This window comes from Amblyomma maculatum, chromosome 11 (genome assembly GCF_055883805.1).
Source record: "Amblyomma maculatum isolate TAMU_Amacu chromosome 11, ASM5588380v1, whole genome shotgun sequence".
Lineage (NCBI taxonomy): Eukaryota > Metazoa > Arthropoda > Arachnida > Ixodida > Ixodidae > Amblyomma > Amblyomma maculatum.
The window spans coordinates 20206634-20494991 of record NC_139354.1 but is presented as its reverse complement, the minus strand read 5'-3'; the positions used below and the strand labels follow the sequence as shown (position 1 = coordinate 20494991).

Below are 288358 nucleotides of genomic sequence, written 5' to 3'. Positions count from 1 at the left end.
AAACTACTTCGAACTGTGCATTTCTATGAGTGTCGTTTCGCTGCATACATTCGAAGAGTGTACGCGTTTTTTTACCTCTTATTGCTGCATACTTGTGCTGCATATAGGTGAAGTCTACTGCAAAGTGATACATAACCTTGGCTCCCGCAGCCTTCATTGTTCTACCCGGAACCGGTAAGTCTCATTCAAAGATAAAACAGATGCTCGACATTGTCGGCGATTCATGATCAACCTGAAAACGCACAAGACACGCGCTTATTATATGACACACACACACACACACACACACACACACACACACACACACACACACACACACACACACACACACACACACACACACACACACACACACACACACACACACACACACACACACACACACACGCGCGCGCGCGCACACACACACACACACACACACACACACACACACACACACACACACACACACACACACACACACACACACACACACACACACACACACACACACACACACACACACACACACACACACGCGCGCGCGCACGCACGCACGCACGCACGCACCCCAGTCGGAAAAAATTACAGAAAATTTTCTGATCTTACGAAAGAATTTCTGTGCAGTTTTTGACGGGAAACTTGTTGTGAAAACAGAACATGCTGTAGTAACATTAGAAATTTCTGTAGTTACAACAGAAAAGTGCTACAGAACTACAGACAACAGAAATATACTACAGAGAAGCTACAGAACTACAAAAAAGTACTACAGAACTACAGAAAAATCTTATGATTACGACAAAACTACAGGATATTTTGTCGTATTTTTGACACATTTCTCTAATTTTTTTCGACTGGGACACACACACACGCACGCACGCACGCACAATTTTCACTAAACTACACCATCACAAATCGCAGGCACCTGTAAACAGAACGTAAATGACAGCTGGAGAAAAACAGTGCGAACAAAGCCCTTTGATTGTTGACGCCAGCTACAGCGACAAAACCACGTGCGACAATGCGACTCAGCCGCATTCTCCCGTCGTCGTTCTGTCCCACAATGTCGAAGGGCTGCGCGCAAGAAAAAGGCGACGTCAGCGCAGCAGCTGCTTGAAAAGAGCGGCATCCCAGCCACTGCATGTGCGTCAAGTATCGGTGTGACGTAGCACAGTTGTCGTGGCGACACGTCCTATGCGTACGCGTCGGCCATTGCTGGAAGAAGGCCCGATGCGTATATATATACATATGCAAGCGAGTGGAATACTCTAGGGTTGTCCCAGAGGGCTTGGTCGTCGCCGGGTGCTCCCACGAGGTGTGTCGAGAGGGTCGGGAGGGTAAGAGAGGCAGCTCGCTCAAAGCAGTCGTCGCTATTTGTTTTTCGAGACAGTGCGGCGCCTCTGAGCGAAGCAGCTACGTACGTCGTCACGCCACGTGGAAAGACGGAGGCTTGAGAAAGACCGTCGGCACTGCCGCTGCACACTCTGCCGCTCATGGCTAATAGAAAGCGTTGGGCTATATAGGATTGCACAGACTTATTTAATAAGCCGCGCGTTACAATTCGTGTAATATGTTTTTGAACGGGACATAAATATATTGTGTGGAGTTGCACGATTAACCCCTGAAAATCTTCAACATAAATTCCACAGAAAACGTATGTAAATAAACTGAATATTCATCCCACCTTCCTCCCTTCCCTTGCGGCGCGGTTCAGGTGTCTACAGAAAACAAGTGAGACAGTTACCGCGCCTTTTCCTTCCTATAAATCAATCAATCAATCAATACGCCCAGGACTCAAGGCGGCGTTCCCTGCCACTCGATCTGTGTCAGTGGCCGGAGTAAGGACGAACTTATATTGCGTTATTTCGAGCCCAATTTGGGAGCAGTGAGAGTCTCCGACTTGTCTGCGTTAGCTCGATTAATCTGTAGCTTTGTAATAATCGTCTAGGGTGGATCGCATCTAAAACAAACCACAATTAATATAGCACAAGAAGTTCTTAAAACGTTTTACCGGCCATTGTAAGAATGACTGTAGGACACTGGCTGTGGTATTTTCCCTTTTTTTTTTTTTTTTGCGAAAAGAACTACAGAACTGTGTCAAAAATACGACAAAATATCCTGTAGTTCTGTCGTAACCATCAGATTTTTCTGTAGTTCTGTAGTACTTTTCTGTAGTATATTTCTGTTGTCTGTAGTTCTGTTGCACGTTCCTGTTGTAACTACAGAAATTCCTGATGTTACTACAGAATGTTCTGTTGTCACAACAGGTTTCCCGTAAAAAACCGCACAGAAATTCTGTCGTAACATCAGAAAATTTTCTGTAATTTTTTTCGACTGGGTGTGGTTTGTGTTCAACCTTTCCTTCCACCATGTTTGTTTTCAATCATTCTTTTTTTGTCGCTGACGTGTTTCGCGTGAGCTACGGCAAAAATGATAGAGACCACGTTAAGCATTAACTTGACTTTCAGTAACTCGAGCAGAATAGAAGAGAATATCGATGACATATAAAATCATAAAGCTCGCTCGATCTGCGGGTTCAATAACAGCGTGACGTCAATTTTATTAGGGGAAAGAAAATAACAGAAAAGGGAAACGAGACAGACAATTAAAAAATAAGAGGATTTCCAGGAGGTAGATATTTAAGAAATATAAGTGAGAACAACAACAAACGTGCACCCTGCAAAAATGCAGTACGCTGTTTAACACGCGGCGAACGCATTGCGACGACCTTTTGCGAGAATATAGTGCAAACTAATTATGAAAAAAAAAGTGTGACGACGTTTTCTCAAAGCTGTATTTAGCAATGCACGCGGCAGCAGTTCTTCTAATAAAGGTTATGCACAGCGTGTAGAGACATTGTTCTGAGAGCCGTATACTCGAACCAATTCTGTATCACCAGAGCTTTTCTGCTCTTTGAAAGCTATTACTCGTACCCATTCTGTATCACTAGATCTTTTCTGCTAGTTTGAAAGCTATTACTCGTACCCATTCTGTATCACTAGATCTTTTTCTGCTAGTTTGAAAGCTATTACTCGTACCCATGCATTCTTTATCACTAGATCTTTTCTGCACATTAAAAGTTATTACTCGCACTCATTATGTATACCTAGACCGTTTTAGCTTTTTGAAAGCTATATCCAGCTAGAAAACACTACAGACAATTTTCTGTTGTTACGACAGAATTTATGTGCGGTTCTTGACAGGAGACCTGTAGTGACAACAGAACTTCCTATAGTAGCTTCAAGGTGTTTTGTAGTCACAACAGAAAAGTACTACAAACTATAGACAACAGAAAATTACCATAGAAAAAGTTACAGAACTACAGAAAAGTACTACACAACAACAGAAAAATCTGACGTTCACGACAGAACTACTGAATATTTTGTCGTATGTTTTACATGGTTCTGTAGTATTTTTCGACTCCGATATTGCCGAAAGACGCTGCAACGCTTTTTTTTATGTTTCTAAAACACCGACGCACATCTTGTCTTGTCACGACATATGGCACCGCATTTTGCTTTGGAAATATATGGTTGCACTCGCCAGTCTTTATTTTTTGGATTAGGGAGATGATTATTCGTTTTCAATCTGCACAATGAATACGCTGCTGCTCTCAAATTCAGTATCTCAGGAAAGCAGGAATGCATAATTTATAATGTTATGATAACAGTCTTGGAGCATATTTGAATGGCTTGGAAAGCGAGTCATCATTCGACGTTGTCATTTGGAGTATAATAGCACGTCAGCCTCATAGTCAGGCCTAATTCCAGCCCCGATAGATGCCATTCTCTTGGTATTTTCCTCTCCATAGAAATCGCTGTAAGGAGCATAGTATCTTTTCTATTAAAAAGTGCTCGAAACTAAACCGAACTACTTACGTCGTCAGCCTTATATACTCTCAGTGTGTCCAGGGAAAGCATTAGGAATAGAGCTTGCGCAGTAAATGAACTACGCGAGTGCGCGCACACGCGGGTACGTACAATCATTACGCGAGACGGGGCTTGGAAAGTGTCGGGAGAAGGGGGACCCTCATGCTCCCTTTCCCCCCTGTGGTATATATAACTGCTCCCCCACAATGTCTCGGCGAGCAGCCCAGAGCAGAGTGAGAGAGAGAGCTAGCTAGGCCCCCCCTTCAATCGATGAAAGTTCGTCGGCCTGTCGGAGGAGGCGAGACCGGTACCACCACGACGTGAACATCCGACTTCGGATCTCCTCCACAGATCCCCACCCCTATAATTACACCTCTCCCCCAGGCTAAGTCGTGTACACGGGAAGGGACACAAATGCGGTACCCTTGTACGCGATAAAGTAAAACGCTGCTCAATTGTTTGCGCGCCTCGCCCAAAAGACATCGCTACACGGTGAGAAGGGGAAGCGAGAGAGGGAGTGCGCCTGGTCTGGAGCAGGAATCGACGACGTTCCGCTTGTGCGCGAGCGGGACTCTTTCGTTAGGCTTACCTTCTCTCTCGTTTCTCTAATTACCCTTCTCTCCCTATAGCTCCCCATACCCTTCGACGCGCGTTTCCACGTACAGTCTCGCCCAATATGAAAGAGAACAATTGGTTTGATTATTTAAAAAGTGAAAACTCCGTAATTATGAGTGTCAAGCAGACTTTTCTGTTTCCTGACTAGAATTCTTCAGCTCGTAAATATTAAGAAGCAATTTTTGAATTCGGTTGACGAATAAAGAATACATTCGTCCTTTCGTGCAAACTGACTTTTCTCTTTCATACCGGGCAACCCTGTACACCGTCCATGTATCTTCTTTTAGGCTGAGGTGCTGGAAAGGCGTCTTCTTCGGGATACACGACATCCACTGTCGAATTAGAGGCTGCAATATGTCGTAAGCGAAAACTTGAATCTTGGGAAGGTATTTATTCTGGTCACATTACTCAAGGAGTCTGGGGGCCAGAGCGCATACAAGAGCAATGGGCGTGGTAGTTTTCAGGTAGATTTTCGAGCGAGAAGGTTATGGAGAAATTCCTTTTGTTTTCCTATTAAACATTTCGGCACCATTATCATCATTGCGCAGCAGTAGGTTTAGAGTTACTACAGCTGTGCAAGCTCTAGTAAAAGCAGCGCCTGTCTCTGCAAAGCTAAACGCATGCAGTTACACGAGGCTCAAACCGTGAGAAGATTGACAACTCCGGGATGCGCTTGGAAGTAGGGAGGGTTAGCGGTGCGAGAGAAGGAATGATGTCGATGATAATGCTGACTTCTGACTGCTTCCTATTCCGCGCAAGCGCTGACACTTTCCCTGAGAAGGCAGGGGGTGTAGTGTGTAGAGTGGCTAAGTGTCTACATGTTTTTAGATGCGGAGACAAGCACATGTACACAATTGATCAAAGTCCGCAGGTCCCACATTATGACAAAGCGCTGAAAGATTGCGCATAATTTGTATTGCATTTTTTGAGCCCACATAATTTGCCTTCGACTCTTGCCGAGGGCCACTTAAATACGACACCTCTGAAGCTTCGAAAGATACCGAAAAATTCCGAGAGCACTGTGCAATCTACATTGCAGAAATGCGAAAGATAAGCGTTGCTGGTGTATATATACATACGGTGCATCATGTTTGCTCTCATTATCATAATCAACTAAATACCCTTTTATTATTATTGCTACTGTCATCATTGTCATTATCACTAATTGCAGCGTCATTGTCATCGCTAGTATCGTCCTCACGGTAGATATGGAGAATTATCATGCGAGCGTTTCACGATCCCGGGCGTGGCCCAGTTGATTAAACTACTCGGTTGGAGATGCAACGGATGATGGTTTGATTCCCGGTGGAGACAGGATTTTTTATTTTTCTGATGACGTCATCACGGCGTCACTTGATTGACAGCTATATTGCGACCGGACGAACGAACGCCGACAATATGAGCCATTAAAGGCTTCCGTCTTAATATATATTGACCTCACTTCTTGCTGTCAAAAAACTAAAAGTTTCAAGGCGGCAAAGATGATAGAATACGCGGCATGCTAAATGGCCTAGTGACTTTTGACTAAGACTGAGTGTGTTTGTGCTAACGCAAGGGGCTGGTGTGGAAGCGCATTACGTCTTTCCAGAGGGTTTGGAAGTGCCGCTGTGAACCTTTCCACATAGTCAGGTTTGGAAAACTCTTGCAGTTAGAAAAAAAAAAAAGCCTATCCCTTAATCTCCCAGAGCGGCAACGTCGTCGTTCAGCGCATGAACTATAATCCGTCCTTAATTGGAGGCTTTAAGCAGGCATTACACTCATCAAGTGAGCCGATTTAAGCAGCTGCGGAGATTACAAACCGCACACAAATTTTCTGTTGATGCTTGACTGCGCGTCTTTCCAACCTATAGCCTGCCTTCGAGATTTGGGCAATTACAGTGTTTTGAGAATGGGTTACGAGGAACTTTAAGCTCACAGTAGAATCTTTCCACCGAGCGAGGACTATATCAACGTCGATTTCAGCTCCTCAAGCAGAAAAAAAAAAAGTTGTCTAGTTGCTCAAAGTTTGGAAGAGCAAGAAATGCGCACAGATGCTTGAAGGTCACCAGCAAGTGAAAGCCTAGAAAACTTTAGCTTCGTTTGCCCGTCTTTGCTTGATCTCTTGACTGGCGGTAACGAACAAAAGCTCTTCTGACGTCAGCATTCGAAATAAACATACCGCCCAAAAATCCATTCGCACAGGAATCTTTTAGCCCTTGCTTCGCGTTCCAAAGTTGGGTTCGCGTATGATCTACAAAAAGAAAAAAAAGAAAAGCTCTGTTCTCTTGAGCCCTTGAAATTATTTACCCGCTGTGCTCAAACAACGAAAGGTAGTGCTTAAGTGAGGTGTCCTTGGAAAATCAGAGGCCATGTTGCAAGAGTAGGAAGCAGAAGTACAAAAAGCCAGAGAAAGGAAGACGTGTGTTCGCTGTCATAAAGGCTGCCGGTTTCCGCAATGACCAAAGGCGTTTCCAGGACAACGACTGGCGCGCCTTTACAATAGCAGAGACCGGTATCTGCTCCCAAATGTACCCGGCGTCCGCGAAGAGACTACATTTTTCGCAGAAGAACTAGCCGGAAACAAGCGAACTCTTTTTGTGCAGATACATAGATACTGGACAGTGTCCAAAAAACTCCTGCAGCGGCCTTAAGTGGACGCAACGCTTACGCGCTTTAGGAGCGAGAGGCTCATCCAGCTGTGCTCTATCCTCTACTATGTGTCACGCGCAGCTTCTGGCTTTGTGTAGAAAAGTGCGAGAAGCAGTTGCGAGATCACGTGCGTCGAAGACCTTTCCGGGCAACTTCGCCGCACACAAAGAGGCGGCTCCATAAAAGGTCGAGGTAACGCGTATTATGAGCCTGGCGAAGGTTGGCTCAGTTCGTTGCGCGAGGCAAGGCTTGTTCAAAACTCCGCGATATTTACCAATCCCGGAAGCAACGGTGCGCCGAAGTGAATGGGGCTACCATAGCGTTCAAAGAGGAGAAAAGTAAACCGTGCGCGCGTGTCTTGTTGTGTAAAGGCCGCTCTCGTGACACGAATTGAACGAATATGCCACCGCAAGGAAGTGACGAGCTCTTACGACGTTTTTGAAACACGACCGAGATTTCATTATGGCTAAAGAAAGCCGTAATCAGGAAAACCTCAGCAAGCTTTTAGGGTTCCTTTACCATGATTCCTGGAGCATGGAGCACAGCTTCTGGAAGCAGCGATGCACCTAATGTGAGAGTATCATGGTTCACAAGTAGGAAGCAGACGAGTAAAACGAGTAAAAGAGGCATTAAAATGGCAGTATAATGTTGCTCTTGGACGCGTCTACAGATTTCCCACAAGGAAGGTTGCAGTCGTGCCATCGCAGCGTCGGCCTTTAAGGAATTAGAAGAGTATTGAAACTGCGGTAAGACTAAGAACCTCTACAATCTTTAGTGTTTAACACAAGAGTGTACAGCGTCGTTCACTCTTAAGGGGAACACTCGAGCGCGAGGCCGCGGTCTTCGAAGGGGCCGTTATATAGCCACGTATCAAAGGGAATTGACAGACGATGCGAAGTATCCCCTACAGAGCGATCTTCATCCTGCTACACCTTGTTTTGAGTTTGCGTCCGTGTCGAACACACTGGCGCTCCAAAGAGCTAGCGTGGTCACGCGCTCGCATGTTCGCATTAAGAGCGGACGACCCTGTACAATCGGGAACAAGGAAGAAACAGTGGCACCGTTATCACGATTCTGCTAGTGGCACAGTCGACAAGAATTTGATAGCGCTCCAAAGGCAGGGGTAATTAAAGTGAAATTACGCGTCGAGATAACGACGCCTACCTAGTTACAGAAGTCTCGAAGATGAATTCCTAATCTAAATGCATCTACAGGTCGGTTAGCCTTTCACGCCGTTCGAGCTGTGTACACATGAACTCGCTTCGGTAGGAAAAGGGTTGGTTTAGGCACGCTTCACACATCGTGATCAACGGAGATTTTCCGCTACCACCTGCTCCTCAACCACAATTCCTTTGCACAGCGCATACGCAACGGATACACCTACACGGGAAGCTTATGGAATACCAGACAGCAGTGTATCGTCTCGTATGGCGTCATCCGGCATTAGCTCGAATAGCGATCTCTGATCACGTTCCCATACCCGTCTAGACCCGTTAGCGAATTGCGTCATCCTTGTTTCGCATGGAGGGCCACAGAGCTTTGGGAACGAGTTTTACTTTATTGCCCTTCTTTTCTCGATGAGCCTCCCCTCTACTGCTCCTCTTATACCAAGTTTCCTAGATCATACAAATGCTTGTACAGTACGGTCCACTGTTAAAGAGAACGTGCGATCGCGTGGCCTAAACATTTTGAAAGCGCTGCAGCTGGCAATTAGCGCGAATGGTCGGCACATTGTTCATGCTCGGGAAGATCAGCCGGCCATTCTTACTATGTATGCACCGTGTACAATCGTTTATTGACAGCGGTCTCGGGCTTGCTTTGTAAAGCGCGGCAACCACGCGGTCTTACGTTCCCTTTAACGGTGGACGGTATTGTACATTACCCTACTCTGCGTCACCAAGAGGCGCGGTGGAACAGAGTTGAAGTCCAGTACCTAGACGAATGTTTCTCGAACAGCTATTATAAGCTCCTGAAAAATCTCCACGAGTTTCATTAACTAAAAAGTAGGTTGCCAATGAGTAACTGCCGTTTTCGCTGATCCATTTCAGACTTAATAGCCAGCCTAATGGAATGTAGTGATTCTTCTCTATCCCTCCACGAAAACAGATATATTACTGCAAATTTTGCAAACGCCTGATCTAAACGATAATACATACGCATGTTATAAACGCAGCTTTCGCGAAGTTAAAATTTTCAGCTTGCTTGAAAAATGGGAGGGGCTTTTTCTTGTTTGCTAGAAAGTTAGCGTCTGCCTCTTTTGTTTCTCCGATTTGAGCAAATGGCAAACTGTCCTCAAGTGCACTGCCGATCAAAGCCCAAAGTTGCCGACGCTGCTGTTCTTAATCAATCTGTTATCGCCGGCAGCAAGCATCAGTACTAGCCAATAAAAGACCGGCTCACTTCAGCAAGGCGTAAAATCGAAATATGAAAGAGGTATAGGCCTATGTATTTTATATTCTTCCCACGTCGTTACTGTCTCGCCAAGCCGAACACGGATAGGAATACTATCGACTTAACGCTCGGCGTCCAGGCGCTTTTCTTTCTGCTCCGCCTAATTTCTTTTTCATTTTTTCTCTGCGTAGTACACTTCGTGACGAGGACGGCGTACCCAGCCGCGCACACTGACGCAAAGAAAGAGGGGTTAGCGACACTGATCGTTGAAGGCGGCCGGCGCAATTTATCAAAAAGCGAACTTTCGCCCCGCCACCTTTGGCGCTGATTCAACGAGCCCTCATTTGCATGTCGCGGGTTAATCCGTTCATGCCGAGATATCCATCGTCGCGTACCCTCCTCACCGCCAGGCGCCCTCTGCTTGTTTCCCGCTCGGTGTATGTTATTATAACTACCTTCGTCTCGAAACCGTGATCCATGTTGGCGCCGATCCAGCCGCCTTGTCGGGTAATAGCGCTTATTTTGCACTGGCTGCTAGTGCAGTTCTGGCCTGCCAGTTTACTGGAGTGCACATGTTAGTCATTTTCTAGAAATTAACGCCACACTGTGGCGGCGCCGCGAACTATAGCTAGGCTAAGAATAATCGACGGAGCGCAGATTTGTTTGTTTTCTCCTTTGGAAATGCTTCATTGCCACATCCAGGCATTGTTGTGAAAACTTTCTTATGAAAATATTGGTGATTTTTCCGCTATCCATGTCATACTGCTGCTGCGCCGTGATTCCGTCGACGGAGAACTCGCTCGGCGCATTCGTACTGCGTAGTGACAAGCACGTTTCCATCGCGTCACTGGACAGCCACATAGCATGCATCAAGACAGCTCGGCAGCATGCTGAGTGAATTTTTTGTGTACGTTAACGAGATGTAAAAACCGGGAGGTGTCATTCCGTTACATTACCGCTGCCAGCTGCCCATAGAGATCGTCAAGCCAGCCACCACGTCAATGGTCAAATGTTCGTAGCATTTTCAGGGATATGACCAGTTTGTTTCAAGTAAAACATCACAACCGTTATAGTATAACTAATTAGTTTCATTGTAACTGAGTTACTTGGATGATAATCGCCGCAACTTCGTCGTAAATCAAGCTCCAATTAAAGCGTCGCGATTTTATTTCTTCATTCTGGGTTTTATACTTTTGCAGCAGTGTTTGTTTGCTCTGAACGGTCGCGTTTAATGGTCCGCAATATAATTAGTTCACCAAAGTGAAGAGACCGGAGCAGCGACATGTGAGCACACCTGAGAAAGTAGGAGCCGGCCGGCTATGAAGAAAATCTCAGAGGGAGGGGGGGGGGGGGGCGAGGGTGGGGGGGGGGGGGGAGGGTCAACTGCAGCTCCGAAATGCTTCGATATTTTTATATCAAGGGGGAGGGGGCAGGTGTCAACATTTCGAGCCTGACGTTCATTTGTATGCTGCATAGAAAAATGAAGAAATAAAGAAAATAGAGCTAAAAATATCCAAAGAAAATATGTATCTACGCTCGTGCACACATTTGACTTCTAATCCGGGTTAATATGTTGAAGAAAGTAAGTATCATTTCTATTTACGCTTTAAGGAAAAGAATGTACCTCCTGAAAAATCACATTTTAATTCGTTAACTTCTTTATAGAAAATATCTTAAATACTACGCGCATACTGAGCAATTAAATCTTAGGAAAGAGTGTTCTCGACACTGACTTTGGAAAAGGAGAGAAGTGGTTCAAATGTAAAAAACATTCTAGGGTGGTGAGCTTGATTGACACCGAATAATTGCGAAAACATAAAAACGTGCGCATTTTTTACATGGCTCATGTAATAATGATGGTTGTTTTGTGAGGTTTAACGTCCCAAAGCAACTCAGGCTATAGAGACGCCGTAGTGGAGGACTCCGGAAATTTCAACCACCTGGGGTTCTTTAACGTGCACTGACATCGCACAGCACTTGTAATAATGAGGATTGCGCTAAGACTCTCGTTATAGCGAAGTCCCTCGTTATATCAGATTGTTTCCTCTCTCCCATATCCCCTACAACAAGAAAGGGGAGACTTTCCTCTATTCATTTTGTCACACGTCAACTGCGGCAGGTGGTACCAAAGGTGGTAGGAGGCTAGCGGCTGTTGCCACTGGTCAAGTAGCAGATGACACAGTCTTAATTCACAGACGGGCAGACAGTTTTCGCCTTCATGAAATTAAAAAAATACCTATGTAATTTCTTGCAATTTCCTCACAGGTGTAGTCCTTACGCTTTTATTGCTATGCGTTGTCATGCTAAAGTCCTCCCCCCCCCCCCCCCCCCCCCTCAAGATCAAGCGAATCCATTTCGCACACATGTGGCTACTCATGGAATCTTCACGTGTGACATTATTTCCGCTCGATGAGCCTATGTGTCTCTCTCAGCTTTCGGTCATCTGCACCTGACCGGATACAGACGATACCCAGAAGCAACGTCCACTGTACCTGACCAAGTACATTCGATACCTAGCCAAGACGCATCGGATAGCTGTCGCACCTGACCGAATGAAAACATACCTATAGCCAAGACGCATCGGATAGCCATAGCACATGGCCGGATGAAGACGATACCTATAGCCAAGACGCATCGGATAGCCATAGCACATGACCGGATGAAGACGGTATACCTATAGCCAAGACGCATCGGATAGCCATAGCACATGACCGGATGAAGACGATACCTATAGCCAAGACGCATCGGATAGCCATAGCACATGACCGGATGAAGACGATACCTTACCAAGATGCAACGGATACCCGCCTCCATTGTTCCAGCAGTAGTATGATCCGAGAAATAAGAAACGGGATATATCTCAGAACCCGTCGACAGGAAATATACCGCTATAGAGTAGCACCGGCAGTCGTCCCATTGTGTCTAAGAATATCAAACTCAGCGGAAACAGGTACATGCACGTCCGCTCCTGTACCGTGTGCTAATTATATTCCCTACTCGTTTCACTCGCGAAATATTCCGAAGTAGTCTTCACTGTCTAGCCTCATTATTTCTCACTCTTTTGCATGTGACGCGGCAGCTAAGAACCTCCGTATCGCACGCTGAATCTTTTCATCGAGATGCCGTACAAAAATAAGAAAGATCCGACATCCCCTTTCAGTTCGCGCTCTCTAAATAGACGGGTATATTATGTATATATTTGCCTTCGACATTTGCGCAATAGTAGTCGTGCCGGCTGTGTCTGCGGCGACACGCAGAGGCACTTGTGAACGTTGAGCGCTTTACACAATGGCCCTCTCCGAATTGAAATAATATCAAAGAAAGATTAGAGCTCGTCTCATTTAGCTCCTTACCAAGTGTGTTGACTCAGGGCTGATGCAAACGGTGCGCACAGTTGCATTGCGGACGTTTCGCCCCCACTACCTCGTGCGGACATAAGCAGCGACGAGGTTTAATATATATATAGAAAGAGAGAGAGAGAGAGAGTTTCTTAGGGAAAGCTGTGCCGCTATCTATGGGAGTTTGCATGGAACTTCCTGACGACCAGTTCAGCCACCATGGGCGCCCAAAGCATCATGGGGCTGAGAGCTACAGAGTGCAGAACTGCAACTTTTGACCAAAAATAATGCAAAAATAAACGTTGTTCTCAAATAAAAATGTCCCAAGATTCAATATTGTCACTATAAATTGCAAAAAACGAGTGAAGCAGCATCTGAGTGATCCGAGTGCAAAATTTGTCCAAAATAAGCGATGACTCTTCTCTCGCATTGGCTAAGTATTGATTGAGCAGCCTGAAAACAAATATCTCGCCCTTAATAGGCACACTTTGAAAAGAAAAAAAAAAGGTCTAAAAATATATATGGTTGCTGAATTACTTTAGGAAGTTTCTTAGTAGCATTTCGAAAAACAAAAACCTTTCATTGTCGTCATCTGCTTTTGCGTCTTCGCTAGTATGGTTTTTGTACTCTACGTTCACGCCTCGAGATGATGACGATGGTCGTGATGAGAAAGCTTAGTAACGCCACTCCGTGTTCCCGAAAAAATTATGTTCTCCCGCACCAAGTAGCACAAAGGCCCATGATGCTTAGCGCGCCCATGGCGGCTGAAGTGCAGCGCCTCCAGCTTTCCATACAGCTTTCGCCCTCCCCATGGATCACATTCCACGTGACACTCGCGGTAGCACAAGATGTTCCACGTCAGCCGCCATGGATGAAAGTGGCGCTGGTGAACATTCTCAAGATTCGTTTACAGGCAACATAAATACCAAGCAAGTAGAAGGCTGCACAGCGGTCGATGTAGCTAAGTTGATAAGAGCACCAGACGCTACATTCGAAGGTCGTGGGTTCGGTTCCCACTATCGGAGCGTTCATTTCCCCTTCTACTTTGCATTTAATCCATCTTTCTCTCTAAAATAACTGAAGCACGGACTTAGAGCTATAGCAAGAAACAAAAAAAAAAAGTACCCTACGCTTTCCTTGGCCTCGTACATTGTTGGCTTCTTTCATTAATTTGTAACTTATAGCCAGAGTTTCTCAGCGCGTGCGTGACTAGGTGATGTTACGAAAGCCGGTTATAGGAAGTCAGAAGACACGTTACTCAACCTCGTTCTTCCCAGCACGATAGTAAGGCTTTCAATTCATTGCCCCGCTCGAGCAATCTCCGTTTTCCGAACTCCACAGTCGGAGTTCTCTAAAAGCGGCCACCTTTTACGACGCAGTTCCAATGCAGCAACCACAAAATGTCCACGCCCTTTATTAGTGGCCACAAAAACGATCACTCTGTGGCTCGGAAGGAAACGTCACCAGGTGGGTATACAGTCGAGCGGCAGCAGCGGTTTATCCTCTCCCATCTTTCTTCGGTGTTTCTCCTTCCTGCGAAAGGGGAAGAAGGCGGAAAGGCCTTGGCCTTCTCTCTCCCTTCTATCTCCTTCACCGGCAAGGTCGTCTCGCGTCTGGAAGAGGCAGCACTCTGCTCCGCAATCGCGCAACAACCCCGTAGCGAGTCCGTTAGGCAACTGCTCTCTTCTCACCCGCTCCCCTTAGCTCTCTCGTTAGTTCTACGCTTCTCGATCCTTTCTTTCCCTCTCTCGACTTTTCGTTTTCTTCGCCTTGAAAGAAACCGCTCCGGACTGAGTTCGTGGATTGGTTAACAACTTAGCGACGCCGATAGAGAGCCTGAAGGCGCCCCACCCACCTTTTCTTCTTTTATACTTCTTACTTCATCGTTTTCTTTTCATCTAGCGGCTTGACTCACGGCATTGTGGCATCGTTTTATGGCTTCTCGCTTCGGCGCCGCGTTGTTCTAGAACAGCGCTCCGTTTAGCATGCATGGCGTGCTCTGGCGGCTTCCTCGGCGATACCGGGACGCTTAAAAGAGGTCAATTTGGAAATGCAATTCTGTTGCGAAGATAAGGCTTGATGACGCGCTGTATTACCTCACTGTACACACTTTGAGGACTATATAAAAATCATCAGCTTTGCAACTTAAATGCCATTGGAAGTAAGAGTATACTGCCCGCGCTCGCACGTGGTCATAATTTGATGGTACCCATAGGAAAAGGAGCCGCTACAGTGGAACGCTTTCTGTTTTCTGTTATACCGATACCAATAAATTGATCATAGACGATTTTGAGAGAAACCTTTGGTAACTGGGAACAGGCAGCAGAAATTCGAATGAAAACAAACTGTTTCAGCTGGATCAAATTCGTTCGAAAAACGACTTGACAATATGGTTATTGATAGGAAAGGCAGAGAGATTGACCGGGATGATTAACAATATTGTGAAGAAAGTGCGAGTTAACAGCTCAGTACTGGAGGCACTGCAGGGCGACAACAGACGGATATGCACGAATGCTTGAAGTTCCTTCAGAATTGACAGTGAAGCTTAATTTCAAAGAGGCAGATCATCTAAGTGCTTCAAGGAACGCTACACTAGATGAATTCATTACCAAGAAAACGATCGCATCCTAGAAGCATTTTCTCGAAGAGTAAGTAAAGTGCCACGAGTGCCACGAAGAAACCGAATACGAGTAAGCAAGGAAGACAGCTGCCAGAGGCGCCCTAATGAAGGTTCGAACAACGTCGAACAGCGTACAAGTCAGTGAGTGCATTTTCTGTAGGCAAGGTAGGCACGCAAGGGAGGAATTCAGTTTCAGTTTATGGTAACAAACAAAGAAAACACCACTGAGCCAAAGTGGAGCGTGTTTCAGATAAACGCGACCCAGTCACGTGGCGCAGTTTTTTAAAGGCAAAAGTTTAGTGCGAACGCTGCGGAGGATGTCACGCTTCTCTAGAGAGACGCTCAAGGTGGCCAAATCAAAATAAAAACGGCTGAGGTTTAACCCTGCTAAACATAGTGAGGCGAAGAGAGGGCGTTTGCCGAGACTGTGGAGTCGAAGACTCCATCAGCTACAAGAAACGACATGTGATGCTGTATCTGCCGTCAAAGGTGAAGTTCAAGGACAAAGGCCAAGTGGTAGCCCAACGTACATTGTATCGTGACTAAGCTATATACATCCGCACTGTAACGTCTGGCTCGTTGAAGGTCAAGTGGCCAGCCAGGTTGACCTTGGCTGACACATGGCGTAGTGAAGCTTTCGCTTCAAAACTGCCAGCGCATACAATGGATAAAATGACACCCTCTAGCGCAATGCATGCTGTAGAGCAAACCGAAGTAGAATGTCTGCTGGCCGGGAACTTGTAAAATATTTTGAAGAGAATGTAAAGGAAAAGATAAGACATCTAGGCTCCCGCCACGCGGTGCTTTTTTTCTTTTTTTTTTTTTTTTCGCCCTTAAAACGTTGCACGTGAGCAGTCGACTACCTCGTTTTTACAGTCAGAATTTTCTTCCCACACATCATCGGGCTCCATTTTAGCCCAGTCCTGAACCAGCCGGTATGCCAATGAATTTGCTAATGTAATCTGTTCCTGGTGACCTATCTGCAGCTGGTGCTAAAGATTCCCCCACACAATATTTTCATCATCAATATCATCAGACCTTCCGTGTTCGATACCGTGTATGTTAACAAACGTCACCCTCTGATATTGAATTAACCCTTCCCCTCCCCGCTCCCCCTGCTACCTTGCCTTCTATTGGACTGCCCTGATAATCTTCCTTCTTCTTTCTTGCCCTGATCATGTCCATTGCCTTCTCCACCCGAAGGTAGCTATCATCGACGACTCGTTTTTGTTCTCTAACCTACCCTGTTCATTATTTTTCTCTTCCTTTCGTTCTAGCTCGTCGTTATATATAGTAAGCTCGTGCTGCCAAAGAAAGCGAGGTGCTGCCTCATCACTCAAGGAGACAACAAGCCAGGGGAGAGGGAAAGGGGAAAGATAAACTCAACGAAAAAAGAATCACGCATCAAAATACTATATTCGAGCGGTACAGTGCGAACAGCTTGCTTCGCTCAGTTTTGAGGTGCTCATGCGTTCTCCTGAACATTTTTCACCCCCTGGAAACCAACAACTTCCCAGGGATACAAAAGCAAGCAAAACCTCCAATCCTAGCGTGTCCGCGTGTGCGTAATAAGCGCCGTCGGATCACTCCTCAAAGCGCTTTGTTTTTATCAAAGCACGCCATGGCCCCGGCAGGGAGCCTCCCGTTGGCTTTACTAAACTTGACCTAGCCAGCGCGGCACGACGCGTCAACGCTAGGTAACCCGCTTGAACCAGTTCAGTTTTTCGGCGCCGCAGTGCCTACCCCTGCCTCTCAGAGTCCCCCTCTTTTTCTTCACTGCTTTGTTCCAGGTTGGAAAAATAACTCGGCGCGTGCTGGGCAAAGGCGTGCCAAGAACTCCCTGTCGACTTACCTATTCTCGTACGACTGTTACCCTTCCTACTATTTCTCACCTCTTCGCGGCTTTCTTCATCGGATTTTATTATTGGCGTGGCGGGACGTTCGAGTGGCGACAGTCTTGCATTTTCGATGACGTCACAGTTCGGATTGAGTATATGCAGCCGCCGACTCGGTCGCTGATTTTGAAAGTGCGCATTTTGAATTTCCACTTTATCCGAGCTCGTGCACGTTCTGGTCCTGTCGACACATGACACGCTACACCGGCTCCCGTCAACTCGAATTCAAAAAAACTCGAATTCAAATAATTCAAATCATTCTAACTACTCGAATAATTCGGTCCTCTTGTGGTTCGAATGACTACGCGTGCATGCATGTGCATTTGCTGCCCGTTCGACAGCAATTAAAGCTAAACACGAACGTAGAATATTGGGTCCGTTTATTGCTTCTTAATTAGGTATATCTTCGATCTTCCTCCGAGTTCTTCCGCGTGGCTTGCTACTCTGCCAGTAATTCCGCAGTACGATCCGAAAAGCCAATACAAAATGCTTCAATGAAGATAATACAAACTGTTCGCCAACGAGTGCGATAAAGCCGGCACGGTAGCTTGTGAATATTAGAGCGCCGTGGATGCTTACATTCATCGTCACAGCGACAAACCAGTTTTTAGAGAGTTCTTTATTCTACATATTTTTGTTTAAATAAAAGCCCTCCATATCGGAAGCGAGACGGAGTGAACCGACCATTCTATGAACGTTAGCAGGTACTATGGCTTCCCCAATGAGCTGTGCAATTAATTATAAAAAGCAAACAACAAATACCCCCCCCCCCCCCCCTCGTCCTCCCCATTTTGAGCTTCCTGAGCGCCTCACATGGCTGTGTTGCACATGGTGTGACAGTCACTGACTTCCATGTATCGGCCAATAAGAGCGTCACATTCTGACATTATGGTCACAATATGGATCTTCGCAAGTGATACGATGTCACAACGTACTCCTGCCGCTCTGCAAGTGCTTATTCTCCAAATGCACGCGTACGCGAAGATGTCGATCCTCATTTCAGGCACTAAAATGCAAGTTGCAAATTGGCTCGGGTTCATTTTAACTTTCCACGACCAATCTGGTTAGGTTGCGCTACTAACACCTCATACACTCTCGTCTACTGCAGACGAACTGCGTGATGCAGATGATTTGCGGCCCGGTCCGACGTAGGCGAAAATTTCGCCCCGTGCCGGAAGTGAGATAACATGAGTCTTCCGGTACGAACGGCGGCGCCACCCAGCGGAAACGGAAGTGCGTAGCGTGCACAGCTTGGGAAGGCGCGAGAGCTTTTGCAGACGAGTTGACAGAAGCTTCCGGTTTCATCTTTTTTTGGAGGGGGTCTTTATTATTTATTTCTTTATTCTTGCTTCCGAACATCTCATTTATTCGCTACTTTTGCAGGGGGCCGCCTGCTGTTCACCCGCGGTAGGTGGCATATAGTTTTGGCTGTGCACGTGCCGGGAATGGTAATACACGCAAGCCAACAACACGCATATGCACAATTTGCCGCCAATCCATCACGGAATGCCACAGGGTGCGGCGCCTCAAAGACCGATGATGGGTGTAGGAGCTGGGATGGAAGAACAAGAAAGAAAGAAAGAATTGCGTGGTGCAAAGAAAGAAAGAAAGAAAGAAAGAAAGAAAGAAAGAAAGAAAGAAAGAAAGAAAGAAAGAAAGAAAGAAAGAAAGAAAGAAAGAAAGAAAGAAAGAAAGAAAGAAAGAAAGAAAGAAAGAAAGAAAGAAAGAAAGAAAGTCCAAGAGCGAACAGCGACAACGCGCTACACATCGCCTCCAGCTTATGCGTTAAGCTCTTGACGCCAGCGCTATATCCCATGCACCGGATGGAGGCCACACTTCGAAAGGGGAAATAAACAGAGCTTCAATGAGATTTACGAGCCCTCCGTCTTCCCCCTACCTTGAAGGAGGTGGAAAGACTGTGTTGCCCGCGTGCCTTTGATCTTCGCCATAGAAAGCTGGGATGTAGGGGAGCCGATAAGGCTCCCAAGATATACCAAGGTATATACAGAAAGATGCACGGAAGGGCCGTGAAGGAATTCAGTGTGTCTTAGGAGGAAGCCGGTGATCCTGCTTCAGAAGACGGAGAGGAGCTCGCCGGACAAGTCGGTCGGCTGATCCGTATGGTCATGGCCAACTTGGAAGTTATCGCGTTCGTGCTACCCGGCGATAACTTGCAAGTTTTTTTCTTGTGCGACGACCCCTCGTTTTCCGAGTAGCAGTGGGGTATACAGGGGAACATCACTCAGCGCTCGCCGTAATTTTTACTCTCTCTCTCTCTCTTGCAAATATGAACTTGCGGCCGAGCCCTTTACTTATGTGGACTTTCTTCAAAGCAATCACAAGTTTACATTTATCCCGGCTGCGCGTCTAGAGATAGTCATCTGAGTTGAGACCACCACGGTGGAGCCATGCCACTCGAGGCTGTTGACTTTTCTAGCGCTGAATCCCGTCACAGAGGATGCCGTGAGCACGAGCTAGCGGCTAATAAATTATTACGACATAGGTTCTAGCGTTATTTTATACAGCCAAGACAGCTGCTTAGTTCTACGGCACTAACAATTAAGAACGCTAATACCATGCCGGCTAGCCGAAAAAGAGAAAGCGATAGAGAGGTTGTGCCTTTGGTTGACACGGGATCCGGGAGGTTCTGGAAAATAGCCAGTGCAACCAATAGTGCTACATTCAAAAAGGGGCACGCATCCTTGAGGAGAAACCGCAGGCAGAGCCACCGATACTGGCTACTGAAAGTTCGGATTTCTTGGAAATCAGTTTTTATTGTGAGGCGGCAGTGTAATATTGTAATACGAGCTGTCTCGACTATCTACTCAACTGATCTTGATCAGAACTATCTTGAACTGATAGGAGTGGCCTGATCTTGCAACGGGAAGCAAAATCTTAATATTAGCGTTTGTCCCATTCCCGTATCGAGTACCTGGTCGACTCTGCCACAACAACCAACGGGGAACGTTTTTTGGGAATAAATAAAAAAAAAAAAAACAGAAGCGTCCCGACGAGTTTGCGGATATAGTCGTTCTTAAAGTGGACTCTTACGATATGAGAACAATTAACCTTCATAGACTATTTCCCGTTCAAAAATGTGCTAGCCCAGAACTCGTGGGTTGTAGGTCCCAGAAGCTTTGCGGGAGGCGGCGTCAAGTGAAATATAGCAGCCGTCTTGGTCGTTGTGAGTGTGGTGGGGCCAGATGCCGACAAGACACACCGGGGACAAAGAACTCCACCCTGAAACCGGCAACCACGTGCAAATCCAGATCAAACCTGGCAAAGCATCCAATTTAAGTCCAAGTTTGTGGGTTTCCACAATAGCCAGCTCCAACAGACTCAAGGCTACCAATGTTAGGGTGGTCTTGAGACAGCCAGAGCACAGAAGCTCTCTGCAGAGCAACGCCATGCCTCACGCGAGCTTTACACAGGGCGAGTAGCTGGACCCTTATCGGCAGCCGCTCGAGTGCTGCCACTTGAGATCGCGGCGAAAGGCTTGCCTTGCCCCCACACAAGCAGATAAGGAGGGAACTAACAACCGCGGACGCGATAAAGAGCGTCTTACCAGAGGCCGACAACAACGGACCTGCAAGGCAACCTAGGGTGTTTGAATACCACGAAGACGACATGACTCCTCAAGGTCCGATGCTTTTCTCTGTGTCATGGCGCGGAATGCGGGAGATGTGCTTCAAATGATGTTTATATCACATCTGGATTTGAGGACGGTGTGACCTTCGGTGGGATGGGCAGCTTGAAGAACAGTTTTAACTAGTGATCGGTTAGTGCACAATGCGCATTCCTAGGAGAAGATAACGCGGTCTTAAGAGACAGGAAATTAGGTAGAGAGGTATACGTGGGATCGAGGAAAAGTTATACAGTCGAGCTCACTTGTAACGACGGCAGTTATAATGAACGGTCGCTTATTACGAAAGAGGGCGGAGCTGCCCTCAGAACTGACATTATGGGGCTACCGCACTGCGCCTCAGATAAAATGAACAACTATGGTCGTACCAGTCGGTTGTAACGGACGATGAGGATGTTAATCCTATCGATGTAAAGATGCTCCATTGCTGAAACATAATAGCTCCCAGCCAGCGCGGAGACCGATGAGCGTCTCCCGGTTCCCATAATTTCCTATCTCCCGGAAAAAGTGGCGGCGAAAAAAAAAACAAAAAGAAGTCATTTCACGTGCAGTTAACCGCCGTCCGAGAGCACCCTTTCTGGCTACAAGGTCAATCGATGTGCACGTCTGTGCCGGCTCGGTTGAAAAAAACATCTAAAGTGTAAGAGCAGCATGCATGGTAGCAGCGAGACAGGGGCAGCTTAATTAAGAGCGAATCTACTCCACAAGGCTGACGTTCAATCGATAATGGTGGTTTATGAAATAAGAATACCAGTCACGAGGTACGCCTTGCTGGCTCAACCGAATCCAGTGGCGCGAACCGCCTGTCACAGTCGGATCTCCTCATTCTTCACTGCAGAAATGTCCAGCGCGAAGACCAGAGAGACACCGCGCCACCCTGTGGGGCCGAGCTGTGTGCACCAGTCGATGAAAACTAAATCCAGGCGCTAGCTAGGTGCAAACCAAGTAGAAAGTCCCACTTTCTACTTGGTTTGCGCGCTATACGGCTCTATTTATGCGCAAAGGTTGCTTCACAGCAGCTGTGGATATGTGTGTCTTTATTTGGAGCCGGATGAGCCATTACAGCGCTTGCCATTGCAAGTGTGACACATACTCTATGTTCTGCGAGCAAAGCGCTACGCAGGCTATAGGCTGCTGCACCCTTGTGAATGATCGAAAACCTATACCGCTGGATGGTGCGAACCTCATCGTTTGGTATTATCGCGTCCCTAAAGCGGCTTGTCCGCAGCAAGTGACAGGGTCAGGAGCACAGGGTGTAGGTGAAGAGCTTTGAAAGTGGCTTGATAAAGTCTACTTTGAAGGGTCAGACGTCCACGTCGTATTGTCAAACAACTATAAACGTCACCTTTATACGACCTAATATTTTTGACTGCAATAGCGCAAGCCCACCTATAGTTCGTGGTATACAGTGCGAACTTAACGTACAAGGAACTCGATCAGAGGGAACGTCAGGTTCGTTATAAGTGTGCAGGAGGGTCGAAGCCTGGGCTGATTGGTATACGTACTTTTAGGACAAATACCGGTGAGAACGAACGAAGGAAAAATGGAAAGAAAATACAGAAATCGTTCTCTCCTTATGTCCTTAGTCCATTTTGTTTTTTTTCTACTGGTGTTCGTTCTAGAAAAAAAAAAAAAACATTAAACGTGGATTCGACAGCAAAAACTATGCATCCTGCTATGCCCACTTTGTTTGCAGTATATACATTTTCTGTGAGAATAAAAGCTTTCTCATATGCAGTTGTTACTTCATATACTGCCTCATATATTTTCTTATATTCAACATGGTGTCTTAAGGTACCATCGAGGGTACCTTCTTTTGTCGATGGATGCTTAGCTTCTTGCGCGCAATGGAAACTAAGAAGGAATAAAGCGACAGCAAACAAATTTCAGGACATGCCGTGGACGCGCAGCGCTGTTCCATTCGGGAAATTTTAAGAGTACATTTTGGCGAAAGGAGGCTCGTCGTGATGAAATTTGAGGAGATAGGATGGGAAATAATGTTCACATTTCCTTTTCGCGAGGGAATTTCAGGAGTAAAGTTTGAGAAAAGGGCCTCTTCATGGGATGTCAGGCAATTTTGCGAGCCGAGGTTTTCACGTGTCTCTCAGTTTCTTTAGTTGCTTAATGTTTAAAATTACCGCAGGAAAGAAGGCCTCCAAATAGGGATTTTTAAGTCTAAACTCGGAGAATTTTCGGTCGGGCTGCCTGCACCTCAGGTAAACTCACCATCGGACACATTATTCTTATTTGCGAGACATATATGCGCCCGGCTACCCCTACGATTATCTAACACAGATACTATATATAACCCTTATTCGCTGACGTCATAGCCTCATTTTATATGCAGGCTAAGGGAATTTGCAGGTAAACAATGAGGCACAATTATCCTACGAAAGGACCTCGCGCTGGAAGATACGCACGCAGGTAACAAGTCGAGAGCTTTCCATAAGCCAAATTTGCTGCGAAGTTTTTAAGGTAAGGAGGCTGCGTACAATTTTCATCCTTAAGCCAATAACGGTGCACGCGTTCCTCAAAGTACAAAAGCTAGCTTGATAGCGCATGTTTTAGAACCGTTTTTAATTTGATTACACTGATACATTCGCCTCGCTGGAAGGCGTGCGCGTCGAATTAAGCGAAGCATAGGTGATTACCTTTCGCTATATTGCTTCCATTCTTCCTTTCTTTCTTTTCTCCGCTGCTTTCGAGCGTCAATGCTTCGTTTAAGTAAAAATGATGAGCTTCATTGTTCGCCCAGCTTAGACGCGCAAAAAAAAATTTGTCAAATGGTAAATTTAATTAGGAAAGTTGCGAGCAACTAGCTGACGGCAACAGCTAAAGAGCAGACGACGTGCGGCTAAAGAGCAGACGACGTGCGGCTAAAGAGCAGACGAGTCTTGAAGGTCGCAGGCGGTGCGGTTCGATTTATCGTCTGCTAGACGCTTTGACGCGGCTGTTCCACTGTGCTTGTGCGTTCATTCGTGTTGGGCGACAGGCACCGCACCCCTGGTGGTGACCCGAGGTAAAGCGTTTGATGAGTCTGGCCTCGATGGTTTCCCGTTCTCGCCATCTATTCTGAACGCGGAGAGAGGGCGTCGCAGGAGCCCGTGCCACCGCCCATGATTTCTAAGAGGTGCTTTTAAGGGGCGGCACTTTTCGTATTTACCTGCCTAATCAAGTTGTATTTTAAGAGCATCGCGACCGAAAAGTCAAGCTAAGTATATATTTCAAGAGATTCGTGCAACCGTCGTCTGCGTCGCCATTCCTGTAGCTTCCACACTTTCAAGCGGCCAGTCGTACTAGCAATAAATGCTTAGCCTCTTTTGCTCCTCTCTATTTGCTAAACACTGCTGTGAATGGGTTCGTTAGAGGAGGGTATCCACTTTCATTTTAAGATGTATTTGTGCCCGAAGAATCTATATTAGCAGGAATAAAATTATTAATTTCTGTTCTGTGTGAAAACTCAAACGCAAGCACTGAAGGAAAGCGCTGCCTGTGAACTCCGTGTACGCAGAATTCAGACAGGATATGACAAACTCATTGCCTAGAAATACGCTGCAGTCAAATCAGTCCACGAAACCAGGAAATCAACGAGCAATATAAACACACGCATATTGTTCTCTGGAACTAAATGCAAAGTGGAAGAAGAAGAAAAAAAGCTCTTCATGCTTGAAACGTTTCTGCGCTTGAAGGTTATCGTATGCAAAGCTGGAAGTGCACCCGAGTGCATTCAGACGAATTCGTAATTAGTTGAAACAGAGTTTCCCTGCAGTATAGTTTCAGAGGTCAACAAAGCGAGTCGTAATGTGGGTTGCAAAGTCATGTATCGCACGGGCGTTGTTTTATCTTTATGCGCACCAATCATCGATATCCTGCCAGTAAAACCTGTGCAGTATAAAAATTCAATGAAAGGAAATGAAGAATCTAAGCCTATGCGATCTAAAATCGTATGGATGTACATTTTAAAACCCCAACGCTAGGTGAACACCAGAGAGCAGTGGAAAAGCAAGTCGTCTGCAATTAAAAGCCAACGACTCGCCCCGGATTCGGAAGTAGTGAGCAAGAACGTCGTTTTGTATTTGGCCAGCGCAAGCAGATCTGCCACGGTTTATTGATTACTGCCTGAGACGACAGTGCACGCTCGAGAGAAAATAAAATTAAATTCAAAGTGGTCAGGGAGGAGACGACATTGACAAGCGATCGAAGAATGTCGTCTGCGATGGAGAGCAGACCCATCCTTGGTCACTGAAAGAGCGCAATAGCGAGGGGGAAAAAAAAAATGGGGGGGGGGGGGGGGTATAGAATGAACGGTATATGGAAAAGTGGGAATGAAAATGCAGCCAGAAAACTTTCCACGTCCCGGGATGAGGATAGGATCCAGTTAGTACAAGTTCCCGGGATCTTATTAAACGCGCTCACCGCCCATCGCAGTCGAAGAATGGGGACCGGTTAAGGTGAATTGCATGGTGGTGAGGGCATGGGGGAAAGGAAAGACCCGGCGTAAATGGGATGCCGTCCGGTGAAATTGACCCCGTTTATATATTGCGAGGTCAAGGAGGAGAACGTGGCTTGGGCTATAATGTATGAAACAAATAATCATAGCCCAGGAAGGTAATACAACGCCTCGACGACCTGAGGTTCTTGCGGCCAAAGCAGTAAATTTGGGCAGAGACCTGACTGAGCTTCCTTACAATTATTTCCTCACTTTTCATGAAAGTGTGGAGAAAGTTGGTTTTGCTATCTGGTTGTTGTCCAGTTTTTCTCGAAAATATCCATTGTTTTTTTTTTTACTTCGCGGAGCGTAGATGGCAGCTGATGTTTAAAAGAAGCCTGCTTACATGACATGGAGAGAAAAGGGAAGAGGGGGGGGGGGGGGGGGATATGTAAGTGCTTTACTTTTCTACGCGCTAAAAAAATACCTGTTATTGTGCTCTGTATGGTGAAAGATTGAAAAAAAAAAAAGAGTGTATACCACCAATCTTCACCCACGACTATCGCCACTACGAGACACACCAGTGTAGAAAGGCAGCACCGTACCAAGGCTACTAGTACCCAGCCGAAAAAGCAAAAGACAGTCGCGTGCTTACCGAAACTACAAAAATGACCACAAGAAAAGCAACAACATAAAAATTGAATCGCAAACTGAATAACGTTTAGAGCCCGCCATACCTTTTCCAGGGCTTACGAAGGAATCGCATTTCTCCTCAACGCGGCTAAGAAAACACTGCACAAGTGCTCGCGTTTCGGTAATGCGTTTCTACGTTGCGCATATCCCACAATCGAAGAATGTTACCCACCTTTCCCAGTGTAATTATCCATCTCCTCCACTGTAAGAATGGTCAGCAAGTGTTCGCCTCGATATCTTTCCATCAAGTAGGAGCTGTTCGACTCGCTACCTGCCGAACTCTTCTACTGCTCCGCGTTGCATTATAAAGTACACAAGCTCGAAGAGCATCGTTTATCTATAGAGCTCCCACACAAACTGAATTCAGAGCCACGCGCTGACATCAAAACTGCAACGACCTCGACAATCTCGCGGGCGGTGTCCGGTTATAAACGCGAACGATCGCTGATCGTACGGTATAAAATATCGGGCACGGCAATTACCCCTTGCGTCGACTGGCGCGTGCGTGTGTGGGCAAAGGTGTTGCAAGTGCCGTGCTTTCACTGAGTGTGCGGCCCGGACTAGTGCACTATATGTACTGTGCAGTGCCTGTGTTCGCACTCCATTTGTACGGTTCAAAGTAGCGCAGCATACCATGCAATGCCAATGTTTGCACTGCGCGTCCAATATAAGTGCACTGCGTTAACGCTGCATGTGTTTGGTACAAGGTAGCGCAGTGTAAGTCTGCTGTGCACTGCCAGTGTTTGCACTGCGAGCGCGTGGGCCAAGGCATGCACCAGAAGTGCGCTATGTAGGGCACAGTATAGGTGTAGTGAGCAATACCACTGTTTCCACTGTCCGCCACCTCAACTCGAATCATTTGTTCGTGCAATATGGCTCTCAAGATCACTGCGGCGCACGAGTTCTGCTGGCATGTCTGCGAGTCATGGTCAAGTATAGCTCCACCATCAAAAGGAACGTCCAGTCTGCATACAAAACGAAATATGCTTCACTTGAACACAGGTCGGTTATGTACCACGGGTATTATCCGCTCAGATGAAGGCAGCTTAGAACAAAGGAAAATGAAATTGCACCTTTCTCTCGCACTTGCAGATTAATCATTGCTTGAATGCGGATAATGTGTTCGCCTTCAACCTGCACTTCGTCACGCGAAAAGGATGCAGTGTTCAGTGTGTTTTATGAGCCTCACGCTCAGCGTACGTTTCCGCGTTGAGTTCGTATATTTGATAGAGGTTTAAGAAAAGTTTGCATTTTCGGCTCCCTGGGCCTCAAAGTTGACCAACGCAAATTTCATCGAGGAGGTAATGTTTTACTTCTGTTCCAGGAAGATATTACGGGCAGAATGAAATTTCCGGTGGAAATGACCAACTGGCTATTTACTGGGTGCGAAGAATTAAGGCGCACTCTCTTTCAGAAATGCTTATGTTGAGAAAATAATTACACAGTTAAGGAAGTATATCCCAAACTTAGTGCACGAAATTGAAGGTGAGATAATCGTCGACAGAACTCCGTACTATGAAAGTGAATAGATAACGCCCTTCCTCTCCTGTCATCACAGAATTTTCATACGTTTTCATTCGCGCTTCATATCGTATACATAGGATTTTGGAAGAGACTATATGAGTCTCATTGCGAGTTCTCGCGTTTAAATCTCATGATGTCATTGCTCTGTCACATACCTTTGCATGTATATATACTCATTCCTGAGATATCTCGCCATGGAAAACAGCAGTGTTTACAAATAGAAAAAACATGAACCAGATTCGTTCGAGCCCAACCCAGTCGAAAAAAAACTACAGATCCTCAAAAATACGACAAAATATTCTGTAGTTCTGTTGTGAACGTCAGATTTTTCTGTATATATATATATATATATATATATATATATATATATATATATATATATATATAATTGGTTCACAGGAAGGGAAAGGCGCAGTATCTGTCACACTTGCTCTGTGGACGCCTAAACCACGCAGTAAAAAAACTGATTTATTTATAGGAAGGGAAAGGCGCGGTAACTGTCTCACTTGTTTTCTGTGGACATCGCAACCGCGCCGTAAGGGAAAGGAGGAAGGTGGGAGTGAAAGTGGAAAGAGAGAAAGAGGAGCCATAGTGGAGGGGAGTAATTTCGACCACCTAGGGATCTTTAACGTGCGCTGACATCGCACAGCACACGGACGCCTCTTCGTTTCGGAAGGGATGGGGGGGGGAGAGAAAGTGGAAAGAGAGAAGGAGGAGCCGTAGTGGAGGGTTACGGAGTAATTTCGACCACCTGAGGATCTTTAACGTGTGCTGACATCGCACAGCACACGGACGCCACTTCGATTTTTCTGTAGTTATGTAGTTTTTCTGTAGTAATTTCTGTTGTCTGTAGTTCTGTAGCACTTTTCTGTTGTAACTACAGAAATTTCTGATGTTACTACAGTATGTTCTGTTGTCACAACAGGTTTCCTGTCAAAAACCACACAGAAATTCTGTCGTAACAACAGAACTTTTCTGTAGTTTTTTCCCGACTGGGAAGCACACTGCAACATCACAAATACACCGCTTTAACGGTGTCGGCTCAACTATACACCCCAAATGCTGCACGGTTTAAGCGATATGCATGAGAAACGCTCCTGCATCCAGAATAACGTTTAAAGTATCTCGAAGGTTGTGTCTATTACGATCGACCTAACTGGTGGGTGCGCGTGCGTTTCACGCATACATGGCAAAATTACTTTTGAAAAGGAATTAAATTACATTACTAATTACTTTGCTGAAAATTGCAGAAAAGTAATTAAATTACGTTACTCATTACTTCTCCCAAAAAGGAATGAAATTACATTACAATTACTTTTACTGAGTAATTCAATTATTTTAAAATTACTTTCTAGTTTTCATCCATGAAAAAAGCTAAGTAAACCTAGTAAAAAAAAACAACTTGTTCTCCAGACGCGAAGCGCACACATTCTTTCGTCTTTCCGCCAAATTCCGTCCCAGGAGAGCTATTCTTTCCCTCTTTCCTATAGCACTTGCCATTACAAAAACAAGAGCAGAGCAAAAACCGGAACAGACCAGACGCACTTCAGTAAAAGTAATTTCGAAAGGGATTAATTACTTTTGCTGCGAAATTACTACCAAAAGTAATTCATTACATTACTAAATTACCAAACGAAAAACGTAATTAATTACGTTACAAATTACCATAAGGTAATTAAATTACAGTAATTTCAATACTGTAATTCAATTACTGTCATGTCTGGTTTCACGCATGCATCGGCAGGAAGACGGTGTGTGCAAGGGAAAAGGAACAATTAGAGTAATGACCCCTCATTTTGCTGTCTGTTCGGGTCTGCCTATTGGCGGGAAGGAGAGGTGTCGATAGAGGCACCACGTGGGCGGAAATGCAAGGATCAACGTAAGACCCGCTCTGACCAGCCTTAAATTATTGCTCGGAGGCGCGAACGATAGGGACATGTTTCCTCGTCGTTTCAAAAGGGAGGGTCTGCAAGCGCATATGTGCGAGGATGGCCTCTAGACTGTATCTGCGATTGAGTTAGCATGATCACGACGAGTGAGCCTTGTGCTCCGTGGCCAGGTCTACGTCACATCCGGCGACGCACTTGCGTGAAAATCAACATTTCCCCTCTAGTTTGGCCCACTATACTGAGGGATAACTATACAGCGAACGCTTCCTGTTGGGCTCTGAGAAACATTTGTTAGTTGTTTTTACATCTTTAAAACAATGTCGCAATTGTTATTTCCTGTAGCGTCGTCGCAGGTGCGATGTTCTCATAAATCTCGGACCGGCACGCCGTACGTGCAGTACCTGCAGGTATAACGATAAACCGCGGTAACACTCCCACAGCATGCACCCTTCTTCAAGTGGAGCCTGGTAACTTCACCGTGACCTTCTCGCTCTCTATAGTTACGTAAGCGCACCAGATGTTTTCACATATACAAAGGGGGGGATTAAGGCAATAGTTACAATCTATATAAACATAACTATTATTTAAAATGTACAGTTCCATCTTCAAAGATCTGAATTTCATAGTTTGTCTGCATTCGCTTCAGAGTCAATCTCTTGCGTCAAAGAAAAGAAAAAGTGTCCGAGTTTGACCCAATGCCCTGTACCTCCTTCCGGCCCTCCTTTATACCGCGCCCCTGTATGCGGTTTAGTTACGGAGTTTAAGCCCCCATCTGCCCCTTAACCCAACCATCAACCAATAGTTAGTGCGTATCCCGTTTTTTCAAGGGGTCTATAATTATTCAAACCATTTAACCCTGTGGCCAACTGTTTTATTGTGAATAAGGCACCATACCTGCTCACAAGTGATCATTAAAAAAACCTCCGCAGGGAAATCCAACGAAAGCCGCTTTCTGATGTTCAGTTTTTTGGGTTTCATTGGTAGCTTCTTTGGTTTCGACTGTTTATTTTTATCAGGTCAGCTTAGTTCTTTTTTAGCCATTACTATAACACAAAAACTTGCTTCTTCACATACCCCCTCCCCACCTACGGTGGCTCAGTGGCTAGGACATTCGACTGCCGAACTGCTGATCCCGAGGACGCGGGTTCAATCCCGGCCGCGACAACCTATATTCTCGATGGAGGCGAAAAGGCAAGCGCCCGTGTGCTGTGCGATGTCAGTGCAGGTTAAAGAACCCCAGGTGTGGTCTAAATTTTCGGAGCGCTAAACTACGGCGTACCTCGTATATCCCGAGCCACTTTTGGAAGATAAAGCCTATAAACAAAACGAAACCAAACTTCCCTATGTGGTTTTTTGCACACTTTCCCAGGCATGTGCTATTATTTGAGTTGGTTTAGGATCGAAAGCAATGCTAAAATTACGACATGCTAAGTCAGCCAAAGCGCTTTTAACCTTTGGCGTAGTACTGCCATGCCGGAAAAAACTACAGAAAATTTTCTGATGTTACGACAGAATTTGTGTGCGGTTTTTGACGGGAAACCTGTTGTGACGGCAGAACATTCTGCAGTTACATCAGAAATTTCTGTAGTTACAGCAGAAACGTGCTACAGAACTACAGACAACAGAAATATACTACAGAACAACTACAGAACTACAGAAAAATCTGATGGTTACGACAGAACTACAGGATATTTTGTGGTATTTCTGACACAGTTCTGTAGCTTTTTTTCGACTGGGATGGCTCCTCTGTCGATGTACTGAAATGTTGTGGCCGGTAGGCCTAGTTCCGTTCAGTACTGCCTCAAGTGCTCTTTGTACGCATATCTCGTTCGGTACGAGCATAGAAAGGAGCTTTCCGGGGAGCCGCATCAGCGGCGGTAAACAGTTGGCTTTCAGACGCCAGACGCTATATAGAAGGGCCCGCCCGGCCCAGTCCGACTTGACCGCTAAGGTTAGCGTACGATAAAAGGGGGCAAGCTCGGGCGAAGCTAGCATAGCCAGCGGTGCCTAATTATCTCTCCTCCCAGCCTTTCTCGCCGCCCGTTCAAACAAGCAAGAAACATACAAGGGAGCTCAACGGCTAAGAGCCGAAAGCACCGTCTCGAGAGGCCGCCACCTCGTGAGGGCACTGTCGGCAAACACTCGAGAAACACGTCTTGCGGTATTTCACAATGATAGCTGTATTCAGGGAAATTCTCGGGAGCACTGTTGGAACATTCCTTAAGTGGGCTTCCGCAATACCGAGTGTTGTCCGCATGAGTCATGCAGGTCATGCAGAAGCCTTAAGAAAAAAAGCGGATTCAAGGAGTACAACTGAAGTAAATACGGACAACGTGTGACTTCGCAAATGTTATGTGGCAGTCATTTGGAAACTATAGCGTAGCATATTTCCCGGTAATAGAGTTTCTGAGGGTCGTACAGAGTGACTATTCCTTAAACGTTTTCCTTTCGTGAAAAACTTTTTAGGCATTCCAAAGACAACATATCTGACGCCAGTCCGCAGCCAGTCTTTCTACTGTGTAAGGATTTGCAAGCAGTGTTCGCGTGAAGTCTTTGATGTAAACCTCATGTTTCACCTCATATCCAGAAATTCTGAACAAGGGCGCTATTTTTTCAATAGCAGTTGTTTATGAACGCAATTTTGTCGCAAACCATTGGACTTCCCAGCATATATCCAGAATACCGCCCGGCATGCCAGCAGATCCTGCTTCGGGGAGCGTTTAATTTTGTTCTATTTATTTTGGACAAATGTACTCCATTGGATTCCTGTGGTGGTCTTAATTATACTCGTCTTCAGGACAAATATTTAAGGCAAGATTTTTCTTCGCTTCGGGAGATTAGACCACAGCCATCAATGTATCCATAACAGTATCTTACAATATTCTACAGTACGCCCTTAAAAGTAAAACTTATGTCCTAAAACACTGTATTAATGGTGAGAGAGAGAAAGAGAGAGAGAGAGGGGAGGGGGGGAGGGAGAAGGAGAGAGAGGGAGAGACTTCGCCCGCGACTATACGGTTCGAAAATCTCCGGTTATGGAGATTGTTTTCGTATTTCTCCTGTCCTCGTTCTGTTTGCAGTGATATGCTTTAAGGTCAGGAATGGCTGTTCCGGTGGCTAGCAGATGACATCACGGACGCCATGGTGCGGTACCATGGATGCTATCGCAATTCTTATTGGAGAAATCAGCGATAAGCGCGCACACTCTCACTACGGTCCTGGTTCATCTGCATGGCAGCCTTCATGATGACGTCATGGGCGCCATGATGGTGCTCCAAGGATAGTTTGCACAATGCGCATCGCAGAAGATGACGATAAAGTGGCTGGATAACCACTTGGACTATAGCAAGCGTGCGCCACGAGCTTAAGGCGTCAATGACGTCAAAGGCGGGCACACATATGTGCGCGTGTGCATCGGGAGGGAGAGAGAGAGAGTGCTCACCGATGCAGACGAAGGCGAGGGCCCTGACGGCCGGGTCCGGGGGGTCGCAGTCTGGGAAGATGGGCCTCAGCACGTAGAAGGAGAAGGTGAGCGCCACTATGGCCTGAGAGCAGGGCCGCACGATCATGCACTCCACCCAGAGACGCAGGAAGGCCACGAAGGGACCGAAGGCTTCCATGATGTACGCGTAGTCAGCGCCCGTCCTGCGAAAAAGATCGGGATTTCCTTGTTGTTGTTGTTGGAATAGAACATGTGCTCAGGCATCAATGGTAAGCGCTTGCTCCCTGGGAACGCAGAATGAGGAGGCAAAGGGTAAAGAATCAATCACTTCCTACCACACCTCACTGAATATCTTTCAAGCACAGGCGTTCCTAAAAAAAGAAAGGCATCGTGTTTTTTAGAGCGTTGCCTCAATGGACGACAAACGCTAATATTTTTACAGAGTCCACACACTGACAGCTTGTATAGTATATCTGCCGTCTTTGCAGGTAATTGTGTTTGTTTCTTAGCCTTGTAATAACGGACGCTTGTGGTGTCCCTTAAGCTCTACATGCGTGTACTGCAAGAAGAAAACCATTTTATAGTTTGAAACCTTCTTCAGTGATGCCGTAAGGGCTCCACTGTGCGGATGGATAGCGCAAACACCGCGCAGGAGATGACATACACTTCGTGAAAAGTAACAGGGAGACTTCGTTCTGTTCCACGTCATCGCCTGTTATGCATCCCTAGCGCTCCAAATCTCTTGCTGGTAGCATGAACTGGTTTTCTCCGCCATCCCAGCCTTAGGTCTTCCACTGATAGAATAGCCGCAATCCATACACTACTTCGGGACTAACACCCCGCCGCGGTGGTGCAGTGGTTGAGATGCCCGACTATGCCAGAGTACCCGAGTTCGATCCCGACCGCCGGCGACTGCGTTTCGATGAAGGAGAAACGAAGAGGCGTTCGTGTACTGTGCGATGTCAGCGCACATTAAAGATCCCCAGGTGGTCGAAATTTCTCCGTAGCCCTCCACTACCAGCTCCTCTTTTTCTCTTTCCACTTGCACTCCCACCTTCCTCCCTTTCCTTGCGGCGCGGTTCAGGTGCATCAGCATGAACTAACCCTTCGGGCTTAAAATTTTCGACATAGGCTGCACACGCCAAGCCCTATCCCGTATACCAGCTCCACGCGTTTGCCTATGGTACGCCTAAATAATGAAACTCGGTAATCTGAAGGCAGTCATAAGCACAGCAAGAAAATGCTGCTCTTGTGTGAGCAAGAGAAAACAATTCCAGCGGGGAAGCACGCCGTGTTTTATGGATAACTCCCATGTCTATTAGCATTAGAACAAAACGACGCCACGCATTACGCGCCGCACTTTCGACACAGGGGGCCTCTGGTCACGCAACCGCAGAAGCTCGCCGAGGAAGAAACAAATAAACAAAACCGCAGGCCGGACAAGCGTGTTAATGCTTGTATCAGTGTTGTTCTCACCCACGGTGTAACGTTTTCTCACCTCCAAATCAAACCTTGGGCGCCGGCGTAAACAGCGTACCAAGTGGGGCAGAAAAAAAAAAGACAAAAAAAAAAGCCACCAACGTAATTTCGCTAAGCCATGTCGCTTCTCGCACCGCTGCTCACGAGAGATAAAAGCTGAACACTCGACAGCCTCGGCCGGCCAAGACGTTAAGGCTCTCTCTCTCTCTCTCTCTCTCTCTCTCCATTCGCAGAAACAAATGCCGTTTTTACAGCTCTTGTTTACTTTATTATTATTTTTTCCTGAAAGGTTTTGAGTCTCGACTCATTTTCACAGGGTCTATGAGGAGAACGCCAAAAGACGAAGCCTTATATGTCCCGGACTCTCCAACTGTGACGTGCTCCGGGTGCAAGCCAAGTATTGTGCACCTTGTGTGACATTGTTCCTCGTCTACCGAAGGGTGAAACAAACACAAACAAAAAATTCCAGCGCAAGTTCCGCGCGTGCGCACTCGGTACGGAGGCTCAATATTCCGAGGCATTGATCGCGCTACCGCTCAACAATTAAGTGTTTGTAACTTTTTGAACAGAGCATTTCACTCTATAGGAGCACTTCTAGCGCTTTGGTCGGGGAGTTGGAAAGCTATCCGGGAAATGAGGGTGTTTCCACGCTTCTGGAGAGACAAGGAGGGACCTCGCCTCACGCATGTCATGTCAACAAATGTGCTTAATATTTATATTTTTTAATCTCTCTTGTCCCCCAATCGTCATCCATCACGATCCTCTGCCCCTTCCCTATATAGCGCAGAGTAGCAGGCCAGATATTCATATATTTCAGGCCGAACATTTCCGCCCTTACATTCAATATATTAATTTGTCTCTGGAGCTTTGTGCGTCAAGGCCAAGCTGCACTTCCTCACGCAGAATTGAGGAGCATATCTTTCAACGGCATTATGAACTACCGTACGATCCAAGTTCTCGATCGATTGAAAAAAAAAAAAAAAAAAAACACCGTTTGCGCGTCAAATTTGGAAAAAGTCCGAATGGCGTGACAATTAATTACCAGACAGATTAATATTGCTGTGCACAATTTTGTGTTAAGCCTCTTAAAAGATAAAATTTCTGAGTGACTACTGTGCCGGGGAAAAAGAATTCACTTAGCTAGACAGAAGCAGGGAAGAATCAGAGGGAAGGAAAACATGAAAGGTCGCTCGTTACTTGCCACTTTAGGAAAAGGTCGCTTTGGGTTGACACGCTACAACTGTCTTTTTTCGTCCAATCGCCTTGACTCTGTCTGCTTGCCGATGTTGCTGGTTTCTTTTGCAAATACAGGCGTATCACGAAAGGTTTTTTTTTCTTTTTTTTTTTTTTTCATGGTTTACAGCAACAAAGAACCCGTGTGCTTGCTGTCGCAAAAGGTTCGATTTCGATGATGTAGAAAATCAATGTGGTATTTTTCGTTCTGTGTTTTTCTATTTATTTCTCGTCATCCTATGCGCTGTTCTTCTTAATTAAATTGGTCATATAGCAAATCAGGGGCCACACGATCGCGTTCTGACTGACCAGGGTGGAATTCGTTCACACCAAGGCCAGCTGTTCGTGTTTAGTACTAGCCACATTCTTTTCTTTTTTTTTTTCTATTCTTAAAGCCTTGTTGTTTTTTTTTTTCGACATACACAGTTAATATCTAAATATGTGTAATATTCATGTAGTTTCAATACTGAAACCAACAGCTCTGCAGAAAATGAATAAAACTGAGTCATTTGTCTTCACTAAGTTGAACATATCTCGTGGTTCTCATGCGCACACAGCATTCATATATATATATATATATATATATATATATATATATATATATATATATATATATAGAGAGAGAGAGAGAGAGAGAGAGAGAGAGAGAGAATTAAGACATTAATTTCGTTTAGAACAATCAGTTATTGTAGTTTCATATGTGTTATGTTCAATTTGGTACCACCTGTAAACCACGGTTTTGTTGAGCTAGACACCGCCAGGACGGGCAACGAGCTTTTCAAGATCAAGTACCTTTGACGTCAAGGTATATGAACCCTGCCAGCCGGCATATACGTATGTGTTCTTTTTCTCTAAATGACAAAACCCTACACGCACAGGTGGAATGTCGTCTTAGTTTTTCCATTCCTTCCATGCGAACACCTGCAGCACGTTCGATTAACCTTATCCGGCTCATAGGGCAATGAACTTTAAGCACAGTAAACCATATACCACTTACTGAGTCGTGGCCTCTTGATGAAATGTCAAAAAGCTTTCTTTCCGTACTGCACTTTCTTACGTGTCTTTCGATGAACACTCGTGGACGTCATTCATTTTCAGTTTACTTTTCTATAGTGCCTTCGTCGTTTCGCCTATAAAAGCGACGAAGGGAAAGAAATATGTTTGCAGACAGAAATTACGAAACTTTGGCGTCGCGACAAGGAATCTCGACACAAGACTTGGCACAAGCGTGTGACAAGCGTTTCGTCAGCGAGTCAGAAAAATTATAGCGACGACTGCGGTGATAAGTTTCTGCGTAGTCACGACAGAGCCTGATTTCATATTGCGACACTTTTCGCTCGCGAGAAATAGTGCTTCTTGACATTCACGTAGCTCCTATCCTTTTCAGAAAAGAACATGCTACATTATAATTGCTCGTTTGTTTGGTTTGTCAATGAACGTGTAGCCTACGGTAAGCTTATAAAATTTGATTGGCGCCGTAAATTATGCATGTCTCAGTAAGAAAAAAAAAAAACTGTGGCAAACCGCGCTGTACACTTAAAATGCGCGTCTTATTTTGTAGTCGCCGACCCTATCTCTGCCAACCTCTCCACCTTTCCTTCCCAATTAACCTCCCCCTTTGCTTTAACATCCACCGTAACAACATGTGTGCCCTCAATATCACGATTTTCCTTTTTTTTTTTTTTTATTGGCAATGTAAAATAAGGCCTTAGCAGAAATCATGTTGAGAACCAATAGCAACGAATGCTTTTGAGTAAATATACGTTGCACCGAACAGTTGAGGTCTCTGTTAGTGCACTGACGGTGTTATAGCCCTGCCCCGTGCCATCACTTATTGGAATAGTCTTCCTGACAACATTGTTCACACTTCAGATTATGTTATTTTCAAAGAAAAAAAAAGCAACATTTTGTCCTGAAGTGTGCTGTTACTGAAGTGTGTTCTATAGTGTGCTTTTCAAATTTTGTTCTCTTTTCTTGTGTTTGCCATTGTATAACGTTAACGTCTTGAAAATAACGATGTTAAAATAACCATCTTCTACCTGCTTCTGTTTCACACCCCAGTTATGTAATCCCTCTCACATAATACTCCAATCGGAGCCCGTGAGGTATTTGAATAAATAAATAAACTTGTGTCTCCGCTCCGTGAGTCCCGAAAGGCTCGCGAAGTCGACTTATTACCCAAGCTGAACTCATATGTCACGTAATGTCTTTGGCAACGTACACAGACAGGGCGTGGCCGCCCAGCGTGGTTTAACTGCGATCTGGCGCCACAACCACGACCAGGCATATCGCTAGGATGGCTGGGAAATGCAAAACAAACAAACAAAAAAAAAAAAATAAAAAAAAAAGAAAGAGAAGTGTGCTGTGTTTAAGATAAACTCGTTGCTAGTAGCACAACAGCAACGAATAACGAATGCAGCGATTTCGAAACGCAAGTGGAAAGGGAGGGGGGGGGGGGGGGGGGATTGCTGCGGCAAGGAAAGGTCAGACGAAGAACAAACGAGCTCGAAGGGCGGAAAAATAGTGACGGCAAGTCCCGAAGCAAAGATGCGAGGATTGCCTAAGAGCTCGGCTTATGTCCCCAACGCATTTATAGCCACAAAGCTTCCGTGCGTTCGTGCGTGTTGAAGCAAGTACCCCGCAAAATGCTTCGGCTTTTCTTTGCGCGGACTTAAGAAGTTGCGATATGAGCGCGTCGTTTTAAAGCGGGCCATTGAGTAAATGCTGTACAGTTTCCACACATTCTGAGTAAAAAAAAAGATATAAAAACTCAGCGTTATATCCCCATCTGTGGCAAACCGATTTGTTTGCTCCGGATCTCCTGAGCGTTCATTCATGCATAAAATGTGGTGTAAGATATTTGCGAACTTTGTGTGCGGACTACAGTGCACTGCAAAAGTACCCGGAGATTCGACACTTTTTTTTTTCTTTGTAGAAGAAACCAGCGTGTATTGGTAGATATCCGCAGGCAGGTCTCGTATTATAACCAACGCGGCTATAGGCTTCTGTGTGCACGACGGCTTTAGGTGATGTATACTGCGGATACAACTTAAGCCTGCAGTAATCGACGCACACAATTCCTCCGCTACAGAACGCAGCTCATTGTAATGACTTTCCTGATCCCCCGAATAAAAAGCTATCAGAAGAAATTAAAAGCGCAAGAATTTCGACGCCTTTGGCTTGTTTAGTATTGTCAAATATTGAAAACTATTTCCTGTTCACTGTCCTGCGGAGGAGTACGCACTGTGTACCACTGCCCAAAGTTAGCAGCTGCTGTTTATATTCTTTTTTTTTTTCAGTAGTATCCTACTATCGATTGCTGGTTATGTCAGTGCGTGTATATACCACGACGCGATATATACCGGTCATTATTAATTCTGGTCAAAACACACTTTAAGCTATTTACGGCAAGAACCTCTACGCGCTTTAAAGGACAATGCGAGTTCCTTTTAGAGTACTGAAGTTACAGCACATCTATGTTATTGTGTTCAAAGCATCTCCACAAGATTTTTCACACAAAAAAAAATGACAATGGGCAGCTCGTAACCCTGGTGCTTGTTTAATTCCACGTGCCAACAAAATTTCTTAACCCATCTCCAGTATATACAAGCACGAACAAAGAGAGATCACTCCAACAAACACGAGTTAAAATGCTAGAGCACTTCACGTGCCTCTAGGGGCTATGCGCTTTTCGATGGAGGCGAAAAGCAAAGTGCCCATGTGCTGTGCGATGTCAGTGCACGTTAAAGAACCCCAGGTGGTCGAAATTTCCGGAGTCCTCCACTACGGCGTCTCTCATAGCCCGAGTCGCTTTGGGACGTTAACCCCCACAAACCATGCATCCGTCATCCCTTCAGGCCGCTCGCAAAGAGCAAGTCAGGAAAGTAAAAAGTAAGCTTAGGTTTGCATAGACAAAAATCAACACGGGCGGAGCTCCTTTCCTACGATAATGTAGCGGTAGGCGCACCTGATAGGCAGAAGAATGTACGCGGAAACTGGTTATTCTAGTGAGCTATCTATCGGCATCTAGCGACACAGCTGGTTCAGTATATAGTGTGTCGTGCTGCAGGACGCGTACAGAGTTCGCGGTTGAAGTTAACCGTTGTGCCCAGACACAGCGCACAGTTAGCCGTTGAAATCGGGTCGTGACGCACTGTCGTCGCCGCATATTTCAAAAGCTCAGCGCTACCTCGTCCACTAGCGCATGCAAACTTCCGACATGGCACACATGTTTAAAGCTGCAAAAAAGAAACAAAAATATACTCTTAAGTAAGTGATAGCCGTCGCAGGGTGCATTTTTTCGCCAGCCGTTCACATATAATTGCCCCACATTTAATATTTCCACTAACGACGTCTGGAACAAAGAGGCCCACGCGCGAAGCAGCTTCTTACGCAAACGGGACCGACTGGACGACGCCAAGTTTAGCAAGGATGTTTCGCAAAGCGTATGGATCAAGCAGACATTACGCTGAGTACAAAGATTTGAAGAAATGTTAGTGAAACAGTCAGATTTCATTTACTGAGTGCAAAGCCTTTGAACTGTGGAGCTGAAGCAGACGATGAAAAACGCTGTAACACGGCGTGTCCGTCTTGCTTTTTCCTTTTGATCTAAGAAGAGTTCTTGAAGCAGACGGTTCTATATACTATAGTAAATATCGCCGACAGATCTCGCATGCAATACCGTATTACTCCGTACGGCCTAAACAAATAACACAAAACCCCTCTTATTGTCAAATCACGGTGAGATCACGCCGCAAAAACAGCTCAGCCAATATCGCGACAAAGGAAGAAGAAAGAGGAAGAAAAAGGGAAGAAGGAAGGAAGAAGAGGAAGAAGTTTTGTTCTATTTTTGTTAAGAGGAAGAAAAAGGGACGAAGGAAGGAAGAAGAAGAGGAAGAAGTTTTGTTCTAGTTTTGGTAAGAGGAAGAAAAGGGAAGAAGGAAGGAAGAAGTTTTGTTCTAGTTTTGCTAAGAGGAAGAAAAAGGGAAGAAGGAAGAAGAAAAGGAAGAGGTTTTGTTCTAGTTTTGGTAAGAGGAAGAAAAGGGAAGAAGGAAGGAAGAAGAAGTTTTGTTCTAGTTTTGTTAAGAGGAAGAAAAATGGAAGAAGGAAGGAGGAAGAAGAAGAAGAAAAAGTTTTGTTCTAGTTTTGTTAAGAGGAAGGAAAATGAAAGAAGGAAGGAAGAAGGAGAGGAAGAAGTTTTGTTCTAGTTTTGTTTTTGTTAGAAATATCCTTGAGTTTTATTTGAAGGTTAAATAGGGCTGTTTTAAGCCCTCCCTGTTATGCGCAGCATGCCTGCAAACAAATTCGAATTGTCGATGCCTTTTTAAGGCGAAAGCACTTCTAGGCAAAGGTGACTGTGCTGCTGGAGTCTCCAGCTGGCCACACTGCAAACCAACCTGCCTCCCTTGAACAGGCTGATGGGGTCCGCTGAGAGAAGATGGCAGCTCCAGCCAAGACAGGCCAGGTGAGTTTTTTTCCTTCTCCAACAAAATCCGCAGCCACTGAAAGCTGGATTGTGAAGAGGGAGCTTTGATAGGGGATGGAGGCTCCGGAGCTCTAGGAGTCCCACGGGAGAAGTTACTTTGCCGCCAGGTCGGGAGACTCCTCGTCGCTCGATGTTGGTGACGGTCGACCTGCGGCCAAGCGCAGCCTCGCTGTGAGTGTCGCCGGATGCCTGGCGAGCGATGTGGGTGGGCTCCGACCGAGCTGGAGGCCCGGTCAGCCCGAACGGCCTCGTCTTCGTCTCCCCGGACAGGAAGGCCGCAGGGACTCAGCATTGTTGTCGCTCTCATCATGATGATCTGCTTCTTCTGCGCGGACTGCCGCTCCTGCCCGCCTTTTATACCCTTCGTGCGGCTTCGTCGTCTTCTAGAGCTCTCTGTTCAAGGTCCGTCACGTTCATGCTTGGCGTCCCGAATCAATGCGTGAGTGCAGAGTGGTTCGAAATTTGTTGAGTTAGCATAAATGGTGTAGACGCGAAATGCGTACTTTCTTTTAAATGCGTACGTGCGATCTTGGGCTCCAACGCCAAGTTTTCGACTATTGTATCTGACGCCAGCACTGCGCATACCACTTCCATAATAACGAAAAACAACAGGTCTTATTAGCAAGCACCGTATAGTATACTATATGCACGCCACATATAGAACACTGCGCATACATCAGCACATATATAGGATTGGCTGGCCACACGCCATTCAGGAGAGTTTGGTAACAGTTGTAGTAGTAACAGCGGACGAAGAAGAAGGTAGCCTCGGTTCAATGCAGGGACTCTTAAGGGCAATCAAGTTTTTGCAGCAGTAGCACTAAACGTTTTCTGCGCTAATCAGTAGTGTTTATTTCGTCCCGACGCATATTCTTTAGCAGCCATGTGACGAAATTGCCGTCTCTGCGGATGACATTCTCTGGTTGGGAGTGGTGTATCCTTCGACGCGGCCAGAGAAACGTATTCGCCTGTATAGCGTCCGGGCAAGAATTTGATAGGGCAGTTAAACCGAAGAATGAGAAACGGAATAAAAAAAACACAGCTCTTTTTTAAGCTTTGCTTCCAGCTTGCACTTTTGGAAATCGCCGTACGAATTGAGGGCACAGTCTTGAATAGGCAAGACAGCGTCCCTCGACCAATACGTGGATGCTGTCTGGTACGACTTCGCTGAGACAACTTCTCGCACAGCCGTTACTAGAAACAACCGCGTTCGCCTTCCGTCTGAAGACGCGAGCGTTTACCGCAACGGACACAAGGGAGCTCTGTACACTGCAAAGCAGTATCTGCCGTCAGACATGCTTCTAGTGGTCCTAAAGTCATTATTACTTGAAAGATGTTCATTGATTCATATTTCACGCGTCCATCACAATATCGCTTTGAGTGTGCGATAGCAACACTACCAATCCGAGCGCTGCCATAATGCTTAACTTTCTTTTCGTTGCTTACTGTTCGATGGTGTGCGTACCTCGCGCACAGCACAATCCTGCGAGCAATATGGTACACATGCAAGTGGGAAAGGTATATCGCAGTCCCTCCCTGCCGTATACAGCAGAAGCTATAAGAGCGCGAGTCAACGAAAGGTATCGCAGTCCCTCCCTGCCGTATACAACAGAAGCTATAAGAGCGCGAGTCGACGAATTTCGCGGATGTAGAGTTTGTTCACAATCAAAAGCATTGATGTTAAGCAAATCGTTCTTGTTCGAGTTTTATTACGTTTCAGTGGCGGGTCAATGCAAGGCAATTCTCCTGTTCGTTGAAGCTGATTTGTAGAGGTGGCAGTTGGGCCGGATATCAGTGAAATGACTGGTATCAAGGCAAGCAGCAGTACTCTATAGAGAGTGGATGTGAGTTCTTTCAAATATATTTCCTATGGTTTAAAATAAAACGTTTCCTTAATTTATCTAGGCTGCCTTCTTCTTCGTCTACTACTACAGTTTCGAAGATACCGTGAATAAAGTGAATAAGCCATCTGTCCCCCACACGTATATGAACTGTGCCTATACATACGCAGCCAAAGATATGCTTATAAAGGCATTTCTCCTTAAATTTATTGTTATTCGGTTGATATGTGCATGCGGACACCAATCAGGTCCGTGAAAATCAGCCGTGCAATTCATTTCGTGAAGTGCTCGACCAGAACGTTTTTCAACGCAATTTTTTTTTCTTGTTTTGCTTTTTTTTTTCTTTTTTGTCGCGTCGTCAGATTTAGCCACGACAGCCGATACATCCCTAATCTCTGCTCTGGAGACTTGTCTAGTTTTTGACTATAAGCATTTTCGCAAGCGTGGAAAACGCCTCCAATAAGGCAGTCCTCGGTTATATTCAATGCGAGCAAAGGAGATGCTTCAAAAACGTTGTCTAAGGTCGATATAGTTCGAAATTCGAGCGCAGCTATTTCAGCGTTTTTGCAATATATTGAGGCAAAAAAATATGAGAGAAGCTTGTGTGCATATATGTGCAGCCTACAGAGCCCTCTTCATTCTTCTCATGAGCCAAAAGAGAATTTCTCAGAAGAAGAGAAAGGACAGTCACGAGCGAGCGCGGCGCAGATCTCGTGGCTCCTTCGGCTCGTGACTCTCTCTCTTCTCTCTCTCTCTCAACCGCGGAACGGGCGGGTTGTGCTCTACAAAGCTCGACTTGGAGATGAAATAGAAGGCGGGCTGACCGGCGACTTGCTATTGAAGCCACCTTACTTGCACCTTAAATTCTCACAGATTAAGGTGCCACTGCCTCTCTCGGAACAAAGGCTGGATCCGGCAGGAGGAGGAGGAGGAGGAGGAGGAGGAGGAGGAGGTAAACTTTATTAAAGAAGAGGTCGTAGGCGCGGGGTGGGTTGGCGTTCCCGTCCCCGCGGTGGGCTCCTCTTCTAGGCCGGACGCCAGGTGGCCGACCGACGATGTCGTTCGGCGACCTCTTCGGCTCGCTCCGTGACTCGGAGTTGAACCTCCGGGTCGGAGCTGAGCAGCGCGGCCCCCCACTGAGATTGGGTAGAGAGCTGCAGACTCTGTGATGGCTTGTCTTGATTACATGAGTATAGGATGTGTGGTGTGTCTGCCTTTTGATGTCCACAGAGAGAACAGACAGGGCTGAACTGCTCTGGGAACCATATGGAGTACATGTACGGATTAAAAAAAGTGTCTGTTTGAAGCTGGCGCCAGGTGACTTGTTGTGTTTTACTTAGAGATCGATGTGGTTCTGGGAAGATTTGTCTTTCTTTCTTGAAGTGGGTAGTAATTTCTTTGTAGGTTGTCATCCGCTCCCTAGCCGACCTGAGCTCAGGGCAGCGCACCTCCCGGTTAACTACGAATCCTCGGGCAAATTGGTGCGCTGCCTCGTTCCCAGGATGGTCCGAATGGGCAGGGACCCAGATCAATGTGATAAGGCGGGTATGGGAGATTTTTTGTAAGATTTTGATGGCTGCGGAGTGGGCCCTTCCTTTTGCAAAATTTCGAATTGCGGTTTTAGAGTCGCTAAGAATGTATTTGGCAGTGGTGGAGGTAATGGCTAAAGCTATGGCAGCCTCTTCGGCCTCCTCCGGAAATTTTGTTTTATTGATTGTCGCCGATGCGAGGGGAGAACCTCGATGATCGACAACTGCCAGGGAAAAGGCATCTCTGTCCGCATGTTCTGCCACGTCCACGTGCGCCGTGTCTTTCTGTACTGAAAATCTTTCGTGTAATTTTTGTGCTCTAGCCCTTCTTCTGTCCGTATCATATTCTGGATGCATGTTTTTAGGCAGAGGACGGACTATTAATTGCTCGTGCACGTGTCTTGGAATCGGCAAAGTGTGGGCCCGGGTCCCTTCATATTGTATTCCTGCTTTTTTTAGGATGAAACGTCCCGTTTCAGTGCTTGACAGTCGTTCGTACTGTGCGGTGAGGTGTGCTTCCACCATTTCCGCTATGGTGTTATGAATTCCTAACTTTAGTAGTGTTTCATTTGGGGTATGACGAGGGAGGTTTAGCGCAATTTTATAGGACTGCCTAATTAGTGAATCCAGGTCGTCTCTTTCTCTAACTGTGAGGGTGACGTATGGTGTAGAGTAGATAACTCTGCTAAGAACGAAGGCTTCTACTAGTTTCCTGGTCTCAGCTTCTTTAACTCCTCCACGCCTATTCGCGATTCGTCTGAGGAGGAGGGAAATTTGGTTGACGGTGTTTTTCAGTTTCTTAATTAGTGTGTCGTTTTTTTGGTTTGACTGTATGAGCATTCCCAAGATTCTTAGTGTTTCCACTTCTTGGATGGCTGCACCTTCCGCGTAGATTTTTATCGCAGGCGCTTTATTCTTTCTTTGACGCTTTGGGTGTAGAATGAGTAACTCAGATTTCTGGGGGGAACACGCGAGTCCCGCGGCTTGCGCCTCGTCTACGACTACGTCTACCGCTTGTTGTAGCGTATCTTGTATCGTGCCAGTACTCCCCTTGGTGGTCCAAAGGGTGATATCGTCCGCGTACAAAGAGTGTTCTAGGTCTGGGATTCTTGCGAGTTTGTGTGCCATTTTGATTAGGGTTATGTTGAATAAAAAGGGGGAGAGGACCGATCCTTGCGGAGTTCCTCTATCTCCTAAAGTGAAGGTGTCGGATTTGATAGTGCCAATTTGAATTTTAGCCGTCCTATCGGAGAGGAAGTCTTTGATGTAGTTAAACGTTCTTGCGCCTACATTCAGCAGTGAAAGAGATTCTAGGATTGCTTTGTGTTTAACGTTATCAAAGGCTTTGGTTAAATCTAGGGCTAGGATTGCCCTGGTACTCCTTTCTTGCTCATGAGATAGGACTTCGTTTGCTAGTCTTAGCATCGTATCCTGTGTTGATAAATGTGGTCTAAAGCCGACCATAGTGTTTGGATATAAATTCTCTTTTTGCATGTGGGACTGGAGTCTGTCTAGTATGACGTGCTCTATCAGTTTTCCTATGCAAGAAGTAAGCGAAATAGGTCTGAGGTTTTCGAGCGCGAGCTTTTTGCCAGGTTTTGGGATGAATTTAACGATGGCATGTTTCCAAGACGCTGGGAGTTTTCCCTCCCTCCAACACTCGTTCGCAAAGTCCGCGAGGGCTGTGATAGAAGCGTCGTCTAGATTTCTGAGTATCTTATTGTTAATGCCGTCCTCTCCTGGGGCGGATGTTGTACGTACCTTAAAGAGGGCTTCCGCCATTGTTATGTCAGCATCCAGGATGGAGTTAGGCTCTCCTTTATAATTGGGCAGGGACTTCCTGCCCTAAGGAGTGAATTTTTTTTTTTAGCACTGCGAAGGTTCTGCAAAAACACTAACAAATGTCTTCCAAACTGCTATTGCTGATGTGTACACGAAGTTGTCTCAGAAAAACAGCATTTAATACTTTTCACGCGTGACAAAAAAAAAAAAAAAAAAGTCACCCTGAGGTGTTCGACTATAAGAACGCTGCGACTACGGCTTTTATGCACATTTACTGTGAAATTTTATGCGATTCCGTGATTTCTCAAACGCCCTTCTTTTTTTTGTGCTCGTTAGAGCTCCACGAGGTCCAGTCGCCCTTGCCTCAAATGTGCTGGCGCTTAAAAATATATAAACTTGACAACCAGCATAAGCGTCAAAGGCGTGACAGAAGTCGCATAGTAATCAACCATGGAAGACGGCTTTCGTTCCACACTTCATACTACATTGCAGTGTGCACTTTTAAGTAACGGGAAAAGAAAAATAGAATATCTGCCCTTTTGCTTAACACGCGCTATATCAATTCATCGCAACCGAGCCGCACCTGAATACCACGTTCTTCTTGGTTATGCTTTCTAGTATACAGCCGCAAAATATTTCTAGAGAAGCTAATGACTGATAGTATAACTTAAAAGCTTTTGTGTTGCATCGCAGGGCGTTGTAGCCTAAGCCCTTTAATGCGATGCCCTTAGCAATAGCCTGTCTTGACCGCTGAAAAAGGGACACTGCGATCGCCAGCTCTCGTCGGCTGCCAGTGTGCTTGAAAATGAACCCGCGACAACCTGATGGGGCTGGAACAGGTAGGTCACCGCCGCATGCGGCGGGGGCTAGCCTGTCACCGAATTTTTATATGTTGTAGGCCGTCATTGCACCCGCCACCATTTTGGTGGTGGACGACGGCTGTTGTTGCGGCGCGCGTCTTTCTCTCCCTCTTCCTTTGCTTCTCTATTTTCTCTTCTGTCTGCACGAGGCAGCGGAGGTGGCTCAGCTACAGAGCCAGTAGCAGGCCCGTGCATTTTTTTTTTCCTTCTTCCTACAGCCACATCGCTAGCGTCTGGATGATAAACATTCTAACATGAGAAGCGGCAAATGCAGCCTTATAATTTTTGAAAAGACAGCGTTACGACTTTTCGTTCCTGTTGTTTTTGAGTACACATTTTGGTTAAGCCTGCAACGAACGGCCTCTGAAATGAAACCTGCAATGAAGTCTGTTCATGGTGTGGAAATAGCCGGGTATGCGTTACTCTCCTCTGCGCCTCGCATGATTTTTTGTCCTCTTTTATTTATTTATTTTTTGAATTTTTTTCTGTGTGCAGTGAAAAGGACACGTGTTATGGCGGCCATGGCTGGCTGCTGCATCAACAGCAGGCAGTTAATTGCAGACGGAAGAAACATCGGATGTGACGCCAAACGTGGGCTTCCTCTTTTCATGTAACTGACGAATTGTGCTGATCTCTTTGCCCGAACCGGTTCATGAATACTGCCCCTCTTCCTTTTCCTTTTCAAGCTTTATTCACCTGTCCTTAACGATGCTACGCAGCTCTGCTCTGGGCATGGGGCTTTCATTTGTTCGTCCCTGCGGGGCGGAAAGTAGCTCTCCGAATGAACAGCAAAACGTCCTGTCGTTGAGCGCGCGAGGTCACAGTCGTACAGGCTAAATAAATCAATATTGAAGGAAACATCTCATTATTGAACAATCGGTGGTCCGTGGATAACCTTCAAAAACCAGGGACTGATTTTTCTCTCACGTTTTCCTGCAGATGTATCATTCCGTCCTGTGTTTCGGGTTCGATGCAAAAAAAAAAAAAAAAAAGAAAAAAAGAAAAAGAAAATAAATTCGGGTGCCGAGTGAAAGCTCCGCGTTTCCTTTCAAATTGCACCTTGCCTGTGTGATTACATTTAGATTTATTCGCCTTAAGCCTGCTCTATCGGACATATAGGGCGTGTAGGTATTTTTCCCTGCTGAGTAACTGAAAGTAAATATCATTACTGTATATTTGTACAGCATTAACGTGCGGCTCTGTTAGGCATCGATTATTTAAAATCAATAAGCAATAAAATTAAAATCAAATGCAGGCACACTTCTGCATGTGTGACTGGAGGCAATGTAGTGAAATTTCTTAAATTCGGATTCGCTTCATCAGAAATTGGTTTGGTTTGGTTTGGTTTGTGGGGTTTAACGTCCCAAAGCGAGTCAGGCTGTGAGAGACGCCGTAGTGATTGAAGGACTCCGAAACATTCGACCACCTGGGGTTCTTTACCGTGGACAGACACCGCACAGCACACGGGCGCCTTGCTTCTTGCCTCCACAGACAGGCGGCCTCCGAGGCCGGAATTCGACCCCGAATCGTTAAGAACAGTAGCCGAGCTCCGTAAATACTGCACCAGCCCGGCGGCGCGCTTCATCAGGAATGAACAAAGGAATTGGAAGTAGAACATCTGGTTTAATCTAAGTGACCTCGTGTACATAAAGCTTATTAGAAAGGATCCCGTTAGCTTGAACTCTTCATTTCTACGAACATATTTTCGTTCAGCTTCCAGTCTGCATTATCGAAAGCCCAATGAGCTGTCTAACTAGCCTAACTCCAGCTTCTGGTCAATTCGAACTGCGTATTAAATGCCTGGCTTAGTTACAACTCGGTGCCATTTTAACATTTTCTATTCCTTCTTTAAGCCCCTGAAATACCAATTGCGGTAATATTTATTGCAAGAAATCCATAGAGGTGGTCCTTATGAGTATTTTAGTCAAATTTGAAAGCTTTGAGTGGAGCGCATTATTTAAAAATAATTTTAAAAAAGTGCTCCTGGCGACCGCTCGCGACTAACCTTCCATGTGACGTCACAAGGGGCTCGCCCGATCATTGGACGCTCTCCAGTTACGCGGGTAGGACGAGGCGAGATAGGGCGCCGTCGCGACTTATTTATTCGTTTGTTGTTTTTTTTTTTCTTTTTTTTTTTGTTTTTGCCCGCCAGCATGGGCTGAGTTGAGCGGGGAGAGGAGGAGCATCATTTTTGATCGCCCATTTATTCAGTGCTAATGAAGAAGGCGCAAAACATTAAGCGTTGCGGTGACGGTTGATGGGATACATATACCCAGTGTGCGTTTTCTAGTTTTCGTAAATAGCTTTTCATGGGCCCTTTATTAATTTCTAGGTAGCCGACTATATATGGAAACACTAGACGTGCTATCGCGCCTATAGCAGTAATGGCAGAGCTTTGAAGTGTTTGTACAGAAAACGCCGTCTCAATACAGCGGTCTCTAGGAGTACTCGATGCCACAAAGAACACCGCAACGGATGACCCCTTCAATCCATTCGACGGATCCGTCTCCTATGCGCGCATTTTGGTTTTCGAGAGCAGTCAGCATGCTTATCTTCCGAGGCAAGGGCAGCGTACGAGCCTCGCAGAAGCCTTGCGAGGCACTTCTCAAAGTTACACAACCGGCGACTGTAGCATATCGTACTCACATATAGGGCGTACTTGAATTGGCGGCGCATACAGAGCATATGGCCGATAACGCTTGTACACAATAGCGTGGGTTGAACTGAGTGTGACATCTTCGAAGGGCGCTCTAAGCGGAGTTCGGTTTGGCGTTTTAAAGAAATGCAGTGAGGACAAACGGAAGCTGACCTGTCTCGACAGGCTGTTCATATAAACACAAAGAGACGAAACGTCCCTTCGGCTTCGCTCCCGTTCAGGCGACAAAGATGAGTCACTTTTTGAGAAGCTACCCCGGACCCCAGGCTGGTACGTCGTGAACGACATTGCTACCACATAGTGCTATCACACAAGTCGCTCGCCAGACACAGGAGCCTCAGCGTATATATCAATTAGCATACGTTAAAGGAAAAGATGCAGGCTCGTTTCATTGACGAATTAATCAACGAAAACAACCTATACACATGTTCACACATTTTCCTTTCTTTTTTATGCCAAATTGCTCGGAACAGTGGTTGAATGCCGTTAAGCCCAAGGTCGCGGGCTTGAATCCCGGTGGCGACGTCGTTTTGTACTGTCTGATGACAGCGCCAGTGAGAAAACCCCATATGGTTACGACGCCCGTCCTAGCCTGCGTGCATGAAGCTTCTGAACACTGTAAACAAAATCGCACCCTTAAAGGTGTATTTCCATGTCTAGTTCACACCCTCCAGAAAGCTCCAGAATGGGGTGCGTAAAGGTATCTACGCACGCATTTATCAACTTGTGCAGTGCTACTTGCGACACCCATTAAAAGGGTGCATCAGTACTTGAATGCACCCTTTCTGGAGGGCGTGAGTTACAGACATGGGAAACGGTGCAATTTTGTTTACAAAGAACGCTCAACGTCTTGTGACTGTCTAAAGCTAATCTATGTAAGGTATGAAGCGGTCAGGCGTTCGTTGTGAGCTATATTTTAGGACGGAACGCTCGAGCGACTCAAGAAGATTTTGCTTCATACAGACGTGCCCGTCTTGTCAGCCGCTGAGACCTTCAAAGAAAATGGCGAGAGTGGGCGGAAGAGCATAGAAAGAGCTTAGGGGAGAGGTGTCGACGCAGCAAACGCGCAGCTGCTCCCGCTACGTGGGAGAGTCAAAACAAAAAACTACTCGCGCTCTCTCCAGCGAATGTGAGTGCAGCACTCTATAGGCCACGTGTGTTGAGAGTTCCAGAGTGTACGTACTATGCGGACGCGTGCACGGCCACGGTGACAGCGTGTGCCAGACGTGCGCACTGCGACGTGGATTGCAGCATGTGTCGGTTTTTTTCTCTTTTTTTTTTTTAGGGGGGGGGGGATAGAGAGAAGAACGGCACTTTTTGTTCTTACTTTCATGCAGACACCGGATGCCATGGGACTGTGCACTATATCTCTGCTTTTTCTACGTTACTGTTTGTGATACAAAATGTGCGTGAAATATAAGCGTTCTCTTTTTTTTTCCTTTTTTTTTTATGCGGGAACATAGAAGCACACCCAGTGAGGAGTCTCGCTCTGCGATCCGCATTTGACGGCGCGCTGGAAGGCTCTGCAGATGCGGATATCCACGGTCCTTCTGTTAGTGATGACCAATATCAATGTAAATTCAACTAAATTCAAAATTATACTCTTCTGGAAGATTAGTAGCAACCCACGCGAATGAAGTGGGAGAGAGACGACATTTCAAGCACGATGACGCGTGGATATCGCATCGGCCATAAAAGAGCGTGTCCCATGTGCTTGGCCCGACACGCGGCATATGCCGTTCTGACGTCAGCTTCACGTCAGTTAGTCGTTTGACCACGTATACTACAACGTGGAAGCAATTTTAATAGCAGCCTTCTCAATACGGTGGAATGTAACGATGATAATTATCTTGAAAGTGGTCATAATTTTTCGGTGGTGGTGGCAGATATTCACACTGCATTATAACTGTATACAAAAACTATTGCTTGCGAATGAACCTTTTGCAGCCAACTATAGCTATTGGCCGTACAGCACCTATATATACTTACGGTGCTTGACGTCAACTATCGGCAGAGCCTCTTAAGCTGATCATCCGACCGGAAAAGATGGCTTGCAGTAATGTGCTACACCAATGTATTACTGTACTACTACTTAGGCATGAATCGATCAGCGTACCGACATGTTTGGAACCACTTCAGCCTGCAACTCTGGCGTTAACTACCGCCAATACCCAGCAGCGCCTTTCGAATGACACAGCTCAACTCATCCGACCGGCCTTCGACTGGCAAATGTGACATATTAGTACCGCATAAGATTTGCTTTCTTTTTTGCTTTGTTTTGCTAAACTGGCACCATTAACTGCAGAATCTGATCGAGACGAGTGAGTGGTTCTCCAAACACGTGGCGTGCCAGATCTCGCATCGACGCTGGCAACGCGCGGCAAGTTTTGAGAGCACTGTCATCAGTTACGTCCAACAGGCAGAGATAGCGGTGAGCCATACTGGGTGACCAATATTGGTGCCATGACCAGCGGTACTGGTCGATTACCATTGCGAACGCTGCTCAGCCGTATGCGAAACTTGGCTGAGTGACATTATTTTTCATTGTTTGCTACCGCCCACAGAAATACAGCGCAAAAACTTGTCTTTTTAGGCTTGAAGACGCTCATTGTTTCAGAAATATTTCAATGTGTTTAAAATGGTATTCAAGCTTTCTTCTTCTTTCCCCATGTCTGTCACTAACACTTTGGATGACGTAAAGATAACACGTGTTTATGAGGACGTGCTTATTTTGACAGAGATAGCATCCGAAATCAAATAGATGTACTTCCGAAAAAAAGAAGAAAAAAAGGGAGGGAACAAAAGGCGGAGTGTACTCCATAAGTCAGCATTCAGTTCCACTTCTCTAGAACGGATTAAACGAGCGCGGTCCCTCCTGTTCAACGAATATTTTTTTTTCTTCCTTTTGAGACCGATGCGATGTCACCAACAATAAAGAGCGCGTATTCTAGCGCGTGGTGGCTAGTGACGTGCGAACGTAGGGACCTTTTAAAAGACTTTTCCGGCATGTGCGCAACGACGCGGGCAGCATATGAACAATTGTTCTACTTTCCGTTTCACTTCCACGAACTGCTTCCTATACTTGCAGTTTCCCTATAAGGCTGTGTGTTTTCGCCTCGCAGTCTGCACCGTAAACATTTAGCAGAGCTCATTAGACCTAATTACCAGCGGTTTGCAACGATAATGTCATAACGACATCTGCCGCCCTCTTTTGAAGCTGTAATACATATATTGTAATTGGGTTCAGCGTTGTTTAAAAGAACGGAAGGAAAACAAGTTCAGCTTTCTTGGACATTAATTTTTACTTTGAAGCAACTGTAGAATATTGTAAGATAATGTTGTGGATATATATTAATTTTCTTCTGCTTTCATCGAGTAGCTATGACTTAAAAAAATTCCGGTGGAGACTTCAGCCTGCGTATACGTGCGGAAATGCGAAAGCATTTCTCTCCTAAGCATGCAGTGCCGCCACCACTGTTACTACGGCAACGCCTGTATCTATGGCTATGACTAACCATAGTTATAGTAATAGCTATTTATAGTCATGGATAGTCATAGTCAGTCATAGTAAGTCATTGCTAGTCATGGTCATAGCGTAGTCATAACCAAGGTCATGCATGCATGGTTAGTTATAGTCATGTCATGGTTAGTCATGGTCACATACATGGTTTTAACTATGACTAATGAAATCTTAATTATGATTGATTATCAGTGATTGATTTCATTATTATTGATATCTGGGTGATTAACAGATGCGAAGGGCGTTTTCTGGTCCCACTTCCTGCTTACACGAGCATGAGGCAATAACTCCGTTCGCATTAAAACCAACGGGGAACGCTCTCGATGATAGCGAAGCCATTAATGCCAAACAAACAACTACAAACTTTCCAAGGGGATATAATTTTACAATATGCGAGAAAAAAAAAATTGCATTCACGAACAATCCTCCCATTGAATATGCCAGAACTTCAGGGAATTTTTTTCTATTTTGGCATGCATTGCCGCGAAGCAGAGCCAGCGCTAATATATATCGTACCTGCGTTCAGTCATGCTGAAAACTCCCCAGACCACACGGCTGGCTGCACGTGCATGGTGGAACGAGAAAGTGTAATCTCTCGGACGATGAAATTTCCGCGCCCTTCTACATTTATACAACTAACAAAATAAATATTTACGACGCTGGGGTTATCGATGAAAATATTTCCTTTAAATTTCTTCTAAAGTAGACATCTGGGCACGCCATTATAGTTTTCCGTAAGTAATGTGGGAATTGTACCACGAAGTGTCTCGTTTGCGCAACAATCTATAGTTATTTTCATCTATCTTCCTCCCCTTCTTGTGCAACGAAAAAAAAGTTAATCGTGTTGTCACACTTGTTCTTCGGGAAGCACTTACACGTTTTAGGGCAGTTTTGATGGTTCATTCTGCAATCCAGCAACGGTACGGGCATGCCAACCAGGTTCGGGCATGAGAGCAAGGGTCAGGCATGTGACCAGGAGTTCGTGGGCGGTCATGCCACCAAAGGACGCCCATGTCACCAGAATCGGGTGCCCGGGCATGCCGACTAAGGCCGGATTTACACCATATTCGGGATCTTTCCACAGTTTCTTATATTCTTCAAAATTTGCATAAGCTAAGTGATTCTGCAGGACGATAATATCCAGTTACTAGCAACCTGTTAACAGAAATTACATTCAATATATAGGTAGATCTCCCCCCTGCATTTTCTATTGGTTTCAATAACTTTTATTGATAGAACGCGATCTGAAGATCGCATGTACATTTGTCGTGCTTAATGAATGAATGAATGAATGAATGAATGAATGAATGAATGAATGAATGAATGAATGAATGAATGAATGAATGAATGAATGAATGAAACTTTATCTGCCATTAGTGTGACCGGAATAGGAGTTTACGGGCGCTCTTAGAAATTAATTGTTCGGTACTCAGCAGGTCAATCGCTGTTTAGGCTAACTATTCGAACTATTCGATGCTCGTTGAGATAGTACGACTGCTGCACCACAATTAAACCTTATGCCGCAATTAGAAATTACATAGCGGAATGCTTTTAATCGTGCAACAGGCTAGAATAATTCGTTTGATTAAAGAATAAGGTCTAAATGTCTTTTTTTTTTTCTTATGAATAAAAATAGTTACAGTTCAGCAATGCATTTATTTTGATTAGATTTGGATTCCTAGGGTTTACCGTACGTCCCAAAGAATCTTAGGATATGAGGAACATCGTAGTGGAGGACTCCGGAACTTCTGACCACCTGAGGCTTCTTAACGTGAGCTGACATTGCATAGTACAAGGGAGCCTTGATTTTCGCCTCCACCGAAAAAAGCCAACGCGGCTGGAATTTCATCCCGCAGTTCACGAACTTTCTTAATATTTTTCGCAATGAAATTATTGACAAAAACTTTTTAAATGATGCTCAAATGCTATTCAAGACCGTACGAGCGGTTTTGCTATATAATCATCAAAATCAGTGATACGGTGCGACCGAACAAGCATTCGCCGCTTCAGCGACTCCAACACGCGTTTTTCCAACCTCAACACGCCGGCGCTAGGCCTAACTGGATGGTGCAACGCGGAGATGTGTTGCGGCAGCCGGGAAAGCTTTGAATGCCCGCCGCCGCTACCGGAACACGCGTGGGTCTCTCGCTCGATAGTGGCGAGGGAGAGGGAAGCCAACACGGAGAGGAGCAAATAACGGCGGACGCCGCTCCTTCCCACTCACTCCTCCTATTTTTTTTTTATTTTATTTTTTCCCTGCTTGTTCGTCGTAGCCGGCGTAGGAAGTGGATGGTTGCACCATAAAGACCGTACCTAGCGCTGGGTGAATTCGTCTGCTTCTGCTACATACTGCTACGTTCTTTAATCCTCTTGCACACCTTGCGCGGCCGTATAAAGTCTTAAATGTAACTCAAAATGTGCATACTTTTGTTGCGAAAATAAACTGCGTTAGGGCACTTTAAGCCGAGTGGAATAAGTCTAACGTGATCAAGTTCAAATCGTGTCAGACAATACTGCTTCTATCTATACGTGGTCAGGTTCAAATCGTGTCAGACAATACTGCTTCTGTCTCTGTGTTCCGCCTCTTTAGTCAGAAGTAATTTCGTGTTCAGTGCGCTAACGCTAACTACCATCATTGCATCGCAGATTTTGTGACGAATCCTGATCAAATAATAGTCAACCGAGCCTTACTATACGGTGTTGCAATGGTGAATATTGATCAAATTAGACTTCGCTGAAAGTATTCCTTCGAGGTTTTACAACCTCTATCGTGATCAAATCGTAATCATAAAATAAATCTTATTGCACTGCATTCTAACCTTTAATCACTTCAGATGGGCATCAGTGGAACTGTGCCGGTGATTACAAATCAGAGTTGGCCGGCTTCCATTTCAGTCAAAGGTTTATATAAGCTTCAAAAAGGTGCCGCCTTTTTGAGAATGCATAGGAGATGAAACGCAGTTTCAGGCTTCGTTCTACTTAATGGTGTTCAATTACCAATATGCTTATCCAACACTCAGTCGGGACACTTATCGATCGACCGGTCCTTTTCCTTTGGAAACTATGATGGGATTGCTTCTTGAGGCGAGCGCAAGTTTTATCGACCTATACGCGGAACCTGAATTAATGATTCCCCAACTCCTATGCGTCTGCGCTGCAGTTTCCGGATGTTCATGGCACTTTTGCTAATAAACTTGGATGCCAGTGTTATTTAATTTCCCTTCATTTCTGTTTATTTTGCGTCTAATTTCGCGTCGTCTGCCATTTCTGGCGGCTAATTCGTGCCTATATTTTGGCATATATAGGCACCCATGCGAGTGCACTCCCTAAAGTGTTTTCTTGTTATCTGCGAGTAATTTACAGCAACAAAATGAATTGAGTGGAGTAGTATTAAGCGCATCAAATCTCTATTTCGTAGCGCTCATCTCCTACCAATGCTTCGTTACCTTAAACGCTTCCTCAGAGAAAAGGTGCATGTCAGCACCTTGCTTTTCCCGGCCTTTACAAGATTTGACTATAGGGGGTATTCACTGGCGCGCTGTGCGTGGTGCATTGTGGGTAACTGAGGCGCAGTCAGCCATTTTTGTGTCCACCGAACGAACAGGGCAAACGTACGCATAAATTACCGCCATGCGGTTCCATGAGTGGTGGCACCCGCAGCTATGGTTTATTAAGCTATCGTAAACAGTAGTAGCCGTGCACAGTGCAAGCAACGGAAGCTGAAGAGCTGCGCGAACGACCTCGGCATTTTAAGGTTCCGAAAGTACAGATGAACGACTCCGCCCGAACGAGTGAACTCGCCGAGATGCGACATGACGTATGGCTGGCACGGCTCAACCGCGCAAATAGTATCACGAAAAATGCGAAATATATGTCGAAAATCGGCTGGGCTGGAACCTTTCGCATGTTCCCTGGCAGCGAGCTGTTGCAACCAACATTACTAGAACAAACTCTTTGGTTGCAACGATCCGGGGATGACTGCTCTTCCCACACTCGCAAGCCATATTCCAGGAAAAAGAGCAGCACACCAACATGACAACATACATCCCTGTGTCCAGCCAGGCGCATGCAGTGCGCCGCCAACACCTCCTTGTCGTGTTTTGCGACAATCCGAGCCTTCGGAGGACTCGACCAACACTGTGTTTGGCGTACCCGACTCATTTGACCAGAAGTCGGACGGTCGCATCGTCTGTGTCGTCTGCGAAGCAATTTTCGCTGAAGGAACGTAGGCGGGCAGAGTTGTTTTGCGGAAGGTTTAAAGAACTTTATAAAGTTATTTAAGAATAACAACAAGCGAAACTTAGTTTGCAATACATAGCACGGTATTTGAAGAGTTTTGCTGCAAAAACATTATTTTGAGTCTGCAACGAACCGAGGTGGCACCACATCGCTGTGGCAGCGGTTTCGTTTGCTTCGTTACCGCCACAGACGATGCAAACATCCGACTTCTTCTGATCGAATGAGGCAAGTACAACGAACAAGTTGCGTATAAAAATACTGACTACAAAATGCTATTTCTGTGCTAAATTTGAACTAGAAGGAGTCAGCGGTTTAGCTGGGATAAACATTGTACGGTACGCATGCAATTGCGCAAAGCGCGAGTTCGTCTGCTTAAACCGCGGCTCTTTAACCAGCCGCTTGTAACGTAGTTTTGTTCTTCGAGTGGTGTGTAGCCTTTCAGTTGGTTTCTTGCGACGAATCTCATCCGTATAGCTCAAGGAACTCATGAATGTCTACATATTTATGCGCGGCCGTCGGTCGACGCTTACCGTGCAGTTGCGCACATCGACTGCAAACGGGTCGGTGCCGAAGTTATTTATTTATTTTTTTTTGTACACGTCGCTGTCCGCATCGCGCAGACTACAGATAATTTGAACTGTCACTCATGATGCCGAGTGAGTTTTGATTACAGTGGTGCTGGCATTAGGTAGAGTGGCACAGCAAACGGATGCACACCAGCTAACTTAAGCCGCCGACTATAGTCAGAACAGGACGCAAAGATGGCGTCTGCTGCATACTGACGACAGCTGTGACGTCACGTGAATACCCCCTATATTCAAGAACATGGTTTTAATGTGTGCGTACGTGCAACTATCACTCACGTGAGACGTAACGCTTTGTAGGTAAGTGTAATTAAGTACAATCATCATCTCTGCGAATGGCTTTTTTTTTCTTCATGTTCTCCCTTTTGTCACCCAGCTACGAAGCGGTGTTAGTTCGTGCTTGAATGAAATAAATGTATATAATGAGAATGACGACCAACGTTTGAAACAATTTATTAACTCTTCGACTATATAACAGCTCTTCCTTCATTTTTAAAACTGCGCGATTAAAACAAGGACCGAGCGAGAAACACAGGAACACACAACTTCGCCAGAATGTTGCCATCCGGGGCATTCTGATCTGATGAAGGCTGTTCCACAGCCGAAACGTCAACAAATTGTTTCAAAAGATTGTCTTCATTTCCATATATATATATTGTCACGATATTGGCGACTAGGGCTAGGCTATCAGAGCCGGTGCAGGTGGAATTATAAGGTCCAAGCTTTAGGTACGTCCGTCTAGTCCGGAGCCGATTCACTTCGTCCTTTTTCTCCGAGCGCCACTTCAACGTCTTTCGCTGCGAGCGCCCCCTGGCATATATATATATATATATATATATATATATATATATATATATATATATATATATATATATATATATATATATATATATACATATATATATATATATATATATATATATATATATATATATATATATATGTGTGTGTGTGTGTGTGTGTGTGAAGGAAAGAAGCCAACAGTCGGTGAGGCAAAGGAAAGCATTGGGGACTGTACTTTGTCTTTTTTTTAATGTTTACTTCGATTATCACATAAATTAGTAATGTAATCTGTTTAGGGAAAGAGAATTAAACTCAAAGTAGAAGAAAAACAACGTGCCGATGGTGGGAACCGAACCCACGACCTCCGAATATCGCGTCCGGTGCTCTTCTAACTGAGCTACATCGGCCGCTGTCCCCACTGCTACTTTCTTGGGTATTAATGTTGTCTATATACGAACCTTGAGAGTGTTCACCAGCAAGGAATAGTAATTCCTTACAGACGCCCGTCTGCAAGGAATATAACGTCTGTACGTGCGTCTGCAAGGAATTACTATTACTGTATTCGTTTTTATGCTTCATTGCTTAAATTGCTTAATTAACTTTTATTTCTTTAAACAGCGGCTGATGACAAGAGCTGCTTTCATGACAAAACTTATGTCACTGTCATAGTCATAGTACAACTTCGAGTGTATGCCAGAATGCCAACTTCGAAAACGTTTCCTGGCGGCAGCTACCTTACAACTTTTCACTCCTAACCTCAGGCGGCTCACTTGCGGCAAAAAAAAAAAGAAAAAAAAAAGAAGAAGACAGAGAAAGGTTGCGCAACTTCAAACGCAAGGAAACACTGCTGCGGTTGAATCGACACGCGGGTTTCGAGGGAAAGCCTGCCTCGAAGGCTTCCATAAACGCTCCCCGACTGTAAGTTGACCAAAGAAACAGAAGAAAATAAAACAAAACATCGCCTGCAGTGACCCATTACGGCAGGACGTGACTGGAATGCCGCTCCAGATAAGACGACCTCCCGAGAGCTTTCGCTCAATTCCTGGACACTGGAACATGTGGGGGCAGCTTGCGTGATGAAAGAGAATATCAGAGGAAATTTTAGATTAAAGAGGCGAGGGCGGGCTTCGCGGCTTCGAAAGTTGGTTCGGATCTTGAGGACCGAAAGAGTGAATGACAGCTCTGGACTGCTCCTTGAGCTCTTCCCGGGAGATATAAACTATTGCCAACGATGGCATGAGCCAAACGTCCTGATGTGGACAATTAGTCCTGATTTTCGCGCAAAAGAAAATAGAACCAGGGGAAGAAAATAGTTTTATAATAAAAAAAAAAAACTACCTGTTCTGTGAAAAAAAAGCATTATTTAGCTCAACCTTCTCGTTTCATATTAAAACGTTTCGCTGTGTCAGATTCGCTGCTGCTGGCGAAGAAAATAAAGACCACTCATATAACTATACAACTCATATATGTAACCCACTACCGAATTTGTTCTTGCGAAGCTGCCTTTCCCACGTGAGATAAGTTTATATGGTTCTTGTAAGCGTCCATCATAAAAAAAAAAAAGGAAACTTTTCGGCAACGCTTCACTCTGTTTCACTGGTCTCATTAACAAAGAGAAAAAGTAAAAAAAAATTGCCCCTCCACCTTTGCGTCAGTATACATTCCCTCGGCGTTAGAAAGTGCTATCTTCAACCCATTGAAACTGTTGTATTATCATCGCAAAAAAAAAAGAAGAAAAAAAAAATCGCCGGGAGAGGGAGAAGTTTTCGCTGTGGCTAGCGGTGCGACTGCAGAGTGGTGCAGAGAAGTCAGCTTCACCGGCGCCTTCAGAATCGGCATTGGCGAACGTAGCGTGGTTCGGTGGCTAACAGTTAATCGAGCCGTTTTCTGAACGATTGCGAACCTTACTGGAAAGTGTGGACGCATACTACGATACAACGGGGGGAGTAGGCATGGTAAATTTTGTACTCACTTTGTGATCATGCATCCCAGCTCGGCGTAGCAGTAGGCTCCGATCATGGAGAAGACCCCGCACGCCACCCAGACCACGAGGGAAGCTCCAACGCTGCCCGTGTTAGCCAGCACTCCTCTGGGCGACACGAAGATTCCCGATCCGATGATACTTCCGACAATCACAGTGATCCCGTTGAGCAGACTCATCTTGGGCTTCAAGCAGACGACATCGTTGTCACCTCCAGCCTTGGCTGCTTCGGCTGCGGAGGCGTTCCTGGGCTCGGTCTGCGGCACCTCCGAGTACTGCGTCCCCTCGGCCATGTTTTCCACGAAATGGGGATTGTTCCCGAAATTGTCCTTTTCCTCTCCTCTCCTGTATGAACTAGACTGCGGCTAGCGATTCGTAGCAGACGTACTTCGACGTTTCTATCGTCTGCACCGGTGGATGAAAGCGTCGTCTGCTGCTGCCTCGAGTCAGGCCGGCGTGTTCTCGGCCTGTGTACCCCGCCGCCGCTTGGGCCCCCGAGTTCTTACCCGCTCCGCGACTACGCCACGAATGCGGCGGTTGGGCTCTGCGCGAAGCCGGTCGGCGAAGCGCGCGGCGCGGCTTCCATCCTCCTCCTCCACTAAGCTTTCCGTTACGCAAGGAGGAAAGAGGAGAAAGAGAATGAGTGCTTCCCATTTTATGGCTCTCTCTCTCTCTCTCCAGCATTTTCCGGCAGGCCATCTGTCGCAGAGAGAGAGAGGAGAAAGCAGAGGAAAATAGCGAGGAGGATCAAAGCTTATGGATAGAGCACGGCACCAACATTGGGTATAGCGGGAAAGCCGGCCTCCTAGCGGAACCTCCGGAACTCGCTGCATTAAAGTGTATTCAAGTTACAACCAAAAATGCAAAATACATATTGAATTTGAGACTGTGGCGTCATCTCTGAATCAAAATTCGAACTCTAAAAAAAAAAAAAATAGTCTAATAGGCAGCGTCAACGAATCGCGCCTACTGTGGCGAATTAAACAAGAGTTTGGCCTGTAGCTATACATTTTTTTAGTGTTCAGAAGACGGAGCTGATGCATAAGCTAGATAGCTCTCGGTAGCTTTGTTTGTCTTCCCATTATTACTTTTGCAGTAGCTAGCTCTATGGCAGTAGCTCATGGGGGCATTCATTTCGGTGCCATAAGGTAGCGCTACAATCGGAAAATTTCCGCGATTTGAATGAAAAGGCGCGAACGATATGCAGAGTTCCGCAGCTTAAATATCCATGGTTTGGTTTGGTTATGCGGGCTTTGATATCCCAAAGCGGCTCGGGATATGAGACGTGATAGTGAGGTGCTCCGAATAATTTCGTTCTTTTGATATGCATTGACATCGCTCAGTACACGGCCGCCTTACAAATAGTCTGCATTGAAAGACGGCCACCGCAGCAGAGTGAAATACTCAAGACGATTTCGAACACATTATAATATTGTGCTCGAAATGAAGCAAAATAATTCATATACATTATATTTTAGGAAGTGCCATTCAAGCATTACGATAACCTGTGATACACCGCATACACTGTTAGCGATTTTTCGTGCCATGCATATTGAGCGTGTTGTTTAGTTTTCCTTTTTTTATTTTTTTATTTTTTTCAGGTGGCTTGACGGCAGTTTCTGAACAGTCTGCGGAAACAACAGAATTATATAATCCCACCAGACCCAAAGATCCAACTCAACTTCTTTTTCCACGAGGTTAAAGAATGGTAAATCTTTACTAGCCAAACCTATACCCTGAGTATAATTAATGACCATTTTGGCTTATATCGGTCGTTCGAGAAAGCGTTTGTAGATAGATGGCTAAAAAAATATTAAAAAAAAAATGAGCTACAGACCCCATCAACTGGTTTTCAACCTTCATCAGAATGTTTGCATAGAGCGTAGGCGCATACAGGACTCGTACTCAGCCATCTTCCAAAATTCAGTGGCCAGCTTTTGAAACGGTGACCGCACGATGCTGTAGGTTCTTTGACGATGGCATCAGGAAGCCATGGGACTATGTGACAGAGTGGCTCTGTATTACCGCTGTGTTGTCGTTCAGCCACCTCGTTTGCCATCAGGGAAGTATAGCTAAATGTCTTCAAAATCATTGGTTTTCCTTTCTTCACCAGCATGTTTTTCGTATAGCGTTTTCGCGCGACATGCAGTTGATTGAATTCCCGTTTATTTGACCCATTAAACAACTGACATTTTGTTGACTATATATTCTAGGATGCTCAGAAAGTATTTTTCTTTTTTTTTTTTTATTCGAAGACTTGCCATGCGGCTTTAGCTTAAAGTAAGTCGCGTAGTCTATTTTCTTCAAGAAACCGGAGCAAGCTTCGGCTCTTAATGTTTGCTTATTTTGTTTGTTTTGTGGGGTTTAACGTCCCAAAGCAACTCAGGCTATGAGAGACGCCGTAGTGGAGGACTCCGGAAATTTCGACCACCTTGGTTCTTTAACGCGCACTGACATCGCACAGCACACGGCCGTCTTGCTTTTCGCCTCCATCGAAAAGCTGCAGCCGAGGCCGGGATTCGATCCCGCATCCTTGGGAACAGTAGTCGAGCGCCATAACCCCCGCGCCACCCCGGCGGGGTCTTAATGTTGTTCATTAGCCACAAGTGCGGGTCTTCTTGTTAATCACCAACTGCTTTGTTTAGAGTTCAAAAACCGGAACATTGACGCCGATATTCCTAAATAAAGTTTTTTTTTTTTTTTTTTTTTTTTGCGTAAATGAACTCAGTTCGTGCGAATAACACGGATTCTTAGCCTATAGTTATCTCAGGCGTGCCGCAAGGTTCGACGTTAGGGTCACTATTCTTCCTAATATACTATTCATACGGCAATCGCTTATATTCTAGACCAATTCGTAATATGCGTCTCTAGTTGGTCAGCGAACGAATATAGGGACACGAGACATATGCGAAGACAGTCAACGCCCACCGACACCAATAAAGTCATAGGGGTATTTTTACTTGATAAATGTAAGATAATAATGTAATCACGGGGATAATTATTTAGGAAATAGAATAACAACAATAGCGGGCTGATGGTAAGATCCGAACCCACGACTTCTGAACTTTGCTTGCGGTGCTTATAGTTTACTAACTGAGCTACGACGAGGACTGTTCAGTTTTCTACTTTCGTAGGCATGCATTGATATTGCGTTTAAATGAGTGTTCCCCGGCGCCACCCTCTTCCATAGGGATAAATAACATCACATACCAGTAAAACATGTTCGGCTGTTTCTTCCAAACAAATGTGAGGAAAATTAGGGACTCGCTTTGAACACCATTTGAATCCACGCGATCAGCACATTGCATCATTGCTGTATGCTGTCTTGATCTTGACAAGCATCTGGCCGCAAGTGAATTCCCCATGTAGTTATTTGCAAAACTTCGCCGAGTGTCGCTTGTTCCAACGCACGCTTCTTTGTTTCCTCAACTCAACTACAAAACAGCGGTACACGCTCAAGCACGTCCACTCACTTCTACTAATCGAAGGCAGCTGCAGATGGGCTAGTCGCATTAGCGGCGTTTACATGGACCAGACAGGAGCAAGTTGAGTTATCGGGTCGAAAACCGGTGACCGGGTTCATGTAAACGCCGTGGGGTCGGGTCGAGTGCAGTTAACTCCTGTCCGCTCTCCACCTGCTGCAGGAAGCATGTAAAAGCTGTCGGGTCGAGTCAGGACACAGTGGGAGAGAACAATGCGGAAAACGCTAGAGGTGCGCGGGGGACGAACCGGAATCGGGTGCCGTCTGCTATAGTTATTCGCCTCAACGCGAGGTACCACCGTGATCGCCGCTCGTCTAGAGCCGGTTCTGCGCTCGTCAGGTCGGGCTCATGTAAACCCGGTAGGGTTGAGTCCACTCAACTCTCCAACTCGACCCTCCGCTGTCGGGTCCATGTAAACAGGGCTATTGTGAAGCTGAAAGTTCTCCCACCATCCCCCAGAACCAGTTTCCCAGTCGCGCTCATACGCGCCTAATGACGTGGCTTGTCTCATTACTTTCAAGATCGACTAGCCCTGTGTACTCCGGTGCAGATACTTGCGAAAACCAACTTGTCTCTTTCACACCTTCGTGTAAATAGATAATATGTGCCCAGGAGAGCATTTCTTGTTCCATATTATTCTTACAAAGCCTTCACGGAACTGTTACATTCAATGGGTAACATCGAGAACGGCGCAGACTGAGCGAGCGTCGGCAGCTTCTTCGTCGCAATCGCGCAGATAAACAAACTTAATTACTCGCAATACAGCTAGATTGTATAAGTTATCTTCGAAGAATAATGCGATTGGCTATAGACTCGCGAGTTTGTTCTGGGCGGTGAGCAAAATGCTTCGCAGACTCAGAACCTAAGTGGAACCTGAGGGTTTGGTGGCCCTCAGCTTATCGCCCGCCGTATCGTTGAAATTTGTCGCCACATGCGGTTAGCGTCATACGCTAACTTTTATTTGGTCGCGAAGTGGAAAAAAAAAAAGTCCCATATCCACTGCGGAGGAATCGCCAAGACACAGACGAATTATACGAGACGGAAGCGGATTCTCACCTGCCCCAAGGAGCCTCTCCTCTAGAGGGGAGGACCTGGGGTAGAAACATAGAGTTCCTTACACTAACTAGAGGGAAAGCTGAGGGCGCTGCCCTTCAGCCATCATGGGCGCGCTAAGAATCATGGGCCGGTGTGCTACTTGTTGCGGGACAGTCGGTTTTTCTCGGGTACGTAGAGTGGCGTTACTGCAATGTTTTTTTCGTCATCATCATCATCTGAAGGTGCGTACATAGACCGCGAAAGCCATAGTAGCGAAGGCGCAAAAGCAGACGCCGCCAATAAATGGTTTTTGTTTCCCGAAATGCCACTAAAAACTTCCTTAAGTGATTGCACAACCATAAATATTTTTATAACGTTTTTCTGTTTCAAATTTTGCCTATTAAAGTGAAATATTGGTATTTGTGCTGCTCAAAACTAAGCCAATAGGAGAAAGAGCCATCTCTTATATTGGATAAATATCACACTGACATGCTGTTTCTCTCTCTTTTTGCAATTTATAGTCACAATATTCAATCTTAGGACATTATTTACGGTAGAACAACGCTTATCTTTGCATTAGTTTTGGCCAAAAGTTGTAGTTCTGCACTCGGTAGCTCTCCGGCCCATGATGCTTTGAACGCCCATGGTGGCTGAACTGGCCGTCTGGAAACTCCATGTAAACTCCCATAGACGGCAGCACAGCTTTTCCTCTAGGTAAGAGTAAGAAACTCTATGGGTAGAAAAGAGCCTTCTCTGTCGGGCATTAAAGTTCTCACTCCCTCACAGAAGCGTTTTGAAGAAAAAAAAAAGATTAGAGGGTCTCTTAAGAGGTGAATGGCGAAAGCTTACCCCTCCTCTACTATTATTTGCCTCTTATCGGTGTTCGTTGCAGTGCTACATATAATTACAATTGGCTTACAGGATAGGAAAGGCGCAGTATCTGTCGCACTTTCGCCAGCAAGTGTATTTGGACGGTTGTTATTGTTGTGGCTGTAGGAAGAAGGAAGGAAAACACAATGCACGGGCCTGCTATTGGCTCTGTAGCTGAGCCACCTCCGCTGCCTCGTGCGTACAGAAGAGAGAAAGTAGAGAAGAAAAAAATTACAGCACTGCTGAATTTATATTGGAGTAATGCGAAAGCACGGATGCTGCTGCTGGCTGCTTCTATTTGCCCATTTTTAGTCTGGTACTTTCAAAATTTCGCGCCAATTCCTTCCTATGCCCTTTTTCGGCTTTACTTCCGGTTGCGTGACGTCACATCCCCTACCTCACATTATTTCACTTCTTGTTTACCCCTTTTAGTCTTTGGTATTTTCAAATTGCGTGCCAATCCCTTCCTATGCCCTTTTTTCGGCTCTGCTTCCGGCGGCACCCGTTTCTCTTCCCGCTTTCACTCCCACCTTCTTCTCTTCCCTTACGGCGCGGTTCAGGTGTCCACAAAACAAGCGTGGCAGATACTGCGCCTCTTTTCCTGTGAACCAGCTATTCGAATTACAATTAACTTATTGGCCCAATTAATTTTTCTGTAGCAGCATTATGTCAGCCTCTATCGATTGACACCACTCAACCTCTACCACTTCTCAATAACCCGCAACTGCTGCGGACAAAAATTTGTGAACATAAACTGATTGATTTATAGGAAGGGAAAAGCGCGTTAACTGTCTCACTTGTTCTCTGTGGACACCTCAACCGCGCCGTAAGGGACGGAAGGAAGGTGCAGTAATGCTTTCGTGTTAAAAGAAGAGGGAAAGACGCGCGCCGCAACAGCCGTCGTCCACCACCGAAGCGGTGGCGAGTGCAATGAACGCCTACAATAGATAAAAATTCGGTGGCAGGCTAGCCCCAGCCGCAAGCGGCGGTGTTGTGGCTGTAGGAAGAAAAGAAAATGCACGGGCCTGCTACTGGCTCTGTAGCTGAGCCCCCTCTGCTGCCTCGTGCAGACAGAAGAGAAAAACAGACAAGAGGGAGAGAAAGACGCGCGCCGCAACAGCCGTCGTCCACCACCACCGAAGCAGTGGCGGGTGCAATGACAACCTACAACAGATAAAAATCAGTGGCTGGCTAGCCCCCGCCGCAAGCGGCGTTGACCTACCGTCCCAGCCCCGTAGGGCCAGGAACTGCCACCCTTCACCACCGCTCCCAACCCGTGCTCCGCAAGCGGCGGTGACCTACCTGTCCCAGCTCCATCAGGACCAGGAGCAGCCACCCTCCTTCCCATAATTGGTTGACAGGAAGGGAAAAGCGCATCTGTTACACTTGTTTCTGTGGACACCTGAACCGCGCCGTAAGGTAAGGGATGAAGGTGGGAAGACGTAGTGGAGGGCTCCGGAATAATTTCGACCATATGGGGATCTTTAACCTGCACTGACATCGCACAGCACACGGACGCCACTTCGTTTCGCCTCCGCCGAAACGCAGCTGCCGGCGGTCGGGATCGAAGCTGTGTACTTCGGCAGTTATACTATCAAGTATACTTTTGGGTGGACAGTACAGAATCGTGGGCACCCACTTGATTGTCAAGGTCATTTGGCCAAATTTAGTGGCACGCGAAGGTCACTTGGAGGTCAAAGTGAGGCTTGCGCGACGACTGCTTTACCTAGCGAAGGAAGAGTGTGCGCCTTTCTTATGTGGAAGGAGCTCCAACAAAAGACCATCCACATCGCCCGCCTCGAGAGGGTGCTCGACTGCGGTGGACCATAAGGTTCCTCTTAGTGGACCATCCAAGCTATCCCGGTTTGACGCTGGGTGGGCTCGCCGAGGAGCTTAACCAAAACAAGCATCTCCTGGAATGCTATTACTGCAGCTACCTCGTTTGGAGTAGGGTAGGAAGTTGAGCTGCAGACTCTCTTAGTGCGGAAACCTCTGCAGTCCCGCTGCCACACTCCAAATGCTCAAAGTATCATGCCATGTTGGGTGCTATTAGTGATGGCTAAAGGGTGGGGGGGGGGGGGGGCGGTGCTGTGCACTGCGACCTCAGGGGAGAAGCTCGCATACCTGGCTCCTAGAATTGAGAAAAGGAGGCCTCTTATGCACTTTGACGTTTCTCTATAGCCTTGAGCAGTCGGTCGTTTGGTGACACTCAACATCCAGTGCTGGGCCTCAGAGTGAAAAGATTGTACCGAGCGTTCCAGAGACTGCATTGATGTCATAAGGAAGGCAGTCTGCTTTGCCACTGGTGGCCAGCTCACATTTTGCGGGAACGCCACGTAAAGCTGACGTTGTGCGCGAGGAGTACAAGGGGGAAGAGTCTGAAGGAGTCCCGAGAACGCTAGGAGATGTCTGGGTTTGCGACACTGTCGGCAATGCTGCCGGGGACTGTTCTCGCCTTAAAAGTGTTGCAGTTGCCGTTTAAGCTCGGCAATTTTTTGACCCCGGGTGCTTAACTGAGCTCAAATTCAGCGTTCTTTCGCTCCAGAGGGGAAGACTGCGGCTTCCAGCTCACCATTTATGAAGGTTCCTGGACTGTTTGGCTCGGGAGCGGCTGGAAAGACCTCGAGCGGCTTCTGCATTGATCATGGCGGGTCCGGTCGAGCGGCTGCGGGTTTTCGAAGACATTCGAAACAGCCTTTTTCTTGCTCTCACCAACTTGAGTAATGTCTCAGGAGGTGGAGTGGCTGGGGATGTTATCCTCAGCATGAAGTTCTGGGATGAGTTGCCGGAGCGGTCGAAGTGTACCTTGCAGCATTTGATTACTTCGAAGCAAGCTTAACTGCATCAGTTGCACTTTGGCGTGCAGTCCGGTGTTGGCTTGGGTGGATAGGTGATATGCAGGTCAGTCTTTTCCTAGGGACAGATGGCGCACGATGTCAGGCTTCCAATTGTTGAAGCAGGCTTCCGATAGTTGAAGCAGGCTTCAACTTTTGTCTTGAAGAGGTAACAAGAATAAAAAGTATCATAGAAGTTCAGTTCACGGGGTGCTTCCATGGTGTCGACAAGTGTGACCAAAATTGACTTGGCCCTGCCAAGCTGCTGGGCATCAATGATGGTGAATGGCTTGCTCTGATTGAGCGCCACAAAGTCTTGGAAGATTTCATCTTGCGTTTTATTGTAGACAGCATTGTAAAGGATGCCTCAATGGCGTTGTCGGGGGGGGCAGTGATATATGCCTTCAAGGAGCACATCTGGTCGCTGAGATGAAGTCCCTGCAAGCGGACGAGCTACTTCAATTAGTTTACAGAGGTCGTGCTCACCGTGAAATAGGGCTCGTGCAGGTTTATCCGCAACTGGTTGCTGATTCTTACTTTGTGGTAGACAACTATTGCTCCGGCACAGAGCAGAGAGAGGAGAGCACCTCCATTGATAGGACTGATACAAGCCTCTGCACGGTCGGAAGAAAACTTTGTAGTCCGATGTCAGCAGTCAGGGAAGAGGAGCATGCCTCTTCATTTTGGGAGTGGAAGTCTTGCCTTTTGGTGAGGAAGCAAGCTTGCCAACTTGTTGAGGCTCCGACAGACGTGGACATAGCATTTCTAAGGCTCACTGTTAAGATGGGATAGAGCTTGTTTTGGGCCTGCACCGCATCAGCCCAACGAGGATCATCATGAAATTCTTGTGATGAAATATCTTCTTTTCTGTAACTACTTCCATCTTGAAAGATGAAGCACTCGAGGATTTTGGGCGATGACCGTCCGGCAGCACTAGGCTTGACCGGCAAAGGCAAGGAACCCTTGGTGAGCTAGGCATGACGGAATGCACTCAGCATAAAAAATAAATCTTCGAAAGATGGTAAAATAAGAACACAAATTGTCCGAAAATGTCTGAAACTGGTGCCGGGCACCTTCATGACAGATTTGATGGTGATCAGGCTATTTCAGGTCGTAATTCTGCCACAGAAGTTGAAAACCGCAGGAGCCAATGTAAAAGACACCCACTGGCTTTGAATGCGCAGAAGCATTTTCTGCAATGGTTACCGATGGCACTGCTGCAAATGAACCATTGGAAATAAACTATCCCAGAGTGTGGTATTTAGAGAACCACTTTGCTTATAAATCGAAAAGGTTTCCACAAAAGGCATCAAACCAGGCAACCGTACATTTGTACAGCTTTAGAGATCGTTCTTTATTGACAAGCAACTATGTATCAAGGCCGCTCCTTTGTACATTTTGAAAATAATTAAGGAAGGCTTATGTACATTGAGTTTTTGTCCCATGAGCTACCTTTCAACACTAGGAGCACCGTCGTTTCCTCACCACTAGGTTGGCTGGTTCCATCTGACTCCATGGCCACATCCATATGACCAAACAGTGGCCGCAACACACTGACTGTACAACGCGCCACCTCCGCTTCTTTTTTTTTTGGCATGAACAATGAACTGGCCTATCGTTGCATAGACAGCCTCACAGACGCCTCACATATGGCTTTCAACCAGCTGCGATCCGGCCCACAAGCCGTACCACAGTATCATATCTCACTCTAGGCGCAGACAAGGGCAGCTCGAACAAACATCACCTTTGCAATACTAAAAATAAAAGACAAGAAAAATATAATAAAGTTGTGGCAACATTACACATGTACACAAGGGAAAAACGCTTTGCAACAAAGCGGCAAGACCCAAAGACCTCCAAGGAACATGGTTTTTAAAGAAAAACAAAACAGCATAAAATATTTTGAATATTTAAAGTGTTCAGGCAAATCAATGCCATTTTTAAACGTCAGTTCACAGTAAAGTAAGAAATGCAAAAGTGTTAAAATACCAACTGCAGGAAATACAGAAAACACAGAGTGCAGTCTAATAAGTACGCTCGTTGACTTTTTAATTTACCCCGCAACAAAAAAACTGCCACATTTTTTTTTTTCATCACACATTTTTCATCAGAACACACTCACAGCGAGGACTGACCCTGCTTAAACATGTGGCAGTCCTAACTCATTCAGCGAAAAAAAGAAAACAATTATGAAGGCATCCTTAGAACAGTCCTCCAAAACGTAGGACACTTAAACAAAATGGAAAAAATAAGGTTATAAGAAAGAAACCTGTCGTAATCAACTGCCCCCACTTGGTCCTTGTGCAGTCGCATTTGTCACTAATCGTCGGTGTCACAAACACCCAACCACGTGTGGAAGTCGGGTGCCCCTAAAAAAACAAAAACAAACAGGGTTTGCGCCTCCACCCAAGCCTCCACAGTACGCCAGAAGCCGAGAGCACTCAATAATCTCAACCCGTGGAATTTTGTGACTCCATAGGGCGGCAGTGTTGATTTTCACCAGTCTCCAAGCGCAAGTCCCAATGCGACTCTCGTGCTGTCAGGTTCCCTCCCTGAAGCACTTTCTACCTCCACGAACCCTACTCTGGGAACTATCCCGGTTACGCCACAAACTGCGACTGCTTCCACTCCTTGGCAGTGACTGTTCGTGAATTGCTCGCTCAGTGCTAAGAGAAGCTTGGCAGGATAAAATGGCTGCTAGGCTGGCTCTTGGGAGTGATGAAGCAGCGCAATCCATTGGCCCAATATTTGTACTAAGTTGGCAATGAACTGGTCCTATGTTGGGCCAAACATTGTCAATTCAGTGCCAGTGTTGGGCCAATAAATTGTGCTGCTGGTGGTATAGTGACCCAAAATGGATGCCCTTCAATTCTTTCAGAGCAAACAGCAGTGAAGTAAAAGCAAGCCAAAAGGATAATTTATTTACAAGAAAAGAGCAGAGAAGTCAGCCTGAGCCAGTGCACTGAACGTATAGTAAACCCGTGTGCATCATCACTGTCAAAGCTGCCAATGGCTATGAGGATCACAGATTTCAATTCCCATGCAACTCATGGGAGTTGCAACTCGGTGACGACCAACTCATCCCAATAAAATGCTTTTCAAATGCAATGAACAATGTTTTGCAAGCAAGGCGATGCTGGAATAAGCTGGCACAATATAGGAAGGTAGCCGTTTCCCTGTTTTTAAAGATATTACAGCTAATTTGGCTCGAGTTTACTGGGACTAATGTGGCTTTATTATTAAACCAAATTATTAAAAGCATTCCTCTGTGTGCCCATGTAAGTTCTACTTCCTTTCCAACCCTTTCAAGTCTCAAGTTACGAAAACCTAGCCAGGGATACACACGACGACAGAACAGAACTAACCTGATATGGTAAAAGCACATAATCAACAAGCTTCACAAATGCAACAGCACATTATTAAGATGCGTGTGACAGAACAAACCTTTTCCTTCTCACAAAAAATCTATTGTAATAAGTCTCGATCAAAGTTAACAAATCGAAGTGCTTGCAGAGTGATGATAAAAGGCAACCCTGTGGCTAAAGAGATGGTAAATCAGATTATCACTTCTGTGCCCACACGATGTGGATGTACAATGATGGTCTCGCAGCACTCCCCTCATAAAGTGTTCCAGCACTGTACAGTCTAAAACGAGTGCCTCTCAAACACCTGACCCCGCTGAGCACTTGTGAGGAGGAACCCTTTCCCTCTCTGTGACGATCCTCTCTTCAAGCCAGCCAGCAATACCCTTGTGGTTACACGATCAAGACCAATGTGACCACACCTAGCATAGCAATCGAAGGCAGCCACGTGCTCAAGAAGCCTATCCTTTCTTGCCCCACCTGATAACAATTTCCGCAGGCCTCACAGTAGCCTGCCATTTGTTCGGTCTCCTAGTCCGCTCACCATTACAAAGTGGCCCGAGTTTTATTTCTCGGATAACCTCGTGAGTTGCGTCGCCATCGAGGCAGGCGACGCCACCAGTTTTCTGGACCAGAGCTTCACTTTGGCTTTTGCTCAAGTGGCCTGGTAAGAGGAGTGCTCTGGGCTGCTGCCGTGGACGTCTGGAGGTGATGCCAATGGCCAATCAGAGGGGCGGGTACTGCTGTGGCCTATCTTCCAGCCGATCGTAGTCGAGGTGGAACTCCTTGGCAACCTTTCGCCAGTTGACTGGGTCAAAGAAGAAGTACGTTCCGCGCTCGTACGTCGATGTCTTCTCCGTTGGAGAGATGCCCGCCCGTGTGATCCAGACGCGCTCGTCTTTGTGGAAGCGCCAGTCACGGTTGTACCTGTGTTGGCACATCAAAGAAATGTCGTTCCCAGTGGCTCCCACGTAACGGCTGCCCATGAAGAAACCATGCAGAGCATCTAAACTAGCTGTTAATTGTAACACAGCATTCCAGTTTGACCACCATCACTACGACACGACAGTGCAAATGACACCTCTTCTCAGTTTCGCAACACACACGGTAGTGCTCCAGTGTTCGTTGAAAACCAAAATTCAAAAAGCAAGGACTCAACTGACTCTCCTGACATAACACCTAAACATACTTTCACTAATGAGAAATTGTTCATTTGAAATCAGGATATCAGCGATGACACATTCATGAGATCGTTGTAGCTTTCCACATTTAGGGTAATTTTTGTTTCAGCCTTATTTTGATGATAAAAGTGTCCCTGTGCTTGTGAAACAGAACTCACTCAAGTATGTATTCCTTTTTATGCTCCATGCGACACGAAATTGCCCTTGTCATTGCGGCTTAGCTTCTGTAGAGCTTACAGCTGCCAACCGATCTTCTGGCTGCCAATAATTTGGATGTGCATCATACTTGGGATCTTACTGGAGAACATTCATGCACTCCACATGATGCATACATATTTATGACTAATATTTCGGATCAAAACAAGCAACAGTAAGACCGTGGGGTCTGAAAAATGCTATGATATGATGGGGGGTTTAACGCTGCAAGGCAACATCTGCTTTTATGAGGGGTGCTGTAATGGAGGGCTCACTGCTGAAACCAGTTCACTTTTTGCCACCAGAGAAAGCGCCACCTTGAATTCGAACAGATTCAACAGGACGGACTGCCTTGGTATTTCGGACACTCACTGTCACCAACACTCCAAGTTAATGGCTCGAAAGAGGAGTCAAGCAGCTGCTCTTGGCACGCACGTGCACACCTCTCCTGCACTTTGGGCATTGAAAATAAACTGCCAACTTGAATCGCACAGTTCACACAGCTGCCCCTTTGCACGTGCCATTTGTGCCTCATATAACTGCATCGCACCTGCGTCACGCCCATGTGTTCAGCCAGTTTTCTAGGCGGCAGGCAAATTTTCACGCACTTCCTAGGTGGCGCCAAATCTTGTGAAAATGTGGATTGGTTCGTGCCATCATTTGCAGCAACATGCACTACCGTGTCACACGTTTTAGTATCAGTGAAGTGAGGTGCGGTGCGGACGTTACGAAAGCTCGACTCCAGCTCAGGTACTAGCAATATCAGTTGCAAGTGAAACGTGCTAGGGAGAAATTTATGATTTCTCAACCTAGTTTCTCAGCAAGGTACGGTAACAACAAAGGTGGAGCTTGCCTCTGGTGGCAAGTCTTCAAGCAGCCCCTGGCAATCAGGTCAATGTGACCATGATGCTGTTTCTGTCAGCGCAGAAGCCAGGTCCCACAAGCAAATAGTCGGGGAGTGGAAAATCGAATGAGGAAAGTTTCCCAATCAGCGGTCCTGTCACAGGTTCAGCATTTTGGCCCTCTGTGCAGTGTTTGCGGAGCACACTCCCCTCCAGTTGGAGCCCTTGATGTTATCGCAGGATGACTCGATATAGACGATGTGTTATTAAAAACAAAAAACAAATTTTTGATGCCAGGTGTAGGCAGGTTCACTATGCGGGCCCATTCATGTGACTACGATACATATGGTTGGTTTTGTTTCAGCAGAGTCAGGTTCGTATTTGCTCATCTGTACAGTCCTGTTTTCACGATAATGAAATTCTTGAAAAAACGAAAAATTTTGCCGTGCCCCGTTATTTCGTCATTGTAAGGTTCCATCTGTATTCACAATAAAGAGCACTGCTGCCAAACTAAATGATTTTGCGCTATATTTAGAGATATTTATGCTGTTTAGCAAGACAAAAATCTTGTTTTGTAGGAGACGGGATTTATAACGGTTTTTAGGTCCTGCTAACTTTTCTTTAAGCAGTCTTTGTTCGTTCTATTGAATGATACTAATTCCACAGGAAAACGTCCCTATGAGCACATAATGTCACCGAGAAGTCAAGATGCCGAATATTGGAACACGGCCAATACGCTTTGAATTGACTTATGCAGCATTTTTCGATGCAACTGTTCAGTCTGCAGTAGCGGTGCGTCAGCCAGGTATCTATCAAATATGTGATGAAGTTCGGAAAAGAGTAGCTTCAGGAACCTTAACTATGAGACTAGGTACTGAAATTTCCAAATGCAAATAGACACTGCTTTTATAGTTAGAGTAGCCGATTCCCATTATGTAATGCACAAGTTTGGCACGAAAAAAAATCGTCAGTATTCAACTGCAATGGAAGAAGCCTACTCTCATCAGGTAGAACATTAGGAGCACAGCTATGACTGAGATGAAGTGAACAAGTACAGGGATGCTTACGATAATAATTCTTCCAGCTGGTCTAGTCTGCTCTCTCTATGCTGATGCTGTCCTGGTCAAAAGCAGGAGTTGGACAAATGTTTAGTTAGCTGAAGATTACCAACTGTAAACAGGGAGTCTAATGTGAAAAGAGGTGACTCCCCAACTTGACTATTGGAACTGTACTATGAAGGCAGAGTAAACATTGCTCAAACTATGAACTGCATGCAAATGTAATCAAACACATTGGCATGAAATGAAGGTTGTTTCCACTGGTAGCAGCTCTAGAATCCTGTCTGGAACCGGCAGTGTGACTGGACAATTGTGCCTGTATTCAGCATTATATAGTGATTTAATGATTTTGCATTTTGATTTAGTAATTTACAATTATGCATATAGTGATTTTGCACACTTTAATTGCACCTACAAAGGTAATGTGGGAAATCCTGGGAATGAAAGTCCAAAGTTTATAGTCAAAACGGAAGAAAGGTGTTTCTTATTATGGTTATATTACTGAGTCACTGAAAGAGAATAAAATACGTAGAAATTAACTATTTGACTCAAAAGTGCTGAATTCAGCGGTTTTTAGCAGGTTTCTGGGGCTTCCTGCTGCGTGTTTTCTATTTTTGAGTTGGCAACACTGTTAAGGAGTGCGAACAAGACAACAAAGCAGGGTAGAAGAAGACACGTCATCCTGGTGTCCCCCTTTGTCTTGCGTTGATCTTGTTTGCACTCTTTGATATAAATGCTCTACTGAAAATAGCACAGGCTGGGCGGGAACGCGTTAGAAGTTTTTAAGAGGCAAAGCAGCATGTGTCGTGATGACCGCATAATCTACGCATTAAAATTGATCGAGCGGAACTGTGTGCACTCACAGCTCAGCGGCAGAGAGCAGCTGCAAGAGGTCGCCCCCAAACATGTAGAAGATGAAGAAGAGCAGGTCCTCGCCGTAGCGGTTCAACTTGATGCCCGCCAGCTTGTCCCGGATGCTCTGGTTGATGATGTACTCGGAGGGAACATGGTAGTCTGCAGCAACCACGACTCACTTCAGGGCCACTACCAACAACTAACACAGGGCTCCGGGGCGAGAATTTGAACACAGCTATTGTCACGCTTAAAGAACCTAACATAATCTTTCGTAATTCAGCAAGAAATTAACCAAATGCATCACAACAAAGTGACCTAAATTACCGAGCATTTTGTTATGCAGGACTTGTAAAAGAAAAATACATTAGAAATGTGCACACAGATTCACAGCAGAGCAAAATATTGGTGGTGACGAACAAACATTTTCTGCACAAGTCCGGAGATGACCCCTTTAACAATGACGACAGGCAAGGCACACGATCTCCCACATAAAGTATGAATCACTGCTTTCTATCTGGTGTGTGGTATTTTTCCGAACCCGTTTCTCTTGATGTAGATCTAAAGGAAGATCCGAAAAAAAAAAGAAATAATAATAATAACAGTAAAATTCCTCTGCCCATAAAACCTTCAATCCCCCTCCCCCTTTTCCCGTCGAAGATTCTGCAGCCGCAGAAAATTGGGTGGCCCCCAACACTTTTGCGTGCGCTTTTATCAAAAGCACTCACCGATGTCCTGCGGCCTACAAGGCTGCTCTGCCCACGGACCTCCAAACACAGGGTATAAATTTCTGTAGAAAAAAAAGGCACAAAATGTGGTCCACAAGGAGAGAGGTGGTTCTTAAAAGGACCAAAAAATAGACTATGAGAAAAATGCATTTACAGAGTGTCTGTACATCTGAAACCTGTCTCAAATATTGATGTTGAATATGACCATGCAATAAAATGCTATCAGTTTTCAAGAATACTACGGGAGCCATGAATGGCTCAAAACAGGTAGATTTTGTTAGGACTTCCCAATTTGCCACATGCTTGCATACCCCCCTTTCCCTTCCCCTCCCCTCCACCCCCCCCCCCCCCCCCCCCCCTCCCCACCTTAAGCGTTAAGCTCGCTACCTTTTACCTGCCTCACTTTTTTGTTATACATATTGTACTGTAAACGTTTATAGCACACTTTTTAACCCCACAGCCAGCCACTTATTAGTTGAGTAGAGGCATTTTACTAATGGGATCGGTGCTCTTATTCATGAGCATGTCAAGTAGCAAGCGACACAGCCAAAAGCATGCAAGGTTGCCCTCTAACTACATGAAAATCACTGGAGGTCCCTAATTCAGATTACATGATGGCACTGCAAGCTATCAGGTCACTGCTACTACTTGAAGACACCAAGGTTCAAAGGAATCGAATGTAAATGACTTTGCAGAACGAGTGCAGAAAAGTGCAACAGCCTTGCACATACTCGGGGGAGTTGAGGTTGAGGCCCAACGTTGTTAGGTCGCTGCCTAACGCCAGAGAGACGAGGTTGGGATCCGTCTCCGCGGCGCGGATGAACGTCAACAGCCCCACCATGCCGTACTGGTCCGTGACCATGCCTGCTGGGATGTTCGTCACTGTCCCTGCGCCATAGAATGAAAAAAAAAATATATATATATATTTAACAAAACAGTGCTGCTCAAGAGAGTGGTGTGAGAAATGGCACCATCGCATGTGTCAGCCTCCAGACTGAGATCACATATTCAACAGCAAAACACCCCACATAAACAATGTGGTGCACGAATTTTTGTGTGCCAAAGTAATATTAGTGGCTATCAGGCACACACCACTAAAAACCTAGAATAAAGTCGGGCTCTTCCTTGTTATACGAGAGATTTATACGAGAGATTATTTGATCTTGCAGATCTTGCTGCACCATAACAATCACAGCTTTAAGTCCTCTGTCTGTCATTCTTTATCCATTCTCACCCATACTGAACAACAGGGTGTAGGCAACTCCCAAAGCTTGTCTAGACACCTTCTTTGGTGTTAAGGAACCTCCACCAGAAACCACCCTTAGAAATCTCAAATAAATTGTTGCACTTATGGATGGAGAAATCACAATAAGTCTCCCAAATCTGTCATTACGTGCATCAACGGTTTTCTATCGTTCATCTTCTCTTGTTCATTTTTTTTCAGTGTTGCAAATATCTCACAGGTGACATTGCATCAACTAGCCCATTAGTGATTTGTAGAGTAATCCATAGGTGACAATGCATCAGCTAATTTATGGACTCTGAACAGTTTTCAGCAGTCAGCCCTTTCAGTGTCCAGTTTTCTTGACTCTGTGCCCAGCCAGCATCCACAACAATGTTCAATACAAATATAAAAACTTGCAGTTAGCCCAGAGTTCAACCTGCAAACACTATTAATTAAAAAACCACTGCTTTGGTATTTCTCCATAATGTGGTACTGCCTGAAGCAGAGGTCAATGCACAGCTTTTAGTCATACTCTATACGTATTGTTGCGGTGAATTAAGAAAGGGGGTGTTTATTTACAGTGCTGTGGCAGCCGGACCAGGTGAAGCCTGCTAGCCCCAGAAACCAACGCTTCTTCCTCTTCCTTCTTCCCTCGTCCGTGCTCTGCTTGAGACCAAGTCCGTAACACTTCCCCCGTCCCAGGTGAAGCCCTCCGGACGAGTCAATTGTCAGCACGAGGATGACAGGGTTTCAGACGCGTGACGTGAGCAAGCTCAGTTCGTGAAGAACGTCGGCCACTTTTGGTGAGGCACGCAACCCGATAGGTGAGGTCACTAATTTTCTCGAGGATAACATAGGGACCGATATAGTACGCGAGCAGTTTCTGACTTAAGCCACGCTTCCTTAGTGGGCACCAAAGCTAGACCATCTCACCAGGGAGGTAGGTGACGTGGCGATGGTGGTCGTCGTAGCGGGATTTTGAGCGCTTTTTTGAGGCGAGAGTTCTCAGACGGGCTTCTTCAGCCCGGCAGAGAATCTTAGCAATCCCAGGATCGTCGTCTGTGGAGAACGGGAGGATGGTGTCGAGGGTGCGTCGAGGAGACCGGGCGTAAAGAAAGAATGGATTGTAACTTGTTGTTTCCTGTTGGGGGGTATTGTATGCGTATGTTATAAATGGTAGCGCAGAGTCCCAGTCCTTGTGGTTGGCGGCGACGTACACTGAAAGCAAGTTGATGAGTGTCCGGTTGGTTCGCTCTGTCAACCCATTTGCTTGCGGATGATAAGGGGTAGAATGTCGGAATTGCGTTTGGCACAAAGGAGTTCTTCGACAACATCAGCGGTGAACTGATGACCGTCGCTGATCAACACTCGGGGAGGCCCATGGCGCAGTATAACAGAGTACAGCAGGAAGAGGGAAACTTGGTGTGCAGTAGCCGATGGAAGAGCTGCCGTCTACCAGTAACGAGTGTGGTATCAGTGCAGATGATGATCCAGCGGTTGAAAGAATGAGACTTGGGAAAGGGTCCTAAGAGGTCTACCCCGACCTTCTCAAAAGGGGATCTCGGAGGCGTCACGGGATGAAGGAGACCAGGAAGAGTGCTGGTGGGGCGTTTGTGACTCACACACTGAGCACAGCTAGCCACATACTTCTCAGTGGTTTCACGCTTCCGCGGCCAGTAGAAACGTTCTTGGATGCGATAGAGCGTCCGCGCAGATCCCAGATGTCCCCAAGTGGGGTCGTCGTGCATAACACGCAAAACAGAGGAGCACCATAGGAGGCTGACGAGCACCACCAGAAGGTAGCGGAGACCAGTGGCAAAATAGTCCTTTTTGTACAAAAGACCACCCAGTATACAATAGGGACTGGAAGCTGTAGGGTCCCCTGCAGCGGTAAAGAATGGTTGGAGATTTTTTTACTTCCTCCCTCCTCCGTGCTCTGCTTGAGACCAAGTCTGTAATAATATTGCGAGTCTTTTCTTTGTCTCTTCTCTAGAGTCGCGTGTGCTCGAACACGGCACTTTCACTGGGTGTGGCTGCCTTTGGTTACTAGAGGAGCCTCCTGAGGAAATAGTCTGTCGTCAGCCTCGTAGGGTTGTCACCCCTCTGCCTTCTAGCCTTCGTCCATCCGCTGTACAGTCTCACTCTGTTTCAACCAACCCCGCCATTGAGATGCAACAGGTTTGCACCCTCTCAAAGACAAAATCCTGCTGACGCCCATGCGCATGCATATGCCTTCGTTCTGTTCACCATCATCGAAACTACTGCTTCACCAAAGAAAAGTGTGAAACAGTCTGCTTCTTGAGCGTCAGATTTCCACCAGATGTTGTGGATGGTCCAGAAGATGTTGCATCTAAAGAAAAGGTAGCCGATAAAAAGTAGCTTTGCTCCAACTCCAACCTATAAATTACAAATAATTTTTAAGAAATGTTCTTGGGTGACCACTTGCAACTGATGCTCCCTTCTCAACGATGTCATAGGGGCTTGCTATGTGCACCCACTTACTGGACTCTCCCAAATGATTGCCAGCGATAAGGGGCGCCGTCGGGACTTGTTTTCTTCCTTTTTGTTTTTTCTTACACAATGACGTGCGCCGAGTTGAGAAGACGCGTCTTCAGTCGCCAATATGTTCGGAGCTAATGAAGCTAGCTTACAAATTTTTGCGCAGCAAAGGAGGACTAATGGGATGCCTATTGCTCATGCGCATATTTGAGGTTTAGTAAATAGCTTTTTCTTGGGCTCTTCAAGTAAAACAGACACACATTAAGAATCTTGCTAACTGCGGGGCTTAACGTCCAAAAACTGAAACAGGCTACGAGGTCTATTAAATGTGTGCCAACACAGTTGACTGCACAGAGAAAATGAGAAACAAGTGTTTGGCCCGTACAGATGGCACGCAGTCAAGATGTTACAAGACACAGCGTTACTCTCTCTCTCATCTTGCAATTTGCGCTGCTCTTACTTTTTTTCCTTGTGGGCTGGTTAAGTACTCACCACTGCAATATAAGCAGCTAAATTCGTCAGTGGTGTTTGTGGTATCTATAAGCAAAACAGAAACGAACAAGCGCATATCCGTGTGATTAACTGGCCCTCCAAGCAAGACTACTCACACGCATGCACTACACAGAACTGGCATTTGCTCGTTTGGCGAAAAAGAAAATGCCGCCTAGCTAACAGCCGCAGCAGCAGGCCTTCGATATGTTTGCAGCCACCAGGGACCATGAGAGACAGCACCAATAACAAAGTTGCACAATATGTCTAAAACAAACATGTGGGGTTCAGCACAAACAAAGTTTATTACTACTACAATTACTACAAGGCGCACTGCACAAATGCACAAGGACAAATGAACAAACAACTGAAAAATGATACAGAAACGAGACATGAAACTTTGCACAAAATGCCTGTTCTTGTGTATCAGTAGAGCGCATTTCTGCTTTAAAATTACTTTTGCAGCTCTACAAACATATCACAGTGAAAAAAATAAATGAATAAAAACAAAGTCCAAATGCTAGCGCTAAAAAGGGCAACTTATCCACGAACGAAGAGCCAAGTAGAAGAGAAGCAGAGCCAAATGCCAAACCCATAAGTGGTCCAGAAACATAAAACTGTTGGCAACTATGCTTAATTAACGAGTCTCTACACTACAGCCACTCTAGGCACATATGTTGCAATGTATAGACCTTTTCACGACCCTTGGAGAAACCGGTTTGACTGGGCTGAGAAACAGGTATGGAGGGAGAATCCGCAGCTTTTTCCTGTGTTATGAGCACAGCCCAGTCTCCAATATGGCAGCGCCCTTTGGCCAATTTTGAAAAGGTCTATAGGCACTCATAAAATCTACCAAACAGGGCTTTGCGAGGCCAGAGGGCTCATGGACATCTAGAAGCCCTCCCAGGATGCAAGACCTATTTTTTATTATATAAAGGAATTTACTATATAAAAAAAGCCCAAGCTAGCTACCTCCGCAAAACGGATGCAGGGAGGTGCTCACCGTCCTTCGACGTCTGAATTCCCCGCTTGACTGTCTGTGGCGTCACCTTGTCCCCAGAGAAGCCGCTGCTGTCTTTCGACGACTCGCTGCTCGCACTGCTCGTCTGCGCGCAGAGTGGGAGGCCAAACCACACGAAAAGACCGGTTTCAAAAGACTGCTCTCAAATGACTGCTTTGTTTCTCAGGCAAAGACCTCTACTTGCTTATATTCTGAGTCAAAACATTTTCTTCTGCTTATGCATATACTCGGAGACTATTTTCTATTAGGTTCATTCCTATGCTTTGTCTTCTAACACTAGTACTAATTTTACTTTTGAATTTTGGTCGTTCTGTTTTCCTACTCCCGTTATAGCTCCTTTTATGATTTATTTATCTATTTACAGATACTGCTATCTTCTTTGGGGCTGTGGCAGGATTGAGGAACAATGAATAACAATAAAAATGCTTGTCCGCAACAATCAAAGAACAGAGCATTCTAACAAAGCAAAAACATAAACGAGCGAAATAGAATAACAATCTGGGCCGAAATTAAAGTGGCGCAGTGTTTTTCAATGCTTACCTGCTTGCTTAAGCTGTCCTGATTGTTTTCCTGGCCTGTAAAAGAAAACAAAATCATTACTAAAACAGGGCTGCTGTTCTTCAAGTGCAAAATATTGCACCAGGAGTGATCCCACTTTATTACAAACAGGAAACACGAGATGATTTCCCATTCCCATTTTCAAAGCAAGTGCAGGTACGAGGACAGCCTATTTGCCTAAGCAATGATGGTCAGGTGAAGGAGGAGAACAGATATGCAAAATATTTACAAGCATTCCATGCGACTGGTATGAGAAAAAATTTATTAGGAAGTGGCCTCTAAATTCTTGAGCCCGTTGAGCTGCGGCGCCACCTTTGTGCAGTCACGCAAACTAGCGCACACGGCAGGAATCTGTGGCGTATCCTGTCCACAGCTGTGCCAACTGGTAGCACAGCGTGAGAGGCCGGCAGTCAAACACGTGTGAGGAATGGTGATTGTTATGTTTTCCAATTTTTAAAAACCCTTTGAGGCACTGTTCAATCTGCCGAAATGAATGTCAAGTTGGTTCAAGACTGATTGAGTGCCATCAAACCAGACACGAGCCAAGCGCAAGCGATCAAGTGCTATTTGCACTTAGACCGCATTGCACATGGACAAAATCTGATAAAGACAATTTCCAAAGCACGCCATGAGAGGCTGCCAGTTCGACCGAGGAGAGGAAAGCTAGAATGATGGCTAAGTGATATGAAGCAGCGAGAAGCGAGGCTGGTCTGTTTTATGCCGCCACACATTTTAAACCGCTTTCAGGGCACAAGTACGGTAAGCTTTAGAGCACTATCCCAGAGCCATCATTCACAGATTTCGCCGATGCACGTTTGCCTGTCAGCCTGAAGCCATTGCCAACTTCGGCGGCACTTCCGAGATGGGTATCGAACACACCAGGACAGCCCCATTTACCAATTTCGCCAATGTCTGTCTGTCCGAAGCCATGAAGTTGGTAGGAGCTGCCATTTTGGGCAGTCCTTATGACATGAAAATTGGACCCATCACGGCCACTCGGTCCCAAGTCAGCATGCTACTCGTAGACCATACAGGCATGTTCATATGGCTTGATAAAAAGCGGGTCGTTATGTTTATGCCGGGTGGTTTCACACGTAATCGGGTAGATTACGGCAGTATACTGAGTATATATGTCCGATCCGAAACATAACTGAAATATGAAATGCTAGAGCAGGTACCGAATTCATGTGTGGCCTAATCACGCTAAGTCGGCACTCGTTTTTCACCTTGAACTTTGTTGGACATAAACTGGGAGCCAGGTTTATGTTCGCATAACCGTTCTAATGCTAATGCATTAAAGGAAAGCAACCCCTCACTGCCACGATGACACCAGCCCAACTTTGTGTGTGAAGCTTATGCCCATTTCTATGCCAGCAACATTGCTTTTGCTGCCGTGCTCCACTTACCTCGAAGTTGCAGTAACATAGAAATTTACTTTTACAGCTTTGAGTTAACAATTGCTCGCTGCACCCCTTGTATTGCAGACCAATGCCATAAAGGCAGCCGTGCTGGCTGCAAGCTCACCTTGTGAGCCCGGTAACGCGGGAAAATCCTCGTTGTGGATATGGAACTCATTGGAGTCATTGTTGGGCTGCTTGACCATGCCAACTGCGAGCAGGATAGAGAGAAAAAAAAGAAGATTGAAGCAAGCAATCTTGCAAACGCAATAGTAAAAGCCTAAGCAATAGTTATTCGACAAAAACTCTGGGAGCTTCTTGACCATTTTGAGTTCATAGCCGTACTACAACCTCTTTTCAGAAACCTTTCTTTAAAACACTAAGAAGCATTTATTTTGAGAGAACAAGAACTAGGAAACAAGTTTAATGTCTCAAAGCGACGCAAGCTGTGAGAGGTGCCATATAGTGGAGGCCTCCAGAAGTTTTGACTACCTGGGGTTCTTTAGCATGCATTGACACTGTACAGTATATGGGTGCCTTGCTTTTTGCTTCCATTGAAAAACAGCCACTGCAGCCAGGGTTTGACCCCGCGTCCTTGGATTAAGAAATAAAGCACCCTAACCAATAAGCTGACTTTCTGGGTCTTCTAGAGTACAAAAAGCCAGTCTGTAATAAACCGCCATGCATCCAACGCCACGCAACCAAGGCTGTCTGCAGAAACTTCGCCAATAAAGGCCACAGAATGGGAAATTTTAATATTATCTATATGCTGCAGCAAAACTTCAAACTGCTGCAGAATTTCATACAAATTACCAAAAGATTGAGCGGAATGAACCATGAAAGTTTCAGTAAAATCCAAGATGAGAAATACACCAGAGTTACTTTTTAAAGGAGCTGTGCTGTGTAAAGAGACCACTGGGGTCACAAGTAATGGGTTTAGTGCGAACCATTCACCAATGGTTACATGACGCACAGACAATCGTTAGGTTGCACAATTTACTGAGTCATTAGTGCTACCTCTTGTAATCATCTGCGCCAAAATCATAGACCCAGAAGCATGTGCAATTAACAATCACTGTAAATAAAGGAAATTGACGAGAATGCAAGCAACAAGCTTATACAAGTGAATCAGTTCCATATCACTCACTGCACTTTAACTACTTCTGTGGCAATCGCTATTCCCGTGGTTATCACTAGCTCAATGTGGTGTCCAGGCATGTTGCCACTCAAATAAGGTTTGCGAGTGGTTACTTTCGATCGCCCAAGAGCACTATGAGAGGTGACTGCATATTTGGCTGGTCAAAACTTGATTCTCTGACCCAATCTGGATGGATTTTTTCTAGTCCTCCCATATTGTTCGAGGCACTTCTGGTTGTCCCGAAAATTAAAATTTTCGGAGCAGATCCAGTGCTCTGGTGGATCGGTAGGTGCTCCTACCAATACCGTAACTACATCCCCATTATCGTCCCTTGGACTTACAGAGCTTGCCATAGGCTGCCCTCCCCGCCATCGGGTTGCTGTTCAGTGACTGCGCCGACCCTTCCTGGGAACCCCGGTTCGTCAACGAGGGAAACTCAGACAGGTCCAAGGCTGCAAAGAAAAAGTGGGCGGCACATAACTCAGGTGCACTATAGGCCTTGACAACATGCAAATCATCAAAGAAAAAAAAAAAAGATACAGGAGGTTAAAACAGGTCAAATCCTTACTGCATTCTTCTGAATCCGAGAGGTCCTCTGAATAAGAGAAAGGCAACCGCGGTTACACGCACTTGCTCTCATATAACGACTTGCAAAAAGTGGCAAATGGAAGCACAGACCAACTTCATCAAAATGCTTCTGTAAGGGGGCATCACCTGAGTACTACAGGCCCACTGCAGGTGTTAGTTTCCTCTTTCTTTAACCCCAGCCTGTGCTCCCTTTTGCCCAACGTAAAGTTATGATATCTGCCCCTTGTTACAAAAGATCCTAGTGCTACAGGTCCACGTTCAGGAGTGTAGCAAGCGAAGGCACTCGCCGCTTACACAGACGAGTGCTCGTGACGCTTCATTGTGCATATGAACCGCAGTCTAGCTAAGACAAAGATCACATTCTGCAGGGTGCAAAATATAAAAAGGTACAGTAGAACCTCGCTGATACGTTCTCCGTTTGTACAATTTTTCGTTTCATGCACTCAAAATAGCGGGCGGTAAAACATTTCCCATTGAGTTACACTATTTTTCTCCTGGTTAACATGCTGAAGAATAACACGATTTCCTGGTTACTGCGTTCAAAGTTTCGACCAACTGTGGTCATATAATACACTTTGCTATCAACCGGACATGTGCTTACGAGCACTCGCGACATGATAAACTGATCAGCGGCACTCACCCGCCACTGTTGCTTTCCTGCAGTTCCTAGGTGCAAAGGGGTGAAGCATTAAAGAAAGCCAACGAGTGAACATACACAGCGCCCGTTTTCGCGGAAACATGACTTCATGGAAAGAAACGCGATGACTTCTCTTTGCTTGAACACAAGCCAGGCCTGGGGAACGCAGCATTAGCAAAAACATGGTGACTGTAAGCCTTTTGATGGCTTTTCAACAAGTCACTGGTGTAATGGGTGAAGCATCAGGAAACAACCAAGAAAGCGATCCCAGCTCGTCATTGGCATTCACGAACCGTATTTGTAACTAAATCACTTCCGCGCTTAGGACAACGCAAATACAGCCGGAATTCTGTGAGAGCTAAATAAGGAGGTTGATATCTATAGATGCCAATCTACACATTTACACAGTGAACGCCTCAATTCTAAATGCTTTCGCAGCTCATTCAGTAGTTAAAATTTGTCAAAATCAGGCAGTTCAGATCATACGTTTTCCCAGATAATACGTTTTTTCCCCCCATTTTTTAAAAACGTATCAACGAGGTTTTACTGTAATATCGAGAGGAAAAGCTAATTCCTGTATTAAACTCTGAGACTCCTTTCTCCAGCTCACAACAAATTGCTCAGTTTCAAATGCATTTCCAGGAGAAGAGTTCCACACAAGAATGGCTGACAGCTAAAGAAATAAAACAATCTTCCGCAGTACCAATGTTGGACAATAATTTACGCCCAACAAACAGCAATTTCACCAGCCACAGCCTCCGGGCGAGACAGACGTTTCAATATTGGGGCAATATGACACAACGACAGTCTCTTCGCACCGGCTGAGTATATTATATTTTTTCGTCTCATGTTCAGTATATCACCATCAGCCTAACTATACCCACTGCAGGGCGATGACCCCTCCCATATTCCTCCAATTAATCCGGTCCTGTGCCAGATGCAACTCCCTAATTTCATCCTCCCACCTAACTATCTGGCGCCCCCTGCTATGCTTGTCTTCCTAAGGGACCATTGCTGCATTCGCACATGACCTGCCCATGCCTACTTATATTCCTCGTTTCTACTAGAATGTCATTAACTTGCATTTGTTCTCTGACTCACTCTGCACGCTTCCCATCTCTCTGCGTAGTACTCCATTTATATTAACTCTTCTCGCCAGCCTCCACGTTTCTGCCCCATAAGTGAGTATCAGTAAGATACAGCTGCTGTATTATACTTTGAGAGACACTGTGGTAACCAGTCTCTCGTGATCTGACATTACTTGCAGAATGCGCTCCAACCCAATCTGATTCTTAGTTATTTTCCTTTTGTGATCTGCATCTGTGGACTGTATCTGTGGACACTACCTGTCCCAAGTAGACGCATTCCCTCACAACATTTAGCGCCTTGCTGCCTATCACACTGATTCTTCTTTCTGAGGCTGTTGAACATTACTTTAGTCTTGATTTTCAAGCCTACCGGTCTGCTTTGCCCGTCTACGGCATTAATAATCCTTTGCAATTCGTCACTTGAGCTAGCCAGCAGGGCACTATCACCAGAAACTCTCAGATTACTGAGATATTCTCCTTTAAGCCTTACTCCAACTTTTCCCAATCCAGCACTATGAATACTTTCTTTAAACAAGGGGTGAATAGTACTGGTGAGATTGTGCATCATTTCTGAACACCCCTTCTTACTGGAATCTTCATTTTTTAATGAAGATATCTTCCTTACCAGTCTATTCCTTTCCCTCATTAAGTCTAGACTAAATTGAGATGTTACTATCCTGCGGTCACTGCATCGCACCTTTGCGATTAACTCTTCATCCTACATAATGCCACGGTTAGGACAGAGTATAGTCAAATTTCATTGTCTCCCCATTAGGTCTTTTCCATGTCCACCTCCAGTGTGTTCAACGTATACCCTGCTAAATTCACTGCAGGGCGCTCATTTGCTCTCTGTTCCCGCCAACCCTTTTCACAGTGAAATGTGGCATTCCTTGAAACATAACACACTGCCAAGCTCTTTTTGCAAGAGATACTTGCCTGGGTTGTCTATGCTGCTCTCCTGAAACAGCAACCACCATCAACACAACACTTGAATGAGCCTCGAGTATTAGCAAATAGGTATGGCATGGCACGTCTCTCGCTTGCCACACTTTTCCCTAATGTGAAGCTGTAGACAACTAGCTCAACGTAAGACGAAGTGTAATCTGCATAAACGCCAGCTCTACTTGGAGAGTGATTCTTCAAGCATCGTCATTTGGTGACTTGCCATTACAATCCTAGTTACTGCCTGCGATACTGCTCTAATCTCGACCGCTAGATGGTTTGCAATAGTTAAGCTTCCATTACAAAGTACCTACCAGCAGGTAGGGTATACGTTTGGGGAACACATTGCAGGTAGAGAAGTTTTGTCTCAAGGTGGCTGGCATTCCACTCACTGTCCGCTAACTATGTTTTGGAATGACTGTCCTTGAGATCATTACGGATACCGGCACCGGAATTGAAACCATGTGTTGCTAAAAGAAAAAGTTGTGGCATGGTGTGTATTTTGTCTTTTTATGCCTGCACTTCGCACGCACCTGGAACAGCGAGTTTGTTGCACTTTACACCACAACGCGTGCCATCGACAGTCATCGTTCCAAAACCTAGCCTGATATTACTTCTTTGTCCTCAGGAGTACCTAACAATGCTGGCTCGCGACATGACAGAGTGCAAAAGGTGGAGGACGTGCCTGGATTGGAGTTGAACAGCTGGCTCTGGAGACTGTTTCCCATGAGTGACTGAGAGGAGGGGAAATTACGGGAGCTGTGAGACATTCCGAAGCTGGAGATGCCACCACCCCCGGAAGCGGGGACATTGTTCCTGTTCCATGGGACAACACAAAGCATAGAGGGGAGGGGAAAAATGATGTGGAGGGGAGGAAGAAAGACAAAAATATGTCACGCAGGCAGTCAGCACACTGCTGCCAAAGTGCCACGCACTGCCAATGGCAACACCCAAGTCATACAGGGCTACCACCAGCTGCTCTTATATCACTGCCAGACAGAAAAGTTACTGAGGCAAATGAAAATATCGCTCAAAATTGCTACCAATGGCAGTGGCTAAAGCTTGCCTTAAGATTTCTGATGCGAGCACAAGTTTTATACTCTTAAAGTAGAAAGTGGGCTTTTGTAAGGCGCTATATATTAAAGCATTCATCATGTTCGCACTGATCACTTAACATGATCAATGTGAACTTACATCTTACTACTTAATTTACCTCTGTAGCAAACAATTAGAGGTGTGCAAATATAGAAATTTTTAAATATGAATGCGGGGAAAATAATGGTGTCGAATATCAAACCTCTCATCGGTTAAAAAAAAAGAGAGAGAGAGAAAGAAAGAAAAATTAAAAACAGCAAACACTGTCCGTCTTGTTTATATTGGAATTCCCACGGTACAGTAGAACCTCATTGATAGGTTCCTGATTCACGCGATTTCCCGTTTCATGCGCTCAAAATCGCAGGCAGCAAAAACTTTCACAGGGTTACCCTATTTTTCTCCTGTTTAATATGTTCCTGCATAACACGATTTCCTGCTTACTACGTTCAAACTTTTGATAAATTGTGGCTGTATAATATGTTTGGCGATAACTGGACATATGGTGATGTGCGATGGGGCTGAACCTGGTGGCCCGTGACATGAAAAACTGAAAAGCGGCGCTTACCCGCCGCGGTCGCATTCCTGCAATGCTTAAGTGCAAAGTGGTGAAGCATTAAAGAAAGCCAACGAGCCCACATACGAGGTGGTCGTTCCCACAGAAGCATGGCTTCGTGAGGTGAAACACAATGGCTTGTTTGCCATGTCTCAGGGACATAGGAGTTAATAATTTGATAACTATGCGCTTACACACAAGTGGGTCGGGTCTGAGAACGCAGCATGAGCAAATATGAGGCGACTGCAAGCTATAGCGGTGGCTTTGCCACAAGTTACAGGTGTAAGGGGGCAAAGCATCCGAAAGAAACCAAGGGAGTGATCCCAGTCCGTCATTGCCACCTAAAAACCGGATTTGTTACTAAGTCTTCAGTGCTTAGGCCAACGCATATACGGACTGAATTTTGCAAGAGCTAAAAACAGGATCTATGCATACTTGATGTCACGAAATGCTAATGTACACATTTATAGTGAAAGTGCTAATTCTATATCGCTTTGTACTTCATTCACTACCTAAATTTACAAAATCAGGAAATTCAGATCATATGTTTTCCCGGATATGTTTTTATACCATGTCAACAAGGTGTTACTGTATCTGCAAATAAAATTAAACTAGAATTGCATTACAAACAAGCGCATACCCTACTGAGAAATCCAGCCTTAATTTCATACACGATTCCATATACAGCTTTTTTTTGGTACGGGATGGACCTGCACGAAACCGGTTGGAGCTGTCACAACGCGTGATTCTGTTCTATCAACAGTAGGGTCCTCTGAGCAGCGTCACTTGGCGACAGACAGCGGAAATATTGTAAAAATGAATGCCGCAATCATTTTCTGCATTTAGTGAGTGTATGTTACCTTTAGGTTGCGTTCAGACACGCCTCTCGGTAACAATCGCCGTTTAACCAGCTGAGAGGCAACCAGTGACGAGGAAGAAGTTGCGGGACCCTACCGTTGAGGAGACGGAATTGCACTGTCATAACGCTGCTGAATGCAGTAAACTCTCACCAATTCAGCCTTGAAAATACCAGAAAAGATAATCGAATTAACTAAAAGTTCAAATTATCATAAGAGACTAAAATAGCAGCCGAAAACCGTTTGCATCACAGTAACTTAATCTGATGAGCACCTGCATGATGTCTGCATCTGAGATAAAAGAAAAGAGAGAGTTATGTTTCTTTTCCAGGTTTTGTCGAGTGCTTCACTTTGTGCACACTGTCGGGAAGGCTCTCTTCACAAAAGGGAGGGCCTCTGTTCACAAAATGGCCCTGTCATATTTTGAGGATGCACAGCCACGCGGTCAAAAACAGCGGTGACACTGCGGTGAATTTGAAAATTCTCAGTGTATTCGGCAATTTTTGAATGTCAATTTCTCAACTACTAATCGAATGAGAAACACATTCGATTCATATTCGAATGTGAATATTAGCACGCCCTTTGTCCAGCAGCAGAGGACATAATTATCAGGAAAAAAAGAAAGCTACCTAAACATTTTCCGGCCAAACAATTCAAACTGAAAAGGCCAAGTTAAGGTTATGGCAGTGTACTGTAGACTGAAACCTGTGCTGAAAAACCGGCATTGATACACTCATTTTAACTGCAAAACCTGTCAGTGATGGCAAAGTTGCTACATTGTTTTCCTATCTTTTCCAGCCCATATATACATCTCTGCGTGATCAGAGTGCGGTAGCCTACGAATATGGGTCATCTATTTGTCCAGTGTCCCTTTAGAGCTAAAATAAAGCTATGCAAAGTAAATGCTTTACTTTAGAGCATCTTACAAAAAGTAATTTCTCTGCACAACAGCAGTGCATACAATGAGCAAGGATCAGTGCCTGCAGTAATCTTTGCCAACTGCCATGGGCATCAGGCATCAGTTACAAGTAATACTTTTAGTTGTCTGGATGGCATCAGGCTGTCGGAAAAAAAAAAAAATGCAATTAGCACTCGCAGAGTGCAACACTACAGGTGTTTCAAAGGCTGAGCTGTGCAGATGGCGCCCACGTCAGCACTTTCCACCACAGGACTACTAACTGCTAAATGGCCACAAAGCCCTCACCAGCCAGCCATCACAGCGCTTAGTTTTTACAAGCAGTTCCATTACTCATCTAAATGCATGCAAAAACGGAAAGCAACAAAATTCAATTTCAGTTTTACCATCATCTTCTGGACTGATGACGCCGCTGCAGCTTTATGATAGAGACAGAGAGAGAAAACATGCATTCAGCTAGAGGCACACCAGTCCATTACAAGCCTCAGCCACTGCAACACTGCCATCGAAAGGCGTTAGAAACAATAGAAGCATTAGCGGTAAAGAAAAAATACCAAAGCTTTTCTGAGCTTAGCGAACATGAGGTGCATAGGAAACACATTTCTCGCTCAACAAATGAGCCAAGTGACAAATGTGCATGCAGGAGTCTTGGTATGTCATCTTCACTTATCTGTTCGTTTATACTGGTTTGTACAGTGCTCCTGTAAGATTATTTCAGGTGGAAAGCAGGAAATATGGTGTACAGTGGTCAATCCTTGCAAAACAAAAAATAGTCTAGCCCAGTCATAGCGGAACTACTTATACTTGAATAGTAGTTATAATGTACGGATTTCAATTTCTTGTTCCCATTTTTCCATTTTCAATACAATTTCGGTGAAGTAAATAAAAGCGTCTCAGCAGATAAAGTGAAAAGTTTTCGTAGCAAATTAAAATTAATCTATTAATTGGAACATATTTACGCGTTCCAGACAAATTTCTTCAAGAAAATAAGAGCGATACCCAGCAGACGGCAGCATGCGCGGCGTCGTCTGCACTCCTGTGAAGTTAAAAGTTGCTTCACTGCATAGCTTGGCTCACTGCCCTTGTCGATCCTTGATTTCTTGGCCATGTCGAGTCTTACGAGCTGGTGACCATTGCAGCTAGTGACGCTCTACAGATGTTTCTCAGAAGTTCGCAGCGAAACTTGGCTTCGCATTTGAATGAAGTGGAAACATGTTCAGGGACTTCTGGGCTACTTCTTACAGCGGGTATGAATCAATTTGCCCATAGTTGACCGATTTTTCGGATTCACTAGAGGATAATCGGAGCAGTTGAGCGACACACAAACATGCACAGACGACGGGAGGCAACTGGCGTTCAATGGCTGTACTGCCGTCGACACGTGGCGAGTGAACACGTGGGCTCAGACGACGTAGACGTGAAAGCGAATCTGCCATGGCGAATTCGCCGAATCGTCGCGTTTCGAGGGTGCTTCAGAGCATAGTCCTCGCAGTCCATACGGTGAAGCATCCTCAAAATACAGCGAGGCTGTCTGTGAACAGGTACAGTACAGTACAGTGTTAAAAGGAACATGAGGCCGCATTGCTGCCGCGATTTAAAATGCACTCCCGAAAAAGCCAGCGAAAAACGATCGCATAATATGTGTGCACAGTGAGCATGGCCGACTGCTCTTCCCAAGCATGCGATTGGTGCCATCCATTCTTGCCAAAAGTCGGCGGCAACGATTTCCGATGTGTTTAGGCCATACGATCTCATGTTCCCTTTAACAGTGGATGGTACTGTACCACTGCTACTGCGTCGCAGCGAGATAAGGGCCACAGAGGTACTCATGATTTTGGAGCATTTCTTTCAAGTACTCATGTATGTTAGTTCTATAGAGCGCGTAACTGTGCTGCAAATAAATCCGAATAATCAAGCATGTCCGAAAAAGTAAGGGTTGGAATTTTTGGTCAGTGACTATTTGTTTCTTCGAAAATGTAACAAAATAGTGGATATAGCGATGCCATTTCCGATTCTCGTCAACTTCATTATAACCGGACTAGACTGTACATCCAAATTTAAATGAGAAACAAGGTGTAAAATGCTTCAATGATGCCACAGTGATGAACAGTACAGTAAAATCTCATTAATTTGACCCCCGTCCATTTGCAAATAAGAACTAGAAGCGCGGTTCTGGCCAACAACCATCAAGTCTATGGTGTCAGACGCTCATTAATATGAATAACTGACAGCCCCGCTCCAGTCAATTCAGACGTGGGATCGCGTCAAGATATAACCAAGACTTCCCGACTTGCAAATTGCATGGAACAGAGATGCCTATGTGCAATGGCAGCCACAGGGATGATAGGAAGCTCCAAATTTCTGAAATATAGCCCAGTTGCATAATTTCAGTTTAGCTTTAAATTTACATCAACTTGGGGCAGCGATCACGAGCACGTGTCAGCCATTTAGTATGTTCGATGGCACATCATTTATTATATTTTTATTTTTTGAGATGGTGTCACGCTGTTCTAAAACCTACACATATATCCCTCGTGTGCGTCTACATGCTGCTTCTATGAAACTGCGTGTGCAGTTTCACTGCACAGGGTGCTTCGCCGTGTGAATTGCGCGGTGAAGCACCCTCAAAAACTCTATGAGGGACTTCTTAGGTGCAGTAAGGCAAGAGCCTTTCTTATTTTAAGGTGAAAACCTTTAAAGCGCTCATACTCGCGGTGACCATCCGTCCGTTACATCCAATGGCTGGGACAGTGCCAGCTGTGACCCTCCTCGCTCTTCGGCGACAGGTGGCGGCGCTGAAGTGCATGCGCAGCTGTGCGAGAACGTGCTGCGACAGCGCTCCTTCGCCAGAAGTGTCGTTGCAGTCGAGTGAGTGAGTCGAATGGCTCCCAAGCGACCCAGTGATTCCGCACCAAGCATTTCGGATAAGCGCAGGAAGGTGGATTCCCCCAACACCAAACGGAGGAAGGTGAATAAACGAATGCATCAACGGCGGCTCCAGGCTTCTCCTGGGACTAAGGCGAGAGGCGCGGAACGAAAGCGTTTGCGACGGCTCAATGCTTCGCCTGGGACGAAAGCAAGTACAACCGACATCTCCCAGTACCTCGGCGCAATAAACATTCACAAAGAAAGAAATAATGGTGTGGCCTCAGTCGTAATTGGCAGTTATTGGCGCGGCAAGGCACTTCAGGCTGGCAAAGTGCCCCCATGTTATTTATTTTCTCAATTTTTATTTTGCTGCATTATTACTTTATTTTTATCTTAATTTCTTACTTCATTTTTGGTATGGCTTTTTGCTATTGATTACCCTATGTTTAAATACTATAGCCAATTTAGCCAATGTTGGCTTGTTATGAGGCTACAGGCTTGGATTCTGGACTTCTGGATTGATTTACGACCTTTCTGAAATGACTTATGGCTATTGACTATCCAATGTTTAGATACTTTAGCACATGTTGGCTTATTATGTGGCTACTGTTGGATTGGCTATGGATCTGTCCCATTTGACACATTCCTTCAGATGCTACTCATGAGCCAAGAAAGGATTTTGCGACGGGGCAGTTTTGTGAAGAGGCACCACTGGCGCTGCGTCGCACTGCAAAAAGGGTAACGGAGGCCTTTCCCATTTCGAAGCACTATTTCAATGTTCGCGACAATGTGCACAAAGTAAACCACTTGAAGAAACCGGGAAAAAAGAAATGTCATCCTCACTTGGGTTTAATCTTAAATACAGACAACCATTATATAGGAGTTCATTAGATGAAATTACTGTGATGCAAATGGTCTTCGGCAGTTTTTTTAGGCCCATTTGATAATCTGAACTTTCTGTTATTTCGAAAATTGTTTCTGGGACCTTCAAGGCCAAATTAATGAGAGTTTACTGTACTACATCCATAATGAAGCTGAAAAGCACTGAAACTATTCTGGTGTGTCAAGATTTTCGAAATACAGGTGTGTAACAATGTGACAAAGGACAATTGAGGCACAGTGACAATTTTATCCGGCAAAAAGAGTCCCAATCATGCACAGAAAGGGAGAAAATAGAAGGTGCAGCCGGCAATTATACCCTCACATTGTTTGTTCTCCCCCCTGGAAGGACATGCAAGTACCACTATTAATTTAAATTTTATGTTTTATAATGCTAAAAACCAATGCTAGATGCAAGTACTTGCGCCTTTCAAAAAGCAAGCCCCTCCTCCCCACCAGCCACTTTGCAACGTTAGATGCCTGGTTTGTGAAATCATAGCTGCCTATCACAAAATGAGCTGCATGATTCTTTACATGCATTAGTAAATCCCTATTTTTCTTTTTTGTTGTGAAGTCCCATACCATGCATTTATACCCTAATAAGAGCGGACACACATTTGTGATATGCAACGTTTGCCTGAACTGTAGCGGAGAATGTCAGAAGTAGCGGTACAAACGTTCAGCATCCCCCCTAGCCTTTGCCTAAATGTTTGGAGAAAGTAATATATAACTGATAAGATAATCTTTAATGAAAGCCGTTTTTATTTGTGAACCTAACCAGAGCACTTGGAAATTTTAAGTTTCACGTTGTATGTAGCACTGCACCACGCTTCACCTACTGCAACTGCTTGGTCAAGGCCCAAGGACCCTTTCCTGAGCTATTCAGCCCTGAAAAGCCGAGCGTGAGCCCAAGAAAAAACCTTCTACCGATTACAAATTGGAAAACTCGTGATGGCGACACTAGGGTTTGAATTCGGCACCTCCCATCAGTTGGATGCTCTACCACAAGGCCACCTCCTTCGTTAGTCGTGATCATCACAATAATGATGACATACCGAGATGCCAGGATCTATAATGTCTGCCACATTAGTTGTTTGCTGAGGGAGAAATATACACTATTGTCCTGGTATGTAGCCACCGAGAGTGTCGGCAGTAGTCTACTTTTACTGCTACCTCAAGTGCAAAGTAATTTCCAGCTGAAACTTCTCTAAGGTAGAAGTCAGCCACAACGTGCGTTGGCATTATACTGGTGGCAGTAGCAGCCCAACTACCACCCACTGCATGACAAAGGCCTCTTCCATCCAACTCTAACCCAGATGTTCTGTGCAAACTGCAGTCACCTTATCCCTAACCTTATCTTAACCTCACCCTCTGATGCATCTTACTGTACTTGCCCTCTCTTGTAGTTAGTCCACTGTTGCTTTAGGAGCTATTTGTTACCTTGCCTCCGTACTACATGCCCTGCATATTCTGCATGTTCGGCCCCCCATTCTGCTGCCTTTTCGTTTCTTAGCCACACCATAGTAAAGAATCAAATTGGATATGAATCCAGTTAACCTCTGAGCCTTCCTTTCATGCAATCTCTATCAACTTCTGGAAAGTAAGTATATACAAAGACAACTCCATTATGAACTTGATGCTTCAACTAGTATCACCTGCACTTTTATGCCAGTAGAACTTCAGGAATGTGTGCGCTGCCCCCCAGCGCAAGGCACTTGTGCACACAGACATAAACATGGCATGGCAGAGGCAGTGGGTGACGAGGTCCGTATTTGGAGTTTGCATCGTTTTCATATGTTCTGTTTTCACCCTTGCCTCGAGTTGTCTGACCGGTGGAAGCGCCGGAACCTAATGCCAGTTTGGTTGCCACCACTTCAGTTTCCGGCGTTTCCACCAATCGGATGAGGATGAAAATGGCGCTTCTGAAAATGACAAAATCAGCATATAGACCTAGGAGCGTGCAAAAGGCCACACTCTCCTTCAAGATTTGCCTGTTGCCCTACCATGAATGACTTACTTCCCAGCACACGCTAGGAGCAGCGACTTCATTCGTGATCTGCCAACAGGGCAAGAAAGAAGACGAGCGATTCACAGTAAGGAACACAGAAGCAAGCACACAGATTGGAGAAGAATGTGTGAGTTACTCCTGTTTGGACAGGACAATGAAAACAACGAGAGTTCCATGTCAAGTGCCATACAGTCTCTCACCTCCATAACGAGCTCTGGTCCGTGTACCTGCACAGCAGAGAAGAGAGTGCATGCTGTCAAAAGGTGAGGCAGAGAGTACAGCAAGGAATTCCACTGAGGTTTCCAAAGTGCAAACTCCATGGAGCTCCATGGAGAGATAGGAGGGGGGGGTTGAGAAACTCACCCTGTTCGCGGAGGTGCTCCCAGTCCCACCAACCGGTTGATATCGGGGCCCACTTGCCTCTGGCCGGGCAGACCTCGAGATCCAATTGTCAGCATAGTTCGGCTGAAGAGGACAGATGTAATGGTGTAACCCAATTAAGCCAGGCGGGGAGTACAAAAAATCTTCGAGAACAAAGCATCATCACTATTATCTTTCTAGCCAGAAGGGCTTAAAGAGGGATTAAGCAAAGAAAAAGTTTCCTTCTCCCAAGTCAACAAACAGCAAGAAATCACAGAATGAGTTAAATGCCCTTCCATAATCGGTCCCAGGGTGTTCAAAACATCTTGTGTTTTCACTTCCTCACAAGCCAGAAAAGTGAACAGAAAACAATGCTGCCAACCCTCAGAAATAGCGGTGTGTAGGGCGTAATGTGCCCGAGATGTATGCAACACTGCAGTGGATGGCTTGCATGGACTCTGCCCGCCTGGGGGTTGTTTAGAAACCAATGACATTACAAAGCATGCAGATGCTTTTGCATTTCATCTTCAGTGAAATCCAGCTGCCGAGGCCAGGATTAGTGTTAAGACATTTTCATTTCCTACAGAGTTTCCTACATATAGTACGAAGAGCCCCTCACTAATGATGCAGTCACACATCACCGGTGCACATCGTCTAGAAAGTGCCAAAAATAATTTGTTTAGACTAACCTGCCTCTGTGCCTCCTCTTTGCATATACCCACTGCCCTGTGATCGTGAAAGAGACCTTAGTACAGGGGTCTCAAACATGCGGCCCACAGAGTCCTGTTGTGTGGCCTACTAACCCTAGTTATTTTGGCTTTAGCTACAAAAGAATGTCACTTGTTCCCACATTTTTGCACTTTCATGCTCTTCAGACAGTCAACCCTGCCTTTGTCAATAGCTAAGTTTTCGTGATGAACTATAACTATGTAAGCTATACAAACTATATATTTAGAATATTAATGAGAAAAAGAAAAAGCTAGAGAGAGGAAGTGTATTTCCTCCGTAGCAAGATGAGTTTGAGACCTCTGCTTTAGAGAGTACAAATACACAACGAACAAAAGACAAACAAAAAGGATGATGCACACCTTTCTACCTGTCCTTGATCTCTCCAAGCTACTCCACACCTGCAAGCATAACCGAACCAGCCCAACGCAAAGCTCTCTTACAACACGTTTGACGAATACAACAGCTCAATACACGGAAACAGAACACAAAAAGCAACAAAAGAGACAAATGCTATCAACCAAAACACAAAAATTACAAAAAATAAGATATGTTATCGCTTCTTGCTTTGTTTACTTTGTCATACCTCCCAGCTATACCACACAACCGACAATCTCCCTCTGATACGTTTGCTACGCCCCTTCTTTTCATTAATATAGGTAGTTGTTTACATAATGTGGGCAACTTTTCCGACTACAGTCACTAGAAATTTCAGTTATCAAGTAGTGCCTCAATCACTAATGCCAGCTCAGTCGCTTGAAATGGCACTAGTAGAAAGGAGCATTTCACAAGGAACTCCGCTCCAATTTTGTCAGCACATGTAAAAAGCTCCCGGCCTTGGGGAAGTGTGACCACTCTCGGTATTTGCCATGACACACAGTTCACCATTGACACATACCTTTCTTGCAGAAGAGAGAGGGCTATTGCAGAATTTTTAACAAAAATCACGACAGACAGTTAAATTCTACCTTAAAGAGTTATGATAGGAAAGTGTTGAGGGCTCCATCATCATCATCATCATCATAATTTATTCATACCAGAGGCACACATGGTTCCCCGAGAAAGCTCTCCCTACCGACCTGTTGGGCGATGCCTGCTGAGGTGGGGGCAGGGAGGCCGGAGGGAAGCCCGACAGACTCGTTGGAGGAGGCCTTGCCACCGAAGGTGGGAACTGGGACAGGGCGCCCCCGAGTGCCCCTCGCAGGCCCAAGTCCCCGAAGGACGATGAGCTGGTCGCCTTGTCGGCACCAAACATGTCGGGAAAAGGAGCCCCCCTTGAACCCCCACCACCCGGCAGCACCCCAGGCTGTTGCTGCTGTTGGGACACCGACGGGAAGAAGGGGACTGCACACCAGAAGAAGGGAGTAAGGTAGAAAGAGAGGATGAGGTCATTCTCACGGACTTGCGGCACTTCGCGAGCACTCGCTTCACCCATGTGGGCAACAGCTGCTGCCGCCAACGAATTCGCGCTGTGCAAGTCAGCATCTCTGGAAAGAATGAATGTGGTGCTCCAGTAGAAAAATGTAGAAATGAATGTGAAAGAAAATAGGAGTAAAGCTATGCCAAACTGGGTGAGCGTGTCTATCTCTGAAGGCAACAGGCCCGAACTGGACCTTTTTCCACGCACCCCGATTGGACTGAAAATTGCTTTTTGTCTTTTTCGCTGTGAGAAGAGTCTGAAAAACCCTAAGTCAAGACATGCACTGTTTCCATCAATGTACTCATATTTCCTTCTGTTAAAAAGTTCATTTTTTTCAGCACCAAGCAGGGCTGGGCAAAATACACTTCAAAAAAGTATCTTCGATACTGATACAAGATACAGTGCCTAAATTGATTTTAGATACGGATACTCGATAATATATCGGCAATACTTTGATGCATCACTGATATACCAAATTTAATGAAAATATGGTATTATGATTTGTGAAGTTTACATGACTGGAATCTCAATGTAAAGGTGGTAATATAAACAGGGACGCTACAAAATGTTATCGTGATTTTAGGAATATTCAGTGCTTTCAAATAGCACAGTTTTTTTGAAAGGGCTTAAATGAATCCAACAGCACGGATTTATTGAAGCTCCGCTGTTTGGCAGCTGGCCTTTCTAGAACTTCAAATTGACTTGAAGCCATGTTACAGTGAAGCAATCGCTTCCACAAGCAGCCTAAGAAAAAATTTCTTTAAATTATTGTTCTTCATAGGAAACGACCTAGGAGCACTTGGTTACAAAGAGATAAATGTGAAACCTTTTTGTTGCTTTTCATTTCATACTTTACTTTGCGTGTGACCCCTGCATTTTCTCTGTGCTAAAAGGTGCAACCTGGTTAACTTAAGCAGTCATCTTGTCATAAGTGCGATAACAGACTTTTCTTCCCAAAGCTACAAAGAAAACAACAAAATAAAATGGCTGTTTATTAGTTCAGAAAGAGCTCTGTGATGTGGGTGCGCTAAAAGCGAGGCAAATGAGAAAAGCTTCTCTACATAAGCAGAAAAGCTCGCCGCAGTGTTGTGTTTAATGAAGGTGCATTTTATCAGCAAGTAAGAGTGAAGCATAGCCACATGTGGACTTGAGAATAATGAAGGTAGTTAAAATTTCACTCAAATTTCACTAGCGTCGCTTCAGTACCATGGCTGGTTGCAAACAAAAGTTAGAACTGTTGTTTTTCTTAACAGAGTTGCTAAAATGACGCCATACAATTCATAGTTAAAAAGAATTGTCAATTTTAGCTTTAAGATACAATTATACCTTTACGAGTTTCATTTAAATTTTGCCAACGCATAATTTGTTATTCAAACCTATGTGCTGGAAAAGCGCATTCAAATAACTTTTATGTTGCATATTTCCTGCAATTTTAGATGTATAGAATTTACAGGCAAAAGTCTAGTGGATGCCCATTTCTGGTGCAGTTACAAAGGACGGGTCTGTTTCAAATCGAGCGATGTAAAATACAAGAACTCCGGTTAGCTGACTGCATAGTGGCCGACTAGCCAAGCAGAGCCGACATGCATAGCCCGGGGCTTTGAGAAAGGTCGTGCTCGACACACGCTGTTCATGCTGTGTGTTTCGAGCTGTCTCCAAGAGATGAAATGAAGAGCGACGTCCACTTACTGAGCGAGCTACCTGTAGGTTGGCCATATCCAAATGGTTGTGATGGCGACGATGTCATAATCTGTGGGGAAAAAAGAAGGAGGAAAAGACTGATGACTGCAAGGCAAGCTGCCAAAATGCTGACCAGCCAACACTGAAGTGGCAGCTCCCAAATAGACAGAATGCTTTCTTATGCATGCTGGTTATTCGAAAAAGCTGACTATTCCCTAGCTATTCCCTAAATGCATATTCTCAAGCTACTCCCTAGATACCTAGCTGTGCACTACAGGAAAGTGCAAAGCACACTTTTCATTTCAAAGCTGCATGCTTAGATAAACGACCATTCAGACTTCTTACAATTTTTGCTAATCCAAAAACTTCTCTGGGGCACACGTATGTGCACAGAGAAGCAGTGTAACCTTCGCTAATGGCGACAAGACCTCCCTCACTGTTTCCCCAAAGAGGGTACAAGATCATAAAATGACAATTGTGATAATGACAACCATCACTGAAACGTCAGATGTCCAGAACTCCGAACACCAAGCAGGAATTACACGTTAGACATTGCGCATTCCTGCCAAAGCTGCAGGCTTGCTTAGACATTCAAGAATCAAGTTACCTTTGAAACTTTCAAAATTATAATTTCTGGTGATGTACAAATTATCACAGAAAACTAGGTCTTATTTGCATAGGTACATGTCATATGCACTAAACGCACAAGAGCTGACACACACACACCCATATATGTGGCTACAGTAGCAAGCCAGCAAAATAAAGAGCAGCTATTTCATTGCACACACACATTTCAGCCATTTTTTTTGCCACATATGAACTAAAAGACTACAAACTGACCTTAACAAGAGATCTTCGTGGCCGAAAGATGTACAGCCAGTAGCACTGTATTAAACTAGTACTGCTACCGACTGGCATACTAAAACCTTTAAGGACAGACTTGCAGAAGCAAGCATTTCCATTTTTTTTTTTCTCAGTGCTGCTGGCCGTGCTTGGTCCATGTATTACCAAAGAAAAACAGAACCTCAAGAGTAAAAAAAGTTAAGGCTGGACAACCAGATAATAATAATAAAGGTGATAATTAAATAATGACAAAGTTCCACATGCAAACTCTGGCCACTGCTACAAACCAGGAATTATGATTTAGGAGAACATTAAACAGCCTTTATATAATTCTGTCATCCTCCCCCTTTTCCACAAGTGTTTCCTACAGTACCAACTGTAATCACCTTCCTGTGCTGTTGCAATCCCAATAAGTTGAAAATGGTATCAGCTGTACATTCAACTATGCAAGACCATCCATACTGCATCACTCCCTCCAACGCCACCAAAAAATATACTTCAGACCTCACACACTTGAATATTGCCATCTAACTACAGAGTTATACCTATGCCTCGTTTCCCACCACCAATCATTGTCTGCATTGCACACGTCTACGTAATGTCATTTGTTTGCATCCTGTCTTGTCATTTTTTGCATTTGTTCTTTAATGTTTATCAAACCAATTTGTACCATATTTTTTTGCACTTTTGACCACAACTTTACCACCCGTGGTTTTTTTCTGTTAGCAGCACTTGAGCACTTTCCTTCCGTCTTTCGCTGCTCCTACTACACTAAATTCATGGTGCCAAAAGTATAGAAATTAAGAATAAAAACCTACACCCATGCATATAACTAAAAAGAAGAACATATAACTTTTGAATACAATACAGGAGAAAATGCCTTAGTCGAGGTACAGAGCTTCCGGTACTTAAGGATGACAGTCATGCATAATCTTCATTGGCGTTTTAACACACTGAAAATATTTACTCATAAGCTTTATCAGAAGCTTTGCTTTTTTAGGAGAAAGCTCACACACTATAATTGATTTGACTGCCTACAAGATATTTATACGGCCAGTTCTAGAATATGCAAATACTGTAGCAGCCCCTACCACACCACACCCAAGGGATTAAAAAAGCGCTGTGTTTGTCGTTATTGTGTTCTCTTGTCCCGTTTATCGCGCTGTAGATATGGAACATCGCCACCAACTCGCCTAACAACTGACCTTGTCAAGAAATTAGAAAAAATACAATGGATTTCCCCATGTTTTATATGCTCTAATTATCGCCGCACAGGTTCGGTTACTGAGAGGCTACAGCAGCGTGAATTGGAACCGCATGAAATTCGGAGAGCGCAGCACTGACTGAAAGGTTTTTCCAGATAATGTAAGGGGCATTATATATATATACAGAACATTGTATTAAAGTGCCCGTAAAACATGCTTCAAGAAAAAAAATCACAGCAAAGACTTCCAGCCAATTAATGTGCATACTGATGTGTACCGGTATTCTTTTTTCCAGATGCATGGGTGGAAGCAGGCTAGAACATTTCGGAGCAGCTCAGGGAGCGGCAAAAAATGCTATTTTGGAACAGCTTTGGAGCAGTGAAAGGAGAGTTTTGGAGAAATCTAATTACATTTTGGAGCACGCTTCTTAGGCCATTAGTCTTTTACAATTGCAGTTTCTTACTCCTAACACACAAAATCTCAAATTTTTTTTCCTTTTTATGCAACATCAAATGCTTTTCCACTATGCTTGCATCCGTGACAAAGCAAGGCAAAGAGTCAAACCAGGTAAAGATGATTAAAATAACACATGCTGACCTAAAGAACAATTAGGAATGAATTAGCAGCAAACGGAATGCTTACTTGTCATGTTTGACCTAAAGGTTTTGCCTATCTTAACTTACAGATTCAAACGTGCAGTCTACCACTTAAATGCGCTCAAGCAGTGCCACTATACAGATTGAGTTTACATCAATAAGCAGCACATTTCTGTTCTCCATCTTGAGCATATCGTTTTTGATTCTACGCCTCTGCTGATAAATTCCCAAGCGTTGGTCAATACTGCCTTCAGGATTCAAGAGGGATAGATGGCATTCAAAGGTAGCCTTTTCATTTTTCAGCCTCTTCACTTTTCGAGCGATTGGCACCCTCGGCACACCCCTCCATAACGCTTCAGGTACATGCATGCCTTTGTCTGATGTAGGCCTCACATGCTTGCCATAGAAAAAGGGGCTCGATGCTGTAGTACTACCGGTTTGTTTCCATAGCAAAAGCATTAGAACAACTTGAGCATTTCTTGTAGCCAGACAAGTTTCCAAACGGCTTGCGGTAGGTTTACGCTATCTGCTTCGCTTGCTGCTCTCAATTATCTCTCTTCTGGCGATTCATAAGTCTGGGAGGAAGTGTTATGTCACATGCACCGAGCGTTTTCTCGCAAATCCCCTTAACTGCTTGTAGCTCATATTAAGTTTACAGGCAATCAAATATTTATTATGCTCCATGCTCCCGTAGGTTTAAAAATATTTATTTCTATTAAGCTCAGTGCAAGATGAGTTACACCTCTGCCACCGGTGTGCTGCCATCATTACCATGCTCAGCTAGCTTTGATAGTAAAACATCCTGGCCGCTTGTTTGGAGCAGAATGGAGCAAATGGAGCAGCACTTCCACCCCTGCGGATGTCACTGAAATATGAAATAAACTGCCAAGTGATGATGTGGAAACTACAGAGTGCAAAAATTTGAGTTAAGCGTCGATAAGCATTTCAGAAATGATGTGCAAAGCTCTGCATTTGTTTAATTATTGTAGTACGTTATGAAATGTGCTCCTATTTTGTCCCTCCCTGTAACGACCTTCCATGGAGGGTAACAGTATGACTAAATAAATAAATAAAATAAGGAAATACCTACCCTGAACTTCATTTCAATTATTCATCTGAATAGTTGTTTTACTGCAATTACTTTGTTCATGATCTCCCCTCATGCATTACTACCCACTCAAGGTCTTTTGGAAAACAAATAAATAATTGAAGAAACCTGTGCTGTGGTTCACCTTTATCAACCATGTCTCGCTTATTTTCCTACAAGGACCTAAAATACCATTTTCACATGTTCTTCAAGGCCCACTGTGGCAGAAAGCCACTGAACCGCCTTCACAGTTCAGCTGTATATGACAGGAAGTGACAGGGTGAAGTGAAATTTGAGCATGAAATGTCCCTTTGCAGCACAAGTTATGGGCTTCAGTTTAGTCTGAGTATTCAGAGATGCCTGGCTCTCGTAGATGCCCAGTGCTGTTCTGAGACAGCCTGAAAATGAGGTCAAATCTTGACCCATATTTGAGCGTGGCTCCAGAAAAACTGTGAAGGGCGTAGACTTCTTTGCTCCTTGAAGCTGGGAACAAAAAACTACCACATTCTATCCAAGGTGGAGAGTAAATCACAGCAGAAGCAGCAGCTCACAGCCACTTAAAATCACAATGGGATTTAAGATCAAAAACTGAGGAACACAGCACCACATTTTTCCCTCAGTAAAATTCGATCAGTTGGCATTTTGTGACTTCTTTGACTTTCGTTAGGTGACAATTAGAGCTAAGAAATTTGGAGTTGGAAGTGAAAACCTCCCCATTCAACTGAATCCAGCGACCCTGATAATGACATTGTGAGGAATATGAACTGGTGATCACTGGTTGGGTATGTGTGGCTCAAGATCAGAGGTCTCTCACTTTTTTCTTACACACACGCACATAAAAAAAGAGAGCACTGACGCCATGATAGTGTGCTCATGAGTGGCGACACCTGTATTTAACATTCTGACCTTTTCTATTTTTTAAAAGCTAAGTTATCTTCTTTAGAAAGCAGCCTTTCTGTATTGATGTAACAAATGACTGCATAATACACCTTGCGTTTTTTACTTTAATTGGATGGAATGCCCCATTCACGGTTAGTGTAAAACAAAGTACCGGAAATCTCAATTTGTCTTCAGAATTTCTTCAATGAAAATTTACAGGGTCACTGCCACCAGTACCACGCAATTATAATCAGAGGGCAGTGCCCCGGCCTTAACACAGCAATGAGCAAACTGATAACATTTTCTCTTATCATTCACAGCCAGGCAAAGATAAGATGCTCTACTGCTTACAACAATAAAAACGAGCTTCACTTTATTTCAACACCATATTGTTGCACATTAACCAGACTAATGAAACCTGGGCCAGGCAAACATAAGAAAAAAGGATTTCACTCCAATATTTACCATTGCAGCCTTTTTTTTTTTTTTTTTTTTCATTTATGCCAAATTTATAGAACATTTCTTAAAATACTAAGCTTGTATAAATATTGGACTTAAACTGATGGTTTGATCTGGTTTATGGGGTTCAATGTCTCAAAGCATCTCGGGGGAGTGAAACTGACGCAAATTTTAATTTTAAATAGACCCTTTGCAAAACTCTGGAAGTCAGCTTCTCTGCAAAGTAAAAATGCCTTCACTATGGTGGCCAAACCTGTCTTGTGGGCACAAAGTTGGTGCAGTGCAGGAGACGTCTATTGAGACAATAATGCCCACCTCCATTTCCTGATTTCCTGTGCGCCTCTTCCTTGTATTGCTGTCATGATAATGGGATTAAGAATGCAAGCCAGCCAGTCCTCTCGGGTCCTATTCATACCCCATCCTCTAACCTCCATTTCCTCCCGAATTTCCACAGCGAAGGAATGCTGCCCGCCCTGTTTGTGCATGACATCAGGCTTGATATAGGAATATTGTAAGCTGCACCCAACTTCTACTCCAACAATGCACCATGCTGCCATGGTAAAGGGGTTTTTGCTAAACAGCAAAGCTGACTTGTGGAGTTTTGCAAAGGGTCCATAGAAAGCTGCGTTTGTTCAGGTTTCTTTTGCTTTGTCATCAAACTAGTTTGTTTTGTTTACAGAGTGTAAAGGCCAACTACAATAAAACTTTACTTTGACTACAATGTTAGCTAATGTGATTGACGAATCCTAAAGCTATTTGTAACAAGGTTTTATGCTCCTTAGGAAAGTTAGTTCTATAGTTACAATCATTTTAAAAGCTGCGTATAGCAGATGATGCACTCATTTCGAAACGTGAAGCAGAGTTGGGCAACTTCTTTTGCATATAATGTATGAACGGGCACTCAAAAAACCGCCTCCAAGCTGGGCCCATTGTGGGCGAAGACTTTGAACGATGTGCAATAAAAAGGTGTTCGCAGTGCTGCAATTTCAAGTGATCAGTATTCGCGTCCCTCACATTATCCTAACATAACACGTGCCCACTCGCTGAGGTCTCTCTACAAGTAGCAATAAGCCACCAAAATGCCGCAACTACAGTGCCTGAGGGCCCAAGTGTTCCCCTTTCTACTGGCCCTTAGTAATTTCCCTCTTCCAGTTTTGGTTAGAAAAATGATGCTTTTTGTGAGCAATTTCAGAAAGACCCACTTCAATTAAGAATGGCATACTTTGTTTTAAACACTTGCTCTTTTGACGCATTACTAGAAAATACTCCCTTCACGAAGAAAGAAATTTGACTGCCGCCTTTAACATCCTAAAGCTGTGGAGAATGCTGTAGTGGAGGGCTTCAAAAATTTTGACCACCTGGAGTTCATAAACATGCACTGACAACGCACGGTACACGAGTGCCTTGCTTTCTGCCTCCATTGGAAGGCAGCTGCCATGACTAGGTTCAAATCCACATTCTTGGAACCAGCAATAAAGCGCCCCAATTACGAGCCGCTTGTCATTGAACATTTTTTCAAACATAACTTTCCGCTTTCCTTTTTCCACTACTTCTTTATGCAGCTATATAAAGCAGCTTTAAAGAGATCATATACGCTCAACATCTGAGTCTTTCATTCCATTAGGGCAGTTGATTAGTCTGGTCATTCACATTTTCTCGTCCAAAACTTCAAAGCAGGAAGGCGTCTACTCTTAATAAGCAGCTAGCAAATGAACACAAAAAATTGCATCTTGCATAACAGCAGTAAAATTTGTAATGTCGCAAAAATGTGTGCCATGACAGGGCTCGTCCCACGTGCAAATACTACACAGAAGAAAAGATCTCTTCCAAGACAAATATTTCATCATACCATTACCATTACTTCTTGCAAAAATGCGTGGACTACAGCCAACTAACCTGCTTGTCTCCAATTCCAAACTGCTTGTAGTACAAAAAATGTCCTGCAGGTCCCTATAGCTACTTGAAATCTACATTAATGAGGCCCCTTTTCAAGTGAAAACAAATCCCTCGCATCTGTGAAGAACACCCAATCAATCTAAGCTTATTCCATTACTGGGATGAAAAAAAAGCCCTGTTTAACACGGCGGCTTTCAAAACTTAGACTACTTGGCTGTTCAAAGGAATACAGAAAACCATAATCCCTTGATACTGCTGTATTGTGTATGTTTATCTTGTACCTAAGACAATGTAGGAGGGTCATTCAATAGATTAAGTAAAAACGAATTAGAACCGTGGTTTGGGAAAACGTTTTATTTTTCAGTGTTGACCCCTCAAGCTCCATACACTGTCCAGCGATGCTCTGATATTTTGCGCGACGGCGTATACGGCTCGTTCAGTCGTAAAGGTGTGGCCGTACCCTAGGTTTAAGAAGAAGGTGTCAGAAACGTGTCGGGAAGAACATAACGCGATTTCATTGCAAAATTATAACCCAACCGTTATTTGCGCAGCATTCAGGGGAGTGTCATACCATTTCTCTGCCCATTTAGCCTCCACCTCAAGTTGGAGGCTAGTCTGCGAAAGCGATTCGAACCGATGACAAATTTACCTCTAATTGTTCACCCTTAATTGCTTGTGGTTCATGGTTTGTGGGGTTTAACGTCCCAAAGCGACTCAGGCTATGAGAGACGCTGTAGTAGAGGGCTCCGGAAATTTTGACCACCTGGGGCTCTTTAACGTGTGCCGACATCGCACAGCACATGGACGCCTTGCTTGTCGCCTCCATAGAAAAGCGGCCGCCGAGGCCAGGATTCGATCCCGCATCCTTGGGAACAGTAGTCGAGAGACGTAACCACTGCATCACCCCAGCGGGGTTAACTGCAAGTGCAGGTGACGACCGAGAATTGCGACAGATATACTGCACCTTTCCTTTCCCCAAAAAAGTAAACCACCTAAAGACATTCAACACTTTGCCAAACTCTGTGCCACTCTCTCATTGCCAAATCACCAAACAAAACCATGTCAAACTATGCAAAATGCGCTTTCACATCTCTTAATTGGTTTAGGTGGAGTTAAACTGAGGCTAATTTTGTGTCCAGCATATACAGCTCATTCTCCTAGAAATGTGCCCTTGCCATGACCTGGCATCGTGTCAAGAGCCACTAAATGTGGCGGAAAAAAAGAACACACACACTATTGCATAAGCTCTTAAGCAGTGCCCAAGCACTTAAGATTTTTTATTATTATTATCACTCCCTTGGAAATGAAGGATGCCTCGAGACCCTCAAAGTCACCATTCACAAACATAATTGCCTCTTCATCTAAGGAAAATTTCTTAATATCCCCATTTATTTGTTTAGGTAAGTAAACTGAAAGAAGTCACAAGAGGATAAATGCAGATAATAAGGTAGATGAGGCACTAACCAGAAGATCAAGTCATGCATATCAGCTACTGCGATAACCGATCTGTGGGGCAGCATACCATCATGATAAAAGAGTGTTTTTTTTTTTTTTGGTTTTTATTTATTTTATTTTTTTTTCACATAGATCTTGGCTGTTTAAGCAGTTGTTTTTCAGTTATCCCAGAAAGCTGCATAACATAGTCCTGTTATCGTTTTGCGATTTTTCATGCAGCCCAGCAAACAACTTTTCCTAGGGAATCCAAAACAGCAGTAGCAATCACCTTTCCGGCTGATGAAAACAGTTTGTCTCTTTTGGAGTCCTTTTACCAGGCCCTGCCTACTGCTTTGGCTTCTTTTTAAACTCTGGTGCGTACCGATAGAGCCACATATCACCAACTGTTACAAAGTGATGCCAAAAGTGCTCCGAATTACGAGCTAGCATTGATAAACACTTCCCAGAATTGTCAGCCCTCTTGGGTTTTGGCTATTTGTCAGCTATCCCGGCACCCGGCACGCAGAGAGCTTCTTCATCTGCAATTCTTCACGAACGCCTTTGTGTATCCTGTTTAACGAGATGTCTACAATCTCAGCTTTCTTACACATTTTCATTCAGCGGCCATTTATAACAATATCCCAAATTTTCGCTGTTTCTGGGCTGGTGGCTTCCATTGGGGGTTCAGGACATGATTCATCTTGAGCTGAAATTCAGCCACATTTAAATTAATTGATCCTGTCGTAAATTGTCATAACGATGGCACAGAGTCTTCATGACCATTTTTCAGCTCGGTTTTTATCTGGCCAGCCATCCAATGATTAATGAAATGCTTGAGCACTGCGCAATATTTTCCTATTTTGACGATAGTCACTGTGGAGCTTGTTTCAAATTGCTCTCAGAACGTTACTAACCATAGATGATGGCAGAAACAAGGTCGGATGTCACATAAAAACTGCTCCTTGCATGTTTCTTGGGAGAAAAGTAACCTCTCGCATTTCTTGCATTTTTATCGTACTTGTCAAACAGCTCTAGTAGAATGGCTTTTGAAAACCTGCGCTTTCAAGGTTTGATGCAGTAAACTTCCAACACATGTAATTCACTACACTTACTTATGGTATTGGAGAACTAACACACAAATGACCACCATAAAAAAAAATTCAGTGTCCACTGCTGACTTCTGAAGACTGCCACTGCAGGGTCTCTTGCAAAGCAATTCTGGCATAACAAATCTTTTTTTTTTTTTCCTAGAAATTGTGGGGTTTATTGTCCCGAAGCGACACAGGGGTTACGAGGAGAAATGTAGTGCAGGGCTAAGAATTTATTTAGACTACCTCGGGTTCATGGCTATGCACCTTAACACGCACTGACAACGCACAACAAACAGTCATCATTTTAATTTCACCTCCCCTAGTTCACCCTGGATCCCACAGCTCAGTGGTTGAGCACCCTAATCACTCAGCAACTGAGGTGTTTTTTTTTTTTTATCCAAAGCAAAAATGAAAGTAGCTTCTGACCACTAAAAATATTTTCACAATGTTTTCTTGGACATTACGTGGAAGTAATATAACTGAATGAAATCATGCAAAACACTCGTGTAAACCATCAACTTATAGCCAATTCTATTTCACTGTTGTGAAGTTGATTAACAGTTTCAGCTCGCTTCTACACGAATATTGGCACAAAAATTTATAACACAAGTGAACAAGACAGACTACACGCAAAAAACAATCCGCTGCTTTATCTAAAATAGAAGCTTTTTCTACCTTTCTGGCCCTTAACCAAACACCATCACAAGAACTTAAAATATTAGGCACGGTCTTAAAAAATAGCTCGGCTATTCGGGCATGCAACACAATTAGGTAAGCATACAAGTCCTTGATAAAACTGATGAATGAAAATGACACCTGCAGCAAGAACAATTTGAAGTCTTGACAGGACTGCAGGAAATCTAGGTTGCATTGCCCCGAAATAGCAGCAACAGTCTTTGTGCGCACAGTCATCAGTAAAGGTTGCAAATTATTTGCTGCTAAACATCAGGCACTCTACTGACAAATTTTACAGCTGCTACCTCTGCACAGCGTGTCCAGAATGAACTACAAAGGTGAGCAAGCTGGTGGTCTAGAATGCTTGCATGGCCAGCCACCAAGCAAATAAATCAGTTTGTTCAGCAGGTGCTAGGTTTCATGGGCAATGTTTTCACCAGAGCAAAGATTGAAAACATTGAACATAGAGAGGCATATTTCCATTAACAGTCGAGAGCTCTAGAAAAGAGTGCTCATATTACTTTAGAATATGAAGAATTAACCCGCCTGCACCAACTGCAGTAAAAACAAATAAAAACAGATTACGGTTAAAATTACCAGGCTTATCAGAGCTTGCAAGGCACTTGGTTTGACTTTTAAGCTCCTAACATTAAAAAAACATGCTACTATAGAAATGTGTTGTTATATACGTTAAATTGTTTTCGGGATTTTTACTTAACAAGAATGCAGTCAATCTCACTCTCTAGGGCTGCTGGTGAATGCTCAATAAAGAAAAATAATCAACAGTGCGCTCTCAGCAGGAGTCCACATAAGCATAAAGAAGCACACGTTCACAAGTGTGCATCTGCGAACAGTTATGATTCCAGTAAATGCCATCAGGTACGGTATAACATATTTGCAATAAAAGGCGAACACTGAGCTAGCTTTCTCGCAAAATTTGTGAAAGGTCATCTTCAATGGTTACGTAAACCATCTTCCTTTCGTAACGTGCGGCACGGTGGTTGTCAACGGTATGACCGATCGGATTAGCAGATTTTTGTCCCGACAAAAGGTAGTCAAACACTACGCTATAAACTAGTAAGGGCAGTTGACACACTGGTGAGGTCAGGTTAGGGCGCTCCAGACCTTGGAAGTGATCCTGGCTTTCGGGGACGTCGGCAAACCTACCAGATTCTGGCCTGGAACTAATTCCCGACACAAGTGACCGTGATTATAGTTTACGGACTGAGGAAACATGACGAATGTTGACCAGTAATGACGTCCTTATGAACGTCCCTCATAGCAACGCGAGGTCGTTGTGTGTGTAGCGCGGAAAGCGAGCTTTCATGTAGATGACGAACGCGACGCTACATCCGTAACCAACGCCATCCGTGCGACTGATACACGCAAGCTTGAGACCGGCGCGAATAATTTGAGTTTGAAAAACGCTTTCGCTCGGCAACGCGCACTGGATAAGTTCCACACGCCTCAAAACGATGTCAAAATTTTAATAAGACAAAAAGTTTCTTTCAAAGACAGCTATTACGCGGTACATCAAGCACCGTTCTCAGTCCCAAAATGTTCGGCGGGAAGCATGTGACCACTTTTCGGATACTAGCTCCCATTCATAATATATTCTCGGAAGTTTGAGTGAATTCGCGTTCCCTAAATGGCAAATGAACCACAAAAACCAACACAGGAACTCCGAAATGCAAAGCATTTTTTGACAAGCCCCCCTCTCGGCAAGCGTCTACGGGGTACCCCAGAATCGGGTCCCCACTTTCAACACACGGGCAGCTTTGAACGGCTTATCAAGTGGAGAATAATGTGACATAATTACCTGATGAGGCAATCCGTGTTAACTCCTCCTATATAATATTAGAAGTCCGGTCTATTTTTGTACACTTTTGGGCCAGCACGGTCACTCACACAACACCAACTCTGGTAACAAACATGGCGATTTGACCAATGTCGCCCTCTTGCGGTAAAGATCTTAAACAATACTTTTACTACAATGGTGTCGTACTACATTTGAAAACAAAATGTCGACAAAAATTTAATAATTATCTTTAAATTGCCATAAAATTCTTTAAAGCATAATAATTTTGTGATTTTTGTTTTAAGATTGTTTTTTACAAAAATTTAAAACTTAACAGAAAGTTTTGGTCTGCAAGTATAAATTGTTTTGTAAACCGTACACAAATATTTAAATTTATTATATTTATTAACAATAAAAAACGTTTTGTTATAATTATTGTTCTAATTTGTTTACTAAACCCAGCCTTAAGATCACAGGCCATTTTCCGCAACTCCCGTCAGCCACAGTGCTGTCATCTGGCGGGTCGTGTGGGAGGCTGTGATGCGGTGTGCCAGGCGAGCAAGCGTTGGTTAGGTAGTTATGTCTTTGGAATCCCGGCCCAGCAATTCGCTTTTCAAGCGAAAAGAGCAGCTCAAACGCTGGGAAGACTCCGAGACGAACCGTGAGAGTGCCGAGCCGCCACCGGACAAGCCTTCCCGTATCAAGTTCAGCGATGGCTGCGTCTTCCTGGCCGCCTGTGCGGCGGGCGACACTGCCGAAGTCGAGCGTCTGCTCGCCGCCGGTGCCGACATCAACACGACCAACGTCGACGGTCTCACAGCACTGCACCAGGTACGACACGGCGCTGACACGACGCCGACATCCCGCCCGTACGCCTCGCGCTGTGTAGAAATACCATTTTCACGAACCCCCCTCCTCCGCCCCGGTGTTCGACTTCACAAACCCGCCCGGAACCTACTCTACCAACGGGCGGGGGGGCTTCAGGGATCGGCCAAGGCAGGCTGCAGCGGTGTATACATCAAACACCACCTCCCTCGCCGGGGTATTTGCGCTGAGTGTTCGATAGTTCGTGTTGATTTTTGTTGTGCTTGCCTGTGTGCGTGTGTATATGGCATCATGGCTGCTGCTCGTCGCTGTATAACTTTGGAAACCAAAAAGAGGGGAAAAAGAAAAGTAAAAGCCAGCTCCGGGTCGGTTTGCATGGCCGTGCTAGCTAGGCCCGTTAAAAAAAAAAAAAATAAGAAACGGGCGAAACGTTTACGGCTACTTTCTGGTGAAGCAGCGAATGTTTGGCTCACGGTATCGTCTCAGACTTGTGCATTTTCTTTCTGTTCTGTGACCGAAAGTCTGTAAAAGTGGCTGGAGGACGACTGTCAGCCGCCTACCGCGGAGTTGAGCACAACGGGAAACATTGGCAGAAACAAGAAGAAAAAAAAAAAAATACACCGCTGACACGCCTTTCGCCGAGCTCTGTTGCTGTGTGTGTGCTTCCTTACAATGTGTGTATGTGAGTGCGTGCGCGCAAGAGCGCCTGGCCTGGGTCATCTGTTAAGCCTAGTCTCTCCAAAAGCTCGTCTGTGGTGCTCAGTTTCTACTCTTTTTCTTCTTTTTGGTCTTTTTGCCGACGCAACCAGCGCAGCAAGACCTCCCTAGAATTGTTGCCGGGAACGTAGTTTGCGATAATGCATACTACCCTAGGCTAGACAGGTAACAGACTGGGAGATGGGAAAACAATATCGTCGGCGCGCGCGCCAGCTTCGTCAAAGCCGTCAATGAAGTTGGGAGCTAGCAGCACGCGTTGTCGCGGGAGAGCTTATGTGCTTGTGTGACCTCCGTCGAAAGAACAGTTTTCTTCGCTCGGTGGTGGTGGTGGTGCTTCTGTTGGCGATGGGGAGAGAGTGCAAAGGGTGTGGGGCGAGTTTCTGTGCGTTGAGCAAGCGAGCAGAGAAAGAGAGGAAGGTCCTGGGGCTCCCGGACCCCGGGTTGTGGTGCTAGCTGGCTGGCTCGCTGGCGGCTCGGACGAGTTGAACCTCTTTCTCCTTCTCTCGCACTGTTTTAGTTTATATTTAGCTCCCCTAAGGGATGGGCTGAAGCGAGGGAGGGTATCGTAGAAGTGCCTCTTCTTCTGCCCTTGCCACCGTCACAGCGATCCTTCGCAGCCCCAGGCCGGCAGGGTTGTGCCATCACTGCGCCCACAGCTCGCGAAATGCGCTCGCTGGCGTCGGATGTAGAAAGGGGTTCTCTTCCGACGCCCAAAGCGTTGCTGGCGTCGTCTTTGGCGTAACACGGAGGGTTCGTTCGTCTGCTAGGGTGCACCCTATCGTCTGCTGCTCCAGCTCGTCGCCCCGATGGTTGTTGGGCACGCTACACCGCGCCGAAGACGTTTCTATTTTTTACTGTTTGCAAGTCCTTGGAGAAAACTCCCCGTTCTTCGAGCGCTTCTCCGGCCTCTTTTTTGTTCACCTGCCTGTATTTTGTCGTTTCACCTATTTTTCGTCTTTTTTCTCGTTTGTTTTCGGTTTGGAATCTCGCATGGCTAGACGCGGTCTGGGGAACTTGGTTGCAGCTCTGCGGTTTTTTTTTTTTTTTTTTTTTTTGGGGGGGGGGGGGGGGGGAGAACTCGGTACCATGCCGAAATATCGAAATCGCCCCGTAGAGGTCTTTGGCGTTCTTTTCTAGGTCGCGTGTTCTCTTGTTTTTTTTTCTGCCGACCGGGTGATGACGTGCGCGTGTGTGTGCGCGCGCCCCCGTGACGTAAGAGCGACATGCTATGCGCGCGCGACTTTGACAACTCTTTTTAGCAGCCGCTGGTGGCGAGACTCGTCGGTGTGCTGTAATCGTGTCAGGTGCTCCATATAGGCACCCCCCTTATTTTTTTTTAGTGACGTCGTCGTTTTTCTCAAGTCGTTCCAGCTGACTCACTCCCCGGCTACTTATCCCGCACGTGCGTTTGTTTCCTCGTAGCGTTGTTTCGCCGTTATCTTGTCATTTCCCGCGGTCGATGTCTGGAATCGGAAGCTTGTGCGGTTTCCTAATAACGGGAGTGAGGTGAGCGAGGATCTGAGCGCTTTTGTTCAGCGACATGTTGCTTCTTCCTGGACTGTCGAACTCAGACGTCGATAGCTGCCGGGCATTGCGCGATAGATCTTCATTGTTCGAGAGCGCCCTCACATTGATCTATACTAGTATATCCATGTAGATATCGACGGCTGTGAGAATCGGCAAGGGCATTCAACCTAGTTGATTGTGATTATGTGTCAAAGGTGGCACAAACATTGTAGCATCAGCAGCTGTTTCCAGATTTTTTTTTTTTTTTAGAATTTTTACTCACCCTGTCCCCTTAATGCACAAATGGCTGTTAATAGCTGTACAACAGCTTTGCTTTCAGCAGTGCTCAAATAGTTGAGTACTGAGAAAATACCCCCAATAGAAAAGCAACAGTTGAAGTAACAGACTTGCAAGGACACAAATAAAAGTGGATAAAGATGTGGGCTGCCAGGTTATCGCTGCTCGCCACTGTTACACCAAGTTTCGAATGGGTGGGTGGTCTACCTGCGGACAACAACAGTGGAGTTGTTACCTAAATGGTGCATTAGCCAGAACATGACACTTTGTTGTAGCACTTCTTCATGTTTTCAGTACCCCTATATATGCAATGGAGAAGTGAGCTTAACCAAGTAACTGTCCAAAATGGTTGACACACAGTTAAAAGTACCGTGCTTGTCAGGCAATGCCAGCCAACTGTGTAGAGCTTCCTATATGGGCATGCAGAGGCATGTAAATTGGAAGAGCAGTACTTAGAAGGGCACAGCTGCTGTAACCTAGCCAGGTGCGAGATGCATGTTAAGAAAACTAGTGTTTTTTTCTTTCTTTCTTTGTTAAAACCGAAAATTCAGTTTGGCATACTTTTATTGATGAATTCTTTTTATTATTATTTTTTTTTTACCAAAAAGGTGGAGACCTATTATGATTGATCCTTTCTTTGAAGTTTTTTTTTTGCAGAATGGTAATGTCTGGAGCTTAGTTGTATACCAAATTGGTAATGCTGACTGACACAATTTTGCAAGAACAACATGTGATGCATTACATTCTGCTAATAGTTTTTTTTTTTTTTTTTTCCTGAATTTCGTTCTCTCGGAGTTGCCACTAGCCATTCTTCAAGTTGGTGTGGTGTGTCTTGTGAACACAATGTCAAGTACTATTCCTCGATTAGGTTGGGCAAGTGGGAGTTATTTTTATTCCGTGCTCTACTGTACATAAGTGTTTGTTCACTAAGGTGTTTTTTTTTTTTTTTTTTTTTTGTTCCCATTTCATTTTGTGACTTATAATTACCAGTATCAAGCTGCAAGGGCTTGGCCTTTTTTCTCTCACCAGCCAAGGCATTGCAAGTACAATTTGCTCAGAGTTATTGTCGAAGGTTATTAATGATAGAAAGGGGTCAATAAATTGGCTTTATACAAAGGGTACAGAAGTGCATAAGTTATTAATGAATATGCAAACAAAGGTAGAATATCTAAATTTGATGCTGGCATACAACTATCCTGAAAACGGAACAAACTTGGATGTGGGAACATTTTTCACTTGCTTATGTAACCAGCAAGAAATTTGTTGTTTAGGAGGCACCTCTGGAAGTGACTGCTTCTCCTTTTGTCCACATTTTCATTTCGCAGCATGCTAAATGAGAAACATTTTGGTACATCATTGTGCTTTTGTGCAGTTGCAGCAGTTTCCAGACTGCCCTGTTTTTTTTTTTTTTTTTTTTTTTTTTTTTTTTTTTTTTTTCAGTCAGTGATTACCAGCAGTGTGAATTTTTTTTTCTCTACTACATGGCATGCGGCCTTGTTGACTGTTGCAGCCCCTGGCGAGGATTCAAAGTCAGCTTGAAGTCAAGAAGTGTTATTACCTTTGTCATTTTAGATATTTTATTTTGTGGAATTTGCACGCCTGAAACATCAGGAATTATTGGGCAGCCATTACAGAGCGCGTCCGGTTCATCAGTAAAATTTTCTTCAAAAGCATGTCAAATGCATATTTATGTAATACGTTCACTTCTTAAATATAAGTTAGATAGAATTTTAACGGATAGCAAAGTAAACTCACAAAATGTAAATTTTGTTTTATATAGTATTATACCCTCGGGAGGAACTTACAAGATTAAGCAGAACTGCTGTCAGGCTTTATTCAATTCTAACAGTCTGGTAAAAAGTGCTTCTGCAAGGCCTTTAATAATTGCTACCTGTGTAACAGGTATTTTTCTCAGTGTCGGAGAAATCGTTCACGGTAAATTGATTATATTTGTCATCATTTTGTGAGTAGTGTGAATGGTACCATACATTTAATATGCAGTCCACTGCAAGCAAAGCTTCATGTTTAAGCAGCAACCTTGCTCTTAATGCAAGTTGTTTCATGTCCATTTGCTACCTACCATTTCATTCTAAATGCATCAAGTACATTTTATCCAGAGTTCAGCGCCCTTAGTGAAATGTATCCCGCTGATTAAATGGACAACTGGTCAGTTGTGCCCATAGTGCCTGTGCCTATCATGGCTCTGATAGAAACTCTATATAGTGGTTTCAGGGGGAATTTTTTTAATCAGTGGCCGCATGGTGTATCCTGTTGCCAGAACAAAGACTTTTGCGAAGATCAAGTTCATGTAATGGCTAGGCTATATATACCTACATCTGCTCAGCAAAGCAAATTTTAACCACAGAATTCATTGTCCAGCTTGGATCTCCCATGTGTGATGCTTATTTTACCCGATTCTGTCTCTATAAAGCAAGGTCTTTTGAGTTCGGCCGTCACTGTAAGCACATTTTGGTTAGCTATCACTAACCATAGATGTGGGGTCCTTCGTTTTCAATCCTGGTGCATATAGCCCACTTTGCACATGTGGGCGTTTCTTTTTGATGTTGTTTATTTTTTACAGTTATAAAAGAAGACTAATACCACTGTCACGCTGGCATTTCGAAGGTCCTCGAACCAATTTTCTATCGACTCGAAGGCATTTGAACGCTGTCACGCGGACATTTTCAATGGCCATTGAGTCAATAGTCTATAGAGTTAATGGAACAGCTCACAACTCTGTCAAGATCTCGAAGGCCTCCGAACGTCGTGCAAGATTGCTAAGTGTTGACCCGATGAACGTCACGCACGCTTTTGTGCACAGCGCGTTTACAATACAAAAACATCAACAAGCGTTATTATTTCTTACCTTTAATTTACGCTATAAAATATTAGTATGCATAATAGTTTAAAACTAGCATCGCTCTTTTTTTGAGGCGCATTATTTTTGTGCTCTACCACTGTAACTTGCGCCGCTAAAAAAAAGCAAACACAATGAAAAGCGTGACCGTATGAACGTCAACGCGGGAAAAAACAAAAACAAAGTTGTCCTTTAATAACAACTAAAAAGCTGCAATTGCAAAATAAAATATAACTTACCTTTTTTAGTATTTATAGAAAATTTTTAGTTCGTTAAGCGAAACCGAAAGCAATGATAGTGGCGCCACAAAAGTTTGGTGCCGAACACCAGAACTATTTTAACAGCCTTTGAGCAGCGGCACAACTCCTTCGAGTTCAATCTCAATTGAAAATCTCGAAGGCTATCGACTCAGTCGATTTTAAAAATGACCGTGTGACAGGGGTATAAGTTTTCTGGGTAGGTGTCATTTAAATAAGGTGGTATATTTCAAACAGCACAAACTCATTGGCATCAAGGAGCACATTTGCATTTTTTTTTATATATAAAATACTCTTTGGCTGTTACAATCAGTGACAAGATATCTCTGGCATTTTCAGTCAATGTCAATCTTTTTGTTTCCCTTTGCATTTTGCCTAACATAGCTGGTTACCAAGGTACCTGTGTACCCACTGAGGTCCGGAAATTTTAAGGGGCTTGCTTACTGACTTCGAAATGTCATCACTTCACAACAAGCACTATTGGCAGATTTGGGGAACTTTTTTTCTTTTTTTTTTTACAGTTTGTGCCCTTCACACTGGTTTATTTTTTCTTGTTGTTGTAGCTTTAAATCTGCTCAGAAGCTGCTTTTTGTACCACATGGTGAACTAGAGTGAAAAAAATAAATAAATAACCTGCAGCAATTTCAAGGTGGCCAATTTGTACTGTCATCTGCTGCGCAGCATCATGTGTACAAGTGTTCAGGGCCAGCTGGTCATGACATTCGCTGGAATGTAAGCACGCTTTCATCCTGTCATGTTCCCTGACAGGCTTGGGACAGCGCTTGTCAGTTCTTGCTGGAAATTCAGTCTGTCTGTCGAGTCTTGAGTCCCCAGATGTTCTTTCTACATCAGAATGTCCAACAAAGAGATGTGGCATTGTTCGAACGTATGTAAGGCTCCCAGTATGTGCAGCAATTTTTCCTCTGTTGTGTTGCTGTTTGCTTGACTCGCAAAAATCCAATCACGAGGAAGGCTGGTGGCAGTGGCCAATTTTAGCTTTGTCGTGTGCGTTGCATTTTGTTTTATTTTAACATTATGAAGTTAGAGTACTATGACCAACTTGTGTAATTGCATTCTTTGTGAAAATTTCAGTCATTATTAACTGGTTGTAGGGAAATTCGATGGGGGATGCATGTCTGGTAGTTGCTTTTGCATTGTTTCGAAGAAGGGGAAAAAAAACGCTGTAAACAGCCTTTCTGTGCATTCTTCCAGTTTGCCATGTGTGGGGCGGTTTTTGCACTGCCTATAACCGCCGTGCAGCGTCCCAGATCGGGGTTTACTGATGGCATAACTGCGCACCACATGACCCAGTCAAGAATAGATTATCGTAGGCGAGGAGCTAGTGCGCATGCGCAAATCGCCCTCAAGGTACCAGATGGCGGTTTGGCGATTATCTGCGCTCACGCCTGTCCCTTTGGGCCCAATGGGCGTACGCAATCCGTTGTTGCGACTGTAGAAAGAAGGAAAAGAAAATGCACGGACCTGCTACTGGCTCTCTAGTTGAGCCACCTCCGCTGATTGATTGATTTATAGGAAGGGAAAGACGCGGTAACTGTCTCACTTGTTTTCTGTGGACACCTCAACCATGCTGTAAGGGAAGGGAGGAAGGTGGGAGTGAAAATGGAAACAAAGAGGAGCCGTAGTGGAGGTCTTCGGAGTAATTTCGACCACCTGGGGATCTTTTAACGTGCGCTGACATCGCACAGCACACGGACGCCTCTTCGTTTCGCCTCCATCGAAACGCAGCCGCCGAGGTCGTGTTTGAACCCGGGTACTCCGGCACACAGTAGTCGGGCGTCTTACCACCACCTCCGCTGCCTCGTGGTGGCAAGAGAAAATAGAGAAGAAAGGAGAGGGACAGAGAGACGCGCGTCGCAACAGCCGTCGCCCATCATCGAAGCGGTGGCGGGTGCAATGACGGCCTACAACAGATAAAAATTTGGTGGCAGGCTAGCCCCCGCTACCCCCCGCCGCAAGCGGCGGCTGCGGCGGCGGTGACCTACCATGATCTACTAGTCCCAACCCCGTAGGGCCATGAGCGATGTTCGGCAAGGGGTATCTAAAATTACTGTTGGTAGCATATACAGTAACTCAACTTAGGGGTATCCGCATCCGTGCGCGCCATGCGGGAAGTCCTGGATCAAATGTACGATCGAAGCCAGACCAAGACCATCGCAGACAGCTGCTGCTGTAATTGCAGACGGTCGTCAAAGGCGCCTTCCTTATGGCAAGCGAAGCTGGCCAACGTTTTTAGAAGCTGTCAAAGCCGCCTGTTCTCGAGACGCACAGCTTATCGTGCAGTCCGCTTTGAGCGGCGAAGAAAATGAGCCTTGAACGTCGCGTCTGGCGTGGCTTATTAAACCACCCAAGCGTTCCCGCAGTCCGCGCGGAAGCGTCGACAGACGAAAGGGGCGGCGCAGAAGACCGTCAGGGTGCATGAAGCCTTGCGAGGCGAGGAGGGTGGTTTACAAGCTGCTCGCTGACGTCGCGCGGCAAGTTTTGATCCGATCGTTAACGAACCGACAGAAATCGGTCGCGCGACGGCTTCGACTCCCTGCGACTCGGGGGTGCCCGTTGTGTTGTGTGAAAAGTCGCGCGCGTAGCTTGATCTGCTAGCGGCGAATAGTACACCAGCAGTGTGGGCGCTACTGTTCTTGGCTCTCTCTCCCTCTCGATGGCTCTTTCCGTTGTCTCGTTTTGTTTTCGCATCCTTCGTGTTTTTATCGCCCCGCAGTTTCGTTTCTCCCGAAGCCGTCGCTATCGCCGGGACCGGAAAAGGGCAAAAAGAAAATTGCTGCACGCTGGTTTGATACGGTGCGCGCGCGGAAGCGGGAAATTGTCGCTCGGTGTGCATCTGAGCCGTGACTCAACCGTAGCAAGAGCCCGCGCATGTGTACGTTTTTGTACATATGTGTGTTTGTACATATGTGTGGCATTCTCGAGGCATTGCAGATGAAGCTATGTGATGTTAAGAAGATAGTGAGAGACCGGAAAGCGTGGCGTGACATGGTCCATAGGGTCACGAAGAGTCGGACACGACTGAACGCCTGAACTGAACTAACTGTGTTTGTTCGGTAGCGAGGGCTTCATGCAAATGCTGTTCAGTGGGTGGGAGCTACCCGCGTGAGGGCTGCGCAGGTCATCTTTCGAATGCATTGCGGGCCAAAAGTCACAGAGGCATAGCCCTGCTAAACCTAGTTAGGCAAAGTGAAAGCGCCGTTTTGCTTGGTTTTGCTTTGGTTAGGGTTAGATTTAGACATGGGCAGACATGATTTTGGCAGTGATTAAATTGCCTCGACTGTGGAGTCAAGGACGCTGTCAACTACAAGAAGGAATATTTAATACTGTATCTACCGTCAAAGGTCGAGTGGTAGCACACTATAGGCTACCTTGGTTAAAGGAGTATGCAGGTTCATGTTTTATCCTTTGTAATGATGCCCAAGGCATTACTGTGCACGGATCACCATGTCATATTCGCCTAAGGCTGCTGAATAATTTATAATCAAATTTCTTTTTTCACCTGGTTCGGTTTCAATGTCCGATCGATGGCTGTGACGTCAAAGTCAATTCTAAGTCACCTGAGGGATGAAAATACAGCGATGTAATTACTCGCGTGATTTGAATTTACTACAATGATAAAGCCATCCTGTCTCAAGAAAAGGAATCATTACAAGTTAAGAATCTGACTTTATCATCATTTTTCATGCGGCGCGGCGAGACTTGATTGTGACGTCACAGCCATCGCGCGGTTGCTGAAACCGGAACTGAGGAGAAAAGAAAATTCAATTATAAATTATTTAGCGGTCGTAGGCAAAAACTGCGTGCGGAGCGAATGCAGGAATTTCTTACACATCATTAACAAGAAGAAAAATGCCACCAAAATTTGGTGTCTATAGTCCTTTAAGGTTTATAGTGACATTGTGACCTCTGGCTAAGTTGAAGGTCAAGTGGCCAGCCAGGTTGACCTGGGCTGATGCATGCCTTAGTGGAGCTTTCACATCAAAAACATTGGGGGAAGGAAGCAGAAGTGGAAAGCATTATTAGTAATGCACTCAGCTGGAACGGGAAGTGGTCTAAAGCAAACGGAAAGGGTGTAGAAGAAGAGGAAGAGCAAAAGGAGGAGTCTGGAAAAGAACTCAGATGAAGTGAAGAAAAACAAAGCAGGCAGGTCATTCTATACCAGGTGATCAAAATTTGTGGACTTCTGCACCACAGCGTCTCTCATAGCCCTAATCGCATTAGGACTTAAGCCTCACAAACCGTCAGTCTAAAGACAAAGGTGAAAAGAAAGCCTAGGCTTGTGGAAACAAGCATTCTCGTTTTTGTAAGAATGATAGAATTGCGCACACTTATGCAATAATGCCACCGCAAACAGCGTAATCTTCTGATTGGCCCTGTTAATCATGCACCATGCATACCAGAAGAGCAGTGACTTCTGTATGAGTTTGTGCCAGCGCTGCACTGTAGCAACTACTTTTAGAGCCTCATGAGCAGGATGCCACTTTTTCCAGTGCAAAACTTGTAGAGCACTGTACCGTAGTCGAATGAAACTCAGATCTACCATCGCCGTTGCACAGAATTCCTTTGGCAATAGAATTAGTCTGCTGTTAAAGTTTTTTGTTTTGCTAAACCGCGAGCTGAAAGTTTAGGCTTGATCATTTTTATTCCTCTCACTTGTATGGTGTAGTCAAACATTAAAGAGCTTACCTTATTTGCTGTTGCAATAGGTCAGCACAACAATGCAGCCCATTGTTACCAGCTGCAGTTTTATTTTAAGTTGCACCTGACTGTGGGAATGAAAATTAGATGCAGTTTTCCTCATTGTCCCATTAAATACCATGATGGTTTGAATGGTCAAATTTCAAAATGCTTAGGGAATCACTTGTGACTTTGCTTGAATGTCTGCTCTAGATATCAAGTAGAAAGTATAAGATCTGTGCTTCACCTGATCTGCTTCTCTGTCCACAGGTTTAGCAGACTTTGTCAGGGGTGTACTACAGCAACATGCTTCTTTGAAAGGCCTGCAGTGGACATCAAAATATATCAAACAAGGGTTTATTATTTATGAGGGGGATAAGTGCTCCTATTAAAGTACAGACATACTTCATGATAGCTTAGGAAAAAAATGTATAGTAGGCATGGTATAGTTGCAAAATTTTGCATTTGGAATGCTACAGCATCATTGCTCAGTTTGTTCTCCTTAGTTTTTAGTGCTGCATCCCAAGCTTCTTTGATATGAGTGGTAAGGCAAAAAACTAATGTTTGTAAAATAATCTCACAAGGGCAAACTCAAAAGTAATCCCTCAGCACAAAGATTGCCTGCAGTTGTTAGAGAGTAAAGTAGAAGCGGATGGCAGACCTACCGGAACAATGGAATCGGTCAAGAACTTTATGTGCTGAAGCTGATCATGGTCGAATGGAGATTGTGCTAACACCAACATTTTATCTAAATGGTTTTGTGCCATGTTGACATAACTCGTGCACACGTCATACACACAACCTTATGCTTACCAAATGAAAAAAAGCTCTTCGGGAACTGTACAGAGGCATGGTGACAGTAAACATTTTGTTTGCTTGCATAGAACAAGGGATTATGACAAAAAGATGTCACAGTATTTTAAAACACTCGTTACTTTTGACCTCGGTTCGCTTTTGGGAGAAAATGCACAAGACGGGCTGTAACTTCTTGAGAACTAGTAGTCGTTTAGCACAGCACTTATTTCTAGTCTTCTGTTTGGCACGTGGTGGCTTTAGCCTGCACTACTACAATAAATAACGTGTGCTTTTGTTCGCTAGGATTTTGGAATGACAGCGACCACTGACCCCCTTTCGCCCCTTGCTTTTCGCATGTGCTTTTCGCCCCTATCGGAAAGCAGCTGCAGTTGCTGGGATCGAACCCGCATATTTGGTATCAGTAGTGAGGCGCCCTAACCAGTGGGCCACTGTGGCAGGGTGCTTTTACAGTCTTGTGAAAAAGAAAGCGCATACTTTTTCAACTCCGCTTATGTAGTAATGAGGAGCACATTAAGGACTTTTTTTTACAGCCTACCTTCCTTTGACCCTCCCACCTCTTTTTTACTAGAGAGAAAAGAAATTTCCCTCTCTCTGTTTTTCCACCTGCCAGTCTTGGCAGGCAGCTCCTGCCAGGTGGCAGATGCTTAAAACACACAGTGGACATTTTCTGCCTTTATGCACTCCCTAATGCTTTCACATTAAAACACCTTGTGCCATGGCACACTTTGGCCAAAACAGCCCCTGAGGCATAAAAGATTCAAACTCATCGTCTGTGGTTGTCAAGAGCTGTGGCGCTCATGAACCACACAGCAGGCGACCGTCACAGAGCACAAGTTGCTCACCCTCACCTTGAAGCTCATCTGTATTTCCCCCTTCTATCTCTTTTCTCTCTCCCCCTCCCCTCCTTTGCTGTAACCGTTGCAGCTTTGATATTGTGCCCATGGTGGCTTCTAAATTTGACGATGGGGAGGTGATTCACGGTGCTTGACAGCTGCCATCCTCTCCCAGAACTGAGAGACAAATTAATTTCTGCCCACCATGCAGGGGCTTTGCCAGGGGTGGAATGGGCCTAGAAAACCTGTGGCCTTGCTTCTGAGGCCTCCCGTGATGTGTTTTCCTTCAGTATATATATATATATATATATATATATATATATATATAATTTTCTTTTTGGAAATGCTGCTTGCCAGTAGTGTAGCTTTCATTTCTGACGCTTTCTTCTATTCCTCCTTAGCTTCTGGTGATTTTGATATTGCAGGCCTCTTTTTTTTTTTTTACTATTATTTCCAAGCAAAATTGCAAGCACTGTTTTGCACTTTGCCATTTATTTCCTTTATAAAGGTCAGGTGGTGTTCCAGTAAAGATGTTGGGAATAGATCAGGTTTGGCATTCATGTGAGAGAAGGCACTTGTGGTCGTATCGTTAATGGACATATTCTTGTTGGACGTAATTTTGTGCAGCACAAACTGGTTCGTGCGCACCGTTTTGTCAGGCTGTGTCACACAGAGGGATGCACAAATAGGTCAATTTGATAAAGTGTGTCTATACTTTGTTTCTACTTGAGGCTGTCCGTTTAAAGTTGTGACAGATAGGTGGTCTCTGTCACACTTAGCGAGAGGGAAAGAGTTGAGGACTGTAATATGGTGAATGGGGCAGTGCATACCGATTTTTCTTGCATGTTTAACGAGAAGCCAAAGCAACACAGAAGGTGTAGTCCTTAATTGTTGCAAAATACATTGAGCTTAGCATATTTATATTAGTAAGACCATAACAGGTTTTTTTTTTCTTTTTTTCATGCCCATTTGTGTTGCATTTGTGGTTTTGGAATGAAAAAGCAAAACATAATTGTACTTGCTGTGCTTTCTGTGCCTATTAAATATTATTTATTTGCAGATTTGTGTTGCTTGCACTTACACACTGGCTGTATGTTCTTGCCATTGAAACAAGAACTTGTAATCCTAACATATTCTGGCATTCCAACAATTGCTTCATGTCATCACCAGGGACAGAAATGCAGCAAAAGATGATAAAGAAAGGAACTGATTGCCAACATATGAAACGCAACAATGCTTGGCTTAGGGCTTATGCAAGATTGCATGCAAATAGTTGCTGCAAAACCGCCCGCCTACTTGCGCTGGCTTTGTTACGTAGGTGACCCATGTGACGATGACTTGAAGATGTGGGTGAGGAACCGCGTAGGTGCGTTGTGGTAAAGTGCGCCCTATCTGCTTCATTCTACTGCGTGCCAGGGACGAATGTGCCCAGTGGGGCTCTCTCCACTGCCTGCTTTTGCGTCCTGCCTTAAGGCAAGGGGGAAAACACGTGTCAGCCTGGCTGCTGGCGGCAGCTTAATTGTTGCACTGTTGCCAAAACACTGCCCTGAGTCACCGCCAGGCACGCGTGTGTGTAGGCTCCCGCAGTGGTTCTTGCATTATGGGCTTTTCTTTCCGAGGGAGCAAGGAGCTATTAATCACGTGGCTGTGGAGCTTGGGTCGTTATTTTATTAGTAACAGTAGCTCGCTAAATTCGCTGAAGGTGTGGAGCTGTCACCACGGCTCGACAAAAGATTGTGTTCATTCATTTTGTCTGAAAGTCTTCGGCCTGAAGAGGTAATCACTGAGTTGTAGCTTGCTTTGTCATGTGGAGGCATTCCGGCTCGTCTGCAGATAGAACATTGCAGAGTAGTACACGAGACACCTGTGGCAACCTCATTTACCTGGGCATTGTGCTCTGAAAGCTTTCTTGAAAGGCTCCTTCTTGGAGCTCCTTTTCTTAACCCACCTGAGCTGGGCCCCAAAGTGGTACCCAGTATACAGAAGGCTTCATAAAGAATGCCTTTGTGCTCAGACCTACAACAAAGACCCCTGGGCCGACAACACTTGCTCGTCGCGCCAAGCGCGTAGTTTCCAGAAGTAGCAAGAGGGGGGTTGAGGGAAGGGAAAGAGGGGATGGGGTTCAGACACGGAGTCCGGATCCAGCGTCGTCTGCGTCTGATAAGCAACTGACAACACGGGCGTTGTTTCCGTTGTCTGTCGTGCACGTCCTGCGTCGTCACCATCTGCAGCATCCCTCTGCTCTTTTTCTTTCCCCTTGCACCCCCATCTGGCACGCGTGTGAAGGCTGACAGATCATTGTTCACCTGGCGGCCGTGGTCTTGGCGGGTACCACCCTATTTTGTCGGCAGCCTCTGTGGTGGTGCCGCACCTTTCACCCGTCGCGTTCCCCTCGATTAATGGCGGGAGCAAGTGGCCGCGCCTACTGGGAAGGAAACCAAGAGTGCCTTGGGAGCAGAGGTGCTGTTCACCTCTTGCCAAATCTGCTCCAATTGCCGTGTGCCTGCTTGTAGAGAGCAACACAGTTGATTTCTTGCCATTCACGTGTAGAAAGCATCTTCACACCACCTATACGTAGAAGTAGAAAAGTGTTCATTGATGGACTTCATTGTCGAAATACATAAGTGTGTCGTTAAACTTCTCTTTTTTGCATGTTTCTCGTGTGTACGTAGCCTTTTCCAAGCCATTGCTAATTCTAGGGTGAGCGTGGGTTCATTTCATTGACTAGCTTGTAGTCCCATATACGTTGAAATTTTACTGAACAAGTGGCACGCTGGTAGAGACCAGTTGCTGACCTTATTAGTCATGGGGAAAAAAATAATCAATGCCTATTTTTGTGGCTTTTATATGGGTCCATGAATTGGAAAGAAAAAGTAAAGTTGCATGGCACTGAAAACTCTCGAGATCAGTCATCCCGACTGACATCTAAGTTCGTCTTCAGAGTGAATTCACATGAGGCCACCTTCTGAAAGGGTTGTTGCGGTGCAGCGTCTTTCATTGCCCCTGCCCCCTGCTTAGGGCCATGCAAATTTTTTATTATTATTTTCGCTTTTTTTTTTTTCAAGGGAGTTGTGACATTGAGAGCATGGAGGGGGCGAGAGAAGGGGCAACCTTCCGTGAAGATCACGGCACCGCAGCCACCGCCGCTGGCAACAGCAGTGGTGGTGGCATCAGTATCTCAACCCAGCAGGGGCTAAACGAACGTCGCCATGCTTCTGCCGCTGCTGCTTCTTTTGCCTGGGTGCACCCCCACACTGTCCCAATGCTTGCTGCTCTCCCCTCGCCCACCTCGAAGAAGTCTGATGGACTAAATTTAGAACCCCTCCCCACCCCATTCCTTCCTCCTTCCTTCCGGCCTCTTCCCTCTGCTCTGTATAGCGTCCGCCACCCCATCCACCCGTTCACTCTCTCATGCAAACATGGAGGCCGCCACCTTCTCGCGTTGCCCAGGGGCCTCTGCTATTCCGAGGATGATGAAATGCTGCCTGCCCTCCATCTGCATTTCTTTGCTTGTGGTAGGCTCTGAAAGGAGGCCTGGGAGGGCATCAAAGGAAGGGGTTGCGTTGTTCTTTCTGTAACGGCCATGAGCTTGGTGCTGTGTCCTTTTTTGTTAGTTTTTCCTCCCTGCTCATTTCTTGACTTGATGGTTTGGAGCTCGGCGATGAGTGTTGGAAGAAAACGAGGAAGGAAGTTGTCATGCTTGGGGATTGGTTGTTTAGGCGGGTGGGTCCTTGAATGGTGGATGAGGTTGGTTCGTCTTTGTGGATGGAGGTTGAAGGGGGCACTGCTGGAATCCTGCGTTTCTGCTCTGTTTGTTTACGGTGCCCTCAGGATGAAAAATACATTGCAGGGAAGAGGGGCCGACAGACACCATAGAGAAAAAAGAGTGGAAATAATAAGTGCGCAGAATAATAAACTATACGCAGCACGACAAATTTGTCAGTAATGATACGAAAAGAGACCTTGAAAAACGAAAAAAAGGTAAAATGATGCCACTTATTTTTTTGTCATTTTGCTGCTGTTGGACATAACATTTTCTTTTACTACTCAAGCAAGCAGACTGTCAGATTGGCCAAGTTGATGGTAATACATAATGAGAAGTAATCTAAACAGTGCAGATCACTAAAGAGCACCATGTTTGTTTCTCCTGTTCCTTGTTCTGTCATCTGCGCTGTTTAGATTAATTCTCGTTATGCATCACATTTAGTCTTTGTTCTATTTTTTATCCGCCCCTCTCCTCTCTAACTTACACATGTACCCTGAGGGTATTATAAATAAATAAATACTGTGCTTTGCAGCACAGATTGTATTCAAAATTTGGTTCGAAGTTTGCCGTGTTGGTGGAGTCAGTGTCAGTGGAGTATCACTGCTGCTGCATACGAAACATTTTAAACTTAACCATCAAATAAACAAACCAGAGATGCTTTTTCGTACTTCCACTTGCACTTCTTTTATTTGCGTTGTCCTACTTGTTGCTGCAGGGGTTTTCTTCTGTTGGTGTGTGTAGCAGTGGTCAGCCTTCTTTCGCTGTTTTTTGTTCAGTTGTAATCTACCTTTTGTGCGCCATTTACCTTTTCAATTCAGGGTATTTTTCTCCCTAAATAGCATATCTAGGTCTTGAGAAAGCTGATTTTAGTTTTTCAACGAAGAACACTGCCACTAACTGTAATATCTGTAATATCAACTGTAACATCAAAACACCAGGATTTAGGAAAATTAACGATGCCTGATGCTAGCGAAATCTCTCATCAAGGCAATGATGTCTGTTGTTGGAAGACAGGCTACCAAGCTGTGAAACCTTCGCTGCATTCTGTGGTTGGCATGCTAAAGTGCCCTATTTGCAAGACAAGGAAAGTCATGTGCAGCTGCAGTAAGAAATTAGCACTAGATAGGGCACGCACACTTTAAAAAGCTTGCAAGTTTGCATGCAGTGTACACAACCATGTACAAAACACCCTAAAGGGGTACATTGCTACTTTTACAAATTTCCTTTTGTCGAGGGAGTTTCAGTATTCCGAGCCAGCAGTGCGCTTCTCCTTTTGAGGCATGTGCATGATTGTTCACCACGAACTGAAGAATGAGTGCTCAAGCGGGAGTGCTTTGAAGTAGGTTCGTTTGCATTCCATAGTGGTAGGCTGAAAGTAATTTTTCAATCCTTATTAACAATTTCGGTAATCTGTTGTTCCAGCTGTCAGTTCTGCCATCATCAGTGACACCTTTTGATATTTTCTGGCACCGCTGGGAATAGTTAAGTAGCAGTCATAGTCCATAGTTGTGCACCCAGAATAGTATCTGAGCAGGGTCCTGTTGTAGCTGCAAGATCTTCAGCATGCGAATTCATCTTAACTTCCGTCGTGGTCTCATTAAGAGTTAATTTGCCTGGGAGTTGTAGCATTGTTGTTACTGCCCTTTTCGCAGGCATGCATCGACGACAACATGGCGATGGTGGAGTTCCTCGTTGAGCATGGGTGCGACCTCAACCTCGGTGACAACGAGGGCTGGACGCCGCTCCATGCTACGGCATCTTGCGGCTTTGTCAGTGTGGCCAGGTGAGAACGTTCGGACTTGGCTTGGCTTGCCGTGCAGTGGTGAAACGGGCAGCGTTTATCATAGATTTTCTTACTCTTACCTAAGGGGAACGTGGGGGGGTGCTGCACTCTAACCACCGTGGTTGCTCTAAGAACCATGGGCCGCTGTGCTACTTGGTGCGGGACAGTTGCATCTTTTCGGGAACACAGAGTGGAGCTACTAAGATGTCTCCTTTTCAAATCATTATCATCTCGAGTCGCGAATGCAGAGTGCAAAAGCCAAAGCAGCGAAGGCACAAAAGCAGATGACACCAATAAAAAGTTTCTGTTTTCATAAATGCCACTAAAAAACTTCCTAAAGCAATTGGGCAACCGTATATATTTAGAAAATGTTTTTTTTTTTCTTTCTTTTTAAAGTGTGCCTATTAAGTGCAAAATATTGGTATTCGTGCTGCTCAATATTTAGCCAATAGGAGAAAGAACCATCGCTTATTTTGGACAAGTTTTACAACTATATGCTGTTTTGCTCACTTTTTGAAATTCTTAGTTACAATATTGAATGTTCATACATTTGTTATTGTAGAACAATGTTGATTTTTGCATTATTTTTGCATTACTTTTGGCCAAAAGTTGTAGTTCTGCATATGGTAGCTCTCCGCCCCATGATGCTTTGGGCGCCCATGGTGGCTGAACTGGCCGTCAGGAAGCTCCTTGCAAACTCTCATAGATGGCAGCACAGCTTTCCCTCTAGGCAAGACTAAGAAACTCTATGGCTTTTGTGAACGCCAAGAGCTGGTGCTCTGCCAGGGCGCCTTCGCAAAGACTCTCTCACCTGGTTTGTGCAATTGGTCACTTTTTCTCTTCTGTTCTTTGTCCTCTAGTTTTATTTTGTATATTTTTTTCCGGATGTTTATTATAATTACTCCTAAACAAGCCTTGGCATCGAATTCCGGAATTTAGATGTGGCAGACACTTTCTGGAAAGTTGAGCAAACAGCGGCAAAATGATTTTCTCCAGGATGGCTATGCAACGTCTCAGCAGATTGCGGCTCCCGCCTGTTACCTTTTAGAGTGATTTGTCCGGACAGTCCTTCACGTAGATAGGAGGCACTGGGGCGTGTGTGAAATGTGTGTAGCTTTAAATTATGATTGTCATTTCTTATTGATCACAAGGTGCTTGATGTACTCATTGCAGTATTTTATGGAGGAATGTACATTCCTAAAACTTGTTGCAAGGGACTCAAATGAGTGAAAACTGTGACCCACTGAATTTTACTGCTCACTGCCATCCCCTCTCTAGCTTGCAAACCATGGTTGGATGTGCAAATATGAGTGGTCTTGTGTTTTGTTAATGATTGAGGGAGGAAATTACTGTTGTTAAGCCCGGCTCTATACAGATTCCGGGGTCACTCCGATCTGGATGGTGCATCTACGTGTCCAACGCAAGTCTCCGCCACTTTTGCCTTTGGAATGTGGCACTGTAATAGGTCAGGCTTAAAAGCAGTGGTAAATCACAGGAGAAAGGAAAAAATGCGAGGGGAGGGAGGAATGTGCACCTATTTCTGCCCTGCAGTTGTTCGCAAGATGTGTCATTACAAGGAGTGACGGAAAGCACCAGTAATGGGAGGTGGCGAGTCCATTTTCTGGGGCATGTGGTGGTGGGCAGACCGAGAGTGGGAACATGTTTGAAGAAGTAGGCGCACTCTCCTCTAGCCTGACTATAGTGCCTCTGACACCCTCAGATTCCTCCTCCACCTCAACTCTCCCCACTCCTCTCGTGGCCATGTCTCGTGAGCTGCGGAAGAGACTCTGGATGCAGCTACAGCATTCTCACCATCTGTGCGATTGCGAAATGTCCCCCCCCCCCCCCCTTTTATAGCTTCGAGTAATGGGGGTTTACTGTAAACATATTCAAGGTGATTGTCTCTCCATTTCCCTCTTATTTTGGTTTCAGTTCTTCTTGATCCTTCCGAGTCTTCATATGAAAACTGCATATAACGAAAACTTGGATATAACAAAATAATTGTAGACTTTTTTTTTTTTAATTTTGTTAAAAATAGGTTTAACCGTACGCCTTTCCTTGTTGAACAGTTGCGTGCTTGTGCTGAGATTTTACACAAGAGCGGCATTGACGATGTGTCACCCGCTTGCAAAGTTGTGGATTTAGGAGTTGGCATTTTGTTTTTACAGTGCGAATGGCATTGCTTGTTTTGGCCGGGGTGAACCTCGTTCCACTTGGCTGCAGCATGTATGCCCTCAGCATAAAAGGAGCGGAGCTTTGCCTCCCACATCAGCAGATGGTGCCAATCCTCTGGCCAGCGTAGAGAATGTGCTTTTGTTTGTTTTGTGCATTTCTTGTTTGTATAGAACAGCAGCAGTGCAACTGTTGTATTTGCATGACTAAGTCTGCGATTGTATGCTGTAGGGAGAGCCACAGAGCAAGCATAAAATTGTAGCCATGCTGTGACATCTCTGGTATCTTTGTTCACCTTTATTTGCAGTGACACGCTTTGGTTTTGACTTCAATTCAGCTCCCTCTTCTTTTCCACTTTGGATTTCCAAATTTAAAGGAGTATAGACACTTCATTTTTGAGATCGTGTTTTATCTTTTGTAATGATGCATAAGACATTACTGTACATGAATCGCATCATGATATTCGCCTACGGCTGCTGAATAATCTATAATCAAATTTTTTTTCTCCCCAGTTTTAGTTTCAACAGTTGAGGGACGGCTGTGACGTTAGTCAAGTCTAGGTCACATGACAGATGAATAAAATAGCAATAAAATCGTTTTTGTGGTGTTTTAATTCATCAGGACACTAAAGGCTGCCTGTCTCAAGGACAGGAATTGTAAAAGGCGAAGAGTCTACGATTATATTACTGTTTTTTCATGTCGCGCGGGACCTAGCCTTGATTGTGGCGTCACAGCCATCTCTCGGCTGCTGAAACAGGAACCGAAACTGGCGGAAAAAGAAAATTCAATGAAATATTATTTAGCAGTCGTGGGCAAAAACCGTGTGGTGATTCATATACAGGAATGTCTTGCGCATGATTAACAAAAAGAAAAATAGCAACAAAATTTGGTGTCTATAGTCCTTTAAAAAACGGGTAGATTTACAATCATGTAAACATAGTACAGTAGCATGCTAGGATGAAGGATGTGTTGTACTGTACAGCAAAAGAAAAGTGCGTATTGTACTTTTTTTTAAATAATGCAGCAGTCTGTGTAAGAAAAACCTAGACCGAGCAAACTTTTCTTGCACTGTTTGAAAGAGCTGGTGGTTGGGGTGGGCTTCTTAGAAGTGTGTGCTCTATAGACCAGTCTTTGTACATTTAGGTTAAGTGGCCAAGATAACACATGCCCAAAAGAAATGCTGGCTGCTGGGGAGCTTTCTGTTTAGTAGACCTCGCACGTACATCTGTTGCTGCAGGTACCTGATTGAGCATGGGGCCGATGTATCGCGGGTGAACAACGATGGCGACCTCCCCATCGACATTGCTGAGTCGGGGGAGATGGAGGAGCTGCTGCAGGCCGAAGTGGACCGGCTCAGTGAGTGGCTGCGGCTTTGGATTGGATTGGATTGGAACTGAGGCTTCCCTTTTTAATTTTTTTTAAGGATTATGGGGTAAGGAGGCTACATTTTTTTGTAGTTTTTTTTAATATTCAAATTCGAAGTCCTTTGTACAGGACTAAGGTGATAGGTAGGGTATGAATTAATTCATTTTTAATTGCTTCTGATCGTAGCTATAGTAGAACAGCTGAATGTCAGTGTCGCAAGGCTATATGGGGGTGAACTGTTAAAGCTTGTAATCACATGGAAAAAGAAAAGTAAAGCTAAAGAATTTGGACTTCAGCCCACAGACGCACTCTATGCAAAAACAGGAGAAAGCAATCGAAGTGCTGACTTGGAAGTGGTATTGGTAGTTGCTGCCAAAGTCCTGGCATTGTTTGGCCTGTGCTCGTGAGATAACTGATGTAATGATAGTTATTTCCTTGCAAACTGTAAGAAGCAAGGCTGGGAAAGGACGCAGTGAAGGGTCTGCAGCGTTTGTTTTGATGGGACATGACACGCGGTCGTTCCCACGCCTTCAGAGATCATGCCGTTCCAGAAATAGCAAATTCACGATTTCAGCGTGCGTGCCGTTTTTGTTGTTGCTGCCTTAACATGCACCCCCCTCCCTTTCAACCCGGGAAGTTCTGTGATCTTCTGGCAACTTTCCTCAGCCTTCCTCTCTCGCCCACCTGACACCACCCCCAGCCTGTCGCTGCCATCATTTCCGAGAATAACTCACGGCAACTAGTTCACGACCGAAGCTTCTGGTTAGCCGCCTTCTTCTGGCCTTCTCGCACATGTTTTGGTGGTGCAAGCAGCGACAGCTTGTTTCGCGTTTTCCCTTTCCTCGTGCATCCATCTGCCGTTGCGTTCTCAGTGTCACAGCTTGTCAAGAGTAGTGAGGGACGAGGTGGTAGCGGCGAAGGGCACGGAAATCACGCCTCTCATCGCCCCCCTTGTTTATTGTGCTGGCAGCAGGAGGCTGCATTGTTGCCACGGTTGCACGCCCCATGCCACGCGCCGGCGCTTTTATGCTGGGCCACCGCCTCACCTCACAGGCCTGCCTTGTTGTGGTGCCTGTCTGCATTGTGGCCAAGGACAGGGCTGGTGGCCTTTCGGTATTCACTTCTGACACTCGGGCATGCCACAGGGAAGGGTTCAGATTTAGACTAGCTTGAGGAAGGCGGCCTGCAGTGTGGGTGAAACGACAACAGCAGTAACAAAAAATGGGTCAAACCAGAGGCTGTAGCCGAGATCTACTTGCTTCTCTTTAATTTCATCTTTTCAGACCTTCTTTTTCTTTCATCTTTTTTTTTCCTTTCTTCTCACATTTCCTTAGTTGTTTGTCCCGCCTTTTTTTTTTTCTCCTCTCATTATTCATTCCTTCCTTTTGTTCTTTGTCTTCCTTCTTTTTTTCCTCTCCACTTCCATTTTATCTTGCCTTCAGAGGTAATGTGTCATAAACCAGAAGGCCTACAGGAGATTACTTTCTGCTGCACCATTTTATTCTCTGTTCTAGCAGTTGATTTGCCATTCGACCGTTTCGAAATGTGCAAACATCATGCGATTTATCACGATTTTTCTCTCGATTGTGAGGCAGAATCAGTCATTCGGTGGACCTTGAGATGTTTGAGATGGGGTTTTAGTCAAGATTGATTGTGTGTGTGTGTGTGTGTGTGTGTGTGTGTGTGTGTGTGTGTGTGTGTGTGTGTGTGTGTGTGTGTGTGTGTGTGTGTGTGTGTGTGTGTGTGTGTGTGTGTGTGTGTGTGTGTGTGTGTGCGTGTGTGTGTGCGCGCGCGCGTGCGTGCGTGCATGCATGCGTGCTCAAGAATGTGCAAGTAATGGAATGTCAACCCTGTCAGGTTGTCTAAGAAATAGCTATAAGGATAAGGGAGTTGTAATAACAACTGGTTTAAGGACTTGGGCCAAGCTTTGGGTGCTTAAAGCCAGGCTCACACTAGCGGGAAACTTCCCGCAGCGGCGCAACGTTCATGGCGCCGCAGCGTCGCAGCTCCTCGGAAGGACGCTCACACTACGCCCGTTTTCCCGCTGCGTTTGTCGTGGAATGTAGAGGAGGCGAAGGCGAGCGGAGCGAGAAAGAGTAGTCACGTGACAAGAGCGAAGGGAAAGCACGCGCTTTTCTCGTGCACAAGTGAGCGGGCTACTCAAGCGACACCAGTGATGCTCCCGTCGCCCGCACAGCCGCCGCCGGGAGTCATTGAACTTGGACTGACGTCACGGTCTGCGCTCCGCTCCGATTGGCTACTCCGTTCTGCGGGACGGGAAAAATAGCTCCCGACCCCATCGCTCCGCGGAACGTCAAACAAGTCAGCCTGCGGGAAAAAAAACGGTTTCTGCGGGAAGCGGCGCGCGGAGAACGTCCAGCGTTGCGCGTTTTCCCGCTAGTGTGAGCATGCCTTAAGACATGGAAGCATGAGCTAGTCTCTCTAAACAATGTTCATTTCTTGCCTCTGAATTCAGCCAGCTGGTGGCTTCAGCACTTGGGAGAAGGGTTCAGTATCACAGGCTCTTTGTTACTGCAGAGAGTTGGTTTATGAAAAACTCAGTAGAGAACTTGAGATTGGTTGCGTGTAAGAATTCGAAACCATTGTGATGACCTTGAGTCATGACTATGCATAATATTTGTACATATTTCATGGCATCTGAATTTCATGTCATGGATGCCGCCACATTTCGTGCCATAGATGCTGCGGCCGCCAGCCGCCGCTTTCATGCAGATGGGCCATATAATACTCATGGGTCGCCTCACTTCATGGGAACTGCACTCACATACGTGTGTATTTTAGAACGTAAATTTATTGGGACCGGTGCGTGTTGCCGGTGGTCTTGGGACATCGCTTTTTCAGGGACTCTGGGTTTCCCTTCTAATGGGAATTATAATTGCTGCATATTAATCAGTTCAAATGATCGTAACAGGGGGCTGTTGGCAGGTAGTTTGACAGCTCTCTGAGTGATGCCGAGATTTTCTCATAATAGTGGTTGAGATGCTTTTGCATTAGGTTGATTCGATTGATTGGGGCAGGTGGCTGTTGGCATGTCGTTTCATGGCACCACTTCTAGTGCACCAGAACCAGGGCTTCCACTCTACCAAAGAGCTGTTATCTGGGTGTGTGTCTGCCCGGTCCTCCTTACGAGCATGTCTCTGACAGGTGGCTGATGACATGGCCACCTCCTTGCCACCGGTCAAACACCACCTGCCAGAGGCATGCAGTGATTTTTATTGCATAGGTGTCCACATCGGCTTTTGAGCTAATGGGGACTTTCTTTACACTAGCAGCTGGGAACACTGGTGGTGCCATCCGTTGCTGCTTTCTTTAAAGATTATCGCAGAGATGCTTGACCCTATGTATGCAGGTGCATACTGTATTGCCAACTATCAGCTTTTTGTATTGCAGCTTGGTTGATCTTTACATTGGCTACGCGGTAGCACAAACCACTGGCCAGTATTGCTAGTGTGTTGGAGGTATTCTGTCCAGCATATGACCAATGCATCGCCAATGTTATGCCAATATTGGGCCAGCAGTTTTAGTGTGTTGGAAATATGTCCAACATATGACCAATGCATTGCCAACACTATGCCAATATTGGGCCCTCCAGCATTCTGGCACTGCATAGAAAACTAGGTGTTGTTGTTAGGCCTAACCTGCTTCACATCATTCACAGCAGACTGCAAATAGAAACAGTCAGCTGCCTGTGATATGGTGTAGTGCCATTGCAAATGCACTATAAATAGAATAATATCAAATTAAGAAAGGGAATTTTAAAAAGTTACCATGGGAATGCTACGCGAGAAGTGCCACTTTGCAGAGACTTGCCCGCTCCGTTTGGTATATTGGACGTCCCAGTCAATGGGATTTCGACAGCGCAAGTAATGTAGCTATACTCTTGCATATAGTTTTCAAGGGGACGTCCTGACCGTTTAACACTAGTATAACCACTTGTTGACGTAGCCAGGATGGATTATACTTCCTCAAATAGTGAGCTTAGCAGCACAGCCTTCGACATAGTTACGTTAATGTTTACGTGACGCAGTTTCAACACTTACATGCTTGCCTGCAGCTAGTGCTCGACGTCACAAAACTAATTATTACTTTTTTTTTTGCCTGAACCGACTATTTATTGCGGAAAAGCTTGTAAGTAGGCAGCGTACGTGACATGCAGTGCTTGTGAGGACTAAATGGGCTGGAGGATGCCTGCCGAAGAGTTTTTGAGCCTGGTGATTCCGGTATGGAGAATGACTTGTTGCACTGTGGCTGGTGGTTGCAGACGTGGACTGCGAGGCAGCTCGCAATGAGGAGGAGAGACTGATGCTGGAGGATGCCAAGCAGATGTTGAACAACAACCGGGTGCCTGACAAGGTGCACCCTAAGACCGGCGCCACCTCGCTGCATGTGGCAGCTGCCAAGGGCTACCTAAAGGTCATGAGGTTGGTGACCCTTGTTTTGGAGCAGTGTCTGTAGTTTTAACCTTTGTTAATTCTTTAGGTGCCGCTCAGGGGATTATTGGAGAAGTCGGCTGGCATGGCTGGTTGGAGGGATTTCAGTGTAGTGGGTCAAGGAACTGAGCTAGGAGACATAGTGCTCTTCCCCACTGCGACATTGGGATTACATGACAGTGGTATCCCAGCCTCGGCAGCCGCTTTTTTGTGGAGGCGAAAAGTCAGCCGCCCGTGTGCTGTGCGATGTCAGTGCTCGTTAAAAAAGCCCAGTTGGTCGAAATTTCTGGGGCTTTTCACTACAGCGTCTCTCATAGCCTGAGTCGCTTTCAGACGTTAAACGCCACAAACCAACAAAAACAAACCAATCAGCAATCACAGTGGTATGGTATTCAGTTGAGTGAAAATAATAAACTAATAAGTCCTTCACTGTGCAGTGCAGTATTCTTTCCTTCCCATTCAATATAATCAATGTCATCTGGTGCAAGTAGCAGACTGTCTATGGCAGGGCCATACGTAGCCTTCTTGCCTTAGTCAGGTGGTATACAGCAGGAGTGAAAACTGAATAGATATGAGGGTAGTTGCTCCCTGTCCTTTCTCCCTGTCGCTCTCTATCACTTTCTTTCCGCCGCCCCAGTTCATGTGCTTCAGTCTTCTCGATAGTAGATACCGGGGCTGGCAAACATCTTTTTACTTCTGTTTTTGTTTTATTTAACAATTAAAGAACTGCATACTACTGCTACTACTACTACTATTTGCTATATAAAGTAAAATGTAGTTGATATGCCTAAGGAAAGCAAGAAAAAAAAATCGGCTGGAGTTTAGCTTGTAGTTCAACCTGGAGTTACGCGCAAGCTATCTGCATGTCATCACTTAGGTTCGGCTTGAAAGTAAAGACATGGCTTTTGCACATAGTAGTTTACTCTATGGTTTCAGCTTTATTTTTACCATAAGGGGCACGGCCACTTTTGACCCAAAAGCCTCTATCGCGCGGTTGTCCGAAGGCCTCCACTACGGTACCTCTTTCTGTTTTTACTCCCACCTTCACGATGACGTGATAGCATAAGCTACCAGCCAACATATCAAGCCCCGCTTTAACCGAGTCGTGTGAATAGGCCTGCATGGCCTAGGGATAATGTGAATGCAAATGTTTTGGCAGGCCGATTCTGATATCGCCCTCTCATATGAAAGGAGAGACCCAAGTTGGCAGCTCCTGCCAAGCATAATGTCAGGAAGCCCTACGCTCAGTTAGTGCTCGACCATGTCAGCTAGCCGCTATTGCTTCCCACGACTTCTCCTTTCTTCGCTCTTCGGACCTGTCCCGGACAGGCACGGTGAAATGGCGAGACTGTGGCCAATGTAGTAGCTCTCACTACAACAACATATCCAGGAAGACCTGAGATCCGAAGTGCCAGATTTTGAAAATGTCGATAAGCTTTTCTGGGCTCACGATATCAACTGCTCCTTTTTTGCTGCTCGAACTCGCTCCACATTTAAGTTGTCTTTAATGTGGACTAGATTTATTAACACAAGCAGTCTGTTGATAGCAATGGCAGGCCAGAATTTTTTTCTAATTTATTGGTGCTTTGGCCCCTTACACGGTTGCACTGTCGAGAAGCCGTCGTGGTGGTGCATTGTCGTCGCGTTTTCGCTCTTCTTGCTGCATTCTGTGGGAGAAGCCGGCTTGTTCTAAGATGCTGCGCCCTCATGCTCCCAGGCATTGTGAAGCTGCCATTGGGTTTCTTTCCATGTCACGTATCCGTAGCGATGGACCTCTCATGTATTAGCGCATTGTCTTCCTTTTTTTTTTTTGTGCTTCCTTCTTTTGCACCTAGGTATGGTAGATTGACGGATGTGCGCCACTGCACTCCAGCTCATGTCGTGTGCCCCTCTTGCTAGGCCAGCTGGTATGTTAGCAGATTGCTAAACCTATTGTATGTCCAAATTGTCAAAATTTCGTATGTAGTAACTGGGAAACCATATTACCAGGGAACGTGTTAACTGGGAGAAAAGTAGTAACTCTATGGGACATCTGCCACCAATTTTGAACGTATGAACTGGGAATATGTCAACGAGTTCCTGCTGTAGTAATGGGGCTCTCTCCGGGTGCTACGTGGGCCTTTCGCCTTCAAGCTTGGTATGTGCTATGTACCAAGTTCAGGAAGTTGTCTTTTGGCCTCACTTGTGCGGGCTGGTTTTGTTTTTGTTTTTATAGAAAGGAAGCTTGTGGCAGTTGAAGCAGAAAAGTGAATACTTTTTCTAGTTATTCCTTGTTTTTTGTGGCGGGTACTGCTTGGGCATTGTAAGCTGTGTGGACGGCAGAGAGAGGGCTTCTTGGCTCGTAGTAGATGGTCACGGGCAGCCTTAATTTTTGTGGCGAGTTTTCTCTCTGGTGGCAAGTTGGACAGTCTGTAGAATGGGGGAATGTGGAAAGAAGTTGGGTTTTCGTTTGTGACTGCATTGTATTCACACAAGATGCCAAGGAAAAAAGACGAGTCACTAATTATTTTTGTCTGTCTCCCCCCCCCCCCCCCCCCCCAAAAAAAAAAAAGCTTGCGTCAGCTGACATTGCCGCATGAGTGGGTGGTATTTTATGAGGGGTGCATTTTTTGGCACAAAAGCAGAGAAAAGTTGCAGTACGTCTTTAAATTTCTTTTTTTATTTCTGCGCACTTGGCAGGAAAATGGTGGTTGATGTTGGCTCACAGGCTTTGGTATTTATTGTTCTGGCCCTCGTGCCAAGTGTGGTCGGGGGGATTTGGGCATGCGCCTTTGCTGCGAACACTGTTTAGAGTATACAGGCTGACAAAAACACTAAAGAAAGGCCCCATTGAAGGCTTTATTATTCTTTTCTTCTTCCTTATCAACTAGGCCAGGCCAGAAGTTCTTTTGGGACCAATTATGCGTTAGTCATGGTTATTCGCACAACGGGCCAGTTTCACAGATCTAATGTATTAATGTGTTGCTCTCTTGTGTTGCAGAGAGTTGCTCTCTCAGTGTGCATTTGTGATTACGTCTGGAGTGACTGCAGTATGTACCCGATCAAATAGGAAGTTTTGATGGCAACGCTCATAATTTTGCAATCGTGCAGTAGTGTCGTGTGAAGCCTTGTGGCTAATGCTTTGAAAAGCTGTGACATTGAGAGGGGCAAATAACGAAAGGTGAGCCGAGTGTGAGATCGACGCGTTGTGTGAAAGACACCTCTCATCTACCATTCTTTCTGTGGAAACTCAGTAGCAGAATGTAACGCAAGACTGCAAACAGCATGGGAACACGAAAATCGCTTCTGGACTAGTGTTGCTTCTATTTTGTTGGACACCATTTTATGTATTCACTTTAATTGCCCACCCTAACCAATGTGTTCCCATGCAGTGTGCTGATCCAGGCTGGGGTGGACTTGAACGCCCAGGATGTGGACGGTTGGACGCCCCTGCATGCGGCCGCCCACTGGGGCCAGAAGGCGGCCTGCCGCATCCTGTGTGAAAACCTGGCCAACATGGCACTGCCCAACTATGTGGGCCAAACCTGCTTCGACCTGGCTGATCCTGAGGTGCTGCCTGTGCTCGAGGAGCTGCGCAAGAAGCAGGACAGCGTACGTGTCTCCCGTTTTGTCTCCCCCCCCCTATAAGACTCATCTACTAATTGTTCGATTTTGTGCTTCATACTTCTTCCTGTCGCCTGATGCATCTGCCTCTGCATCATGGTGTTGCTGTTTGTATTGCACTGGTTTTATGCTGACTAGTAATTGTTTTTTTTCTCGTGCCCACACAGATGCAGAAGGAGCGTCCCGAGATCCAAGAGATTCTGGAGAGGAAAGCACAGCGGCCTCCTCCCCTGAAGCGGCGAACTTCAGTCACGCGCATGAGCCTGGCCGACAAGAACAGCGTGGTGGTCAAGGACACCTCGTCCGAGCGCACCGCCATTGAGAATCAGCTCCTCCTCGCCAAGGTTGACGAGGAAGGTCGGGGACCTGGCTTTCTTCTCACGAGTGTGCAACTTGTAAATTGCTGCTCAAGCATCCTTCAAGGAGCACTCATTTGTGGGACAGCCTTAGGCTTGTTGGGGAAGAATTCTTGTTTGAGGGACGCAGTCATTGTAGGAACATTCTTGTCGGGGAAAATTTTCATCAGGAGAGTTATTTTAGACCTGTAGATGGCGTCATCAGGGGGGACACCCTTGTCAGGAAAGTCATTCTTGTCAACGGGGGTATTCAACATGGTATTCATGGGTATTCAACAAGGCTATTGTCAACAGGGGTGCTCCCACTGAAGGGGGGAGCAGGAGAAAATAATCTTATCTAGTGTACAGTCTTATCTTTGCCAGTGAGGACAGACTGTCTTCAGGTGAAGTCTGAGATATTCACATGGTTTTATTCACAAGGGAGGAGGCATAGGAGGAGGAGTACAGGGGGGGGAAAGAGACAGAACCGAAGAGCAGAGAAATTGCAATTTTTTATGCTATCACACTCCCATTGGATTGACCATCAGTCAGTTCATATTATTTCTCCGATAAATATTCACTTGTCCCCTTACAGCGGAACGCAAATCAGAAGAGCGGGAGATTCGGTTGCATCCGAGCTCGCTGGAGGAGCGGCAAGTGGCACGAAAGAACGAAGTCAACCGGGCGGTGAGCAACGCATACCTAGGCGCTGACGCAGACAACAAGCCTAAGCCACAGCCGGAGAAGGAGAAAGAGGAGGAAGCGGTGACACTGGCATTGAGGCGGCTGCGGCGACCCAGTCCCGACAATGCGGAGCCGGTCTCCGCGGAGGTGACAGTCTCACACCCCGGGCTGGCCCCGAGGACCGTCGAGTCGCCACCTGTTGTCGTTGCAACCATTACCATCGATGACAAGGCGAGTGTCTGTGCAGTTGAGTGCAGCAGAGGACTGCACGAGAAGATTGAACAGAGAAATTTGATGGGATGGCACGATTGGTAGGATAGCACAATGGCTTCTCAAAGGTCGCCGCCGCAGCTTTTTGCTGTCGGCTTCTTTCCATCTGTGTCCAGTGTGACCTTAATAGCTGCCTGGTCCACACTGGCCATTTAACTAGGCTTGCACCAGGATGCTCCAAAAGCGTGAGATCCATTGAAATTGCACAAAGCTGCTCCAAAAGGCCTCTATTAACAGTAAAAGTTTCTAGATACACCAATTGTAGCGTAAACTGAGACTGAACATTGGCAGCCTGCAGTTTCTCCAGTGTTTTAAAGCATTGCTAATCCGATCCAGTATTGGAGACGCGGTGATGGCATGGGCATGCTTAGTGTTGGATGCCCAGATGAACCTCATGTGCCAGAGAACGTTCAAGAGTAGTCGGTCATGTGTGGTGTGCAAGTGAAGTTTGCTTTGGCCTGTACATGTGTCGAGCCGCTACCCAGGTGGAAGAACTTCTATAGGTGGAAGAACTTCTATGTCTTTATTTTTATTTCCTTTATTGTGTCAATAAGTATAGTATTTCATATTCGGAGCAGCCTTGTTCGCTGGCTCGCACAAATTGACCTCCACCTTCATTGGTCACTGGCTTGCAAAACCTTTCCCACTGAAGCTGAAGCATGGTGCTGACATTGTAACTAGTTTTATGATTTGCAGCTGTGTCAACATTGCTGGCATTCGTTCTTAGCAGCTTATGACACACTTTGAGATGTCAGCATACCTGTATGTTTTTGTAGGGTGTTTAATGTTGCTGCTTAGGAATTCATGGTGGATTGCGTATACGATTTACTGTAGTTAAAAAGGAGGCGCAGTTGTAGCTTGGTAAAGTACTACTGAAGCACTTTGCTGCCATGGCTGTATGGCTCTGTGAGAGCATTGGAAGACATCTTTGACACCCTAATTTTAAGTGTGTATTGTTCCTGTATTGGATCATTACAGAAGAAAGAGCCCCCAACACCTGCGGATGTTGTCACGCTTCGGAAACCCCTGCGGGTCACTGCAGACAGTGGGGTTACGGAGGTCACGACTACTGCACCATCTACACCGCCCTCCAACGAGAGCATCACGAAAAGGTTTTGTATCAAAGCTTCTCGTTCTCATGGTCTCTAAAGCTTCTCGTTCTCATGGTTCTCATATTACTTCCAAATGCAAGGTTGCTGTGGTAATGTTGGGTTGTCACGCTGGGTAGAGCAAAAATAAGTGGGCAGGGCATCACATGGTCTGCATGTTGATGAAATGTGTACTTTCCCGTGACGTCGCTGGTGAGCCTTCTTTGCCAACTCACTGCTGAACTAGATTGCGATAGCGAACACACAGTGCTTTGGCTATCAGTAGCTTGCTGTGCCTTGCATGCCTAGTATAGTACTAAACTTTTTTCAGATAAATCCGAATTTCGAAAACTAAATTTGACATAGTTTTTCATTGTTTGGTTTAGTTTGTGGGGTTTAATGTCTCAAAACGACTCGGGCTATGAGAGATGCCGTAGTGGAGGACTCGGGAAATTTCGACCACCTGGGGTTCTTTAACCCTTTCACTGTCACGAACGTACCGGTACGTATTCGCGTTTCCTCCCCGCAGTGTCAATAACGTACCCGTACGTATTCTATCTTGCGTTCAAATCTTCGCGCCTCACCGTAAAGCTACCGCGCTTGGACTTGCTCCGCCATCTGTTGAATCTTTCTACAAGCTGATATGCTCGCTCCGCGCCGATATGACACATATATGGAAGAGTATGGTGCGACCGCGCCCGCCCGTTGTTTGCTCGTGGGAGGGGGCGTGGTCGCTCCGTGACACTACTCTCTCGAGCGAGCGATCCTTCGGCGCGCGCGTGCGGTTATGGGTTCAAAGTTTGTTCTGCCATCTGCGGCAGGTTTGGAGGTTTTTATTTTTGTTCTTTGTCGCGCTTCCGCTACGGCGTGGCAAGTTCAGGGCCGCACGCGGTTGCCTCTCTCCGACTGACATGTGACTCGATTGCTGCATTCGCTCTCTCCACGCGCCCTCGCTTGAGGACAGCTTGTCGTTAGCAGCAGCAGCAGCACACGAGTGTTTTAGGCTCTTTCCAACTTTTTTCTCTTTCGACTTCATAAATCTTTATGCTCGTTCCCTGATATGCTTGTTCTCTGAAACCAAGCCGACACTGGGGGTGCGTCCCGGTCAAAAACAGTCAACAGTGAAAGGGTTAATGTGCACTGACATCGCACAGCACATGGGCGGCTCACCTTTCGCCTCCATCGAAAAGCGGCCGCCGAGGCCTGGATTCAATCCCGCATCCTTGAGCATAGAGTTGAGCTCTTAACCAATGCACCACCACGGCGGAGCGTTTTTCATTGTTTCTTTTAACCGAGAAGTCCAGCTCCTAGCTATAACGAATATTATAGTGGAGGGCTCTGAAATAATATTGATGAGGTGGGGCGGCTCATGTTGTGTGCAATGTCGGTGCACATGAAAGAAGCCCAGACAATGCAATATTGATTGGGAGCACTCTATGGCATCTCTCACAGCAACACAGGGTCCATCCACTGCTGCAGTTTTCACATGGTTTCCAACTTCATCTAGAGCTGTTAGCCGTGTATTGACAAAGTTTCCGCTTTTCGTTTTGCATTTACTTGTTTTATGTGTTGATTTCTTGCTTCTGCCTTTGTGGGCAGGACCTTTGTGCTGCCGGTGCGGGACGAGGAATCTGAAACGCAGCGGAAGGCACATGCCAAGCGAGTTCGAGAGACGAGGCGGTCAACACAGGTGAGACGGTGCCTCTCTCTACCGCTATTGCCTGCGTGCAGTGCAAAATGGTTTCCAACACTTGGTTGACACAAACACTGTTGTATGTGGGGTGTGTTTTGAGCCCCTGCATGTCAGATCCTCTCTTTTCTCAATTTTTGTAACGTGCAGCATAGTCCATTCTCAATAATTTGCGGTGTGCATACCTGCTAACGCTTCTGATTTGCCTGGCAGACTCCCAATTTTCGACCGAGCTTTCCGATTGTACAACCACTGCCCTAAATCTCCGCCCAATAAGTGGCCTCTGCTCGTGCAAGAATAATTTTTGTGAAGCCGGCACCGAGAAATCTGAAGCTACATAGTAATCGCCAGCATCACCATCAATGTCTGCACTAACATCATTGGCATCATCGGCTAGGCAGCCAGCTAAAGCCATTTCAATCCAAAGCCAAGGTAGCTGCAGTTGGAGTGTAACAAAAAAATACTACAGGGCTGCACCGTGCCGATTTTTACTGACGGGGGTGTCTTTGGCACAGCGCCGGGTATTCATTTCGTTGACAGTAGTGCACCCTCCTTGTTCTCATGAATAAAAATACCTTCCTTAATTTTTTTTTTGTTTTTCATTTTTTGCGAAGGAACATTTTGGAAGGCTTTCAGTTCAGTCGTTCAGTCATGTCCAACTCTTCGTGAGGGTGCTTTAGTGAGGCTGCTAAACTATTACATTCTCTAGTAGCTACTGAAGGGGTTTGGGCATACTTCTGGTTTCTGCTTTTTTTCTGTAGCCATATGGCTGTGCCTGGGTGGATGCGGGTGAACGACTGCTCCCCTTATTTGGACGAGTGCATGATCTTTTTTTTGCTCTCTTTTTCTCATTTCAGGGTGTGACGCTAGAGGACGTCAAATCTGCCGAGCAGCAGCTGCTGAAGCGTCAGCAGGAGCTTGAGGACAAGAAAGAGGACAAGCCACCGCCAGCGGCAGTCATTGGCCCTGCACCCACCACAACCACCACTACCACTACTACTACAACCACAAGCGCGGCAGATGACTTGGTGCGTCGGCATTCCTGGAGGAACAGAGACAAGGAGAAGGTATGTTGCAGGGCTTTACCAGTCGCAGTTATTTAACGTATCTGTCTTGGGATGGACTCCTTGATAAGTGGCGGTCAACTTCTGCTCGAAACTGGACTTAATCCGGATAGGAAGGGTGCAGCCAAGTGTCTACTCCAGAGCACTGATTTTTAAAAAAACAACACTAGATAGAAGATTGTCATTCCAAGATCCACCATGTCAGGCGCTCCCTGCCCTTTATTGTCCAAGACCCACATTCACCGTGGCATTTACCTTGGTTGTCTGCTTCAATGCGCTGATGCTTTGGCGTGGCTATTCCTGCAAAGAGTATGGTGAAATAGGAAAAGTGAGCACAAAGCTCGTTTGGTGTGCAATTAGGAGAAAAAAAAGTAGAGAGAGAGTACAGCATAACACTAAGTGCTGGACGCACTCTGGGTGTTCAAAATCTTGCTTGTCGAATGTGTTGCAGCATACCAGAAGTGGCATTCCTGTCTACTTTATTTCGTGGCTTACAAACTTATGACCTGCATAACTGCCCCACTTTAAGGTTTTCCTGAGCCATGTCTACAGCACGAAACTCTCAACAACCATCCCAACAACCCCTATGCCACACCCTGACACCTATTGAAGTTCTTACTGACTTCTCTAACACTGTCTGCCCTGCATTTTTCATACGTGTCTTATATGGATAGATTACGGAGAGATCAATGACCGTGAGGGATGCGCGGTTGTGGGCATGACGCACTCAACACCGTTACGCAGAGTTACTTGGGGCTCATGGCTGGCAACTCTGTCTCCTGCCATACATCGCTCATGCCTACGTTACACTCCTACATTCGTTACTGCTGCTACTTCCAACACTTTGGCTTGCAGCGAATGCTAGCTGTTAACCATGATGCTGATGCGAGTGTAGAGGCGTAACTGCATCCCACGCCCATAGTTGTGGGATCTTTAATGAGCATCAGCAGTTAGCGCAGTCCCAGCTATCACTGAAGTTCACACTGGTGCAAGGGTGATCATCTGGAGAATTTTGTTTTGAGCTAATCGCCAAAGCAGTGCCGTTCGAAGTTGCTGTTCGTGCTTTGCCGAAGTCGCCCCCCTTGCTCTCTATGGTTGCTGCTTGTTGGGCTTCTTTAACGAGGAGGTGCACATCAGCGGTGCAAGCGCCAGAGCGGTGGAATGTTCTTTCAGCAGTTGCAGGGACTGCGTCCACCTAGTGTTGGGGGCTTTGAAGTCACAAAGATGGGCATACCTTTGTAAGGTTCTAAATTATTTGCTTCTTCATCATACAAACCCCAGGAAGAAGAACCTCCTGCGGTCCGAGTGGTTCCAAGCAGTCCGGAGGCGACGCCTGTGGTGACCTTCTCTATGCCCAGGGCACGGGGTCAGCGAGGGGTCACCGCCTCATCGGGTGGTGACATCAGTCACACTGTCACGGTCCCTATCCGGCCAAAGGGCATTGTGGATGACACCACCACCAGAGAAGGTGCGTTGGCTATGCAGTACCTCAAGCATAGTCTCTAAAGGGGTCCCGGAACAGGGCTGAGTCTGGCTGGTTGGTTCACGTTGGACGAAGTGATGAAACGGCGCTGACAGACGAGACGGGGAGAGAAGACATGCGCAGGGGGTTTCCTGGGGCAACCAGTGAGGCAGGAGATGTCGGGATCTGTGGTTACTGATATCATGCACACTGCTCTGGAGCGAGCAATAACAATGGAATTTGGGGTCTATTCTTGTGTTTTTATTAGACTGATGGGTTAATTAATCATCGTAATGCACCAGACAGAAATTGACGACCAAAGACCACCTCTGGCGAAAATCTGAGTGCCAACTATCCAGCAGCTCTTGTTAACTGCACAACATGACAGTTGCAAAACACAACCTCTATGACTAAGCAGTGTACACTCTCTCTGTAAATGAGCAAGAAACCCTTCTTGATAGCAGAAAGCCAGAGAAAAAAGAAATAATGCTAGATATCTCTATTTGCATATCAATTCCAGGCGTTTCTAAAAGGACGATTTTCACAAGATAGTTTTTCAATGTCTGAGGGCTGGCCAGGGCAGCGAAAACTGAGTAAAATGAATGAAATTGGCAGCATTTAGTCAGTTCGAAATTGGACTGCCAAAACTTTTTGAACGACAATGCCAAGTGACCAGCACCTATTCCGATAGTGGCTGTCAGAGCGGAGTCTCGGGAAAGTGCAGCAGCATGGTCGCTCATGGAAGAGACTTGGAAAGCAGAGATGCGCTAGCGCTCGTGCACTTAATGTCAGTCATGCTGAATTATGCTCAGACACGCTTAGTGTTGCCAGAGTGAAGAAGTTGTGAAGCAATAGGAGGCACGAGAATTGCTGTGCTAATCTGATCCAGCTGTTGCAGACATGACCACAGATTTCTCTGATAGCATCCCTCTGAAGTGTACAAAACATTTCTCGAAAAAACTCTATGGCACGTGTCAAAAGTATGCTTCGGGGTTTCAGTATTTGTACAACTTCTCCGATTCATCTTTCAAAAGCACATGTCAGACTACTGTGAGGGCACGGTTGCGGCTGTAACATGTGGCACACTTTGGGTGATAGTCCATCCAAACTTTTTGTTTGCTTATGAAGTAAAAAATCTGCATGCAGTCATCTGTCGGTAATCTACACTGTAAGAAAACTTTTTTCTCATGGGGCCCGAAGTGGGATGTCGGAAAGAATATCTTCAGCAGCTCTAAAACTCTTGCTCTTTTCTTGATGCGTGCAGCTGGAGAAGGAGACAAGGACGATGGCAAGACGAATGTGCAGTCGGCAATTTCAAGGCGACGGCGACCAAAGCGGAGATCGACGGGCGTTGTGTACCTTGAAGGGGATGTTGGCCAGGTGGGTTTTGTGATGTTGGTTTGAAGGACCCCTGGTGTGTGCTGCGGTTAGCTGCGTTAGTTTCTGGAAGGTCTGGGACACTTTACCAACAACTGTGCTGATGTGTCGTAGGGAAGCTGCTGCTATGGGCATCGGGCTTTTATTAGTTCTTGCAAAACACGAGCAGTTGCAGTATGTGAAAGATGAGAAAACAAGATCAAAACTGCTGCTGTTGCTGCTGCTATTGTAATGCGTTATACTTTGGGGGTTATGCAAATATTCAAATCTTTTGAATATTGAAATGAATAACGTGCTATTTGGTTCAGGCTTCAAAGCAAATATCAGTATTTGAATCTTGTAATATTTTCCAAGTATATATCGAGGTTTGAAAATACAGAAAAGAAAAAAAAAGCTGCTGGGAAGAACAGTCTGTGTCTTTGCACGCACTGATCGGGATGTGGACACACGTCTTGAACAAAGGCCAATGGCCATGTCAACAAATTCAGCCTTCGGCTGCTGCACTGTTTGATACTTTGCCGACTAGCACGCATGATATGGGATAAAGGCTAGATACAGTAGAATCTCGGTGATACGAACTCGGCTGATACGAAATTCGGTGTGATACGAATTCATAAAATTCCCCGGCCGAATTGCATTGCATTCAGTGGGCAAAAAATAGGATGTTCCGAATACTTTTTCTTTCCGCTACGGGTGATACAAACATCGGTATCACGGCCGGTTGAGGCCCACGCACACGAAAGAAGAAAAAAAAATTACAGCGGGAAAAAACCGGCTTGGCAACCCGCGGCAGCAGCGAAATTGGCGAAGGAAGGCGGCGATATCTTGCCCCCCCCCCCCCTCCCGCTCTCTCTCTTTCTCTCCCTCCCCTCCCCCCCCCCCCTTTTTTTTTCTTTTTTTTTTTTTTTTAGTTGTGCGCACGGCCATGCGGCCCTCTCCACATTTCTCCGCCGCCCCGCAGGCCACGCTCTTCCGCTTTCCGGAGTCTCCGCTGCAGCGGCAACACGTTGCTTCGTTTTCTCATTTGTTGAGGCTGACACCGCGTTGATAGCGCGTCGTTTTGTGATCATCTCGGCAACGCGAAAAGGTACATCATACTGCAATGTCACGGAAGAGGAAGGCGCTGACCTTTAAAAACAAATTGGAAATTTTAAATAAGGTGGACAAAGAGCCCAAGAAAAGGCGCACTGACATGGCCAAGGAGCTAGGCCTGCCGCTGTCAACGATCGTTGGTCAGCGCGACCAAATTATGCAGAATGTGCAGCACTTCGCGATGAATTCTAAAGAAGCCAAAACTGCCCACCATGTGAAGTTGGAAGAGGTTCTTGTAACATGGTTCAGAGAGGTCGCGGCGGCCGGCGGCAACATCGACTGAAAAGTGCTTCGTGAGAAGGCAGCGGACATCGCACTCACACTTATAATTGGTGACTTTCAGGCCTCCGGTGGATGGATTCACCGGTTCAAGGTGCATCATAATCTTTCCTACAAGACCGTTTGTGGCGAAGGAAAAAAAGTCGACGCCTCCGCCGTGGAAGACTGGATGACAACCACACTGCCGTCTTACATAGCGGGATAGGAGGCACGTGATGTTTTTAATGTAGATGAAGCAGGACTGTTTTACAATCTCCAGCCCGAAAAAAGTTTGTGCTTTAAAGGCGATGCCTGCCGGGGCAGACAAAAGAGCAAACAACGTATCACAGTTTTGTTTTGTTGCAACGCCGACGGATCGGAAAAGATGCCGCTGACAGTCATTGGCAAATATCAAAAGCCCCGATGCTTTAAGGCAGCCGGTCGATTGCCCTGCGTCTACAAGGCGAACAAAAAAGCATGGATGACGTCTTCTTTGTTAATGGAATTCGTCATGTACCTCGACCGCAAGATGTCTTGCCACAACAGAAAAAACAAATGGCACTACAGAGTGTTAAGGTGGTGTTCCTGCCCCCAAACGCAACAAGTCATTTGCAACCACTGGATGCTGGGATTACAAGGAATGTTAAGCACCATTTCAAAGCTTTGTTGGTGCGCAGCCTCCTCGCGAAGATTGAAAGGAAGGACGCGAATCTCCAGAGCACTCTTCTGGACGCTGTGCATTTTCTTGCAATTGCCTGGGATCGCGTCGTTCCTACAACCATCGCCAATTGTTTCGCGAAGTGTGGGGTTTTCAAATCCGCTGTGGCTACTGCCTCGCAAGTGCCAGACCCGATTTCCATCGATGTCTGGAATCAACTTGACATCGACTGTTGCGTCGACGATTTCGTCACCGCGGACGACGACCTCGCCACCTGTGGTCTCCGCACGGTTGAAGATATTGCGGAGGAAGCTTCATCACAGCCTGGCATTCTATGCAGTGACGAAGATGACGACGACCAAAGCGTTGATGACCCACCGCCGACGGCAGCAGAAACGATGCACACCATCGATGTTCTGCGGCGTGCCGTGACCTCCGAGTCTGTGCAGGAGAAGACAGCAGCCCAATTTTTCAGTTTTCAAAACTCTCAGTTATCAGATCTCGCGGAAAAGAAGGTGCAAAAGGATATACGCGATTTCTTTCAACGAAAATAAATATTTCGTACCTGTTGGAAGGCTTGAAAACGGATTTTGCTCGTTTTTTGGTGATACGAAATTTCGGGTGATACGAATGTCTCCCTTTGAATTTCATATCACCGAGATTCTACTGTACAAAAGCCAACTTGCCACAGCGGGTTTAGTGATGCTCTCGCTTCATTAGAAGGCCCAACTGAAAATGCCGGAAAAGATGAGAATTTGAAGCTACGAACATGTCCCAAGCCAAGCGTTTCGTCGGCGTCAGCTTTCTCACAGTTGCAGTGCCGCAGAAAAACAAACTTTGAAACCAGAAATGTGTTAGTCTTTATTCCCTTCAATGCCTGAAATTAGGTGAGAGGTGAAGTGCCAGCTATATTTTAATTATTGTGATGAAAAAGCCAGGACAGCGAAGCATTTCGTCATGGTTGCGCAGATTGCTTTGGAGGGCTTTACCGATCTTCTGGTGATCACTAGCGTACGACTACAGCCCTACCATGCTTTCCTGCTGCGTTTTGTGCGAACACTTTTGAAAGGTGCGCTGTTATTGCGTGGCACCTCACCCACATACCACGGGTTCGGGCGAGATCTACCTGAGGGCACAGCCAGCGTGGACTGCGTGCCTGTGCTTCCACTCCGAGGGAAGCCCGCCAGAAGCTGACAAATTTGTGGCAGAAAAACAGCTGCATAATATGGCTACGCCCATTAGAAACTTACCATACTAGAGGAAAAGGGGTTCTTAAGAGTTATAAGTGTGTTCCTGTACAAATAATGCAAAACATACAAAAAGTTAAAGAAAGGTCACAAGTCACATGTTTGAACCAAACAGCTTCTCTAAAAAATATGCAAAGCAGTGAAGGAGCTCGTTACTTTTTGAGAATGTGGAGACATCAGCAGAACCTTCGCATTCAATACACCATGCTGTCTTCGAGATAACCACCCCCCAGTGCTTAGGACAGCGAAGCTGCGCTTACCAGAAACCCAAAGTACCAATAGCGTGGCAAGCTTGGCCCTCCTTTCCACACTTGCTTCTAGACCTGCTGCAAGGAAAAGGTGCAATAAAGATGGAGTTACTGTTGGGTTCTTCTGTAATGCAAATAGCACTGATAACGAAAGCCTGGTGTAACACAGAAGTCAGAGGCCTCGAGTGTTTCGGGAGGACATTCGACCCGCCCATTTCCTGCACTTATGTCTCAACTAAGGAGATGACATCGAATATCTTTCTTCAGAGGGTTTCTACAGAAATTACAATGCTCCTTGAAATCCAGCAGCTGAGCAATATTTCTCCTGTTTGGAATTTATGGCTGCCATTTTTTTCGGTGAAGAGTTCTCCCACATTCGTCTTTATTACTTGCTGCTAAACATGACAGCTAAAGTTCAACCTCTTGGGGCTGGCATTATTAGAGCCACTAAATGAAACTTCCAGACAGCTTTGGTGCGGCGTTACCTGCAGTGCGCGGAAGAAAGCCAGCCGTAAACTGGAGATCTCAGGTGGTTCTTTAAAGGGACACTAAAGAGAGAAAGGAAGTGGGTTTGCATCGATAGAATGCCAGTTCCTGATTACAAAAAGACCACTCTTACTGAAAACAGAGCTGTTATAATGTAGTAAAGAAGAATAACAGAAATACAGGTATCGCCACCACAGCCAAACGGCCGAGGCTCGCAACTACAAATCACGTGACGCGCTAGGGATCCCGGAGGCTGACAAATGCGAATTACGTTGAATGTTTGAATGCGGTAGCACGTTTTTTCTCAAACATGATAACACGCTTTTATCATACGTAAACGACGGCGAAAAGACAACGTAAACGTTGCAAGGCAAATACAAAAATATACTTGGAGGCGCCACATGCGCCCTCTTCAGTTTTGGTTATGTTTCGGCTCAGGCATTTCGTGCGCACTCGGATAGTTTGTTTGAACTTGCAGCGCCTGAATTACGAGCTTGGAGCAGCAGATGCGCCTTGATGGTTCCCATTTGAGAATTCGGAGGCACAAGCGAGCGATATCCGCTACCGCCGACACACTCCTTCGTTCACACTTCTGCGCCAACATATCGCCGCCGTTGCCGCTTCGACTGCGACCTGACCGCTTGACTGCAGCTACGTACGCCACGAAAAGCATACATATGCTAAGTACCGAAGGAAAAACGCATTATCATTTAATTGCTCACTAAATCATGGCACATCTGACCAACATATACTGCGTCAACAAGATCTTCAACGTGCTATTTGCAGGCGTCGTAAACAAAAGGGGCATACTTGCCGCTCATACCAAGGATAGCGTCGATATATTGCGCTCGTCGCCCGGCGAAAAAAAGGGCCTCGGGTAAAAAGTAAAAACTAAAAATAACGAAGCACCAGAAATACATCACAAAAGGTTAAAAAAAAACGATTTGTAAAAAAAAAAAAAAAGAAAATAAACCGCCAGAAGCGGTGAGACTCGAACCTGCTACTGCTTGCTCCATAACGTTCGTCGCTAACCGCTCGGCTACGCCACACCACAAGAACCGCGGAATTATTTCTAGTTTTTATGTCATGGCCCCATTTACAATAAAGTGTTTCTGTTGCCGGTCTAAATATTACAACTTCTTGATCATCGGCGCATGCTGCCTGCTCTCACGTCTTGCAACTAATGTTCTGGATGCCTATGAGCACTATATTGTGCACTGGATCCATTTTAACATGTGGAATTTCACAGCGCTGGCAAATGTAGGGGCGCCGGCACTTCGGTCATGTTCTGTTACCGTGGACGTAATTTTCGCTGAACACGGAGCTGTAGCACAAACCTTGAAGGAAAAAAGTGCGACGAAGCTTCAAAACTGACAAGCGCAGCAGCGAGGACACTATTTTGGTGGTAACTAAATCTTATTTGTATGTAAACATGTCACGAAGCGTTGCGATGACCGAGGGCTCGGTTTGTTTATACACAGTGCAAGAAGGAGCGCAAAAGCTTGAGAGACATGTAAAGTATTGTGCATTACAAGCGCTCTATGTTTTTTTTTTTTCTTCCTTTATGGGCCCATCGCTCGGTAAATTACTCTCTTCATCGTTTTATTTATTTCGGCTGAGGCCGTCATTGCGAGTACGCTGTTGCCAAGTTGGCCCTTGAGGGATGCGACGCCGCGGGCCGCGCCGGCTCGCTAGCTATCACGGAGTCTCCGCTTACGTCATAGTGTGCGTCACTCAATTCCAACTACGTAGTTGGAGGCCACAGTTTGAATTCAACCGGCGGGAACAAGAAAAAACCTCAACTTCTTATCGCAATATCTCAGCAATTATTCGATTTTTTGCTGCCGGATATGCGGCGACAGTGTCACCAAATGTAGTTTATTAGATTTTCATACCATCTTTGGCTGTATTTAGTGTCCCTTTAAGGGGTTAGGAACAGCATGGGATGCTGTGAGTGAACTGACCTAAGTAAACTGCTGGCACCATGTCGTGATTTCGCCATCTGAAGCTTTGGTCTCCGACTACTATCTGCCTTTCTCAAGGCGTCGAGAGGAGCTGCAGCAGCAAGCCCTCTTTCAGCCACTGAAGACTTTTCGGTGGTGATGAACAAGGCGGGATTGAAAAAGTTCTTGGCAGTGAAGCTATTGTGGCTGCATTCGAAGCTCTAGAACCGGACTACAAAGATTCTGACTTCTCAAGTTCCACCAACGAAGATCTCGTCAGTGTCACTGCTGTCATATCTAGTGAGGCACTACGAATGGCACTTCAGTTTTGGGGTGACAAAAACGACCAAAAATATGCATTTCACTTAGCCGAGATTTCAGAAATAATAATGCTTCTCGCTGTGAAGGGAAACAAGCAATAATTGCAACTTTTTCCCCCACAATAAATTTGGTTTCTCTCGGGCATTCCTTTTTTTTTTATGGACTACCCATCTATGGACTGTTTTTGGCAGATAGTAATGAGGCACCACTGTATTCACTTCACTTCAAAATTATTCAAAACAGAATAGTTAATTCGCCTCATGTTCCCTTCGTTGTACATGCCTATTTACACCTTTGCTGCAGTTTTCATTTTCTGTGCAGTTGTTTTTTCATCTTTGCTTCCTGAGGACTTGCATGACCTGTTGGCTGCTTGTTTCAGGAGTCTTCACCTGACCAGGAGGGTGCGGATCGGGACAAATTGAGGATAGGTGCAGTCAACAACCTCTCCAACGACGCAGAGGTCAGTCTACGGTGCCTGCCCTTTATTATAACAGCGCGAGGGGCATGGGGAACATTCTCTGCAGTTTGTGGCATTGTCCATAGTCAGCATTATCCTCACGTACATACTTGCTGGGACCAAAAGCCAACAGGCTGCTGGCCAACAACAATTCAATCCTCGGGGCCTCTGTACTGGAAGTGGTCACTAAGTAAACGTGTCCGCTTCGTTTTTTGTGCAGCCCGACGCACTCTCGATGGCATTTTTCTCCATTATCCACCGTCGTGTTCCAGATAAAAAGATCTTTCGGTACATTGCCGCCTGCTGATGACAAGACAAAACTGCTAAAATAAGAAGCTTAGATCTCATTCTAGCTTCTGGAAGGCGAGACATGTACCAACGCACAAAACTTCATACTTAGCACCGCACACACCACTGTACATATATGAATGGTGGCCAATGGGCCGGTCTGGGAAGCGGAAAATGTATATAGTTTTTGTTGTATACCTATTCACTATCATATTTAGCGGGTGGTAAGTGTGCGAGCCCTGTTTTGTGGCAGGCGCCATAATGTTGCGCAGTTCAAAACTAAAAGCATCAAAAAACGTTCTGGGGCGGACTGCTGCTATCTTGTAGGTTCTTCTCATATTTTTCATGTCCAAATAAATATAACAGTTACTGCTACAAAGGCAGTATAATCCTCATGACGTTTGTCGCGGATCAGCCACATCTGGCCGGGGGTTGATAGAATTCGCCCCTACGCAATCGCCGCGTTTCTGCCAGCAGTCGCTCGCTACTGTGAATACCTGTGCTGATACTGTTCATTGCGCTGGTTGCAGCAAGATGCGGTCATGTGCAGATCGATAAAAATACATTGGACGGTACCTTATGATGTTTTATGAGATGGCTTACTTTCTTGCGCATAATAGTGCAACCTATGATGAAATAACAATTGTTCGCTGTAACGCATCGAGCTTTTCACTACTGCTACAGATCATAGATTACACGCACAATTTATTCGGCTGTCGCAGGTGATAGGTCATGCCTCCAAACGTGAAATGAACACGACCTCGAAGGCTACAGGGTCCTCTAGTGTCTTCACATTGCACCCTACAGTGAGAGCACGGCTGCCACTCCGATGTTTATGCTAGTACTCACGCACTGGAATTCGCTCACAAAGTTCATTCGGTGGCATGTTACACTCGGGGCCGCATTGAACCAGACTTCAGCAGTTAAAGCTGTTACATTGCCAGTGAATCTGAGACTTGCTTCAGGAACAACACTTATTTCCAATTTCACTGCAGGCCTGCAAACACTGCATACTGCAGTGCTTGCAGCAGCTGTATGGCTCGTGGGCCTCTGAAGCACTCTTGTGCAGAGGCAAGGCCATCAGGGAGACCGGTTTCGATGTCATGTGCTTGCCTCAGCATTGCGTTGAAACATCTTCTAGCGGAGACACTGGCACTGAAGCAGAGCCCATCATCCCTAGCAGAGTCGGGGCATGTCCTGTGAAGCAAACCACCCTTTCTCCGTGCACCCCATCGTGGTAGTGCAACGTTTAGTGTGTGTACTCAAGAATGAGGGATCAAATCCCATCGGCGCCGCTGCTTTTGGTTGGAGGCAAATAGCGAGATGCCCGCGTGCGATGTGATGTCAGTGCACATTAATGAACCCCTGGTGGACGAAGTTCCTGAAGCCGTCCACTATGGGGTTTCTCATGGCCTGAGCTGCCTTGGGACGATAAACCACAGTGCCCAAACCAAACCTTCCCTAGCTGAGTCGGGGCATGTCCTGGGAAGCGAACCACCCTTTCTCCGTGCCTGCGACAGCCTGATTGCATGCCACACTGGCACATGCCGCTTTCTTGGGGGTTCTCATAGTGATGAGATTAAGTGATTACTTTGTTTATAGTACTTGCAAAGTTTATTAGCAGTAGCCCCTCCCCCTCTTCTCTTTTTTCGGGGCCTGGTTAATTACCCGCTTCCTTCAAGCATGTTTTGCAGTTTTGAAATAATGGTGGTTTACTCTGTATGTTGCTTTCATGCTTTCAGCTTCACAGTGCACAGCACTAGTGGCAGGGCTATCACGGTCACTCTGTCTTCGAAGAAGGTGAAAGCAAACTATGTAGGCCTTGTAGTTGAGTGCTTATTACACTTTAAGCTCTAGCAGTTTGCTGTGCTCTCGCTGCGGCAAATTGTGGTGTTACGAGCTTTTCTTCATTCATTAAATTTATATCATCCATAAAAAAACCCATCACAGGAACTCAGTGGTTAGTGAGCTTTTTCTACTAATCCAGCGGACCCTCAATCAAACCTGGCTGCTGCGGTGGCGTTTTAAATTGCAGAAAGGCTCTGTGATGACAGTGCATGATAAAGAACCCCATGTGGCCAAAATTAACCTGCAGCCAGTCCTTCACAATAATGTTCTTTGTAGCCTATGTGTTTTTGAGTAGTTAAAATCCACCATTTACAATTTTGCATCTGTAAAAATGAATATGTTTGGCAGATGAGAGAGGTTTTTCGTTACTTATTTTTTTCGAGCTGAGAACAGGTGTGGCCACAATCCATGGAAACGTGCTGCGTAAAACTGTTCACAGAAATTAGCTTTTTAGTTAAGTACAGTTGTGCGCTAAAAATGCTGTTGCAGCATGGATTATGTCGTTTTGTTTGTAGGGTTTAAGGTCCCAAATCAAGTCTGGCTATGAGAGACGACGTAGTGGAGGGCTCCGGAAATTTTGACCACCTAGGATTCTTTAACGTGCACTCACATCGCACAGCACACGGATGCCTCTTCGTTTCGCCTCCATCAGAAGCAGCCGCTGCAGCCAGGATTTGAGCCCGCAACCTTGGGCACACCAGTGCAGCGCCCTATTCACTGCACTACCATGGTGGAGTGCATGGATTATATGTCGCACATATGATAAAATGGCCAGGCGCTACAGTGGCACAGTTTACTGGGTTTGTTCATTCATAATGGAGAGCCATTTTTTCTTTTTCCCCTCGGTTGCCAGTTTTAGTACCCTGTAGTTCTCTTGCTTTATCTTTCTTTTTGGGAAGACATTTCATTAATTTCAATCTCTGGTTTTATGCACCTTACAACCCTGTGTATGAATTGTCAACTCTGTGAAAACGCAAACGAGTAATTCCTGGGCCAAGGCGAGGAGTCCTCACGTCTTCAGCTCCTGGCAATAGCATCTGCCCCTCTTTTGTGCTGGGCGAGTGTGGGTCTGTTGAGGGAGGTGCTAGAGCGTTTTGTGGGTCGCTTTGCCGCTCCCGCGCCTGGAGGGATCTCACATTGCTTGTTGTCTCAGTCGGCACCTCTGAAGAAGAGTTTATTTAGTTCCATTCTCGGGTCCGTTTCCCTCCTCCTGGCTACAGCTGCAGCTCCTGTTCTTCCTTGTGCTTTTTCAGTGCTTCGTCTAGAAATAGCCGCACTGCTCATCTCTTGTTTTGTTTTCTTTGCACGCTCAAAGAGAACTGCTAGCTGCTGTGTTGTCCTGGGAAGGGTGGTATCGAAATTTCAACCAGCTGCAGCCTTTCATTGGAAAGTGTGGCTGGAGATGTTCGCCCGTAATGTGATAGTGTTGGTGCGTCGGCACAAGAACGGCTCTTGGAGTTATGAGGAAGCAGCACTTCATCCTTGGAGAAAATATGCTGGAATACCTCGTCGACCTGTATGAAGAACAGCATTTCGTTTTGGTCAAAATTTCTTGCGCTGTACACGTTGGCGAAAGCACTGCCTTAAGTGCTTTAAAGCAGGTCTTTGGTATATCTGAGCATCTTGTCAGCATCTCATAGCTGGCATCTGATGGTGATGAAAGCCGATGCAAATTATAATTTTTTTTTTCCAGTTTTAGAGCCTTTTATTAGAAATACAGTGCAAACTGTACTATTTGCGAGTCTGTCTCAGTACTGAGTGGACTGTTTTTTTCATTCATCTAGATACAGCAGTTAAACTTTGGGAAGTCATCTTATTAGGGACATAGGGCTACAATAAGTGTTAATTACCAAATATTTAGGTATTATTATTGGAAAGTAATCTTACTGGGGACATAAAGCTACAGTAAGTGTTAATTACCAAAAATTTAGATATGATTGTGAGGAGGCTAAATTATTGACAGCCCAGAGGCTGTCCACTGCAGTCTACACGTAGATTTTGGATTTAGGACCTTTGTCATCAGCTTACATTCTAATTAGACTGGTACCATGGTGTTAACAATTACATGTGTTAGTAATGAGGGCATTAGTAAACAGAGAAGTATACAACTTTGTCTTGAAAGTATCAATGTGAGGAAAAGTTGTGCAGTTTTTTTACTTGACAGCATTAAATGTCCCATTAACCAAAAAAATTGGCAGTGACTTAGCTCTGGTTAAGCCTGGTAAATTGCGTTAGCAATGGCCGCATGGCTACGCTTGTGTGTTCGCTTGTGGCGTAGCTTTTGTGGTTCGATAGTTTGGCTATAGAGTAACTCATGACGCACTATGGTTACAACTGTTCTTCCGGCCATTCATCAGCGTGCTGTCTTCGCTTGGTGGCATTGTGGCGTTCCTGAGCAGTCATGTGTTCATCAGTAGACGACGAGGTGGAAAGACACGGAGAGCTAGAACGCAGTCGCCGAGCTTCATCTTGTGCACGACGCTTAGCACGACATTCTTCACGTGCCACAGTTTGTCGCCGACACCTCTCTTTAGCAGCCTACATAGCAAAGCAATCACGGCGAGGCTGAAGCAACGGAGAACCATCTGTTCGGCGCGGCAGCAGCGCCGTTTCAGCGTGCGGGGCTTTAGCGCGGCCCGCTGACAGGGCTGCCATCTGACTGAGCTCGGCTGAAGCGGTTGCTCGGCTGGGCTGTTCAAGGTCAAGCGTGTCGTCCGCCGAGGATACGCGACGGCTCGAAACCTGTCGCAGTATTGCTATTGCAATAAAATCTGGCGTTGGCTTTGTGAGCTAAAAATCACGAGCATGACACTGGTAGGTGGTAGTTGGCAGCTGACATGGCGACTCGTTCCGCTCCTTTCACCAGACAGGGTGATATCAAAATCACCATGCCAGGATCCTTGAAGTCTCATTACCCCTAAGCCACATATGCACGGTCATACGGCTGTCATACCCTTAAAAGATGAGCTCAAGTGTCCGCCATAATTTTTTAAGGTGATAGCCTTTAATGGCTCATGCTCGTGGATCGTGTCCGTCCGTCAGTAACGATTTCGTTACGTGGGAGGCAATAGCTGGCAGCTGGCATGGCCGAGCACTAACTGGACGTAGGGCTTCCTGGAAATACGTTTTGCGGGCGCTGCCAACTTGGACCTCTCCTTTCATTTGGGAAGGTGATATCAGAATCAGCCTGCCAAAACCTTTGCATTCACATTATCCCTAGGCCACGCAGGCGTGTTTATACGGCTCGGTTAAAGCGGGGCTTTATATGTTGGCTGGTAGCTTACACTATTGCGTCATTGCGAAGGTGGAAGTGAAAACAGAGAGAAAGAGGTGGCATAGTGGATGGCTTTCGAGCACCGTGCAATAGAGGCTTTCGCCTCATCGCAGTTTAGTGATCCAAAGTGCCTCCTAGAATTTTTACTCTCTGCAGCTATATTTGTAGCTGCAATGCTCTAAGTTGGTACAAACATTAAAGGGGCAGCCTACTGATCTTTATGTGGACTGTTACTTTCTTTGTAGCAGCTCAGGCTCTTTGCCCAAATAAATGCATACCTGACTGCAGGCCCGAGAAACGTGTCCGAGCTACTTAAAAGATCATTTTTTAATATGGAAATATCGCTTTCTCATATTTAGTTAATCTACAAACCCTGATGTTACAGGCGCGACTACACTGTCACCCATTTATTCTCTACCACAGGAAATATGGCCTTAGGTTGAGGGTTTTAATGCAGGCATACATATATTGACTGCATTTTCTACTCCCATTGTCTGTCATGGTTCCATCCACCAAGGCTGCAGGGCATACTTAAGTGCCCTAATGAAGCTCGGAGGAGTTTTGAAAATTCTCAGGTGTTGTTGTATTACTTCACAATATCATCAAGGGAAGCAGTACTAACTGCAAACAGTTTTGTTTATTTACTACCAACAATAATGGCATTGCAAAGGCACAAAATTGCTTGTCTGGGGAGAGTTGCTAGTGCATGCGCCTTATCGCGGTAGTGGCATCAGATGGTGCCACTTGTCCACGAGGTGGCATGCGCGCCCTTCTGCTGGCTGAAAACAAACCACCTGTCCTAGCTGCGCATGTACCGTTCGTGGCTTCTGCTAATGACATTGCTGGAGATCAGTGCGGCAGCCACGCATAGTTGACATTTGTGACGTGTAGAACCGGATTGCAGCTGCTTTGGCTACGTTTACCTGGCCCCATTCCAATCATTAGCAGAGGAGTTCTTGTCTCTCTTCAGAGAGCGCCACATATTGTGAAAAAGGCGATTCTGTACTCGTCTAACCTAGGGCTCGAGCTTGAACAACCATTTTTGTTTTGAATATCTGACTCCTCAACTACGAACTGTGTTGCTAAGACACTATGACCTCGCACAATGGCATCATCGGCGGAACCGTCCATGAGTACTGCTGCCAATCACCGAAAATGCAATAGCCTTTGTTTATGGCAACAGAATGTTGGTCAGCCCCCATTCATTCCTGCAGTGGAATAATCTAGGCCTAGTGCGAATTAGACCGCTAATTTTTAAAATTAAGTTTCTTGATTCTGGGAACGGTGAGTTGTAAAGTTGAAGGCATTGCAATAAAATGAAGTCTATTAAGATTATTTTTTAATATGAGCTTAATGTATTTTTAGTTGTGAAATTTTATTTATGAAATCAGCCTTTCTAGGTAAAATTTGAAACTTGCAAGGATGTGAATGTATTCAGTAAAACTGGAATATGTAAACTGTCTTCTTATGCAGTAGCAACAGATACTTGTGAAAAAAAAATCGTTTTCCGGCTCGTACACATTTTCGACTAGAAAGTAATCACTTTGGGCCGTCTCGTTGCATTTACGATAGGACAAAGCAGGCGGGCAAACCTGAGTAGTGGTTGGCGCGCTCGGCTAGGGGTCGGACGTATGGCGTGTCCTTTGGCTAGATAATTATGGACTTCTCCTGAGCCCGGAATAGAGTAGTGGTTGGCGCGCTCGGCTAGGGGTCGGAGGTATGGCGTGTCCTTACGCTAGATAAGAATTATGGATAGAGTAGTGGTTGGCGCGCTCGGTTAGGGGTCGGACGTATGGCGTGTCCTTATGCTAGATAAGAATTATGTAATCATTCTGAGCCCGGCGAGATTAGTGGTTGACGCGCTCGGCTAGGGGTCGGAGGTATGGCGTGTCCTTACGCTAGATAAGAATTATGGATAGAGTAGCGCGCTCGACTAGGGGTCGGACGCATGGCGTGTCCTTATGCTAGATAAGAATTATGTAATCATTCTGAGCCCGGAATAGAGTAGTGGTTGGTGCGCTCGGCTAGGGGTCGGAGGTATGGCGTGTCCTTACGCTAGATAAGAATTATGGATAGAGTAGTGGTTGGCGCGCTCGGCTAGGAGTCGGACGTATAGCGTCCTTATGCTAGATCAGAATTATGTAATCATTCTGAGCCCGGCGTAGAGTAGTGGTTGGCGCGCTCGGCTAGGGGTCGGAGGTATGGCGTGTCCTTACGCTAGATAAGAATTATGGATAGAGTAGTGGTTGGTGCGCTCGGCTAGTGGTCGGACGTATGGCGTGTCCTTATACTAGATAAGAATTATGTAATCATTCTGAGCCCGGCGTAGAGTAGTGGTTGGCGCGCTCGGCTAGAGGTCGGAGGTATGGCGTGTCAATAATAATTGGTTCAGTGGAAGGGAAAGGCGCAGTATCTGCCACACTTGTTGCTATGAGCACCTGACCCGCGCTGTAAGGCCGGGAGGAAGGTGGGAGTGGAAGTGGAAAGAGAGAAAGAGGAGCAGTAGTGGAGGGTTACGGACTAATTTCGACCTCATCGGGATCTTTAACGTGCGCTGACATCGAATAGCACATGGTCCTTACGCTAGATAAGAATTATGGAATCATTCTCCTGAGCCCGGAGTAGAGTAGAAGTTGGCGCTCTCGGCTAGGGGTCAGACGTATGGCGTGTCCTTATGCTAGATAAGAATTATGGAATCATTATCTTAAGCCCGGCGTAGAGTAGTGGTTGACGCGCTCGGCTAGGGGTCGAAGGTATGGTGTCCTTACGTTAGATAAGAATTATGGAATCATTACCCTAAGCCCGATGTAGAGTAGTAGTTGACGCGTTAGGCTAGAGGTCAGAGGTATGGCGTCCTTACACTAGAGAAGAATCATGGAATCATTCTCCTGAGCACGACGTAGAGTAGTGGTTGGCGCATTCGTCTAGGGGTCGGACGTATGGCGTGTCCTTATTCGAGATAAGAATTATTCTCCGGAACCCGGCGTAGAGTAGTGGTTGGCGCGCTCAGCTAGGGGTCGGACGCATGGCGTGTCCTTACGCTAGATTAAGAATTATGGAATCATTCTCCTGAGCCCGGCGTAGAGTAGTGGTTGGCGCGCTCGGCTAAGGGTCGGAGATATGGCGTCCTTGCGCTAGGTAAGAATTATGGAATCATGATCCTAAGCCCGGCGTAGAGTAGTGGTTGGCGCGTTCGTCTAGGGGTCGGAGGTATGACGTCCTTACGCTAGACAAGAATTATGGAATCATCTTGTCAGTGCACGTTAAAGAACCCCAGGTGGTCGAAATTTCCGGAGTCCACTACGGCGTCTCTCATAGCCTGAGTTGCTTTGGGACGTTAAACCCCACAAACCAAACCTAAGCCCGACGTAGAGTAGTGGTTGGCGCGTTAGGCTAGGGCTCAGAGGTATGGCGTCCTTACACTAGAGAAGAATATCATGGAATCATTCTCCTGAGCACGACGTAGAGTAGTGGTTGGCGCATTCGTCTAGGGGTCGGACGTATGGCGTGTCCTTATTCTAGATAAGAATTTTCTCCGGAACCCGGCGTAGAGTAGTGGTTGGCGCGCTCGGCTAGGGGTCGGACGCATAGCGTGTCCTTATGCTAGACTAAGAATTATGGAATCATTCTCCTGAGCCCGGCGTAGAGTAGTGGTTGGCGCGCTCGGCTAAGGGTCGGAGATATGGCGTCCTTGCGCTAGGTAAGAATTATGGAATCATTATCCTAAGCCCGGCGTAGACTAGTGGTTGGCGCGTTCGTCTAGGGGTCAGAGGTATGGCGTCCTTACGCCAGTTAAGAATTATGAAATCATTCTCCTGAGCCCGGCGTAGAGTAGTGGTTGGCGCGCTCGGCTGGGGGTCGGAGGTATGGGGGTCCGGCTCCTGGCGGTGACGCGATTTTTTTTTTTGTGTGTGTGTCAGTGCGAAGAATGTTTGCGAATTCCCAACTCTTCCCGGCCGGCTTTGTCAAAACAGTCGGTATGAGTGATGCAGACGACGCGCGAGACGAGCCATACCTAGGATTCGCAGTAGCCTTTGCGAAATCACGTGATTTTCGCCACAATTTTTACTGTGCAGCTCAGATTGCGAGGGCCTCTCAGCTTTATTTTCTGCTTTGATTCACTTCATGCAAATGCATGAAGAGCTTAGTGCTAAATTTGAATACAGCGTGGCGCTACCGCCTTCTTGGACATCTTTTGCTAGTTCAAAATATAAATATTTGCACAAAACTGTGTATTGTGCCCTCGTTGTCACAATGCCGTTTGGTCTAACGTTTGGAGGTTGTTAGGCTGCCGCCTGCCACAATAATAATAAAAAAAAGAAGATTGGGGGCCTTTTCAAAGCATCGTCTTGGCAACTGAGGCCAGGGCACAGCCTCCAAAGGTACGCCGATTTTGACCGGGCTTTGGCACCCGATGTGCGCCACCGAGGAGTTACAGCGTCTTCGTAACAAGTGACGTCATTGTCACGTGAGCGTCCCGCTGGCGCTATTCGCTGAAGTCTGTGGAGTGTTCTAAAATGCTTCTCTCTAAATGGAGTGCCATCATTCATCGAACCTCCATCTAGGACTCGTTGAAATAGCTGCAGGCACGCACTTTAAATTTTTCTTTTCTTTTTTTTTTTCGGCCTAGACGATGGCCGAGACGCTTGGTTTAAGGCCAACGAAAATTTTCGAAAGAGCTGTCTGTTGCACCTCGTCCCTTGCTCTTGTCTGACTTGCTGTTGCGCTTGCGACTTTGACACGGGTCTGTGTCGAAACCCCTCCGACTGCGCTGTCTTGAAAGGCCTTTGTCGCTGTCAAGGAAAGAGGGTGAAAACTGTCGCAAGCCACGTGGTCCGATTTCACTCTTGACTTTCTTGATTTCTTTGTTGCTGCTCCTGTTCGTATCTCCCTCGGTTTTTAGCCCACGCAAAAGTGCACGCCTTCGAAAAAGCCCCCCCCCCCCCCCCCGGCCCTCCTCGTGTTGTACGGTACAGGGAAGCACGCGAGCTAACTGCCCACTCTAGGTGGCGTTGGCTGACTGCGTCTTTCGTGGCAAATACAAACAGAGGGGGGAGTCAGCAGTCGCAGATTTTGGCGCGAAGTGGTTCTCAAGCTGTGAAAGGGCACCGCGATAGAGGGCGCACTTGGGCCTCTCACCTACAAATTTTCAAATCCCACGTGAGCAGTACTCACCCGACCTCATATGTCACACCATGCAGTTGGGAAACGCCGTCTCAAAAAGTGACGGTTTCTTTTAGCCAGTTTTCGGTTGCTTTTCGATGGTGGGCGCCATCTATAAGCGGCCAATAAAAACTGACCCCTAATGTCGCCATTGTCTACTACAGAGTATTTTCTTCCTGATTTCGCCTCCTAATTAATCTTTTATTTTTGCACTATAAGCTCCGCCGTTAAAGGAGTATCGACACGTACATTTTCTGTTTCGGTATCTTTGCTTTAATCGATCCACGATGGTCCAAAACAGATGGACTGTGACCCAAAAAGCCCCAGCGCAGCTCAATTATCAGGGTCAGTTTCGACCTCTCCGATCACGAGCGCGCGATGACGTCAAAGATGCGAGAGCTAAGCGAGATGAATGGATGGTGGATGGATGGATGGAATATAGGAGCGTCCCCTTTGGAACGGGGTGATAGCAGTAGCTATCATGCTCATTTTTCTCGCTATATCTTAATTATTGTTTTAGATTGGTTAACTATACCATCATTCTATTTATTGAATCTTAGTAGGTACGCCCACTCCTTGTATATGTGTTCGGTATTAATGCAGCTAGCTTAAAATTGCGGAGAGGACTGATGGGATACCCATTGCGTTTGCGCGTTTTTTAGTGTTAATGAGCTTTTCATGGGCCCTTTACCTTGGGCTTTGAGGTTGTATTCCGGTCTCATTGCTGCCATCTCAAAGGCGAAGCCCTATTAGTTGGCAGCGCCTACCAACTTCCACGCCATGCGGTCACGTGACGTCACGCAACTCGACGACCAGTCAGTACACGCGTCCGTGTCACCTGACATCTATAGTGCCTAGGCACTATATACCCCATGCCAGTATCAGTGACCGCGATTTTTCGCTCACAGAGCCGAAGATGGATTTTCTGGAGCACGGGGCCTCCAAGGCTGTCGCTTTAAAACTGTCCTCCGTTGTCGCCGTTACCTACTGTAAAGTGTTTTTTCTTGCTTCTTTTGCCGCTTACTGTTCTAACGCGATAGCGCGCTAAACGCCCCGTTCTCCGAAAATCCGCCTTTGGCGGCCGTCCATCGGCGTAGTGAGCGAAAAATCACGAGCATGGGGTGGCAGCTGTCATGGCCGCGCACTGACTGGCCGTAGTGTCGCCTGCCAGGACCCTTGCATTGACGTTACCCCAAGGCCACGCGATCACTTTCATACGGCTTGTTTAAATCGGGGCTTTCTATATGTTGGCTAGTTGCCTACGCTATCGCGTCCATATCTTAAAGGCGGTGCTTAAGTGTCCCCCCTAATATAATTACACTATGCTAATTAGCGTCACATTATTGCGAGTACTAAAGACGTGGTTATGGCTTTCATTTTCTAAGTGCTATGTGTACGCGTAAAGCAGTATAGGCTGTGCCGAGCAACCTGCTTAGTGATTGGTAATCGGTAGTTGTATTAGTAATTGGTATTCAGTAATTTTGATTGCTAGTTGATATTGATGATGTCATATTCTAGAGCAATATTCTAGCAATATTCTAGAGCACTATACCTCAGCCCTCCATACCTCAGCCACTGTCTGGGGGAAAGTCACGTGGTTGCTTAGGCTTAGTTCAGCTAGAGAATCGGAAAGGTTTTCACTTCTCGCGGAGGCCGCTAGGGCAACAGCCAATGGCGTTGTGAACGTGATGGCATCCTCTGGGTACAGTGGGCTAGAATGCCACTGTACTCTGGGAGTTCTGTTATGGTGGCTAGAAGGGGGAGGTGACGCCAACGGCGGACGGAAGCCGCTCCTCCATTTCAAGCCGGGTGTAGGTGGCGCTGTTGGCCGTAGTGCGATGCATGGTACGCGCCGCTCGCCTTCAGCCACGGTACTTGAACATACGTATGCCCGCCGTGTGTGCAACGCGTCGGCCTTTCAGTGATGTTGTTGCAGGTAATGGTTTAGCTCATTAAACTCGAATCGAACCTGATTACGGCTGACAGAATTCAATTGCATGAAGTAAGACTAACCGGCCAAGAAGACGCACACAGGAAAAATCGACACAGAAAGTCCAGCCTCTTTCTTTCTGTGTCGATTTTTCCTGTGTGAGTCTTCTTGGCCGGTTAGTCTTACTTCATGCAATGCACCAACTAGCCCAACAACGTGTTTTACAGAATTCAATTTTAAGCCGTGGTGGTGCAGTGGTTAGGGCGTTCGGCTGTTGTGCCCAAGGATGAGGGATCGCATCCCGGCCGCGGCGACCGCTTTTCACTGAATGCGAAAAGCAAGGCGCTCGTGTCCTGTGCGATGGTAGTACAAGTTAAAGAACTCCAGGTGGTCAAAATTTAGGAGTCCTCCACTACGGTGTCTCTCATAGCCCGAGTAATTTTGGCACATTAAACCCAACAAACAAAACAATTAAAATCGATCGGCTGGTACTCCAATACTTCTGGTGTGTAGAATACGGGCATATCTATCCTTTCAGTTCCAGGAGTTGAAAGGTCTTGAATGAGTCCCGTCGGATCGAGATAGTGCATGTCGAAAGTAGAAGACAGACCAAGAGAATGAGTCTTCAAGGTATACTGCGCACACAAAACACAAGGACGAGAAAGGTACACAACAAGCGCAGCTGTTGCGCTTGTTGTGTACATTTCTCCTTGTTTTGTGTGCGCGCAGTATACCTTGAAGATATATCTGACCAACTCTACCAACTACGCACTATTTCAAGAGAATGAGGATGGAAGGATGTTTCGGCCCCGTGCGGTCGCATTTTTTTTCCACGACGTTGTTTGCCCCAAGGCATAAAATAATATGTAAGAAGAAAATTAAAAGGGGTAATAAATGAAAGAAAAAAGGTTGGCTGTTCTTTGGTCGATGTTTTCCACCTCCTTCAGTTTCAAGGATACGAAGCATCAGCATTACTCCTAAAAAATGTGATTGGGGATCCAAACAAGCAAAACGAAGCATAGCAAAAATTTATTGCACATCGTAGTAATAGCAATGTACTGCACATCATAACATTCAGGGTAATTAAAAATAACAGGTACATTTACACATGCTTCTGTGCATTGGAAAGAAAAAAAAACATTAAACATTGATTATCAACACTGCATCCATCGCTTGGCACTAAGAAATGGGGAGGCAAGGATATCACTTCCCGTTAAATAAAAAAATATATATTACATTCGACCTTGAATAAACATGCAACTTAGAGAACCCTCCTAAGTTTCAGCACTTTCATTCTTCCCTGCTTAGCGTTGCGCTTACAGTTCTGGGCCTTAACATAGAAGTGCTGCCTGGTAAGAACATAAAATTGGATAATTTTGCTTGGGAGGGACGTACTGTGATTTTTTTTTTTCGCTGGAGTTCATCTGTTCGGCGAAATTAGGCCCTCACATTAACATGTCAGCAGCGCAACACATCTGGTCATAAACGAGAGATCACGCTGGCAGCCACGAACAGACAGGAACGCTGCCGCACCGTCCATACACCGCGCGCGAACCTGCACACGCGCGCGATCGCGTGACTGAATCGCCAAGCTGACCGCAGCGCCACGGCGGCCTTCGCGGCAGCGCTTGAACCAGAGGATCGCGCTTTCTCAGCGGATACGCCGGCGCTGGCGCCACCTCCCCCTTCTAGCCACCATAGTTCTGTGTAAGCGTGGCCTGACTCGAGCGGCGCCACCGCTGCCGCCACCTCTAGAGTCTGACCGTGGTGTGAACTCTCCATAGCGCGCTGTCGCCGCTTGGGGGCAGTACGGAGTGATGACGGGAACGCCTGAGGAAATTGGGCAGTAACAGATGGGCAGCTAAGGTATTTAAATACCTGTACCTAAAAAGCGTTGACTCACAATGGAGGAAAAGAACTAGGAAACTAACTAGTAAGTATGCTAGTAACAAGGACGGAGAAATAAAGAGCATTAAGCAACAGGTGAAAAACACAGAAGGTAAAAATTGGATAAATTCGATGAAAAAAAATACAGTGTGGAATTATACCGAAAGTGGAAAATGCAGATCAGGAAGGAAGATTTCTTTGATAACTCAAGAGGCAGTGCCCTACTTTTTGAAGCTAGATCAGGGTGCCTTAGAACACGCAGCTACAAAAAGAAATTTACCAATGGAGATGACGCATGTGCTGTATGTGGAAACTCCAGTGAAACAATTGACCATATTATACTCGAATGCAATGGTATCCATCCGGAAGTTGATGCAGGCGCAATCACTGTTCCTGAAGCTCTGGGGTTTAGAGATAACAATGGCCGGGTGAATAAACCGGCGGTGGAAACTAGCAAAAAACGGCTGGAAGATTGGTGGCTTAAAAGGAGAGAAGTGACATAATGTTAGTAATGTAGGAGCAAAATTTAATAAATAGAATGATGGTTTAGTTAACCATTCTAAATCAATAATTAAGATATATGGAGAAAAATGAGCATGATAGCTACTGCTACCACCCCGTTTCAAAGGGGACGCTCCTATAGTCCATCCATCCATCCATCGTCACGGGAATGGACGCGAAGTCCTCAGTCGTATGTGAAGTCTCATAAGAAGCGGGTGGTGACGAATCGTAAGCAGAGAACGCGTGACTGGGTCCATTAACGCTCTCGCGTTTAAGCTTGATCCAATTTTTTTCTTAGGAAAATTTAGGATGAGAACTTGTACTAGAAAGGCTCGCCCCAACGACATGCCTTTAGGTTTTAGCGATCTTTGTGTGTGTGTGTGTGTGTGTGTGTGTGTGTGTGTGTGTGTGTGTGTGTGTGTGTGTGTGTGTGTGTGTGTGTGTGTGTGTGTGTGTGTGTGTGTGTGTGTGTGTGTGTGTGTGTGTGTGTGTGTGTGTGTGTGTGTGCGTGCGTGCGTGCGTGCGTGCGTGCGTGCGTGCGTGCGCACGCACTTCTGTGACGCATTGCCAATGCGTTTCAAAAGTAAAATCGTTGTGATCCTCGTGGCAACCTGCCGGCCTGGTAATACCTCTCTTGATTCTGAAGGATGCATTTTCATAATTATTACTTGTTTGTCATTGTACCGCGCAGCTTTTTTAAATCTTTGTTTTCGTCTCACGGGTTCCACTGAGATGTTGAACTCGCAAGTTCTGGTAGCAAACGCGCAACAGTAGTCTCCCAGGCCGTCGCACGGTGTCAGCGGCACGTAACGAGGTAGAGGTGTCGTCTACTTCGACGCACGCCCGCCAGGGATATATGCGGCCTCTTCCTGGCGGCGACCCTATTTATCCACTGTTGTGGCGCTCCCGCCAGCCGAGCCTGCCGTCTCGCTCTGGTTCGGAGGAACCCCGGCTGGAAGTCCTTGGGTCGCTTGTCTCGCTCTTGTTGTCGCGATTTTTTTTTTTCTTTTCTTTCATCTCTCTCTCCGTGTGCAGCCTCTCCCCGGGTTCGAGCTCCCGAATCCCTGTGTTGGTTGCTGGCGCTGCTTTCTGCTGCTGCGTACCTCGGCTCGACCGCGTTTTCAGCGGCTCCGAGTTGGATTTGAAGGCAGCGGAAGAAAGAAAACACGAAGAGCGTTTTTCTGGCTGGGTTCGCGAGTAGTGTGGTATTTATAACCATTTAGCCCTCCCGTCGTCTTTTTTTTTTTTTTTTTAATTTGTTCATTGTACTTTCTGTCACTCCCTTCGTCTCATTCTGCCCGGCCCGGTGATGGAGGAAGCTCAGGAGGAACGCCGTGCGGCCTTTGGTTATGGAGGGGGTTGCGGTCGGAAAAAGACTGGAGGAAGGAAAGGGGGTGACGCGGCGCTTTGCGCCCGGAGAGGAACCAGGAATGACATTGCGAAGCGAAAACAAACAAAATATTAAAAAGAAAAGACTGCAAACGAAGGCGCCTGCCGACGAGAGGCGCCTGCTCCGTGGTTGCGCATCCGAGGCGACTTATTCGTTCGTTCTTTTTCTCTATCGAGTTCATCTTTTTTCATTTCCAGCGTCGTTGATTTGCTCGCTCGTTCCGCGCTTTGTGGCCGGTCGGCCTGGCTTGGCGCGCCGGCTCGACTTGCATATTCCAGCCAATTTGTGCCCCGTACCATCGCGCACCCTTCATCCGTGCGTCGTCGCCGTATGTGCGCGTTTTGTCCAGCTAGCGGCGTTTCCGTCGCGTGGCTCTGTTGGAGAAGCCTTCGCCCTGGTGCTCGACCGTTCTTCGCCCCGTTCTTCGCCGTGCGTCGTCGTTCTGCTGACGCTTGACCGCGTTTGTGACCTTGTCGAAAGCTGTAACTCTGCTTGAAAAAAGAAAAAAACTATTTTTGTTCTCGGTATTTTCTGCTACGTCGCTCGTCAACGTGTCTGTGCGTCTGCAACGGACTGCTTCGCCGAGACGTTTGGCGCTGGACATAAGCGCGTAGCGTTCAAGTGAAAGCCCGCTGTCTTGTGCCTTTCTAGGGGTGGACCGTCTCTTTTTCTTCTCTCTCATCGTCGTGGGCTTTTGTGTTTTCGCCCGTTGTCGTCTGCTCGCTTTCATCGTCATCGCCTGACTTTGTGTTTCCCGTCGTCTGCTAGCTCGCCCGAGTCGTGGTCTGCGTCGCGACTGTTTTGCAAGGAAACTTTCTCTGAGCCGCGCTCACCGTAGTCCCACCTCAGCTGTGCTGAAGATACGCCATCTCTTTTCACGCGTGTAGAAATCGGCCTCGCGCCGTGGTAAATTGGACGGCACGATCTCTTCTTTTCAGGCGGCAGGCAGTGAAGTAATCGGTTTCGTTCGTCAGTGCGTACGCGTGCGCACTCCGGTTTCTAGTTCTTGTGTCGTCAACTTCGTGTACGAAAAAAAAAAAAGGGGGGGGAACTGCGTGTCGTCTGCTCTTGCAGCGGCGGCTCCGCTCAGTGTCAGTTTGGCGACGAACTTTTTTTCGTTCCGTTTATCACTTGCTTCTTCTCGCCTTGTCACCTTTCGTGCCGTTGCGAGCTGTTAAGTGCGGTGTATCTGAAAATATGTGCTGACGTTATTATGCATGCTTGAGCACAGTGCGTTTTTTTTTTTTTTTTTTTTTGGACCACTCGTCTGTTCACCTCGGCTACAACGGTGTGCGATAAGATATTGAGATACGTCTCATCTAGGCGCAGGGTGTTAAGTCCATGAGGGTTTGGTGCTTCCGAGCTTACGCTCTGTTCGGCCGACCTTGTTCGCGGTTCTGAGCGCCCGCCTTCAGCGTCGCTGTTGCTAAACAGAAAGAAAGAAGTAGCAACAAAGAAGATCGTGGGAGGGTAGTTGCGGGCCGCAATCTCGCCGCCGGCCGGTTCTCATTGTTGCGTCGGATATCCTGGAAGAGAGGAGAGGACGCGCTTCATCGCCCGCGGTGCACGGGGTGACCGCAACAGCGGAGCAGCGAGTTGCGTGCCATAGTCTGGATATAACCGCGTCGACGCCTGGAATTCATGAAAGTCGACGCTTCTGTGAGAAGGAATTCCGGATCTATTCTAGCCGCCCACCTTTGAGAGGTCACGGAAGTCCGTGAAGCAAGAGCGATCGGAACCAATTCCTCGTCTGCTCCGCTCGAAGATATCGTCTGCTGGACTCTCCTGTGGTGGAGGTCTGCGTGGTGGGAAGTTTACTGCAGAAAGCATATCGACATCGCGTCGTCTGCTCAGAGTGGTGGCATCGGATCTGTGTGCGTGTGCCATAAGTAATTGTGCAGTGGGATTCGGCCTCAGATCGACCCTCGCCCTTTGCCGAGATTTCACGCCTAGAAAATCACCTGCGTCAAGAAGCCGGTGGAAAAAGTGTATGTTCACGATCACCAGTGTAGAGTGGCCAGGTAGCGGTTATCGAGGCCACACAAACGACGAGCGTCGTTGAGAAAGTGCGTCGTTGTGCTGAAGTCTGCGAAGGGAAGCTCTAGCCCTGCCTTCCGTTTCGACTGTTTACATTTGGCGACGTCCATGACCGTTTGACGGGCCCCATCAGCGAGTGAGTGCTTCGCAAGGAGGATTGGTCGCCAAGGCAAACACCGCTCTTGTTTCACTTTTTGCGGTGTCTTTACGGTGTCGTCTGGTGGATCGAGTTTTCGTTTCGCCCTGCGATCGACAAGCAGACGTTTTTGGACGGCGAGACCTCGCAGATGTGCCTACTGCTCAGTTTACCTGAGGGAGGGGGCAACTTTGTGTTCTTCGGTCTAGCGACTTGAGTCTTATTTTTTGTTTGTTTCTTTGTTTGGACTTGGAATTCTGACAGTTGGCGTAGCGTATCTTTCCTGCACAGTTGCAATCCTGTCTTCCAGAAAAGGAGCAGCCGTGAACGGCTCGCGGGTCTTCGAGACTGTTCCGAAGTGCTTCTGGTGTCCCACTTAAGAGAGCGTGGGATCGTATTAGTTGCACTGGTATCGCGTCGAGTTCCATCCCTACGTAACCCGTTCGCGACCGTCGTCATGTCGTACGGCTTCTTTGGCGGCGGCGGGGGTAGCCGCTACGGCGGCTACTCCTCGGGCCTGGGCACTCCGTACAGCTCGCTGTCCGCACCGACGGCGTTGAGCCGCTCGCTGTCGCCGTCGCCGAGCACGTACGGAGCCGGCGCCGACCGGCCCCGAAGCCCCCTGCGCGCCAGCGCCGGCCTGAGCGCCTACACTGCGGCAGGCGCCCGCATGTCGCCCTCGCGCAGTCCCACACTGTCTCGGAGCTACACTGGGGCTGGCCGGACGGCCGGAGGTCTTGCCTCGCTATACGTGAGTGCGTGCTTGAGCGCTCCAATTGTGAGTTGGAGCTGTGATGGTGTCCATGTTAAGGAAAAATCCTTGTAGACGGCTTGCTGAGGGGACACGGTTCATCCTTCCAGATTTTTTTTCTCTCGAGCATCGATTTTTCAGGTACAGCGGCAGCAAGGCAGAGTGGTAGGGCATATGCATCGGTCATGCTGCTGTAGAGAGTGCATTGTGTTCTGCTTCGTGCAGAGCAATCCTCTCGAAGCAAGTGCTACCGCAGAGTTCTGGGAGTTATATTAATGACTGCTTTGTTGTAGACCTACTCAGCATTGGCGGATCCCCGTAAACTTTGGAATGACATCATTACCACTTTTGAGTTATTGGTTAGTTCACTGTCTTGATACCATCTGATTACGCTACCCTTCCAGGTTAATTCAGTTGATTAGAGCAACAGCCCTATATAGACGATGGTCGCGGGTTCGAGCTCCGCATCAGCATGAATTTCTATGCTACCATGAAGTTTGTGTAAAAGCCATGTAGCTTTTCTTTGTAACCATATGGCGGAGCTTGAGGTGGGCGCTAAGAAATTGGTCACTCCCTTATAAGTAAATAATAGAATACATTAATTACTTTTATAAGTAACAATTGCAAGTGATTCCTTGGGCTGTTAATCACCATTAGGGGCTCTTTTTGGTATCGCCTGCACTAGATGCAGTGGGTAAAACATTAGTCATAGCTTCTTGGGGTTGCGATGCATAGTAGCCAATGATTGGCAAGGGGGTTCCTCTGCATTAATCAGAACAGCCTACGAGATGACACTGTCTTCAGCAGCAGTAATTATGGGCATACCTTGGCCCTCTCAATTCTTTCTCATCACTGTCTTCCGGCACTGCAGCACCAAGCAGTTGATGCTCATACAGTATGTAATTATAAAAATCTGGAAGGCTTTACGGGCTAACACAGCGTCATGTTGGTCATTTGGAAGCACCTGTAAACAGTAGGGAAAGTTTTGACGGACACGGAAAGTTCCCTTCTTTGTGCAGTGTCAAGTGCAAAAACTAACTTCGAATTTTCTGATGAGCATCATGGTATTGTTACCCTTATTGCATCTGCTGGTAACGATACAAAAATAACAAGACAGTTTAGGTTGCGGTTAATCACGCTAGCATCGTCAGCCCCGTTTTGCCACGGTTGTTGAGTTCCCATTGTTTTTCTGGATTTCAGCTAGCTTGTTTGCATTGTCATATCATATGACGTATTCTTCCCACATTAGCAGGAGTGTCAAGGATAAAAAGCTCGGCTTTAACTAATCTATATGAACATGAAGTCGTATGAAGCGTACAGGTTCTATAACTGTTTTGCAGTCGATTTCATTGATGAAAATTTTTTTGCCAAAGGCCCTCTCTTCTCTAAATGGACAATCTAGTCTCTGAGAAAGGCATGGCCCATAGTATATGTGCCATAAAGGCTGCTTTATTTTAAACATTGGGCTGCTTTTAAGTAACGACAAATGGTTTGTGGTTCCAATTGGCACGCAATCATGTCCTGCGGTTGCTTCATCTTGCCATGTGGCCCTTCAGCAGTTTCATGTCTTTAATCAGTGCATGACTTAATTTCTACTGTTAAAAGCAGCTGTTCTTTTTTGTGATTAAAACTCTGTGCAGAGTGCTCCAGACACGGTGCGGAGTCGCAGTGGCTCCACGGGCTCCCTAGCGGACAGCACCAAGTCCGAGACAGAGTCGAGACTCAGCAGCAGTGTGGCAAGCCTCCAGGGTGACGATGAGCTCAACTACAAAAAGGTAAAAGGCAGTTTGTTTCGGTACCGTTTGAGTGTAAGAATGAGCATGATGTCCTTTGGCAACATTACACAAAGCGCACCAGTGCAGTCATTTTTGTTCAATGTCATGCTGATGCATTGCACTGTATGTTCCACTGTAATGTCATTGCAAGACTCCTGGTCCCAAGTAGCTTCATTTTATGTCCAATCTTTTACATGGCGAAACTCTGCTTGCTCCAGATGAAAAAAACACAACGCAAAATAATTTGCTAATCTTGGTGTACAATTTATGGACATTTCTAGGAGTTTGTGAATTAGGCCTTCGCATCACCCTGTCATCATTGCCTCTTTTGAAAGTAGATCTTTTACTCAAAAGATCTTGAGCATTATAAACGTTGGTAATCAACTTACATGTCTGTCAACAGTTATTAGTGAGCTTGTGTACAAAGGTTTTAGAGGTAACAAAGAACACCATCGAGTCATTATATCAGTGTCTGCTCGTTTACTCAACATCTCCCCCTTTTGGGGTGGATGCAGCTCTACACCGAACTGAAGGAGGATTACGACAAGCTGAAGGGCAAGCTGTCTCGGACCGAGGATGAGCTCGAGACGACGAGACGTCAGCTCGAAAAGGCGCAGTTGGTGAGCACAAGGGAGAGGGGCTGCCTTCACCAGTAACATATTGATATCTGTTGCTGCGCTTACACCTCTTGGTGCTTAGCTGGTAGTTCACCTAACAGTCGTCTACCACAGCATATGTGCCTTGAATTTGGAACACCAGTTCATACGGCTGCACAAGCCGTAACTTGTGTGTGCTTACTGTCCCTGCGAGCTTGCATTACTTCTTTTGTTCTTTGCAAATTGCCTAACCAAACTTAAAAAGTTGTCTTTGTAGTATTGAGCATGTGGTCGACAGAATTATTGCCATTCTTTAGGGTGCCACCATATTCTTAGCTTCACTTAAAATGCCAGGTTACCACTTTTATACTGCTACCAGCAAGACTGATTGGCTGTACTCGTAAACATAATAATTGCTAACCTGGCTTGCATTGCTGTGCCATCAGCTCATGTTGCTACCTTTACAGATCGTATGCCTGTGCTTTTACTGAGTAGTCAAATTTTGGATAATCCAGACTTGAAGGAGAAAGAGGGAGAATGTACGAATTACAGTTGAACCTCGATATGACGAACCTCACTACAATAAAGTTCGCGATACAACAAACTTTTTTAATTTCAGTTTCTTGCTGCTATCAGAGTGAATGTATTTTTTCTCTTGATTTAACAAAATAGTTTCACGCGACTGTTTCGGTACGTCAAAGTTTTTCAGGCATAGAAAGCAAATTTGGACCAACCCTACCCTCTAGAAGGCCCCCTCCCCCTTCCCCAAATTTTACTTGTTGCAGTAACGTGAAGGATGTTTGTAGAAGCAATGCAGGTAGAATAAAAGAAAATTTTTCCCCTCCACGATGCCCTATGTACATGGTTGTTCAAAATGCACATGATGCTTCACTGTCCGGAGTGACGGTCTGACTGTTCCGACTTCTACAGCAATATTGTCGAGCATCCATTTTATTTTCTTGCATGCAAAGATGTGCTGAAACAGTAATTTCGTTCACTTAAACAACTCCAGCCATCGGTCACTATTCAAGTTGTCCTAATTTGATCAGAAATACCTCGAGGGCAATATATATTCTTTATGCACAGCAGATGTATGGAGCTGCTCAGATCTGCAGAATATCTGGATTGAAGGGATAGTTTGAGATAGCTGATTTCGAGTTAATGAACCTTCATTCGCTGGCTGCTTGCTTTGTTTGGTGTTTCTCATGAAATCACCTGTACTATCCTCGCATGCGCTCGTAGCCAAACTAAATCAGAATTTTTAGGGATGTGCAATATCATTTGTGTCACTGAAAGACAAATACCTTGGTGCAGCGAAGCTTGTGATATAGCGGAATTGTTTTTTTGAAAAGTATTACTTCGTTATATCGAGGTTCTACTGTACGTTGAGCTCCCACGAAGGGCATTCTGGTTGGCTTTCTTAACACATCTGACGTTTCCCAAAGCCATTGGTTGAAATAAACGGCAAGCTCAAATTAACTAAGCAAGAGTTTATAAAATTTTGCTATAATTACCTGGATGTAGCTTGTCGAAGATGTTAACATGGAGGTCATTTTTGCTTGTGTGGAGTGGAAAAAAAGTAGTCCAATATTTACTAACATTATAATTTCAATAGGTTGATTTTTCACTTGGGAAAAAGAATACACTGCGTTACATTTTTCTGATGTTTCCCGCTTTGAATGGTTCCCAGCTTTGTCCCATTGCACTCTGTATGCTTGGCTGGACTTGCTTTTTTTTCCCCCGGCACATTGGCGACTGCGTAAAGCCGCTTTTGCATTGTCATAGCCGTACATACACCTGTAATAACTTCCTGGCGCACATGCGCACATTTGTTTGAAATAGCCTTTCTGTTGTAGGTTTGGTAGGGCTTAAGATTATTATGTTGACTATGATACAGCCATTTATTTTTTTTCTTTTTGGTGTTTGCCTGTGCATTGTTGCAGGCTCTAGGCTGTCTGATCGGAACCTAGAATGAACTTTGTAATCTCAAGCTGACATACCCTTATAATGCATCGGCTATACCTTTGTATAGTCGTACACTTTGAGGCTGTTGTGTAGGTATAGCTATGTACTAGTAGTTTGGTGTCTGGCAAAACATTACCACAGGTAGTTAAATTTAATGTAGGCTGCCTTTTTTCTTCTTTGTTAAAGGGACCCTGAAAATATACTTAATAAAGAAAATACATGCAGACATTTTTATTCCTAAATGAGCTTACTGTCATTGAAAATGTCAGCAATCAAAAGCTCCCCCTCTCCCCCATCAACTCAGCACAGCTTACAGCAGCACACTATCGCATTCCATCCCTTTGCGTGACTAGGGCATACCCAAACAATCCATTTGACGTCAGCGGTTATTTATGGGTGGCTAAGACCATTCAGCGGGGTGTGGCCTTAATAGGTTGCAAGCTTTTTGCAAGGAGCGAATTATGAAAAGTTTTCTCAATTATTAAATTCGTGTATATTCCCCCTTCGAAAGCTGTTTGTAGCACTGCGAAAGGCAGGGACGACAGGGCCCAATCAGGATCATGCACAGAATAATAGATACGCGACAGTAGGAGCACGGTTTTAGTCAAACCCACTTATAACAATGCCACTTTGAACAATATATTGGATATAACAATAGACAGCCGTAGCACTGTCAACTTTGCCATGTGTTCTATGGTAAAATAACCCACATACTATAACGATGCTGTAACAGTACATTGTTGGTTATAACAATTACATTTGATCACTGAGTGCAAATCCTAGCAGGAAAAGAAAAACACACAAACACTGCGACCATGCCAGCCAAACCACATCACGAAGTCCTAAGAATGATCAAGTCCCTGCGGGCCGTCATTTATGCTGAAAATCTTATGCTCCGCTTTGTGCGGCAGTTGGACGCTCTGAGATGTTAACAATATTGGCTTGAAGCAGTCAAATTAAATTTAATCTGATTACTTATTTTTGCCTCGAATAAGTGAAAAATGTAAGCTACTTCCTCTTTAATAAAATTCCTCAATTTCTCGTTTCTCTTTTTTTTTTTTCTTTTTTTTTTGGCTTAGCCCAGTTATAACAATTATTGGTTGTAGCAATGATATTTTCGTGGCACTTCAATATTGTTATAAGTAGGTTGGACTGTATCTGTTATTCTACCCGTGAATCTGATTGGACCCGGTTGCCTCTGCCTTTCGCAGTGCTGCAAACAGCTTCCGAGACATAGTATAGACCTTTTAATTTTGGCTTGAGTATTCACTATGGCCGCCTGTACGGGTTTGTTGCATTAGAATATGACCGTGAATACTTTTTCAGGGTCCTTTTAATTTGAAATGTCAGATTATTTTGTTTTCCTGAAACTAGAGTAAATGAATGTCACAAGTTTGCGGTGCACAGTCTGGTGACTTACGTGTTCGAAAGTGAGTTTCGAGCTTTGCAGGCTATATATACATGCATACTGCGCGGTATTTTCTTTTTCAAAATCGCCCACTGTAGCATGGAGGGCTCAGCGTGATTCTGTATACAGGATGCAGAGAGGATATGGTAGCACTTTTTTTTTTCCTAGCCAAAATTTATCTCTGCCATCTATATATGCCTGGACCCGCCGGGGTGGCGCAGTGGTTACGGCGCTCGACTACTGCACCCAAGGACGCAGGATCGAATCCCGGCCTTGGCGGCCGCTTTTCGATGGAGGCGAAAAGCAAGGCGCCCGTGTGCTGTGCGATGTCAGTGCACGTTAAAGAACCCCAGGTGGTCGAAATTTCCGGAGTCCTCCACTACGGCGTCTCTCGTAGCCTGAGTCGCTTTGGGACGTTAAACCAAAAAAATATATATATATATGCCTGGCACAGGCTGTATACCAGAAACTACGGCATCATTGATGCGATTATTTTTATTTTATTATCTTTTTTGACATCTTGTATAAACTTGATTGCCGTGGACATTTTCTTTTTGTTCTTTCATTTAGATATTTGTAGTTGCCTCCGTCGTGGATGTTTTATCCGGAGTGCTGATAAGTTGTCTTGGCTGGTCAGGGTCCTTGTATTTTTTTTTTACTTGATCATAAATTGACTTTGCCTCTGTTGTCTTGTGTTTGCAGTATTCAAATATGAGAAATTTCATGTCAGCATTCAGTGGTTCCAACAGCTACAACCTGTTGTTTGCTGTGTTTAATATGAAATTACATTCTAGTTGTTCTGCTCCCTCCCAGTGTCTTTGTGAACCCATTGGCTGTCTCCACCGTGCGGTGGGTGTCTACATTAAAGAGAAAAAAAAAATGTGCTACATTTACCATTTTGTATTTCCCTGTAAGCCGTGTCCTTAATGCAATAACTGTAGGTTCGACGTTGTGCAAAACGCTGCTTTAATCCTCGTTTTTGGCAGACCTTCTTTAGTTCGAACTGAGCCAAGAGGAATAAAAATTTACAGGTTTTTAAATGACGGGCTAAAGAATTACTGAACATTTAAACAGTAGATAACTACTTTTGTGTACATGCTTACTAAATAAAGTTCATTACACAAATGTTTGAGAAAAGCCAGTTCAATTTAGTCTAATTTAGGAACCATTGAGGTGTACGTGGCATCCTTAAAGCATTAACATTTTAATGGGAATACTGATGTAAAGTGTAGCCATTTCAAACTATAGCCAGTATTTCTTGCTGCACACCTAAGAGTGATGTATGAGGAACTGGATGAGTGCAGCCCACCTTGTTTTTGAACTCTGAACGAGGGTCCTTATTCAGGAAACATGTTTTCGAGAAGGAAAAAGTTGGCCTTGGTTTGGTTCTAATGAAGGTCTGCCTTGTTCTTGTTGTTTGCCACCAAGCATTACCCGCGTCACTTTCTGTGGTGTGTGTGTCTTACTGTACTGTGTGCTCCCGCATGCTTTCAGAACAATCGGAATTCGCTCAGCGATGCTGAGAAAAGGGTGAGTGAGCCTGATAAACCTCTCGCATTTTTAACCCAACCGCTTGTGTTGTCACCCCACTCCAATTTGGTGCAATTCCACTCCCAGTGTTCACATGTTGCCGTTATGGTGGTGTTGTAAAGCTCGCCGGGGAAAGTGTCGGTAACAGTTAGCGGGCCCCCTGTACGATCTCAGCCTGGAATAATACGGAGTGCGCAGGTGGCGCTTCGACTCTGCTGAAATGCACCACCGTGACACCTAACATAACGGCAGAACTTGGCTAGTTGGCTCGGTTGTAGCGCAGGGAGTGTTTGCCATGGGAGGCCGTCGTCGCTCCCACGGCCCTCATGTTCACACCACTCGAGTAATGCTGCTCTGGTTCGAAAAGCGGCATGAGAGCATTGGTTGCCATTGGCTGGCTACGTCACATTGCATTATGAAGTGCACGTTAGCGTCGGAACACTGCAATTAATGTCTTCGCCCAGTGGCATCGTTTCTTTTCTTTTTTTTTTAGCAGTGGTGGAACTTGTTATGTAACCCTTGAGTGCAGGTGCTTGATGAATGCTGGTTTTCTGCAAAAGTAGGCGCCTGGGAAAATGTGTTCAGGAACACTGACAAAAGATTTCGAATACAGACAAAAGCAATAATTCAATTTTTGTGGATACTGTGCATATTCTGCATTCAGGGTTTGATTTCAAGGTAGATTGGCGCTGTCACTTTCTTTACCAGTTTAACATATAAAAAAAATAGCATTTTTTTTGCTGCAGTCAGCATTCTGATCACTCTAAAGAATGCTTGTTCTTCAGTAGAAAGGCCACAACTGTGTTAGCTTGCCGTGACAGTGGCTTTCTGTGGCAAAAAACTACCGCATCCTATATCAACGCATGAGGAAAAATGCTCAGGACAAAATGGAACAATTGCTGCAATCAGTTACTGTGATTAACTGACTGCAATTACTGCAATTTGTTTTGATCCGGGGAATTTTCTTTATGTACTAAGTTTCTAAGAAAGCTGTACAGCTTTCCGTTGTATCTGTATGGCTGCGCTTGGGGGGATGTCGATAAGTAATTATCCCCTTATTACAAATCTATTTCAACTTGGGGATTCCCCTAAAATACTCCATCAACAGCCCATAATGGCGTTTCACGAAACGATGCAGCGTTGTTTAAGCAGCAGTTACACTAGGGCTGTGGCATAACGCCTCCATAGCCGGCACTTTCTCATCATGTGGAGTGGGCGCTACCGAGCCAAAACATGGTTCTTTTCTTATACATTAGATTTAGTCCCAGCTTGAAGTTACTGGTTTCTCCTTAAGACATATATTGTTAGTATTCGTTATTCAAAGCATACTTCTCATCACACAGGCGCTGGAAATAGTAAAAAGTATTCTTGATAGCAAAAACATTATCCAGGCTACATCTAGGTAAAGGAGGCTTCGGTAAGTAGTGCCAGCTGATCTAGCGACAAAATGAAGGTGAATTGGCGCGGTCAGTTCATATGGCAGAATGACAATCACTGTCGAGAAAAAGTTACTGAGCACCGTTGTCGCCGGTGTTAGATAGTGGAGTGACAGAGTTGAACGGCCGCTGGTATGCTCTGTATTTCTCAGTACATTTCATACCTTTTGTCACCTTCTTTTAACTAGTAACATCAGGCTGTGCATTCGGAGCACTAGGGGTACTGTTTGCAAACTGTTGGAGCACCAGGATGCAGAGTATTGTGGGAAGCGCCAACTTATCCGTCACATAGGTTGCTGAAAGGTCTGAGCCATAGAAAATGCAGGCAAATTGAACCTTTTATTTCATTAATTTGTCTTGAGCAAAGGAAATTCACTTTAGAAGAGTTTTCTTTTTATTATTCCCTCGTCACTTGCACAACTGGCTTGAGAAAGGAGGCAGCAAGGTATTACCCTCATCTTTAAGTGCATTTAGACAGCACGTAGTGCCAAGAGTACCATTATTATTATCATCATCATTTAATAATCCTTAAAGATCCTGTTAAGGACATATATAAGGGTTGGAGGGGGGGGGGGGGGGTTACAGAGGTATTCAGCAGTCATACGTGAACATAAATATAGAAGAAAAATAAGATGAAAAAAGAAAAATTAACCAATTGAGATAGTAGAGCTGTGACAATGTGGCAAAAATATGCAACAAAACAGATTGCAGAAATGGAAGTAGAACAGGCTGGTCAGTTTGCAATCAAGTTTAATCACATAGCAAGAGGTTTTTTGAAGTGATAGCTTCACCACACAGTGAGAAGCCAAGGTCACCGTGCACAGGAATATGACCTTCAAGTGAGCCAGAGGTCAGACCACGAAGCACTCGTGGTTTTGCTGTGGTGTCGCACCCCATGGTAATAAAGATCAAGGTCAAAGTGATGAACTATGGCATGGGCATATGGTTCAGTTTCACGTTATAATTGGCGCCACATTGTGACTGAATGTATTAAGTGGAGCGTGCAGCATGCCAGGCCATTGCTGCAGCATGGAGCCCGAGGAGAGGGACGCGATTGAAGCTATCGCATACATACTAGACCAGCAATTTTTTTTGTACAGTTTTGCACAGCCAGGCAGAATTTAAAAGTGCGGTATTTGGGAACAGTGAATAATTAATTCTTTTAATGTTGGGCTTTTTTTTGGGGAGTAACACATCCACAAGAAGGAGCGCTTTCAGCAGCCCGTACAAAGTTAAAAATACTAGTAACTTGTCAATGCAAGGTGAAAAAGAGATAGAAAAATGGGTCAACGACTTTGGCTTGCCGCTGGTGAGTGAGCTCGTGGAGAGGTAACAACGCATACTTTTTAAACTTGACATTCCCTACTGGACACAGCCTGACAATGATAAAAATTCTTCTGGAAAGTTAAAACAGATAGCAGAACCACCCTCACGAATGTTAGAACAAATAATCGCAGGCGTAATGGTGTCAAACACCGAGAAGCCTTTACTCCTTTCGAAAGCTGCGCGCACAGAGTGACTGTGCCCCAGGGGGGGAAGGGTAGTTATGGTTTTTCCTCAGTCCATCGCCTTCAGCTGGCAAATATTAAAAGCGAGATTATAATACGGGCTATTAGAAGCATAGCACAGATGGCCGCACCACCCAACGGCCAGCATTACATTACAGCACACATTTTTGAAAGCAGAGGGGATTGCTCATAGGGCTTTCGAAGGGTTAATAGCTTACAAAAAAAAAACAAAAAAAAACCTTGCTGATCAGCATCATCTCTGTCATTGTCCATCTGCTTATCTCTGGCCCCATTTTCAAGTTTGACGTGCAACCTGGTGGGCAGCTACAACATAGCATACCTTCCAGGCAAACTCTTACTAGTCAAATTTTCAATTCTCTGATAAATTTTCTGATAATCTGAACAGTGTGAAGGTGGTTGCTAGGTTTTGGTTTGATGCTTTGAAAGGAAAACAAAAAATCTGGTTAGCATGAACTCTTGCTGCAGAATTGGTCTGGTTTGTATGTGTAGGTGCTATGTAATTGGGTGTCTGTTTCTATAATTGCATTGAGTAATTTGTAAAGTTAGCTTTGTTAACTGCCTCCAGGAAACATTGCACAAAAGTTCTCTCGTGTGATGCAAGAGCAGTTCTTGCAGACAAGGCTTGAAACCCACCAAGACGTTTGAGTGGCATCTGGAACGCACATCACCATTGACAGTGCCTTTGTGATTAAGAGGTCTTATCAGAATCATGTTAATGGATATCTACCTTGTTTTTGTTGTTATTTTATGCTGAGTTGTGCTTTCTGTTTTCTCATTTCTTTCTGCATGCATGTTTGTTTTTGCACAGGAGCGTCGAGCACTCGAGAGGAAAGTCTCCGAGATGGAGGAAGAGCTCAAGGTGCGTTGCCTTCCATTTTGCATTAGCTGCTCCAGAATGCTGCCTACAGCTCATGTTTTGGTGCTGTGTTGGGAATGCATCATTATTACTGCAGACTCCGTGAATGTCATTGGCAAATGCCGTTTGGCCTAATTTTACTTTAAGCACAGGTTAGGCTGTTCACTATGGTCATCATTCATTACCGGAGCCACATTTCAGCACTGTGTAATGTGTGAAAAGCAATTGCATAGAGGTGGGCATGGAGGTGGAATTCCTAGAAGAACAAAAAGCAAAAGGACCAAGAGTTGAGGGGCTGCCTTGGCTCGCTAGCCAACATTAATTAATAAAATAGGAATTCTTGTCAAAACGTTGGCTAGTGAACTCGGGCCGCCCCTAAAGCCCTGCTCATTTCGTTTTGTTATGAACAAAACAAGGACTTCGGATCAATACTGAATTCTGTTAATCTTTTGGAAAAAAAAACTAAAAGGAAGAGCTGGGAATCACTGTGCAGGCCTGATGTAAGTCTATACTGCTGGTAATGTGCTCATTCTCATTGGACATTGGAAATGTCGAGAAAAGGTCTGTACAGCCCTTATATGGAAAGCCAACTCCACAGAAGCGGATTGACAAGAAGTATGTTGACGTGACTGTAAAGCAAATTCCCTTGATAAGCATTGTTCTCAGTCAAGCTCCGCACTCTGTCACAAATTTAGCAGGCAGAGTTCATGGTTCCTTGCACAAATCTACAGTTTCCTCCGATGTGCACTCCAGTCGTCTATCAATGACCATGCCCAGCATCAGTTGTCGCGCCATTCCTACTAGGAGTGGGAACAACTTGCTGGAGGAAGGCAGGCATCGTGTGCAACCCAGGAATGGCCAACATCATCGCCCAAAACCTTCTTCCTTTCAGAAGCACGGTGAATGTCTCGCGTCGTGATCTCACTGTGGCGGGGCGGGCCGTCTTGTTGCAGGTTCTGGCTCAACTCAAGGCCGAGAACGCCAAGCTCAAGGCCGAAAATCGTGCGCTGACTCGCGTCGTGTCGAACTTGTCCAAATAGGAAGGTAAAAAGAAAAAAAGAAATGACAAACAACTCACTGATTGGCGTGGTCACGCATCTTGGCAGAGTAATAGCGTGCCTGGCTTTTTGACCGCACTCTGTTCTCACAACTCTGCCTGCCGTTTTGCGTTGTAGAGTGGCGTGACTAGTACGGCTTGTACTACCGAGCTTTTGTGTGGAATCGCTGAAAGCCTGCATTCGAAACGCAGAAACTCGGGGCACGTAGGGAACTGGGGGCACCGATTTGTTTTTCTGCTTTAGGAAATCTTATTTTGCCTTTCTTAGGTGCCTCAAACCAGAATCGACGTCACTTCGAACTGTTAGGGCTTTACTTTCTCCAAATGTTCGTGTGCTCATCAGTGGCGACTGCCAGGTTGGAGTTTGCTCATGTGGCCGCTTGCAGCAAGCCAGTTGAAACTGTACATGAAAATTTTTGTTCATTTGCATTAATTAACTGAACTTTCACAGGAGACAGGCAGAGGTGAATTGCCAAGTACAGGTTTCATAGTTTCGGTGGTTTAACATTCTACAGTTCAGTTGAAATTGATGCCAAGCATGCAGAGGAAAATAAAAGCTGTAAACTTAGTCTAAATATTTTGTGGTGACCGTTGGTATCGAGTTTCCCATGCAATGGCGTTTTATGAAAGTGTATGAAGCAACACTGTTTAAGAGTGGTACTTGCAGGCAAACGGTTGGTTTGGAGCTGACTGTGATTATTTACTGAACAGGTAAAAAGGTATCGTTTAGCAGTTGATGTTACTTAGACTGTGCCTCAGCTTAAGCCTGAGGCAATTTTTTATGCTGCCAGCTAGTAAGCAACTGCTTTCTTTGGGGTGTGCATAGATTGCTTTTAACTTGGCTGGTAACAAACACTGCTTCTAACGTGCATGGGGAGTTTTATTGAAGTGGAATAGGGAGTATGAGAATTAAGAACACTTGCCCTTTCTAAAGCAGAAAAATGACTCGGCTGCCCTTGAGTGCTGCAGTTCAGAGCGTTTGTGCATAGCGATCTTATTCGGCTGATTCGCAGGAAAGTAGTGCAGTTAAGGAAATATCGCATCGAACTGAGACCCCCCTCACAGCTCGTCCATTGCTTACTTTGAGTTTGCTTTGAGCAGGGTATTTACCGGTGCGGCAGAGAAGTGTTTTGACGCTACACAGTTTTCTCTGTTCTGCAAGGCTATCCAGTCAGTCTCTGGAACATATTTATCGGGTATACATTGGAAGACCCGCAACTCTCAAAGTTTTTATTTTCCCATTCGTCGCAGGGCTCTTGGGAACATTTTTCTTTACTGTTAGACTAAATGCGATGAAAATGCAGTCATACTTAGTTTGTTATGCTGATTTCAATATGCAATCACTTTTCCAGTGTGTCAGCTAGTTTTCAAGATATTACAACTTGTTCTGCTTCAGTGTGAGTGCGCAAAAATATTAGCAAGAACAAAATGAGAAATCTGTTGCCGACATTGTGTAGTGTGATCACTTGGGAGTATGCTGAAATAGAAATTATTCTTTTATCTGCTCTAGATGCGAAGATGTCCATCTTGTAAACTAGCAAAGTGTCAAAAATTTGTTTGGGAAAAAAAAACGGAAAAGGAGAAATGAACAGAAATGGGATTTATTCAGCTCGTTTGCACCTTATAAATTGAAATTAATGGCCTAGGGAATGAATAAATGAGTTGATGTGTAGGAAATGGGCTGTAATTCGCAAAATGTCATTTTTAACAAGTTGCTTTTCTTCGCAATCTTTGGCTCATTAGAGCCCTGTATCCCCTTAAAAGCTTCATCATACTGAAGGAGCTACGATTTTGTGTTCAGTGAGCTGGTTTTACTGGCACTTCGTTTGTCATCAGCATAGTTGAACATGTCTTCAAGTCAGCTTTTTGTGTGACTTGTACGACTGGTGTACCGTGCAACTGTTGTGCTAGCCATTCTTTTATTTTTACACATTCTCGAATTTTTACCCTGTGACCTTTTTTTTTTAATGCTCATTTTGTTTCTTGGCCCTAGAAAGTTTGCGAAGCATTTAAGATTTTACCCGAATTATTCAAATTTGTTCCCAAGTCTCCGGGGTTTTCTTTTCACACTTGCAATGGCTACCAGATACTAAAAAAAAAAAGTGGAAACAGTGTGCTTAAGTAGGCCGTCACCGCCTTTGTTTAACAAACTGTGCAGTGTTCCTAGGTCCATTGTTCAACTAGGTTCAACTGTGCAATGTGGCCCGCACTGGCGACATTTTGCATGAGTAAACTGGTCATCACGAAGAAAAGACTGCTGTACATGGCAATTCTGTCACAGAAAACCTAACAGGAGCTGAGGGGGAGCTTTAGTCCACAAGGCAATGTTTTGACAAGGTTTTGAAGCATTGGTTTGCAGACTAAGGCTCCTCGTCGGCTCTTGTTCAGTTTTCTTTGATATTGTGTAGCCATGTTCTTCACCTCGTTCTAAGCTGTCTCTTATCATGATACCCTGGCCTGCTTGGTCATGCATAACTTGACATGTTAGATTTTTCTCTTCACATGGTATCATTTGTCTTGCACACAGGGTGTGCTCTGTTTTCTGAATGTGTTAGATATGTCTGCTCTTGGTGCAGTTTTTCTCAGTGTGCAAAATAACTTTTTCTTTCTTTTGAGATTGCAGTGTGGTTTGATTCTTTAGACGTGCACGTTTTAACAGCATGTTTAGACAGCCCCTTGTGTGCGGAACGAGCATACCTTAATCGCCGTAGCATATGTCTGTTATTATGGCATACGTAGAGATTGCAGCACTACTAATGCATTACAACTCATTGCAAACCAGCGGTCATGTTTACGCCTGTTTCATTTCATTTCATTTAGACCCTCGGGGCTAAATGACATTGCAGAGAATGGCTGGGGTATAAGTACAGGATTAACATAGAAGTCTCGAAGAATAAAGCTAATCTACATTCAAGACTCATCTTGTGAAATGTTGGCAGTGCCGTGGCTGGCAACCTTCGATGTCAACAGTGGTCTGGGAAGGTGGTTTCATAGTTTCATTGTGCAAAGGATGAAACGTTGAACATAAGGTTTAGTACAGCATGATGCTATGCCTACTTTGTGGTAGTAGTAACCATGCGATATGAGCTGTGTTGAATATTGGGGGAATCGAGTCATTTCACAGGCTGAAACTGTGTAAAAACAGGCTTGTGAAATAGACATAGCCAGGGTGTATGTTAGCGAGACAAAAGCAGGGTCAACTGTAACTAGTTGTTCGTTTTGGTCGTGCGGGGTTTCTTCAACATGGAGCCACATTAATAAGGGAAAGCATTTTCTGCTCTTGTTTAGTCTCATTTTTATTGCCTCTGAAGTCTATAGCAGCATTTTGTTAGCATTCAGTGTTCATAACTGCAGGTCTTTTTCTTTGCTTATTTTACCAATCAGGTATGTGCGCAAATTTTTTAAATTTGCGTTTAATAACTTGTACTTATCAAAATTTTAGCCATCTACATTTCTTAAGGAATTTGTACCAGTCTGACTTGTGGGCGTATTTTGCTGACACTGTAATGTATGCTCCTATGGAATGCAGTGCAATGTAAAGTGCCCATTAATACTTGAATTTTCAGTGGCAGCATTCAGTTATGGGTGCCTAAGTAGGAGAGGAGAAATCTTTTATTGTTGTCATACAGTGCCAGCTTAGATTGAGCACAGTTTGGCATTCTGCACTAAATTACATGATGAGAACACAGAGTCATTCACGACTAGTTGTATTGGTAGACACAAGTACCGGGTGCATTATGAGGAATTCAAGATGTTCCAAACAGTGTTTCGCGCTACTGTAGATGACAGAAACATGTAAACCGGTGCTGCAAGCCGAGCTGTGCACACCGCGAGCAGTTTGCAATGCAGCATGTCTTACAAATTGCCAATGTCTCGATCGCCTGTCGTGCTTCACGGGCCGCAAAGAGATTGCGGGGGCGTGCAGCCCACAAACTGCTGGTCGCACTATGCACTGTGAGCAGTTGGCAGTGGAGCACACGGCGTTAGTGTGTGGTCTGCACCCGTGCATCGACTCCACAATCACTAGTCGCGCTATACGCCCAGACCGCATATCACAGGTGCCGCAATCTCTTGTTGTTCTGTACACTTCTCGAGAAGGTCGCGGAGCTGAGCGCCTCGCTTATCCGCAAAGTCACGATCATCTGTCATGCTTTATACGCCGCGAGAGGCGAGCTGTGCCCACACGACCATAAATAAATCTCCGGCTGAAAGCAGATCTGTGTAGATGCCTCTGCCATATTTCTCCATACTGATTTATGTACGTTTTGATGCAAATTTTTTTGCGGCCCCAGTGGTGTCGCTAGGGTGCTGCTCCCCCACGTTTTAAGCACCGAATCGGAACTTCCTTTCTACCTCCTCTTTCCTCATGATTTGCTTTGAAATCAAGTTCGCTCTGCACCCAACCACGCAGTGCGAGTGAAATATTCTTTTTCTTCGCTTTTTAACACTAGGATGCAGAGGTCGTGTTCCACGACTGATAATTAAGCAAAATATCAGATCAAAAGCACATATTTCCGAAAAAGGCAGTGGGCGTCTCCGTGTTCCTTCTTTAACGCTTTCTAATTTTAGCGATTTACCCTTTTTCAGAGAACAAAAAAGGTAAGAACCGCATAATGCACTGCGTGAGCACCCTTGAGTACATTCATTCGCAATTCTCCTTTTAAAGCACCTGGCCCTGCTTAAGGTGCCCTCCTTCTCATTATTATTTTTTTTATTAGCGCGTAGTGATCAGGCTTGCCATTCCACTGAGCAACAGGCATTCCATGCCTTTCAACGTTTTGAAAGTGTGAGGTGGATGTGTGACTGGGCCGAGGAGCGAGAAAAGCACAGGAGATAAATGAACAAGACAAAAGACTGCCGGAGCCAGCGGTCCTCGTTTGGGAAAGGAGAATGAACGGCGCATACACAAAAACAGGCGATGCGGCGGCGTGGCCGCAGACGGGTGTCATCTAACACGCTGCCGCGCAGGGGTTTCCGGTGGGTACCGAGTTAATGCTGGTGTTTCTAGGATACACGGACGTACACAGGCCCGGTCCAAAGTCAAAATGGCGTGGAGTCTCTTGACATAAACTAAGACGTGTTTTCAAGCACTCACAACAGAATAATTCGTTCTAGGAGATCACACTTGTCGGTCAGTGTCTCAGGGGCACCAATGCGTGCCTTTACCCAACAATTCAACCCCCCTCTCTCTTTACTTTCTCTCATTGCCCAGCTGCACCCCCGTGAGCCTTGCACCCGGTGCGGACCGCACCCCCCTCACTATGCCACTGCGCGGCCCCATGAGATTCACATCACCGAGATTCTATTGTATTGTGTTTTTTCTCGAGGCGAACCTGCAAATGTTCGAGTGAAAGGCATGTGTGGATTTTATTGTAGAGAACAAACGCTGCCATGCTGCATACGGATGTGTGTTGTGGGGCAGCATTGTCTTGTCAGCAGCTGCTGTGCATCATACATGTGTGGCTGTGTCATGGAGCGACCTTTGGTTTTTGTAACAGTGAATTAGGAGCGCATGAGTATGACGACCAGCAATACAACTTGAACATCTAATTAGTGCCTTGCTTAAGTTTGGCATTCCTTAACAGCTGCATGCAGGTTACCTAAAAATGATTTTTGGTTTAAATTATTGTACTGTAAACTGCACTGTTTATTTGCACAGCCTTCTAGTTTTAGTGTTGAAATTAAATTAAAATGGGCTATTTTAATCTGGGCTATTTTAAAATGGGCTATTTTATTCTGTGATGAGCTATTTTATGTGGACATCTTAAGTGTGGGACATTAGGTTCACACTCAGATCTGCTGTGCCTTCAAGGGACACCGAGGAGGATGGCATCAAATTATTTTTCTCGCCTGAAAATGATTCTCCGGGTCTTTCAGGATGTGTACATACATATTTTGCCTGCGGCAAAATGCACATTTATAATGGAGAAAAGTGAATTTACTTAATATTGTCCTAATTCCTAATTTACCTAATTAAAGAAGAAGGTGGCAAGTAGGATGAAAAGTTCTTTTTTTTTTTTTTTATTCAAGTATCGCAGCCCTTGCAATGCCCCAAAAATTCCATCTGCATTGAATGCGACGGATTAATTGTGCTCCAAGCACAATCCTGTAAAGATCGCTGCGCTGGTCTTTCATTCGGCCATTTACTTTCAATCCAGCCTTCATTATTGGTGATGTGAATATGCACCTTTCGTATTTTGATATCGAAATGCACAGAGAGGAGAGCTTGTTGATAGCGGAAAAAATAAATATTTGGTATTTAGATACCGATTTGACCTGACTTTTGAGACCACTTCATATGTAGGTATTTGTATGTTTTGGAGTACTTGCAAAATATTTATAAACCTTTGTTATCTCATAGAACCATTAACTTGCTTGTTGAGTGCTTCAGGGTGACCCTTTCTCAGATTTCAAGCCGTGGTGGTGCATTGGTTAGGGTTGTCGCTTTCGATAGAGGCGAGAAATAAGGCTCCCGTGTGCTGTGTGATGCCAGTGCACATTGGTCTTCGAAATTTCTGGAGACATCCACCACGTCACCTCTCATAGCCAGAGTTGCTTTGAGGCGTTAAACCCCATAAACCAAAACCAGTGTTCATACTTTCCCACTTTTTTCTAAAATGCTCATGGTTACCTTGCACAAAGGGGCGACATGATAGGCACTTTGTGAAATCAGGAAAACTGGTTTGAAAAATTTTGATGAGATGTATTCCTCTGGGCACTAAGCCTTTTTTTCACCCCCAGTCCACCAAGAAAGCTGACGGTAGTGCTACTACATCTCGTTTGTGTCACAGATCGGTGTTGGTCTGTGCAGGGTATCCCAGCTAAAATTGGTCAAAATTTTTAAATATATCAAAAAGTTCGTTGGAATTGAGGTCAAACTGAGCATTCTTGGAAGTTACGTAATGTACTAGATGGTATTTTTCATTTTTGCTTACTTTGATAATTCGTTGAGACAAACTTTTCAAATCTGGCATTGAACACTCTGGTGTTTACAGTGAAAAGGCAAGTTGTCCAAAACCATTGAATTGATCTGATCCTGGCATTCCGACTTGGTTTTCCTGGGTGTCGCTCATTTTGTTTCAGAAAAATTGGAAAGCCTGAAACCTAAAAATACCACACGGTGGCAATCTAACCAAAGACTTGGTAAAGTGCTGCCTACAACAACAGAGCTTCAGATTGTTGTTGGCCCCGAGATAAGCAGTAATAGGATTTCATCTGCTTTCATTTTTCTCTGAGCAAGTAACACTAAGGCCACCATGTTTGCAGTGCCAGGATTAGATATCACGTTGGTGGCATTTGGCAACTTGCCTTTTTACACCTAAGCATTCAAAGCCGCATTTAAAAAGCTAATATCAGTTAATTATTAAAGTAGGCAGAACAACAAAATATTAGCCAGCACTTTGCACTGTGTTTGTGTCTGGGACATTAGACTGGCCTGGAAACATTTTTAAATGCTAGTTTTGCAAATGATAAAGTATTCTGCCATGCACTTGCTCTCTCATGTGCCAATTTTCTCAGTTAATTTCCACATGCAGGCCTAGGTGCAGTTCAGGTGCTGGCATTACCCAAGCTTGGTGCCAAAAATGTTGAACATGTAGTTTGTTTGTTTTAGCTTGATGTGTGCAGGTATCGCACGGCATGACCTTTACTGTGTCAAGGGGAGCATTCTCAGAGCCATTCCCGTTTCTTCTCTGTCTTTCAGCAATCGGAACAACTTCGGGCTGAGAATGCGCGGCTTCGTGAGGAGAACGGGGCCCTGATACGCGTCATCAGCAAGCTGTCCAAATAGCTCCTCCTCTCGTCCTTGGTCGAAGAGCTGTCCCGCCACCCTCTGTCCCCTGTTGTGTACCCATCGATCCCTTTCTCCGCTGCCCGAAAAGGAGAATGCTCATTGCTTGTTGGCTCCCGGGGGCCGATCGCCGCCGCTTCGTTGTTTTGCCGTCACCAGCGCATTGTTTTGAAGGCCAACTTCGTGGGTTTTGTTTTTTATCTGCCTTATCGGATTTTTACTGAAATTTCTCCCCATGTGTTCACAACTTTTAAAGCCCTTGCACCAAATTTCACAGCAGGATAGTGTTTTGCGGCTTTCGTCGGGGAGGAGAGAAATTTCTCCAGGCAACCTTGTGTGAGTGACGTCACTGGATGCATGTCCGTCAATGTTCGCTCTGCTTTTACTGAAGGACAGGATTTTGAGCTTGCTTTTGGTCACTTCAGCCAAACAACAAGCCAAGCTGCTGCTTACAGTTGCCAGTTTAGACAGGCAAGTGCTCGCACAGCAGTACTTGTTTCACTATAAAAATATGATTAGATGGTCTGTTGTGACATCGCTTAGTCAGGGCCCAATTTTTGTTTTGGCTTCCAGAGTTTTGCTCTTTTAAAATACTTCTGCTTCTAATATCTAAAAACTTTTTTTTTTCAAGTGATGTGATTATTGATTCAAGGTGTTCAAAGAGCCACGAAGTTGTCCTTGATTCAGCTTTGTTGGGTGGGCGCACTGCAGTCGGCTGTATTTCACGCAGCACCTCAAGAGTGCGCAGTCTGCCTCAAAAATTGCTTCGACACTCTCAGAGGAAAAAAAAAGGCACTCAGTGGGGAATGCGCATGCGATGGAGTATCTGGTAAGGCGGCCAATTCTGCATGCAGGGCTCGCAAGTGTCTATAGAGTGTGCCTGGAGAATGTTTTCCCAATGTGTTGTCTTGCACTGTGTATCGACAACCGCGTTGTTTTAGAGCTGTTTCTCCATGGGCCAGCGACTGTGGTGGCACTGCTGTTCAGCTTCTTTTGTTGCAACTTCAGAGCCTCGTGCGTCTGGTCTCTCTGCATTCTTAGTTTTCCCCTCTGTGAATGGGCCTAAGTCAGTGCCACTTAGTGACTGGCCGCTCTGAGAGGTAGTATCAACTCTTGTCACCTGGGGTGCTGCTGCTGTGGTGCTTCAGCACCCTGGTGCTATTTTTTATTTTCCCTCATCAGCCACGTAGTTTCTGGCTGTAATATGGTTTGTAATGGCAGCGAAGTACTGGCCAGTAGGAACAAATTAAATGATACCCTGTGATAACCGAAGACACACTTTCTGTTGGAACTGATGTACTGCTGACCTTATGGAGCTCAGTATGTTGAAACGTTGTCGATGCCTTGGTAGCATCAGCTTAGCTTCAACAAGGTTATCGATTACCACTGAGCTTGTGTCTTGCAAAGTACTTCAACTAGTTGTTTCAACCTCTTGCTTCAATTGGTTGCTGCAACAGGTTGTGCGATTGAGAACTTGCTCTGAGAATGCATGGGAGAGTGAGAACATGTGCCTTTCTTGCGCATCGTTCTTGATTTTTCTTTCAGCGTAAACTCCTTTTGAGATTTATGGATAGAAAGGAAAGTTGCAATTTATTTTACCAACTTGATAGCTAGTTAGTTTTTTGGTTGGAAATATCTCTAAATTCTTAGATGTGCGGGCCATCGTAGCCCAATTTTATTTTTTACGAGCCTTGATATAAATGTGTAATTAGTTACATCTATACTTTTAAGGGCATATGCATTGACAGTAACGATACAGCTGGTGCTTTAGACCACTAGAAGCACCCTGAGTCTACTCGGTGATTACAAATGGCAGACTTATAATTGGTGTGTGCAAGCTTCACATTGTAAAAGTTTGACTTGACTGTAGGTTTTATGCATTTGGAGATTACATAATGGTAATCTGTCGCTCTGTGCGCAACATGGCAATATAGTGCAGTATACTCCTATAGACCAATGTAATGAATTTTGTCAAAGTCGTTAAAGGACAAGCCATTGCTTTGGATAAGTCTGTACTCTTTGCAAGAACGATTCCCAGTGCCATGAGTTATTTGTTCCTAGGCAAGTTTCTGGAGAGTAAACGCCGCAAGTCAACACCATGTCCAGCATTATTTAGGGCATCTGACTTCATACTTGTACAAGACCACACAACTGTGTCACGTTGCACTGATGTCTGCCACATAAGCTCTGAATTTGAAAAATTTTGTGCGCCCAGCATGTTCGGGTTGCTGTCAAGAACATGTTACGTTGCGCGGCATGATTACTTCAAGGAATTTTGGGCTGTGTTTTCTATCAGCATCATGGCTTGCGCTCTCTAAAACAGATGTACATATCTTCTTTGGCCAGTGTGTTAACGCTACATCCTGACACACAGTGTTACGGTGCCTTGAACATACAAAGCCAACATACATGACCACCCCTCCTGCCCATTTTTACTTAAAACATTTTGGAAGATGTAGCTCCGCGAAAGAAGTTTGTAACTTATAGTACAACAAAGTCGCATTTTATTATGGAGTCAAGGTTATGAAGTCGAAGTTGACTGAGGTTTCTTTTTTTTTCCTTGTGGTTGTTCGTCTTGGCTTACCGCAGAGTTATATCTTCTTTTCATTGTGAAGGATGTGTGCATGTGACGCTGCAGTTTCAAGCCAACTATGTGCCGATATGAGGCCGAGCTTGAGCAAAACTGCAGGCTCCAGCGTAGAACAGGACAGTGAGCATTTTGACGTGGACATTTAATATATTTATTTATGAAAATGCTTGCACAAAGTGGACTGCGTCGTTTTACCCATGCTGTGTTTTTGTTCCCCCTCGCTTTATCTGCTGATATTTTTTTTTCCTGGACAGAACGAACTTCGCTGTGCCTGTGTTGTACGAAGTGTTTTATCGAAGTCGTAGGCACTCATTCCTGCGAAGGAATTTCAGTGTCGCTTCTCAGATGAGTGTTTGTAATAAAAGTTTCTTTTTTTTTTATTTGTGAAGACCTGTCCAGGCTTCCTTTTTTGTTTTTCAGCAGAGATAACTGTTTTCTTGCATTTTTTTTTTTTTTTGCCTTGAGAAGGATGATTAAGGCATTTCTGCACATGGACGACTATGTGGGATTTGCCTACACACTCTAATTTCATTTCTTCTCTCTCAACGTTCTGAGGTCTTTTTCAACAAAAATGGGGGGGGCTCTGATATGACAGTTGAGTTTGGTCACGTAAGGCATACATGAGCTGTAGTATATAAATGCTACTGTGGCGTTTTGAATCATAATCCTGACGCCAGCCCATTCTAAAGCTGGTGTTAGGTGGACGCTCAAGCTTTGTCTCAAGAGTAGACACAAAGGCACCTCAAACCCCATTTTCACTCGCGATGTTTTAAACATATTTTGTTTGAGTTGGTTGGTTTTTAGAGAAAGGAATGCGCAGTCCCTGTTTCAATGTTAGGTGGATACATAGACTTAAATCAAGCTAAACAATGACGAAAATCCAGACACCTGTCCCTCAAAAGGCCCCAACGGGGAGAGTTGCAAGCATCTGAAATGTTTCATTGCATCAACGGTTGGTGGTCATTTTGTTCGCGCTGCTTTCATTTTTCGTAATGTGCCGTGCGCGCGAGTATGGGATGTGGCGGCAATACCTCCGTTTTTATTCGCACCCTTTTCTAGCTTGTGATAGCTTAATTTGCCTCGGGTAAGATTGGTATTTTTACGATTAGGAGCTAGTATTCTACTGATACAGGGCAACCTTCATTTTCTGTTTAGTGCCCCTTTACTAGTGGAACGGATGAAAGCCTACTGCACCATGTGTGAATAAAAGCCCATTCTGACATGTAGTACATAGCCTCTGTTGAACAAGCAGTACAGGTGCTCAAATCAAGACACTATTGGCTCAACCATGAAGTATAGCCCCACGCTTGCTTTGGCTGAATCAAAACTGTATACAAGTCTGATGCCTGACGGTTTCTGCCTACCTTAGAGTGCGGGATGAGGAAAAGCCAACAATCTGCGAGGGCAAGGAAAGCGTAGTTTTTTTTAAGGACAGAGCTTACTTGGGCATGATAAATGGGGATGGTTGTGACACTGGGTGGAAGTCCTTATTCTGGGATACCATAAGCTGCTGCACGCGCTCTGGACTAGGGCCCGCTGGGCCTCCATGTCTGAGCTGAACAGGGCTGCCTCCCAGTTGACTACCTTATCATTTCTATATTCGTGTTATCCTGACAAGCTCACACCATGCGGTATAAGGCGCCTACCCAAGAATGTCTGGTCCATGTGCTTTTGTATGGCAGGATTTAGAAAAGAGCCGGTTTGGAGGAGTCTAGGTGGCACTCCACAGATCTGTCGAAATCCTTGGTAGTTCCCTGGAGTGCCCTCTCCTGCAGATGCGCAAATGATTTGTGGTCTCCACAGCGGGAATGGTAACATTTTTAAGAAATTTTGCCATAACTTCATGCCTTTTCTGATTATGCACCAAATTCATGTTCTGTGGGAGTGGCTTAACGGTCCAAGTATTTTTCCATGCCTCCGCGGTTAGCGCAGCTCAGTAATTTGGCTTGTTCTGTAGGCCTCGGCTCCCCTACCATGTGGAGTAGAAAACAACCTTATTCAACGCACTATTAAGCGTCGAGAATGTCCTGGGCCAGAGCCAGCAAGGCCAACTGCCCAGTCAAAAAACAATGGGTCCAACTGGGAATTTCCGAACTGAAATGAATTGGTCAGAAACCAAGTGTGTTTTCGCCACCCTTTGGGCCTGACCATCTGATATGAATTGATGCTTCCAGTTTGAAATAATTGGTCACCTATGAAGACCAAATGGTTCACCAATTGAACTCAAATGGCATAACCCATTGAGCCCAAATAGTTTGAAATCTCATAGCTGAAAAAAAAAAAAAAAATAGATGCAATTTTAATGTTTTCTGTCGAAATTACAAGGGAGCCGACTTTTATACAAGTGGAATGAAAAGCAAGTTTTTACAAAAATCACAAGCATGCATCACACACACTGAACGAACACAGATTCAATGTATATATCCGCAGGATACTTTTCAGACATATACTCCATTCGTTGAACAGTGCTTCTGGAACCAGTGACACATCTCTGTTATTCAGAGTTACCTTATTTAATAATGCCTGCACTTACAGTGGACACGATAAAATCAAGAATAAGCGGCATATACCAAGAACTTGAAATTTTCACTTTTGTCTCTTTATAGAGGTATGTATATATGTGCACATCTCACTCAAGGATATCACTGACTTGACTTTCCCAATTTGGAATCTTTCCTTTGGACCAATTATAACCAATGGGAAGCCCAATTGGGAATGATCGAAGGCATCCCAATTGGGACTGAAACCCCCTGGGTTTATTCAATCCCAATTGGGATTGAAGAAGCCCATTGGGCTTCCCAGTTGGGTTGGACAGGACCAATTCAATCTGACTGGTCGTCCCAATTGGGCCCATTGATTTCTTTTACCTGGGTGTAGTATTTCAGCTGGTGAGAGACTAACCAAGTCCGCCACGTTTAGGGAGGAGGGTATGGAAAGTAAGGTGAGTGTATTGCAACAGAGCAGGAAAACATGCATTGTTTTAAGTTTGCAGTGTTCAGAACAATTTGAGCATGCGGGGGAATGTCAGGTTCGGTACAGAAATGAGCGCGCAGGAGTAAAGAGTATTTTATGCGCACGTGCGTGGTAGTGAGGGATTTACGTTCGCCACAATCAAGCCGCATACTGATCGACGCTAGTGCAACGTACGGGACAACGCAGAGAAAGGCAGACGAAGCCTCGTGCATGTCTGCGGCCGCATAAGGTCCTGTTAAACGACTTTCCGGAAACCTAGCTTATATATATTTCGATCCAACTAACGGCGCAGCAGGTGTCATGAAAAGGGAGATTTCTACGAACTGGAGGGGGAACTGCAACTGAAATAATATATATATATATATATGGCAAAAGTTATCTCTGTAACCGGTTTTGAAGCTTTAGTGCGAGATCGCGGGCTTTTTTTCCTCTCACTTGTTTGAACTCTGTGTAATTACTGTTTTTTACACGACACTTATTACCTGATAGGAGTGCCCGGGTCCGAACCTGCTGCGAAAGTATACGTGCGCGTGAAAGCTATGCAAAAGGTAGTCACTCATTGCTCAGTCGCAGGCTGCGTCGCTGTTGGCCAGCCAACTTTAAAGAGCCTTCGAGGAGACGCACGCGTTGGAGCCAGGATACCGAACACTTTCAATTACCCACACGATGGCATATGTGGTTGTAACCTCGTGAAACAAAGCCAATCAAGGCGACGGCACTAACGAAATCGGAGAAGATATTCTTGGTGGCAGTGAGCGCATGAGGTTTCGCTCTAAAACCTGCCCATCTACCGGTCCGCATATGCGTGCAGAGGAGGAGAGGAGGGCGCCCCCCTAATCATCTAAGGGTGCCGCGGGTGCCAATTGTTTGCCCCGTATACCTTCACTCTGTCGGACTTGCGCCGTCGTTTCTAAAGTGCAGAATTATGGTCATGCTGATTTTTTTTTTTTTTTTTCTTCACTGGCGGCCGAGGATTCGTAGTGTTGCGTTCCAAGCCACCTTTTGCGTTCGTACTCCATCACATCAATGTGTTTTATAACCATTCCTCATCGTGTTGTGTTAATTGGCTGTAGACTTAAAAAAAAAAAGGGGGAGGGGGGGGGGGGGGTGCGGTGAAACTTCACTCCCCCTAATGCAAAACCCTGCGTACGCCTATGCCGGCCCGTGAGGGAAAGGTGGGAGGGAAGAGAGAAAGGTGCCGAAGTGGAGGGCTTCGAGATAATTGCGACCATCTGGTTATCTACTGACGCGGCACATCAACCCATTGCCACCACAACTACGCCTTTGAGTTTCGATGGAGGCGAAACGGAGAGGCGGCCGTGTGCTGTGCGATGTCAGTGCGCGTGAAAGATCCTTAGGTGGTCTAAACTACTCTAGCCCTCCTACGGCTCCTCTTTCCACTTTCACTCCCACCTTCATTTACGGCGTGGTTCACAGAAACGTGTGTCCCAAAGACGCGGGATCGAATCCCGGCCTCGGCGGCAGCTTTTCGATGGAGGCGAAAGGCAAGGCGCCCGTGTGCTGTGCGATGTCAGTGCACGTTAAAGAACCCCAGGTGGTCGAAATTACCGGAGTCCTCCACTACGGCGTCTCTCATAGCCTGAGTTGCTTTGGGACGTTAAACCCCACAAACCAACCAACCAACCAGATCCCACGTCTTCCTTTCCTGTGAACCAATTATTATCCGGCTCTGTATAGCTCAGCGGCTACAATTTTGCGAGAAAACCGCGGAATTAAAATGCTGCGCGTTAAAGGCGACATCGCGTCTACTCATGAGGCGAAGCGAAAGTTCACTACGCTAGGGAAAACCGGAGCCGCGGGTCAAGGTTTGGCTTTAAATATACTGTCTTTCCCCAAAACATCCGACCGCGTGTAAACTTAATTGTGGACTACCTTGGTGTCACACCGCAAGATATACACATTGACCTCTGGGTGACATTTGACCTTAAAACTTGGAGCTGAGGAGAGAGTGGAAGGGGGTACGGGATTACATAGATGACGTCATGCCATCGCGCGATGAGAACAGCCATGACGTCGATCGAGGAGCAGCCGCGCCTCTACTCAGAGCCAGCTATGGACGCTACAGACGGATAGAGGTCAAGAAAAAAGCGGCGGGATGGATGGATGGATGGATGGATGGACGGACGGACGGACGGACGGACGGACGGACGGACGGACGGACGGACGGATGGATGGATGGATGGATGGATGGATGGAGGCTGAACCCTTTGAATCGGGCGGCGGCGCCACAGGCCGCCTAGCCGTGAATAGTAATATATAGTGTGGACCTATTCTTGCCTTCCTTTCAGCCACCAATCAGCCAACCTTCGTTTGGTTATTTCTACCCTTTTAAAGTCTATTTTCCCTTCATTATCCTTAAACCCCAATGCTTTGGCTAAATCTGGCCCATTGCCTTGAACTATAGGGCGGAGCCCTTTACAGGAAATTATTAAGTGTTCAGGCATTTCCTCATCCTCCCCACACACCCTGCACAGCGTGTCTATCTCTTGGTACTTGACTCGGTACGTCTTAGTCCGCAATACTCCTGTCCTAGCCTCGAACAACAATGGGCTGCCCCTAGAATTATCGTAAATGTTTTCTTTGGCTATTTCCTGCTTGAAAGTTCAGTACATTTCTAATGCTAATTTAGTCTCCATCCCTGTTTTCCACAGACCCCTCTCTGTTTCCTTAACCTTTTTTTTAATTGATAATTCCTGGCTGGTCCCCCTACTGCTGTCCAAATATTTGCTTGCCAATTTTCTTGTCCGCCTTCTCCATCTTGTGTCAACATTCCTCATGTAGAGGTAGCTGAAGACTTTCCTAGCCCACCACTTTTCTCCCATTTTTCTCAATCGTCGCTCAAACGCTATCTTGCTGCCAGCTTCCCTGATCTCAAAAGAAGACCATCCCAGGTCACCCTGCACACCCTGGTTTGGCGTATTCCCATGAGCTCCCAAAGCAAGCCTACCCACCCGCGCTGATTAATTTCCAACCGTGCTCGGACCTCTGATCTCATACACAGGACTGCATTGGCAAAAGTCAGACTAGGAACCATCACCCCTTTCCAGATCCCTCGCACCACTTCATACCTATTGTAATTCCACAGCGCCCTGTTTTTCATGACGGCTGCGTTTCTACTTCCCTTAGCTGCCACATATTTTTCATGCTCCGTTAGGTATTCAGCTCCAGTATTTATCCACACCCCAAGATACTTGTACTTATCCACTACTTCCAGCATGTCCTCCTGTATCCTATGTTCGCCGGCCTCATTATCATTAAAAATCATGACTGCCGATTTTTCCTTGCTAAACTGCAGACCTAACTTATCTCCCTCTGTACCACAGATATCCATCAACTCCTGCAAATCTACCCTGTTGTCAGCCATCAGTACTATATCATCTGCATACATTAGTCCTGGTAATGACTGTGGGATAAATTCTCCTTGCTTGAATAAAGAAAGGTTGAAGCCGAGTCCACTCCCCTCTAGTTTAGCCTCTAATCCTTGCAGGTACAGCATGAACAACGAAGGTGACAGGGGACATCCTTGTCTAAGCCCCTTTTTTACCTCTACAGGCTTCGACTCCGGCGGCCAGTGGCATCGCTCCAAATGAGTGATGTCGCAGCACACACGGAAGAAGAAAACAAAAAACAAAAACGTGCTCTTCCGCGCTCGCGGTCTCGCTCGCGCCGAGCCAGCCTTCTTTTATGTTTGTTTGCTTCAAGTTTCAACCCATCCGGGTATTCCCTAGGAGAGCTGCTAACGCGACAGCCGCGCTGAACCCTTGTCCCTAGGTCGGATTGTCCCTAGTTGGACAGTAGCTGCTTACTTAGAGACCGTTTTATTATAGTCTAGGCACTATAGTTTTATCATGGGCGCTGCCATTTTGTGTATGTGGCGCCATCTAGCGGTCGAGTTGTGAACAACCGCCATGCTGGTATGTGGGGTCCCATCCGCGGAACAAGCGACAAGTAGAGGAAATCGGCATTTTGGAGCTTTCGCTTGCAAATTTTTGCTTTCTGAAAATACCTAACTGAAAAAAAAAAAAAGTTTTCAGTAGCAGAGAAGCCATTCGGTCAGAAATGACAAAAAATTATGCTCCTAATCAGGTCGGCTGAAGGCTACAAGCCTGTTTACAATTAGTGTGTAACTTTTATGTGGCACAGAGAGGCGGCGGCGCACCACTGGCAGTGATGGCAGCTTTTGATATACTTTTTATTCTTAAATGATTGACGGCTTACCGCAACAATTTGAGGAAAGAAAGAAAGCGAATGTAGCCGTTTCATGTCACGTTTAGGAGCAATGCTAATCGCGCTAGATTTATTGGGTCAACCGATCATTCATATACTCTTTACAGCTTGAGCGGCTACTGCGGAAGTTCCCACACCTCCACTGGGGTTCTATTCTTAAGTATCCGTAATCCATTTCGGATCCATTTACTCTACCCTGTCTACTTTTGTTGGGTGACAATCAGGTAGGGTGTTCAAGCGTCCACTACCAGGCAATCGCATTTAAGCATCGCCTACATGACTCAACCACCTGTTTGCCGGTATGTGTGGGGAGTGGCGATGGCTTGTCAACAGCGGAAGCTGCTATCCTGCAATTTCCATGACTGGGCTTTAGTTGCGTTTTTCTGACGCTGCCGTTATGCTGACATTAAAATACAAGATAAAATGGACAAATGGTACCTATGGAATAGGGACCTTAAATTATGCCTCATAATGACCTCATCGAAAGTTGCTTTTATCAACAATTATCTAGTCTATTTTTCGTCGCAATGTTTGCTTACTGCAAGCAATCGCTGCTATTCCTACGATCATATTCCCATTTATTATCGGCAGCAAAATCTTACGAGATGCGTGTTTTCAAAAAAAAAAATATTTTAGCGCTGTTTCACTAAATAAGTTGACAACTAATTTATTAGTATATACGTTGTCTTCAAGTGAGACAGGTTCTTTCACACTTGCATTAACCTCAGGTGACTGAATCGAAATAGTTCTTCTTTACCTGACGGCATCTCGTAAATATTTGCCGCAAGAAATATCATCCGCTTGTTGCCCAAAGTCTGCCGTTGTTGCACGGGTATTCCCTTACTCTACAAACACAGTGTTCGGAACTCGCACGAAAGGCTGCCAAAGCGAAACATTTTCGGCTGGGGCTTGAAATTCAGAAGCTGCTCGTCTTCGCCCAATTGAGTGAGTTGCAAGTTGAATAGTGTAGAGCAACACATGCGCATACCACCGCTGTTAATCTTTTATCTTCTGTTAATAATCTCCTTTTAGTTGTTATTCTTTTGTTAATGCAAACAACTGAGGAAAAAAAAAAGATTGCGTTAACCGCAGCAGCTCTTAGCAGCTAAACTGCGTCCGGCGGAAATGAAACGATCAGGGAAATGAAGGAAAGAAAGGGGCGAAAGAAGAAAGAACAGGGAAAGAAAGCACATCGCTCACATCGGCTAATCGGCTTAGATACTTTGCGGCTATTCAAGACACTCTGTGTGCAAAAGACTGCAACGTGTGCCCTTTCTCCGTAGAATGCCCTGCCGCCCCCGCTGCTATCCCCGCGTCCCCACATACCAGACAGGAAGAGCCGGGCAGCGCGTTCCGGTTCGAGGCTATTTTCCTCCTCGCCGCGAAAACGGTCTATACTTTCACTGTACTTTTACCTGCTTTTACCAAATGGCCGCCTTCGGTTGTCGCGTCCATCCGTCGGTGTCGCCAGCGGTGTCAACTCGTAGGGCTCCGTAGCGGAAAAGAGATGCGCAAAACAATTAACGAAGCGGTTTCGTGAAAACTCGACAGTGCTGAAATTCACCATCAGGATGCGTCACCTGTTGTACTCTGATGAGCAAACAGCTATAGACCGAATTTAGTAAAGGTATGTATTTTTGCTGGAACTCGCGAAGCATTTAGGAACTATTTACCAGCACGGACTCACTCGAAGAAACCACGTTCCGATTGCGCCACTTGTAGGTGCAAGGCGGTCGGTGGTGACGTCATGGTATAGCTCGGCAGCTATTGGTTGGAGGGGGGTCCTTTGATAACTGGATGCCGCTTTTTTCTTGGCCTGTATCCGACGCGATGATGCTGCGCATTGCGCGTCGTACCCATTTTAAAAACATGCATTGGTTGAAATGCACAAATTGAAGACCACTGTGCCAGACTGGATTTCAATAGTCGAACCACTATGCGAGTTGAAGGAATTTTAACTTGACAAAGGCAACTTGTATGAGCCTGCCGGCTTCTGTATTAACAGTGTCATGCTTGAGGTAACCGCTCTGCTGTGAGCATTCTGTTTGTAGCGAGCTTTTGTTGGTTTTGTTTTGTGTTGGTGATGACCGGCAATAGAGAAAAAAATAAGTCAGGATGGCCGGGCGGTCCAATGCGCTGCGTTCAGGTCGCAGTCCGGTCTTCCGGGCGTGGGTTCGAATCCCACTTCTGACACATTTTCGTTTCGTACATTGTTTTACGACAGCATTTTTTTCAGCCCGCTGCAAGACGAGAGAGAGAGAGAGTGAAACAACTTTTATTGCCAAAAGAGTGTGACCATTAAGGCATGTCGGCCTGGCGTGGCCCCCAGGTGGGGGCGACGCTCTGGGCCCGCGGGACAAGCGCCAGTTGCGTCGTCTTGTCTGAACAGAGAGAGATAGAAACAACCTTTAATGCCAAAAGAGTAATAATTAAGGCATGTCGGCCTGGCGTGGTCCCCAGGTGGGGGCGACGCTCTGGGCCCACGAGACAAGCGCCAGCTGCGTCTTCTTGTCTGAGCGCATAAGAAGTTGGTCCCAGCTCTCCTCCGAGGGAGCTGTCAGTAAAGTACGAGGGGGTGGTCTTCCCCTGCATCCCCAAAGGGCGTGTGCCAATGTGGCCGTTACTGCACAGTCGCAATTGGGGCAAATGGGGTCGTAGTCCCCGTCCGTAATCAGTGCCAATCTCGAATAGCTGAGAATAGAATGTGTTTGAAGTTTACACAGCATGGTGGCCTGCACTCTGCCAAGGTCAGGATGGCGAGGCGCGAAGCGTCGTCTCGTTTCTCTGCGTATAGGTTAGTGATTTCGGCAAAGGTCAAGGGAGCCTCGGCGAACGTCCTCTGGATCCGCGGAGCCACCCGCCCGGTTTGTTACACCTCGGGCTAGTCGGTCGACCTCTTCGTTCCCAGGGTTCCCCGCGTGGGCGGGTACCCAGACTAAGTGGATTTTGTGATCGGGAGTGCGGCCGCGAAGTATGCGTGCGGCTGTTGGGGAGATAAGGCCTTTCGAATAATTTTGAGTCGCACGTTTAGAGTCACTAAGGACTGTGTGCGTACGTGGGTCGGCAATGGCCAAAGCGATCGCAGTTTCCTCCGCCGCGGTGGGAGAGGGAGCGCTAACCGCGACAGCAGGAACAAGTGTGGAGTGTGACGTGGCTACGCATGCGACATAGAGATTGTCACTTTGTCTCGCTACATCCACGTAGCATGCGTGGTCGTCTGTAAGGCGAGTTGCTTGCCCTGCGCAAGTATTCTGAAGATTGGCACTCATCCGCGTTAAGTATTGGTCGCACAAGGAAGGAATAAATGGCTGATATTGCCGCTCAGAACTTAGGCAATCAGAGGAAAGCTAAACAAATGGAGAAACAGAAGGTGAATGGCGGAGCGAAGTTTCTTGGTTGTAGCCCAGCTCGGTTACCCCAAAGGAGAGTAAACATGGACTGGCAGAGATAGCTTTAAAATTTGGAAAAGGAATTTCAAGGAAATGTTTGTGGAGGGTGGTGCCAAATACACTGACTCGTTTCAGACACTGTAACCATCACTGTGAATAGCCATCAACATTGAACCTACCTTTGGTGCTGACTCATCATTCACCGCGCCGTGTAATTTTTCCTGCTGCTGTCGATTTTTATTTTAGTTTTCAGGCCACGAGATAACCGGTTCCAGGCTCAGAAATACATACAGAAGGAACATCTTTTCACTCCTTGCCCTACTTCTTTCTCCCCTACCCTCTTCCCTCCCCCTCCCTAGATTTTTTGTAGCGAGAATACGGTAGCCACTTCGCCTCTTCGCCGTGATCGCACTTTCGTTATGGTCGCAGCTTGGTCGTGGTTACACTGATGTTGAGCCGTTGAGAACAAGAAGACAACAAGTAGTCGTGGGAGGCGGTAGATGGATGGTAGATGGCAACTGACATGGCTGAGCACTAACTGGACGTATCTTCACCACCATCATCAAAACGTTTTATTTCCACCGAAATGAGACCCCTTTTTGGACCCCCGGCACGCAGGCCGGGAGCCCTACTCAGGAGCCTCGCAAATTAAGGTCTGGTGAAGATACATTGTTGCTTCACAGCCTCAGCCGCCAGGCGGATGATTTTTTGCTGTTGAGCGCGGTTTTCGCTCCGCAGCAAGGTCTCCCAGACTTTTTTTTTTTTTTTTTTTTTTTTGTACGCAAGCTTGCCATAAGGCATCAACATTGCCATCGACTTCTCTATCTATATTTTGCTCGGCGCCCGGGCTGCCAGCACATTCCCAAATTACGTGGCCTATCAGCCGCATATGCGGCTGCTCACCAATACCTCGAGAATTAGCCTGCCGAGCGGTGGCGCAAAATCAGAAACCGGAACCCTTCGGTGAGCCAGTAATATCATACCACAAACTCACTGCACACAACAAAGCAATAAGAACACTCCCACCACCCCATAAAGAACTGCGAGACAAGAGCAAGTCATATGGAGACCGCTACAGACGGGGATCCTCCCCAACCCGACATATCATTGCGGTGAGAAAGACAACTTTGATCATATGATCTTGGCGTGAAAATCCGGCGTGAAAATCCCACAAGCCTCCTCAGAACTCTTGTCTGATCCCTCTAAAGAAGCTTTCGATAAGCTAGGGTTCAGCGATGACCCTGGCATTCAGTTCAAGGCCGTCGAAATGGGCCGGAGCCGCCAAAGAATTCCACGGCCTGCGGCATGCTAGCTAACTTCCCTCTATTCGTCCACACGTATTCACAATAAAGCTTTATCAGCATCAGCCATTGGAGCAAATCTGAAGAAGGTAGATGACGCTATTTACGGCTTTGAGGAACAAAAAACACGAGACATTTGGCAGTGGCTTAGCTCGGCTATGCGATATACTTCTGAGAGGCACGTTTCCCTGGCTGAGCTTGTTGTGGTCGCTGTAGGTTTAGCCACAGTTTCTCGCATACACTACACATGTGTCCAAACTGATTGTATATGCTCCCAGGGGAAAGATCTGAATTCTGTGCAAACTGTGACTCGAGAGGGACCCTCGAACACATCCTCTGGGACTGCCCCTTTTCTCCCGGGAGGGGTCTAAATTTGACGCCGCAACTCTTGGAGACCATGCTGCGCTGCTCGAACCCTGGGCTCCAGCTAGCCGCCATCCAGCTGGCCTGGGACGCCGCTGGCCAACAACGTCTGCCGGCCTGCGTCTGAGGCGGGGCACCCGCCATTCATCCTAAGCGACGGAGGGCCGGAGCCTCTTCATCCGCTGGAATAAATAAAAAGTTCTGCTCTCTCTCTCTCTCTCTCTCTCTCTCTCTCTCTCTCTCTCTCTCACACACACACAGCTAACTTCAAATGTCCGTATGGCAGATGCACTTTCGGAAACTCGAATGGTTGGATCAATCACACGACGGGCCTTCACATCCTCCTCTGTTGGCTCCCGCTGACTGACCTCTTCAATAGGCTCCACTCAGCGGTTTTGCGCCGTCTATTACACTCGGCAATATGGCATCTTGGTTTGGCAATTCCCTTCCTTTCTCTGTTCAGGCGCTTCCGCTGCTCTCTTCGCCTTCTTACGCTGATTCTTTCTTTGTTGAATAGCCAAGTACTAGGTGACAATCTCAGGGTCGGAAGAGTTAAAATTCTATTGTATACACCACCGTTTAACAGCGGCTGGGCTCTCCTTTACTGCATCCATGTCATATGGGACACAGTCACCTTGTTGTTGTTGTTGCGACTGTAAGAAAAAGGAAAAGAAAATGCATGGGCCTGCTACTGGCTTTGTAGCTGAGCGACTTCCGCTGCCTCGTGTGGACAGACGAGAAAATAAAGAAAAAGAAGAAGGATAGAGAAATAGAAAGACGCGCGTCGTAACAGTTGTCTCCCACTGCGGGGTATGTGCCATGTACACAGGGGGAGAAAAATAATAAGAGAAGAAAGAACAAAGAAGAAGTAGATGGAGAGAAGAAGAAGAAAGGCGCTTGTCGCAACAGCCAATCCCCCACTGCATGTACCATGTGTGCCGAGGGAGAATAACAGCCGTCGTCCGCCACCGAAGCGGTGGCGGGTGTAATGACGGCCTGCAGCAGGTACAACCGCCGGTTGCAGACGCGCCCCTGCCGGCTCGGTTCGGGTGGACAGCGTGCGGCGAGGCGCGCGGCGCATTTGCTGCTCCTCTTCGATTGCCATGGTAACGGCGCATGCGCACAACTGGCCTCTCCTGACCACCGCGAATTGCTCGCCCAGTTAGCCCATTGTAGCTCCCGCTAGAAGGAACACTGCTTGGGTGCCAGACATCGTTCTCGATTTATCTTTCAGGTGTTTTTACGCTTTTGTTCCTTAGTATACAGTATTACGAAAACATTAGTTCTTCATAATCTGTTCTTCCTGTTCACTTCGTTTTTGTTTCCTTTACAGAAAGAAGAGCAGTAACAACATATGAGACACTACGCGCCGCATCATCGTGTGCCAAAATTATTTGCTAGGCAGGCTGCGTCTGCGGACAGTGGTGCGTAACGCTACTGCGCGAGAGTGAGTGCGTCCTTGTTCATTTGCTTCGCGAGAGACTTGTTGAAGCCAACTCTTAAGCCGGAAGCAAGGTTTGGGCCTTGTAAGGCGCATACGCACACTTCGAATATGAGCCATATGAGCAGCGAAGAGAAACTGGCTAGGATGCGCCCCTACCTCACGATCGAGCAGTGGCGTCAGCTCCCGGACCGCATTAGACAGCGGTACGGCAACATCAAGGAACACTACGACTTGATGGAAAGACTGGGTAAGCCCATGAACTGTTTTATACCTTTTGATAAGGCAAATATTTCGATGCTTCGCACTTCTGGCTCCTATACTATTAGCAGTTTTCTGTGCTGCTTACAAGGGTGCGGACCTAGCGACTGAAAATGGTTGTAAAGAAAGGGCAGGGCAGTAACTGCCACTCTCGGCGGACAGCTAAAATGCACCGTAAAAGAAAGACAGGGAGAAAATATGTGGGAAAGCCGGAATTGTAGAGGCTTGGTAAGCCGAAGAGCGGGCTTCACTGAGTGATTTGGAATGAAATTACGAGTTGAAAAACTGTCACTACCAGTACAGGAGGGGGGGGGGGGGGGGGGGGCGGCGCTGATTGACAGGTTTGTAATAGTTTTTGCGATGTGATTTGGTTGTAATACTGCCCCCGACTTGACCGTGATGGCATGGTATCTAGACTGCGGGGGCATAGTGCTCCTTCCCGTATTCAGAGCTTCGCCGGTCTGCTGACTGTGGAATGCGCCTTCATAGACCCATAGAATGTTTTGTGCTTCCTTAACGAGCCGAAACATTACAATACACATAGGCGTCTGCTGTGTTTCGTCTCCACTGTAAGACGCGTGTAGACTTAAGCAGTCGAACGCCGTAAGCACCGAGCCACCACAGCCTGCAAATTGTTACGAGGCGGCGGCTTGACAGATGTCGACTAAAACGGAGTTATGTGGTGTCGTGTTCGTATGTGACCTTTTCAAGCAGATGGATGTTAATCTCCTACAAATACTAGTTCTCTTCTCGAAGCGTTGGCTAGCGCACAGCTACTTCAGTCTCCTTGTTTTTGGTTTGTGTTCTTAAAACATTACACCTTTTGCGTGTACGGTTCTCAAGTAACGTTCTTTCAACGCAGCACGCACGGATTACCTTTTCTGGTCCCATGTTGCGGTGCTCGACGTTGATTACTGTCACGGTTTGCTGCATGGTCGACTCAAGCGTGGCGCAGTGGTTACGGCGCTCGACTACTGTTGTGGCTGTATGAAGAAAGAAAAGAAAATGCACGGGCCTGCTACTGGCTCTGTAGCTGAGCCACCTCCGCTGCCTCATGCCGGCAGAATAGAAAATAGAGAAGAAAGAAAAGGAAGAGGGAAAGAAAGATGCGCGCCGCAACAACAGCCGTCGTCCACCACCAGCGGTGGCGTGTGCAATGACGGCCTAGAACAGATCAAAATTCGGTGCCAGGCTAGCCCCCGCCGCAAGCGGCGGTGACCCACCTGTACCAGCTCCATTGTCTACTGTTCCCAAAGATGCGGGATCGAATCCCGGCCTCGGCGGCCGCTTTTCGGTGGAGGCGAAAAGAAAGACGTCCGTGTGCTGTTCGATGTCAGTGCACGAGAATCCCCAGGTGGTCGAAGTTTCCGGAGTCCTCCACTACGGCGTCTCTCATAGCCTGAGTCGATTAGGGACAAACCCTGGAACCAAACCAACCGTGCTTCTAAGACGCCACGGGCAGTGAGTTCGTGGCAAGCCCGCTATGTCCGGAACTGGACTGGCCAATCTGACGCGCGATTAAATTTTGCACCGCGGCTATTTTGATGGTGGCGGAATACATGACGCACCCGTGTTTTGTGGGAGGTTTGGTGAAGTATGTACGACGGATCAAAAATTCTAAGGAGCACTTTAGACAACTTAACTGCGACTAGGCGAAAGGCGAGGTGGTCGGCATCCACCGGCACCTCTTTTGCTCTTTTTTCACTCCCACCTTCATCCTTTTTCTTACGGCTCGTTTAAGGTGTCCGCGGAGAATTGTGACAGATTCTGCGCCTTTTCTTTCCTGTAAACCCATTTGAAATAATAATAATTGGTTCACAGGATGGGAAAGGGGCAGTATCTGTCACACTTGCTTCTGTGGACACCTGAACCGCGCTGTAAGGGAAGGGAGGAAGGTGGGAATGAAAGTGGAAAGAGAGAAAAAGGAGCGTCTCAAGTGTCCGACAAATGAACGCCGCGCAGCAGGGAGGACGCTGGAAGACCGGCGCCGAAACGCGTTCGAGATATTATTTCTGTGCAATTAATTTCGAACCGCCCAACGTTATGGCGTCTCCAGAATCAGGGTTGCCACAACTGCCGCCTGCTAAATTTGGTAGTGATTAGGGTATTTCTAGGCACTATACCTGCACATGAACGCGCTCCAAGGAACGCCACGCGACAGGAGCAAGGGTGTACCGTCCAAACGCACACTTGTCGGAGAAAGTGTCAGAAATACTGCGCCTTTCCTTTCCTGTAAACCAGTTATAATTATATGTAGCACTGCAAGGAACGCCGATGAAAGGCAAACGTTGAGAAGCAAATGAGGCTTTCGACATTCTCTTAAGAGACATCTAAGAGACCCTCTAATTTTCTTTTTTTGTCCCTAATAAGTACACTCGCCATATGACCGAGTTCGACTGACCCTCTGCCGCTAACGGATTTTCAACAGGACTTTAAAACCCTCGTTGTCAAGCGGTCCATCGCTGGCCGAGCTTCCAGGTATCGTCGTCTGCCTGGCGTCGTCGTACGGCTGATCCACGTCCCACCGACTTTGGGCGCCAACGAACGCCATGAATATTCTTCGTTCTGCTACACTTAAGCTCCCCCCAGCGGCTTCTAATAGCCTCCTCCGCTACAAAGTACGCCTCAAGAAAATGAGCAGATTTCAACCATGAACGCCGACGACAACACGGTGGCGGACGCGGGTGCATACGCTGGAGAGTAGATTCACCAGGACGCGGCAAAAGCGCGCATCAAGGCAAAGTCTCCAAAACTGAATGGACGAATGGTGCTGGTGGTAGTAGTGGCAGACATTTATTTATTTATTTTGTTGTACAAGGAGGTGTTTGGGCCCAGACCTGATTGGCCCAGGCACTTACAAATCTAGGTGGAGCTCCTGGAGCCTCAATGGAGTCTTAACTCCGCTCGCGTCCTGGTTGCCATAGGTCAGCTGGGACTGTATAGGTCATGGCAGCTGCTGAGGAGCGCTGCCTCCTAAGCCTCCCTAGAAGGATGGGTGATGAAGGATTGGGAAGTGGGGGTTGGATTGGCAGTTCCTTCACCATGTGCAAAACGTCCGAGAAGGTCTCTCTACACAGGTTGCAGCCTCTATCAAAGCATGTATTGAAGTGTTTTAATACTGCCGGGTAAGGCATTGTATTTAACAATAATAATTGGTTCACAGGAAAGGAAAGGCGCAGTATCTGTCACACTTGCTCTGTGGACACCTGAACCGCGCCGTAAGGGAAGGGAGGAAGGTGGGAGTGAAAGTGGAAAGAGAGAAAAGGGAGCCGTTGTGGAGGGCTACGAAGTAATTTCGACCACATGGGGATCTTTAACGTGCGCTGACATCGCACAGCACACGGACGCCTTTTCGTTTCGCCTCCATCGAAACGCAGCCGCCGAGGTCGGGCTCGAACCCGGGTACTCTGGCACAGTAGTCAGGCGTCTTACCACTGCACCACCCCGGCGGGGCAAAGGTGGTGGTGCATTGGATGTGTAGTCGTCAAGAATGCGGCGACCATATAGCATTTTGTGACAGGCGCGTGTATTGGCTGGAAAGATGGGAGAGTAGGCTTCGTTTTACTCTGCTTCTAGACCTCTACAAAAGTTGATGGCCAAACAGATTTCTAAGAAGGCTATTGCATCCCGCATAGACAGTACTGGCCTCAAGCCAGAACCGACGGAGATGGCTACTTCACGCATTGATGACGCTGCCAATGGCTGTGTCATAACGCTGTAAGATGAGGAACATGCTAGTCGCATTCGTAGATTTGTTTTAAAACGGCGCTGAAGTTTTCTATCTCTCAGTTGAAGCCCACAAAAAAATCGCAACAATATCATATCGCTAGGTGTTATCTCCATCGACCCAAGTGAAGACTCGGATACCATGATGAGTTGGCTCCGCTGTGAGCAGGCTGACAGAGAGAGCTTCTGGAAGCTGGGAAAAACCGACAGAAACTTCTCATGTTAATGCTACTGTACACTTTCACGGTGAATTACTACACGGAGACTATTAAAGCTGCAATGTATCGATCTAAAAGTCTTCTTTGTTTCCACTGTCAACGTATAGGCACATGGTTTAAAGGGCAACTCCGGTGGTTTTCTCATCATTTTGTGTTTTTGATTGAATTACATTCCTTGGCACGTCCTGACTTCAACACAAGAAACCGTTTTTCAAAATTAGAATTAGAAGTATTTTTAAAAAGAAAAACCAGCAAATCGAAACCGAAACTGCTTTCACGTCCAGAAACGACGTCCCAGTTGACGATATAGTGACGTCACACTCAGTATTAGAAAAACACTCGTACATGCGTTGGATGGTGAAAATAAAGTATGGAAATCATGACGCACAGCATAAAATGTCTGAGGTAGTCAACTATAAGCCTCACAATTTCATAATCACGCGGGAAGTGGACAGTAACGCCGGTATACTGTTTGTGACGTCAGAAACTCAGTGTTGCCCGCAGAAATAGTCTCAACTTAAGCCGTGAAAACAACATATTTTAAAGTCGTGTTGCGCGCGAACAAATTATTGTACGGCGCCCAAATTTTCTACAATGCGTCAAGACGGAGAGAAGAACCTCCAGTAAAATTTTTACTAGAATACTCGAATGTCAAAAAACCTCCCGAGTTGCCCTTTAAGTTCGCCCCTCAGATATAGTTTGCAAGAGCTACGGGTGTCCACATCCAGGCGATGAGGAATGCTAGCTGGACCCTTCGTTCTGCGTTTCATGTAAAACTACGGGGTATCCTTCCATAAGCCCGCTTCATTGTACCAGCCAACAAATTCAAGAGCAGGAGACACCTCATCATGACCAGTCTCAGTCGCCACCACCGCAAAATAGTGGGTTGGTCTCCTCTGCAGACCCATGCGCCCTGTCACCATGCTGCCACTGATTCCAGACGCTGCTGAGAGCTCCACCGCACAGTATCCATGTTAGAAAAGCGTGACCACCGCATTCGTGTGGTAAGGGCTCCGGGCCATACTGATGCTGGCACAAGGAATCGTTCCGCTCACGAAGCGGTCAGGGAGCGTCTGCTTACTTCAACTCCTCCACTAGACCCGTCTAACGAGGACCTCCGCAGGGAAGGTCGTTAGATCAACCTCCGCCGGGAAGAGAGCGCTTCGCAGCAAATACACAAACCTCCAAGTTCACAAAGGAGACTTTTATTGAACGGCATCCTCCAGCGATACGCACACAGTCACTGCGTCCCGGAAGCGCGTGAGGAGCAAGGCTCCGCTGCACGCACGAAGTGACGAGAAATGCGCGCCGCAAGCGATCAAGGGCGTGCTGTGATCTCTGTCTCGTGGTGACCAAAGGGCCTCTTTGAGAGAGAGTGGACAACCACCCCAAGGCACACCTGTCGCAGATAGTTGGGTCACGATCGACAGGCTCGAGCTGCGCTCTCAGGTATGACCCGGAGCTAAAGGCCGGCGGACAAGAACAGTAGCGTACGCACGATGTGTCGGAAGGGTCTCTCTCTCTCTCTCTTAGCCCCACTCGGACGGTCGCGCGAGCGCGGCCGTCGAAGCGGTGCCGTGTTCCCGCCAAAAGGCGCCAATGAGAAAAACCACTGGGACGGCACAGTTGCGGCCGAACGATAGTGACAAGTCGTCCGGACATCTCTCCGCCGCCTGAGGCGGCAGAAAGGAAAAGAGAGCAACTAGGGAGCGGGCGGCGGCCGCGCATAGGGCTGTCACGGAAAGCCCGAATCCCACAACCCGACGTGTCAGACACTGTTATTGTTGGGATGGATATGGATGTGGAGCAAGGGTACAGCGTGTCACTGTTGATTGTTGAACTAGATCAAGCCATCGTAAATAACTAAACCGCAAAAACGACAGCACAGAGAGTCTCCTTGCCTCTGTCAAAATTTCTGCCGTTTTGTTCCATGTGATATCCCACCGAATGGGCTAATAACGTGCACGCTCTATTACATCACGCCACCCAACTATGCGGTCTGAATACACAGTGGCTTCTCCGTCCGAGGGTAACTCTAAAGCTAACGCTTACTCCGTGGCAGAAACTATATTGATTGTCTGTGAATATTTCTGCAGTGGATAGCAGCTTCTCATGGTGACAGGGCCAAGTGATGCCAGGGCCTCGGTGAAGTTCTTGGGGAGTTCTGATCCCCCTCATTATCTGCATGCGATTCTAATCTGGCCAGCAATCGACATCGGTGTGACTCTGAGTACGATTTTTTGTGGGAGCTCGGTGTAGACCCTATAGCACCACAGCATGCTCGTCGTCTACGAAATACCGTGCACTTCGCAGTCATATATCTTGGAAAATATGACAAGCCATACGTTTAGCGAAATCGGAATTATTTTTTGCCTCGTGTTGCACACTTGGCCAGGGGGACGAAAAGCCGTGCTAGTGTGGAGGCATACTTTCTTCAAGCGTATAAACTTCGCCTTTTCCAGTGCAAGGGATTTGAATCAATCGATGCTTGTTCCAGAGTCGTGCTTTGTGGACAAGCCTTCCATCAAGCAACCGAAGCCCCTTCAGGTAGGCAGCTTTTTTGATGCACACGCTCAGTCGGCGAGGTTGTCCCGTTTTCTCTCGCTCTTTCCATGGTCATTTACGTGATATAGCGCACTTCTGAAAGCTATACGTTCCGCTTTTCGACGCGTACAATTAGCTGCAAGCGTGCGCAGGATGTGGTAATCTCATAAAACGCAAATATTTACCCAAATTCTTCGTCTCCTGCGTTCCTACTGCCTGTGCGGCTTGGATGGTGCACGAATTAGCTGGTATACACTATGCATCTTCTAAAAGCATTTTTGGCCAGAAAACGAAAAAGGGACAATATCGATTTTCCACAGATAATGTGTCGCTTAGGTACCCGCATTCTCCTTTCTTAAAGCGATAGCGTTATAAAAGCCCCATTCACCAAAAATCTGACGTCTGCGCCGGCGTTGGTGTTGTGAGCGAAAAAGCACGAGAATGGCGCTGGCAGGCGATAGCTGGCGGCTGACGTGGCCGCGCAGTGACTGGGCGTACAGGGTTGTCTGACGTTACGTTTGGCAGGAGCTGCCAACTCGGGCCTCTTCTTTCATGTGGAAGGGTGATGTCAGAATCAGCCTGTCATGACCCTTGCATTCACGTTACCCCCAGGCCACACGGTACGTTCATAAGGCTTGGTTAAACGGGGGCTTTATATGTGGGCTGGCAGCCTACGCTAACCCGTCATGCCCCCAAAAAGCGGAACTTAACTGTTAAACAACATACCCCTTACCACTTGGTCCGGCTCTGAGGACTGGTTGGGTTATGCTGACCGGCTGCAAAAGCATGGCGGTGACCACAGGCAGTGTGGTGCTGAGGAATAATATATAATTCGGTGTATACCGTTACACTGTTTTCTCGTGTGGCCTCCTCTTGCTGGCGCGTCTCCTGGCTATGCAAAGGGACCTAGTGTGTGGCCTATAGTTCCCGCTTTTCGGCACACGGTCTCTCATTGCGCAGGCATCCACAGCTACAGCGAAGAACCGGGACAAAGGAAAGTTGAAGAAGGTCGCTCTTTCCGCGGATTGTAGTAAGACACAAGTGAGTGTCCCGACCGTCGAAGACAGCACTGCATGCGCCCGGAAGGAGACGGCCAGCAGTGAGACGAGTGAGTACATGCGCCGCGCATGTTGAAATGCATTGTTTTGTAAATAAGCTGACTCGGGGGAAAATGACGAGAAGGGGCCCGCAGGACTTTTCGCGGGCGGTGCGCCAAAGTCGCATGTCGTGACTGAAGGTTCCCGTGTTCCCTTACAGGTTGTAGGCTGTAGTAAAGCAGCAAGCCCCAAGGATAACTCCTTCTCGTTGGCCGCTCCTTATAGGGCATTTGAAATTCCAGTCACATACGTAACTTCTGGCAGATGCACCCGAAAGTTGAAATGTGGGTAGAACGTTGTCGCCTAAAAGAGAAGGAGAGATCCTGAAGTATACTGTAAGGACGCAGATTTTGTCACAGTGGTATATCGTCCGCCGGCATGTTCAGCGTATAGTCGTATTGCGTATTCTATTTTAATGGTGCCAATTATTCTTCATTCGCAAGAAGCTTGCTACGCTAGGTATTAGTTGCACACACATGCGCATTCATGTACGCCTTTTTACACTGCACCGTGTATGTTCCCGTGCCTGAATCACGACGCTGACATGATTTTATTGGATGACACCATAATGCGTCGCTGCCCACACAGTCGTCCTCTAACTCCTGTTATTTCTCCAATGCACTTGAACACGGTAGGCAGCCCGCTATTAAAATAGTGAAGCCTTGGGTATTTAGAGCATGGACTGGTAGTCCCGATTGAATCCTGTACTCTTCTTCTTCTTCGGACCCCGCCGTGGTGGCGCAGTGGTTTGGGCGCTCGACGGCTGTGCCCAAGGATGCGGGATCGAATCTCGACCTCGGCGGCCGCTTTTCAGTGGAGGCGAAAAGCTAGGCTCCAGTGTGCTGTGCGATGTCAGTCATACTAAATAACCCCATGTGTTGAATAATCCGAGCCAGAGAAAGAGCAAGAGAATCAAATTTTTACTAAAAAAAAGTAATTGGGTGGAGCTATCCTTTGTGTCATCTTTTTTTAAAATTGGCAGAATCCTTGGTGTCGTCATTTTTTTAAATTGACAGAGTTCCCGTGCTTCTTCGGGATGGAGGAGTAGAGATATGGCTCTGTCCTTCTAGCCTACATCAGCGTGATTTACTCTGGCAAGACATATGGTTGTGCTTGAAGCTTGAAGGACAGCCAGCCCGCACAGCCGAGTCACATAATTGGGTGGCACATACGAAGAGGGCACACTAGTAACAACGAGACGTCAAGCCTTGAGCGCAAATAGCGAGTGCTAGTCTCAAGCTTCGAATTTCATGCCAGCTGGCCTGCATCCCGATATGGTCGCATTCTGGGATTAAGTTCCTCCAATATATATATATTTTTCACGACTTTCACTCAACGTTCCACACTAGCTAGTTTGGTTCTCCTCCTTGCACATAGAGCGGGCCGATCACTGCGATTAGCGGGCAACCTTCGAATACCTATTTTATCTTATCGCTCTTAAAATACGCTCTCTATTCCAACAATTATGGGCCCACAGACCTGATTTGGTGTCGGCGTTGAGCAAGCCTTCCCGGCCCCAGCAGTCATTCGAGGATTGGCGTCCTTCTATACCGTGCAGGCACTGCAGAGTCGAGCGGAAGTGACGTTGATCAAAGGAAAGACTGCGTAGGGATAGCAGCCAGTACTGATGCATCGAATGTCGACAGTAATGCCCAAGGAACACCCGGTTAGTGACGCTGTGAGTTTTTTTTTTTTTTATCTTTCTGGTGGGGTGGGATATGGCCGCGTATTTCCTTTGCGGTGTTGAACGCGTAGGGAGGGAGCCTCTTTCTATTTACTAAATACTTGTGACAGTTCAGCACGAACCTGGACAAGGAGCAAGAAGAGATCATCAGTATACTTATAGAGGAACATTTATACAAGATGACTTACCTTCCTCTGACCGTCCTCTTGTCGGAGGGTTCGTCAGCGAACTGTGGAATACACCTGCCCACGTTAAGGTTGTGTCGATAATTATACCTCCTGAGCGCAATCGTAGATAATCAGCAGCGATGCTGAACATCTACGATGGCACTCATAACACCGGGCAAGTCAAGTTCGCCGACAAAGAGCTTTTGGACTTTGACATCAGCTGCCTCTGCGTCATTAGCCCCAGCTGGTGCTACCAGCAAGAACGCGGAAGCAAAATTAGCGACGCGTAAGCATAGAATATATTCTGCGCGCGTAATGGGTATGCATAAGGTCCCTGTTATTAACATGTTGCGAGGACCGCCAGAAAGGCAAACGAATACGAGGGACGAAAGGACAGCCATGTTTTCAACCCCGCTAGCGAGCCATAGTTGTTATCATTGTCTTCCAATCTTAGAACTGGAGTGTCATTCCATATACTGGTTACGAGCACAATATCAAGAGACGTTTCAAGCGTTTTTTTTTATTTGTTATAATCTTACTCCTTTTAGTAGCTGCAGAAACTCTTTGTTCAGAGTTAAGCAAATTGCAGGGAGAAAATGTCGTTATTGTTCTCATCCTTGATTCCTTCTCTGCTCCCAGCCTCAGTCAATGACAAGACTGACCAGCCTAGTGGCTGTCCCAAAAACGGATCTCTGGTCAGCGTTTTGAGCACAGAGGTAAGCGAAGAGCGTTTTCATTACGGGCGGTCGCGTAGCGTGGTCTCGGTAATAGGGATTATTGCAATATCAAGTAAACCAACGCCAACACACAGAAGCACAAGGAACTTTGCTATTGCTCTCTGTGTTTTACTCTCTTCGCGTAAAAACTATTCGCGTGTTATCTCAGCTTAGTTGATAACTGTGCTTTACTGCGATAGTTACGTATGTTCTTAGAAGTGCAGGTGCATGTAGTGGTTCCTCGCGGTCAACTTGTTCGCAGGAACCCACCGGAGACGAGCTTCTTGCCAACAAGACGTTGCCCGATTTCCTGTCCATCCGCCAGTCCAACGTCAAGGGTTGCCAATATGGCGTGTTCACACTGAAGCCCCTGACGAAAGGAACTTATTTCGGCCCGTATCGGAGCTTCAGTGTGAATAATGACGAAGGCAAAAAAGGGACCAGCAAGGTATGTGTACACATAGCCACAGTGAGAACCACCGGGGCGCAGGCTGTAATAGCGGTAATATTGGAGCTCTGCTTGTTGCCTTTTACATTTTTGCGAGCACCTCAAATTGTTGGCTTGGTGTGAGATTAGAAAACGCTATACCTTAGTACTATGATTTCGGCGCTACCTAACGGCAATTCGAAAGGCGTGCCGTGAAGTGAGGTTCTTTCCTGCAGATCTACTGCGGAACGCGGCTTCTGTACATTCCGCGAAGAACAGCGGAAAATACGGGGATATTGCGTATAGAAGCTGCAGCAATTAACCTGAAAAGTCCCGTCTAGCGTTGTACCCTTCTCACTCGACTGATTCCTTGCAGATTTGGATCACATGAAACAGATTTCTCTCCAAAATTTCCTTGTCTCACAGCAGATACTGACATACTGTACGCATACAACGCTTGCTTGCCTAATTTTCGGTAGTCCCACCTTCTTGAAAAAACGAGGACTTTAGAGGCTAAAGTAGTGAAAGGCGAAAGTCTGAGTTCCGCATTCTGCTATGCAACTGGCACTAATTAGTAATTAATTAACGATTAAGCACCAATTAATTAGGTAAATATATTCACTTAAATAATTAACTAGTTATTAATTAGTAAATTGTTAATTAGTCATTGATTAGTAATTGGCGATTGAGTGTCATATGGCCATATATAAGGCACGCATTCGCGCACACTGGTGGTGCTCTGTGATTGGTTGAGAACTATGACGTCATCCCGCCTCGGCCAATTAGAGCCGCGGCAAAAGCGGGGCACGTTTTGTCCACGACAGCATGAGCATTAAAGGCTTTCGCCTTAATTATTCCCCTCATCCCGGCCGACTCGGCGAACCACAAACTGCCATGGTGGGACAAGCAGCTCTTCCTTGGCTATATTTACTTAATACTACTTATCCACAAAACGACGGAGCGAGAGGTCTGGTGAGGGTGGATGCTGGTGAAAACACTGTAGTTCACGGGCGATAGTAAATTCAACGGTACAGGGTACCCGCTAAAACGTATACGGCACACTGTAACTCTCATAACTATGGTATATAGTTCATGGCCGACCGTAAATTCGACGGTGCAGCGTAACCGCTTAAACGTATACGCATACCAAATGGTACACAAATTTGTGAAAATGTAACCTATGTTAAGGGTTGCCAGGATTCGGGTGTATGACTAGACAGTGTTGGTGGTTCCCGTTTGCGTCTTTCCTCGTGGATTCCTTGCTTGCGTACATGCACGCTGCTGTTAGCTTAATCACTATAATCCCTTACTCAATTGCAGCCTCTATTCCACAAGCATGGTCTTCAGCTACTGCGTTATGCGCAAGACCATGCGGCGCACATCAACCCACGGCTTAAGGACGTGTCTGCACGTCTATGAGTACCGTGTCTGACTCGGGATCTATAGGTCGCGTGTTTGATTTACATCTTTCCGTCCCGTTCCACAGGATTGCCCCGAGTTAAGCTTTCACCAACTCGGCCGTGTCACGTGGCTACGTGACTTCACACAACCCGTCGACCAATCAGTGCCCGGATATCTCACCTCTCAACTGTTACCCGCCAGAGGCACGCTCGCGATTTTCCGCCCACGACGCCGACGTCCGCGATTTGCCGCAGAACGGCACCCTTAACGCGCCGTGGCGTTAAAATCATATTTTACGAAAATAAACTTCATTACAAAACTCCGTTTTCCGACGTATTGAAGAAAACTTCGATTGCCGGCTCTCAGAAGGATATGGTTCGAGGTCCGTACGAATATGTTCCCAGCCATAATCGTATGGCAGTTTTCAGTAACGGATACAATGCGAGGTTGTCAAGAAGCGTGTCCCCCACCCAGCAGTCGCTCCTTTAAAAGTATACGTCGCCCCCGCAGGTTCGCCACAGCGACGGGAAGTCCCTGGCCATTGGTCCTCCAACGGACGGCTCCGATTGGATGCGCTATTTGAATCGCGCTCCCACCCAGCTAGACCAGAACCTGGTGGCGTCTGTACGCGAGGGAAAGTTCTACTACCGCACTTGCAGGGCCATCGGCGCTGGCCAGGAGCTGCTCGTGGAAGAAGGTATGGCGTTGGCCAAGGTGGAGCGGCCTGTCGACAAGACACTGGACTGCAGCAAGCCAGGGCAAGGTACATGGCGGTATCTATGACGTGTGTATGACCAATATTTATTAACTTTCTACGAACGGTCGCCTTCCCTGCCTAAAATGCGCCGTAATCCAGGTTGCATCGGTGCGTGCGTTAGGCGTATCCTAACACTGTTGTGGCGCCAGGTGAAACTGCAGCCCACTAAGAAATAAACGCTCATGAGCTGGAGCTGGCTTCCGTTCGTTCTCCGAAAATGTTGACGTGATCAGTGTGTCAGTAGCGAGGAAGTATACGTACGGATAACCGCAGACCTGAATGCACCCGCGCAGGCCCCGTTAGGAGCAAGACCTCTCCATTCGCGGAGCGCAAGAACCCTGCCGAGATCAGGGCCAGGGGAGTGGGAAAGGAGTAGTCTGGGGAGGTCTGCTCGTTTCTGGCGCCCACAACAGTGCTCCGTTCATGGCTGCTTTCTGCTGCAGTTGCCGACGGCGGCGACAGTGGACAGCGCCATGCCTTCACCTGCGACGATTGCAGTAGCCTGTTCTCCTCGCAAGATCTTTTGGACATTCACCGGCGGACCAAGCACAGGCCGCTGCAGAGAGCAAAGCACCGCTGCACATTCTGCACTTACTCGAGCGATCGCAAGTACGCCGTAATTTTGTCCTCGCGCTTTTATCAGACAGTAGATGACTTTATTCACATAAATAACGTATACTGCAGTGATAGATTACTCTTCAGGAGCGCTACAAGTGTTGTTTTTCTGTACAAAGCGGTGCAAAATCTGCCGAAAATTGCTGCCTTCTCTAAAATTTGGAGGGGATGATTTTCCCCTCCAAACTTTGCCTTCCGCGAGCCGAGGCTTACGTGTGAACGGACATATATTTTACAGCGCACCGCTTCGGCACCTGTTCCTGGACTGAGCATTGTATAGTCATCGTCAGCGCTGAAGTAGTGAGTCATCGGCGCACCATATGCCACCAGGTGGCCGTGGAAAATACTAGCAGTGCGACGAGCCACCTGCCTGGCTATCAGGTGGCAGATTGTAAGGAATCCCATCTCCCATTAAGAAGAGAGGGAAGGGAGAGAGATAGAGGCAACGGGTCGTTGTGCGGTATGTCCAGGAGGCGCAACCAGAAGTGGTTGCCACAGGAAGAGCCCGGAGGCCACTTACGAGGAAGCAGGAAGTTATGACGAAGGCCAAAATAATGCATTAACCTGAGGGTGCTGCTACATGAACAGTCGAAGGATGACTACAGTTTAAGCCGAATGTATGGCGAGAGCGCAGAAACGCGCCTCACCAAAAGGGTGATAATGAAAGGCGGAGGAAGGGTGCGCTTCCGGTGAGTAAAGATAGCAGCGGCGCAATGTGGAAAGGTGTATGTATACGTGGACAGTGGAGCATCACTGGCATGCCTGTGTGAGTTGGTAGGTGGCATGCATTGCAGGCACGGAGCTGCTATACCCGAGTTGGCAAATTGGTGAGGTGTGAATCGAAGCCAGTACCATCCCGTGTCAGACATGCGACTCGTCGTACTTCATGCAAGGATGTTTTGCGTGGTTTGGTTAACAGCGGGGCTTATATGTATGCCAGGAGCTTTTTCACATAAAGTGATAGCTTATAACAATGGGCCATGTGTATCTGAGGTGTGTGAGATGCTTATGTGCGAGATAATAGAGTTTAAGAGAACTTCTTGTCGGTCTTGTTGGAGCTGACCACACACACGTATCCACACAAGCGGAGAATGCAGAGGTGGCGCTCTGTCCCACAGTCTTCGCTTCCGTGTCTATATGTGTGTGTGGTTTTCGGTGCCTAATTAAGTCTACCTAGATAATAGAGGTGCAAGTTATGGGAATAGTGACTAAGTGAGGAGCACATACGGAAGCGGAGCCCCAGACTGGCGCCAGTAACGCAGTCATCTTTGAGGGCGGAACTTGAGGGATGCATGCAGATATCATCCGCGGTGAAATACGTTTTCACAGAATATAAACCTGTCCATATCGCTCGTATTTCGCAACAGGCGAGGTCGACGAAACATGGCGACAGGTGTCATGCCGGGTCCTTCTTGTATGGGGAAGGAGAGTTGAATGACTACGTGAGATATGAAGGACATATATGAAGGACCAGCGAGAGACGAACAGGGAGGTAGAAAGCGAAAAGTAGTGTGGCAGGAAAAGGGGGATACGGGAAGCAAATGAGTGGTCTGTCGGGAGATTGATGGACCAGGGAGAAAGGGGAGATGGTGAGATGTAGAACGCATCCAGAAAAAAAAAAAAGGACGGAAGAGAAGGCGAAAGCGGTACACAGTGGTCCGTGGCCGCTTTGATACATCATTGTAGCGCTCCGTGGTTTTGATCTGGCGTAGCGCGCAATATTCGCATTTCTTCACATAGGCGATAACGCGTAGCGGGCTGCAGAACAGTACGACAAACGCATATATGTATACATATGCCGCATAAATACCGCTGATCGTCTATTATTGATTGTTTCTTTTACGTAATTGCAAAAACTTGTAGTGACTCGCTGCCAAGGCGGTAACCGCATAGTCATCATAGTTACCACCGTGGTGCTGCATACTGTAAAGCCGCGCCTACCATAGACGTGGCGGCATTACCATTCACTCGCTTGTGTAACATGTGTTCGGTTAGCTCTTCTGAAGTCGCCCCGCCCCGCACGGTGGCTCAAACACTGGCCCCACAGTGTGGCATGATCCTATTGCAAGTATATTGAGCACACTAACACCGTGTTTGGCGGTACCCAGTCCAGTAGTTGCAACATTATCCTTTCACTGCGATACCTGACAAGAAGAAAATTCATCGTCGAACTCTTGAAAACGCAGGGAAGACGTCACCGTGCACGCGAGGACTCACCCGGGAAAGCGACTCTTCCCGTGCAGCGTCTGCCACAAGTCCTTTCCGCACAAGAACCTCCTCCTCTTCCACCTGAGGACCGTGCACGCACAAGAAATTAAGTGGCCCGAGTGCCCGGACTGCGGCCGACGCTTCGGACGGATGTCCGGACTGACTCGCCACCGCAGCGTTCACTCGGGAGACCCGAAGAGTTCGCAAGAGAGTCCTCAGTGACTCCCTTGTCCGAGGTGCAGTCAACTGCGCCGCTTCCACTGGGCCCGACATCTGCTCACCCCAGGGAGAGAGGAGCTGGTTACGACATCAGGACAAGACGCGCGAAAAGAAGGCGGATTTGGGAAGAGCGGGCCTTTTGTTTTCTAGGCTAAAACTTGAGGAATAATATGGTTCTTTAGGTTGGTTGGAGCCACATGATTTCCCGCAATGCAGCGCAAGGACACGAGACACTTGAGTGTCCTAGTTTTACTGCATTCCTTGTGTCGTGCCCTGCGCTATAGAAAGCTGTGCACTCACAGCAGCAAAAAAGAAATGTGCTGAAGGTGTCGTCGCGGCTGGGCAATGTAAATAAAGAGGGCAACTCGTAAGGGTAACAAAGATCGAACACAGAAAAATAGAATTCGCACCCCTGTATACAGGGAAAAGAGGGAAGTAAGCTGTGTTGGTGGTGGCGTGACACCGATTCGCAGAGCCTGTATCAAAGCAGGTAGCTGGAATACGCTTATTTTCTGATTAAAATCTTCGTAATGTCGGTATGGTATGGTATGGTATGGTATGGTACGGTACGGTACGGTACGGTACGGTACGGTACGGTACGATACGGTATGGTACGGTACGGTATGGTATGGTTATGGTTATGGTATGGCATGGCACAAAGAAAAATCAGAGGACACGGCGCTTGTCGTGTGTCTGGTATGGTATGGTATGGTATGGTAATGTATGGTATGCTATGGTATACGATGGAGTACTGTATAGTAAAATATTGTACGGTGTGATGCTGTATGATATATAGTACGGTACAGTGCAGTATGCCATGGTATGAATGTCATGAAGTGCAGTGTCATGCAGTGCAGATAAATTTTGAGCACCTGAAGGTATTGTTCTTGTATTCCGCCTCCGTCCATAGATACGTCCCTCGAGCTCATCCGTCCATCTCTCAAGTCACTAAACCATTGCGGCGGGCAAGTTGAGGTCAATAGGCGTCGCTTGCTCGGGGCGGCATGTTTTCTAACAAAAATATACACATGTGCTTCAGCATATCTACAATTGCTTACATCATGTTAGAAGATTTCACTGCTACTCGTTTCGTTTCCCCCGAATTTGCTAGGACCAACTAATACTGCCATTAGCGTCAACATTATTTTGGCTATTGCACAAATGCGTGCAGAAACCTTCCGAAATGTCGACTCGACGCTGCCAATATTTTCTGAGTGTGCATGTATGAGTCTGCCTATCCCATATAATTCGCTTTTTACAAATTTGAGTCTTCTTCCCAACTTTATTATTCTCTCAATCCTCTAAACGCTGTGCTTTCTTGGATCGATATCGATTAATTTTAGTGCAGGAATGCATTTAGGGCTAAGTTTTAAAATCAGTTGTTCATCACGGTTCCTTCCACAAAAGCTACCGGACATCGATAGGTTAGTGAGCTAAGGGTTTCAAAATGTATCGTTTGTTTTAAGTATTACTTCAAACATCGTCAAGTGAAGCAGTACTAATGAGAGAGGTTTAGCGACATTGAGTACGCACAAGATTGTAAGTCTGAGAGTTTCTGGCATGTGCGCCCGGGCACCAAAAATTGACGCCGCCGCGCGGTACACACCCGTTCAAACGAATTGCGATGGTGGCGCCGGACAGTGGAGCGAATTTTCCTCGAGGTTGCCGAAAATTTGATAGCTCGGAAGCAATGAGCGCGTATGCATTTAATGCTCAAAATTCTGCACTCAGCTAAGCCTTCACTCGTGCTTGAATAACCATTATAGTTTTGGACATCAAAATTGCTGCTAAGATGCCATGACTTCACATAATGGCGTCGTCATTCTACCCATCGTCGGCACGTATGAATTTCTGCAGTGGAATAATCTAGATGCAGCACGAATCAGACTGCCAATTTCTTAAACAACTTAAATCGCGTCACCATGATATATAGCAACTGAAACTTTCCTGGCCTTTGGTAACCGCAGTAATCCTGTGAAAGATCTCGTTTTTACCAATACACTCGGACTTTAAGAATGGCTGCTACGACAGCAGTTAAGTCGCCTAACGCAGATCATCGCGTGGGCAGTTTGACAGATCTGGCGTACCACCGGTGCACCGGGCCTCCATCACAGAAAACAAATTATTTTAATAGGCACTGATCTTCGCAGCGAGCGACGTTAGTCACCCTGTCTCTTGAATAAGACCATCGATCCTCATGCTGACGTCTACGTGGTGATGGCCTTCAAATGTGGGAGGTGGTTTTCAGGCATCCTTAACAATCATTACGAAACGCAATAGTGTAAACTGACGCAAACAGATAGAATTTGTGATTTTGGAGTCAATAGAAATTCGTCCTTTCCTTGCACGTGCATTGTTGCTCAATCCACCACTTCACTACGATGAAAGAATGTGTGAAGCATTTATTCTCGACACCTACGCTGGGACGCCATGTAAGACCGTGGCGGACACTCAAAGGCGTCAACAAACTCCGGCATGTCGAACATCGGCCACAGGCACTTTTGCCGACTACTGAGAGCCGTCTTGCTCGACGAACCGCAAGCGGCGAGACAGAAGCGTAGAAAGAAGTGCCTTTGCACTGTCTTCCAATATACGTTGCTGTGTGAAACTGTTGCAAAGTCATCCTTGAGCGCGGCGTAAGCCACGCGAGCACTCATCAGCCAGAGTAAAAGTTCTCGCTGAAATTCGTCGCTTCTCTTGTTATTGAAGGTCCATATGCCTGCTCTGTATCCCTGGAAGGTGACGTAGCAGTTCATGTGGGACATGTACAGGCGCGTGGCTTCCGGTGTCCAGAGATTCTCACCAAGCTGCGTAGAGCCAGGAGTTAAAGCCTTCAGCATCTCTCGGGCAACGATGGCTCCGAGAGTACCGTAGTTGAAGAACCGTGAAGCGTTCTCCCTGTAGAAGACGTCGTGTGTGAGCAGCGCTATGGGAACGAACAAGGAACCGTACTCGTGCAGGTAAAAGGCCCTAGTCTTGAACTCTATAGCAGAATTCACGTCCCACGTGTAGTCCGGCGGGTTAAACTGCATCTGCCGCCGAGCCTGAGCACGTACGCTGATGTGATCGAGAAGGAAGCTTGTGCCAAAAAGAGAACTGCGAAATTCGATGTTGTTCTCATGAGTGGCAAGCTGCTGACCGGACACAAACTCTATGGCATCGAGTGACTCACGCAACTTTGAAAGAGTAGGGTCTTTCTTCAGCTTCATCAAGTAAGTCTTTCCTGATCTGATCGCCTTCTTAACGCCTTGCAGCAACTCATAAATTGGATCAAACGTGGCATTGTCCAAGGTACCTATCAAGAGACGTCTGGAGATCACGGACCACACAGGTGACAGGGCGCTGTTCATAGACGCAACGCAAGTGGGTAAAGCGACAGTCTGCTCGCTTCCTCGGAACCTCTTCACATAGTCGAACTGAAGGAGGTCTGTCAGGATCTGTACCACGATGTACCAGGGCAAGAAGCCAGGCGCCGCGTTTGGGAAGAACTGTAGAGCGCTAACTGTGCTGTTATAGTTGCGTACAAGGAGCAAGACGCTTTTGAAGTTGGATCTGCGCGCGAATGTGTCCAGGGGACCGGTTGCTACGGCGACCAGTTCCGGAGGCTCCAGATGGATTTTTCCGCTCTCTATTTTCTGGAATGGTGCCTCTTTTCTGCGATAAAATGTGGCAATGCGGCTGTCTAACGACACTATCTTCGAGGCCAGTTCTCGCGTGGAGCTCTGGGTTGCGGATGTTGCTGCGACGATTTTCCTGACGTAGTGCTCGAGCACAGCTTTGATAGGGAACGCAATCAGTAATGGGATTCCGCGGAGAGCGTACAACACTGCCGTAGACTTTGCTTTGTGTGGCCTCAGCCTTACAAGCCCGTTTAAGTTGAACCTGAACGATACCTCTGAACCGGCTGCCATCGCCTCCAGCGAGGAGGTGGCGTTCACGACATGGTTCAGTCTCAACTTTCTGAAGAATAGCTGGACTTCCTGTGTGAGGTCGAGCTGTCCGTTTGCCATGTGCGTCAAGCATTCGGACAGGAGCCTCTTGGCCGTGTCTACGGCCTCGCCAAGCTTCTCGCTGACTGCTGTATGGGGCGTTGATGCAATGACGTCCCGCGTCTTCTCCATATACCGCGCCACAGACTCTTCGAGGAAGCTGTCCCTTTGTCGGCTCTTGATCCAACTGCCGCAAACGTGCGCGTAAAAATCATCGCACGGTCGAACTTCGTGGTCCAGCAGCGACTCGAGCGCTGCTTGCGGTTCCGCGCAAGCCGGACCGTCGCAGGCAATGAAGGACGCTGGGGCAACACTGGTCTGTCGTGTTTTTATGAAGTAGATGAAGAGACAGACGATGCACACCACGAGACAGCTTGCCAAGCATATGGGTCGCGGAAAAAACTCGACATTCACGCTCGGCCCTGCGGTCAGTGTGCCTGCATGTAAACATAACTCGTGATTAGATGCGATACCACGCTCTATAGACCTTGAGTTGTCTCAAGCATCATTGCCACTTCGGCATGCTTTTTTAACAGGAAACAAAATCTGTTTGAAATGCCAGCAGCTAATGTGACATGACTTCATGAAAACAGCGCACCACAAACGGGACAAAAAACAGAAGGCACGCCTGAATGAGAAGGAAGAAAATTCCTTAGAGCCATCAGTTACTAGTTAGCGCAGTGTTTGTGTACAGTCATAAAATTTATGAGCGTGAACGCGGCAAACCATGTCGCGATGTACAATCAGCGCAGCTTAGCCTTGGCAGGGAGTTCACGAGCGAGATAAGCGCAGTGAAGGCTTTTAAATGAGCGGATGCACTCCGTGCCGTCAACGTGATCAGTTGCCTCGTCTAGGTGCGCACTCTGCGTTAGCTGCCTAAGACACGTGGTGGTAACACCTCAGGAAAGGCGCACTGCTTGCGCAGCGACAAGATTTATGATCTGCTGTCCAACTCTGAATTTTGCATATTTTATTTATTGCACCAGATTATCGCTATACACATGCATTGGAAAGCAACTAGACAGCGGTTTAGTGCCCGTTCCTTGTTATCAGTTAGCGCTGTGGGTTGCTGACAATGAGCGATGTAATAGATATAGGTGCGTTTATATCGCACGCGTAGTCACAGAGTGCGGCACGCTTTGCCGTGTTGACGCTTATAAATTTTATGACTGTACATGTGTATGTACGTGTCTACTGTTCTTCATCCCGATTAGGGTACACGGTTTTCTTTGTCATTATCAACTGGCCCGGCAGGCTTTCCGTAAAGCAGTTAACATGCCGCGATGCTTTTCAAAGGGCAGTTCGCATAAAGATGCGCTCAGTGAAAAAGCAGTTTTAAACTGGATATCTTCAGGTTAGTACACGGCAGTGCTATTTCAGCGTTACGAACCTGATTTCTGCCAGAAGCACGTGGGAATAAACATGCTTGCATGCGATGTAACGGCAAAAAAAGTTTCCGAGTGCGGAATGGAACTGGTCTTCAACAACATCCCACACTTGACAACAGGAAAATCAAGTGTCATATGTGGAATGAGCGTTTTGGCGCATCGCCTACATGTAAGCACACAGGAAATTTCCAACTATTTTCTACTTATTTGCTTTACCAGTTTCTCATCTGATTAACTATTACGCCGGCACTTGCTAGAGTTTACTAATACAATTACAAGCTGCGAAATTATGTGCCTGAGGCGGAACAATGTTTATGAGACACTCGCTCAGTTGTGTCTTCGTCTTGTCAGGGCTTATCTTCGTTGTAGACGAAGACAAGTCCCCTTGTCGAAACGTTGGCTCGGCTTTCGATCTGAGGCTCCCCTTGAGCCCTTCCTTTTTCTCTTGTTCTCCTCCATTTGTCAGTGACAAGTAGAGTTCCGCATTGCACGGCGTTGTAGTTTAATTTCGACCTAGAGAATTAGCTTTGTAAATGCGCCCTGTCCACCCTGTGTTCTTATTTCACTGCCTGCGTCGGGTGTTTCACCTACGACTGTTAGCAATATTAAAAATACACGTCTTGAGTGACAAAAGCACCGCCTTCGGCAAAGCATTGCCAGCGGTAGGGTGCGCATCAGAATACAGCTAAGGTGTCTTAAATAGCAGGCTGGTTATCCAGCATTAAACAGTTAACGTTTTAACACCCTGCATACCCGTGTCTTCTGTACGTTCGCTTCCCTACAACTCATTCTTCCCCACCTTACACTGACGACGAGGATGCAGCATAATTGATAAGGTTGTAGCCACCACATGCAAGTACCAGATCGTTGTACATATGGTCATCTGAAGAGTAGTGCGCTCTAGAGCATACCAATCAAAATATTATAAGGCATAACTAGACCAGTGGGGACTGCGTATTATATTGCAATCTAGGTTTCAATCTAGGTTTCACGTTAGTTTTTGGCTCTCTAAATGTGCTCTGTCCACCCTGTGTTGCGGCACATCACCGTTTACTCCATTCCTGCCTTGCCACTGAAGCGTGTCCTGCTCTCTGTTTTCACCTCGTTGCCTTCTATTTACAGCTCATTTGTGTCGTGCTCACTTGGTTGACTTATACCAGGTATCCGCAGCAGAACGATCAGTAGGGATGAGAGACGCTGCGTTTTCGGAATCGCCTGCAAAGTATCGGCCACGGTGATGATCGGCGCTCCTCTGGCGCCCATTAAAAAATAGCGACTCTTAAATGCCCCGCTCCATGGACTCTTCCTAGTCGCACGCGCGCATGCCAGAACGTCCGGTACCACCTCCCGTAAGGCGTCGAAAAAAGGCGTGCACCTCCACGATGAATAAGAGGGCGCAAATGGAACGTATAGACACGGAAAAGAATACAACACGACAAGCCTTCTTATTCATCATAAACAGCTTTCAACTAGCCCAACTTTCCAATTCTGGTGCCACCTCCATGTCCCGCGTCGTTCCGGCTCGCTCAACCCCTCGTCCCGACCTAAAAACTCAAAGAAATGAAGGGGGCAGTGGAAAAGACTTCAAGCTGTGGACCAAAAACGCAAGGGGAAGATCGAAGGGGGAAGAGTAGAGGAAATGCGCGTGGTCCTATTGTTGCAAACTGTACACTGCTTCCGAAGCGTCTACGTGCGCGGATGATCATGTACAGATATGCGCCGCGATCGCGCCGCGTCCGGTGCATGAGAAGACCGGTTCCAAAGTAGGCTTGGGCGCGCAGGCGCCTAGCGCGTACGCCTAGGAAGTGTCCATGGAGCGGGGTGGAACGGGGCGTTCGGTTTCTGAAAGAATTGAGAGTAACAGGTTGAGTGAACACCAAACGAAAGCGTCCACAACCAAGCCTACCTGGACCACGGAACACTGTGTAGGCATTCTCGCAGTGTCCGTTTTGCTGCTTTCTTGATGAAGGCAAACCAGGAGCCCGTTCAGTTCAGTTCAGTCGTGTCCGACCCTTCGTGACCTTATGGACCATATCACGCCACGCTTTCCGGTCTCTCACTATCTTCCTAACATCACATAACTTCATCTGCAGTGCCTCGAGGATGCCATCTAACCATCGCGTTCGCTGCCTACCCCTTCTCCGGTGACCCTCAACTTTTCCCAACATCAAATCTTTCTCCAGCGACTCCTCTCTTCTCATCAGATGACCAAAGTAGCTGAGCTTTAACTTCAGAATTTGACCCTCCAATGAGCAGTCAGGGTTTATGGTCGACAATATCGACTGATTTACCGCAGGTGAAACATTAATCAGTGACCGCTTCGTCGTTTGCTGTCTGTGTGGTCTCTCAAACTCCTAACGGCATTTCGGTCTACCTTAATCAGCAGCAAACGTTCAGCGCTCTAGAGGGCTTGGAAACGAGTACATTGCAGAACTTCTTACCCGTGTTCAACTGGGATGGAGTCCTCTGGATCGAAGGGCTTTCTCCGGGCGATCCGCTGCCGCGGCTGTCAGCCTGCCGGGCGCTCATGCTTCTTCTTTGCCCACGGATTCTACCAAGCACGAGACTGCAGGTGAACGGAATCATCGGCGTATTTGTACAATTATATTTAATGGGAGAATTTAGGGGGAAATAGTTGAATTCGTTTCTTCGCCGCATGGGATATAGGACGCTATAGGAGTCGGATGGTTTTATTGGGTCATTATATACCTCGCGATGCCTTACAGTGAGACTGGGGCTGATAAAACTTTATATACGGGAAGTCGGCTAGCGTGCCGCAGGCCGTGGAGACGTTAGGCGACGCCGGCCCATTCGACGGCCTTGAACTGAATGCCAGGGTCATCGCTCGACCTCAGCTTGTCCGAAGCTTCTTTAGAGGGATCAGGCAAGGGTTCGTTTGCCCGCCCAGATCATATGCTCGAAGTCGTCTTTCTCCCGCAAAACCGGCAGATGGGTTTCATATCCTTATTTATAAATTTTGATATGTAGTTTGGGTTGGGGAGGGTCCCCGTCTGTAGCTGTCTCCATATGACTCGTTAATGTCTGGTCAGTGTTTTATGGGATGGTGGGTGTGTTCTTCTTATTGCTTTGTAATGTGCGGTGAGTTTGTGGTATGATACGGCTGGCTCACCGAAGGGTTCCGGTTTCTAATTTGCACCATCACTCGGCCGGATAATACTCGAGTGTATTGGTGGGCAGCCTCATTTCTCGGATTTCCCGCATGAGCTGGGGTCCATTTTTGATCTCTCTCAAAAGAGGAGATTCTCTCATCTCACTGAGTATTTGTGAGGCGGTATTGGAGACTCCTCTAGCAAAGTTACTGATCACCAATTTGGAGTCGCTTATTATGGTGGTTGCATTAGTAAAGGCGATGGCCGCGGTGATAGCGGCCTCCTCCGCCACAGGGGGTCTGGATGTGGAAACAGTCTCAGCCATAACGAGTCTCGTTGGGTTAATGCTGGGGTGTGTGACTCCACATATCGAATGTTTATTAGGGTCTTCCAAGTCTTCTGTGGCGTCGGCGTAGATGAAGAAGCTTACAACAGACTGGTTCGTGAGGCAAGTCCTGTCTAGTCACGGTGGCCATTTCTGGGATTCTGGTGGACTTTCGCGCCACCTAAGTAGGACTGTCGGCTATGGTGGCTTCTTGCAGCTATCTGTACAGCTGTTCTCAACTTGCCAATCTGTTAACGTTAGATTTTTTCAACAAATCGAACAGATATGTTTAAATAATTGTGAGTCCTGCGGAGACTGGAAACGAGCTTGAGGGCTACACTTTAATAAGAAAATCCCCAAAGTTTCGGCAGATTCGATCAGACGGGCCCAGAAGCATACCTAAAAAGGCAGACTCGAAATAACATAGATCCCATATCACCAGAGTCTCGAGGGAAATGACGAGGCCAACAATAAACTTGTTTATTCATCCTCTGCTCCAGTTTAGGTCGGGAACATGCAAATCGAGAAGACAACGACACCAGCTTCACCACGCATATTTGCGCCATGAGCCGACGAACAAAAAAAAAAAATGTCATACGGGGAAAGACTAGAGGTACTCGAACCATCGCGGAACATTTCATCAACCTGCGCCCGAATAGCCTCTCGTTCCTTCGCCGACGCTCGGTTGGCGGATAGGGCGTTCGGTGGGATTCGTGCAGTGGCGACCCAAGTCAAGCACAGAATGCTGCCGCATCAGCTTTTCGATGAGCTTGTATATTGAAGAAGATGAAGGCGACGAAAAACTGAGGGAGAAGAAGAAGAAGCAGCAGCTCCAGCTTTTAGAGACGGAGTTCAATATGCGGCCGGAAAACTCGTCGACCGTTTCCAACAAAGCGGCGAAAGCGCCGTTCATAGCAAACCACGGCTCTGTGCTATCGGCCTCTGGAGAACTCTCCTGCTTAAGAGACGAGGTCATCCTTGTCAGCGGGGCGGGCAATCAAAGCAGAGAAGCACCCGGCGACAAAGCATGTAACGACCAAGTACGGAGACAGGCGGATAGTGTGAAAGGTGAGGCTTAAATTGGTTTGGTTTATGTAGTACGGTTTCAGATGCCGAAGCGACTCCGACTGGGAGGGGCGCTGTAGAGGATAGCTCCGGAAATTTTGGCCACCTGGAGTTATTTGACGTGCACTGACACCGCACAATAATACACTTGTAGGGAGATTAACTCGAACCTTATTCACTCAATAGGTTCCAGACGGTAGAGAAATGAATGAATGAAAACTTTATTTCCACCGAAAAGGAGCCCTTCATCTCCCGCCCCCGGCACGCAGGCCGGGTAGCGGGTCAGGAGGGCCCCGCAGGCTGAGGTCAGGTGAGGTTACAAGCACTCTTCACGGCCTCAGCCGCCAGGCGGGTCGCGTGCCGCTGAACGGTGGGATCTCCGCTCCGCAGCCAAACCTCCCAGGCTTCTCTACTATCAATGTTAATGCCGGCGCCTGGGGAATCGGCGCATTGCCATATTATATGATCTAGCGTGCCTTTTTGTCCGCAATTTTTACATTTAGAATCTTCTTCCTCCCCGGTCTGTGTTAAGAAAACCCAGACAGGGCAGATGTAGTTATCGGCTTGTAATCGCCTCCAGATGCGTGCTTCATTGTTAGTGAGAGACCGATCTGGGGGAGGATATACTTTTCGATCTAATTTGTAAGATTCTGTGATCTCATTGTATGTGATAGCGCAATCTTTAATTCCCTTGCATTCGGGCTGTTCTACCGCTGCCCGGTGGTAGAGATCTCGGGCCAGCAGGTGCGCAGCTTCGTTGCCAGGGACAGATTCGTGTGCTGGTATCCATATGATGGATATGGTTCTAGTAATGGGATTTGTGAGAAGAATCTTTTTGGCCTCCTCTGAGATCCGTCCTTTTGCAAAATTCCAGACAGCCGTTTTGCTGTCGCTGATTATAGTTTTGGCCTGTGTACCAGTGCATGCGAGCGCTATTGCGACCTCTTCAGCTGTACTAATGTCACGGGTGCGTGTTGAGGCCGCAATTTTAGGTGCACCTTCTCCATTTACTACTGCCGAGACAGCTGCTCCATGTCGTCCGCATGATGCGTCTACATAAGCAACTTCATCGACTGCTTTGCGTTTCATCCTTTTAGCGATGGCTTTGGCTCTGTGTTCTCTGCGTTCTTTGTTGTAGTCTGGGTGCATGTTTCGAGGTAAGGGAGGTACCAGTATGTGTTCCCTTATGTTGGGTGGGATAGATGTTTTCGTCTGTGGGCCTCTGTCTGATTGGAGTCCGACCCAGTCTAGGATGGCTCTGCCTGTCTCCGTCTGACTTAGTCTTTCCAGTTGAGAGATTCTGACAGCTTCAGTGAGCTCTTGCCATGTATTATGAATCCCCATTTTCTCCAGCTTCTCTGTTGATGTGGAGACAGGGAGGCCTAGTGCGCGTTTGACGCATTTTCGAATTATGACGTCGATTTTTTCACGTTCTGTCTTTTTGAGATTGAGAAAAGGTGTGGCATAACATATGCGACTGGTGATGTAGGCCTGTGTCATTTTGAGTAGACTACGTTCCTTGAGACCGTGTCCTCTAAGCGCTACTCTTCTGAATATGCCCGTAACTTGGGCTGCGTAGTTCTCCAATTTTTTGATGGTGTTTGTGTTCTGCCCTCTTGCTTGGAGGATCATTCCTAGGATTCTAATTTCCTCTACTTGTGGAACCGGGTAGTTTTCAACATTTATCTTTATGTCTGCTTTATTCTTCTTATTTGGGGTTGTAGATGAATAGTTCTGACTTTTGCGGCGAGCAGGATAGACCGCGTTTCGCAGCGTACTCAACCACCTTATTTGAGGCAGCCTGGAGTTTGCTCTCTATTTCTGCGTCGCTACCTTTATTTATCCAGAGATTTATGTCATCTGCGTACATGCTAAATTTTAAGTCCGGTATTTGCTTTAGTTGTGCTGGTAGCCCCCTCATAGCTATGTTAAATAGAAAGGGAGACAAGACAGAGCCTTGTGGCGTTCCCTTGCTACCCAAGGTGATTGTGTGTGATTTGGCGCTTTGAAAGCTCATGGTGACCTCTCTGTTAGTGAGAAAATCTTTAATATAGTTATAGGTTCTGGTTCCAACCCCAACTTCTTGGAGACCTTCGAGCACTGCCTTATGCTTGACATTGTCGAAGGCTTTGGTTAGGTCAAGGCCGAGAATAGTCTTTGTATCTGAAGATTCATGTGTTATGATATCGTATCTAAGTCTGAGCATGACGTCCTGTGTGCTTAGCCCCGGCCTGAAGCCCACCATTTCGTGTGGCCAGAGGTTCTCTTGCTCCATGTATTTGGTAAGTCTCGTCTGAATAACACGTTCCATTAGCTTTCCCACGCACGAGGTCAGTGATATGGGTCTTAGGTTTTCTAGCTTTGGCGGCTTCCCCGGTTTGGGTATGAGGATTATAGTGGCATTTTTCCATGCCTGCGGTAGTTGTCCAGTCTCCCATACCTTATTCATGTATCCTGTCAGGGCTGTGATTGAATCGTCGTCTAGATTTCTGATAATAGTGTTCGTGATACCGTCAGGTCCTGGGGCTGATCTTGTCTTTAATCCAATAATCTCAGCTCGGACTTCAGCCCTGGTAATGGGGGCGTCTAAGTCTAGGTTAGGTTTCCCCTCATATGCTGGTAACGTTTCGGTTTCCGTTTGTCCAATGTAGATTTCGATTAATTTACTCATCAATTGTTCGTCCGAGCCTTCGAAGGCATGCTTAACTTTAGTTTGATTTACGTTGGCTTGTGCTTTAGATTTTTCCGGATCGAGCATGTGTCGTAGAACGTTCCATGTTTTGGAGAGGCTCATGCCTTGTTCCATTTCATCACATCTGCTACACCAGTTTTGTTCATTTAGTTTGATGGCGTATGTCTCCATCTCTTTATTATGTCGAGCTAGTGCTCTCCTAATGTTACGGTTCCATCTTTGTGTTTTTAGGCTTTTCTCTAGGTCCTGTTTCTTGTTCCACATGTTTAGGAGTTTGCTATCGATATTCGGCGGTGCATCTTCGTCTTCTAGAGTGACTGTTGCTTCCTCCTCATGTTTCTTTAGCGTTTGTGACCACTTATCGATATCGTCGATTTTCTCAATTCCCTCGGTCTCTCGTATTTGCCTAAATCTTTCCCATTCCGTGATTTTGGGTTGTTTGGGTTTTCTAATTTTTATTTCTTTTCCTAATGTGAGTGCAATAATGAAGTGGTCACTACCTAAGTTTTGCTCGGTGTTTTTCCAGTCCGCTGTACTTACATTCTTGCTTAAGGTGAGGTCGGGGGTGGTGTCCCTGCTGACGCTATTACCCGTGCGTGTGGGTGCATTTGGATCAGTGTGCAGGGTGAGTCCTAGTGTTTGCATGTCTTCCCATAATTGTCTGCCCTTAGGATCCTGCCGATTGTACCCCCATTCCTGATGGGCTGCATTAAAGTCACCGGCTATGATAAGCGGGTTATTTCCTGCGATCTTTAGGGCTTTTCGGAATAGGGCTTGAAACCTAACTTTCTTTTGCTTCGGAGTGCTGTATATGTTCAAGAGAAAGATACTCTTTCGGTCTTTTTTTCCGGTGATGATTTCAGTTAAAACTGCTTCTATATCCCGAGATGTGATCTCGTGATTAGTAGCGGCTATGTTTCTCTGGATAAAAGTCGTGACTTTGGATTTTTCGCCCCTATCGCTGCTGTGGCTTTGATATCCAAACAATTTGGTTGGGTTTTTCCCAGTCTCCTGTATCATGATAGCTATGGGTTTGTCGGCAGTTTGTTCTATGTATTGTTGCAATAGCGCTCGCTTTCTCTGGTACCCTCGGCAGTTCCACTGCCAGATCGTGGAGTTGTCTTTCTGATTATGGCGGTAGAGAAAGATTCATCTAATTGTCACCATGATGAGGTCAGACGAAAAGATCAATGCCGTTGGCCGCAACGCCACCTTTCTCCAACCATAAGCAAAAGCATAACCATATATCCATAAGCAACCATAACATGCAACCTCGATCGATAAACGATCGAGGCAAACACTGGAATGAAATTAAAGGTTCATATTCTGAGCTTTCACTTTTTCGTGCAGTTGGAACAGCTCATCCTTGCGCCATTCGCAATCAATGACAGTAGAATTATTATAGTTGCGCATGACTGCTAGACATAGAAGAGTGCAATAGCGCTCTCAATTTACTATATATTAATCGGTCATTTTTAATTTCTTTTAATATAGAGGAAACGCTTCAGCACATTTAATTGGCAGCCCAACCGTTGTCCTCTTACTACTTCGCATTAGTAAAAAAATTGGCGCCTTCGACTTCTATGGTTTGGTTTGGTTTGGGGGGGTTTAACGTCCCAAGGCTACTCAGACTATGGAGACTCTGTAGACCACCTTGGTTTCTTTAGCGTTCACTGACATCGCACAGTACACGGGCATCTTGCTTTTCGCCTCTACCGAGAAGCGGCTCCCGCGGCCGAGATTCGGTCCCCAGATCTTTGGGTACAACGTACAGTCGAGCGCCCTAACCACTGCACCACCGCGGCGAGGTTATTCGACTTCGAGTTATCGATATTCGACTGCCGTTGCGAGGCGTTTCCGTCCATTCAATCGCAGGCACTCCGATGATGGCTGCACGCTACTGGCAGCGACCCCCAAGGTCCGGATGGCTGACGGGCTCACTTATTCCGCCGCGCAGGAGTCTCTCCTCGCTGCTGGCATGTGGCCTGCTGTTCTTCGTGGCATTCGTAACGCTCGCTTCGGCCACTGTGCTGGTCGTGGTGTTCGTGCGTGGAGACGAGCAGCTGTACGCACTCACGTGGCGCCTCATGGGCCAGTTCTTCGTCACCATGGTGGGAGCCCGCCGAACACGAGGGCAACCGGCCGTTCATCCGACAACCACGACGACGTGGCGGCTTGGCTCGCCCCGTGACGATAGCAGTCCCCGAAAGAGCGTGCCTTTTTAACTTGCTTTGAATCGGCTCCCGTTACAGCTCGTCTGAAGGGACTGCGCATGTGCATGGCATATACTTACAATACAACCTCGTTATAGTTCTCTACTTTTAACTGCGTGCGAACACGTTTTATTCTCGGTTACATTAACTATAATATAGATCTCAAGTGGGTTTTTTTTTTTTTTTGACTTTGTGTTTCTTCGGCGAAAGATTGCGATGCCTTTTTGCGTAACACAGTGTAACGAAAGGAAAAGCGTGTCTTGCGAAATGATATAGGAAAAATTTCCTGTCTTAATGAGACTAAATGCCCCAAGGATGACGTGGCCTTTACTAAAGGGGAATAACAGAGACGGCGATATAGGGGGCACTATTTATAACCCCGGTCATTCGACTGACCAGTAGATTTGGGTACCACTTTTGAGTGGCAGGGGTGGAGCCAGTGCACGTGCTTATACATAAGAGGGGTCCGGTAAACCGGTATACACGTCTACGCTAGTATATTCCCGCTGTGCTATAGAAAGATCTACCGTGCCGGAGACGTATACTGACGCAGACGTATACCGATTTGCCGGACCCCTCCTGCGCACGCGCATTGACAGGGATGAGTGCAATCGCGGCTACGCCTGCGTGGGAGGGGTACTGTAAACCGGTATACGTCTGCGTCAGTACGTTTCCGGCGAGCTAAATCTCTCTTACATCTCTCTATTAGAGATGTTTAAAAGAATCGGTGGCTTAGGCGGATAGGGTATTAGCGAGGCGACAATGCGCGAGCGTGGAGTGCTGCAATGAATAGGTGAGGGGTGCCGTAATCACTCGGACATGAGCACTCGCGTCCCGCTATTACCATATTCTCCTAACCGTTAGGGTGCCAGTATTCTAAAGCTCCCTAATATGTCCACAAGAAACATCATACCCGCGGACGCTGATTCGTGCATGTCATACATCTAAATTTCCTTAAGTGTTTGAAGGCCAACAACGCTCCCCGTTTACTTCTGCCCAGACCCATACGTTTCATCACAGCGCGGAATTCGCTCAAGGAACCATCCTACGCGTACGCAAGCACCCCCACCAAGGTGGCTACCCCCCGCTCCCTCTTTTCCTGCACTTCCTCGCCTTTGTGCTATGAAAGTTGATTCGCGTCGGAACATTACAAGCGGCCGTTTAATTTCCGCCATCTTGATACGGTACTCACGTAACAAAAACGATATGCAGTTCGTTAGATCCCTCATTGGTCCTTGCGTTAATAAACAACAAAATGCGACGCTTTCTCGTCGTGGTGAAGCCTTGCTTTACTCATTAATTGTTTCAAGGTTTGGAGCAACGAAATGTGCGTCAACACTCGCGAAAAATGTATTCCACACTGAGCCTCGCCTACGACCGCCTCCGTTCCCAAGGCGTTTCGTAACGTGATATCTGATTATACAGGTAGGCTGCCAAGCGTAAACATGTCGCGGTGAAACTCAGAAGGATATTGTTTTCACCCACACTGTACGGTCCTGTTCAGGCGCGCGAAATTAAGATTAAACGCCATCGAGTTTTGCGAGCACGTGTGCGTGGGTGCTGCGACTGGCTTTGCCCAACTGCAGTTTCATTTGAAAAGGCAATCATCGGTGCCCACCCGAGTGCATGCAGCTGTTGTGCTAACGCGGGAACATGTAACCCGCGCTACACCGAGGGTTCCAGCGAGGAATTAGCAGTATTTGAAAATTGGCTTTTAGAGGCATACAAGCAGTTATTTTAGAATATTAGTGCAAAAGTCAGCAGTCTGAAGAACAGTGATTCGTAGGCTTTAATCAAGCCTACGAATGTCCTCTAAAAGGAAACTCTCACTTTGGCCAACTAGATTGTAACAGTTCAATTTCGATTACTTAGACGATTGTATAATTAAAGATATCAAGCTCGTAGTAGTAAGCATACTAGTTTCTGACTGTTGCAGCTTGCAATATTGATAGTTAACACCAGTCGAAAAGAAGCACCAAAAATATTCTGTTGTCACAACGGGATTTCTTCGTATTTTTTTTTTTTTTTTTTGGCAGTGAACCTGCTGCGACAAGAGAAATTTTGGTTCTAACTTCAGAATTTTACGTAGTTCAAACTGAAAAGTACTACAGAGTTACAGAGCGCAGAAAAGTGTTTCAGAAAAACTACAGAACTACAAAAAGTGCTGCAGAACAGTCTGACCTTAGAAATTTTCCAAATGTGAAAAGATGCATACTCACTAGTATAGTGCTATAACCTACCATACTGAATGAAAGAGCACCCGACATAGGCATATAGCCCCGCTTTAATCAAGCCTACGAATGTCCTCTAAAAGGAAAATTGCCCCCTCTCAATAAAATATTCATTAACATGTATTATATCACCATTTTCATTTCTCTACATGGGCGGTAACGCAATCAGTGTCAGTCTGTAGGAGAGAAACATTTTCGCGTAAATGACACATGATTCTCATTGATCATCTGCGAATATTTTATGACGGCTGTGTGGTTAAATGACTCCGGACCCCGACCTGGTGATGCTGACTGCAACAGATCGGGAGAGAAAGGTTGAAGGGAAAGACTTTATTAATGGGCCGCCTTGGGTATATATGTATGCTTGCATATACTTAAACTCGGGTATGCTTATTCCAAAACTTCAGTTTCCTCGATGAATAAAATAGGCTGAGGTTTAACCCTGCTAAGCCTAGTTAGCCGGACCGAAAGCGGGCTTTTTCTTTGTTTAGGCTTAGGTTTAGACATGGTATTATAGCGATTAAGTTGCCGAGACTACGGAATCGAGGACGGCGTCAATTACAAGAGGTAATACGTGATGCTGTATGTGCCGTCAAAGGTGTCATACCACGGTTAAGCTATATAGCCACAATGTGACCTCTTGCTCGTTGACGTTCAGGAGGCCGTACAGGTTGACCTTGGCTGATACATGGCGCAGTGAAGCGTTCGCTTCAACATGAAAAAGACTCGGAAGTGTGGGACGCTTCATGGCAACGACGTTCACGCTTATAGGAAAATCCTTCATCGATGCGCAGTTCGAGATAACCGGATAAAAACAGCGTGTCTATCTAACTCCGTACATATGCCACCAGCCCCCTCGAGAGAATGGCGGGGTAAACCCAGCTGTGAGAGCTCGCATCGCCGATCACATGAAGTCCGTCCTGGCGAACGGGAAGGCGGCGTGGCGTCTTGTTTTGTCTTCCACCACGCCATAAGACATGGCCGCGTCCCGCACGTCTGATGATGCGCCGGGCGGTTACCCCTAGAGACCACCGTGAGGAAGTCGTAAAGGCAGCGAGAGCGAACCAAAACAGAGAAAGTAAAGCGATCAAGAGAGCGGAAAACAGCCGGCAATATTACGGCACGCGTGACCTTCCAATACGCGAAACTCTCGACGGCGAGGCATATATGTTCGAGAGTCAAGGAACCTTGTTTACGACGCGGTAGGTAGCCTACGATAGGTAGATGGACGGCTCGGAAAGCCGCGTGGTGGTGGCGACGAAGGCTCGCAGCATATTGCGTGTGCACGCACGCTCCAGCTTGAAGCATGCATGCGTGACGAGCGAGAATTTGCATGTGTACGTCGTCGGTACGTGACGTCATCATTGGAGCGGAGTGCTTCGCATTCTCGGCACTCGCCGAGCGTGGCGGCGGTCGTGGAGCAAACGGTCGCTTCGCGCGTATATTTTATTTGTTCCTCGAGTGTCGTCTGCTGCGTGGAAAGAAAATAAAAAGCAGACGGTAAATAATCATTTTCTGCAAATCTTGATAGCATCGCGATGATGGACAGCTGACACCTGTTTTCTCCTGTTTCGCACACTTATGAGACAAATTACCAGCAAAACCAAAACTTGGAGCCTTGATGTACTGCGGTGCGCCTGAGACGAAGGTCAGGAAATCGAGGAAAACAGATAGTCTTAAATCTTAATTAAGGGGAGATTTACGCACAGGCAGCCAGCTGAGCGAAGCAAAGGAAAAACCACAGCATTCCCAGAAGCTTCGCAGTTAAATGCAAACAAATTACACGACTGCGCTTAGGTATGCTGAAGAGCGGAAATGGCGAAAGCCACTTTACAGGACTGTTTCCACGAACTGCATCGTCATTGTCATCGCTACTATCGTCATCATCACTATCACTACGATCATCATCAATAAAATACACCGCCCAGTCGGAAAAAACTACAGAAAATATTCTGATGTTACGATAGAATTTCTGTGCGGTTTTTGACGGGAAACCTGTTGTGACAACAGAACATTCTGTAGTAACATCAGAAATTGCGTTAGTTACAAGAGAAAAGTGCTACAGAACTACAGACAGAAATATACCACAGAAAAACTACAGAACTACAGAAAAGTACTACAGAGTAACTACAGAAAAATCTGATGGTTACGACAGAACTGCAGGATATTTTGTCGTATTTTTGACAAAGTTCTGTAGTTTTTTTCGACTGGGCGTCATTGCTGTGACTATTATCATCATTATCATAATCACGAACGACATTGTCGTCGTCATTGATATATTATCACTACTATCATCATCATCAAACTAAATTCACCGTTATTGATATCGCGCTACCATCATCACTATCATTATCACTAACTGCATCGTCATTGTCATCGCTATTACTCTTACGCTAGACAAGGAGAATTACGATCTGTTTCCTACGAGCCCGGCGTGAAGAAGTGGCTTGCGCTCTTGGCTGAGGATTGGAAAGTATAAAGGTTCGGTTCCGGTGGAGACAGATACCCTGCGGAGAAGTATCCACGTGGTGTACACTTTGTGCACGTGTTTTCTGCGCATAGAATCTAATTTCTACGCTCATGGGCTAAGAACACCTTTTGCCTTAAAATTCTCCCTGACTCGGGCTTCAAACTATAGGGATGAACGCCTATCCGGAGCATTCGCACTACCAATTAGGCCGAATAGACCAACGATTCGAAGCAGGAACGTTAATAGTCAAATGAGATGTTTCTGAGAAAGCTGCTTAGCTTCTTTTTCTAGCCGTATAATGACTGCTCTCGGGTGGAATGCCAATGTGTTTTTTACGCCCTACCTTCACATTCCGGGATTCCCCTAATGAAATACTTTAGACGATATAATAATGCGTTCAGATTTGTTCGCAGTTAGCAGGAGGCACCGCTGGCGAGAATGTCTTGTATCGCCCCGTTTATGTCGTTTTCGGACATGGCTAGCGCAAAATGAAGACGCACACCACAAAGTCCGAATCAACTAATCAATTAAGAGCATTGGTGTTTATGTCACTTCGACACTTTTTCGATACTATCGAAGTCTTATCACTTTTGGAGGGACTCATCTGACAGGGCTATCTGACCGTTGCCAAAGGGCCTCGATCGTGATGATGACGATGATGATGATGATCTTGTGTCCGTCCCTTCTGCAGTTTTGTACCCTAGCAGGTATGAGTGAGAGAAAAAAAAAAAGGAAGGAAAGAAAGTAGTTTGGGAACCAGAGGTATGCCATGTCTCATATGCGCGGATCGTTGATATCGTCACGTGACTTATGGTCACCGTGTTCCGAATCGTCACATCTGTGGTAACTGGGACAGGGACAGCGAGTCAGTTACCACCGCTGGCGGAGTCTCCCCTCGGATGTTGCCACTGCCGACAGTGTCTTACCGCTGAAGAGCTGCCCCTACGCTGCCCCTACGCCCTAACAGCGCTGTGTTTGTCGTTATTGTGTTCTCTTGTCCCGTTTATCGCGCTGTAGATATGGAACATCGTCACCAACTCGCCCAACAACTGACCTTGACGCTTTAGATGCTTTAATAGCTCGCTCGCTGACTGGTTGACTGCGTGGTTACAAGGCCACATATATCAAAGTGACCTTGTGCAAAGCTTCAAAATCTTAAATTTCGATTCCCTCTCCTCTCTATAAACAGAATAACATTCCTGTCATCCAGGGGTGGTATTTCAATCCAAGTAGAAGCCAAGACGAGCATAGAAGGCTGTTGTTCCCTGTTGAATTCCACGAAACGAGCCAAGCAGTCGGCCTTTTATAAATACCGCCCGCCACACGCGTAAAGCGATTGGGAGCACCCCAGGCTATGCACGCTACGCATCCAAGTCAGATTAGACAGACTCGCATTGGAAACGTGACAACGCGAGGCCGATAACATCGATAGGCGAGCCAAATGTTGTTCCCAGACGCACCGGTCTATCGATCGTTACATGCTCGCTCCAGTCTTGGCGAGCGCTCGACTCGCGATCTTGGAAAGAGCCTTGGGAGAAGACGGAAACAACAGCAACTCAAGTGCCAGGCACGCAAGGGTTCGTGGTTTTCAATTGCGGTCGAACGCTCACCAAAACTGGGAAACTGGCTCCCATGTCGACACATGAAACTAAAGAAGGGAACGAGAAGCCTTTGTTCCTAAGAGTGGAACCAATATACTTTATAAGTAATAAGCATCTGATCGAGTGAGGTAGTGCGACATCTAGTGCACCTACTAGCAACAATCCAAGCGTTGGCCCCAATCTGGTCACCTTTTGAAATTCCTAAATAGCAGATGTTTGACACGTGCGTGTACCTGGTCGAAAAGTCTATAGGTTAAAGTGCACACGTTTAGTGTGTTAGTGCGGTCATTCTTTTTTCTCTCCTTTGATCCGTGTCTGGGCGCCGCGGTTGCCTGAATAAAGTGTGAACTGAAGTTGTCGACGCACCATGCTGATGCTGTTTGCAGCGCTGGGAACAGATGAAGATGTTTGGACGGACGGACGAATCATTTCGGAGTCAAATCATTTTCGAGTACCTTCAGGTTGAAAAGCTGGTTTGTTATGAAGTTCTATACGTTTAATGCCCTTTCTGGAGCTCGAATAAATTCACGTGAGTTCGTTCTGTGAGAGATTAGAAAATGTGTCACGCGAGACATCGGAAGACTGTACTGTATAACATCTACAACCAGATATCCTCGCGGAATCACTAAAAAAAAAAAAAAAAAACAAACAATACCGGACTTAATTGCTGGCAATATACGTCGAGGTACAATATTAATGCTTGGGATGAGATATCCTCCCATATATACGTGAGATTCACGTAAACACGGCCGTGCAGGAAAGGGCTCGCTTGGCTTCGTTTGTCCTCGTCTAATGAGCTTATGTGCAAACAGTGTTGGATGCATGCATGCTCTTGCGTATAACGTCGCATTCCAAGCAATTTATTAATTAGCACGCATGAGCAGGCCTGCCAATTTGTCCGCAATACACCAGGCGGCAACAGGGAACGACGGATGTACGCCGCAACGACCAATGACAATGCAGGCTCTTGTCTCTTCGCCGTCTATAGGCTTGTCGTAAAAACTGCTAAGCCGCTATTTCAGACCCTGCAAAGTGTTGGGTCGCATGACAGATGTGACTTATGCGAAGCCCTTCCGGACAGAGCTATATCCTATTGAAAAATTATGAGGCAATAACCTCACCTTTTCTCTCACAGTCTCACTCAATTCACGTAAGAAATCACATACAAATCGCATATAAGTGCGTAAGATCTGATAGTTTCTTGTACATTAACATAAATTATGGAAGATATTTTATAATGCTGTGCACCATATGAGAGTCTATGTGATTTGACGAGATTGTGTGAGGTTATTGCCTTGTAGAACTTTTAGTTTTTCAGCAGTGGGAATGCACGCCGTATACCTCGAGTTGTAGTACTACGCGTGCTTCTTATACAAAGCCCTACTTCACGCAGTGGCGGCCGGCGCTTGCAGTTTTGTTGCTCGCTTCAGACTTAAGAATTCTGCCTCTCATCCTGCCTCCCTCCCCTCCTCCTTAGTTTGTTGAGTTTTTTTACTCCCGCAAGACAGGTGGGATCACAACACTAAATTTTCCTTTTTCATCTGCCCGGGAGGCAATAATGACACGTAATTTCATCATGTGGCACCTTAAGACAATGACGTTTAGAAGGAAACATTATCTAAGGGTACAACAACAACAAAAAGAATCGTGCTCTCTCGGAGTTGTAACGCCGCTAAACGGTGACTCCTCCCTTCTCCGTTACAGCATGTATGTATGTATGTATGTATGTATGTATGTATGTATGTATGTATGTATGTATGTATGTATGTATGTATGTATGTATGTATGTATGTATGTATGTATGTATGTATGTATGTATGTATGTATGCATGCATGCATGTACGCACGCACGCACGCACGCACGCACGCAGTACGTACGTACATACTTGCAGTCTTTGTCAAAAGTTTAGAGACCAAATTGTTTAGTTCAAAACCGTGCGGTGGGGCTCCTTCAGGATTCGTGAAAGTTGTGCCCTGTTCGGAGGGCGAAGGACCGAAAATTTTCTTAACGCAGGATGCAGTGCAAGCCACTTGATTCAGTTCAGAAGAAACCCCGCTGGTCTCTCAACTTTTCACAAGGTGTGTACGTACGGACCGTCCTTTTTATTGCGAAAGCAATACTACGACAGCCAAAGCGAGACCTCTGGTGGCCGCAGCTACGCCGTGAAGAGGCCTAGCTACGGTCTCCTCATACAAAAAACAGCAGCCTGTCATGACATTCGATTTCGCGTTACCCCTGTGTGGGCAGGAGCTGCCAACTCGGGTCGCTCCATTCATATGGGAGGGTGATATCAGAATCAGCCTGCCAGAACCGTTTGCATTCTCGTCACCCCTACGACACGCAGGCACGTCCATACGGCTTGGTTGAAGCGTGGCTTTATATATGGGCTGGTAGCTTACACTCTCGCGTCATACCCTTAAAGGATGAGCTTAAGTGTCCCCAATAATGTAACACCTGACACTGATAGAGCGTGATAGGGGAATAATGTAGCTGGTCAAAAAAGCTTCCGCCTTTGCTTTCGCAATTCAACTGCTAAGCAGAGCTAAACCGCAACTATTTTTTTTTTTTGAAATGGGGTCGTGAAATCTTCCACCATGCTTAAAATTTCTTCCTCTTTTTTATTTCTCTAACCAATATGCCGTACCTACGAGTATTTTAAATTCATTTTTCTTTCGATACAAATTTCATAGACTTTTGCGCTTGGCAATATTTTTTCCCCTGAACTTGTACCTTTGCCTCTCCGCCCTGCTTTTAAGCCACTAACCTTCAAATCGCTCTTTGCTAACGACTACCGCAGATTCATTCATATTAGCTTACTATCTCTAAGCTCTACGGCCTCATGGAGGATGACCGTGTTTGTATCGACATCTAGATGGATATAGTACCTCATTCTGATAAAATATGTTCGACAGTTTCCACTGATATACAATACACTCTACGCGTGGGTCATCTTCATGATTAGTGCTGCACCGCTCACAGCGTCATCGAGATTATGTAACCTTATAGGTATTAGTGTCATGTCGCGCATGAGCCCAATAGACGTAATCTTGAGGTCCTGAAGGAACGCACTTGAGACATGCTTGAAATCAAGAAGACAAATTGGACACAAACAGCGCTTGTAAGGTGGAGAACGAAGGCCGACTTGGGCGGATTCCAAGAGCTGATAAAGTTAGTACCTAGGCGAATATGAGATGTATGCTTGCGAGTATATGGTGGCTGTTTCTGGTACAGGACATGCGCAGGTGAGCTGAAAGAATATGAGAGCCACCCTTGTCGGCGGCACTGGATGCAATTCGATTGACTGCACTCGTTATATATATGAAACGTAAGTACACACCCACGTTTTATAAATTACGGCATATTTTTCAGGTAAAACCTGTGCTGACGCTTTAAAACAGTTTTATAAATTCACATATGATTCATGTGTACGGCTTAACGTATCGATCAACACTGCATCTGTTGCAGGTTTCCCAGAATACTTTTCTCGGCATTTGTTTTTGAACAAACGAGATTCTGTCACTCCGCCTTTCGGCATCTCAATTTCTTGAACGTCGACAAGAGCATTTGGTACTGCACATTACATTTAATGTTTAATATAGTAAATAGAACTCTTTCCTACCATTAAACTTTTACTTTGTAACAGTTTATACTCTACTCGACAGGTCCCACGTATTAGAACTAATTATGGCGCTTACTCATTTACATATACTGCAGTCAAGTATTCGAACGCACTACCGCAATGCATTGAAAGCATAAATAACTATAATAACAGTTTTCCAAGAAGCTAAAGTAACACATTTTGTCAATATTTGAAAGTTTTATTCTTACTGGTTTCAATAGTCATTCATTTTTTCTGTTGGTTTTTGACTGGTTTTATGGTCATATTAATAATATGAGCCTCTCCCACCACTCTTTCAAGAGTTCTTTGGTCGCAAATAGGGGGATGCGGAACGGCAAAATCCCTAGCCTAGCGGCACCAGAGCCATTGCTTCGCGCGTGGCAACAACTCACGCGAACAGCCTAACCCTTCACCGGATGCACTGCTTCAGTCTTCATCCTGGTAGGGAGGGCTCCGGTGTTCACCCGGGATGCATCGCGCCGCTTGCTGACAGCATGACAGCGTCCCAGCCGCGCTGTCCCGGTATCCACCTGTTCTTGGATTTCCGCCATTCTTATTAAGGCTCACTATCAAGCCGAGCACATGTCACGCCCCGCGATAAATTTATTGATTGAAAACTTCACTGCCAGCGATAGAAGAGGTCCCCCCCCCCCCCCCCTCATTCGCACATGCGCAGTTGCTCTACCTCCGCGCGTACCAAGAAGGAGTGGAAGGAGCACTCGAAGTTCAAAAGGCTCAGAGCCCCACAAATTTTAAAAAGCTAAAACCATTCATTACCCTAAAGAAAGAGATCGCCTGGCTGAAAATGACCCTGATGCGCGACCAAAAACGCTGCGATTTTCTATCCAGTCCGCCGTTTTTGTGCTCAAAGCGACCTTCTTGCTGGCAGTGTGGAGGCAGTGGAATGATACCTCCCGGCTCTTCCATCTCTTTGACGTACAATGGCACGCAGCAGTGCTGCCGAGCTTTTTTCTTTCTCTCCCAGGACGCTCCAGGGACGACAAGTGAAAGTTCCTGCTACACAGCAGCAGCAGCACACGACGCAAATTCGTCGAACGATTTCTCCATTGAAGAGGTCACGGCGCGGCATGGAGGAAGGAAACAACTTAGGAGAGGCCCTTGCCATTCCCAATGCATTGGAGAACGTGTGGCGGAAGTGACGTCAAAATTTAGGGTTAGCCAAGTCGACGTCGGGCAATTAGCAACGGCGATGCTGTTGCTATGAAAACTCGGGCCACTAGCAACAGCGTTGCTAAGGGCCCTAGGTATGTGAGCGTCGCGGAGAAAGAAAATGCGGAGGGTAAAGAAGGAGGAGAGAGGTTGCAGCATCCGGACGTCAGGTCCTCTCCTAAGTTCTTTCCTTCCTCCATTGCGGCGCGGCCTCGGTATGACGTCGATGCTGTGAAAATCTAGTGTTTTCATAAAGAAAATTATGAAAACAAAGTCTGAATTAGCCGACGAAGTACTTGCCAAGAATCGAACAATCCTTAGACTATATAGTTTTCCGCAAAGCCGCAGCGTGGCGTCGCGATTTTGTGAAAATTGTTCATAGCTAAAATAAAAGGGAGGCGTAAACTCCAGCAGGACATGTGATAAAAGGAGCCAATATAACAGGATAATACACAATGGATTTTGAGGCTTCTGGAACGTAGCCACGACCGACAGGCGGTCAGGTGAGGAGGCAACTATCCCCGCCATTACTATTGTTTTTTAATGCTCATTGCCTCAAATCGCAAAGCTATTGTTTCCCTTTGAATGTTCTTGTCCTATGTGAATATTTGCCTTTTACTCTCTAAAATGTGTTGTACTGTATCCTCGCTGCATTTTGAATACATTTGTCTTCTTTATTTGCAGCTATTTATATATACTTGTACTTTTTGAAGTGAAATTTGCTTCACTATACGGTAGATAGATGGAGCCGTCGGGTATGCAGGCTTTTCACCTTGAGGGAGATTTAAAGGTCAAACTTCTGTGTTAAACTTAGTGGTCACCATATTACTTTGGGGCATAGTCACATAGGCCATCAAGTGGCCCGTGACCTCTGTAAGGTCAAGGTCACGTGACCTGGGGGTCGCCATGTGATTTTGGGCATAGTCACGTAGGCCACCAAGGGGTGGTGACCACTGTCAAGCTCAACGTCAAGGTCACGTGACCTGCCGTCGGGAGGGATATTTGGATGGCAATTCTTTTGTGTTAAACCTGGTGGTCGCCATGGGACTTTGGGGCACAGTCACGTATAGGCCACCAAGTGGTCCGTGACCACTGTCAAAGTCAAGGTCACGAGACTTAGAGGTTAGACTTCTGTGTTAAGCCTGCATTTTTTTTCTCTTTGTCATTGCTGTGTATTTTGTGATTTGTAAGTATCCTCACTCCCCTCGGGCACTGAGGGTAAAATAAATAAATAAATATATCCGGACTGTTAGGGCGCACAAGCGGTTTTGCGAGGTGAGCGCCAGATACTCGCCGCCCGCGCAAGTTCCGGGATAGAAATCTGAAACTGCGTGACGAAAGCGGCTCGGCGCAAGTGTACTCCGGACATAATCATTTCGCTTCTCTTTCACTCTTTCTCGACCGGCATTTCGCTGAGTCCGTAAGACGCTTGGAACTGCTCTGAAGAGCCCTGCTGCTCGTTTGCACGGGCGTCTCTAATCGCTCTTTCGCTCTTCTAGGGGAGACAGGTTATGGTAATGACAGCCGCGGCAATTGGCGCCGTCCATCTCGGTCTGTACATACAGGAGGTCCGCCGCGGCCAAGCCATCGTGGGCCAAACCGATAACATCCTCGTCTTGCATCTCCACCACGAAACAGCGCTGCGTTTCGCCTATCATCATCGCACCAGCGCGTGGCACATACAAAGCGGCGCCAGAATTTCTTGTCATAGCCGCGCGGTGTTACTGGTAGATGGCGCTCGTGGGCCACAATGGTACTTCAGTGCATAATGCATGCCTGCGACCTCGCTCTCACTGCCAGTGTAACGATGGAATCAACGCGCACGTCCGACCTCACTTCGATATACACAAGCGCGGTAGGTCGGAAAGGCAAGGAGAGAGAGAGAGAGGGGGGGGGGAGAGAGGGGGGGACGGAAAGGGGATCAGGAGGAGGCGCAATTACTATCGAGGACAAAATTCCGTGGCACACCGGAACGGCAACCAAAGCTCATAGCTCTCTTATTATGCAGCAGTTTCTTACCATGCATGTGGATGAGAAAGGTGGACTTGAATTCTATCAAGTCTGCTAGAGAAATAACGCATTTATATTGCTTCACATTGCGCTTCTAGCCCAAACCCTCCTGATCCGCGTTACAGATACATCTTTCCCAGATAGCACAGAGTCTCTAGACACAGTCCGCTCCTAACACTGTATTCGAAGGGAATGGTGCGCGAAGGAATTTTTTTTTTTCCTAGCCCTCAAAGTCGAGGACATGATATGTCGCAGCAAAAAAAAAATATTATATCCACGATAATTCAATGCTGGGGGGTCTGAGACGTGGATACGATGTAAACCTTGAAGTGGCGTGCACGGAAACACGTGCTCTGCTATCGCGTAATATAAATGCCACTCTTTCGGGAGTTTCCACGCGACAGGAAAAAAAGCCCCGTTCACCAGAAAATCCGGCGTTGGCTTGTCGACATCGGCGTTATAGTGCTCTAGCACTATATCGGCGTTACGGGGAGAAAATCACGACTATACGACTATATTTCTAGCCGAGTATAGTTGGTAGGTGACGTTGAGGTTTGATGGTGGCGCTGGTGAACACTCTCAAGGTTCGTATACAGGCTACATTAATACCCGAGAAAGTAGCAGGTGGGACAGCGGCCGTAGCTCAGTTGGAAGAGCACCGGACGCGATATTCGGAGATCGTGGGTTCGGTTCCAACCATCGGCACGTTGTTTTTCCTTCTACTTTGTGTTTAACTATATTTCCCCTAAACAATTACATTACTAATTTATGTGATTACCGAAGTAAAAATTAAAAAAAAAAGACAAAGTACAATCCCCATTGCCTTCCTTGGCCTCGCCGACTGTTGGCTTCTTTCCTTCACACACACACACACACACACACACACACACACACACACACACACACACACACACACACACACACACACACACACACACACACACACACACACACACACACACACACACACACACACACACACACACACACACACACACACACACACACACACACACACACACACACACACACACACACACACACACACACACACACACACACACACACACACACACACACACACACACACACACACACACACACACACACACACACACACACACACACACACACACACACACACACACACACACACACACACACACACACACACACACACACACACACACACACACACACACACACACACACACACACACACACACACACACACACACACACACACACACACACACACACACACACACACACACACACACACACACACACACACACACACACACACACACACACACACACACACACACACACACACACACACACACACACACACACACACACACACACACACACACACACACACACACACACACACACACACACACACACACACACACACACACACACACACACACACACACACACACACACACACACACACACACACACACACACACACACACACACACACACACACACACACACACACACACACACACACACACACACACACACACACACACACACACACACACACACACACACACACACACACACACACACACACACACACACACACACACACACACACACACACACACACACACACACACACACACACACACACACACACACATATACATATATAATGTGCGTGCGTGTGCGTTTGTGTATGTGTGTGTCTAAAGGAGGCTTTAATTTGTTCGTTAATTAACTATATAGGTTAATTACATTTTTGAGTTTTTTATTTTAGGGGGTATGTTGTATTTGCAGAATTTCAGCTCGTCCTCCAAAGAGTATAGCCGCGGAAACAATTTTTTTTTTAATAATTGTAGCGGGCTTTACAAGGCCCACAAATGTGACCGTGGTAGACGGTTTCACCCAATAACGCAGCACCAGCGTCGCTTCCGGTGTAGATGGCGCGGCCAATGCCCGATTTGAGGCCGGACTGCAAGCACAATGACTTCGGTCAGGCCGCGGTTGAAACGAGTGCGCCTGCCTGGCTACCAATTGAGTGATGCTAGCAGAGTGACGAAATCTGTGGGTGGAGTGACCTACGTCACTGCTGGCGCGTGAAACGGAAACTATCTATCAGGGTGACATTTCTGGGCCTTGTAACGCGCGCCGCAATGTTTTGAATAAAATGTGTTTCTATGGTTATACTATTTGGAGGACGGGCTACAATTTACAAACACAACGTACCCGCATAAATAAAAATTTAAAAAAGTTAGCTGCTGCAATTATGTAATTACTGAACTAATTGTAGCACTCTGCCTCTTACCTGGTGCATTTCGAGGCATTTAATACCGTAATACCTTTTCCCCGCTGCCCCCTTTCTCGTAACATTTTGTCCACGACTGTGTAGTCGACAGTCACTGTTCTCTCAAAAAAGTGCGACTATATTGTTTCGAATCGCGCTACATTCGAATAAAGCGGTAGTTCGAGATAAGCGAATTTTATCAATTAGAAGTCCGTCGTGCAAGCGAAAATGACCGCGACAACGGCGACTACAAACGGCACAAGTGCACGAGCTCTTTAGTCGTGCCGCCGGCGCCGAGCAGCGGAGCGCGACGGCCGCTGGCGCTGTGACGTCAAGACCAGTCATGCCGAACGCCTCTTGCGCTAACCCTCAGGCCTTGGGGAATACCCTCCGCTTATACCGCGCGGGTGGGTGCAGCCGACGAAGCTGTATAGGCATCCTCCGGGTGTGTAACTGCTAGCCCACCTCCGCGATGGGATGAGTGTTTTCTCTCCCGGCGAACGGAGCGTGGACAAGGTTGTGAGACACGTGTACAAAACGACAACGTGCCTGCGACAACCGAGAGAGGATGGTCAGGCGAGCGCGGTCGTGTATTACGTAGGAGTGAAAAGCGAGCGCTTCGCTGTGCGCGGTCTCGCACGTTGTTGCCTGCACACGTATTACGCGCGCGTGTCGCCCATATACAATGTTGCACAGCACTGGAGGCCTAGCGTGAACTGACGCCAACACTGCGCTGACGTTGCTGCGAAGAGTCGCGGAGTTGTAAACAATGGTTGTTCCTCGAAGGAACGGGAGACGGTGTCGGTGCCTGTCGAAACCGATTCGGTGTAGACGGCGTAATGACAAGGAGAGAACGGTGTAGCAGAAATGGGTGAATCACGTCCGTCGTTGAATGCACAATAAGGCGACAGCGTTAAATACACGTTCTGTAGAAAATCCCCCATTGTCGGCCTTGTGACCGAAAAAAAAAATTATGGGGGATACTTAGCTTCACTGTATGACGCGGTAGTGTAGGCTACCAGCCCACATATGAAGCCCCGCTCTAATCATGACCAAGTCGTAGAACGCGCCTATGAAAGGCAATAAAAGACAAAGGCAAAAGTCGCATGAAAGAAAAAGAAAAAAGCGCGGCCTGGGATTACATGAGGGCAACGGTCCTTACAGGTTGATTCTGATATCATCCTCCCGTACGAGAAGAGAGGCCCGAGTTCGCAGCTTCTGCCTAACATAACTTCAGGCAATTCTACGTCCAGACAGGGCGCGGCCATGTCAGCTGCCAGCGTCATGCTCGTGATTTTTCGTCTGCAACGCCCGTAACCTGTATAATCATAACATTTTTTATTTACTTCCGAACGAAATTTTAACTTTGAACGCCAGATTTTCTGGTGTTTAACGCGATCCCGTTAACAGGCGTAGCTCTAGCAAGTGGCAGTTGGCAGACGACACGGCCGGGCACTGATTGGTCGGCCGGCTGTGTGACGTCATGACACCACGTGACATCGCAGAAGCTGCCTTCTACAGGACTTGTCGAGAATCGAACCGATAACGAACGAACATTCGGTCTTGAGAAAGAGACGCTTGGTACTTCTAGGCCATGAAGCCACTTCGTATACGATTCGGTTAAACCTTTATATCTGCCAGATGTACTTTCACATAAAACGATATAGTTTATGACTTTATGCTAATGAGTATACGCGAGAGATAATATAGGCAAACATTAAGAGGTTAGGGATTAAGCAAGTACTAGCAAAGTGTATTACGTGAACGAGGGCCCGCAATGGGGTCCCCAGACTGGAGCCAATGTTCCCCCAACTTTTCGTGCCCTGTGCCATGCGCTTTATTTGATGCAATGTTCTACAAGTACGAGCGGTATGAAAGAGAATACCTAAGAGACGCTCAAAATTAAAATAATTATCATTTACCTTCGTCGAAGCTGGCATTTAGAGACATTAGAGAGCTTCGGCACAGCAGGGACATACCAGCCAGGAGACGTGTCCAGGGTGACCGGATGCCTTCAGGGCATGCGCAGTGGCAAGGGTGCATTCCAACTGGTTGCAAGTGGGATCATGCACGTGCTCAGGATTGCACGTGAAGACCAAGGTTACGCATGGAAAGCAGTATATTGTAACAGTACATAAGAAGATGAAGCTTACAACACAAGCGAAGGAGAAAGACGTTGGAAAAAGACTCTCGTGCCGGACGCGCTGCCGTTGACCAGCTGAGCTCCCTGCCCTATTGTCTTGTTGTTCAGCGCTCCGATGTCTTGCCCCCGTCGTAACAAATTGGTGGAGGTGCTGGGTTCGACTACCCTCAAGACGCATCCTCAACCGCAGGAGCTTCGTCGGAGCCGTCGCCTCAGCTGGTCACCTAACACTTCTCTCTCTAACAATATTGCTGAAGAGAAGTGTTTATTGTTAGAGAGAGAGGTGTTAGGTGACCATCTAATCAGCAAAATCCGCGACTAATCGCTGAAAGCAGTGTTCGTTTTGTTAATAGTTGGATTGTTAATAGTTGAATTGAGAGAAGACGCGAAAAAAAATCTCGTGGTTGCGTTCTAGCATTACCCCTTTACAGAGCCGCAGGGAGTGGACTTACTCTGCTTTTGGACTACGGATGGTAGCTAATGAAGACGACAACATGCAATGTACTGGAAGAGAGACCGGCTCACGCGGCCACAAGTTTGCAACATCATTTTGGTTGCAAATCTCGGCTGCGATTATATTACAAGTGGTGCATTGCGCATGAAAAGAAAAGAAGGTAGTGCAGTCGCGGCACAGACTTTTCGCGACTTTTGCGTAGCGCTCGCCACGGGAGCTTATGCTGAGAGACAATTTGTTTCTTCCTCTTGAGTCTGGAAAAGTTGGCCTTGTCTACTTGTCTGTTCCCAAGCTGGTTTCAGGATTTTTTTTTTTTCTTGTTGCACGCTGCCGCTTTCTTACAGCTGAGTTATCGGCCTTCTCTGTTCGCGCCAGCTGCTCATGGCCACAGGACAGCTATGTGGAGGTTTCGTGATGGAGATTACTGGTACATTTGTTGAGCTGGGCTGCGCAGCATCGCCCCCCTGAAGGATTGCCAGTTGTTCACTCCCGTGTGTGTCAACCACAATATTGGTGTGTCCCGTGTGTGTCAACCCGAATATTGGTGTGCGGCTGGAGTACGATGGCACGAGTTTATGTGTTGGCTTCATGGCACTCTATTCGTGCAGTAATGTATTAGACAGGTCAGCGAGATTGATTTCCATGCAATCAAAAATGTAATTTTCTTCAAACAACGGATTCACAACGCCTGTCCTTCATGCAAGTCTTCCATAGGCCATTTAAGAGTCGAACGTTTAATCTTCGCGACGTAGAAGTTAGGCACACAAATTTGTGCTTACGTTAGAGAGGCCTTTGCCAGAAGACTTTTTCACGTAACAGGTATGCTGATGATATCAGATAAGCCTGCAATAGGACAGGACAGGCTCAGCTGACACGGTGTTGTACTGTGCTGTACCCTATATAGGGACATTGTATGAAGCGATGCATGCTGGGTAATCCGCCATGATGCCCGCCGGTGTGGCGCAGTGGTTAAAGCGCTCGACTACTGTGCCCAAGGACGTGGGATCGAATCCCGGCCTCGGCGGCCGCTTTTCGCTGGAGGCGAAAAGCAAGGCGCCCGTGTGCTGTGCGATGTCAGTGCACGTGTTAAAGAACCCAGGTGGTCGAAATTTCCGGAGTCCTCCCCTGCGGCGTCTCTCATAGCCTGAGTCGCTTTGGGAAGTTAAAACCCAAAACCAAACCAAACCAATCCGCCATGATGTTGTCATTGGCAGCAGACGACGCAGCACGTCACTGCCACACTAGCCTCGTCTGCATGGTCACGTAGTGCGTGCAGGTGATGCTGGCGCGATCGGACAGGCCGACTGCGGGTTCTTCACAATTTCAAAAATACGTCTGGACGAGTGCGAGAAGTCAAAGGATCCCTCTAGCGACGCCGACGCGAATGGCTCGCACGAGCCATTCGCGTGAAACATAGAGATCGTGTAAAGCTAGTCGTGTATCAACGCTTTCGCCAACGCTTCGGGATTGAACGAGATACGGATTCTGGGCAGAAGCGTTGATAAGACGCGTGAACTGCTTGAAGCTTTTCATATAAGAAAGATGGGGGAGAGATGTGTTAGTGACACGTCTGTCGCTCTGTTGGGGGCAGAAATGCGATTTCTTGAGCGGTTTAGGTGATGGGGGGCGTGGTTGGTTGATCTACGCATGTTTGGTCATTGCTATATATTGCAGGTCTTTTCAGTGCAATAAACCAGATTTAGTAGCGCCTGTCCCGTGTCCTTCTTTTTCTCTCGTGTGCGTGTGTGGTTTTTTGCGCTAAGAATGCCGTCTGAAGCTGAAAACCATCTAGCCCGTCTACAAGTTCTTTTAAACCATTTGTGTGTGCTCAGTCGCAGCTTGAAAAAGAACCCATCTGCTCCTGCTGAGGGCATCGTTCGGGGCCCCTAAGCAATCGTAAGATCAACTCTTGTTAACACGGACCTTACTGCCAGGTGCCACTGCAACAACCCTTTGATCAGCGCTGCGGATGTTCCAGGAACGTTCCAAAAATGAAGGCGCCTCTGAAATGTTGCAACCGGAAATCTTCGTCATGCTGTAGCAAACTGTCTGTTCGGCTGCATTGGTTAGTACCCAGAGGGCGGTGGTTGTCAGTGAGGTTGCATAATGGGAGTTCACATGCACAAAAACACATCCAGCTCACTCTGTAACCGAACCCGTTCCTCTAAACTTTCAATGCCACGCACTGCAGTATAGATCACAAGTAGAGCCTTTCACGTGCTACATGCATAGTTGAAAGCCTTTTTACTAAGCATTCTCTACATTTAACTTTTCTCCTCTCCTTTCCTCCAAAATATGCAAGTTGACTTCTGCATCCAGACTGCAAAGTTACCAACGCGCATTGATGCCATACGAACAGAAAATATTAAGCGTGAATTGGCCTTTTGGAGCTAGGAGACGGTGGCCATCTCCAAGCTAATTTTTTAACGCTTTCAGTTGCCTTTCTCATTTTAATAATGCCTTTGCCTTTTTCAGAAAAACCAAAAAAGGTAAGAACCGCATGAGCATCATTCGATACATTTACTCTCAATTCCCTTATAAAGCACCTGGCCTTGCTAAAGGTGCCCTCCTTCTCATTATTATTATTTTTTTAATCAGCGCGTAGGGATCAGACTTACAAGTCCACAGAGCACAGGCATTGCGTGCCTTTCGGTGTTTTGAAAGTGTGAGGGGGATGTGTGACTGGTCCGAGGAGCGAGAAAGGCACAGGAGATAAACGAACAAGACAAAAGACTGCCAGCGGTCCGCGCTAGGGAAAGGAGTGTGCGGAAAGCGAGCGCGTAGCTGTGCGCGTTCTTGTCTCGCACGTTGTTGCCTGCACACGTATTACGCGAGCGTGTCGCCCATATACAATGTTGCACAGCACTGGAGACCTAGCGTGAACTGACGCCAACACTGCGCTGACGTTGCTGCGAAGAGTCGCGGAGTTGTAAACAATGGTTGTTCCTCGAAGGAACGGGAGACGGTGTCGGTGCCTGTCGAAACCGATTCGGTGTAGACGGCGTAATGACAAGGAGAGAACGGTGTAGCAGAAATGGGTGAATCACGTCCGTCGTTGAATGCACAATAAGGCGGCAGCGTTAAATATACGTTCTGCAGAAAATCCCCCATTGTCGGCCTTGTGACCGAAAAAAAAATTATGGGGGATACTTAGCTCCACTGTATGACGCGGTAGTGTAGGCTACCAGCCCACATATGAAGCCCCGCTCTAATCATAACCAAGTCGTAGAACGCGCCTATGAAAGGCAATAAAAGACAAAGGCAAAAGTCGCATGAAAGAAAAAGAAAAAAGCGCGGCCTGGGAGTACATGAGGGCAACGGTCCTTACAGGTTGATTCTGATATCATCCTCCCGTATGAGAAGAGAGGCCCGAGTTCGCAGCTTCTGCCTAACATAACTTCAGGCAATTCTACGTCCAGACAGGGCGCGGCCATGTCAGCTGCCAGCGTCATGCTCGTGATTTTTCGTCTGCAACGCCCGTAACCTGTATAATCATAACATTTTTTATTTACTTCCGAACGAAATTTTAACTTTGAACGCCAGATTTTCTGGTGTTTAACGCGATCCCGTTAACAGGCGTAGCTCTAGCAAGTGGCAGTTGGCAGACGACACGGCCGGGCACTGATTGGTCGGCTGGCTGTGTGACGTCATGACACCACGTGACATCGCAGAAGCTGCCTTCTACAGGACTTGTCGAGAATCGAACCTATAACGAACGAACATTCGGTCTTGAGAAAGAGACGCTTGGTACTTCTAGGCCATGAAGCCACTTCGTATACGATTCGGTTAAACTAGTGCTTTATATCTGCCAGATGTACTTTCACATAAAACGATATAGTTTATGACTTTATGCTAATGAGTATACGCGAGAGATAATATAGGCAAACATTAAGAGGTTAGGGATTAAGCAAGTACTAGCAAAGTGTATTACGTGAACGAGGGCCCGCAATGGGGTCCCCAGACTGGAGCCAATGTTCCCCCAACTTTTCGTGCCCTGTGCCATGCGCTTTAATTGATGCAATGTTCTACAAGTACGAGCGGTATGAAAGAGAATACCTAAGAGACGCTCAAAATTAAAATAATTATCATTTACCTTCGTCGAAGCTGGCATTTAGAGACATTAGAGAGCTTCGGCACAGCAGGGACATACCAGCCAGGAGACGTGTCCAGGGTGACCGGATGCCTTCAGGGCATGCGCAGTGGCAAGGGTGCATTCCAACTGGTTGCAAGTGGGATCATGCACGTGCTCAGGATTGCACGTGAAGACCAAGGTTACGCATGGAAAGCAGTATATTGTAACAGTACATAAGAAGATGAAGCTTACAACACAAGCGAAGGAGAAAGACGTTGGAAAAAGACTCTCGTGCCGGACGCGCTGCCGTTGACCAGCTGAGCTCCCTGCCCTATTGTCTTGTTGTTCAGCGCTCCGATGTCTTACCCCCGTCGTAACAAATTGGTGGAGGTGCTGGGTTCGACTACCCTCAAGACGCATCCTCAACCGCAGGAGCTTCGTCGGAGCCGTCGCCTCAGCTGGTCACCTAACACCTCTCTCTCTAACAATATTGCTGATGAGAGGTGTTTATTGTTAGAGAGAGAGGTGTTAGGTGACCATCTCATCAGCAAAATCCGCGACTAATCGCTGAAAGCAGTGTTCGTTTTGTTAATAGTTGGATTGTTAATAGTTGAATTGAGAGAAGACGAGAAAAGATCTCGTGGTTGCGTTCTAGCATTACCCCTTTACAGAGCCGCAGGGAGTGGACTTACTCTGCTTTTGGACTACGGATGGTAGCTAATGAAGACGACAACATGCAATGTACAGGAAGAGAGACCGGCTCACGCGGCCACAAGTTTGCAACATCATTTTGGTTGCAAATCTCGGCTGCGATTATATTACAAGTGGTGCATTGCGCATGAAAAGAAAAGAAGGTAGTGCAGTCGCGGCACAGACTTTTCGCGACTTTTGCGTAGCGCTCGCCACGGGAGCTTATGCTGAGAGACAATTTGTTTCTTCCTCTTGAGTCTGGAAAAGTTGGCCTTGTCTACTTGTCTGTTCCCAAGCTGGTTTCAGGATTTTTTTTTTTTTTCGTGTTGCACGCTGCCGCTTTCTTACAGCTGAGTTATCGGCCTTCTCTGTTCGCGCCAGCTGCTCATGGCCACAGGACAGCTATGTGGAGGTTTCGTGATGGAGATTACTGGTACATTTGTTGAGCTGGGCTGCGCAGCATCGCCCCCCTGAAGGATTGCCAGTTGTTCACTCCCGTGTGTGTCAACCACAATATTGGTGTGTCCCGTGTGTGTCAACCCGAATATTGGTGTGCGGCTGGAGTACGATGGCACGAGTTTATGTGTTGGCTTCATGGCACTCTATTCGTGCAGTAATGTATTAGACAGGTCAGCGAGATTTATTTCCATGCAATCAAAAATGTAATTTTCTTCAAACAACGGATTCACAACGCCTGTCCTTCATGCAAGTCTTCCATAGGCCATTTAAGAGTCGAACGTTTAATCTTCGCGACGTAGAAGTTAGGCACACAAATTTGTGCTTACGTTAGAGAGGCCTTTGCCAGAAGACTTTTTCACGTGACAGGTATGCTGATGATATCAGATAAGCCTGCAATAGGACAGGACAGGCTCAGCTGACACGGTGTTGTACTGTGCTGTACCCTATATAGGGACATTGTATGAAGCGATGCATGCTGGGTAATCCGCCATGATGCCCGCCGGTGTGGCGCAGTGGTTAAAGCGCTCGACTACTGTGCCCAAGGACGTGGGATCGAATCCCGGCCTCGGCGGCCGCTTTTCGCTGGAGGCGAAAAGCAAGGCGCCCGTGTGCTGTGCGATGTCAGTGCACGTGTTAAAGAACCCAGGTGGTCGAAATTTCCGGAGTCCTCCCCTGCGGCGTCTCTCATAGCCTGAGTCGCTTTGGGAAGTTAAAACCCAAAACCAAACCAAACCAATCCGCCATGATGTTGTCATTGGCAGCAGACGACGCAGCACATCACTGCCACACTAGCCTCGTCTGCATGGTCACGTAGTGCGTGCAGGCGATGCTGGCGCGATCGCACAGGCCGACTGCGGGTTCTTCACAATTTCAAAAATACGTCTGGACGAGTGCGAGAAGTCAAAGGATCCCTCGACGCCGACGCGAATGGCTCGCACGAGCCATTCGCGTGAAACATGGAGATCGTGTAAAGCTAGTCGTGTATCAACGCTTTCGCCAACGCTTCGGGATTGAACGAGATACGAATTCTGGGCAGAAGCGTTGATAAGACGCGTGAACTGCTTGAAGCTTTTCATACAAGAAAGATGGGGGAGAGATGTGTTAGTGACACGTCTGTCGCTCTGTTGGGGGCAGAAATGCGATTTCTTGAGCGGTTTAGGTGATGGGGGGCGTGGTTGGTTGATCTACGCATGTTTGGTCATTGCTATATATTGCAGGTCTTTTCAGTGCAATAAACCAGATTTAGTAGCGCCTGTCCCGTGTCCTTCTTTTTCTCTCGTGTGCGTGTGTGGTTTTTTGCGCTAAGAATGCCGTCCGAAGCTGAAAACCATCTAGCCCGTCTACAAGTTCTTTTAAACCATTTGTGTGTGCTCAGTCGCAGCTTGAAAAAGAACCCATCTGCTCCTGCTGAGGGCATCGTTCGGGGCCCCTAAGCAATCGTAAGATCAACTCTTGTTAACACGGACCTTACTGCCAGGTGCCACTGCAACAACCCTTTGATCAGCGCTGCGGATGTTCCAGGAACGTTCCAAAAATGAAGGCGCCTCTGAAATGTTGCAACCGGAAATCTTCGTCATGCTGTAGCAAACTGTCTGTTCGGCTGCATTGGTTAGTACCCAGAGGGCGGTGGTTGTCAGTGAGGTTGCATAATGGGAGTTCACATGCACAAAAACACATCCAGCTCACTCTGTAACCGAACCCGTTCCTCTAAACTTTCAATGCCACGCACTGCAGTATAGATCACAAGTAGAGCCTTTCACGTGCTACATGCATAGTTGAAAGCCTTTTTACTAAGCATTCTCTACATTTAACTTTTCTCCTCTCCTTTCCTCCAAAATATGCAAGTTGACTTCTGCATCCAGACTGCAAAGTTACCAACGCGCATTGATGCCATACGAACAGAAAATATTAAGCGTGAATTGGCCTTTTGGAGCTAGGAGACGGTGGCCATCTCCAAGCTAATTTTTTAACGCTTTCAGTTGCCTTTCTTATTTTAATAATGCCTTTGCCTTTTTCAGAAAAACCAAAAAAGGTAAGAACCGCATGAGCATCATTCGATACATTTACTCTCAATTCCCTTATAAAGCACCTGGCCTTGCTAAAGGTGCCCTCCTTCTCATTATTATTATTTTTTTAATCAGCGCGTAGGGATCAGACTTACAAGTCCACAGAGCACAGGCATTGCGTGCCTTTCGGTGTTTTGAAAGTGTGAGGGGGATGTGTGACTGGTCCGAGGAGCGAGAAAGGCACAGGAGATAAACGAACAAGACAAAAGACTGCCAGCGGTCCGCGCTAGGGAAAGGAGTGTGAACTGCACACACAAAAAGAGGCGATGCGGCGGTGCGGCCGCCGACGGGTGTCATCTAGCTCCGCGCAGGCTAGGGTTTCCGATGGGCGTCGGCCGTCGACGGGTGTCGTCTAGCTCCGGCGCAGGCTGGGGTTTCCGGTGGGCGTCGGCCACCGACGGGTGTCATCTAGCTCCGCGCAGGCTAGGGTTTCCGGTGGGCGTCGGCCGCCGACGGGTGTCGTCTAGCCCCGGCGCAGGCTAGGGTTTCCGATGGGCGTCGGCCGCCGACGGGTGTCGTCTAGCTCCGGCGTAGTGGTTTCCGATACGTATCGGGTTAATGCTGGTGTTTCCAGGGTACACGCACGTACACAGGCCCGGTCCAACGTTAAAATGACTTGGAGCCTCTGGCATAAACTAAAGCATGTGTTTTCAGGCACTCCTCACAACAGAATAATTCTTTCTACGAGAAGATTACACTTGCCAGTCAGTGGCACCGATGCGCGCCTTTTCGCGTCTTTACACAATAATTCACTTCGCACCCCCCCCCCACCAACCGCCCCTTCCCCCTCTCACTGCCCAGCTGCACCCCCCTGAGTGCTGCACCCAGTGCGGACCGCATCCCCTCGCGACGCCACTGGCATTATCGTATCTATATGGCTCTGTCTTAGTCATGTAGAAGATAAAATTCATTTAGCTGGTAATTCAAATAAGCATATGTACCGGCTGATTACAGTAGAATCATCTGTAAATTTTCTTTCTTCATTTTCATACCGTTTACATGTCGCTCAACGTTCTCAGCATCTCCGACTCAATGGTCAGTTTTTCCTAGCGACCTCCTGATGAATCCGGCGTCCAGCTCGGCCCCAGCTGCACAAAAGGAGCTGGTGGGCTGGGCTCTAAGAGTCGCTGAGAGCCACAAGCTCCCGGCCACCCTACGCGATATCGAGCTGACCCATCAAAACAATCAATAAGGCTCAAGATTCAATAAACGTTTTTACTACCACCACCACCAGCTGACAGTTAAAACAAATATTTATACCAACTAACTAAGACGCAGTCGGACAAAACAAGCCGCCCGTTTACAGTAGCATGGAATAAAGAGACTTGAAAACGTAGTCGCACGACGAATATACATGTGCTCATGCATTTGGATCCTAACGCAGTGTCTTGGCGACGCTATCAGTCTTCAGATGAGCACGCTCACTCATATGTGTTTGTCGCAAGTGCCCTCACGAAGGAAAAGCACTCGCGATTTATTACAAAATACAGAAAAACCCGGCCGTCCACACCCTTTCCGCCAGCCAGGTATCAAGCAACGTTTGCGAAACAGGTGCAATACTCTGTTGCCTCCCGCTAATCAGGACCGACATTCGTGGAGAAAGAAGGAACAGAGCTCCACGATCAGGGCCTCGCGAAAAAGGAAACGCGTGTACCTGAACTTGCAGTGCAGTTAAGAAGCATTAGCGCTTCTAGGTGGAGATGTGTACCTGAAATAAGGTAGAGAAAACTTCCAGTGCAGAGGATGGTACCAGTCGGAAAAAACTACAGAAAATTTTCCGTTGTTACGACAGAATTTCTGTGCGATTTTTGACGGGAAACCTGTTGTGACAACCGAATGTTCTGTAGTAAGATCATAAATTTCTGTAGTTACAACAGAAAAGTGCTACAGAACTACAGACAACAGAAATATACTACAGAACTGCAGAAAAATCTGACATTTACGACAGAACTACAGAATATTTTGTCGTATTTTTGACATGGTTCTGCAGTTTTTTTTTTTTTCGATTGGTACAAGCCCTATATGCATGATGGTCTCAGGCCACGTCTTCTAAGCATTCCTTTTCTCGTTTGCTATTGGTGGTTGCTATACGTGTGAGATTATTATCGTTCATAGTGGGTGGCACAGAGCGAAGATACGAAGGATAAAGAGAAACATAACAGACGAGCGCTCGTCTGTATCGTCTGCGCTCACAGATGTAATCAACGCTCGTCTGTTGTGTTTCTCTTCTTTGTCCTTCATGTTTTCGCGCTGTACCACCCACTATGAACTTGCCCAACTGTCCCTTCTAATTCAATATATTATTCTCGACGTACAGCTAACAATGATAAACGTAGTACACATGGTATTTACTCTCCTAACGAACGCGCTCTCATACGAATGTGCCTCCTACTTTGGCTGTTCTAAAGTGCAATTTATTTTTCCTCCGCGTAATAGATGCACACATTTCTTTTCGTTTGCGCGGAAAGGGAGGGAGGGAGGGAGGGAGGGAGGGGAGCAGGGGGAGCTCAGCCTGCTAGCGAACGCTACCAGACATTAAAAGTGCTCCTTAAGGATTACGAGGATTACCTGAAACCACGAATGGTCACAAAGAGGTCTCTGTTGTCTGTCTGCCTTGCTAACGATGGTAACAATCTGTTCCGGTCGGGCTTCGCACTGAGAGATAGCCTAGACAACTCTATAGATATGTCCTATAGAATGAACTCGAGCATAATGGCCCAGTTACATGTGCGGGTTTAAGAAAAAGTGTTTCCTACACTTTCGAGCCGATAGACCTTGCTGATAAGTGGCTCTTGCTCCATTTTGAGCATGAACCGTACCGGATACATATTTATCACAGCAGATCAACTTTTACAACGTAATTACCGATTCAGTTCTTTTTAACACCCCGCGTAATAAACGCGCACTCCATGTTCTAACAGTACATGCAAGTAAATTCAATATTTACCAATCTACCATGAGAAATCCCTATACAACCAGAGTCTTTAAAGCATTTATAGAGTTTCGGCATACTCGTAATGATTGCTTAATGTTTTTAATTAAAATTTGTTTTGCTTAAGTTGCAATCGCAAAGAGTCAAGGTCTCAAGGCACAAATTTCTTGAGTCATTCGCGAAATTATTGTTTCTATTAGAGACAATCTGAAAAAAAAAAATTGATGATTAGGGCAGCTCATTACTTCAGTGCATACGTTTCCTGTAATCCTTATTACGCCAATTGCTCATCTTCGCGAATATATAAGATGTAGTTATTGTTTCTAACGACAGAATATGGTGTATCCAGGTGCATATATATTTATACGGATGTTTATTATAACTATGGCCGCTGCTTTAATATAAAAACTAAGCGACACATGTCCGCGTACACCATTGCTTTTTGCGCACTGGTAACTTCCCCAGTAGGAAAAAACTACACAAAAGTTTATGTTGTTACGACAGAATTTCTGCACGGTTTTTTTTTTTTTTTTTTTTTTTTTTTTTTTTTTTTTTTTTTTTTACAGGAGACCAGGGCCCGCTTGCACGAAACGATCTTAAAACTGTCTTAGCTAAGTGCAGACTTAACTTAGTCTAAAGGATAGGCCGCTAGCATGGCCACTTAAGACTGGAGTCGAGACGGGGCTTCAGTCCTGGCTTAAATAAGTCGCTTGCACGATTACGACTCTAGTGCTGTCTTAGTCAAGACACGAGGACGCCAGGTATACCTCAGTAGAGAAACTTAGGGAAATACAGTGATGCGCTCGCCCTGTCACCGCTGTAAGATGTAAACATTCCGTCAGTCTTGCGCTGCGTAAAATCCGTGCCATTTCTTTTTGCGGCTTAATATTGTGTTGCGAGGTAAAATGCCCCAATTGGTTCTTGAGGACATTCAGGGAAGCCATTCTGGTGAACACAAGCCGAACCGAAGCGTTCGGAACCCGAGTCGTCTTAAAGAAGTCTGGGCCGGCTTGCACGATAAAGTCCGAGCTAAGTCCAGACTTAAATGGTGTCTTTAGAAAGACCTAGCTTATTTAAGACGGCTCGTGTTCCGAACGTCGAACGCTTCGGGTTCATGTTCACCAGAGTGGCTTTCCAGAACGGCCTCAGCAACCACTTGGGGCATTTTTCCTCGTAACACAATCTTAAGCCGCAAAAAGCAATGGCACGGATTTTACACAACGCAAAATTGACGGAATGTGTACATCTTACAGCAGGGACAGTGCCAGCGCATCCCTGTATTTCCCTAATTTCTCTACTTAGACACCTGGCGTCCTTGTGTCTTAACCAAGACAGCACTAGAGTCGTAATCATACAAGCGACTTATTCAAGTCAGGACTGAAGCCCAGTCTTTACTCCAGTCTTAAGCCGCCATGCTAGTGGCCTATTCTTTAGACTCCAGTTAAGTCTGGACTTAGCTAAGACAGTCTTAAGATTGTTGTACACCGTTTAAGTCTGGACTTAGCTCGGCCTTTATCCTGCAAGCCGGCCCTGGTGTAACAACACAAGTGTCTGTAGTAACATCAGAATTTTCTATAATTACAACAGAAAAGTACAACAGACTACAGACAATAGAAAACTGCTACAGAAAAAGTACACAACTAAGGAAAAATCTGATGTTTACGACACTACTACATATTTTGTCGTATTTTTTACACGGTGCTGCGAGAGGTATTTTTTCGACTCGATTGCGCTATATATGCATTCATAAATCCCTCCAGCCAGCGACCTTCCCTGTTTTCTTATACTTTAACGCCTTGTTCTATACTCCACGCTCTATATCTCTTACTTTCCGCCTTGGGGTTTCTACAACATCGCCCTACTTACCTGGAAAAAAATTCCCTCGGTCGTTAAACAACCGTAACGCCAATAACGCGCTCTTAAGCGTGGCCCGCATGGAGCGTTTTTTGCACGCGAAAACGCGTCGCACGCCCGACGCCCGCGCCGGCGTCGACGATTTCACTCCCGCATGGTCAGCAGCCGAGCGGCGTTTTTTTTGCCGCCCAGTTGCGCGACGCACGCGCCCCCATCCGGCCGTGCGTAGAAGGTCGCGAACATCTTGTTTTCCCTGTCGCCGCAAGCTTCAAGTTGTGGTTTCCTCTCTTTCTTCTGGGTCAGGTGTGTCAAGAAAACAGGCAAGGCATCACTTCCAACAGCTATGGATCTAAATGCAGAAGCCATAGCACAAGGGAGGCATCAGAAGTTCGCTGGCAAGGCTAGCAGCTCATAAACAACCTCCGAGCTCAGCGTAAACACTCGTGGCCCCAGCGGACGGCCCACCTTCACGGAACTCTAACCTAGAAACCTAAAAAAAAAAGGAAATGCACGGTGCCCGATGCCCGGACCTTGCGGTCGTCGCCTCGTGCGCCCCCGCGACTCCGAAAGACTACATTGCTGCTCGGCCGTTTCGGCCGAGAAACCCGAAACCCTCGGCGCCGTCGGAGCGCCAAACCCCCGTCGTTCTTTCCGCTCTCGCGAGCATCTCTCTCTCGGCCGGCGTGGGCGTGGCTCCAACCGGAATCACGTGACGGCTGCTCCGGCTCTCATTGGCTCTCTGCCGCTGCCGACTTCCGGCGTCGGCGCGTCGTCGGCGTTTTTATCTGTTCAGCCAGATCCCGACGATTTGGCAAAATCGTCCTCTCCGGCGGCAAAAAAACGCTCCGCTGCCGTCGGCGCCGGCGAATCGCCCGGAAAAACGCTCCATGCGGGTCACGCTTTACGCAACACCTATATGAGAAGTGTGATCGGGAGGGAGGAAGGGAGGGGGGGGGGGGGATTTTTCACTGCGGTCGCGTGCTTGCTCGAGGTCACCGTGGCCAGACAGATCGTGGGAATTACCCCCTCAGCGCCGCGCTACTTGTCTGCCGTTTTTATCGCTCCACATTATGACGTGCCTTGGAACGGACCATAGCGTCGATGAACGGGACTTCACTGCTATCGCCGCTTGCGCAATCGACGCGTCGCACCATTCGGTCCGTGTCTCGAATACACCGCACCTGCAGGGATGGCCGCGGCCAAGAACGTGGTGAACGTAAGTGGCGTCGTTAGTCGGAACGAGCGAGCAGTGAATGAGCGTCCATGGCGGCCGGGTAGCAGGGTGTACGAGACACCTCCTTACATTAATTGGGGCGTACAAGGTCAAAGAGACGACGGTAGTGGTACGTAGGGCCTAACGGCCTGAAGTTGCACTTGGGCTATGAAAGATGCTGTATAGTGAAGGTCTTAAAAGCTGAATTAAGGATAAACAGAGGTCGGCTTGTATCGACAGGTAATTTTCAGGACTAACTGAACACTCGTAATGAGCTTAAATGAGACAGATAAGCACAAGCTTAAGTGCTGATGTTTCCATTGGCGGATCGATTTTTCCAAATAAGTTATGTTGCGTTGAAACACTCTTTAGCGGATCCCGAATGCAGCGGCACATCGATATTTATTTACTAATAATAACCGTAGGGTATTTGCATGAATTAAGGATTTTCTCTTTAACAGAACCCAGTACGTAACCGCTGATATATTTACATCGAGACTCTGCTCCGTAACATCTGGTGTACCAAAAGAATCGGTACTGGTCCCTTGTTTTCTTATCTACAACACACCTTCCTGACTGTACCTTTTATTCTAACATTAGGCTGATCGCGGACGATTGTGTCATCTACCACATAATAACTAACCCCAGCGACTCCGTTAAGCTTCAGGATGATCATAATAGTGTATTTATCTTGTGTAACAAATAGATAATGAAGCAAAATGCGCGTTTCTTCCCGCACTAGCCCTTCTGATGCACACCCATATGCTAGTCATTGTCATGTCGGTTTTTAACTCTCATAAGTACCTTGGCCTACAAATTACTAGCAATATTTCATGAAACATGCATGTTAAATATGTCACTAATAATGCTAACCGTACGTTAGGCTACCTAAGACGCAATTTTACATTAGCACCTGCCTCCCCTTCCTAAAGCTTTATAAAAAAAAAAAAAAAAAAAAAAAAGGCTTGTCGTTCCCAAATTGGAGTATGCTTGTGCTACATGGAATCTCATCAATTCTCTTGAAAGCATTCAGAACCGCGTCGCCCGTTTTGTTTTCTCTAGTTATTCACGTCATTCTAGCGTCCATGAAACAAACATTAGATCTGCCTAGCCTTTCGCTACGTCACTGCACTCTCGCCAGTGTATTTTGTTGCGGAAGCGATACTACGCTAGTCGCTGAGCCATTTCGCGGAGCCCTCGATGAACCCAGCTGCACATGCGCGAAGAGTGAGTGACGTCACACGGAGCACAGCTGGAGAGTAGTAACGTTATGGAGAGCCGCGTCGGAGCCGCCGCCGACTCCTCCGCTGCGTAGCTGCCGCCGCGCCAGCTACGCATGCACCAGGAGGGAGTGATGTCATACGGTGCACAGCTTGGCGTGCCGGGACCACCGCCGACTCCTCCGCGGCGCGATGACTCTTTCACAAAATTTTCTACCTCAATCCTTTCCTGAAATAAAATCTCTTCACCACACCCATTTACACCTTATCTATAGCGTCTAGATGGACGCCCACTGACTGAAATCAAGGTTCTAGGTCACATGGCCGCGGCGATCTTCGGCGGTGAAGGCCTCCGAGGCACTGCTCTGCTTCACGAAAACCACGGGCCTGATCGATGGGTTGTGACTTTACTGTTATGTGGCATGATGTGATGTGACGTGATGTGACGTGATATGGCTATGATGTGACTATACTGACTTCACCCATTCGTCTCTTACTCATCACTTTTATATCGACTAACCCCCTTCACCCAGTGCAGAGTAGCAAACCGGTTTCGTTTACCGGTTAACCTTCCTGCGCCTTTCCTCCTCCTCATTTTCCTTCCTTCCTTCCTTCGCATCGACCACCAACACAAAATTGTAGAGCCATCTTGTCGCACTAACTTGTGCCATTCCTCCTTTTTACAAAGAACAGCCACTAAAACTGCCTTCCCTCCTCCGCAGTCTACTTTTGGACACATCGAACTTCAAGATCACTGTTCAAAGTGCCTAATAGTAATTTCTTTGTTTGGCTTTATACTGCAAATAATGTTACTATTTACTACTCCGTGGTTATGCTGCATGGGCAACTTTCGCCATGTTCACCCCAAAATATATAATCTATTTCATGATGAAGATTGTCACTGTGCGTTAACAGTCGCTGATGTGCTTAGTTGCAGCAGCATTTTGCTTTTATACCGAGATGTTCTGGTTGTATTCACAGCGACTAACAGTGAATGCGAGTGGTTGATTACCACTGAGCAACATATGTGATTCAGCCTCTGTGAGGATCTTGACACCTACTACGTACTGCATGGCACACTGTCGCACTCTTAGTTCATCGTATACACCGAAACGCGGCCGCGCGGTGTCCAGAACTGAACGGTGTCATACCAGAACCAACGCGGCCGCTGCAGGTTGTAATTGTAATGCAGGCTAAAAGCGTGAATACCTGTGATTAAAATGCGAATGTTAACGCCGATAGTCGCCTACGAACAGAGCAGATACAACTGGTGGGCAGCGCGGTGATTTCAGCGAATAACGCTTCCAGACAACACATTGCATGTACTTCACAGATACTATCTAAGTTAAGCAATGCTTTAATTAGCGAACGGCGTTGGATACGAATCACACTTTGTACGAAAGTCTGCGTGTTGCTGCTGCATACAGTACATCGCGCTCCCCGCAAGGATGAGCAAATCGTGCATACGGTGCCAAGGTGCAATGTGCTACTGTTGCAATGCTTACCTAAAATACTTTAACCATACAGCGGCTCGATGCTAGCGAGGGGCTTCGTGCTTACTAACAGCGCTCATTTGCCGCTCGCTGTGAAGAACCATCTGAGGGTGCAATGATGTTTTGAGTGGAATACTTTGGTTGCGCGCGCTGTTTACAAGCGACAAAAAACGCCGTCTACTTAGGCCCGTTTCACATGCATGCGATTTTCGCCTGCGACACTGCGAATTCCGTCGGTCAAGCCGCAGACAGCTTGCGACGGTTTCTAACTTGTTGGAATTCGATCGCAGCATCGGTGTGATCGGTCTGCGACTGACCGTGGACTGACCAATGGAGCATCCTGACGGCGCGTCATAAGCGCGTCACTTGCCGTCACGTGTTACCGCCGGAAGTGTAGTATCGCAAGCAGCGCAGCAACGTAGTTGTGTAATAATGCAAATTGATTTATTCCAATAACAGCATACGAAATATTCTGTCGTGACTAAAAACGCGCATAAAACTAGCAACATCGATACACGTTTTGCTGTGTTAATGTCGCATTTAACAAATGGTTGGCTGTACATTAATCAAGCAACCCTGCGTGTCAGTCCGACCGAATTCGCTGTGAACGCGTTGTATGTGAAAGCACTGACCGAAAATTGCACTGCGGCGTCACCGACTAGACCGATTATTTTCGGTCCAATCGCAACATGTGAAACGGGCCTTACTCGGCTAAAGGTAGTTGTGAGCATCCAAAGATTTCGTAATTCTCGATGCATTCCGCAGGTAATTTTCTGTGCGAAAAAAGCTAATAAATAATAACGTTCCTTGTGTTCACTGCCGTGCAACAACGCTTCGCTTATGCTCCTTGAGCCCACTCTCCGTCTGGTATACGGCGTGCGGCGTGCGGGACGGGACGCTGGACTCCGTGTACGTTGAGTTTTACCATGTATCGCTTTTGTCCTCACCGCTCAGTATCACGAAATACTCACATATCATTGTGTACATGAACTCGACAGAATGCAGGTCGAGTCGATTATTTGACAGAAAGAGCCAGTTTTGAATGGGAAACGCGTGACTGGTGTTCTGCTCTTTTCCTCTGCGTTTTGCCCTTTGCCTCTAGAAGGAAACCGGACTCGACTTTTTTCGGGTTTATGTAAACCCCTCGAGCAGATGGATATTTCTTTTTCCCCAAAAAGGAGCCTGCGCATCACAATAACACGCTCTTGACAACCTTGGCCACAGCACCGCGCTCCCGTGCTTTTTGCCTACCGTGAAATCACAGACGACTGCGCCACCTCGGCCGCCTGGTTTGTTTGTGAACGTGCAGATGGTCTATATGCAGCTATCGTATCGATCAATGTTTATAAGTATCGATTCAGAGGAAGCCAACGATATCTGCAAATAATGGTAACGTTCATTTACGGCTCGATCACATTTATGATAATTTAATGGTAAATATTCACACACGTTTCAGCCTGCACTGCAAAGCTGACCTGCAGAACTATTCAGTGGATGAAAATGCAGCGCGAGTTTCTTAAACGCGCTATGCTGCGAACGCAACCTGGTAAGTCAGCCATTAGGACTTCCAAGAGTAAGGTGTATTCTTTATAGAATACATGGTCTCCTGTGGGGGCAAAAATTTAGGAAGCAATTTATGCTGCAGTTGCACCCAGGTTTTAAACGTGCATCCGAAATTTCTTTTAATTGGAGTGGAAAATGCTTGCTTAAGTATCTTAGTTGAGAAATAAATTTACGGGAAGTAAAATAAACATTAACCGTATGAACAGCAGGTGGGGCGAGTTAACGGCTACCTCTCACTGCGGCTACGGGTGCGTTTAGAAATCCAGAGCATCGCCCCTGTAACCATATGAGACTCGTACAGCGTGGTCCACTAGTATTTCCAAGAAGATCTAGCTCTAAGTGTCTGTGATCAAAAAAAAAAAAAAAATTAAGATAACGAGCGCTCAATTATCTTTGCAAATTCATATTACCGCAACGTAGACCTTCCTAAGACTGCTCCCCCGGGCGAGGCTTGAGGCGGTGGCCAGAGGGCTCCTGTACAATATAGGAGCCCTCCCAGGATACAAGAGCTTTTTTGTTGTTGTTGTTTGTATAAAGTTTATTCCTCCTCCTCCTCCTAATCCTCGTAAGATCAAACTAAACCTTTCGCGTTAGTCTTTTGAGCATTTTTTACGTTACAGACTCATATCAATCTGCAGCTTCCGGTAGTGCAAATAGTCCGCTAAGTCAGCTCCCCTCTTGCAAGTACGGCATTAGCCGCCTCGATCTCGGGAGGTTCTGTGTTCCCCAGAGCCACTGATTTTTCCTCGGATGTACAAGCTTTTCGTTGGCGTGGGGCCTACGACATCTGCGAGGTGAACCTTCGTGCAGTGGGTAATTGACGCCAGCGTTTGTGCAGCAAAAGAAAATGCGCTACAGCCGTGGCAGTGTTTGGCCCTTTTGTGTCATTAAAATCGAATCGTCACACCTAAAAGAAGTGCCTCATTAGCGGGTTTTACCACCTCGCACCACTACTTCCAATTGAACCCCACCTGTATAAGTCGAAAAACGTGTTTACTGAATCAGTTGGTTAGGGTGGAATGAGGACTCAAAGAAATGGCCTAGGAAATATGCCACTTGACTCCGGCGAAAGCGTAAGATGGTTAATCTCAAACCAAATAAATTGACGGTGATGGTGTATAAAAAGAAATTTTGTTGTTCACGGAATGCCAATCAACAGTTTTCTTGGGTCCGAAGGGTTCTATAAATGTCCAACTTTCCTAAGGTCGACGTTATCTTCCTTCCAGCTAGTTCCACGAATTTCTGCGTATTCCGACCGTCACCGTATACACGATGGCGTTTTGCGGGAATCACACGGAATTCCCAACAAAGTCGACTCTACTCCGCAGGTCATGTTTTTATAAACACATTCCTAGCACAACTGCGCGTATATGGGCGGGACATGATAAGGATGGTAGTTTTTCATACTACGGATGAAGAGCACTTAAACAAACAAGAAAAATAAAGCTACGTGAAAACAGCTTAGCTAGTGACCAAGCTTTCCAACGTTGCCTATCTCCGCAGGTGGCTTAGGAGGACTTAATGTTCGATTATAAAGATTAGTGTATGCGTTTTAGTCGCTTATGTACCTTTTCTTCTTGAGTACTACGTCCCGTAACTTCACTCTAGTATGTGGGGGAAGGTCTCTTTCTCTCTCTCTCTCTCTCTCTCTCTTCAGCTTCACAAAGGTGATGAGCGGCGCGTGCGCAGTTGATGCTTCACGAGGGCACATCGCGGATACGCGGAAGCGTTTCTTATATACAGGCAGAGTGCGGCAAATAATGTGAACGTCGCCATAGATAAAAGGGGGGTCTCTAAAAGGGCATTTAGAAATCAAGGAAAAGCTATGCCATTCCCCGCCAAATGGCTAACATTGCCTTTGATTGAGCGCCAATTATTCATTCCTAGAAAGACTCAACTCCGTAGGGGGGTTTCCCCGCTAAAGCGTTCGAGTGGTGTGCGCTAAGCGTTATACATATGCGAAGTGCAAGGTACGCACGATACCATCGAGGCATTAAAAGTTAAAGAAAGAAAAAGTAGAGACTGCCCAGCCTGTAATCTTCACAGGCGCAGCAGTATAGGACAACCATGCTGCGCAAGAGCCAACGACTGGGGCACCTCCTCAGGCATCTCATGGGCAAGGCCTCCACGTCATCTCGCCATCTTGGCATCAGTCCTGCTTTTTGTCGAGCACGCTGGCGGCATTCGGGAGGAAGGGGATTCCCGACGCCTCCATCACCCGCGAGAGCGGACGAGCATGACCCATCACGAGCGGCGGCCGATTGTGCGAACGGCTCCTTCAAACGTCCGGAACTGGGCGAAGCTTGGGGCTTGTGGCTCTTATCCGAAGCTGGATGTCCAAAGGAAGAGACAAGGGGTAACACTCGTCATTCGTCAAACGCCTGCTTATATTCTGGTGCGGTGAAATTTGGGGTATATGTGGTGGCCCCTTCTTTCTCCGATATGCGCTGGATATGCATGACGGAATGCAAGTGGAATCTAGAGGACTGCAAGATGCAGGAGGACTACCAGTGCTATAGAAAAGTTATAGAGCATCAAGAGCATACTACTTTGGCCACTATATATCTCCTGTCAAGCCGTCGATATGCCCTGATAACGTTTTATAGCACAGGACATTTTAGGCTACGTCTTTGTAAATGTCTGGTTTGGTTTGGTTTGTGGGGTTTAACGTCCCAAAGCGACTCAGGCTATGCAAGATGCCGTAGTGGAGGACTCCAGAAGTTTTGACCACCAGGGGTTCTTTAACGTGCACCGACATCGCACAGCACACCGGCCCCTTGCTTTTCGTCTCCATCGAAAAGCGGCCACCGAGGCCGGGATCCGAACCCGCACTCTTGGGAAAAGTAGTCGGGGGGCTCTTATGAATGTCAGTGGCTCTAACCTCTAATAAACCTCCAGTGCAGATTCTTGAGCGCACGTACTTGAGGGCATCTCGAAGTGCAAGGGATATTTTTTTAGTACAATGTTTCACGCGGGCGTGTTGTAGTCAGCAGGTATCCATGACATATCCTTAAAATCTCAACTTCAAGACGCACAAGTAACTGCAGCACCTCAGTTCACCTGGAGGGGGGCCAAGCTCTTTTTCTTGGCTTATGGCGCAGAATGAAGTAAAGGGGGAGAAAGGAGGAGGCAGCGAAGCAAATAGACGAGAGGACACTGCAGCTTCATTTCAAGGACCTTCACAGAGTCAACCCCCTCATCTGTCCCTACGCTAAAGAAGTCTGCCAACCCCATCTAGCGAGAGCGCTTGTCCAATCATTTTGATCAGCTCGCCGGATTACAGTGTGACGTCAAGAACTCAAGTGCAGGGCCAAGCGTAATTATATATGCCTGCTGCGTGAAAGGGTGTCTTACGAAGGTAAGAGCATTATAGCAAGCCTTGAGGGCCACGCGGTCGCAGATTTGCTTCCGCGGTAGATTGGTCATCACTGCGCAGCACATTGGAGTCTCCGGGTGGACATACGTCAGGCTTTATGACAGGACCGTACGCTCCGGTGGTTGCGTACGCTCTGAATTAAGGTACCACTCATCATCTCCTCAGCTCAGCTGTACTCTCCCCAGCATTTATGTATGAGATGCGGAGTGGTTGGCCGAAACCGGCTGATGGATCGGCGTCGGGCAAGGTGGGCATCTACGCGGCACAGCTCTAAGAGAAAGACTCCAAGACTTCATCGTCCTTTCTTGTAGCTAAGGACAGGGATAGATTACCCCATCTACCTCTTTAAAGCCCCGCTGATACACTTGAGTGTAACTGGCACATTTACCAATCTCCCTCTCCCAATCTCCCTCTCCCCGCTTCAGGCGTATATACATCGATTGAAAGCATTTTAATAGGCAGATGTTCATCCCCTGCGGTTCGCGCCCCTTGAGGCAGAAGCCTACCAGGATTGTGTGGCCCTCGCCAACAGGTTGCTATGCTTCCGACTCAGCTTACCCTGATTGAAGGACGACAGTCATTCAGATGCGTCGTGTGACGATCAGCCTGTGACCTCTGAACTTGGTGTGGTGTACTTCGGCGAGACCTGGTATCTGCTGCTCGAAAACACGAGTTTCTTCATTTACCAAGAAGTGGTGGTCGTCCGGTGTGATCTGGTTCGGTGTAATCCGGTGTAAGTGCTTTTCAGTGGGAACTTGAAGACGACAACGTTTATAGCACCGCGCAGACTGTGTTGCGGGTTTACACGAGGCGTGATTAAGGTTGCAGCGATAGCGTAGTGCTTTCTTGCCTGGGCACGACGGTGAAGACGACGATGCTTGATCACAGAGCGAGGGTTCAGGGTCACAACTGCACCATTCATTGACCTTGAGGTTTGTGCATGGGAGGAGTAGTGCTAGTGCTCTAAAAAGGAACGGGTCAGCCTTCATTTGGGTGTTGGCCTCCACCCCCTCCCTCCCGTATAAGTGCCTGAGTGTGTCTATGTAAAACTGCACAGCGGAATGGCAAACAAGAAGAAATGAAAAAAAAAAAAAAAAAAACTAGCACACCGAATATATTTTTACCTGCTGAAAACTATACAGACTGTAACGCAAACGAGGCGCAGAGTTGTTTATTTGTTTTGGTCCTATGGGTATTACACTGCCCAGTTTCACCTGTCCACGGTCTCAACGCAAATAACTTGCCAAAATGTTGTGCGCGTATGATCGTGTGGTACGTGCAAGTGTATACCCAGACGAAATCGTGAGGCGGCAACCCGGTTTATCTCAATTGTCAGCAAGATTCCTGGTCGCGGCAGCAGCGCGACGGTTGTTTGTCGACCTGATGGTGAGCCTATTTGGATCTTTGCTCTAAACTACGGGCTGATTGATGCTTTCTTGTTGCGAACGCTCAAAGAAGACCTTGTATGAGGTGCGAATCGTTTCTATGCAAAGAAACACTGATGGTTGAAAGCCTGACGTTCGTCCCTCTGGGATTAATTGCCGTTCTGTATCATTTTTTTTTTTTTATTATTGTTGCGGAATGCGCTGTTCTTTCCTACAAGTGCGAATTTGATTTATTGAAGTTTTTAGCAAAATACAGTTTTGCCGTGGGACCGAGGTTAAAAGTAGTTAAACTATTCGGGCGAAGGCTTGGGGAATCGATGGGCTTCCCTATACAGCAGGTGTTTCTTGCTGTTTCTTGTGTCTTCGCTCGTACGGAGTGGTGTTGGTGACCACCGCTGCGTCCGTGGCTCTGCGACACATTGAGGTGCGGAGATGAGGGCTTCTATTCTCGACTGTACACATTTATTTACACTTTTTACATCAACGTATTTACAATAATGTCGTCGGATGCGACATCAAAACATAGAGGGCTAACTGCAACTGGGTGCACGATCGGAGGTCAGAGGCTAGCAGAATCAGGCCTTGGCCTCCTGCTACACTTTAGGCCGGAGTCCCTTGAGACCTCCTTCAGCCTAGCTTCCCTCCTCGAACAACCCGTCTGCCCTCGACTCTGGGACTAGACTCGAATTTTGAGCGCTAAGGAAGGAGCGTTGAGACAGTTGGGCTCGGGGCACGGTTGGGCTCGGAGGAGAGTGGGGCTCAGACGAGAGTCGAGGGCAGACGGGTTGTTCGAGGAGGGAGGCTGGGCTGACGGAGGTCTCAAGGGACTCCGGCCTAAAGTGTAGCAGTAGGCCAAGGCCTGATTCTGCTAGCCTCTGACCTCCGATCGTGCACCCAGTTGCAGTTAGCCCTCTGTGTTTTGATGTCGCATCCGACGACATTATTGTAAATACGTTGATGTAAAAAGTGTAAATAAATGTGTACAGTCGAGAAGAGAAGTCCTCATCTCCGCACCTCAATGTGTCGCTGAGCCACGGACGCAGCGGTGGTCGCCAACACCACTCTGTACGAGCGAAGGCACAAGGAACAGCAAGAAACACCTGCTGTATAGGGAAGCCCATCGATTCCCCAAGCCTTCGCCCGAAAAGTTTAACTGAGGTGACGCACAAGTCACCTGACCACAGTTCGGCACCACAGTTGACACGTGCAACACAACGCAGCAGGCACAGAGCAACACAAAATAGTCAGATGTCGAGATGTAATACAAATACAAACCAGGAGAAAAACACATAAATTGCAAGCTTTAACATACATAAAGGGAACAGTTTCAAGAACAGTAATTACTATAACCCAAGGGAAATAGGAAACAAATAGTCACTTATGTTCCAAAAACTACACCTTATTATTTTTTTTTTAAGGTTAACAAGGAGGATGGTTGTTCAAGTAGATCAAATGTATCAGGGTAACAGTTAAAAAGGTTTGGAGTTTGGCAGTGAATTAACGGCATTCCATACCCGGTCCTTACGTGCATGAGGTTTTATAAAGTTCACATTTCTAAAAATGCAATGTGGATCTGTGTTAATAAACGTACTCATCAGTTTTTATCGTCGGTATATAAATTCGGATAGTCGTTTATTATAGAGGGCTGTAATCTTAATATATGACGTATTTTAAAGTGTGCAGACACAGAATCCTATCCAGACAGATTGCAAATTAACCGAAGGTCTTTCTTTTGCGAAATATAAATCTTCTCCATGTTTGATATTGAAAGCGGAAGCATGTCAAGAATATTAAAGCAAAAATCAGTTCAAAATTTTTTTCTCATAACTACGATGCAGTGGCACAAAAAAAAAAAAAAAATGCTGGCCTGCTAACCACCCAGTCCATCCAATCGCAGTAATAGGCACGGGCTGTTGCTAAGGGGCTTTGATACTGCGGCAGACACTAGCTGCTGCGGATCGCCTTAGGTGGTCGTGAAGATGTTCGATAGGACGGTACCAATTACAATTGCGGCACTGTCTCGCGCAGGGACATGAGGAGAGCTGGCCCCATCAAAGATGCCCGACGCACGAAGAGCGTCACACTACACCGATAAAAATATGGGCTAAATATAGAGGCATGGTGGTTTGACGCTAAAAGCGAACGGGTAGAAGGTGAAATGGACGAGTGTTTATTTTTCAACAGGGGGGGATGGGCGAGGGGGTCAGATTACACCAGGCTCGCCGCCTAATCGGATGATGAGCGAGCGCCTCTTACTCAGTTCTCAGCGAGTGCGTCACACGCGTGTGAGGCTGAGCTGTTTTCCCCACAGTCCGGCAAGCGAATAGGAACTTCGAAATAAACTTGGCGTGCAGGGGTGGTCGATTGCGATATCTGGTGCAATATATATCGAGTTCCTGTGGCCAGATGTGTAATGAGTAATTACTCTCCTACTATTTACATCACACAAAAACATTGCATGACAGTGATACAGGGTGATACAGGTGCCCAGAGGTAACTGACCTTCAACTCAAGGTTTATTGGAAACATGTAAGGCACGATTCCGCTCGTGCGCATCAGTATACAAGTTCCTTCATCTTATTCATCGCGTATGCGCTCTTCCTAACAGAGAGAATTTTAAAGTAGTTTCAACTTTAGGCAACTAACCAGACTGTGTAAGTACGCCGGAATACACTATCCACCTACAGATAAGGTAATTACCTTAAAAACACCGCTCTGCAGCTGGTATTATTGCATATTTGCAACAAAAATGAAGCCCTAGACATTTATTCAGATATGGCAGCATTTAATTACTACAGCATAATTACTCTAATTTACACATCTGTATCTGAAATTAGCAGCATAATTACCGTTACTGCTGAATCATTTAGTAATCTAATAAAT

General features: G+C 46.3%; 4 protein-coding genes and 1 non-coding gene across 10 annotated transcripts in view; 2 read left to right on the top strand and 3 right to left on the bottom strand.

Annotated features, from left to right (window-relative positions):
- LOC146173032 (large neutral amino acids transporter small subunit 2) overlaps positions 1–61503 on the bottom strand; it is a 141475-nt gene extending 79972 nt beyond the window's left edge. Inside the window, exons 1-2 of the mRNA XM_084584836.1 lie at positions 60919–61503; positions 32956–33158 (exon numbers count right to left, since the gene is read on the bottom strand). Coding sequence (XP_084440962.1) covers positions 32956–33158; positions 60919–61220 — 505 coding nt within the window. The 5' untranslated portion in view covers positions 61221–61503. The remainder of the gene's footprint in view (positions 1–32955; positions 33159–60918) is intronic.
- A 9224-nt stretch (positions 61504–70727) lies between these two features.
- LOC146173031 (CCR4-NOT transcription complex subunit 2-like) lies at positions 70728–114431 on the bottom strand. Of its 3 annotated transcripts, XM_084584095.1 has the most exons (16): positions 114295–114431; positions 102320–102380; positions 100290–100554; positions 99573–99611; positions 98488–98589; positions 98325–98351; positions 89634–89764; positions 86035–86145; positions 84683–84766; positions 83141–83175; positions 82583–82685; positions 78098–78254; positions 77367–77428; positions 76650–76800; positions 75796–75847; positions 73299–73437 (listed from the first exon to the last, which is right to left on the bottom strand). In XM_084584095.1, exons 2-15 carry the CDS (start codon positions 102375–102377, stop codon positions 75832–75834), a joined length of 1341 nt encoding a protein of 446 aa, XP_084440221.1. In that variant the 5' UTR covers positions 102378–102380; positions 114295–114431; the 3' UTR covers positions 73299–73437; positions 75796–75831. The 3 variants fall into 3 exon arrangements, with proteins under 3 accessions (XP_084440219.1, XP_084440220.1, XP_084440221.1); XM_084584093.1 differs by lacking the exon at positions 75796–75847 and having other exon boundaries at positions 70728–73437; XM_084584094.1 differs by lacking the exons at positions 75796–75847; positions 99573–99611 and having other exon boundaries at positions 70728–73437.
- A 341-nt stretch (positions 114432–114772) lies between these two features.
- On the top strand, positions 114773–201019 carry Mbs (Myosin binding subunit). 4 transcript variants are annotated; one of them, XM_084583245.1, is made up of 18 exons: positions 114773–115104; positions 132498–132628; positions 136038–136156; positions 140448–140607; positions 143988–144207; positions 144387–144576; positions 145150–145469; positions 146487–146620; positions 148196–148286; positions 149144–149353; positions 150632–150818; positions 152077–152192; positions 158822–158902; positions 179745–179879; positions 180395–180499; positions 185343–185378; positions 189152–189202; positions 197959–201019. In XM_084583245.1, exons 1-18 carry the CDS (start codon positions 114853–114855, stop codon positions 198043–198045), a joined length of 2625 nt encoding a protein of 874 aa, XP_084439371.1. In that variant the 5' UTR covers positions 114773–114852; the 3' UTR covers positions 198046–201019. The 4 variants fall into 4 exon arrangements, with proteins under 4 accessions (XP_084439371.1, XP_084439372.1, XP_084439373.1 ...); XM_084583246.1 differs by lacking the exon at positions 197959–201019 and adding an exon at positions 190153–190254; XM_084583247.1 differs by lacking the exon at positions 185343–185378.
- An 8946-nt stretch (positions 201020–209965) lies between these two features.
- On the top strand, positions 209966–210049 carry TRNAL-CAG (transfer RNA leucine (anticodon CAG)). The gene has a single exon. It is a non-coding gene; the product is annotated as a tRNA-Leu (tRNA).
- Positions 210050–227769: 17720 nt separating this feature from the next.
- On the bottom strand, positions 227770–238296 carry LOC146173028 (neprilysin-1-like). The gene is made up of 5 exons (XM_084585102.1): positions 238209–238296; positions 232810–234816; positions 230311–230444; positions 230181–230252; positions 227770–227904 (listed from the first exon to the last, which is right to left on the bottom strand). Exons 1-5 carry the CDS (start codon positions 238294–238296, stop codon positions 227770–227772), a joined length of 2436 nt encoding a protein of 811 aa, XP_084441228.1.
- Positions 238297–288358: the final 50062 nt, after the last annotated feature.

Coding starts and splice junctions, on each gene's coding strand:
- LOC146173028 (XM_084585102.1), bottom strand. CDS start 238,296: ATGAGCGCCCGGCAGGCTGACAGCCGCGGCAGCGGATCGCCCGGAGAA. Junction 230,445..232,809: donor GTCTTACATGGCGTCCCAGC/GTAGGTGTCGAG, acceptor TGGGGTGAGCAG/ATGTCGGGCCCAGTGGAAGC. Junction 230,253..230,310: donor TCCGGACATCCGTCCGAAGC/GTCGGCCGCAGT, acceptor CACGGTCCTCAG/GTGGAAGAGGAGGAGGTTCT.
- LOC146173031 (XM_084584093.1), bottom strand. CDS start 102,377: ATGACATCGTCGCCATCACAACCATTTGGATATGGCCAACCTACAGGT. Junction 98,590..99,572: donor GATCAAGGACAGGTAGAAAG/GTGTGCATCATC, acceptor TGTCCTCTTCAG/CCGAACTATGCTGACAATTG. Junction 82,686..83,140: donor AGGACAGCTTAAGCAAGCAG/GTAAGCATTGAA, acceptor CTCTGCGCGCAG/ACGAGCAGTGCGAGCAGCGA.
- Mbs (XM_084583245.1), top strand. CDS start 114,853: ATGTCTTTGGAATCCCGGCCCAGCAATTCGCTTTTCAAGCGAAAAGAG. Junction 115,105..132,497: donor GTCTCACAGCACTGCACCAG/GTACGACACGGC, acceptor CCCTTTTCGCAG/GCATGCATCGACGACAACAT. Junction 179,880..180,394: donor ATGAGCTCAACTACAAAAAG/GTAAAAGGCAGT, acceptor GGGTGGATGCAG/CTCTACACCGAACTGAAGGA.